Raw genomic sequence first — 288,358 nt, 5'->3', positions numbered from 1 at the left:
GCGGTTGGATGCGTTACCTAACAATAAAGAAAGAATCGCACGGGTCTCGCGCCAGCTTATACACACATGTATCGGGCATTCCGGTTGGAATTTACGCTAACGATGCCCGCTGAGTTGAAAAATAATCGTTCCATCGATTAATCCAGTCGTAAAAAATAATCGAACGCACTGAGAGAAATTTTTAGTTCCGGTTACAGCTCGGTCCTTAAATATTTTCATTTTTTACCACAATCGAAATGTATGGTTCTAGGTAGAAAATGAAAATTACTTTTCTGGCTGTTGCCGGAAAGTATAGTATCCGTTACTATTCTTTCTCATTACGATCGCTGTTGCTATATTTTCTTGCAACTGTTGCGAAAATTTAATGCTCGTGCAACGATAAATTGACGTTAAAGCCTTGTTTAACTAAAAAGGTAGAGTAGACCGAACAAACTGATTTTGCGTTGCAATTACTAAAAAAGGATCGACGATAGCGCAAAATGGTTACGCGTACCTCGTTTTTCGTAATTTCAACAATATTTAAACAGTTTTCTTAACGATACCTGTTTCACTGAATTTTTCTAGGTACTGTAACAAATGAAATTTTTCTCAGTGCACGACTCGATTGAATCGGTAAAAATCAATCGGTTGATCGATTATTTTTTATTTTTTTCAAACGGTGCGTATGAAACGAAAAAGCTGGAAGGTTTTTTGGTAATCTATAGTTTCGTTCAAAATATTTTTCTACAATTTCAGGTGAAAATATTCATTCACCCTTCACTCGTTATTTCAAATAGGTACTTGGTAAGTGATACAACGATAATAATTGATACTGTAATCACATAAATTGATATTGTATTGTATCGTTCAGGGTAGTAAAAAACATAAACCGATAGTGAGGAAAACTAATCGAGTCTGTCGATTGATCGAGTTTGAAAAATAATCGATAATTTTTGGTTATTCTTAATTGATGCAACCCAAAATGTCTCAAATAGACAGGACCGGGTACTTTTTACATTTTTCATTGATATCATTTTGATTTTTCGTGAAGTTTAATCACTGCGCACAATCTTGAAGTGTACATAAGTGTATATAATATTCTATAACCATCCCGAAAATTTGAATATGGTCACAGTTATCTTTCGTTTCCAAGAGACAGAGCATTCAATAGAATTGAGAGAAGCATTCGGAGAATCGAAGAATCAGATAACCCAATGAGACTTGTGGTGGAAACGTTTTTTTTTTTTTTCATCCTTTTTATTGCGTAAACACAATACTAGCGGTATTCCTTTCCTTATGGTAGCCATGCCAGAACCATAACTTATGTCTACTGTCAGGGCATTCCCGAAACTGTGATTTTTCTCTTAAACTTTTTTGAAATCAAAAAAAAAACCAAAGGGAAACTTGTCGGAGGGTACAAATTGCGAAATATTTGTACTGACGGCCTCTCAAGTGATATAGGAAATTCCGAAGGATGAAAATCGTCTTGAAAAGTATGCTGAAAATCTTTATAGTACTGATTATTCTAAAATGAATTTCATTTTTTTTTTAGCTACTGGGAAATTGCAATAAAACACTTGAACACAGTGGGAATTATAAGAAAAATGTTACCGTCACTTTCCAGTTTAATTATACCGGCCAACGCCGTATTTTCTGATAAATCGTAGCTCCGAGCCGTTTCTTTAGTTTGGAATTCTTTTTTCATTTCAATACAGCCCGAGAGCCCCTTTACTATCTTGCGGGAAGTTAAAATCATCCTAACAGTGAGAGCAAAATATATATGCATAGTGAAGCCAAACAGAACATTGACTGGTTATGCAGTTAATTTCCAAAATATACGAAGAATGTTTTTTCATTTTTTGACTATGGTGAAAAACGAAAACAGCTATCACAACTGGATATTATTTGAATTTTTTTTTCCAAAATTTCAGACGCAGCCACGGATTCAGAGTTCGGCTTTGTTGCAAGTGGTCGCGGAATGGCTCATACAGACGATAGTATTAGCAACGCAGAGCGCGTACACCCACACAAAAATATGTGTACAACACACATCGGGAGGTTCGCGAACACGCGCGTGACGGAGGTTTGGCACATCGCGGATACACGCGCACGAACGCACGCATAGATACACGGATAAACACAGACGCAAAAACGCGCGCCGTCGTTCGTTCGGCATTACGCGCCACCTGGCCAACCACGTCTAGGCTTTTTCTACGCCGGAATAGTAGCGATCGACTAACGGCCGCAAGATATACCCCGGCGGTTGTTAGTTCGATCCCAATATACATCCATATCCAACCCGACTTACATCATCGGCCTAGTCGCGGGCTGCGTCAGCCTAATCTATAACACGTATGCCGGGTTAGAGATCGATTTGTCCAGGATGCGCTGGAACGATCCTATTTATTTGTTTGTTTACTTATGAATTCGTTTGTACATTTATTTGTAGTGAAAAAAACCCGAGACACGAACCGAAGGGAGAGCGCATGCAGCGGACACTGTAAATAAAACTGTTCACTGAATTAAAAAAAAAAAGAAAAGGAAAGAAAAAAATCAGGATATCGACGTGGGTGAGGCGTTTGTTTAAATTAGTTGAAAGGTAGGGCGGGGGAGAAACGTATATCGATATCGGAAAATATGAAAAAATGTTTTAAATATAAAGGCCAATATTGCGATCATAAAAATTAAACAAATCGTTTAAAACCTACAGTATCAATTTGTAATGAATTTCAAAATTCATGTAAGAAATAAATAGTTATGCTTGAGTTGTTTTCCAAAAAATGACTTCTATGAAAGTAATTTAAAATAACCCAATTTATTCTACATCGGAATAACCGTTTTTCAGGCATTCTATGCGAAGAAAAAAAAACTGTAAAATTCTTTATCGCGAGGGCGGCAATCGAATCCTTCAAATTCCCCGATTCAAGATCGCGGATGACCATTGCGCGCCAACACAGCGCAGGTCGCTCGTTCAGAGATCGCGAGTATGCGAACACACACGTAACATACATATATGTATATACATATATACGTGTGCATGCGGCGATTATCACGCGCCGCGGTGTATACACAACAGAGATAGGTTTAATACAGCGGAACGTTTTATGCAACTTTTTGCTACCGTGCGTACGTACGCACACGTAAGCGTACAAGTCCGCATGTGGAGGTAACTCAGAGTAGATAGATAGATAGATATACAAGTAGACGCAGGCTGCGCATGGTAAACACACCGAGCTCGAGGCGGGCTGCGCAGAGATATAGTTGCCGGTAAATCCGTACGGCGTGTCGGTGTGTTGGTGGGGAGCGTTTCACACCTGACTACTACGCGAGTCAAGCGAGACACGGAAATCGCGTTTTCGGTGTTATTTAGGAACGCGGCCGGCCAAAGTTGCGACGAAAAATCGAGGATCGTTCGTCGACGATTTTTCGCGGGCCTTTTAACTCGCCTATGTCCCGGCACCCTGCCGACCATCTTCGAAAGCGCAAAGTCTAGGGCGCACGGTTCGCAACTTGACTCTCGGGCCGAGCGAGCGCCGAGCTGACAGTAGGCCGGCGACGTCACAGTGGGCCGGTTGAGCCTTCCTTCGTTCGATTCAGGGCAGGCTCCATTCATTTTACATGTAGCAAGGTAAATATTTATAATGCAGTGGCTATTTCCGAGATCGTGCGGCTAAAGTGCGTGCAAATCTTTACACATCTGTACGTGCGTATACGTATACCACGGTGTACGTGGATATTATTATGCGTATTGTACGCACCATCCGTTACACAACGCGACACGCGCATTTACGATAAAACGTATCCAACCGTAAAGAAGCGTGTATAATAATACGACGTATTTAAAAAATAAAAAATAAAATAAGGAAAGAAAGATTAAAATTAAAAAAAAAAAAAAAAACAAAAACAAAAAAAGACCAACGTATTATAAGAAAAGTACACGTCTAATAACACATCTAACGCACCGAGTTGATTTATATACGTATAATTGAAAATCGTTTTTCTTTTTTTTTGTTTTTTTTTAACCTATCCGTCGTTGAGAATCTGTGTGTTTTTAAAAAGATATCATGTGAAACGAAGAAGAATATTATCCACGCCTTACGGAGGAACGGAAGAGAGGAGGAAAAGGAAAAATTTTAATAAAAAGTTTTAACCGTATTCTTATACGCTAAATATAGCGCTTATAATATGATTGTTAATTGTTGTTCCACGAGGTTAGTTTCGCGATCGATTAGTTTGTTGTTTTCGCAAATCGTCGTTGCTTCAACACGGTTTCGTTTCCAATATTGTTCTTCTCCGGTGTTGCTGGCTGCACGCCTCGTGGGAGGAGAAGTTTTCTCAACGTCGTCATCGTCCTCCTCCTCCTCCTTCTCATCCTCCTCTTTCTCCGCCTCCGCCTTATCCAGCTCGTCGTTTCTGACAGCAAAATCGGAGGATCGGAATCGGATTGAAAAACGCGACGCACCGTCCCGACGATATCAAAATAACGATCAGCCGGCTAAAAGTGCAGAAGAGGAAGTGCAGGACAACAACGGCGAGAGAGCGCGCCTGGAATTCAAAATCGAATCGTCAACGGTTACGCGAGCGCACCGTTGAACCGATTCGAAAATTTGAATTTCGAACGCCGTTTGGCGCCCCTTTACTCCGGCTCTACCACTCACGGCGAACGACGAAATAACGACTTTCCGCCAGATCTCGTGCTGCGACCGAGGCCGGCGCTGCAATCCGCACAACTTTGACGTTTGACAAAAGGTCGCGTGCATCGCGATGCCTTGCCTCGACGACGACGCGCCCCCACAACACATATGGCTGGATGATTAACCGTCGTTAAACGTCTCGGACGTCGGGACGAATCGTAACCTCAAAATTGATCGATATTTCTACGTTTCTCGATCGCATCCGAAATCGCAAACTTTTCCGACGGTCCCGGACTCCGCAACATTTTTATTTCTGATTCAGCCTACGATTCTTCTTCTTCTTCTTCTCCTTCTCCTCCTCCTACCTTCTCGGGTTTAACGACTCATGGCTGTATTTTTGTGGGAATCTCATCTGCACCGTGAGTATGTACACATATTTTTTAAACATTGAAACGACACCGTCGAAACGAGGCCAATTTTATTTCGCCATCGCTATACTTATTCGTCGGTCGATTCGCAGTTGAGATCATATCGAAGTTGGTAACTTTATCGTAACGATTTTGGAACTGTAAAACGTAATAAAACAAAACACACTCATATTTCGAAATCATAGTTTCTTAAAAATGATTGTAAGCTTAAGAACATAGTGTTTTTATTCCACAATGTTTCGTTACGATAACGTTACTATCTTCTAACTCGTTTGTTAAGTTGGTCACTGTATTCCTCGCGTCGTTTTATCCGCCGTTAAGTTTTCGCTTATTTTCACGCGTCGAAAATTTACTGATATCGCTTTAATTCTGACCGGTACTACCAGTCGTGAAATTGATGGCATATACACGCGCCAAGTGAGCCACCCTCTCCGAGGTTGATTTTTGTTGGGGTTCGCTTGACCCGACGTAACGGCAGGCCTTCCACCATCCTACTGCCAAAATCCCTGAAACGAAACAAAAGTATGCCGAGAGAAACATTTTCGCAACTTGTCCGTTCTTCCTGCGAGCAATCGGAAAGTAAACATATCGTAGGCGAAAAAAATCGGGAAACGATTGGAGATGAGGAGTAAAGTGAATTGAATTAAGCGACACAACGCGTTTGCAGTGAAGGTGATTCTGGTGAGTGCTTAGTTTATTCCCAAAAATATTATCCTTGTCTCAGGTTTTAGTGCGGAAAGTCTCGAATGGCCCGTGTAGTTAAAGCCGACGGAAAATGAGGCTGAAGCTAGTAACGTTGGTGTAACGAAACATTGAGGGGAAAAAATCACTAGTTTGTAATTTTTTAGTGACTTTGAAGTGGGCAAGTTTTGAAAATATGAATTACTTTCACTTTGCTACAATTTACTGCATTTCAGAGATTCCTAAAATTACGAAGTAAAGACTTTTCCAAAACACGAATCGTTACGATAACGTGACTAACTTCAGCCACGTGACGGAAAGCGTGTTCGTATCAAATTTTTACACTTTTTGACAATCTGTGGGAAAATTTTGGGTACTCGTAATGCTGGTTCAGAGTATCCCGCAATAATTTTGCAGAATTAATCCCCTCTCGCGAATTTGTGGTAACTTTCTTCAAACTGTGACTCGAACACGTGGCTGCTTTTGCGGACTGAAACTAATGGAAGGCCCACATCGGTTGATTACGTTCCTCCGTTTCCCGACCTAGTCGAAAACTTTTCGATACATGGCAGTCGTTCGAACCAGACTGATGTAAAAATAACAAATGTACATACCTATGTATTATCATAATCCTGACGTGAAGGTTATTGTTCTTTGGTGAGGATAAATCGATTTCGGAAACATTCGAAAATTGTACACCTACATACATCTCGTTCGATATAATCCAGGGGCAATTACCTGGCTGAAGTTAGTAACGTTAACGCAACGAAACGTCAAGGGAATAACCATGACCGTGCAATTTTCTAGTGACTTTCAAGGAGTTTACTTTTCGAATTATGTGAGCATGTTTTGTTTATCACAGGCTTATTAAATTTCAAACAATCCTAAATGTGCCAAGTAACGATTTTCCCTTATCATTCGTTATTACTATAACGTTGCTAACTCAATCCATCGTACCAAACCAAGTGCATCGAAAAAATTCCACGAGGTTGAAGTTTAGCTTATTGATCTGTAACTGCGATCCTTGAAAACTATTTCGAAAGTTGGGAAACAGCGATTCGTTTTCAGCGTTTCGTTTGGCTGGCGTTACAAACTTCAATCAAATGAATTTTCAACGTTTTACCTGTTCAATCGAACGATTGGAATATGAGGCGATTTGGGAGCCGGTGGCTTCGCCTTAATTTCTTCTTCTCATCCTTTATTTTTCTTCGCAGTTCTCGTTGATATCCGCGTTCGTCTGTCCTTCTTTTTTTTTTCTTCTCCACCCGACGCCGTGCCACTCTGAAATTAACGATGAAGTGCGTAGGTAGGTAGGTTTGTTGGTTGGTTGGTTTCTCCTTCGTGGAGTCCCGATTCTCCGAGTCTTATTGCAATTACACATAGCCCCCAATCCCCTGAGTGCTCGCAAGTAACTTTTTATGGCGTATAAACGTAGACACGTAGATACACACGCGCGCACACGTACATTAAACACAGACGGACGTGTGTTCAAGGTTATAAATAAATCTCAGTTTCATTGTCGGTACACAATTACACCGTTAATTCAAACTCTCCTATGTAAGTGTAACAAATTTTTCCCTTTTCCCCCGGCGATGATGTTACAGTCGCGCTTCACTTGGTCTCCTAATTCATTTCAACGCAACGTTTCTTCGATTTTTCTTTGTTGTATTTAAGAAATAGCTGATATAGTAGATCGTGCGTAAATGTCGGCGACCTAATAATGAAGATCGGTTGCGACAAATTTATTTCGGTTCGTTGACCGTTCCTCAGCGCAGATACCAAGTCTCGGATATTTTATACACCGCTGAGAGAAATTTTTAGTTACGTTTACCGCTCAGTCCTTAACTGTTTTCATTTTTTCCCACAACTGAAAAATATAGTTCTAGGTACAAAATGAAAATTAGTTTTCTAGCTGTTACCGGAAAGTTCATTATCCGTTACTATTCTTTCTCATTACGATCACTGTCGCTATATTTTCTTGTAACTATTGCGAAAATTTAATGCTCGTGCAACAATAAATAGATGTTCAAGCCTTATTTAACTAAAAAAGTAGAGTAAACCTCACAAACTGATTTTGCGTTGCAATAACCAAAAAAGGATCGACAATAGCGCAAAATGTTTAGGCGTACCTTGTTTTTCGTAATTCCAACAATGTTCAAACAGTTCTTTTAACGATACCTGTTTTACTCAAATTTTCTAGTTACTATAACAAATGAAATTTTTTTCAGTGCACCTCGTGCCTCAGATAATATAATTGGTAAGAATTACACACACTTGTTTTGATAAATAATCGCGTTGCATTGGTGGTGAAATTGCGGTTCCAAAAGTATTAGTTCCCGGTTCCTATTATAAATAAAAATATATCCCCAACCATAAAACTATCGAATTTATAATGTATGTAGCACATTAACCCGCGAGTTATCGATATTAGCTGTGTCATAATGTATATATATACATTGTGTATGGTTGTGTGTGCACATAATTTGACCACTTATAGGTATGCATGCGGAGCTAATAATTCGAGTATAGCCTGTGGGCGCGTAAATTACCCTTTAGGGCTATAATCATCTTTCGATTAATCTGCGGGGAGGCATGATGTATAACAGTAAATGAATGGATCCTTCTTATCTTCGCATCGAGTATATATATATACGCGTTTGCCATGTTCGTTTTCACCGCGATCGTTATCGTCATCGTTTTCACTCCTTTGTTCATTTTGGTGTTCGTTTAAAGCGGATACCGGAAGCTAGTGGAACATGAAGATAGGTACATACTTTAATGCCAATTTTCATTCGTAATGATTAATTGCAACGCAGGGAAATTATTGGTGACGCGAATCACGGACCAAGCGATCTGAAACTCTGCTCACTTCGCTATTAGCTGATCAGGAATTGGTGCATGATCAAAAATCGGGACACTGAGCTTACTCTAAATCGATTCTGGCCTATCAAATTCGTAGAATAACGAGTCGTGTTAATTGATATTTCAAAATGGAACGCCAAAGGTTTTGCACAATTAAGGGGTTACATACAGTTAGAATTTTCAAAAAATCGATTTTTTTTTTTTTTATTTCATTTTCTTAACGTACCGGTGAATATTTTCGAAGTTACACGGAAATTTGAAAAGGCGTTTCGGAGTGCTTGAAAGTACAAGGCCGGAGCGGAAGCGCTTACCTGGAACGCTGTCCCTTTTATGCACCTGCCTATTGTAAATGTTCCCTTCTAATATATTTAGATGCGTAAAGCAACATTGTGTTATTGTTTTTTTTTTTTTTTTTTTTTTACCTGAAAGGTAAATTTTTATTTTTCTCTACCCAAACTTTAAACGCCTTTTTTCTCAAAATGGTGTTTACAAAGTCGGTGACCAACATTACTCTAAAACGGCTAAACCGATTAGTCTCAAATTTTAACACGAGCTTCTTAAATATATTTTTTAGTAATTAATCGAAGATTTTTTCTCACCGATAAATATTTTTTTTTCTTTTTATAAACAATTTAAGGCCGAAATTTTGGTCAAAAATCGATTTTTTTTTTTTTAAGAAGCCGCCATTTTGTCAAAAAAAATTTATTTTGCTTATTCCTTCGATTAATTACTAGATTTAACATCACTTTAACGAAATCTGTTTGGTTTTTTCATTTCTGAGGATCCAGTTCAAAGATATAGCGGTCACCGCAAAACGTCTTTTTTGAGAGGAGCTCCTTTCAAAATAAATATTTTTACTAATACCAAGTCTTAAAATACAATTAAAAGATACCATAATATGTGTACAAATTTTTAGATCAATAAATTCAAAAGTTTTCTCAGAAAAAATTCTGGAAAATTCGCTTTTTTTCGGCCATCTAACTGTACATAACCCCTTAAGTGCGACTGTTTGCACCAGTCTTCATATATGCTCAAATATTTGGACGATTGATCAGTTTTTATACAAGGCTGAAGCTAGTAGCCAGAATTGGCAGCCAAACGTTCTAATTTTCATTTAAATAAGGCAATGAAGTTCGGAAATCAAAATTTTGCGAAATACCTTGAACCCCCGATACTACGAGGATAAAACTGAACTACATTTTTGTAATTTCCAAAAAGTTTAACACGTTTAGCTGCCAACTCTGGCTGCTAGCTTCAGCTTCATAATTTTTATAAGCCTCTGGTTGACTTTAACGTTATTTGATAATAACGTTGTCTTAAATAAAAGTCTGAGAACCGGTGAAAACGTACGTCTCGTCGGTAGTCGGGGAATAATTTAGAGAACGCGTTGTAACTGATATAAACGTTATACCCAGTTTCATTGATGTTCTCACATATAACAATTAGCGGCACGATAGTAACTAATTGAAGTGTTTTTAACGCTGCATACATCAGTCAACTCCACTTTTCGAGACCGCGTGCCGCGAATGATTGAGAGGCTTGTTAATATGGCAGGCACGATATAATATTACGGGAGTGCAAGGATTACGCAAAAATTTCATGCTTACGCAATGTAAGGATAACATTATCAAACTTTCGCTAAGAATTGAAAGGCTAGAAAATCTCATAGCAATTTTTTTTTTACTGCATTTTCCTATATTTTCAACATTTCTTCTGACAACACTATTTTTTGTATGAAAGAATGCAGAAAGTTGAAAAGTGAATAAGTCAAAATATAGAATACTCAGAATTTATGTTTTATCGAACGCTCAAGTTGGTGCTAATAATAATTGTAAGAATCGATGCTGAATTTCTGAATAGTAAATGAAAACTGGGTGGTTAATTTAAAGCATGAAGTAATGAAATTGTCGATCAATGTTGGACTGATCAATTGATTTGATGCCTTTGTACGTATCTGTATTTAAATTGTTTTATTTTTCAACGTTGTAAATTGGCTCAGCCAACTAATTATACAAAATCGTCAAATGACATGTAAAAAATTGCAAAAATTTCATATTTTGACTTTAGAGGCAGTAACCTTGACTTTCCGTTTCGGTTTCTAAGATTACTTTGTATTTTGGCTTCCTGAATTTTTGCTCATTATCTCAACCAACTAACTGTAAAAAATCGTCAAATGAAATGTAAAAAATTGCAAAAAATTCTATACTTCGACGTTAGATAGAATAACCTTTAGTTTTCGATAAATTAAAGTGTAAGATCGTCGTAAGAAGTACCGAAAAATGATTTCCCAAAAAAAAAAAAAAAAAAAAAAAAAAAAACCACCTACAAATTTCGCCCAGTCTATATACTTCCATCTATCCGCACTCCGATTTCACTTTCTTCTCAGGCATTGTACGTGCGACCCTTCTTTCACACGGTCATCCCACTTCTCGACCCCTTCGACCCAGGTAGAAGAGTCACGCAGATCCGACAACCCCGCTAATTCTGAGCCTATGCAAAAATCCCTGGTGAGGGAGGCTTTACCGAAAGGGGCTGAGGGTGCAACGAAGCTAGAAGTGCATGTGCATTCGATGTAGCGACGTGGGTATAGGTTGACGTGCGTGTCCCTCGCTCCCCCCCCCCCCCCCCCCCCTTCACTCTCTCTCTCTCTCTGTCTTGTTATAAATGGATTGACCCAAAGAAAACCTCTGAAATGACATAAATAACGCGGCAACGGATCCGTAGGCCGTAGGCCGCAGCGTTGTAAGAGCCTTACGTAACGTCTTCTAGCTCGACTCCGATGCGTGTGGGGGAGAGAATTTGTCTCGCACACGATGCCAAGGCAGAGATTCAGATACGGTGCCTGATCGATGCGGTCGTTCGATCGTTACTCCGAGAGTGCCCCGCACTTCTCCATACGTACCGATAACTAACGAAATCCTTCTGCATTCCACTCACTCACGTACAACACGCCCGAGTATAAGCGTCCGCTTTTCGTGGCTGGGCCATTCGGATGTACGTAGACGTGCCCGTGCCACGTCATGCACCTGAACGCTTCGATTCGCACATTGTGTACGAAAATTAATTGCATTTTATCGAACGAATACGAAACGCGGCTAAAGCTGTTGGACGAAGAATTTAGTTCGTTTTCAACGGATAACACAGCTCTGTAACGGTGGAAAAAAAGGCCCGACATTTGACAACTTATTTTGGGAGTTGTGAGAAAAGAGAATGGGGTTTTTTTATTATTTTTTTTTTTTTTTTTTTTTTTACTTAGGATTTATTTAACGCGTGTCGAAGTATGCGAACAGAACATTATTTTATTTCATCATTTTGATCGGAAATGACGGTGACGGAGCCAATCTTTGAAATCGCCTTTCTTTTTTTTAAACTCCTTCACCGGAGGACGGATAAAAGAACTTGATTAAAGAAGCAACAAAATTTTATAATCTATATATTATCGCTTGTGGAACTGCTGAGGGTTTTTTTTTTTTTTTTTTTATATCAAATTTGGTACAAATGGTGCATTTTTGAGAAAATAAATCGATTTTTGGCAAAAAAAAATAAGCAGTAAACTCTTGATAGACAAAAAAAGAAGAATTTGCATTGAATAAAAAAAAAAAAAAAAAAAAAAACGGCTAGAAGCTTTCGTAGAGAATGTAGTTTTGAAGCTACTGTCAAAATTTCAAATCGATTCATCCAACGGTGTTGAAGTAATCTGTCCTCTCAGTTTGAAAAAAATGGTTTCGAGAAAAAATGAGTTCAAAGTTTCACGAACACTCAGCGCTCGTTTCTTGGCAAGGTGGCAAAATCGAGAATCGAATGGTTCAGAAATTTTCATTCACTACAGAACCAATTGAATATTGTTTTTGTGAAGATAAATATTGTTTGAGGCGAAAAAAAAAATCGTCTCTTTCAAAATCCTCGAGTTATTTTACCCCTCAACGTATTTCACAGACCCGAAGAAACTTTGGTTGGAATTTGTAATTTGTGGTCACTTCAATTTGTGCTTAGTCGTCCTGACGGCACTTTGAATTCATTTCAGAACACTGGTGTTAGGTACTTGAATTTCTATCAACTGACGTGAAGTCTGCAAATTTCACACTTGGAGTTGCTGTTTAATTAACTTGAATTCGTGGGAAGTCACTGATCGATGTCAATTGATGACAGGTAAAAACATAGAAACTCAAGTCCATGCTGTTGAGTCACGTGATACGATTTAAATAATCCTGATTCGTTTGCTATCGTGATTGTGAAGTCATATTCAGCCGTTTGAAATCACGTAAAACGTCGAAAGAATTGACTTTTTTGAAATCATTTGAAGTTGTCTCGACACTTACTTCAAGTCGTACCTGAAATCATTTATAATCGTCTGATTGTGAACTTACATCGAATAAAGTTACACCTCGAAGTCGTTATTGATAAATTAAGGTGGGCAATTCAAATGAAATTCATTTGCTTCAAGTCACGAAGCGATTTAGAATCATTCAGAGTCATATTAAGTTGCGCGAAGTAGCTTGAGTAGTTCATAATGTAAACTGCCTTGAATCCATTGTGTCACTTGAACTCTCGACGTGTCTCGATGTGTCTCGAAGTCAGGTGAACGGTTCACGGCAGGCCGGTAAAAGAAAGGAAAGAAACTAAAAAAATAAAAAAATAAAAAAAAAACAAAGGGATGTCGGTAGCATTGTGCAGCCAAGATAAAAGATAGCGTCAATCACTCCTTGGTGTACTTGATCGCAGGCATGCTATTTCTGAAAGTGCGTTTACATCGAGAAAACGGAACCTCATCGAGAACTTCTAGACTTTGGTGGACAGCGACGCTCTTGTACTGGCAAACTTGTCATTTCAACAAAACTGATTGATAACAGTTCTCAATGTAGGTACAGACAACTGAATTGTAGTCATGAATGAAATTTACATTGATTTGCATTTAAAGCAAAAAAAGAAAAAAAAAAAACCGTTTCGTACACCTTGGAGGCGGTTTGAAAGGATATTTAAAAATCTTGAACCCGCGAACGTTTCATCAATGTTTTTGTCATTTTTTATTTATTGGTAGCAGAGAGTGCTGGGTCACATTTTTCGCATTAGCAATGTTATCTGTTCCTATTTCACCGATCGATTCACATGAGAAATTCCCTTTGATAAACCGAACTACGATTATCCATTTTGCCTGATCATAGGTTCAATAAGGTTCAGATTAGTCAGGTGTGCCGAACGTGACACTGATCAAGGCTACGTCAGGCTACTTTCGTTACGAAGCTGATCAAGCCACTGTAAATATTACTCTATACTCGTCACCTTGTAATTGTACATCGCCACGTGTTTCCTGTCACTTTTGTAACTGTTGCGAAGTATGCTGTTCGAAATAATGGAGACTCTCATTTTTTGACACGACTTTTGGAACTTTGAGGAATATCGGTACAAGTATGAAAGTTTTCGATGGTATACATACATATGTGTATATATGAGTGTTTTAAAAAAAACGACTATTTTTTTTTTTCGAAGAACATTGAAAAATCTTCCGAGTGTCCCTCAAAAATGACCTCGGTAAAATATGAGCTTTTAATATTGATATTTAGAGGCGGCGATTCTCAATTTTCTATTTCCCATTTATATAACATGGAGAAATTTTTTTTTTAAATTTAGAATTTCATTGCTCGAAAACGAATCAGTGCGAAGATATAAACAAAACATGTTCTTGTAGGAAATTTTACGCTCTACAAAAAAGAACTGAGTAAAGATTTGCGTAAGTCGTTTCGGAGTTATCAGGCCTCAAACATCGAACCGTTTGAAATAATGATGTCATTAATTTATGAATGCTACAAAACTGACTCATATCGTAGATTAATGAAATTTATTAATTAACATTTGATTGAAAGTCTATAGTTTTAATTTTAAAATCAATAATATTGTGTATTTAAGTGATATGAGTCAGTTTTTTGTAAGATTAATGGACAGAGTCACGTGTTTTTTTTTTTTTATAAGTATCAGAGTAAACCTTGAGCATCCTTTTTTTTCTTTTTTTTTTTTATGTTTAAAACTGAATTTTCCGGATCGAATTCTCCGTAGTTTCTAAGAATTGATTGAACGTGAAATCTTAGTTCAGCCGCTCTAGCTATCATTTTGTTCTACGCGAAACTGTGAGAGGAGAGTAACTGATCACCGGCAAGTGCTGAAAGTGGTTGATAAAACGTGGATGAAATTACGAGTGCGTCTAAGATCATCCACGTTGATTCATCATCGTCAGTTTTGTTTGAATCCAACCGCCGAAACGTTTTGCAAACAATGCTTTCCTCTTGACTTCAGCGTCAAGTCTGAATCATAGTGAAACTAAATGTTCATTCACGCCGCATTATACACTAATTATCGTATAAAAAATGATTACCGTAATTAGGATCAGCAATATCTGAACAGGTTTATAATTATCCACTTATCGACAATTCGTTCGTATAAAATCAACAGTTATTTATTATGATTACGAACTTTCATTGAAGGTCTACTTTTTCTTGACACCTGAAAAATAGTCGAAAACATAACGATTCAAATACTACCGAACTGTGACGTCAGAATGGAACAACAATGTGAAATAATGCAAAAATAACAAAATATCACTGACAAACTTTACTGCAATTATCAGCTAGATGCAATTAATGACTAGCAGATATACATCTACACATATACATGTATGTGTGAGAATAGAAAAACCGATTTGAAAAATAGAAATAAACGACGCTTCACTTTGAATCTTGCGTGAAAATGTTTCATTTCTGAAAACGAATGTTTTTTTTTTTTTTCTTCATTTCTTGTTTCATAAAAATCGATTTCGGCGTTGTCGACATGGGTTGTAAGGAATCATGTGGCAAAGACGTGTGATTGAAGAAGAAAAAAAAAAATAGAAAATTCTTTATTTCGGAAACATTTCAGGCGTCGTACTAAGGCGGGAGGAATCCTTGGTGGAATTCGAAAAAAAAAAAAAAAAGAAAATTGTCAGGGTCAACCGTTTAACGAGTCGGCGTGGAATGACCCGTATATTAAGCCTAAAAATTCGACACGTGTCGCGTGCCTTGTAGGTGTGTACTTTTCGTCGTGACGTCACGTCCCGACGCCATAACCTTACCCAACTCTCTCTCTCTCTCTCGCTCTCTCTCTCATGCCTCTCATCCTCGATGCGGCGGATTTTATTCCTTCGCACGATGTTTCGACGAGAGGCGACGCGACCGTCATCGTTTGTTTTACGAGCGGAGTGGAACGGAACAGTTTATAACCTAACCTAACCTAACCTAACCTAACCTAACCTAACTTAACCTGAACAAACCTAACCTAACTTCGCACGATCTGAACCGACTAACCGAGGCAAACGCCGCGAGAGAATCGAGCTTGGCGGGGGGGGGGGGGGGGGGGGGCGAAACGCCGCCGCCGCTCTCTTTGCATCAGCTGTTGGCGCGAAACTCGAGAGGAACACGTTGCGCGGTCGCATGACGAGAGGCCGCCAGACCTGAGGGGAGTGGGGGGAGGGGGGGGGGGGGAGACACGCGTTTAGCACTTCGCATTGTGATCGCACTCTCGCTGTCAGCCTCTGGGCACACTCTCTCCCGCCTCACGTTTCCGCTCCTCCGATGATTGTTTTCCTTATTCTTTGACGGGTTTTTGCCTCTTTCTTTTATTTAGCTCTCTTTCGTACTTTCCAAAATTCATCAATTACTTGGCGGACGTACGTAAATTACGTCATCGAATTTTGAGGGCTTTTGAAATTTTCTTCAAAATAAAACATATATTTGATCGAGAGTAGAAACTTGTCTCGCTAATTATTCATCCTCGGAATGAGTATTTTTACATTGTACCAAAAACAAAAAATTGCTTTCGCGTTTTGGATTTTTCACACGAAATTTTTTGGCTCATAATTGAAAAAAATATATTCGATATGGATGAATTATTTGATCTCCCGAGTCCAAGATGGTGTGTAAAAGATTCCAAATAATTTCTGTATCGAATGCAAAAATAAAACATTTTTCCTAAGCATGGGACTCTCTGTTACAAATCTATATCGTATATCTAATAATAACAAATCGACTGGTATCTTTTGTGTATAAATAAATCACTGACAAATCGTCTGATCTTAAAATTTTGATATTCTTCTCAACTGTCCCAAAAAACAAGTTCAATAGACCAAATTTCCAAGTAAAAAAAAAAACGTTTCAAGTGAACGTAGCTTCCGAAAGTTTGAGAAGAATATTGTTTGAATAAATACGCAAATTTTGTATTGTTCATCTAAATATTCTACCTTTTGCTCATATTTATATTTCATATTTTACGTCACAATTCATCGTCGATGCAACGTGCCTGTCATTGTAATTTTTTGATTTCCTTGGCAAACACTTAAAAGTAGATAATTTACACTATTTTTGACGTATCGAAAATTGGAAAATATTTAGTAATTAAAGACAGACGCGTTGTACCAAAATGAGCAAACAAATTTAAAAAAATACGAAAATGGGCCCCCATCTCAAAAATTCACTCCACCGACTTTCCAAATTCTTACCATTTGCAAATATCTGCAACGCTTCTTCAATGCAGTTCGTATTTCACGCTTCATTGTACTGGAATAAGAGAAACTTAATTTTTAACAGTTGTTATCAATTCTAACGACACTTTGATTTTGTGCAAAACTGTACCAACTTCTGTAAATATGATTCAGTGCGAGATTGGGATTAAAAATAATTTTCATTTCAACCACAAACTTTTAACATTCGAAAAATTATGGAGCTGAAGAAATCGTTGTTTCGTAGTAAGAGGAATTTTTGAAATGCAGTAAATTATAACATATTCATAATTTTAAAACTTAACTATTTCAAAATCACTATAAACTTGCAAAATTACGTTAACGCTACAAATTTTGGCCTCATAAAAAATTTCAAACCGCAACAAAAATTATTCCCACCAACGATACAAGAAATAAAAAAATACCATGAAATTCCAAAATTCGCAAAAAAAAATTTTTTTCACTCAACACGTCAAAAGCATAATTCTTTGACTTTCGTTTGTGCATCGATCTTACACCGTTAATTATCTCTTCAACTTTATATTTATATCCGTTGCGTGATCCACGAACAAATCAATCATTGCAACCAACCCGCTATTAAAATCCCTCTTAAATACACGCTCTGAATTATTTGTCCCATTATTTATATACTTATACGTGATTGATCCACGTTACTGATTTCATCGATGTATCACGAAACAAAATGTTTTATATTAAAAGTTACAAAGTGAATAAGAACCAAGACACTTATATCGGTAGAAATAGTGATCACAAACACCAAGGTGGCGATAGAACCAGGAAAACCGTGAATAATCTGGGAATTTCATCAGTTGGGAAAAGTCGGGGAAAAATCAGTGAATTATTACAGAACCTAGGGCAAAACGTAGTTTTTTTTTTTTTTTTTTTATAAATCGTTTTCAAACTTCAGCAATTAACTTTTTCAAATTATTTGTGCAAGGAAGCAATACCACGCGTTTTTTACTTGCGTACCCAATTTCTGGAGCTTTTGGTCACGAAAGCTTCCCAACTATCACCTAAGTTTCGTGAGAAAAAGTCCGTGAATTTTGATTTTTTTTTTTTTTTTTACGGGAAAATTCAGGTAGTCGTTATTTGAGCAAAATTTTCGCCACCGAGGAAACGGTCATTGTATTTTCTAAAAATCGACGTCGCGTCTGCCGATTAGTCGAAAAATCGCCAATGGATTTCTGTCTGAAATTGCATCGTCTCACCATTATTTGAGAGGCGTTGTATTACTCGGTTATCGAGGCGAATAATATTTGCACACGCGTGTTTGGATAACCCAGTGTATGTATCGGCAAGGCTGTCGTAAAAGCTCATTGCGGTATTTTAAACACACAAGGTACACCGCTGTTTGGATCTGATTATTACTTCGCTCATACTTCTCTCGGCGTGTCTGGTAGCCCGAAACAGCTTAGCGTTTTATCGTTTCTCTTTGTTGCGGTACGATTTTTCACAACTCAACTCAAAAAAAGAGTCTTGTTTTTGAAAAGGGGAATTGGGGCGAATTCCATGGAAACCCGATCTACGTCTATCCTCACCGTTTCCAAATTGGTTTGAATTTGTTTTTTTTTTTTTTACTTTTTTACAATTGTCTCAACTCTGAAACAGTACCCTGAATTTTTTCAGATTTTTTATTCAACTGCTCAATCACTTATGAATGTTTAGAGTCATTTCGAAAAGAACCATCGTTAACATTCTCAAAAAATTTCACACAACTGTAATTTCTTTTCCTAACATTTCCAGACCGACGATGGTCAGATTTTTTTTGTCAACTGAAACATCGTTCGAATGATACAAAACCTTTTCAAAACTTCTATTTTTCACTTGAAACATTTCTAGACCGGTTACATTGTGAAGCGACTTTGGTCTATTTTTTTGGCACATTCAACTTTTTTTCATCAACTTCATCGTGAAAACCGGTCTAGAAATGTTACGGGTTAAAAATAGAAGTTATGAGAGTTTATCGTAAATTTTCAGACCCTTCAAACAATGTTACAGTTGATCAAAATAAAGTGTTAAAAAAAAAAATTGAAAAAACCCGCCCATCATTGACTCGGTCTTGAAATATTTGGAAATGAAAATATAGTTTTTTGAAATTTTATCAACAATTTTGAAAGGGATTCTTTTCAAAGTCACTCCAAATATTTGTAAATAATTAACCGGTTGATCAAGTAATCTGAAAAAATTCAGAGCACTATTTCAGAATTGGGAAAGTCGCAGAGATTTTCTTTAACAAAATCAAAAATGATTTCAGTCCGACGTTGGTTGGGTTATATTCGATTATGCGAATAGTGTCAGGTTCGCAAAAATTATCGTTTACTCAGGTCGATGGACTCATAGATAGCAGAATTTTTTCAAACACGAGTATCGATTATCACGCGTAAAATAAAACTGTCCAGCTCCCGAATGTCGGTCAGTTTCAATTCCAGAGAATAATAGGAATGAAAAGTTATAGAATTAATGTAACAGCTGTAACAATAAGATCGAGCACCTCTTCAGAATATTAAGTTAAACACGGATCAGAAAGATGGAACGAAAATACGAGGTCTTTATTCTTGACCGATTAGTTGTCGTTATAATTGTATCATCTTTGATCAATCGCAGGGATCAAGAAGGATCGTATTGAAATTTCAGCAAAAATTATCGTCGAGCTTGAATGATAATTTTTTTCATTCAAATAAACCGAAGAATAAGATCTTTTTTGGTTGCATTCTGTCTGATCCTTAGTTATAAAATCACGAAAGAAATTAATTTGTAGTGTTCAATTTTATAGCAATTGGTTTCAGTTATCTAGAAATTTACAATTTATGCCGTTAATTTATAATTTTGAAACAACAAAGGGTCAATAATTGATTCTAAACGTGTCAATAACTGGTACACTATACCTTGGTTATCACGGATCTAGATTTTATCGTTTTTAATACATTCATTTATGGATACAGAATAGTGTCAGTGGTGCGACTATCGTTACAAATTCACGATCTCCGTGCCTTAAACGAAGAATTTCACGCCTAGTTTTCGTTTCATTTCATAATTCCGAGGATACAATGGACACTCGTTTTCAAGTAACGCGTAACATTTTGAGAGTATGTTCATTATGAGATACTCTTTATTTAGCGCTCGTTTTCAACAGTGACAAATGTAAATTAAAAATGATGTGAATATGTCGAACGATGAACTGTGTTTATAAAACATGAAACAATTCATATCAAATTCAGTACATAATACAATATGAATATTAATAAAAAAAAAAACACTTCAGATTTTTAAGACTATTTTCATCGTATCCCGGTGCAATAAGCTTTCAGTTTTTCGAATTAGTAGGCTCAATTCTGAGAAAGCATCCAAACACTTATTAGTGGTTACAACAAGAAATATTTGAATGCAATGTTACGTTCAGAGCAAAATCCTTGATACTGATCGGCGAATCTTTAAATCGTGAGAATATTTTTGCCCTGCGATATAAAAATGATCAGCGCAAAATAGGCGTTAATAGTCTTCACCTGAATAATTTTCAAACCAAATACTCGTGCGATTTAATTTTAAGGAGGCCGGTGCGTCAGAAATCGATATTTTTCATCGTTTTAACTGAAAAATACAGTGATAAATTTAGTATTTATGAAATTATACCCGTCATCTACAAAGATCAGATAACGCTCATTTTCAAGACGGTTTGAAATTATTATCAATAATTACGATCACGAACCAGAGATTCACTTGTTTTTCAGCAGTCCATTCGGTATTGCCATTTTTTGAATCAAGTATTCAACGATGCCAAAATAACGGAAGGTTTATCACACAAGTTACTATTAATTTTGTCTTTAGATTTGTGATCAGCGACCCCAACAACCCCCGAGTAACAAGTTTCGGCGAGAATCATCGAATTTTGATAATTTTTTCAATTTCGCAACCGCCATATTGGACCCGCCATCTTGAGTTTAGAAATCACCAAATTCTGACTCACTTCAGATTCGTAATTAGCGAGCCCAAAACCCCCCGAGTAAAAAAATTTTAATGATACCTGTTTTACTGAATTTTTCCAACTGCAGGCCTACCAACGTCTCCAATTTGAATGAAATAAAATCCCTTGGATCAGACGCGCTCTCTCTTGCGACAGAAAACGGAGGGCTGCCCGCGCGTGTATATTCGGGTCTTCGATATCGTTACGTGGAAGTTATATCCTATTGACAAAGTCAATGGCATTTTATTAATTGCGTTATGGAGTTGGTATAAAGGTATATCAAGTCCGGAGGCCGCACGAAGGAGCGAGTCACGCACGCTTCTCATTTCGAATATTGAGGAGGCTCTGCCGTACACGCGTATTATACATATATTACGTATATATTATACGTATACATACACGCGCTTACACATATATGAATATTGCATGTATCGGCGTACCGGCAACCTGATATAACCTAATATAACTTCTTCCCCCAAGAAGTCAAACCACGATGACGACCGGCTTACCCGCAAATCTCTATTCCGTTGGATTCGTATTCATTACATGTCTGTGCGTTCACCTTAAATCCTCGAATCTAATTGTCTGCCAGACAGCGTATAATTTATCAGTTAGCGAAATTATTATCGACGTACAAGATCTACATATTTCAGTCTATTCGGTAATTTCTTACTGTCCACCAGCATAAGCGTAATCTCTTCAATCGAGTATCATGACTTTTGTTACGCTTATATCACTTTAAAAACGTTTCCTACACACGCTGAGAAAAATTTTCATTTGTCACAGTAACTGGGAAAATTCAGTAAATTAGGTATCGTTAAAAAAATCTGTTCGACTAAAAAAGTAGAGTAAACCCGACAATCTGATTTTGCGTTGCAATAACCAAAAAAGGATCGACGATAGCGCAAAATGGTTAGGCGTAGCTCGTTTTTCCTAATTCCAACAATATTCAAACAGTATTTACAACGACACCTGTTTTACCGAATTCTTCCAGTTAATACACAAATGAAATTTTTCCCAGTGTACATACATACACGTGTATGAAACGTGTAACACGTATTACGTGATGGAACGAACGAGTATAGAGTGACAGATAAGTTTATATCGTCAGCTGATATCTGTCATATCCAATGCCTCTGCCACGTGTCCGTACACCAGTCCGTACGTAGAACGTATTCACACGTACTTACCTGACATATCAGGGACTCGGGTGGGAATCACTTTCACGGTGTTACACCGGTGCTTGCTCGTGCTGCAGAGTGCGTTAGATAAGTTGCCTCCCGCCCTCCCGCGTCTATTTGCTTTCACGATTGATAATACATTATGTAAAAGCAAAAGTGTGAGATAAGCGTTGCAATTTGTATGGTAATATTGATACGCTCGGTACGAAATTTAATCTCCCGATATCGACGGCTATGTGAGTTGGTACACCTAACGTGCGTATACTTGGGCATGTGTGCACCTACGTTCGCATATGTCGGAACATATATGCACGTGTGTAGGGCATTCCCTGACAATTACACCGATTATTATTTTTCGCCATCAAGGATCCGAGCCTCGGGTTTTACTTCCAATAACTTGTTTTGCGTCGTTTTTTGTGCTTTTTTTTTTTTTTAATCCGAGACTTACCACCTTTTACATCTTTCTTTTTTTGTTTTTCATAGATTTCGTACATGACGATTCTTCGATTTATTTTACTCACGTTTTTGACGAATCCTTGAACAATTTTTTTAATATTACCGAAATTCTTCATTAATCGTATTCCTTGATGGAATTGATGTGAAAAATGATGTCCGTTTTTATATGTACAGTGACGCGAGCGTGTTGAATCATCGGTTCGTTTTTACTTTATCGTTATTCATTTTTAATAAATAACATATTTGGTATTTTCATGTTTTATCGTAGTCGCGAATTTTTACCCGTCTTACACGTGAACGTGGAAAAATTGGCATTTCGCGTTGTTCTTTTTATCAAGATACGAACCGACTCATGGAAAACTATGCAGTAAGTAAAAAAAAAAAAAAAAAAATTTAGCCAAGTGACAGATTTTGGTCAATTTCTTTCTCGGTGTTTAACCAAAGCAAAAAATTTTCACTATATTGTGGTTTTATCAAATTTTTGACAAGTGGACTTTTGGGAAAATAAAATGTCCATCGTTAAAACGTTTCCGTGCCGCGTTGAATTAAAATTCGTATGCAAAAATCCCTAATGGTGAGAATATCACGGTTGATGGACATTTTCCGAATTAAGAATTCAAAAGTTTATCGCACTTTTGTGCGTGCGGTAATTTTTATTCACGCCTCATTGTAATTCCGGTATTGAATAAATTGTGTTCATATTGAAATCTGACCTGACTCTTTAGAGGTTGTGTTAATACCAATTACTGTTTCTCTTGCCATTATATCATAATCTGTGCAAAGTGAAACTAAGTTTTAGTGCGAAACCAATGCCGGTAACAAGTGAAAGGCATTAATAAACAATACAGTACCTACTTGGATTTCGCAGAAAATTAGACAATTTTCAATTACTCAATGACTGCAGTGGCAATTGCAGTGTGTATGCATCGATAGTTTCGTGAAAATCTACACGTTTTGATATCTTGATTATTTTCGTGTGTTTAGCAACGATCTTATGCAAACACACATTTTTTGCGGCTTGTCTAATGCTGGTACTTTCATGGAAGTAAACCGAAAGGTTATGGACGGGCTTTGGGATAGTAATTTTTTAAAGTTCAAGGTGTTTCATCAATTCAGACACTAAAAAAGTTAGCCGTTTCGACTCTATTTTACATATCGAAGAATTTATACTTAGACGCGAATCGCGGATAAAACTATTCATTGCGAAAATAAAAGCAATAATAAATTTTGTAAGCAAGCGATGAGTTCACTCATAGACTTGATTTGAAATGTGAAATGTCAATCAATTATGATTTTGAAAGAAAGTGATATTTAATGTAACGCTTTCTACGAATTTTTATCCTTCTTGAGACAATTTCCGATAATGATGAATTTTATACGACATTATTTTCATTTTAAAAACGATAAATGTTTTCAAAAAGTAGTCTGACTGAAAATAATCGTGAATAAGACTAGGATTAGAACAGGGACCCGTTACAACACTGTATATTATTATCAGTTTACAATTAGAAATAATGCAGTCAATACATACCAATATACCATATTTGAATGTTGAATTGAAGTTCTAAACAGTGAGAATCGAGTTTTTAATATTCAGCTCGAATTCATTGGAACAAAATGTTCAATACTGAAAATAAATCGAGGTCCGGGTGTTTTGAACCTTCTCACTGGGTCTTCGACGGTATTTTAAAGGGTTCACCCAATCCCAATAAAAAGAAACTTGGAAGAAAAATTTACGAAAAAGTCGAGTTATATTTTGGTAAATATCAAGTATCATGAGATCTCGCACAGGTAAGAAACACGAGTAAGGTTTCGTTGGCATAAATAAATGGTACAAGTTTGTTAAAATAGCCTCGGAATCTTGATGCTACTTCATCGATGATCCTTGAATCATGTATGTATTATTTTGTCAACGTAAACTTGGTTATACATCGTTTGAAGTAATTTGACGTATCGTTAAATCCTTGAGTTTCGGAAGTCGAGCGAACGCTCCAATCGAAAACAGTATTTCCAACTGCCCTTCAACGACTCGAATCGCCAATCGCTGATAAAGGGAGAGTCTTCGACGTTGATCTAGGATCCCCCTGACGTCGATCACGTTGTGTAAATGATGTATGGTTTTTGTAATTTTCAGCAGGGTTGCGGGCAGTTCAGACATGGGAAGTGAGCATTACTGCCTGAGGTGGAACAATCATCAGAGCAACTTGCTGGGTGTGTTCAGTCAGCTGCTGGAGTCCGAGTCGCTGGTGGACGTGACGCTGGCGTGCACGGAGGGCCCCTCGATCCGCGCTCACAAGGTTGTACTTTCGGCCTGCTCCAGCTACTTCCAGGCTTTGTTTCTCGACCACCCAAATCGCCACCCCATCGTCATCCTCAAGGACGTCCGCTTCTCCGAGCTACGAACCCTCGTCGACTTCATGTACAAGGGAGAAGTGAACGTTGAGTATTGCCAGCTCTCAGCGCTCCTAAAGACGGCCGAGAGTCTCAAAGTCAAGGGACTCGCTGACATGACAAACATCAATGCTGCGGCATCGTCGAGGGATGAACTAGACCAGCAGCAGCAGCAACAGCAGCAACAGCAACACCACCAGCAGCAGCAGCAGCAGCAACAACAGCAACAACAGCAACAGCAACAACAGCAACAACAACAACAACATCTTGCCAATGAGAACCAGCGGGATCGAGAGCACCGGGAACGCGATAGGGACAAAGAACGGGAGAGGGAAAGAGACCGGGATAGGGAACGGGAACGGGAACGGGAACGGGAAAGGGAAAGAGAGAGGGAGAGGGAACGGGAGAGGGACAGGGAAACGGAAGTGGAATGCGAACAATCTCAACCTCAGCAGCTCAGCGACGTAATGGAAGCTGTTCATATGACCGAGTGTCCACCGTCACCCACGGGACCCGGGAGTCCGTGTCCCGGACCTCTGGCCCTTCATCGAACCAGAAGGAACTCGGACGACGCTGCGAGCCTCGAAGAAACGAGAGGCTCCCTAAGTCCCATATCCGTTCACAGTGGTCCCAGCGACATGAGTCTCAGTAATAACACCGCCGGTGCAACAGCCGGAGGCATTATACCCCTCCAACTGCCGCAAAGCAGGCTTCCGTCTCCTCACAGTACGGAACCACTCGCCGGACCCTCGGGACTTCCGCCTGTACAACAAGTTCCTCTCGTAAGTCGATCGGATTCTTGTTGCTTTTGGTTTCTTTTTTTTTTTTCTTCTTCTTCTTTATCCCTCCCAACACTTCCTCGTCGATTTTACCATATCGGTTTTAAAAAAACGATCATCGAGACAACCGTCGGTCCGATGTGGATAGAAAGGTTACCGGGACGTGCTTTCGACATTTTGTATTACGTGAGAAAAGTCGGTTTAGGAGAAATCAAATGGCGGCATGTGAATAAACTGTCGTAAAGAGGTCAAGGCGCCGAAACGACACTTTCGATCACTACTTTGTCAAGTTTTTATACTTTCAAGTAAAATTTGGAGGTGATACTTCCTAGATGTGATAACTACTATCGAGAAATAAATAGCAGCGTGCCGCGTGGTCAATAAAAGCTTGTGCTGCTTGATCGGGCTGTCAGGTCAACACCGATCCTTGATTCAAACGACTAACGGTCCGTACTTAAAGTGTACTTAAGACAGCTCAAAACCTAGGCATATGGCTATTGAAATCCCATTTCAAGCCAAAGACTGTTAGATATTTAGGCAGAAAATTTTTTGCCGTCAATTCAAAAGTTCTTAAATAGACGAATCGATGGAGGCAGGGTTTCGCATGAGAAATTTTCCATAGGAAGAAGAATGATGATTGCAAAAAAAAAAAAAAAAACAAAAAAAAAAAAACACCTCTCTTCATTTTTTCACATCTCTCTAACCTCACAATTATTCTGAAATACAATATATTATTGTTTCTGAATCGGTATAAAGAGGTTGTAAAAATCGTTGGTAGTCGAATAAAAGAGATCTCGAGTGAAAAATAATTTTAAATTCGGCAAAAATTGATTTATTTTTTGTCTGAAATACGTAACAGTTTCAAACAAACCAAAAATTTGTTCGGTTAAACTTTGTTTTAGTGAGTAAACAATTTGTTCTGATTAAATAAGTATCCGGTTGGCCGTGTAGTGAACATGTAAAGAAAGTTTAGTACACTTGAATAGTTATAAATCGGAAGTCTGACAAATCTTTACTATAGAAATTAAAAAAAAAAAACAAAAAAACTGTACTATCCAGTTTTTTATCGTCTCGATGAATCGAAACTAGAAAAAGCGCTTGTCGTATTCGTATGATATCGACTAGTTCGAGAAAATCAGTCAAATTAGAATCTACACACACAATGTACGAGATGAATTCTTCCATTTTATAAAATCATGCCTGTCAGCCAGTTTAGTAAAATTCACACTGCGTCACACGACACACAGTTTGGCACGTTACGAAACGTTATTCCTGAGTGGATAACAAGTCACTTTTATTTTTTTTTTCTTCACTCACTGTCACTTTTTTACTTTGCAAATGTTCGATCATCAAGAGTCTTTCGAGAAACTGATTTGTAATTTCAATAAAAAAGATTTAACATTTCGTCATTATTTTACGTCGAAACGAATAGTTTACAGTAAAAAGACAAGTAAAAATCAATTCATACTCGGAATTGTTAAAACTCGTTCAACTCTGAAATGGAACAAATTTCCCAGCTCAAAAATGCAGAAGATTTGACTTGTTTCGCTGCAAACTGATTTCTACGTAACAATCATCGCTTGCTCTCCGCATCGCTGATTCCGACCGTTGGTATGCAAAATTAAGTTATATCTCATTGAACAATATTAGATCGGTGAAATCTGTATTCCGAATCTGTGTAGTACGCCGAATGTATTTAATCGAAAGCCAGCATCAATCAAAGTTTTGATCACGCTCCATCAGCGATGACACCGATATTTTCGTCCTACATAATATAGTATAACAGTATTAGCATATGAATATACGACACGTATACAGGTTGTACAAACGTGATGAAACCTGAAACGGTTTGATAACGTGGTAACAAGAGTTAGACCGATAGTAAAATTTGTTCTCACGTTTTATGCTATACTTGATTCGTAGTTTTTGATTTGCCTAAAGTTTCGAGCGATCTTGCTTGATCAAAAACTCCTCACTACGTTAATTAGCTTTTTTTAAATTACGTTTAAGCGTAAAATTTATCCGCAATCTCGTACGTTGCGGGAACACTCTTCGATCGGAACTTCGTCAAGACAGTCGTTTGGCGCAAAATCCTCGTCCTCCGTTCGTTCCGGTAAATAGATAAAATAAAAAAAATAAAAATAAATAAATAAATCACCGAAATATTTCCGTTCTCTTTTTCCAGTCCCTAAAGAAGGAAGTAGATTGGGAGCGATCTACGGACGATCGAGTATCGAATATCGAGGCGACGACTGACTACAGACTCCCACCAGATCCGGTGAGTCTTGATTCAATTATAACTTACAAGTTTATTATCAACTCGCTCTTGTTCGCCTATAACACATGTATACACATATTACGTATTCCTCTTAACTCTGCCTAGTTCGTTATACTCTCTTAAATAATAATAACAACAACAACAACAACAGCAACAACAATTATCGTTATTATTGTTATTGTTATTATTGTCATCATCAATACATATGCATATATTATGCCGTTTAAATACATACCTAACGTAATGTACATGCACAAATATTCCGCGCGTACACGAAACGCTCATCTTGCAACGATTCACGATAAAGCAAGGTCATCAGGTTGCTGATTATTATGATACAAGATCGTAACGTTTTTTTTTTTTTTTTTTTTCTTTTATTTTATTTTTTTCTTCACATTTTTCTGGCCCTCCCCCTCCCCCCCCCCCCCGCCCATCTCCTCGCCGAAAAAATTAAACAAATCGAAATAAAAACACTCGAATACTCACCTTATCGTATCATTAAATACGCGTCACTTGCGACCTGTTAGATAATTTATATAGAAGCACCTTTAAAATATCCCAGTGTTATAGAAAAGCAATTCCGTGTTGGGATTTGGTATCGTCGCGTATGTAATTTTTGTGTAAACGTTGTTACGCTTAGATCTATGATGACGACGGTCGTTATTGATTTATCATCATTGATAATTATTGTTCGTTGTTTTACGGTACGGGCGAATTTGACAAACGCGGACGTAACGTATCATCGGTTCTGCTGTTAATGCGATTTATCGGTAAAAAGATAATGCTCTGGACGAACATGTGAAAGTTTGAAAAATCACAGGGAATACTGTGTTATGTATGTGATCATGTGTTTCATTATTTATGCTGTAACTACTGCACGTGGGTCTGTTGCATGCATGTGTTGCCGAGAATGCTTTTGCTAACCGCTGCGGTTTTCTTTCCTAATGCCATTTCACCGCTGTACACTTGTTGGAAAAATATATTTTACTATCTTAAGCATGCGTGTGAAACTTGTGGTCAAGTCGAAAAAGTTATGCAGACGAAAATATGAAGGAACGAAACTTTCAACGGGGCGATCAAAGTCTTGTCGAGTTTAATGCGTATGGAAACAATGCTTAATTGATCAATTTATGGAAAGATATTGGGAGATAGTAATTTTTAATTGAAAAAGCAAAATCGTAAATAATTTCGAGGAGATCGAATTAACGTTACGTTTAAACAAAACGAATGAAATAAATATGAACATCGTTAGAAATTGCTAGAATCGAATTTGTCCTAAGGCTTCACGTTTGATCGGAAAGACGTGACGAGGGAAATCATTTTTAGTTTGAAATAGTAAATTGATACTCTATTAAAAAACATCTCGTTTTAGTCTCAGATCTGACTTTGTCTCTTTGTAAGGAATTCAATTGCAAAATCGTCGGACACTCTTTTTCCGTTCGAGAAATAATTCAACAATAATTATACAATTTTTGTTCATATTTTTATTTCATATTCAGGAAATACTATTTCAATTGAACTCAAAACGACTAATTTCAACTGCATCAATTAATCCCTCGTTCCATTATACTTTTGCCTCGCCAGTTGTCTTGCTTGTCTGTAAATTTGATACGTAAATTCATTCTCTTTACGTAAGATATATTTGAAAACATCGATCCCGCACTTGAAATACGACACAGTTCAAAGTAAAACATCGAGTGAAACTTTAAAATCCCGATTCACCAGAGGTCGTCACACTTTTTTCGTAAATTGCTCTTGTATCGGGAACGCCTAGCGCTCAGCGACATCTAGCGGTGATAATTCGTATCTTTTCACGATTAGCTAAAAATATTACAAAAACTTGTCATTTTTCGATTATTCAACTAAATACAAAAGTTAACTATCAATATTTAAATTTTTCCAACTGTGTTCTGCAATTGATGACCGTGCGTTTATCCCGAAAAATTAATTCGACAATTTTTCTTATTAATTGTCCGTTAACATGACGAATTCCGTTTATCACGTGCATATGTACGTAATATACAGTAATATAAATCTATGTGTTCCGCTGTACGGTTGGATCTACTATTTCATGTGTGTTTATTACCGTAATAATTTTTCGTCGTCGTCGTTTTATATATATATTATATTATTCAATACACACACAATTCATTAATCTCTCTATCATACCAACTTTACATACATCGTACTTTTTACTAATTCCCATATAATTATATACTCACGTCTGCTGCGCCTCGCCGCTCCCAATTTCTGTGTACTCACGCTTTTAGAGAGAAAAAGATGATGAGAGAAAAAAAAATCACTCAAAAATGAAATTACCCCTCCTAGAGAAGAAGCAAATAAGATGCAAAAAAAAGAAAAGAAAGCAATAAAAAAAAAAAAATAGAAAATTGAAAAAAAAAAAACGTCTTCTCACATACTTTTCCACACTTCCACGCAAATAACTTTCCACTACACGTTACATCCTCCTTCTCATCATATTATATCCTGCCAGCCCGTCTTGCTAGCTCACTGTCAAGAAGTTGACCTTCGTTTTTGGCCATGGTTGTTTTTTTACTACATTTACATATTTATAAATCTCTATTTATATACATATATATATATATACATTGTATATGCGCATTACATGTTGCTACATATCGCATAATAATACACGTATGCTGTACATTTATATGTATGTATGCATATATATATATTATATATAATACATAATAAATATATATGTATATATTAGGGTGGTCCTCATTTAGAATTTTGACGAATTTATTCCGGATCACCCCACCAAATCAACTATAAATAATTGAAAAACTATTCACAATTTTTTTCAGATTTTTATATCAACTGCAATCGCAGGCACGGTGTGAGAGGAAGGATTTCCCAATTTAAAATACACGTGTTTCGGATACGTTCTTAGTATATATTTTACTGTAAGAGTAATAATGTTCGAAAAAATCCATAAACGTGGGGTTCTAGTGAGCATTAGTGCTACTATCTGAGAAAAAATTCACATTATCATACCAGGTGATACAGACAATTGCATTTCTTATAAATAAAAAGAAAAAGTCAAATTCTTAAGGTGTGCAACTCGGCGAGATTGGTTGGTACGATGATGTGAATATTTTCTTAGATAGTAGTACTAATACTCACTAAATCTTTGCAATTACAGATTGATTCGAACATCGTCACTCTTGCAATAAAATATATGCTGAGGATGTATCTAAAACAGGTGTATTTTAAATGGTGATATCCATCCATTTACAGGCACGGGTTAGAATTGATATAAAAATCTGAAAGAATTAGGAAATTGTTTTCGAAATATTTATAGTTGATTTGGGGGGAGGTCTGAAAAAAGATCATCAACACTCTGAGTAAGGATCACCCTAGTATATATACATACTGTATGCTTTTTGGCATAAAGTTATACTGGGTATGCAAATTTTTTACTACACAATTCGTTTATATTATGTATTACGTACACATATGTGCACATATATGTATGTATTATACGTCGTATATGCACACATTCATTTATCGTTGTTTTGGGGTTGAGTGCAATGCCATTGCTCCACGTACAATTAGCGCTGCGGTATTTCTTATATATTATACACATATATACATATCGTATTGTATATCACTGAATTTGATAAAACAGAAATGAAATATTTAAAAAAAGAAATGAAAAGCAACAAAAGAAACGAAAAATTGGGAGGACGAACGTACTAGCTTTTTTTTTTTTTTTACTCATATATACATTTAATATTATACATATATAGTATACTGTATAAATAGCCCGCCAAACAAAAATGAGCGTCAACTTCTTGTGCTGTCGTTTAATTGAAAATAGAAAAGAAAGAAAGGGAAAAGGAGAAAAAGAGAGAGAGAGAATGAGAGAGAGAGAGAAAGAGAGAGACAGAGCAAGAAAGTGAAAGAGAGATAGAGAGGGAGAGAGAAGAAAATCAGAAAAGCACAAATATATGTATATACACAAGTAAATACGTATACGTATACATATATGTGTGTTAAGAAAAAAAAAAAAAAAAAAATTCTTCGACCCAACATACATTATTATGTGAACAATATACCAATACATATACACGCGACGTGGAGAATTTCCGTTTGTTACGAATAACTCGACTATAATAACGGATATTTACTTGTATACTGATCGGTACACGTGGAAAGAGAAAATAGTAGTCAAAAACGTAAAAAAAAAAAAAAATATATATATATATATATATATATATATAATCAAATGAAATGAAATAATATTTAAAAAAAAGGGATAATCAGCTTACCTTTATGCATCATACCTGACACAGTCGCGGTGTAAAAAAATCTTACCTACAATTTTTACAAAGTTTATTAGTATACGTGTAATGGACAGTATATGTTATAAAACGATATTATTTCTACATATTATAAACATGTATATGTATACGTATACACACACACACACTCACACACACGCACACGCACACACATACACACACGATAATTAAATCACCAAAGTATACAGGTTGTACATTTGAAGTATTTTGTCTTGTATAATTGAAAGACTAATTGAAAGGAATAAAAGTAGAAATTCGAATACAAATAATATACCACGACGATACATAGATCGATCGAAAGAGACGTAGAGAGTGAGACAGAGAGAAGTTATAGACACAGAGAGAGCCTGTAGTTACGGTTTACGTGGAAAAAGAAAGGAAGTAAATTTAGAGAAAAAAAAAACAAGCAATGAAAAAAATTGAAAAAAAAAATTTAAAAAAAAAAAAACACCGAGAGAGGCAAGAAGTTGATGTTCTTGTTTGTTTGGTTGCAGGAGTTGATGGGTTTGGATGAACGGGTGTTTGCGTGCATGTACTGCGGTGCCTCGTTCCTCCATCAGAGCAAGCTGACGCGGCACATCCTATCGCACAGCCTCGAGTCGCTAAAGTACAGGGAGCAGGCGGCGCATCTCCAGCTCCAGGCGCAGCTCGGTCTCGATTCGGGTCTCCATCTGGCTTCCGAGGTTGTCCACTACGCGCCCGGAGGTCCGGTTGAGCCGATGGACCTGGAGCTAGCCGCCCATTCGGACCCATCGTCCGGTGTAGTGCTTTGCAAGTTTTGTGGTAAATCATTCCCCGACGTCGGTTCGCTGATCGCCCACCTCCCCGCCCACACCGGCGACCGACCTTTCAAGTGCGAATTTTGCGGCAAGGCTTTCAAGCTTCGCCATCATATGAAAGACCATTGCCGCGTTCACACCGGCGAACGGCCGTTCAGGTGCGCCCTTTGCGGCAAAACCTTTTCGAGATCCACGATCTTGAAGGCACACGAAAAGACACATTATCCAAAGTATGTGCGAAAGTTCCTTTCACCCAGCCCCGTTGATCCATCCGAGGAGGAAGCCCCGGCGGCACATCCACCGGCGCCTCCCCATCATTGAGTATAATGACAAATTTTTAACTCCGCCTCTTTACGTATAATTATCATTATACTTTTATTACTATTATTATTATTATTATTATTATTATTATTATTATTATATACTATTATTATTACAATTATATATTATTAATCTTACTGTTATTAGCGTAGAGGTACGTGTGCGTTGAAAAATCTCCAACGCGGTATTTTTTCCCACCATTCGTTCGTTCATTTGAAACAAAAAAAAAATTTTTAATTATTTTTTCTCAATTTATTATACTCTTTTTTTTTCGATCGCTTCTTCCCGCCTATTGTATGTACTCAGTAGAATATCAATTCCGATCCTGGATACAGATTCCTGCACCGACGTCTTACCGACATTTTTAGAACGTTCGAGGATAAGGATATCCCCACTCTGGGTGACCTTATCGACCGTCGGATAATCCGATTGTCCAGCGTTATCGATCGAAGGTAAAAAATATGGTAAAGTAGAGCGCAAATCTGGCGGATTTTAACCCTCTGTCGATAAGGCTGAACAACCGAACGATCCTATGATCGATAAGGTCAGCCGAATTGGGGATATCCCCACCCTTGAACGTTCTAGAAGTATCGGTGAAATGACGGTGCAAGAATCTGTGTCCAGAACCTGCCTTACTACGCTAATTTTTTCTCCGCGTTTTTCATTTTTCTTTTTTCTTTTTTTTTGTTGGTCCCTTTTTCACGCCAACGCTCCGCGTTTCATTTGCAAGAATAACGGTTACATATAGGTAGTATAACATAATACATATATATATATATATGTATTATATACAATATACATATTATAGGAACAATTGTAAACTACATAAAATAAGCAACTATATAATAATAGCATAATAATGATAATGATGTAGGATAGATATATATATATATATATATATATATATATAAAAGAAGCGTATACGCGCGTCATGTAGCGATTATACAACATGACCCGGTTGCGTATACATGCATACTGTGCACCTAGCCTCGAGGCAATCCGACGGTATTTCTAGTTAGTCCTGTGATTTTGGTTAGGATGGTTGGTGTATATCCGTGTCTCATTCGAGGGGGAGAGGATAAGGGACACGTTAAAAAACCTAGTATAACAAAGAAACGAAAAAAAATGAAATGACATGAAATGAAATTGATATAAAATCATATGAAAATCTCCCTCGTTTAATCAGTGCTTTAAGATAAAACGTTCAGCTTATCCTTATACGTACACATATTTGTATATATCATAGGAAAATACACGCGTGCACGCATAAATTCTACACACATGCATGCGTGTTTCGATGAAACTTTGTTCGCACGCGCACACCCACGCATACCACAATATTACACTATACGCAACTTAATTACGCTGCGTGCATGTGTGTACATATTTATGCGCGAAGTACACGTATTTATACAATTATATATATATACACCTATGTGCATAGGTATGCATACATATGTTCGTGTGTAGGTAAATTATTGAGGTATTTATGTTGCGAAAGAAGGGGAAGAAGAAACAAAAAGGAAAAAAAAATAGAGTTGAAACGACGAGTGAAAACGAAGGGGAAAAAATAACCTAGACGCCACGGTTGGTGCTTTTAAAAAGAGATTCTGACAAAATGCTGTGAATTATATATATAAATTGATTATACATCTAATGATAAAACGGACGAGAAAGAGAAACGATGCTAAAAGTGAAGAAAATAAACTTGATTAAGAAAAGTACACACACACACATACACACAACTACGTCGTGAAATGACGAAAAAAAACAAAGAAACAAATAACAATATTGTATATCGTACGATTTCTACTATGTACAATGATTGACTGTTGTTGATACGATTGAGGATATTTTATACTCCAGTTGAACGGGGTGGGTTTACACTATATTAGTAATAATAATATTAAACACAGACGATAAACAAATGAAAATAGTAATGATAAAATAGTAATGATAATTCCATAATATATGTATATGTATATTTAATATACATCTAGAGATACACACGTGCAGGGTGGAGGCTAAAAAGAAATAGAGAGAGAAAGAGAGAGAAAGAGAGAGAGAGAGAGAGAGAGAGGAGAGAAAGATGAATAGCGAAAGTTGATGAATCCTGAAAGGTCTCTGTACATAAAATATATGCAAACGTACGTACGGATGCAAAAAATGAAATTGCATCCGCATGAATTGGAAACGTAAAGAGTGCGCTGGCATAATATAACGATAACGATACATATTCTCACTCCTTGTACTATTCGGTCCATTGACGTGTATGTCGCTGACAGACTTCAACCCTTTTTCTTTTTTTTTTTTTTTTCTTCGCATTATTACTTTTTTTTACGGTGCAAAAGCTCGGTGATCCTGGAATTCGGCAAGTTCTTCGTTTATATTGAAATGCAATATCAATATATGATGAATTTTCTAATTTCTTGTGTCATTTCTTTGTGTCATTGTAGACACAAATGAGCGGGTACCAACGGTTGATTTGTCTGGTGCAGATTGTCGAGAATGAACAAATTTTCTCATCATTCGAAATATAGTATTTGATGTGAGATAACTTCGGTTAGTGTTAAACTCGAATAAAATCGCGCAGAAAAAATATATGTACAACTTTGTTTCGTGTTGGATTAGCAAATTCTAACCGCGGCACAGAATCAACATGGCCGCCGTGTTACCCCGCTTCGAGTTTTATTTCAGTGGCACAATCGCTCTCAGCAACCTTAATTTACCGCGTGACGTTTCACGTTCAACAGCAGTACGGCAAGAGCAATTTAGTTGTCATTTTACTTTCGGCGAATGTATAAATAGCGAAATTTTTGATTGCAAAGTTTGCACGGATTGTACATGGTTTGCTTATAAAATGTATGTTTTTCGATAAACACAAAAAATATTACAAATGCCTCGCACATTGTGTCTGTTGAACGCAGACGCAATCACGATTTGTTGACGATGTTTGACGTTTTTATTCTAAAAATTCGTTCGGCACAATTATTTCAGAAACGACGAGTCGAGATTATCCCGGAATTCTGAAAAGTTGTATCTCTTGAATAATCTCGAATATAAACGACTGACCGAAACCTGTATGGTACGTGGCTATAGAAAGAGATACATAATAGACATGATGCCGGTTAGCCATCGACGGTGCAATATACCTATATCTGTCTTTCCACCATTCGTTATTTTTACTCTAATTCGTTGTATATTTATACAGAATAGAAGAACAAGTTATACATGTATACACAAATTAAACGTATATCGCAGTTTAGTTAGCTAGAAAAATCGGTTTTTACATACTATTTGCATACCATAAAATACGTGTACACTGTTGGAAAAAAAGGTTAATTTTTTTTTTTTTTTTTTTTCGACGTCTCGAATAGTCTGGTCAAAAATTTATACACGTTTACCAGACAGACCTTTGGCTAATAATAGATACCCACGTTATAAATTTGAGACAAATTCGATGCCTTGTTTTTATAATCATCAAAAATCGTTGATGCTCTGTCAATATTTCTATAACGCATTATTGAACAAAATGAGAAAACTCTCTGCAATAACAATGTCGATTTATACTATTTACCAACGTAATAGAAATGAAACAAGATTTATTTGAAAACGAAAAAATTTTTATTTCCGAACAGTTTAATATTTACACAAACTATTCGGAACAGTGTGTATCCTGTACATCGGTGATGATTGGTCTTTAGAAAAGCCACCGTAACTTCCTTTCTATTGATTTATTATTTTCAACTTTAATTTGTAAAGAGTGATAAAGCCAACTGGAAAAATAACCGAATATACGTACATACGTAAATATTTAGTCACACGGAAAAAAACGCGAAAAAAAATGTATGCACGTAAATCTTGAGCAAAAATCAGAGCGATTCAAATTGTTTCGAATGTTTGGTAAAAAAAAAAAAAAAAAAAACAAATTACCGTCACGTATTTCGGTATGAAAAGTTCAAGATGGCCGCGCAGTTGGTTCGCCCGGTAATTAATATGTGCAAAAGAATCGTCAATCAAACGCGAATCGAGCTGAAAAAATCTGTGCTGGTTTTAATTTTACAGGCACGAAAAGATTGGACTAATTGACAGCCACGATACGTACAATCTTTTCGTGTATAAATACGCAACATAACGTCCAGGATACAATTTGGCAGTAGCGTGAGAAATTATTGGGCAACCCAAACGTAACTTTGTATGCAAATATAATATGAATTTGATGTTCAAACACATCGCGATCAATCAATTAACGTTCAAGTATTGCAGAAATTGTCTATCATTTATACCGTAGTTAATCTTAACCTCATTTTCAATCTCTAAAAGATGTTTCCTACGAGATTTTCGGTTATCCAAGAAATTATGCGATGTGAAGGATTTATTTTTCGCAGAAAATATACCGCAAGCGTGTTTTGCAAAAAACTCGATATTCCTCACTCTGTGTTATTTCATTTTCCCGTATAGACAGTCGAACGATTTTTCTTGCTTTCCTTTTTATTTATTTATTTTTTTTTTTTTAAAGTCTTACTCTTTAGAAAAAAAAAAATTCAACATGCACGCACGCGTATAACGATATGAAGACCAAAATCGAAAGAAATTGTATAAACTAAAAGACATCCGTATACATAAACGAACGCACGTGAGAAAAAAAATAAAAATAAAAAAAAAATAAAAAAACAAATACGAACACACGAACCAGAATAAGAACGTATCAATGTCGCGTTAGCAATAATTAATATCTAAATTTTATATACACACCTATACGATAGTTAAATTATTATGTCTAGGATGCGTAAAACTGTACTTTCTTCGTTGTTGATTAGTACCTATGCATATACTAAAAGATGGCGGTGACGATGACGTTAATGATACTGACGACGACGACGATGATGATGATGATGATGATGATGATGATGATGATAGTAGCGTTTCTTACGATTATTTTGGGTGATAAGTAAACCAGTATTTCAATGAACTTTTGTTTTCCTATTAGTTATGTAATTAATAACGCGCTGTTGTTGTTGTTGTTATTACTATTACTATTACTATTATTATTATTATTATTACTATTACCATTATTACTATTATTACTATTATTACTATTATTATTATCATCATTATCATCATTATCATCATCATCATCATCATCATCACGATTATGATTATCATTACTGATATTGTACATAGTACATTATTATACTATATACCTGCCTGTATACATATAGATACATGGTATACACACTTTCAGAGTGTACCTTGTACGTACAGCGGATGTGTAGATTTTCATTTTTATCATAATTCTTTCATTTTCTTATTTCTCCTACTATTTCTTCAATTTCTGTATCTTCATCGTTACCTACTTTTCGTTGATTTTCTTTTTATTTTCTTCTTATTTTAATTCTATTCATCTTTTACTCTCGACGGTGCGTTTCACGATGATGACGATAATGATGATGATGATTATTATTATTACTATTACTATTATTATTAATATTATTATTATTATTATTATTACTATTATTACTATTATTATTCTTTCACCGCGAATATATGTATCATGAACGTGCAGAAAAGGGCATACGAGCGGGGCGGCAAAGGGGGAATAGGGAGGGGAGGGGAAGAGGGTGATTATCGTTAATAAATTTTTAGAGAGGGGGTGGGGCGGGGGGGGGGAGGGGCAAGGGAGGGACGATTCGGAAACAGGAGTGATTCTTAGAGCTGTGATGACTATACATATATAATGAATAAAATTAATAATTGTATACACAATTTTATCGATTAGTGGTTATGTAGAGAAAAAACGAAATGAAAAAAAAAAAAAACAATTATAATAATAATTTAAATGAAACGACGAATGAACCTCTGTGAAGTAAACATGAATATGAGGAATACGAATGATTAGAAACAAAAAAAAAATAAAAAATTTTATCCAAATTTTTAAAATTATAATTTCGATTTATATACATACATGTGTATGTATACCTGTGTTGTGCATCGTTTATCGGGAGAAAAATTAACAAAGAAAATTGAAGCTGCAAACAACACGATGTACCGATGTATACATATAATACACACTTGCATCTCCTGTTATATAGTGAAAATTATATATATGTATATATAATATATATATATATATATATATATGACGGAAAGGAAAGAAGCGAAATCTACTGCGAATGTTCACTGTGATTGTAATTTATACTGTGATTTGTCAATGAAAACGACGGCGAGGAAGGAACGTAAATAAAAAAAAAAAAAAAAAAAAACCAAAAAAAAAACTTTATTCGCATATAAAAATAAAGTCGTTGGAACAAGATGATTTTGATTATTTTTTCTTCAAAGAATCAAATTGATACTTATCCCTTCGAATCCAAATTATACATCAAACTATCAGTACACTGATCATTTCTTTTTTTTTTTTTCTTTTTCGGTAAAAAATCTCATTTCAACATTAATCAACATTGTCATAAGTCATACATATTGAATAATATTTTTTCATTTCATAATATTTTCTCATTAATCATTGCGAGATAAAATAAACGGATAAATTCGGATCGATTACACGGCTTGATTAATCAATAATTAATTATTAAAACATTACGTTATTCGATTGAAACGAAGTAAGATCGCGTTAAACAATGATGTAATAATGTAATAACATCGAAGAAATCGAACTCATTCGATTTTTAACCAATGAAGATTCTCATGCTGATAAAAAATATTATTTCGCAGTTTAGAATTGGAATGGAATTTCGTCGGTTTATATTTCAAGAGAAAAGAAAAAGAGACAAAAAGAAAAAAAAATTCGGATCACGCTAATTTTATAACGCGGTGATTGTCGCATTCGATCACAGCTGACGCTGTATATAATACGTTCAGGAATGCCTTGTCCGAAATTAAAGAACAAACAGTTTACAGGTGGGTGATTGAAAAAAACATCAATGCAGAACAAAGTCTGTTAATGGAGATGTGAGTGTGTTATGCGTGTTTGCGTGCGTTCCCGTGTCTCTCTGTGTGTCGGAGTGGAAATGATTTTATACAACCCGAGCATGTTTTACGTGTTTTTCCATGCGTGTTTTCCGCACACCAATTACTCGATTTTATAAAGTTCGTGCAGGTCTGCGAATGCGCATGCGCGGAGTACCGAAAAGATCACTTTTAAGTCCAAGGAGTGGAAAGTGGTGTTTTCTGTACTGCGCGCATGCGCCGTTGCGAATAAATCTGACATTACGCGACCCTAACCTCAATTTCGTGCTTCGTGAAAAAACGCAGTAATGAGAGACGACGGCCTTTTCCCCTCGCGTATTTGCAATATTCGTTTTCCCCCTTGTTACACAATATACAAATACAGGTACGAAATGGTGAAGGAAAAGCAAAAAGAAAATCGGTACCTAACGAAGATTAGAAGATAGGAATTGGACGTGAAATGAAATCGATGAAAGTTACCTGACATAATCAAATCCGAAACTTAATCTTGATTCAGAAATTGCAAAGTCAGGTGAGACTGTCTCAGAAAATCAAGTTTACGTCACTCTGATAATATTCGACGTTTATTTTTCCTTGAAATGAATTTTCACCCCGTGTGTATCGAACAGTTTTTTTTTTTTTTGTTCTTTACAAAAACTAGCGAATTGACTGTCAGGAAAATTGAATCGAAAATTTGCTAAGAAATTTGTTTGTAATCGCACTAGAAGTGGCTAAAAGTCTTTTTTCATAAAAATAAAATTGAACGGTGATTGTATAAACATTGTACCCGGGCAATCGATCGAGACTTTTCTGTCCATGCCTTCAATCATGACGCGTTTGAATAAATAAATGAGCAGTAATTATGCTGTGCAATTTACTTGATTAAGTATGAATCCATTTCTCGTCATACGCGATATATTTATATCTATGTCTGTATATAAATATATTATATATACTACAAACAATTGACGTGACGATTTTGTTTATTTTTATTCGTCTTGCTTTCTTTGTCCGTTTTATTCTATGAAGCCTATTTTATAACACTCTGATTATACAGAGAATCCGGGAATACACAGTAATTTATCATATAAAAACGTTCGTAAAAGCGGTGAATTTTATCGAAAATCTGCAACCCCTTGAGAATATTGATGTAGATACTGTTTCTTTAAACTTAATTTGAATTCTCGACTCGACTACTACGATAAAATGTTGTTTTTTTAGTCACATTACGAATACGTTTGTAAAAATTTCACCGAGTAGGTTGAATGTTTGATATTGAAAATTTTTAACCGTCAAAAGAATTGTCGAAAACGAAACTTTGCAAAAACCGTGCTTAATCTTCTCAAAAGTTGAATAAATAAACAGTTTTACGCGATTCTGCATATCTTGTTTTGTTTAAATTTTTTTCTTTTTCATCTTTGTTTATCTTGAAATTCCAAAAATACATTACCGGCATGATTTTTTTTTCGCTCGAAACAGTATTACGTATTATTATTACGTATCAATCGATGTAATCAAAAGTATTCGGAAAATTTAACGTAGACAACGGAGCTTTTGAATAATCAAAATTATTTCTTCATAGTCACAATCAGACGACTAATTTCATAATTCTCAAAGCCTTGTAATTAGCAATCGAAGCTGTTGTGCCCTCAACTTTTGGCAAGATTTATTCTGCTATTGTTTTTTTCTTCAAATGTATTCTCCCCTCTTTTTCTTCCCAAAATAATTGTCGCTTAAACATATCAGTTTGACAATTAGAAGTAACGTCTAATATCCGATGGTAAATCGTATTACGTACAATTGTTGTTCGATTTTCGTAGAGGTGAAAAAATGACAACTATCGCATCGCATTCTCGCCCTTGATTGTGATATAAAAATATAATTCCCGTATGTGTTAGTGAGAAATTTTACTGCTAGCAAGAGTACGTAGTAAAAAAAAAAAAGCGAAAGTTGATAGAGAGAGAGAGAGAGCGAGAGAGAAATAATTAGAAGTATTCGTTATATTCTGCACGTTTATAAGTGATGAAGTTAGGACGAAATTTGATAACGCGAGGAGAATTTGACAATTTTTATGGTACCTGCAAACTCAGGTGCGTTTATTTTTCACGTCGACGGTTTTAAAAAGCAAAATGTAGTAATAAACAATTGGAATCGAAATTTATCCTGTTGGCTCGGAAATCATCGGTGGAAATTAATGACAAATATTGATAGCTATCGCACTCAATGTGCCTGTTGCAATAAATTGAAAATATTAAATAACAAATTTCACAATTTTCACCGCTCGAATACAATTATATGCAACAAGGAAAGCTGTCAAATGTATTCGGATATAAATTTCAATAAAAATTTGCATATTTTTTCAAAAAATTATTTGTTATTCGTTCGAAAACTGTCCTGAATTTATTACATGTAAATTCTCATTCCGACGCGTTATTCATCCGGCTTAATTTATAAATTCATTTTCCAGTATAGATTCATAAAAAAAAAGAACATATTTGAACGAACTGTGTTTCTTTTTTTTCTTCCGTATGAAAATAATTTTTCCATGATTCCGTAAATTGTATAAAACTTGAAACAGTAAAAAAATACACACACGCACACAAACAAAAGAAACTATATTTGAGCGTTTTTTTTTTCTTTTCTATATTTCGACCAAACATAATCCGATTATCTAAGTATCAAAAATATTACCGTAACCCAGTTTTTTTTTTGTTTTTTTTTCGATGTTATGTAAGTCAAGTCAAAAATTGAGGCTACAAATACTAGAAGTGACAGAGTTGTAAGAAAAAAAATAAAAGTAAAAAAGTAAAAATGAAAAACGTCAGCGAATGTGGCGATAAACGATCAATTCAAAGAGTCAATCATTGCAAAGATAATTCAGTTGGGTTGAAAAAAAAAACTAACCATATATAAAATGTCTTATTTTTATTTATTTATTTTGTTTTTTTTTTTTTGCTCAACAGTTACGTAATGGCAACAGAATTTTCAAAGTGCAGTGTTGTAAAATGGGATATAAGCATAAAGTCACGTTCAAGTCCCATTCAAATACGTGACTTGTAACATATTATTTACACGCACTATTTCCGTCTTGATTTTCCATCCGTCGTATCTCTCACTTCGTTATGAATACAATTGTCAAGTCATATTTGTTTAATTTCTCGAATTTATAAGAAAGGAGAAGAAAAAGAAAGATGATAGTGATTGAAAGTTTGGAAGAAGAATTTCTAAAACACCGATTACTGAATTTTCATCCCATAAAACTTTGTCAACTTTTTACATACGTACCTATTGCATATGATTCATGTACTAGTTTATTCATTCTTTGTTGTAAAAAAATCAAGCCTATCTTGTTATAAAATCTACGAAATTGCAGAAAAATTACCATTCTCTCTTACCAGAGACGAATAAAACTTTCACCAATAAATTATTCACTTACGATGAAAGTATGCCTGCGATTTGTTGAGACTTGATGAACTTTTTTTAATATGGTTAAACTTATTTCTCCGTGCCATCATTTTTCGATTTAAGACAACACTTTCATCTTTGTTTTATGATTTTTTGTTCCTTATTTCGACGCTCGTTTTAGAAAAAGAACGATAGAAATTTTTGGTACATTGTTAAATCCTGACACAGCGTAATACGTAGAATAAATCTCGGAAAGACATTATTGCCAGAAGTATTAATAAATAATTTAAATCGATTTCTTTAGTCGCGCGTGGATATATAAAATTATATTATCACGTGACATGAATAAACATAAGATACATTGTATATTATACACACACACGTATACATAACACAATTTCTTTTTTTTTTTTTTTTTGCTGCGATTAGGCGATGTGTTTTTATTATTTTGCACTTCAAGTTGCGTAATAGTGCTAATTGAAAGAGAATGTTTGAAGGTGGAAAGATCGTATTATTGATGACGTCATCGATATTTTTAAGCTTAGAACCTTCATTGAGTGAAAATAAGGTTCGGAAAATTTAAGTCTGGATTTTCATAATCATTCTCGTTACAAAAAAAAAAAAAAAAGAAAAAAAAAACAGAGGGAAAATTCTATTTTTCGGAAATGGAATAGAAGGTGAAAATCTTCGTCGTTAATTTTCGAGGAGGTATGAAAATTTTTGCAAAACATTGCGGTAATCTTGAGAAGTGGAAAAATTCGTATAATGCAAAATCCAAGATTTTCGCTCGCGACAATTTTGCGTATCATTCCTTACTACGTTTTTTACATACGTACTGCGGAACGTTGAATCGACAACAAAGGAGCCTGAAAATCATTGTATTAATTATTGAAATACATTACAGTAAACGCATCATGCGCAAGAAACTGGAAAATGCAACAATCTAAATATTGCGCTATCGTCCAAGTGCAACCGCATATCATTCATGTCGCGATAGATAAACCCGTAAACTTGACAGTGATTCTCATATTGCAATTATTCGTACATGCACATCAGGGTGTTGAGGAAAAAAATAATTTGCAAATTTCCACCATGACACCCCCTAAAAACTTGTTACAGATAAAAAAAAAAAAAAAAGGTTTTGAAAAAAGATGAGCGTTTCACGTTACGTGGAAGATCACGCTCATTGTCAGTCGATTTGTCACTTTTGTACATTTTTTTCAAATTTACGAAGAATCGTGAATAAATTTTTTTTTTCTTATTGTTTACATCAATCATAATATCGTTTCACGTCACAAAAAAGACCCACAGTTGTAATATTGAGTCTCAAGTTTATGTTTGAGAATTGTATCTGACTACTATTTCATTTTTAATTCAATTTCATAAAATGCAGGTTATAATTTAATACGAACTTTTAATTTAGGCGAATAAGATACTCGGTTGATACATTGTTGTGTTATGGATTGTGATCTTTGGATTGAATATCAATTCAAAAAAAAAAAAAAAAGAATTAGGATGGGAATAATAATTAAAGAACGCTCTTATTTTTACAGAATTTTTCTGTTGATCTGAATGAATTTTTTAGGCGGTGCCACGATGGAAAAATAAAAAAAATTCGGTTCTGTTTTTTAAAGTAAAGAATTCGTTCGTTCCGATCACGTCGATAATTACTGTGTAATCATATTATATTTGTCTCGCAGTATAGTCATCGAAAAAAACTTGAAAATAACTGTGTACAAATTTCTTTTTTCCCACAAAAGTCTACGTACAAACTAATTTCAAATTATTATGATTCCAACATATGCGATCTCTTTATTCTGCAGCTTCTTCTTCGCTCAAACGCTATTATTTTTATTTAAGAAATCCTCTGTTATTTTTTTTTTTATACATATAGCGTAGTCGTAAAAGCCGTGTCATGGCGTTCTGTAATTATTTTGCCGTTTATTCTTACCATTATTATTATTAATATTGTTTATCTGTCCGCAAGGAACGATTCGTCGAGATTGTTCATTTTTCCTGAACACGCGTTACAATTTTCACTCGCTGATATCTTAAAAAACAAATTTAATAAGTTAGTATTACTAAAAAATATGTGGGGCCTGAGCTTATGAAAAAAAAAATTGTGTCAATTTTCATTTGAAAACAAATTGCATTAAAATGCTCCGAGTTTTTCGAACTCTCAAAATCGGTTCGAAAAAATAATTGTATAAAAAAAAATATTTCCGCTTGTGATTTTTCTTTTTCTCCTTTTTCTGTTCTTCTTCTTCTTCTTCTTCTTCTTCTTCTTCTTCTTCTTCTTCTAAATAAAAAAAAATTTGACAAAAATGCCCCACGCGTAAAAGAGGAGATCTAATTGTTAATTTTCCAAATAAATCATCCGGGTGATGAATATACGCATCTGACGTCATATCATTTCTAAGACATATCGCATATCACATATTAGTCGTATATAGATATATACACGATACAGGAACATGTAAGACTATAACCGTCGTTGAGATACATGATACGTATCTAAATTACGGATAATGCATACTAGACGGGGATAGTAATAAATAATATAGTAAACATTAACAAACAACAGATAGATATAACGATAATAATAAAGCGCGCGAGAGCTCCACAGACGTCACAAAATGCACCTTCGACGTAGAGTACAATGAATTAGCTCCAATATTATATATGTATACACACATATACAGATACAGTTATACAGATCGGGATACATATACATACACATGTATAGGAACATTTACCGGGAGAATCTCTTGAAAGTTGAAAATCAACCGCGCATGCGCGAGTTTTATCGGCTGTCGCGCAGGCTGGCCATCCCGAGTTTTCAGCTGTCAAACTGTATCTGACGGCGATGCAGTTGATACGAATTTTCGAGGTTAGAATCTCAAATAATCGAGGCAGTGACTCGGAAAGGTTTCGAAAGCATTTGTTGTCGGGTCGGAGAGTCGATTCTTCAAAGAACGGTCGGAATTTAACATTTATGCTCTTTGAAAATTCAAACGCACACATTTTGCGTAGGTTGGCTCGCCTGCGTCGCGGACAAGAATATCGCCGCGGGAAGATTTCGCCGACCAATGAGATTTAATTATTTGGCGCATGCGCGGTTTGTTTTCAATTTTCAAGAGATTCTCCCGGTACGGTTTTTACACTGCGTGTATAATAGAAATTGTAAACCGATGCGCAGACAAAACCGCGATACTGTAGAATATTTTTATTATTATCGAGTTACTATTATACTTTATTTCTATTTTATTACACCGTTTTAGATAATTATTGCCGATGAAATCGATGTCGTATTAAACGCACGGAGTTCGGTTAAGAAGAGGGAAAACAATTTTATTTTCATGCCTAGGCATTAACGCTAGATAATTATTTATTTACCATGTGATGTATTCATTTCGGTTGTACGATAATAATTAAATTGATTCGACTCGGTTTGTTGTACGTTCACATTTAATCAAGCAAGTTGATTACGATGATTTTGAAGAAATCGCTTCTTCTTTGTCGAATCGCGTGAAATTTTTTTTCTTGGCTAATTTCTTGGGTGAAAAATGATCGGGTATAATTGATGATTTTTTCTCACGCGACGATAAAATTGGACGAAAGTTTTCGAAAGAGTTTGGAAGAAAAAAAAAAGAAAAGAAAATCTCACAAAGTGTCGATATATTCGTCCGCTGTTCGTAAAATATTAACCAACTTTCACTCAACGGATGAAACATTTTACACATCTGTGTTACAATGTGATAAATTTTTCCATGTAATTCGGACTTGTGAGACAATCTAAAACATTGGTTAATTATCTGGGGAGAAATGTTGAAACCCAAGAAAAAAACAATTTCAACAATCAATCGTTTCGTCGGTTAGGATGATAGTAGAAAATTCCACGTACAGATTTATCAAAGTTTTTGAAAACGGTCCATCAAAAGTAATAACAACATTAACCACGCATTACGCAGACACTGGAAAAATTAATCAACGTTAAAATCCCAATCTTACTTGTGAAAAAAATTGAAAAAAAAAAAACATCTTCAAATTTGAAATCTTAAATATTGCGACATAAATTGAACGAAGAATTGCGCTTATCGCGTTGAAATGGAAGGGGAATGTAAATTGTTTGAAATTTTTACCACTATAATATGAAACTCGCAGAGATGCACACTGTAGGCATAGAGAATTGATCGGTGAACTGGCGAATTAAGGCGAAGATTGTAAGGTTGCGAAATTGCGTTGCAGTTAACGATTATATGCAAAGGTTAATTGGCGCAGGTAACAGTTGGCTGGTTAAATTATATTATTATCGCGCGCATGATGTGCATACGCGCAGACGCAAGGAAAAGAAAGAGAGAAGAGAGAGAGAGAGAGAGAGAGAGAGAGAGAGAGAGAGAGAGAGAGAGAGAGAGAGAGAGAGAGAGAGAGAGAGAGAGAGAGAGAGAGAGAGAGAGAGAGAGAGAATAAGCTGAGCGAACGCAAGCGTGTCGCGAGTTTGCAATATTATAAATTATTTACGTTACAGCCGTCTAACGATTAAAGTTAGTATAATAGAAGTAATATATATATGCAAATATATATATAAATATAAATATTTATATTTATATATACGTATATATTACATGTAGGTATAGGTTATAGGTACGTATAGGTGTCTCAAATGGGGTGGGATTGAATTTCCGAATTTTAAAAGTTCCGAAAGCTCCTAATTTAACTTTGATATTTGCTCAAGGTTTGATTTTTTTTTTTTTTTTTACTTCAAGTATCGCCAGCAAAAAATTCGGAATTCCGCGCTATCGGAACTTTTGAAATTCGGTTATTTCAAACCCGCCTCGTCTCAAGTAACTAAATGCACTTGCATATCTTCTGAGCTAAAGTTCCTTAAGGGTTAATCGCGTCTTCAGAGCTTTTATACATATATACATATACATATTGGCGTATTATGTGAAGCCAATAAATGACGCGTCCCTGATGTGATGACGGTGCTTTGTTTCTCTTTTAATTATTGTTTAGACGTAGGTAAATATTATATATATACACATATAGGTATCCGTTAAATAGGTGTACAATAGATAAATTTTTTATCATCATCATTTTTAGCAGATTATATTCAATATATAGTTTATAACACTAGGTCTATATATATATATATACATACACACGTATTTATAGGTATATTAATTATTAACGATTTATTATTTAAATGTTGTTAGCATAATATATTATATTATCATACGTCACCCATTATAAGTTTATCCTTATACATATTACATTGTACACACGATACATTTTATTGTCTCCCAACAATTCTTACCTTATAAGTTATCATTATTATTATCATTGTGTCGACACATAAGTTTACTTATATACACAAAAAAAAATATATATATATACATATATATATGTGTGTATATACGTACATGTATACATATATATATATATATATATATTATTAAAAATATATAATTTCTATTTTCAAAAATACATTTCTTGTGTTTTCTTATATTTCTTTTTCATACATATCATTATACATATTCATATTATTTCTCAGGAGTAAAATTTCATATTTCGTTCTTCGAATCGCGAAAAAGGATGATTCTAATATAGTTACTAGATTGTATTTGCTTTTGCCGCTTTTTTTTTTTTTTTGTTTTCATTCAATCATCACGAAGCAAAAGTGCAAAGAGACTGCAAATTCGTGTTTGATTTTTTCAGCTTTATAGATTTTATTTGAGACCGTTGAGAATGTAATAAGAAACAGTAAAAAAAAAAGTGATTTTTTTTACTGTTCTAGTCGACGAAAAATGTGCGTATATTTCGATTTTGATGAAAAATAGCTTTTTACTTATCAACGAATCAATGCCATAAAAAATCATTTTGCAGACATATTTATTTCTCGAGCTCACCAGTTGATGCAATATTATTCGATGCGTACCGTCGATATACCTTCAAAATGATAAACTTGTGGATTCAGCGAGAAGTGCAGGAGAATTTATTTGCGTATAGAATGAAACGAGTTTTATCAGAATCGAACAGGCAACACGGACTTTTATTTTAAAAAAAAAACTATAAGATAGATTTAAAAAAATTGTGGAACGACCTGATTTCTCTAATATTCTTAACATCGTGATATGTTCACAGTAGGAATTCAGTGTTTTAAAATTTTTAAATCAGTCTTTTCTTAATTTGACGTCAATCAATTAGCTTCGATGACATTTTTCAAATTTCAGTTTCTCAACGTTTCTGGTTTAACACTTTTTGACCTAACTGTATATATATACGTTTTATATATTATTATCATCATCATTCCTTTTCATGACAAGAAAGTCTAATTGAAACGGAATTGCGATGGATTCAAATTCTATCGGTGTGTGTTGGTGAATTCTGAACGTTTCTCCGTGCTCAAGATAAGCGTTGACACTTCACTGACTTTGTAAATCTTTCTATTTTGCGAAGGAAAATTATTCCGAATAGCCCAGCTGATCTGTAAATAGAATCAGAGTGAAGAAAATAATATTCGTGATTTTCTATCGGTTTTGACAAGTCATTTACACATTTTTCATTGACGGTCTCGCAACTAATGAATCGATTTCACAAACGCGGACACCGTTTGAAACGGCCAAATTGGGATAGATTTTGGTAGAAGAAGAAAATGAATTTTCATAAACTTACCATTCGAGAAGATATAACCGTCAAGAATTAAAAATTGTCAGAATATTTGATCTTTCTTTCTTTACGAATTTATTATATTATTACATCGAATGAGATTCCCGAATTATTCTTTCCGGCTTGAATGATTTTTATACCTAGAATATCGAACACGTGAATAAACTTTTCCAAATATTTTACACTCATACGAGATTGTTACAGATTTGCTCGATTTCAAAAATTAAAATTCCTTCCTTTTCTTCACTCACTCAAAACGGACATCAAAGATTTTGCTAAGTAAACGTCGTGTTGTAATTATTCTCACAATCATTCCAAAATCAATAAATCATACCATCGAATAATATTTTTCTGAAAAACCCGGATCGATGTATAAAACTTTGAGTTGTCCGCAACATTTTTGTACACTTGTACAAACGGAATCTAAAACAAAAAAAAAACCGCACCCCTCAAAATCGTTGATACCTTAATTATTTGCTACGTAAAATTTCTGGAGATCGAGAAAGAAACTTTATTGCAAAAAATGCGCTACATTTTCTACGGCTAAAATTAACGCTTAGACTTTGTTCGAGAGAGGTTAAAAACGGTGAAACAACGTTTTCATCCGCAGTTTTGTGAAAATGTTGCCGAATTCGATATTCTCGACATGGTGGCGTAAAAATGAGGGGTAAAAAAAAAAAAAAGAAAAGAAAAGTAAAACGGTACTTTTAGCCCAATTTTAAGGATTATTTATTTTCAAACCTTGCAACAACCGACCTGACTCGTTCTTCACTTTCACTCTGGTGTATGTTATACATTATTATAGCCTCATTAACCGTTTTATGCACACTTCTGCGGCAAGGTGACCGGACGTCACGCAGCTTCGAGCACGCATTGCGTGCGTTGGCTACTTCACTCCGTTGCCAATTTGCCCGGTTGGCGCGTGCGTTTATTTCTGTAAGTTTCTCTAGGCAACGCACGGCCTGGTTGTACGATGTGTATGATATTCGCGAATGATTTTTTTTTTTTTTTTTTTTTTTTTTTCTCCACCGAGATCTAAATATTCCGCTTCCATTAAATGGCTTCAAAAACAAATTTTTCATTCTCTGCCGAGGATAGAATCGTGCAAATTCTTGAGAGAAGTTTATCCATGCACCTACCGTTCCTACATTTTATTTTACAATTATTCGAATCTCACCGTCCGTTGCTTCCAAAATTAATCTGATAAAATTGAAATTCTATTCGGATGAAACAATGTTGCTTACGGTTAGGAATATTTGAATGAAGATTGATAAGATTTCACCTAGCCTGACCTAACCTAACTTAACTTAACCTAACTCAACCTGACCTAACTTACCAAATTAGGTTAGGAATATTTCAATGAAAATTTACAGAATTTGACCTGACCTAACCTAATTTAATCTAATCCAACTTAAATAATTGGGTTGGGATTATTTGAATGAAAATTCACAGAATTTGACCTAACCTAAACCAACCTATCATGACTCAATTTATTGCGTTAGGAATATTTGAATGAAAATTGTTGGCATTTGACCTAACCTCACTTAATCTAACCTTTGCCTAACCTAACTTAATTCAACCTAACTCAACCTCCATTTGTAGGAGTTGTATCTGATTCCGTTCCAACTTGGCATACAAATATCGTTATATCTCTAAAACTATTGATCTGGTTGTAAAGATGTACAGTTTAAAACCTGGCCGAACGTTGTAGCTGTCCGCAGAAAAAAATAGAATCAAAATCGGTTCGATAGTTCTCCAGTTGTGAGGAAACATACGTCAGAAACACTTTGTGTCTTACAAGTGTAGAGATGAAGCTAAGTTTTTGTATTCAAACTTTTAGTAATTCGAACGATTTTTATTTCTACCCTAAAGCCAGAAAAACAACGGTCGATAATCATGGTGGGTATATGATCGGAAAATTTTTTAATCTGATAATGACACACAGAAATTTCGCCAAATTTTGTTACGTACGAGGTTAGGAAATATTTCGATAAAACTATAAGTCACGAAATTCAAACTCGAATAGTCGAATATTTGAAACTTGAACCATCGGAATACCGATACGTCTCATTCCACAATCGGTGCATATACGATCTAGAAAAAAAGTGAGTTGAAAATACGATCATTTAACTGCAAGCGAAAGAAATTCAGAAAATCTGTGTTTCAATTTTCACATTAATTCTGATTACTTCACCTGGAGCAATGATAATTTAGCATGATTTTTCTACTCTACAGCTATATTGGTCTTTTTCGCATGAAATGGGAATGTTATTTTTTTTTTTTACAATCTGATACTCGGCATTCATCGGGCCATCAAATCTTGTTACAGGTATCCAAATTTTTTTGCTGCGATTGTGAATCGAAAAAGGATTTCTTTGTATCTGTGACCGAAGCTAAGATACTGAATATTGATTGTTGGCGTTTGATAAGGGCGCGATATCAGCGATAGAATATTGCACGCGCGGCTCTTATCAATGAAATCACGAAACGCACGTGGACGCGAATTGTTTTTTTTTTTTTTCTTCTTCTTTTTTTCACCTACAGCTGCGGTCGAAAGCGTATATCGAACTTCCGGTCTCGTTTCTGAATTGATAACAACTCACGAAGGTTGTGCCAATTGTTTTTTATTTTTTTTTTTTTTTCTGTAAAAAACTCATCAAATTTCCGCATATTGAATCTAAATCTGTTGGTTCACTTTAATTTTGTACCACGTTACATTTTCTCAAATTTCGATTCACTCAACTAGGTATAGTATGAAAAATTATTGAACATATAAATTTTCACTTGTCAGGTCTACGACAGCTGATTAAATCTGTTGAAAGAATTGTTGCATTTTTATTTGCTTGATAATTTTCAAATTTGACTGTGCATTCGTGCGTACCAATAACCGCAAAACCCAGACGAACCTTATTTCGTGGAAATAAAGCCACTTTCCAAGGGCTTATTTGCTCTGCAGATATGCAAGATGTCTAAATATCAATTTTAATGGGAAATCTCATTTGTTACAGTATCTAGAAAAATTGAGTAAAACAGGTATCGTTAAAAAAACTGCTTGAATATTGTTGGAATTACAAAAAACGAGGTACGACTAACCATTTCGCGCTATCGTCGATCCTTTTTTGGTAATTGCAACGAAAAATCAGTTTGCGAGGTTTACTCTACTTTTTAGCTTAACAAGGCTTTCACGTCAATTTATTGTTACACAAGCATCAAATTTTCGCAACAGTTGCAAGAAAATATAGCAACAGCGACCGTAGTGAGAAAGAATAGTAACGGATACCAGACTTTCCGGTAACAGTTACAAAACTAATTTTCATTTTGTACCTAGAATTATATTTTTCGATTTTGGTAAAAAATGAAAAGCGGTAAACGGAACTTAAAATTTCTCTCAGTGTATAAACCGTCGACTAGAATAGCGGTCAGATTTAATTAACTTTCTGCATTAATCCGGCAGCACTGATTCGACAAATGTTTTGCGATTTGGGGATTATTGACGAGAAAAAATAAAAAAAAAAGAAACTTAGATTTCTACAATGTGTACGATTAGATATAAATTTCACACATCATTTGTTGCAATCTAGATACCGGTTCAAATATTTACACTTCATAAATTACACTCGCGAAGCGAGACACGTGTGGCTCGAGTTTATTGGCACCGTCATCGTGCTCAAACCTCTGCTATAAGTTGAATTGCTTCTACCTAGAGTCGGTTGAAAGCTGGACCGAGGTGTTAACTGGAATTCACTTTCGTTTATTTTATTTCGTTTCTTCATCCACCCTGAAACATTTACGTTACTCTAATTGTAAAAATTTACACAACGTTGCAGCTGAACGTTAAAATCATCATCGTCACTTTGAGTTAATTATCGTAAATTGAACGGAATAGGTTGGACATTTTTTTTTATTACCCTCTATTTCTCTCTCTCTCTCTCTCTCTCTCTCTCTCTCTCTCTCTCTCTCTCTCTCTCTCTCTCTCTCTCTTTCTCAATATTGTAACTGCGTATATGCATATAAGTAAACTAATTTCTTAATTCAGCGAGAAGCATGTCCTTTGTGATTTCTCATATAACTCGTGAAGATTTAAGATAACAAAAACAGAACTCATCGTATACGATACAACACAAATTTAATGAATATTCTGTAAAACTTTCCGAGCTTTTGCGATTTAAAATCCCACCAACAATAAAAACTAAATTCAATTTAAGCTTAATCGGATATTGAAGAAAAAATCGCGTGTCAAAGTTTAAACAAAGAGATCATGCGTCGATTTCATTTTTTTTGTTCTTCAATATTATTATTATACATAAACATATGCATACGGTATGATCTGTAGAAAATTGATTCATCTGTACAAAAAGCATGTGAAATATGGTGAGAAAATTATGCTCTGAAACTGATTTTGAGTCTAAACAACGGCTTCAGTATCGTCTAATTAATTGCAATTGAAATATCTGACGGTGTGTAAGTTGAATTTAAACGGTTGAAAAATTTTATGTCGAAACCCGCAAGCTTTGAATATCATCAATAATCTGTTCTGAAATAATCAGCAGACGTTCGAATCATAATCTGAGAGAATACTGCAACGTAGCATTTTTGGTAACAATAATATAACGTGCCACGTGTTATCAGAGTCTCGTACGATTGCATAATTACTTTCTTCCATTTCTTTACGTGTTCTTTTTTACTTCGGTCATTAATTTTTCCCTTGCGTTTCTCTTTCGATTCCCCTTCCAACGCGATATTTGATTTACCGCAAGACACGTAACGCATCAAGTTATCGTCACACGAAATTCAAGTTAATTAACGAATCTTCAGCGATACGGTGAATTTTTTTATTTCGTTTTATTTATTTGTTTGTTTATTCGTGTTTACTTTTTTTTTGCCTCGTTTGCGATTGAACATTTTTATAAGCGAGACGAAGAGAACGAAGGAGAAAAAGAAAGAGAACCTGTAATCGTTTGATTGAGTTATTAACGTCCGTATGTTTAATAATAATTTAATATCTGTCGTCTGACTCGAGACGAGCAAATCAGATACAACGTATTATTAATACCTTCGCTTTGGTAAAAATTGATTAATTAGGACCGAATAATGTATCGCTTTAGCTGTGACATCAAAAAATGCGATTATGCGTTTTTTCAATTTATTTTTTTTCAACATTGAATAAGATTCACGAAAAATTAAGGAGCGAAAGAGATAGGGAAAATATTAGCTGGCGCACTCGATTCAAACGATGATTCCAAATACTTACATGCGTAAAAAACACACACACAAGCATCTGCATAAAAAATAAAATCGCGAATGAAAAACCGTGCATACAATGTACGTTCACCCGTCAATACTAATTCATCGGTGGTTCACGTGTTTGTAATATATGGTCTGTTCCGTCAATTAATCATCAGTCAACGATCAGCTGTAAAAAATTGATTTTTCTACAGTTTTGATACGTTATTGTGTGATAATGTGGATCCGTGCGGAAAAACTCTCAAGTTTTTAAAAGGGATCATCACGATAACTTTGTTTGGGAAACTTTGACATTCTATCAATTTTTTGTACAATAAAAGAAACACCCGTTTCCTTATTTTTTATGGTGCGTCTAACAATGGATCTGATATTTCTCAAGATCAAGATTTTTTTGCACTGAAAACACATATTTAGTCATATTTTTTCTCCGAGTACAAAAATATCGTAAAATTTTAAGGAAATGGTTAAGCTGGAAAAAGTATGAAATCAATCACTGTTTTTATCGTGAACGTTGAGGTTCAAAGGTCTGAAAATTGGAGAGCTTTTTTATTTTCGTATGCACGATACTTTAGCAAAATTGCAGTGAAATCAAATTTTTTGCACCAGATCATTGGCCACTAATTGACCGAATGGACCATACATGCATATTGCGTAAATAAATTCAATGTATAGTTGTAAAGTACATGCATATGAGTGCACAAAAATACCGCCTGTTAGCTCGAATTGCGAAGTAATACGCAAAGAACGAAAATAAAATAGTACAATCGTAAATAAATTTTGAAAAATAAAAATAAATCAGAGCAAAGATTTAGAGCAACTTTAAATTCATACAGGCGGATTATAAAATCGTGTATTATTCTACCGATATATCCATAACGTTTCGATTCTTGAATCTTATTATACCCTAATTATATACATAATAGGTATATGGACTGATTGTAATGAAAATATCACTCTTTATTTTTTTATAACGATAGCGATATTCAATATCAGCTGTAATTTTGGATCCTTGGTTTACGAACCAGATCGCTTCACCTAACAGGTGGTATGAGATTGAATAATATATGAGGCATTCTGGATCAAATGACGGAGTTATGGGCCTGATGCCATATATATCAGATCTTGATGTCCAATAGATTTTGATTTTTTTTTTCGGCCCAAAATGACCTTAAATTTTGAAATAATTTCACTCAATTTTTTAGGAGTTGCGTGAGCTCAAAAATTATAAAATCGAGGGAAAACGTGAGGAGCGCAATTTTACAAGGTTATGATTCTTTTTCAGAGAAAACGGGATGAGAACAATTTTTTTTTTTGTTCTACCTTCCTTTGCTTTCGAAGAAAAAAAACTTTTTCACAAATACTAGTTATTTCTCTAAAGTCATAGGTCGAGAGTGTTATAAGGACAATTGATATTTTTTTTTTTTCTAATTTCTAGAATCAAAAATTGAGATAAAAAACTTTTCAGCTCAAGCATAAAAAATAAAAATAAGATTCGGAGGTCAAAACAAATATTTTCATCGTAGTTTAAAAATGGGCTGAGGATTGTTATTTTTTTTTTTAAATTTCTATAGAAGATAAAAAAAAAGTCTAATAAAATACCAATTCGAAGTATAACGAAAATATTTGATTTGACCTTCGAGAATAATTCTGTAAAAACAAAAAATTGTATCAATTTCAAATCTGTCGCTCTTTACGTCTTCCCTCAATTTTATAATTTATAAGGTACGCGCGACCCCTAACAAATGAAATAAAAATTTCGAACAATCTGAGGTGATATTTTCGGTGAAAAAACAAACCGATGACTCCGTGATTCTATTCAGAATGCCTCATGCGCGTATAATGTAAACGAGTACGTGAGTGAGGACGTGCAAATGGATTTTAAATAATTAAACGTTATCTCCAGCATTTGTCTTTTTTTTTTCCTTTAACCTCATTATGAATGCGTCTAAAAATTTCAATCACCGAATCGAATACTTTGAGCCAAAAGTGCGCAGCCAGAAAAAAAAAGATCATGAATTTCACCCCAGTATGAAAAATTTAATCATCTCGATGAAAACAAATTTGTATACGATCGAGATGGAAAAGGTAACCGATTGCGTTTTTTTTTTTTTTTTTTTTCTCACATAGAATTACTTTTATGAGGGTCATAGAAATTATTATCGGTCGTCACAAATCCTGTATAGATGAAAAAATTTAATTAACAACACTAACATAAATTACAACATGTTGAATTAAATTAAAAACGCGCACTCCTTGCCCCCTCGCTTTTGGCTGAACATACATATATTTAATATACTATATATATATAATATGTAATTTATACATAGCTGCTGTTACAATGGGGAGAGAATCGCGAGAGACAGAAAAATGTAGATAATAACAATATTAATAATAATAATAATAATAACAATAATAATAACAACAACAATAACAGTAATAACGATTATAATAATGAAATAGAACAATATATAACGCGATATATTATTACTAAAATGCGAATAACGTATAACTCAGCATTTAATAATTACATACTTATAATAATACGCAGATAATCAGACGCGGGGGAGAGGATATAACAAAAATCTGTATCACGTACCTACATCTATAATACATAGTATTTAGCTACGATAACCATTATACATAAATCTTACATTTTACACGTATGTACATTGTACATACATACATTGTATAACTAACTGCGTCAGTCCGCACAGTTGGCGCGTCTATACATATACATATATTTCATTACGATGCATATATGTATGTAGAACATGTGTGCATATAGTTTTTTAACATCAGAAAACGATCGCGAAGTGAAACAATTTTATTGACATTTTTATTCCCCCCCTCATAGTTTTCCTTTTCGTTTCAAATTTGTTCATTTCTCTGTCGTCGTACGGATTAAATGTGCCGCAGACGACAAGCGTAAATGAACGTTGAACGTGACGTGCAGAGTGAGTATAGTTATAACGGTGTAACGGCTTAACGCGCATGCGCTAATATTCTAGAGCGCAAGCAGTTGTTTTGTCAGGCTGACCAACCGTTATAAGTTCAGATGTCAGGCCGCCGCGATCTATGTAACCTGAAAAAATGTTGGTCATCCTGAGAAAACAACCGTTTCTGTTCTAGAATCTTAGCGCATGCGCGTTAAACCGTTCACTCGTTATGATAATTCACTCTGTACGTGGTATATGTAATATTATAACATTCGTGATCGATATATATTCGTTTCTGAACAACACATGTTACATGAACGCGAGCGTTTCAATTGGTTTACACCGACGTGCCACCTCAAACTCGAATTATTTGTATACAAAAGTTTTTAAGCAAGATACAACAAAGGTAAAAGAAAAAAAAAAAAGAAAAAAAAAAACAACAGAAATCTTCTCTCCCATCGCGGTCTCGTGTAATATAGCAACAATAATAATAATAACGTAATAAATAATATTACAAAACCAACAATACTAACCACTGATAACGATAATTATAACAACAATAACGATAACGCATTGATAATTATTGTTAAAACAATATCACCATTATAGTTACGCAGTAGGAGGGTACAGAAATAATATCAGTTCACATGAAAGCGAATCTACTGTTATATGTGTGTATATAGGTACTATATGCAATGAATTCAATAGCAATAATGTATGATAAAAAAAACAAAAAAACAAAAAAAAAAAAAAAAGACAACAGATATTAACAGAAAAAACTATCAGTCACAATCAGAGGAAAAAGAAGAGAAATGAATCTAGCATGTGAAGAGAAATCGGAACTCGTTATTATATAGAATTTGCGTTATAGATATACAGGGTGTAACAATGTTGCCAATTGCGGGAAATATTAATGTTTTCGTCTCAATTAGCGAAACCGGACCAACGTGAAAAGAGGTGAAAAAAAAAACAAAGGTCCGTTTTTGCAAAAAAAAAAAAAAGTATGTAAGTTAGTCGTTTGCGAAATTTGTGCGGATCCGCGATAATGCGTTGGAAATATGATCCAATTGTAAAGCTAACTAACCAGCTGCCTATGAATTGTATGCGTTTTTTGAGAAAACGGACATTCCAATAAATTTTTTCTTGTTTTTGTTAGTTTTGCGTTTTTCCAGTTTTGCTTATCCAGACGAACTCAGTACCGTATCCCAGAATTGGTGATTTTTTTAACACCCTGTATATACATATACATACAGCTTTACATAAGCGTAGGTTATGTATTGTACGTATAAATAGACAATTGCTGTAATTCAATTTCACGGCTCTGTTAATAATAATCCTGTAATTGAGACTACACACAATATAGTTATATGTATATTATACTGAATTGAATATATAATAATGAAATATAGGGTATAATGTGTACAGTGCTCAGATGTCTGACGAATATGTCGCGAGAGATATTTATACTAGTATTTTAATAGTTTATTAGGATAGGGTATATAATGATGCATTATATACATATACATATATCGCAAGTCGCAAAACTATAAATTATACAATAATTAAATATATTCATATACATAGTAGAGCTATAAATAAATGAAAAGTGTATTATATACATATATAGGTGAAGAGTGAGAAAAGCAATTATATATAAATATTTAATCACGACGACGTTTTGTAAATAATAATAATAATAATATTAATAGTAATAACACTAATACGGCAAGTACGTATATTTGATACATGTATATATATATACATAGGTATATTAACATATTACACCGAAACGTAGAAATAAATTATTACAATACAATATACCATGATGAACGCGCATGAATACCATACACGTATAATGTCGAATACAAATATTATATATTACAATATTGTCACACCATGCTGCGTGCATAATTAACAAATAAGTGAATAACGAGGAGACAAATAATTGATCTATGATATATATGATATAAATATATATATTATATACTCTAAAGGATGACGAATATTATAATGAGAGAAAAAGATGACGAGAAGTAGAAAGAAATTAATCAGGCATCACTGCAGAACGGGCATTCGTGGTCAATTGTGTAAGATCGTAAAAATGATCGTCCCCAAGGCAATGATTCTTTACAACAGTTTACTTTCGTTGTAACGTTGTTTGCTGGGCGGTAGGTAATAGAACTCTAAGAAATCTGGTACCGTAATTGTGGCGAGAGTAAACAGCAAAATTTAACAGGCTGAATGACCGACTGCGCACGCGCAAAACAATTGAACTCTATTGGTCGGCCAGATCGTACCGCGGCAATATTATTGGCCGCATGACAAGTGAGTCAACTCGCTCGAAACGTGACACGAGTTGCGAAACTCGACCGCACTGAGAGAAATTTTTAGTTCCGGTTAACGCTCAGTCCTTGATTATTTTCATTTTTTACCACAATCGAAAAATATAGTTCTGGGTAGAAAATGAAAATTAGTTTTCCAGATGTTGCCGGAAAGTCTAGTTTCCGTTACTATTCTTTCTCATTACGATCACTGTTGCTATATTTTATTGCAACTGTTGCGAAAATTTAATGCTTGTGCAATGATAAATTGATGTTAAAGCCTTATTTAATTAACAAAGTACAGTAAACCGAACAAACTGATTTTGTTTTACAATTACCAAAAAAGGATCGACAACAGCGCAAAATGTTTACATGTATCTCGTTTTTCGTAACTCCAACAATATCCAAACATTTTTTTTAACGATACCTGTTTTACTGAATTTTTCTAGTTAATATATCAAACGAAATCTTTCTCAGTGTGCGTCAAGTGGCGAACTGATTGTGAAGTAATGTTGTTGCGATGACTCGTAGCTAGCATCGGTCATCGCTCGGTTGGTAATAAAAGTTTTCCGATCCTTCCCACATTACTACAACAGCTGTTTCAGATTTGCTTGTTCCAAAAAAAAAAAAAAAAAAAGGAAAAGCTTCTCATCACTTACATAACCTCTTAACCTCTATATAAAGCTGCATCTTACAGCTGAATCTCAGGGTGGTCAGCCTGCGTAAAAAGACGACAAGGCTTGCGCATGCGCAGTCGGATATTCAATCTCCCATGTTACACTATTTCTTGTCGGTATAGTAGGACAAGCTTTTGATTGGCCCGAGGATTCAGGGGAATCGGACTTATAACGAGCATGAATTACGATGTATCGTGAGATTCGTCTCGTCGTTAAGGCACGTTCACAGAATCGTGAAAATTATTAGAACAATAATAGATAAACAACCGTGATCGGTATTTTATACAATTTTTATTATCACCACGCGGATAATTATCGCATATTCATGACGTACCTACGCGCATAGCGAAATTTCATCAAGGATCTGTTAATCCTTCAACCAATTTTTCCCCCAACGCATTCATAAAACTACGTCCGCGTGTTACGTAAACTCCTCGTAGGGTAATATCGAGGTGAAGGACGAATAGATTCGCACTAAATGAACGACATTTTTCACACTTGATTTGACGGTTTTTTGTTTCTCTCTTTTTTGGTCTCGTTCGCGTATGCGTTTTTATGAAGGCAATGGTGGGAGTTTCCGTCAAGAAATTCAAGCTTGTCAGATTTCTCAGAAAATAATTGTAACCTAACTTAAACCCAATCCAACCTTATAACCTTATTTGGTCACGGTAAATCAGACGAAACTAATTGTAAACAACCATCGCGTTAAATTAAGCCAAATTTCGGTGATGACATAACGATGCTGTAATTGAATTTGTCCCAAGTATTGGAGACCTGTAAAAATTTCCTAAAAGGAAAGATAAAATTAAAAAATAAAGAATGACGATAATTTGAAGAAACTTTGAAATCGCGTGACCAGATTTCATAATATTCAGATGACATAATCGAACAAAGTTGAACGATAAAATAGTCCTGAAAATTTTTTTGTCGACTTATCAGACTTTTGAGATAAAAATATACACGTGTGTGAGAATGTTATTTTTATACATCTCCGTAACGTAAATTCTCTATATCTGTCTGACTCAAATCGCTGCGTACTATGTACGTATATATATATATATATATACATACATACATACATACATACGTACATATACGTGTAAATTATATACAAGTGAAAAATTTATTTCTGCTGCAGTAAAGTATGTATACCGGCAATCTCTGGCATGACTTCACGCATGCCTCTGGATATGTTATACATACCTACGTTGTATATAAGTATATTATGTATAATGTACGTGCATACCTGTCGTACACGCGTATGTTATATCTGCGAATCCGCAACGCCGCCTGGGCCAATTCGCTTCACTTTGCTACACCCAAGGTTAATGGTATAGCGACCGTAGTCAACGACGCCAAAACGTATCTTACACGGAACGTGAACGTCTTGGTTAAACTCTTATACAAAATTTAACAATTGAACGGCATGCGATCTGGTTTTTAGACCTTTGGAATTTCGCGTCAGAAACTGAAACTTGTAAAAATCTCCGCCGCCTTTGCAGCAGAGTTGTTCAAATGTTGTTTATCGCACAGGGTATGAGACATGTTTTTAGATCGTAATTAGGTTGTAAAAATCTATTGATCAAGAGTCAATTAATATTAATTGACCGTTCAAGATAATCAGATACCAAAATTTTCCAAAATTACTGTATATAGAAATTGTTTTTTTTTTTTTTTTTATACATTTTTTAGATAAACTAACATGTACAAAGCAATTAATTTCTCGGGAGTATCCGAGTGGAGAATTTTTTAATAATCATCTCTCACAAATCTCTCGAAAGAGCTACGAGTGTAATATGGATTCAAGGAAATAACAAAAACTCTGAGACCTTTTCCGATCTACTTGTGGCATTGGCATCCACAGAAATAACGAAATAATTAAGGGGCCATTCAACAAATGCGCTCGCTTTTTTTTTGAGAGACTCCCCAACGCCCGAAAATGATACTTCACAAATCTTGACCCTCTCCCCTCCCCCTATGCTCTTTTTTTTTTTTTTTTTTGGTCTATTGATTCATATTTCGATCTATTTTTATGATTCTTTATGATGAGACATATATTCTAGATATTCAAAATGCAAAATTTGAATAATACAGACCTCTGAAAACGAACGTATTTGTTGAATGAATTCTAACCGAATCATAATACTAAAACAAGTAGTTATCATTTGGCTGACCTCGATGACTAGCCTGAAAACTTCCCTCTGAAATGCGTTTGAAGATCAAAAAGCATTGAATCAGATATGTTTTTCGTTTCAATTTTGTTATTCTATGTAATAACTTGAAAAATACTGGTTGGATCGAATCCGAAATCTAAACAGTTTTAAGTTCAAAACAAGTTCATCGATTGAGATAAAAAACATTAAAGTCCGTCAATTAGTTTTTAACTTTTTGTTACTTGAGTTTAGAAAGTTAATTTTTTCTTGTCATTTGTATACATCAAAAACCGCTATACCGATTCGATTCAAAATTTGATGAGTTCAAATACGAAAGAAAAACCGTTGATCAAAAACAAATTGACAAAAATCCGTTTACTACTTATTTTCGAGTTTTGGACGGACATAAAATTCATTACACGCAAAACAAACCTCGTCCAGCTGAAAATAGTTGGGGGTGATTCTCTCAACTTCAAATCGTGGTCATCTAATATAAAATCAAATTTCCAGTCATAGGATAATAACAATTCTTAATAAATAATAAATAACTTCCCTCGTTCTCTTTTTCTCTTTTCAAACAACATCGATGAACAGGAAGCAAAACACTTGGACACTCGAAGATTGTCAAAGTTGTTCAGTTTTTGTATAAAGTCGATGAAACCCTTTTTGACTACCTAATTGATTCTTCGATAAAACAATATTTCATGGTTTCTCAAAAAACATTGAATACGTTTTTTTTTCGATTTTCTCGTACGGTATGACGGGCCGTTAAAAACGTTCCCCCCAAAATAAATTTCTCAGGATTTCTCGACGATGCCGTAAAATTTCCTGACAAAATGCACAGTCTTTCTACACCGATGTGATTACGTTTCTTTGTTTTCTTATTTCCAAGGGTTGAACGTTGGGGACGGTTTTCACCCCTTAAATGGCCGAATTGGCGGATAAAAAAAAAAAAAAATACGTGTCCAAAGTTTTTCGGAGCACCGGAACATGTTACAGAATCAAGGAAATCTGTGAGGTACACCTCGGGTACTTTTCTTGTAACTATGTCGTCTTTCACCCGCATAAGGGTCCTCAGCTCTCGAGTAGCTGCGGCGACCAATTGCGTCCGGAATATCTCACGAGAATCTCCTCGGAGTAAAAACGGCGGTCTCCATCCTCCCTCGGCAAGTCGAAACCCTTGACCTGCGCGCTCAGGGATCAGAGGGTGCGTAACGCCCTGCAGGGTTTTAAGACACGCCCACCTGCGCCGTACGTCGGGAATAATAGGCAACCCTCGGTCCTCCGATCCACCCTTAGCGACCAGGCCCTCTTCCGGTAACCAGGGCTGCGCCGAGTTACTCTACTACCCCATTTCTCGCCCCAGGTTCCGCATCGGGTCACCGGGTAACGCCATGCCACTATTACAAAGCCCAGCTTTCGATCTTGGTCTAAACGCGGCGCACGGCCAATGAGCTTTCGCTTTTTCAAGCGCAATTTGCCAAACAGGGTGCAGTCTCGTTTTCCTTTTTTCTTTTTTTATTGCGGGAGATCAGGAATCAGTCGGTTATCTTGGCCTACTTACCATCGGATTTTAGGTTTCTTCGTGACATTTTATCTTGTGGCCGTACACGGAGGGAAAGGAATTCTCAAAACAATAAAATAGATTTTGTTTACTGAGAAAAATTTCATTCGTTACAGTAACAAGTAAAATTCAGTAAAACATGTATCGTTAGAAGAACTGTTTGAATATTGTTGGGATTACGTAAAATGGGGTAATCGTAACCATTTTACGCTATTGTCGATCATTTTTTTGGTAATTGCACTGTACTGTTTTAGTTAAATAAGGCTTTAAGGTCAATTTATTGTTGCACAAGCATTAAATTTTTGCAACAGTTACGAGAAAATATGGTAACAGTGATGGCGATAAGAAAGAATAGTAACGGATACTAGAACTTCTGGTAACAGCTACGAAACTAATTTTCATTTGGAACTAAAAATTTCTCTCAGTGTGGAAATCCATTCGCTTCAATCTAGTTCCCTTCTTTGTTCCAAATACTATGACTTAAATTCAGCAATTACGATTTAGTTAGTTTGTCAAAATGATTTAGTCAAGCGAATTCCTTGATTCAATAAAATGTCTTAAACGCGCCTTTCCTATCGCGATCGAGTGCAGTATTGATTCAAGTGAACCTTTTCATATGTTTCCGAAATTGACTCAATTAAATATCATTTCGTTTCAAGTTTATATGTTGCACCTTGAAGTCGCATGTTTGTTGACAGAAACAATTAGGTACTTCCAATCAAATAAGTACATGAATCTATCCAACACAATATTTACATCGATCGAATGCCATGCTTTGTTGATTTAAGTCGAGCTTGTTCGGCGTGACTGGTTGAATCAGTTGCACTGATTTGTTCAGGATTTAAAAGAAACACGACATGCTTTGAAACAAGTGGAGAATATATTCGTCTTAAACATTACTATGATAGTACCATAAACGGCCGCTAGGCGGCGAACTTTCTCGCTAGAAAAGTAGCCTAAGAGATAGTTATAAAACCGGGTAGCCGGCTAAGAAGTCAGTTACGGATGGCTTGAGACAAAGTTGGCAACAGACACATGTAACCATCAAAGAAAGTATAATATCTAGGTTCGAGTGATGGAAATTGACATTAACTACAAATAAGCAAAGACTTTTGACACATGTTTAATTTATATTGGTACACATACAACAATAATTTTTTCCGGATTTTAACCATGGAATATCGAGTAAATGACACAAAATTTTTGAGTTAACAGAATTATGAATGATAACATTCGAAGAATACGTTTCGTGCGCTCGAATAACTATAATTTTCAGTCAATACAAAGAATCTTTGAAGCAACAAATTTCATTACCTCTTTCAACCATTCAACTTTTGACTGAACTAAACATGAATCAGACTATGCTCAATTTGTTGTGATACAATAATTTCATATTTTTGTAATCAAACGATTACGGCGCGTTCAATCAAATTTTCAGTCATTCCAATCTCACAGCTACTTGATACAATTTTTACATTATCTTCGTTGTCAACTTGTTCTTATTGAAACTAGTCAACGAGAATTTTGGCATCACTTTTATCAAAAGTGTGAAACAATGTCCTTGGAAGAGATTTCTTGAGAAAATATCGATACATCTTATTAATTTTTTAGCTAGAAGAATCTTCATAAAAATACAACGGTATAAAACATTCAAATTACAAACAAAAGCTTAGATTCGAATGCCTCGTTACAAATCGCTTAAAAATCTTTAAAAATAAAGTCAACTCGTTCGTTTTCACTTTACGACGGCTCATTTTATTCACTAGACTATCGGCTGCATTTGCGCAACAAAAAAACCGATCGTTATCTTTCAAGAGGACAAATTGTCCGTATATCTCTCTAAAATTTCTAAGCCGAAAAAGTACGCGTGAATCCGCATTAAATAACCTTCAGGCCTGTCGAATTCCTGGATTATTATGTAATACGTTATACTTTTTCCTCTTATCTTTATACTTTTCGGCAGTAGAATAAACAGACCTAATTAATCCCGCAGTCAAGTACGTTGCACTCGTTTGAAGCGTCGTTAAAAACATGTGCAAAGTGAAAAATTGACCGGTTGTAAAATATGGCAAATCGTGATCACCGATCGGTCGTGTCATCAGAATTCAATATGCACAGACGGGCGTTATACATAGTCGCTGCATATATCATGGACGATGTATAGACGATGTTCCTGCAAAATAACTGACCGTTATTCGCCCCTCCCGATCGTGATGTACCTGCAACTGCGACACTCTATATTATTTCGTTTTCAACGCAAATGATAGTATTATGAAAATTCCATGTACATAAGATTCGACGCTGGCTGCACAGTCGTGACAATGCCAATGCACTGTGCATTCGTTGCATGTATACATGTATACCGTATTATATCTCGGTGATATTTACGCGATTGATTCTAAATTTAGATTTTCTCCAAGTAATATCTGCAGGAATATCGTCTCTCTACCCGCGTTATTCGCATTCCTGTTAAACCGTACGTATAACGCTACGAGAATTACGAACGAATCGTAGTCTACGATGCTTTTTATCTCCTAAAATACATGATTACACTGAGAAAAAATGTCATTCGTTACGGTAACTAGAAAAATTGAGTAAAACAGGTATCGTTAAAAAAAACTGTTTGATTATTGTTGGAATTACGAAAAACGAGGTACGCCTAATCATTTTGCGCTATCGTCGATCCTTTTTTGCTTATTGCAACGCGAAATCAGTTTGTGAGGTTTACTCTGCTTTTTTAGTCAAACGAGGCTTTAACGTCAATTTATCGTTGCACGAGCATTAAATTTTCGCAACAGTTGCAAGAAAATATGGTAACAGCGATCGTAGTGAGAAAGAATAGTAACGGATACCAGACTTTCCGGCAACAGCTAGAAAACTAATTTTCATTTTCTACCTAGAACTATATTTTTCGATTCTGGTAAAAAATGAAAATAGTTAAAGACTGAGCGGTAACCGGAACTAAAAATTTCTCTCAGTGTATAAAATACCGTAAAGACAATTATCCAAGATCGCGACAATTTGAACTGAAAATGTATTTTCTTTTCTACACATTGCGTTGAATTTTGTCCAAACCAAATTGCAGCGCCTCTATTCTGTATTTTTCAATCAAACATTTTTCAATTTTGGTGGAATCTATTTGTCCGAATCTAGCGAGCTGATTTTAATTTCTACGATAATATGTAGATCGAATTAGAATTTTCGAAAAGGAACAAAACAATCGGAATAAATATAAAAATAGAGATTCAAACTTGACGTGTTTTGATACAAATATTTTACATCATCGTTTACATTGCCTACAATACATTGAAATAAAATACCATACAACAAACACCAAGCAGAAAAAAAAACACGAACACAGCCATGTTTAATATTACATGACGTAATCAATATGAAATATCTAAGTACTTGCCCACGTATATAATATACCTAATATTATACGGAAACGCAATAATAATAAAAAAAACAATATCTTTTGCAATTCCTGGTGACAGATATCAGACCTTATATCGTACACACAACAATACCTTATATAGTACGTACGTAGGATAATAGTATAATTTTCATGTACAGGTATAACGAGGGATTGATTGATGGTTCGATTACTCTCTACTCATTCATTTCACGTTCACGCCTCACGTCATCATTATATTATAGCCGTTATTATAAACCTATATGCAATATAATACAGCGCGGTTTTAATAGCGAGCTGACATAAACTTGACGGGAATTTTTTTGCACGAGGTATTTAATCACCGCGTTAATCCCTGAACTCCCCCACATATTACAAACGATGTATTGCCACTGCCGTTTTGTGAAAGAATTAAAAAGGAGTAAGCAATTATAACGCACTAGACTAAACGTTGCAGTTAGAGTTGATGGTGCTTAATTCTACCAGACAACACATCTCACGGACGTTCGGAAGACTTGAGAGTTGCTGATTTTCTACAATTAACTGATCCATTCGGATTATGAAAAACTTCAACTGTGATCCGCGCAACAGTTTTTTTTTTTTTTTAATTCTTTTTTACAATGCAGCTTAAGTTTATCGTTAATGACCTGTTACACTGCAATACGTCTACCTATATCACGTTGCAGTTACTATATCACTTTTTCATTAACTGATCAGCTGACGAAAAAAAAAAACGGCAGTAGACAATTCAAAGAGAATATTTACGAGAAAATGCATTGCTCTTGATATAAAAATTGGACAGCTTTTACATTGCGTGCTGCTTTAGAGAGATCAGATAAAGTTTTTGCGTTATAAATTGAACACTGACTTTTTAATGATGAAGAAGTTTTACCATCGTCTGTAAAATACGGTGTGCTTATCAACTCTATCATTGGCAACCGCCGACCTTGAACCTTGGTTTAGCGATTTTCTGACGGAAAAATAGCAGCGCTGCATTCTAAAAATCCAAGGCACGATCGTAAAAATATATGTTGCACGAGTGGCTATATAAATGCGATCTGCAAGTGTCGTCTAAGCGATCGTGCAAAATCAGCATCACTTGAAAAAATTCATCGGAACGCATCGCAATAACGCTTTGCAGGGTAAAAAAATAAGTATAAAATAAACAAAACGTATGTTATACGTTACAATTAGTATAAGAATGCACGATAAAGTTTAGCTTATCGCTTTGTAATACGACGAAACAAATAAGGAAAAGAGAGAGAGAGAGAGAGAGAATTAAAAGAAAAAAATTAACAAGTTTCATCGGTAACGCGGAAAGACCGAAAGTATACCAGGGCAAATTCACTGTAAATTGTACGAGGATTAGAACGCGTGCTGTAACAGCTGATGATATAACCGAAAGAAAGAAAGTTTTAAGAGAGAGTTGTAGAAAAAAAATTAACGAACAAATAAATTTAACATAGAGGAAAACCACGTGGTTCCCAAGGTCGACGCACCTACGCAGCCGGGAGTCGCGATGACATAAGGTATTAAGTGATCGGAGCAGGAGCGATCGCTAAACGCGAAAGGCGAGGCGCGAAGCTTTGAATTCTTCTGCAGTTCGAACGCGACCTTGCGGGTCCTAGATATTCCGGATCGCTGGCAGTGTAGAGGAGTGTAGGACATACGCATAAAATCGCGCGTCACGTGACACTTGGTGAACTAAAAATAGCAAAGGCCCGCCGAACGAGATGTGACTATTACGACCGTCGCATTTGATCTGTCGTGTCGCCAGAGAGAGAGAGAGGGAGAGAGAGAGAAAGAGAGAGAGAGAGAGAGAGAGAGGGAGGGAGGGGGAGAGAGAGAGAGTGGGGGGGGGGGGAGTAAATACCCGATTTCGCACACGTATAACGCCGTGTCACCTGTACACAAACACCTTGTGACGTGAATGAAAATTCGTCGAGAGGACCGGCTTCAGTTCCATTCGACAAATCCGGCGTGTTCCCCACGAATTCCATCATTCTAGATGAGAAATTGATTTTTTTTTTTCTAATTTATTTATTTAACAATAATTGACAGCCTGTCGCGGCTCCACCCGCTAATATTTTCAAATGACTCTTGCGGCAGAACTACCAGACTTATGCTCTGGCGGTATTTATTGTAGAGATCGTCGAGACCTTGAAAACTCTTGAACACATAACTTGCCTCTATCTGTAAGAGTTTGGTCAGCGTTCGCATAAGTGCCTGATCCCGTTTCGACTTGTCTTATGAATATCGTTATGTCTCCAAAACTGTTGATCTCGTTGTAACGAAGTACAGCCTAAGTACTGCCCGAATGTTTTACCTGTTCATAGAAAAAAGAATAATCAAAATCAGTTCGGTAGTTTTCGAGTTATAAGCGAATATACGGACAGAGAGAGAGAGAGAGATTTTCAGTTGTTACGTATACCTAGAGATTTTAGTGAAAGGACTTTTACTCCTGGCGCGCGCGATTCAACTTGCTTGTTTTTCATTGGCCGACAACTTTTCTCCGAACCTGAAACAAACCTTTCACGATCACAACAAGTTCCCTAGAATCGGTCGGTTAACAAGTGACAGTCAACCCTAACCTCTTGAATATTAAGAATCGTCCGGTCTCAACGCCGCTGCGATCGACTACGCGTTGGTCACTCTGTCTACAATGCTAGTAACTTTTTTTTACAAAGTTGGTTACGCCTATGAACTAGACGAGTTGCAATTGTCGAGCAAAATCCTTTCAATAGAAACTCGTGGTGTATAATATGTAGATGAGATGCCGAAAGGGACTCGCAGTTTGAATTGAAAGTTAGAAGATGAGGAAAAACTGTGGGAAAAATCTTTAGTGATGTCGTTTGCGTCAGTGATGATGTGATCGGTGATTTTAAAACGACATACCTCCACGTTCAAAATTCCTGAACTCTGGGGTGTTTTTCAAACAGCTGTTTGTAAGTACCGTACAACGGATTTTCATCCATCTTTATTCCGCACGTCACAACTCTACCATAACGTAAGATTTGTTTAATGCAAGCAAAATAACTCCATAAACATCAATCGTTATAAAATTTCTCATTGTATAATCTTCATCAAATTATTAATATCTTTGCCTGCGTTACTCGAATTAATCCAGATTCGTTTTTGTTACACAGTAAGGTCGTTGTTTTATTTATCTTTACCATAATTGGCGCTAATGGGATTGCCGTAGATTTTTTGAACGGCTTTTTAAACGATTGGACCGTGGATGGAATTGGTCCTTAACGATCTACTGACTTTCGCAAACTTATTTCTTTCTTTTTCGAAACTTTAGCCAATTTCTACAACCTTAGACCTAATGAATTGTGTTATTATCATTACACGGTTTTTTTCCTCTAACGTTGTCGAAGAATTAAAATTTCTCTGACCGCAGTTTTGACTTGGAATACCAATTTGTTTTTCCCTATTTCTCAAGATTCGTAACCTCGTGCTGCGAATTATCTAGAAACCAAAACAGCAAGTTTGAGAGGCGTGCAAAAATTTCAAGTCAATTGATATTGAATTTGTATCATATACGTTGTACGTAACGTAAAAGAAGTATCTATTTCTCAACAATACTTCAAGAGAGAGAGAGAGAGAGAGAGAGAGAGAGAGACACTCGCTATACAAGGGTATAGATACACTTACCTATATAATAGTGTAATGTATCATAGAGACGCACTTGCACAGAATTTAATCATTGAATTGCGGCCAATATTCGGCAGCCTGTTTAAACACGTTGGGTGAGGAAGCGATTTTGATGCACTTCATTGATACACGTAATAATTGGGGGGGGAAGGAAACGGCAGAAATAAAATTAACCGGCTACAGACTATAAGGATCATATTCATGCGGTTATATTTTCGAAATATGCGAAATATGCGAGTCGTCTTGCCACGTGTGATATGTTATTATACCTATATATGTAGACAAATATATACACATGTATCGAGATATGTATGCAAAGAATGAAATTAGGGAAAGAGTTGATTTTGAACTTGCGAAAAGTTGAGGGGAGATTTTCCGAGGGTGGCGTAAAATCGAGATCGAGATGATTCTCTAAATTGATATCATTTCACAATCATTTCATATAAAATTGTATACGTAAGGATGGAAAATTAACTCCCCGAAACTTGTCGACCGATGGTTTGGTTTCATCTGCGAGGTTTCAGTTTATTTGTTACTATAACTTTATAATTCATATTGTGTTTCGGTTCTTAGAAGAACGAATGCATATCATAGTTGTAATATAACAATTTGTCGAATAAAAAATGCAAACTGTTTGTGTTAACTCCGTTTGTGTGTCTCTTCATCAGTCATTCAACCGATCACCCATCTGTATTTAATTACGTCGAGAATGTATCGCTATTATACGGTTTGGTCAGAGGAGAATGGAAGTAGAGGCTTAAAAAATGCAACTAACTTAGCTTACAGTCGTGCTGAATACTGTCGAAAAACATTCCTGAACATATTCCCTTAAAAAAGAAGGAGCTAATTTTCATTTATAACGACCATTTATTTATATCATTGAAGTGACGATATTATTCGCCAATTGATTTAAAGCCAAAAGTGTAAAATTTGTCCAACATTTATGAACCATAGTATAAAATTTCATTCGTGAATAAATTCTCGATAAATGATCTAAAATGAATTTTTGATACCAATTAAGAGCGATTTTCTGTCTCATCGATATACCAAATGTTTTATATTACTCATATTTCAACGCGCTAGTAAATACTAGGCAAACGTCTCCAACTATTTTGCACTCCTTCTGTTGATAAAAAAAAAAATATATGGTCAAGCTCAGTGGAAAAATAAGTGTAAACTAAAATCAATTGGTTCGATATTACCTTATGAAAACAGCAAGACATGTACAACAGAATGAATTTTGGATTTTTCTTCAGTAGATAATTGACTGGAAATTGAACGGAAAAATTTGAACTTTTTCTACAACTCCCAGTGTAGGCATAATTCGTGAAAACTACATTTCGTAATCATACGATGGAACCCTGTGAGGATTTGATTTATTTATATTCACGTTGACGACGATAGGAAAAAATGTGTACAAAGTCAAGACGCAACATGAAAATGAAATGAGAACTTTTATAACTTACATACATCCTCTGAATGACGTTTAGAATGTTATTTTATTCAAGATAGGTACACATGTATCGACTCTATCCGATGCAGGATCTTATCGCGATCATGACAGATAAGTGCAAAAGTGCTCAAGTCGAGTATGGCGGATTGCTCAAAGAAATACAGAGCCACACATGCTGGAATACTATCGCATCTTTTTCGTTTTCCAATATGAATTTCACAGGTTTCATCTTTAGCCCAAATAACGTCTAATTAATAATTCGCCGCCACCATGAAAGCAATTATTCGATACAACAGTGAGAAAAATTTACTCGATTCAATGTTTTCGTTATCGAACTTTATTCACAAGTTCTTCTTGCGGATTTTTTTCACTACCGTATCGCAATCACGATATTATCCGCAGACCAATTTCTCAGTGGCACATTTATCTTTCACGCGCTGGTAAATCTTGGATACAACGATATTATGATCAGTGTTGACGAAGAACTTTCAATCGGGGAAAGTTTGCGTCAGCTGAGCGTAAAGTGAGTCCTGAATTATCGGTACAAGAATTTTGTTTCAACGTTTCGAGTCGCTATATAGATACTTGAAAAGTTGATAGACTATCAAAGGCACGGGAGTTTATTTTTAGAGTTAACGACGTATGCTCGGTACATTTTAAAAATCAAAATGGGGCACACTTGTCTCAGGTTCAAAAGTGGATGAGAAAATATAAGTTTTTTTTTTTTTTTGCAATTCGTCGATAAATAGGAATAGACAAACAGCATTTGAATAACCATGTGGTCATACTCTTTTCCTAAATGTCCCTGTGCAATTTTTCTCAGTTTTTTATAACATGTTAATAATTGACGATTTAAACGGAAAAGAAGATTAAAAGGAATTACAATTATTGAAGGTGTGCTAGATAGATCCGAAAAAAAGACATTTTTTTCACGTTAGCTAAAAAGGTGAAATACTTTCGAAAGTTACGAGTATACGAGCAGCAGTAAAACAAGACAAACACATACATTTCAATAACTATGTAATCATATTTTTTTCTTCACTGCCCCATTTTGAACCGGTCTTCCCAAAATTCTTCTGACTGACAATCGATATGACAGAATTCATTGGCCAACAGGAATTTTTATCATCCAGAATTTCGATCAGCACACGAATAATAACGAAAAGCCATATATCTACAGAGAGTATCAGAATAATTCTGTAAAACGACTGCAGTTTCGATCTTTTCAGAAATACCCTAATGATATTGAGTCTGTACTGAGTAAAAGGATCGGTTAGGTCAACTAAATCCACCAGTACAGACAGCTAAGTGAGAAATTCAATCACAGCAATTGAACACCCTTTGATTCAATCATTGACTCAATTGAGTCAAGCGATATTCAACTTCAGTGAGTAAATTTCTTTATTTCCGACTCAAACATGTTCACTTTTTTGACCTGAAGATCGGGACGAAATATTATGGCATATTATTCCCTCTTTACTTTTTTTCCTCGTCTGTGTGAAAAAAGTAGCACTTTACTCCCGCATTCACGGAAAATATAGGAAATTAATTTTTCAGTTTTTCTGGTTTTCTCTCCGTTTCCATTTTGTCCTACATCTCTCTGTATTATTATAAACTTTCGATAATATTTTAGTTTTTAGACCGGTAGATCACACTTATACATAAAAGAAAATCCCTTTTAAATCAATAATGCGACCAGAATTGAGTCCGGAATAAAGTCCTATATGTAACACAAGAATAAATGTCGATCATTCCCTTGTTACATAATGTACTGTATTTACAACAGGTTTTTTCTCCCACCGTAGACTCGAGATCGTTACCATATTTTCGAATTTCTACTTGAAAGAATCGCACTTGTGTTACAGTATACGATTGATTAAATGATAAACTGACGATAACTAGATGAACAAATTATTATCTTCAGTGATTGAATTTCTTATGTAGCGTCCGCCGTTGGCAAATTCAGTTGACAATAGGGTGGTCCTTGAATAGGTCATTTTTGAATTTCGACTAGCTCGCCCCCAAAATCAGCTCCAAACAATTCAAAAATAATTCCCTTATTTTTTCAGATTTTTATCTCAAATCTATTCCGTGCCCGGAAGAACGTAGATTTCCCCACTCGACCCTTTCAGGGGCACATCAAATCTGCCCAACGGATTCAGATGAAATATGGTACCGACAGAAAGGTTTTTTTGGTCGCTATTTACGAATCTAAAGGTAAAAATTTGAAAATTCGAAGTGGTGGATCCAATATGATAGACCAAAACTCCAAAAGTCACTCGATATTGCCATGTTGGTCTCACCATTTCAAATTTTGTAATTTCGAGTTCAAATTCGTAATCAGCGACGTAAGAAACCCCTCTATATCAAATTTCATCCAAATTCGTGGGGTAGATTTGATGTGCTTCTAAAAGGGTTGAAGAAAATCCGAAAAAATGATGGAATTATTTTTGAATCATCTGGCATCGATTTGGAGGGCGAACGGGTCGAAATTCAAAAATGACCTTCCGAGGAGCCACCCTGCTCGACACTATAGATTTTTTTCTCCAATTGTGGTTCCACGTCGCGCCGCAACGTCCAACCTGACCGTTGTCTTTTTCCAACAGGTATCACTGGCCCTGGGTTTGGAGGTCGGAGGATGGGGCGCGTTGATGGAGAGGTCGTCGAGCGCCGCCCACGGCTCGCTGTTTCCGTCCGGTGGGTTGGCAAGCCTGGCGCGTCGGTGCGGCGTCTGCCTGGCGGCGTTTCCATCCGCGTGGCTATTGGAGCGTCACGCGTTGCTGCAGCACGCGGGCCACCCTTCCGACGACAAACCGTTCACCTGCGAGCAGTGCGGCCAACGTTACCGATACAGATCGGCGTACGTGAAGCACCGTGAGCAGAACCACCGCGCGCGCCTCCCAGCGGACAAACTCTTCACCTGCGACGTATGCGGCATGCAATTCCGGTACCTCAAGTCCTTCAAGAAGCACCGACTGAACCACGCCTTGGAACGCCTCCACCGGGTCCCCGAGTCCCTGCAGCCGGGGCCCGCGGAGCGTAGTGACCAAGTTTCGAGCACCGGAGAGCCGTCCCAGATGGAGACGACCAGCGAACCGAGCCTCCCGGACGCCGAGGATCGCGTTCAGGTTGCCTCACCCGAGGCTCCCAGGGAGGAAACGACCTCCGAGACCACCAGCGTCCAGGAGAGCCTCCAGGAGCCCGGGGCTCCGGTCGACGTCGACGTCGCCGTCGGTCCCAGGGGCGGCGGGGGCAGCGAAGTTGGAGAGACCGAGGACGCCGGGCTGCAGGACGAAGAACGCGGTGAGCCCGCGGACACGATGCTGGGCCTCCTCAGAGGCCACGATTCCGAGAGACGGGAGCGCCGGTTCGCATGTCCGTTTTGCGGCAAGTGCGTAAGGTCGAAGGAGAACCTTAAGCTCCACGTCCGCAAGCACACGGGCGAAAGGCCCTTCGTTTGTCTATTTTGCGGGCGAGCCTTCGGCGGAAAGAGCGACCTCACAAGACACCTTCGCATCCACACCGGCGAACGACCCTACCACTGTGAAATGTGCGGCAAGTGCTTCGCAAGGGCTGATTACCTATCGAAGCACCTCACCACCCACATCCATCAGCGTTAAACGCTTCGAGGGTGTCTTTTCAATCTGCGAATCGCATGGTCCGCTCCTTTTTTTCATCCACACCGCGCGGTAGTTGATCGATTTTTCATTTACGATCCTCAGGACGGAAGTTGTTTTACTTTTCTTTTTTCTTTTTTTTTTTTTTACAATCGGAGGCTTTCCTCTGGAATAAGGGGGATGGTGTGGCATCGCGTTCGCGAACTGCTGTTGGTACGCGTTGATCGGATTTCGCATTGTGATTATATTTATAGAAAGGATTGAAAAATTAGTCGACGTTGATGTTCTCTTCTCCGAGTATGCCAATAGTCAATGAATGTTATATTGACGAGTGTGTCTCTGGAGGTGGTAAATAAGCGTACGACGAAGAAGAAAGAGAATGAAGATTTTTACAATATGCTAGTGAGAATAATTTGTGATAAGGATTTACCAAAGAACGTATAGAGAATGCGTCGAGCGAAACAATGGCCAACATTTGTTTTTAGTTTTTTTTTTTAAGTTATTTTCTTCTTCAATCCATTAGTATCGATATTTTTTTCCTCGATGAAAGAAAAAAAAAAAAAACGTTCCGAATCTCTGTAGTAATCATAAAACAGCCAATTTATGTGTGTGATTTATATTCCATAAATATTCTTCCAAATCGGACCGGATATATAAAGAGGAAAGATTCAATGCATTACATTCGGCACTTTCGGTATTGCTATAAATGGAAATATTTATCCAAAAACTGTACCGTATAGTCAGATTGCAAATCACCGTGCAAATCTTTTATTTCGAGTGTATTTCGCAATTTAATATCCGTATTCTGCCGCAAATCTCATGCGATTCAATTACCATGGAAACCGAAATTGACTGAAACTATTCGAAATTTGTACCTAACTGTAACGAATTTCAATATCACTATTATTCTTCTAAACCTGTTCAAATCATCGACAATATACAACGAATTATCGCGTACCTATCACGTAAATGTGAAACAAAAAATAACGTGCGGCTTGAATGATTATCTCGATCGGAAACAAGCTTTGGAATGAAATTTATACGGTAAAAAAATAAGTGGGAGTTAAGAACAAAAAAAAAAAAAAAAAAAACTGAATTCAATTTTTCAATTACTTTGAGAATCGTGTAGATTTTCATAAAACTTTAACGATCGGCCAATGGTCACGACTTTCAATCGTCTTTAGAACCATTTCAACTCGTTTCAGTATAATGCTGTAATAAACCTCACATACTGGGAAAACGGAGTGAGCATTGATCTTTTCTTCTTATATCTCTCGATTAAATTACACTCACACATACACACACACGTACAGAAAAGTTTTAATTATACTCAGAGTAAAAAAATCGTTCTACAGTTACGTACGGGATCCTTTCCCGTGATAATGCACGACTCCCAGACGGTGTGTGCCGGTGCCTTTGAGACTCGAGTCCCCTTTTAATATCTTAGCAATAATCCGATCTTCGACTCACTTCCGAAGGGGTAAGTTTGTTTTTCATTATTTCCAACAAATATTTCGAACACTTTGCGTTAAGTAGCGTTAATTAAACCGTACGTCGAACTGGCGGAATTCTTTCATCCATATATTTAATCTATTTCCTTAATTTCAATCGTCATTAATTGCAGCAGGTATATTGATTGCAGACAATATCCTTTCGTTCGTTGATGTGTAAAGCGCGTAATCACACAGGTACAATAATAAAAGTAGTTATAGATTCAATTTTCGCGCCGTAATCCTGGGAGTCGTGTTCCACCTTGTTGTATCCTCTTTTTTTCTTGATCAATTTCTCCTTTTTTCTTGACGTTGAGAATAATAACGAAACGAAAAGTAAGAAAAATAAAAAAAAAAAAAAACGTTCTGTAACGATGAATATAAATTTGAGTAAATTTTCAAAGCGTCATAATAATGATAATAATAATGAATAATGAATAACGAATAATAATATTACCAATAATTTTAATAACAATTAATCATTATAATAATCATAATGACAAGTTGAATATGGGTGCTATTCTACTGGTGAGATTGTCCGGCTCATGAAGCATCCAGGCAGCCAACCCTCCAAATCGAAAGCATCTGCGTGCCAAATATTGAAAATCTCGTCGATCGTATTTTCAGGTTCCCTCCAGATACATAAACATAAAGGCTAGCCTGGTGCTCCGGTGTAACAATTTAGATTTAATCTAGAAGTTGCAAAGGTAAGCAAATAATAATAATAATAATAATACTAATAATAATAATAATGATAACAGTAATTGGTCCGTTGTCGGTTAAACGTATAAACATAATATGTCGAGCGATTCATATTATGAAACTACTATAAAATACATTAAACATCATATACACACAATATACCTATACGTATATACATATTGCAGTAAATAAACATAGGTATATGATGAATCTTACGTCGTAATATGATTCATGATTGGTTCACTGATTGATGGTGCGATGCAACGAATACATAATACTGGAAAAGTATATGTATATATGTATATATGTATATATTATATATGATATACATGTATATTTACACATAAGGAATGACGAACGATGAATAGAAAAATTATAAAATAATTTTTTGTTTCGTTTCGTTTTGTTATAGCTGTACCGGGACAATCTCTTGAAAATTGAAAATGAACCGCGCATGCGCGAGTTTTATCGGCTGTTCGCGCAGGCTGGCCATCCCGAGTTTTCAGCTGCCAAACTGTTTCTGACGGCGATGCAGTTGATACGAATTTTCGAGGTTAGAATCTCAAATAATCGAGGCAGTGACTCGGAAAGGTTTGGGCAGCATTTGTTATCGGGTCGGAAAGTCGATTATTCAACTAACGGTCGGAATTCAACGCTTATGCTCTTTGAAAATTCAAACGTACAAATTTTTAGTACGTTGGCCCGCCTGCATCGCAGACAAGAATATCGCTGCGGGAAGATTTGGCCGACCAATGAGATTGAATTATTTGACGCATGCGCGGTTGATTTTCAAGTTTCAAGAGATTCTCTCGGTATATATATATATCAGTATATACAATATACAATATTTAAATTTAGAAAAAAAATATGATTTTTGACATCAGATTAGTATGACTTATCTCGGTGACCTCTCTTCCTATTCGTTTGGTGAATTATAATGGAATCGATTGTTTTTTTACTTTACTACTATACGTCCGGATCGAACGTGTCTAACTGTTCGTCTATACCTATGTGTATGATCTGTCTGTCTTACCGTCCGGCAAATACGTTGGTTGTGAATGGACGGAGATTTTATTCCCTGACGGCTGGGCTGCTGATACGAAATTTAAAACGGTGAACCCAATATGGCGGATATTTATCCGAGAAATAAAATTATTCATATTTCGTGATAATATGTTTACAGAAACATTTTATTTTTTCTCATTTTTGGAATTTCCACTTCACATTCAACGTTTAAATCCAAAAATTGAAGATAGCGAAGCTCCGTGAAACATTTTTTACCCAAACTTTGTTTATTTCGGTTCGATATTTAAATTAAATTAAAATGTGTCATTTTCGACATCGGATTAGAATGATTTATCTTTGTTTTCTCTGCATCTATCTCTTTGGTTGTTTGTGGCCATTTTGATTGTTTTTTTTTTTTAAAGATTCAGCGATCGATGTAATTCCACAACGTCAATTTCATTAAGTGATGAATTTGACCGATATTCAGCAAGCCTCATTGCTGAGTCTATGTAACGAAGAAACGAAATAAGTATCTGACTAGAGTAATGAAAAGCCTCAAAACCAGACGTCAGGGAAGACACGGGCATTCAAAATGACGGTTGAAACTATATGGGGAATTTTACGAGTTTTCATCCAGCTTTGGACGATCGCTATTTCCAATTTTGTCAGAACTTTAGCATATGACTGTGCTTTCAAATAGTACAACCGCATGTATTTTCCTTTTCCGATGCCACGCATCGTTCCGAAGATGAAAGCTTTGAATATTAAACCTTAAATTTTCAAGCCACTTTTAGAAAACTGAACAAAATTGCAGTCGGCTTTATGCAAAATTTCAAAAACTTCAAGAGGTTGAAAAAAGTAAGCTTGGAAGTCACGAATTATTTACTCGTTACGACTCCATTTATCGTTGTAAATTTATCTACAAAAAATTACCGAACCTTTTGGTCAAAATGTCAAAGATTCTATCTTAAATTATCTGTAGTAGCTTCGAGTTTTCAAAACTGATCTTAAAAACGTAAAAAAAATAAATGAAGTTGTAATGGTACAAATAACTTTCTGCACTATCTTAAGAATTTTATAATTCTGCATAGAATTGAACGCACTTCTTTCAGATTTTTCGAAGTAGCTGAAAGATATAAAATTTACGGTGAATGATATGAACGAAAAAGAGAAATATTTATCATATTCTCAATTAAATTACCACAAGTTTGGGAACGCAGGCGAAGGTCCGAAGCTAGGTGAAAACGCTTGGAATTTCCAAAATACTCATACTCACACGCACATACGCATATATATGATAATGTTTATATATATATATATATATATATATATATATATATATGTATATATGCGTGTGCGATATATGTATAATAATATAAATCTACATCTTACATAAAATACAACACCAAGTAATATAAAAATATATAAATAATGATTTATCCAACAATATATTTACACACATACACACACATTATATGTATATATATATATTTAATGAATGTTCCTATATTTATACCGTAAGTAATATATAATTAGATGTACTATATGAATATTTGATGGTGATTTAAGGTTTTTACCAAAAAACAAAAAAAAAAAAAAATTGTGTCTCTTTAGAGCATATGTATAAGAACGAACTGCGGCTGTAAGAGTTTAAAAGCAAAAAAAAAAAAAAAAACAAACGAAAAGAACAAAAAAAAAAACAAAACGAAACAAATCGAAGGTAAAAAAAAAAAATACAACCCTAAAAATCACGATTATTAACCGTAAAAGTAAAGAGATAGAGGGACGAAAATTTGCGAATCGTAGATAATTATACTCGAAGTAAAATTCGATTCAGGTGCTGAAATATGAGTGAAAAAAAAAAAGAAACAAAGAAATTAGTGAAATTTAAAGAGAAATTAAATTAGAAAGAAAGAAAAAAAAATAAAATAAATAAAAATTCAAATAGAGAAGACAATTGGTATAAAGATGTATAGGGAAAATAGCGCAAGAGATAATTACGATAAAATGATCTACCTTGTTGAGGTTGGCGCAGGGCTGCAGAGCGAGAGGGTCTTCCTACATTGACTGAATGATCAGATGTGATATACGCGTAAGAAATAATTAACTGATATAATTATTCAATGTAATCGTAATTATGTGTTATTCAATATTTACTATATATAATAATATATATATATATATATAGTACGATTATGATACATATATACAAAAAGATTATTATAAACGAAGAAGAAGGCGCTGGAGAAAATGGAGAAGAAAAAATGTAATATCTGTAATATATGCAATATGCGCGCGCAGATACAACACAGGGTGATTATTTTCAACGCCAAGAATAACGAATTTCAAATTGGAAAAATTTGTTTTCCCATAACAGGTTTTCAACAATGTCTTGAAGTGTTTAAAATAACGTAAATTCTGACGGTGAGACGTGCCTGTAGTTTTGTTGTGTTTCAAATAATCTTGATTGCAATGATCACCGTGTGTCCATATATGATAATTATTAACGTGTGCGCGTATCTGATACTTTATGGATAATCGAAGATAAGATCATACGTGGTATAGTCTGTTTAAAAAACGTGTCAAGATTTATTTCATTCTAATGTTTTGTGAGGACAGTTTGCCGAAGATTTATGATCTTCCGTTAGGAACGATTTACTCGGCATTTCGGTTCAGGTCGAATATACCTGTTATAGTATATAAAAATTACGTCTGCGAGGTAAATTGTTATTAAACTTATAGTCTTACGCTTTTTCCTGTATAACATACGCTAGGTATTATATTATGGTTATGATAACAAGCGACAAGTAGGAGCGGCTCTGTGATTACAGCTTGGATTCATGCGGTTTTCTGTTCCAGCCAATTATAGGGACGAAGCGACCAGATTTCACACGTCGACTTTTTATTGGATAATATACTGCATACGCGACACTTACCGTGCATTAATTTTAAACTCGTCACGATAGATTCGATATTTTATTTCACAAGGAGTAAGTTCGAATATAAAGCGTCGAGTACATCGAGGATCGTCGTAGAATGATCAAAACCTAGATTACAGGATAATCGACGCGCGATTATCGACATCGAAAATATGGCCGCGTCGTATTTAATTTTAAAAGTTATTATTTACCGGATTTCTTTCCCCGTATAGATTTCGGGTGGCAAAATGAGAGTCTGGAAGCTTACACAAGGTTTTATTTACCTCAGTTTTCGTACAATTTACCGTAAACGATCAGCTGATCACTCTTCTCAGCGCCATATTGCTTAGTCACGCTTCTTTTTCCGTTCTCAGATATACGTTGATAGAATCTCACATGTTTCGTATTGCAACGCTGAAATACAATGACTGTAATATGAAGGTTCGAGAACGTGTATGGATTGAAATCTCGACTTGTAAAATCATCTCAACTCCGATAAATTTTTCGAATTAATCTAAATACGCACAGTGTCAACGCCATATGACAAAGTGCAAATGAGGCCTAAAATGTGATTTGAAAATAATGGTCAAGATTGTTCAAGAAACTTGAAGAAATATTGAAAAAAAAATAAGTTTACTTTTTGCAACTATGAACTAATTGAATGATCGAAACCAGCTAAACAGAACCTCGGTCCAACGTGATTGCCTTTTTTTTTTCTTTTTTTTTTTTTTTTTGCACATTCCAGGTAAAAAATTTGCAGACCGATTGATCCACGGTTGATTAACTTCCCTCATCTTCCGTAAATTTAAAGTTTCGCCAATTCTCTGGATCACGATTAAACTATCGTACGTGAAAATAACAACATCCTACTGCCGCAGTAGTAAAAGAATATCGAAAGACAAGCTCGCTGTGCACGTTGCAGCCTAAAGCAACGTCCGTCCCCGGCAAAATACCACAATAACGTTTGTATATCGAAGACGTATTTGTGGATATATATATACATATGTAATACGTTAATAGAGTAGATGATAGGGCCGTTTACGCGTTTCATGCAATAAATACGTTACATAGCTGTTTGCTCAATCCTCGGATATCCGTCGGTCCGTCCGTGCGGAACGTTGTTAATTTTAAGGTACGTAATACGTAGGGTAGAAACATTATTATTACTATTATTAATAATACTACTACCACTACTGCTATATAATTGTAGCTAACGAAATATTAGAGACAACGTGTTTGGAAGGTAGCGAGCCTTGTAAAAATTATTCTCAACCTGAAAAACCCCTAATATATGTAGCTTGATTATTGTGTAGGTAGACCGCAGGTAAACTATATGTTTTACATATAATTGTAACGTTTATTGTGTAATAGTCTACACGAACAACAGGTATATACGTATATACATACATATATATATATATATATATATATATATATATATATATATATATATATATATATATATATATATATATATACCATGTAGTATACATTATTCTTACTAGATCGATGGAATTTCTCCCCCTTTTCTCTAATCTCGATTTCGTCTCGATGTCTTCTTCGGTGTCTATTCAATTGTTATACATTATGTAGGATTTAATACGTAACACGAATATATATTACACTATACATATATATATATACAGATTTAATAACTAAACTTTACCTATCTGTGAATAATAATAATAATAATAATAATAATAATTTATTATTACAATTATTATTACAACCGATTGGTCATGATCGATCTATCGATATTACGTACGTAGATCAAAACAGTGTGATTGCAGGAAAACGATATATTATATGTATACATAATTACATATGCATATATATTCAACTATTATGTAAAGTATAAATATAACTGCGTATAAATATAGTGAAAGCACATCTTAAACCTGTGTTTATATACCGAATATAACAATGCGCGAAAGTGATTTAATTTAATGAAAGAAGACTAAGTAAAAGAAGAAAAAAAAAAAAGAAAAAGAGAGAAAAAGTAAAACGTGCAGACTTTTCGTACCTGATCACGTGCAGTTTGCAGTTGGTAATAATACGGTATAATAGACGCATGTAATACATATATTATACATATATATACAATATATAGTTCCTTGCGGGAAAAATTTATATTTATATCGATGTGGTGATATTTACCCACTGCATAGAAACAACGCCAAATATTGTTACCGTGAAACTTTTAATTTTATGTAATATATACATAATGTAAACAAACACATACAACGACTCGTCAGATTGTTAGGTATATATATATATATATATATATATACGTTAACGATGAATACTGCAATCACTCTGTCGACAAAAATCTCTGTGGCTGTACTATCATTGTTTACTACTAATTGTGATTATAACCATGTTTATTTTTAACAATATTACCATCATATGATTATACCCACACATTGTATAAATTATACACATGTATGAAAACACGCGTCAACGAATAAGTCGAGAAATATATATATATATATTGTGTATAATTAGACTGGTTGAAAAAATCGAAGGTGTTTTTTTTTTTTTTCTTTTTAATTTCACATGTTTAATAGTTGTAGGAATAGCAAATAAGACGCTTGTTGTAATTTATGCTCTTAATATTAATATTTAATGGTTCCCTGAACGCAATTTTCCAATTTCCATTCAATTAAGATGGGAAAATAATTCTAGTTATTATTGAATTTTGTAGCTCAGTAACGAGGCAATGTACATAAATATATTACTCTATACTCATTTTTGCAGGGAATTTAATGTTCTAAAAAAAAAAGTCTCTTATAATTTTTTGACAACTAAACTGTTTCAAACTGTTATTCAGGATTCAAGTTGAAATCACGTGAAAAGGGATTAACAGCGAAAATTTATATTTAAACCAATCGATATGGTGAAAGAAAATGTATTAATAATTTTTGGTACTCCGAGTATTTTCGCTAATTATTGACATTACGAACGTGACAATTAATTTCATTTTAAATGTACCTTTTTTTTTTAGCAAAAAATAAATTCGCTCAAACTGAAAATTAATTGAATGACATGATTTTGTAGCGGTTGGAATGCTTCACAAAAAAGAAACTCACAATATTTTGTTACAACTTTGGTATTTTCGCTGTTAATCGCGAAAACATTGAATTTTCATACGATTTCAACTTTATCCTTGAATAACTTTTCAAAGACTTTAATTATCAAAAAATTGTAAGAGAACTTTTTTGTGAAGCATTAAATTCCCTGCAAAAATCTATATCGCATATTTACGTACGTTGTCTCGTTACTCAGCGACAAAATTCATGAATAACTAAAATTATTTTGTCACGTTAATCGAAGAGAAAATGGAAAATCACTATCTAATCAGGAAACACTAAATATTAATATTAAGATAATAAGCATAAATTATAACAAGCGTCTTATTTCCTCTTCCTGCAACTGTTGAACATGTAACATTGAAAAAACAGTCGTTTTGTTTTTAACCAGTCTAGCGTATATGTTTGCATACATGTATAATCGAATCACATATAAGTAATACGAGTATAAAGCAAATGACATTACGTCGTAATACAATATTATTAAACTACTCATCGTACATGTATATAAATTTATTTACATTATATATATTATATTATGTATACATATATCTGAATATGGATGTTAGAAATATTTTTCAACGTGTACTAAATGTGATAATTGAATAATTGACAATGAGCAATGTAACTGTAACATAAATATTATTATATACATATATATATATATGTATGTATATATATATATATAAATTATATTATATTATATAACATTATATTATATTATTATCAATGTCTATTGTGCAACCTTAGACGTTATAGATTTTGCAATAGATTATACATGTTAGCTGTTAATTAATTAACTGTAACGCGGTGAGGGGAATAATTTCACCTAATTGAAATTGAACAACAATGCTATCTCAGATCTGTCCACAATATTATATACATACCGACACACGAATCCGTACATTAAATAGTACATACACTCAACTATTGCTCCAAGTTACTCTGTGCGGTAAGATGCTGCGTAAAATGAATGATTTATTTCCATGCAATGTAACAATCACGCGATATTATCACACCGAATCCGTTTCTGTACCTTTGATATTACAATCCGCGATGCTTGAGTCGCGTACGATTCAAAATCTATCAAAGTAAGCGCAGAAATACAAAACGAGAAAAAAAATAAATAAATAAATAAATAAATAAAAAATACCCAAAAATTACACAGAGAAGTGTGAAAAATTCAGCATCACTTTCAGAGGAAAGATTGCGGAAAAGATCTAGATAGATAGATACGTGCTATCAAAGAATTTGAAAGGTGAAAAAAAAAAGCACATTTACCACAAAAACATGGAAACGATGATTTAATGAAGAATTATTCGAGCTTGTTTAAAAACATTGCGCCTACAATTTGTTTCAAACGGTATATTTCAACGCAGCATTTTACCGCAATACGTTAATCTGTAATTAGCGCTATCAAAAATGAGAAAGAATTGAAAAAACGAAAAATAAAAAATAAAAATAAAAATTAAAAATAAAAAAAAAAAATCCAATCTTAACGAGAGTAAATATGATATAATATTAAACGAATTATCGCACCAGTAAGTCATATACATTATACATTACTTACAATAATATACAATTATACATAACCGATTGTTGTCTACGATAAATATATATATATATAATAATATGTTATTTTTCTAATTCAAATTTAATTGTTAATTGTTGATAACAAACACACATCGAATTTTAAAACGAACAATGCTATTTAGTTGCTGCTATTCAGTGTTGTATACATGAGATTATTGGTAATTCGAGTATTACGTACATACATACAGTATAAATCGAACGAACATCTACAATCTATATTATGAATGTACATAGACATACATGTATGGATGGTACGTATCTTAAGCAGTTGGTCATTGGCACTGACGTGCGGTATAATTCAAATTGGACAGTTAATAAACGATCTTGTTATAACTCAAATTACCAAATTATCGTCGCTGCATTAAAATATTGTGCATTGAGCCATAAATAGTCGTATATATAAATAACGATATTTATAATATACTTGGATAATACGGCACAACGATTAACTCAATAATGCCCCCACGGATTGAAACAGTGAGTTTCGATTATTTTTCCACACAATGTGTGAAATTAACGTTGATTATCATTATCATCCTCCATGGAATAATTTGTGGATTTTCCTTTGATACGATGGATTTTCGAAAAGAAATAACGAAAATTACGTCATCGACGAATTCTTTATAATTGTGTATTTTTCATTATATTAGGCATAATGTGATACAGGCGAGGATGCATACTTACAACTTTGTTATATTAAATTATACGAGCGATGTGCCGAAGAATTTGCATTGTAGGCAGAGGCTGCAGTTAATAACTCGGCTTATTGTGATAGCTGGATTCGCAGCGTGTTAATAGAAATTGTAGAAGGAAATTGAAGACTAATTGGGAAAGATAATTCAACGAAACGAAGGTGAAAGACTTTTACGATCGTCTAATCGTTGGTATCGTGGGTTGCATCAATTTGAATAAGACGAAAGAAACCGAAACGTCTGGAGCCGTAATTATTGGTTTTAAACGACATTACTTACGATTTTTGTTTTCAACATTTTTATGCTCGTACAGACGAAACTCGGCAAATATTTCTATTGCCTTGGCTTGCATTGTGTTATAAAATTCATAGAGCGTAAAAATATCTTCAGCGAATTAACATAACTTCCGATAGTGATTACCGATTAAAAACAATTGAGATGTTGATTTGATAACCGCAGACAAGATCTCTTGCCCAAAATTCACCCTACATATTATATGGTGTGTACAATTATGTATATGGTTATTTATAGGCGTATAAAAGGCGTGTGATTTTTCTGTAAACTCGTTAAATGTAACACTGTATATTAGAAATACGATATGTTACCCCCGTGAAAATTGATTGTACCCGTGTATGTAAAGGCATGTATCGCACAAGGAAATGCATGCGATCATCGCGATGCTGTCACGGTACACATATTCAATGCTGTATTTGAGATTTCCTCAATTGTTGTTATAGTTATACAGTTATTCAACGTCAATATATTAGTGATATCTGATTGTGTATTTGTTGTATTATGAATTACGTAAGAGCGAGTATTATATTGTTTTTTTTTTTAAATTTTTTTTTAGTTTTTTTCGCTTCACCAAACGCAACGTCTTATAACATGAATATTCCTCTCTCACGCTCAAAGGTATTGTTACGATACAATTATGATTAATCTCCGATTGGTGATAAATTTACACAAACTAAAGAGTATAAAAAAAAAAAAAAAAAAGAAACAGAATAAAATCAAGAAAAACGAAGAAGCGAAATAACAGCAAAAAAAAAAAAAAAAAATCAAGGCTAATTTCTTAATTTTGAATTGAAGTTCAATTATAATTATACAATAATATTATACATCATATACCGTATGTTTAATTTTGATAATAAACTATTTTTCTACACGTTTTAAAAAGATATTTAAAAGGTAAAAAAAAAAAAAAAGAAAAAGAAAAAAAAAACCCAACAAACGAACGCCGCGACGCTTTAATCGATAGTATAAATTGTAATATCATTTTCATTTAATTCAATCGATAAGTAGCCGATACAATTTTTGATAGTAATTCGAATCGTGATCGTACGCGCACGCACACACACACACACACATATATATATATACATATATATACATTATAATTACTAAGTGTGTCGTTATTATCTCTTACATCTATATATCGTATGTAAATTTATTCGTCTAGTAATGCAGATTATACAGCATTGAAATAACTGCCTTGGTAGTTGAAGCGTATATTGCACGTTAAATTATAGTGCAGGACTGTGATGTGATAAGAGTTTAGACTGCGTTCTATGTACCGTGCAAGGCTGAGGAGGGAATTTTCGTGAGATTTATACTACACGTGTAATACTATAATAATGTAATGGTTCGAGTATACAATGAAGTCTGCGGATACCTAAGCATAAACCACGTATTAAGTAATATCTAAGGATAATTGATTGTTTACTATTATCATCTCGTAACGTTTTAAACATGTGAGTCAGTGTCGTGTTTGCGAGCAAACGCAGTTTGCTCCTTGGTGTTGTGGGTATATTCGTTCCTAGCAACTGATTGTATATGGCGATTACTATCTCACTCATAACATTGCATTGATCTACTTTTACTCTACCTACTCATCTCCTACGATAAATGAATAAATACATAAATAAATAAATAAATAAATACATTCTGTCCAACTACGCAAGTTCTCGTATCGTCCTAATTACTCTCAACCCGAACTGTACATTTTTAAAGGATAAAATTCGCTTTTTGTGTAGTAAATTTGTGCAACAAAATGGACTGCTGGCGGCTTGCACAATACTGAAGAAACCATCGGTCTGGGCACAGTATTGACTGCAGATATTCAAAGGTATTTCAGCATCCTTACGTTATCGTTTAAAACTATGCCATAGTACGAAAATGTGACACCGGTTCAGGAGATCGTCGATTTTTTCTTCTACTGTATAGCGACCGTTGCGATAATGTGATTGTTGAATAACAACTGAAAAAATTTTGGGTCTCACATTGAAACTATATAGATGAGTGGCAAATGCATTACTTTATTACACTTCTTTTCAACTTATATAGACGTACAATATTGTCCGTGATATAATTATATTACAATTTATTGATATTTTTATTAATGCCAATTACGTTTATCTACATATAGTACTGAAACGTAATTCGTTAAAAGAAAGTCATGGTACCGTGTTAAATATACACTATTTAACTATTTTGTCATGAAATGTAAAGAAATTTAATACTACTTGCCAATAATTAATGTTAGCCGAAAATTAGGAGGAAAGAATTGGTATAGATATCATTGTACAAAATTGGGCTAGTTAGATCAAGGAAATATTTTTACTCAAATTTAAATCAAAGCTACACAATCACAATCACAATCAAATGCACGCACACCCATACTCTAGATCACAATTTGAGAAAATTTCAGAAGAAGTTGGTCTATACAGAAAAATTCTTATAAAAATTAGGTATCATACGTATAACTATATGTTGTGTAAATTCTCGCAATTTTTGCTCAAAATATATGTCTGCATATCGTGAGGACATAAAACGAATATCTAGGGAAGAAACTGCATTGTCGCAACATTTTGAAATGCCACAATGAGTCATCGCTACATGCTACAAGATTTATAGATAACGAGCAATCAGAATGTCTTCTAGCAAAGTTTTTAAGCAAGCAGCTTCGCGAGTAATATGTCTCGTTGCACAAGATTTAAGACTGTAGTTAAACAATCGTCAGGCAACTCATAGACTGTATTTGCAAGAAAGTCTTAATAACGGTTTAATTTCAACCATTTCTCGGTTGCAAGCCGAAGAATGTAGGCAGGAAAAGCACCAAATGACGAAAGGCATTCATTCACACCACGTCCAGAATGTTCATATAATTGAGATTACGTACAGTCTACAGGGTTTCGAATAATGTAAGTATAATTATCCACAATCGATCACAGCTAATTTAGAACAAACGCATCAGGTTCCAATTCAAATTATTAAGATTCGGTTAGATAAGGAATTCTCTAGAATTTTGTAAATGTTTTCCCACATGCATATAAACAAACTCTGTATATAAAATTTAGAGTAATTGTCTGCGCCTTAAAAGACTGTTATCAAATTTTAACAGGAATTGTTCGAATCTTAAAATGAAAATTAAATACGACATTCGGCTCTTGGCAACTTCATATAACAGCTGTCATTTTTTGTTTCATGTTTTTTTTTTTTTGTCATTTTCTTATCTTAATATACATATTCTTAATTCAATAGAGCTACCTAATGTTCAATTGATTTTCTACGATCATTTTCATGAGTAGCGTGTAAAAAATCAAATAAACAAAAATTATTATTAAATAAGTCCGCTACAGGGGTGGAATTGAGAAAATCCATTAAAATTAGTTTAAAAATCTACGCACCAACCTAACAGCGGAAGCGTAAAGTGTATCAGCTATTGATCGGTTCACTGGTATATAGTGATGCAAATCTCATATAACGGACAAATAGAGAATACGAGTAAAAAATTAAAACAGACAATATTATCTATGAACTAAATACTGTTCGATAGTTTAGATATATAAAGTATCCAATTGCATGGAACGTTTTCGAAATTTACAAGTCGACGAAACTGGCAATAGTAACAATAATATTAATAATAATATTAGTGGGTATGTATTAAAAAGATTGAATAATTTTTGAAACATGAGCACAAGGTAACCAACATGGCTTATGCCCAAGGTATAATCCTTGATGAAATTAAAAAACCTACAAACTATTCATATAAATTTCTCTTCAATTGAGTTATTTGATCATTACAATACTTATCATGTTTCAGATCCCATTACAGTCGAACTTTTAGCTCGTCCATTCGTTGCATTATTCTCCGTCTCATTTCTTTGTATCTGAAAAAGATAAGCAAGTGAACAATATGAACTATTTCTGATTTCTTAATTTTTAAGTACAACGACATTGTACTCGGTACTCATCCTTGATTTAAATATTAGACGAAAAGAGTTTGATTTTCGGGGCAACGCAAATATGCTCACTTTTCTTTCAGGAGAGCTATTTGGCGGTCCTCTTCATAATGATACCGTTGTAAAATGCCTGAACACTCAGCGGCGGAGAGATTCAAAAACTGCGCGACGTCGGAACTGATTTCCGGAGTTGAGAAACGATCGACAAGAAAGAGCCGAGCAACGGTCTCATGGGGTCCCAGTACCACCCTCGTTTCCAGCGGATATTCGTCGTCCCTCAATCTTCGCTGTTCTGAAATTTTGTATTTCACGATATGGGTTTGCCAAATGTGTAATAATTCGTGAACAGGTATTTTTTATCCCTTACCGCCGTTGTCACGAACGACGAATAGTGCAAAATTGCCCGGTTTAGCGTCCACTTTGTACTTGTCGAGCATCAAATTTATAACCTCTTGAGTGCTAACCAGACTTGTCACCCAAACAGACATTTGTGATCCATGCGGTGGCGTAAAAAAACTCGTTTCTCGATTGTAGAAGTGACCATTGATTGAACATCGCCTCCTTAACCGACTACGTGACTGACGTCTTCCACCTGGTCGACGTCTTATGGCAGTCGATCCCGGCTTACGCCGCAAAACAACTCCGTCCAGCTGAAAAATACTCAAGAATTCATTGGCTCTGTTGACCGGTCGATCGTATCTTATCTCCATCTATATTCCTATCAATTAAATTGCTCGCAAGTAGGAGTAAGCCTTTTGAAAGATACTCACTTCCAACCCACTGTCGGTCGACATTGTCATGTTATCGTCGTCGCGAAAATGAAGAGAATTCACTGAATCAGTGTCACTGTCCGTGCGATGTCTCTGCAAGCAATCAGGACCGGACATCGAACGATTCAAACCCTTTTCGATCCAGCTATCATCATTGCTCAAAGTTCTGTTACTGGCACCCATATTCTTCTCTAAACTATCAAAGTACTCGACACGACGAAGGGTCCCATTTCTGTTCGGTGTTCCTTGATAGTTTGGCGTGTCTGTACTAGATGAACTATCCATACTATGCGTTGGTGTGCTGGTTATACTGCTGTCATTGTCGACGATATGTTTCACAGCTTGTTGAGACAGATTACTCGATTCAACATTTTCTACATGTCCTTCAACGGTAGAGTGAACTTTCACCTCAGACGAATCTGCACCGGGTTGAGAGCTAATTGATGGCAAGCCAACTGGCATAGTTTGATACAGCTTGTTGCCCTCCTCTACCTTCCTCTCCACCTGAAAATCGAGTGAGTACATGCGTTTAGTCGGTAAACACATTTTTGTATTACGTATATTATACATTTCATGGGTCAAAAGCATTCTTTTTACGGTCAAGATTTATCTCTAATTCACGCTTATAATTACGAGATATTTAATACCTGAAGAAGTTCATCTAGTTCATCCCACTCCATATTTTTGACGTCGAGTTTCATCGGAAGTGTAAGACTTTTCGGGTGATCGGGAGATACTGGAACTGAGTTTGGTTCACTTTCAGTTTCAGTCTCAGGTGGGGAGCTATCCTTCGACGTGGCATCTACTTGGTCGTCATCTCCTCCATCCTGAAAAAGAACTCAAACGTTAATTTTTGATTTAGTTTTGGTTATTCTGGATTACTTTTATACATTTTTCAGACCTCTGAAACACTCTGTCTACAAGAATTTCGATTTCTTGCAGTGACAACTGTGCGCTGATCATCATCTTCTTTAAGGTGGATAACGCCTCGAACTCCCCAATGAATTCTCAGTGCACCTTCCAGTATTAATCTGCCATTTACCTGAGTTGAAAAAGAATCAATCATCTGTTTTGGCATACTTACGAAGGTAGGAAAAAAAAAATGTGTATTCAAAGAATTTTCACAAACCTCACGACTTCTGATCCCACCACTTTTACCCTCATAATACTGATTGAACAACTTCAACTTTGATTCTAAATGAGACCTAAATGTGAAAATGAACTATTTAGATACAAGGAAAAATCATAATACAATTTATTGATTAATGTGGATTGCGGTTTCCCACATTCAGAAAAAAAAAAACATACAGAACTCAGCTTATCACATGACAATCTACAAAACAAAAAGGACAAGTAATGGTATGAGTAAAAAGTCCATGAAACTTTAATTTCTCAAGAAACAAGTACAATCTACATCATTTATAATCTCTAGTCGCTTTCAGAGGAATACTACTATAGAATTATTTTTATTCACAGACTGAATTTTTTTTTCGTTTTTTCTAAACTGTATCTTTCACAATTGCGTTAAGCCGTTACAGGAAAACGTATTCTATGATGTGAAATTTATCATACAATTGGCATAAGATAAAAATTCTTCGAGTCAATCACACAGTGTGAATTAATGGTAAGTTTACTCAAATTATACATCTGCGAATATCTAAATACTTTGTTTCAATTGTTTTACCCAAATATTCCATGAGCAGACACACAACTCATAATATCAATGAAATTGAAATTAATAATGTTATTATTGGAATGAAACATAGAAAAAAATTATCTGTTTTGCAATTTTGCAATAACTTTAAAGGAGTTAAATTTTCAAAACACCAGCATATCTTGCTCAGTAGTACAGTGAATTACAGACAATTTAAAATTTGCGAAATAATGGTTTTCCTAAGCAGGCTAAATTGTTACCATAATGTTACTAACTTCAAAATGATTAATACTGTCATTCTGAAGATTTTTTATCATACACTTATGTTCTTTGCTGACTTGTTTCATATCAAATTCCCTTTTAACACATGAAAAAAGTTTTCATTTCAAAACACTTGGAGTTTCTTCGTGAATTCTAAAGCTTTCTGCTCTTAATTAACTCCATCTCAACAAAGTTTTTTATTCAAATAAAAATGGAATAATTTTATAATTTGAGACTCTAATCTAGAATCGCTTAACAGAGTATATTTTACCTGGGCAACGTTGATCGAGATTCTTTCTTCCCAAAGCTTGTATGAGATTCCACTCTTGTGCCGTGTCCGAATAACTGGGGCCCAAAGAGAGCCCCGTAACAGGGTACATGACAGTAAGGAACTCCTTTATGCTGAAATGCAGAAAGAACGGGAACGTAATGAGGATATTTTTTTGTTCAACTGCAAATATTCCAGCATGAAAAACTTATTGTCACCTCAGCATGCTGTCCAGGATTTAATCGTTTGCCACATTCTTCGCACCGTAAACATTCTGGATGCCAGTCGTAACCCAAAGATTGTTTCCGCTCGGCTGGAAGATCATACAATATGAAAAGAAAAGAGAAGAAAAAACTAAGGAAAAAAACAATCCTCATCACTATATGGAATAGACATAACCTAAAACAAAGTGCAATGACCTGCCACTTACTACCTTGAATTGTAAATGAGACCCTGCTGTGCATCAGAAGAATATTTACAAACTACCAGAAAAATGTGTGAAATCAGGTTTGTTATGTTTCTTTTCTTCATACTCTATGACTTATAGATGTGGAAAGAGTGAGGAAACGAAACTCTGGAGTTTGTCTACTCAAGTGACAGAGTGTAAGAAATAAAAAAAAAAAATAAAAAAAACTGGTGAATATTCGCGTTTGCATTTTTTATGTGTATATTTACCGAAGTAGACAGGTTTTCCACATTTGTGACACTTCCACATGTTGATAATCGCAGTTAACAACGGTAAAAATTGTTCATCAAGATATACCACTGATATTTTACTGCATTTTGTTTACAAAATTACATACAGACCAGAGTCGAGCCTGCATCTGAAATGACACGCGGTACGTCACTGCACTGTTGTCCTCCCATTTGCGCATGCGCACGCAACTCGAATGCTGCGCGGCCCACGCGCAGCCATTTCTCATTAAATATCCGTGGACGATATCTTCAGTCAACGCCACTGAAGTCGACGCAACCAGGTGAGTATACCGAGAAAATCTCTTGAAAGTTGAAAATCAACTGCGCTTGCGCGAGTCTTGTCGGCTCTTCATTCAGGCTGGCCATCCCGAGCATGGAGACTAGAGTAAGTCTCCATGATCCCGAGTTTCAATTGTCAAACTATTTCTGTTGGCGGTATACTTTGTACGAATTTTCGAGGTTAGAATCTTAAATAATTGAGGTAGTGACTCGGAAAGGTTGAGGTAGCATTTGTTATTGAGTTGGAAAGTTTATTCTTTAAAGAACGGTTGGAATTTGATGCTTATGCTTTTCGAAAATTCATCCGTACACATTTTGTGCACGCTGATCCATTGACTGAAGAATATAAAGACGGATATCCCTGGTTAAATTTTTGTGACCAGTTTTCGTCGGGTGTTGACTGAAGAATATAGACTGTTGCCCTGATGGGCTTTGGTGTGAAAAACGAAAATCGTTGTGCGCTTGCGTCCCCTGAGATGGTCCAACGGTAGAGTTGAGAACTTATTGCAGAACATCAGAGTTACCGATTTCGACATGATGCTGGCTGCATTCACCTTCCGAGTAACACAGTCTTCCCAATGGTAAACCCAAGCCGGCGATACAAGAAGTTAATAATGAGAATAAATTTCTTCCAAAATTCGTAGCAAAACAGTGATTTAATTAAAGTATAGGTACCTGAGAGAGGAATGTATACATGGATCATAAATAACAATAGATCAGATGTAATAATCATGCAGAGACCAAAAAATACATATGTATATGCGGTCCATGTACGATATTAATATAGGTATATGATCCATTTACGATTCATACGTGATGCATACTATAAATTTTATAATTTTCCACGAGACAAACTAGATTATCTACAATAATACGTCTACAATATTAAAATAAAAAAATTATTCTATTCGACACGCGCTCGATGTATCCCATAACAGTGATATTCATAATTACTCCAACAACTTATCATTTGCTCTCTCGATCTTGAATTTTCTAGGCATAGAATTGAAACGCTGTTTTAGCTAGTCGCAAGTGAGATATCTATGTAGGGTAGATCAGCAGAATTGTTTCTCGAAAAGTGTTCGTGTAGAAAAAAATTCAGAGTAACTGTAATAGATCACGGATGCGCTAATTTTGATCGAGATGCTCCGTATATGAGACAGTATTTAACGCAGTGTCCTGATTTAAAAACCTAAAAAGGTGATTGTAAAAGACTTTTTTTTTATAGGGAGAGATAGAACGAAGCTTTTTAAAACTTTGAGTGTATTTTAACACACATTTGAGAGGTACGAGCAACAATTTTTATCATTCAACTGTCGCGGAACGACAGCGTTATTAGCACCCCCGTTAACTGAAGAATATATCTTTAGTCAACGGCTGACCATCGAAAGGCCTAGCCGCATGAGTCTGGAATCGGCACGAAAGATGAAGTGCGTATTTCTTGTTTGAAATGTGAAAACTAAAATCATTCTACATCATATCATATCATCGTACATCATACATCATACTTCGTACATGGTATTGAAGTTCGAAACAAAAGTTTGGATGTTAGGATGTTCAGAAAGTGACGTCACTCAAAATTTTTTTTCTCTTGACGTCATCGAGCTAAAATCAGCTAGCCGAATTCCTCAGTGTGGAAACAACCGCGCAGTAGAGCGGACGTGTGAAAATCGCGCTCCGCAGATTTCGAGTACCGGGTTCTCTACCTCCTGGGTCCTGCGCTCCGAGTCCGCTTCCTGGTGCAACTCGAGTTTCAGGACAAGCCCTCCATAGTTTCTATGCTCCAGGTCCGCTACCTGGTGAAACTCGACTTCCAGGATAAGTGCTCCGTAGTTTCTGCGGAGCAGGTACGCTACCTGATGAAATTCGACTTCCAGGACAAGCGTATATGTATACTTATGCATGCGTATATACATATACATATACAGAGTGGTATACACAGAGGTTTTAGTATATTCACATACGGATTTCTGTGTATAGGTATACTTGAACTAAAATATCCTTATCTCTAATACGGAGTTCTTCGTAATTCGCATTTGTTCTTGTAACCCAATGTCCTACATACGATGGCAAAAATCTAGATCCAACTTAACTGAGTCTCAAAGCCCTGTTGACATAAAAGCAGCTATTTGATAGAAATTATAGTTTATAGTTTACACAGCCCATTGCATGATATTTAATTATCAATACATATGTTTCAATGTATTTAGAAATAATTTATCAAATGTACAGAGGTCATGTGCAAATAATAAATGAATTCGACCGCAGTTTGATGTATTCATTGAAGCTTTAACAATAAATTTAAGCTTTGTTACTTCTCTTATTTTATAATGGATAATCAAAAACATTTCCGACTATTCGTGCTGTGGAAGCATGGGGATTAAACCAAATGTAGCAAAAGATTAGAAACAGTGTATGCAGAGTACGGAAATTTTTCTAATAATGCAAACACGTGCCGCTAGCTTAGTTTTGACATATCTAGAATACCACGCCTTGCGAATTAGCTTTCCAGACGGAGATGAATGATGAATTTTAAGGACTGCATTATCGTTGTTGAATACTCTATGCCTCATGGGAAAGGAAAATCTGTAACGATAAAATTGATGCACCGGATCATCGTCGACTTTAACTTATGAAATGTCCTACCATTTTCGAACACCTCCTACCTCCCCCTGCCACCACCGACCATCAATGGCCACTTTCGACCACCCCCTATCACCTTCCGCCAGCGCCGACCACCTCCAACCATCCTATTTACCTATATTACTGGATTAGCTATGATATGAAAAGAGAAGAATTATTCATTTCGAAATGGGATTTTATTCGACGCGCACTCGATGTATTCCATAACATTAGTATTCATAATTATTCCAACAACTTTTCATTTGCTCTTTCGATCTTGAATTTTCATAGGCATAGAATCGAAACGCTGTTTTAGCTGGTCGCAAGTGAAGTATCTGCGTTGGGTGGAGGAGCAGAATTTATTTTTCGAAAAGTATTCGGATGGAAAAAAATTCAGAGTAACTGTAATACATCACGGATGCGCTAATTTTTAACGAGATGAAATGGATGCTTCGTATATGAGACAGTATTTAACGCTGCGTAGTGATTTAAAGACCTAAAAAGGTGATAGGGAAAGAAAGAACGAAGCTTCTTAACACTTCGAGTGTATTTTAACACACATTTGAAAGATACGAGCGAAATTTTTCATCATCCAACTGTCGCAGAACGGCAGCGTTATCAGCTGACCCGTTAACTGAAGGATATATCTTCAGTCAACGGCTGACCATCGAAGGGCCTGGCCGCTTGAGTCTGGAATCGGCAGGAGAGATAAAGTGCGTATTTCTTGTATGAAATGTGAAAACTAAACTCATTATACATCATATCATATCATCATACATCACACATCATACATCGTACATCATACATCATACATCATCATACCTAGTATTACAGTTCGAAACCAAAGTTTGAATTTTCGGATGTTCGGAAAGCGACGTCACCAATCTAGAATCGGCTAGCCGAGTTCCTCAGTCTGGTAACAACCGCGCAGTAGAGCGGACGGTTGAGAGTCGCGCTCCGCAAATTTCGAGTACCGGGTTCTCAACCTCTCGGATCCCGCGCTTCGGGTCCGCTACGTATTTCGAGTACCGGGTTCTCAACCTCCCGGATCCCACGCTTCGAGTCCGCTACGCGGTGAAACTCGACTTCCAGGATAAGCGCTCCGTGGTTCCTGTTTACAATAAATTATTTCAATTCGTTTTTCGCGCAAGCCGAAATTCAGTAGCTGTCAGTCCGCTAATAAAATTTCTCGACTTCCAGGATAAGCGCTCCGTGGTTCCTGGTTCATGTTTACAATAAATTATTTCAATTCGTTTTTCGCGCAAGCCCAAATTCAGTAGCTGTCGGTGCGCTAATAAAATTTCTATAACTTTACAATCTTCTCATAATCTTTTTGGTCAAATATGTCGATAAAAAAATTATATTAAACCTTGCACGGTATTTTTGATTTGTTCTCATCCTGAAAATATTTATTAGCATTCGAGGTATAACTCGAGGTGGTTGGCGGTGGTCGTTGGGGGCGGTTAGGGGTGGTTGCGGGTAATCGCGGTGATTCAGGAGGAGAGGGACGAGGATTTCTGCTCGGTGATTTTAACAATTTTATAATATTCGATGGCGATTGCAATTATATTTCATCTAATCTTTTTCAAACTTGTCATCTTTACAATAAATTATTTCAAATCGTTTTTCGCGCAAGCCCAAATTCAGTAGCTGTCGGTGCGCTAATAAAATTTCTATAACTTTACAATCTTCTCATAATCTTTTTGGTCAAATATGTCGATAAAAAAATTATATTAAACCTTGCACGGTATTTTTGATTTGTTCTCATCCTGAAAATATTTATTAGCATTCGAGGTATAACTCGAGGTGGTTGGCGGTGGTCGTTGGGGGCGGTTAGGGGTGGTTGCGGGTAATCACGGTGATTCAGGAGGAGAGGGACGAGGATTTCTGCTCGGTGATTTTAACAATTTTATAATATTCGATGGCGATTGCAATTATATTTCATCTAATCTTTTTCAAACTTGTCATCTTTACAATAAATTATTTCAAATCGTTTTTCGCGCAAGCCCAAATTCAGTAGCTGTCGGTGCGCTAATAAAATTTCTATAACTTTACAATCTTCTCATAATCTTTTTGGTCAAATATGTCGATAAAAAAATTATATTAAACCTTGCACGGTATTTTTGATTTGTTCTCATCCTGAAAATATTTATTAGCATTCGAGGTATAACTCGAGGTGGTTGGCGGTGGTCGTTGGGGGCGGTTAGGGGTGGTTGCGGGTAATCGCGGTGATTCAGGAGGAGAGGGACGAGGATTTCTGCTCGGTGATTTTAACAATTTTATAATATTCGATGGCGATTGCAATTATATTTCATCTAATCTTTTTCAAACTTGTCATCTTTACAATAAATTATTTCAAATCGTTTTTCGCGCAAGCCCAAATTCAGTAGCTGTCGGTGCGCTAATAAAATTTCTATAACTTTACAATCTTCTCATAATCTTTTTGGTCAAATATGTCGATAAAAAAATTATATTAAACCTTGCACGGTATTTTTGATTTGTTCTCATCCTGAAAATATTTATTAGCATTCGAGGTATAACTCGAGGTGGTTGGCGGTGGTCGTTGGGGGCGGTTAGGGGTGGTTGCGGGTAATCGCGGTGATTCAGGAGGAGAGGGACGAGGATTTCTGCTCGGTGATTTTAACAATTTTATAATATTCGATGGCGATTGCAATTATATTTCATCTAATCTTTTTCAAACTTGTCATCTTTACAATAAATTATTTCAAATCGTTTTTCGCGCAAGCCCAAATTCAGTAGCTGTCGGTGCGCTAATAAAATTTCTATAACTTTACAATCTTCTCATAATCTTTTTGGTCAAATATGTCGATAAAAAAATTATATTAAACCTTGCACGGTATTTTTGATTTGTTCTCATCCTGAAAATATTTATTAGCATTCGAGGTATAACTCGAGGTGGTTGGCGGTGGTCGTTGGGGGTGGTTAGGGGTGGTTGCGGGTGATCGCGGTGATTCAGGAGGAGCGGGACGAGGATTTGTGCTCGGTGAGTAAAACACTATTATAATATTTGATGGCATTTGGATTATATTTTATATAACATATTTCAAACTAGTCATGTTTACATTAAATTATTTAAATTCATTTTTCGTGCAAGCACATATTCAGTAGCTATGGATAATCTTATACAATTTATTATATTATTAATTAATTAATTAATATTCTTATAATATTTAATGGCAATTGTAATTATATTTCATCTGAAATATTACAAACTTGTCACGTTTACAATAAATTGTTTCAATTCATTTTTCGTGCAAGCACATATTCAGTAGCTATGGATAATCTTATACAATTTATTATATTATTAATTAATTAATCAATATTCTTATAATATTTAATGGCAATTGTAATTATATTTCATCTGAAATATTACAAACTTGTCACGTTTACAATAAATTGTTTCAATTCATTTTTCGTGCAAGCACATATCCAGTAGCTATGAATAATCTTATACAATTTATTACATTATTAATTAATTGATTAATTACATTAATCCTTACACAATATTTTTGATGTGTTCCTATACTAAAAATATTCATTACTATTCCAGGAGTAACCCGAGGTGGCTGGCGGTGGTTGGAGGTGGTCGGAGGTGGTCGGAGGTGGACGAGGAGGCGGACCAGCTGGACGAGGTGGACGAGGAGGAGGCGGGGTGGGTCGCCGGAGAGGAGAGGCGGGGAGGGGGCGGGGGAGGGGGAAGGGCCGGGGGAGGAAAGGGTCGGGGTTGGGAAGGGGAAGAGGCGGGAAGGGAAGGGGAAGAGGCGGGAAGGGATGGGGAGGGGGAGGGGGGAGGGGCGGGTAGGGGGAGGGGGGAAGGGATGGCGGGCGGGCGGGCGGGCGGGCGGGGGGAGGGAGGGAGGGAGTGAGGGCGGGGGGGAGGGAGGGAGTGAGGGCGGGGGGGGAGGGAGGGAGGGAGGGAGGGAGGGAGGGCGGGGGGGAGGGAGGGAGGGCGGGTGGAGGGAGGGAGGGCGGGGGGGGCGGGAGGGAGGGAGGGAGGGCGGGCGGGGGGGGGGGTATGCTCTATTAACTCTAACGGGCTCGCACCGACATCCGTCCTCCACTCCCTCCCTCCCGCCCTCCCTCCCTCCCCCCCGCCCGCCCTCCCTTCCTCCCACCCCCGCCCGCCCTCCCCCCCCCACCCTCACTCCCTCCCTCCCTCCCCCCCGCCCGCCCGCCCACCCGCCATCCCTTCCTCCCTCCCCCTACCCGCCCCTCCCCCCTCCCCCTCCCCATCCCTTCCCGCCTCTTCCCCTTCCCTTCCCGCCTCTTCCCCTTCCCAACCCCGACCCTTTCCTCCCCCGGCCCTTCCCCCTCCCCCGCCCCCTCCCCGCCTCTCCTCTCCGGCGACCCACCCCGCCTCCTCCTCGTCCACCTCGTCCAGCTGGTCCGCCTCCTCGTCCACCTCCGACCACCTCCGACCACCTCCAACCACCGCCAGCCACCTCGGGTTACTCCTGGAATAGTAATGAATATTTTTAGTATAGGAACACATCAAAAATATTGTGTGAGGATTAATGTAATTAATTAAGTAATTAATAATATAAGAAATTGTATAAGATTATTCATAGCTACTGGATATGTGCTTGCACGAAAAATGAATTGAAACAATTTATTGTAAACGTGACAAGTTTGTAATATTTCAGATGAAATATAATTACAATTGCCACCAGATATTATAAGAATATTAATTAATTAATTAATAATATAAGAAATTGTACAAGATTATTCATAGCTACTGGATATGTGCTTGCACGAAAAATGAATTGAAACAATTTATTGTAAACGTGACAAGTTTGTAATATTTCAGATGAAATATAATCACAATTGCCATTAAATATTATAAGAATATTAATTAATTAATTAATAATATAATAAATTGTATAAGATTATCCATAGCTACTGAATATGTGCTTGCACGAAAAATGAATTGAAACAATTTATTGTAAACGTGACAAGTTTGTAATATTTCAGATGAAATATAATTACAATTGCCATTAAATATTACAAGAATATTAATTAATTAATTAATAATATAATAAATTGTATAAGATTATCCATAGCTACTGAATATGTGCTTGCACGAAAAATGAATTTAAATAATTTAATGTAAACATGACTAGTTTGAAATATGTTATATAAAATATAATCCAAATGCCATCAAATATTATAATAGTGTTTTACTCACCGAGCACAAATCCTCGTCCCGCTCCTCCTGAATCACCGCGATCACCCGCAACCACCCCTAACCACCCCCAACGACCACCGCCAACCACCTCGAGTTATACCTCGAATGCTAATAAATATTTTCAGGATGAGAACAAATCAAAAATACCGTGCAAGGTTTAATATAATTTTTTTATCGGCATATTTGACCAAAAAGATTATGAGAAGATTGTCAAGTTATGGAAATTTTATTAGCGCACTGACAGCTACTGAATTTGGGCTTGCGCGAAAAACGAATTGAAATAATTTATTGTAAAGATGACAAGTTTGAAAAAGATTAGATGAAATATAATTGCAATCGCCATCGAATATTATAAAATTGTTAAAATCACCGACCAGAAATCCTCGTCCCTCTCCTCCTGAATCACCGCGATTACCCGCAACCACCCCTAACCGCCCCCAACGACCACCGCCAACCACCTCGAGTTATACCTCGAATGCTAATAAATATTTTCAGGATTAGAACAAATCAAAAATACCGTGCAAGGTTTAATATAATTTTTTTATCGACATATTTGACCAAAAAGATTATGAGAAGATTGTAAAGTTATAGAAATTTTGTTAGCGCACCGACAGCTACTGAATTTGGGCTTGCGCGAAAAACGATTTGAAATAATTTATTGTAAAGATGACAAGTTTGAAAAAGATTAGATGAAATACAATTGCAATCGCCATCGAATATTATAAAATTGTTAAAATCACCGAGCAGAAATCCTCGTCCCTCTCCTCCTGAATCACCGCGATTACCCGCAACCACCCCTAACCGCCCCCAACGACCACCGCCAACCACCTCGAGTTATACCTCGAATGCTAATAAATATTTTCAGGATGAGAACAAATCAAAAATACCGTGCAAGGTTTAATATAATTTTTTTATCGACATATTTGACCAAAAAGATTATGAGAAGATTGTAAAGTTATAGAAATTTTATTAGCGCACCGACAGCTACTGAATTTGGGCTTGCGCGAAAAACGATTTGAAATAATTTATTGTAAAGATGACAAGTTTGAAAAAGATTAGATGAAATATAATTGCAATCGCCATCGAATATTATAAAATTGTTAAAATCACCGAGCAGAAATCCTCGTCCCTCTCCTCCTGAATCACCGCGATTACCCGCAACCACCCCTAACCGCCCCCAACGACCACCGCCAACCACCTCGAGTTATACCTCGAATGCTAATAAATATTTTCAGGATGAGAACAAATCAAAAATACCGTGCAAGGTTTAATATAATTTTTTTATCGACATATTTGACCAAAAAGATTATGAGAAGATTGTAAAGTTATAGAAATTTTATTAGCGCACCGACAGCTACTGAATTTGGGCTTGCGCGAAAAACGATTTGAAATAATTTATTGTAAAGATGACAAGTTTGAAAAAGATTAGATGAAATATAATTGCAATCGCCATCGAATATTATAAAATTGTTAAAATCACCGAGCAGAAATCCTCGTCCCTCTCCTCCTGAATCACCGCGATTACCCGCAACCACCCCTAACCGCCCCCAACGACCACCGCCAACCACCTCGAGTTATACCTCGAATGCTAATAAATATTTTCAGGATGAGAACAAATCAAAAATACCGTGCAAGGTTTAATATAATTTTTTTATCGACATATTTGACCAAAAAGATTATGAGAAGATTGTAAAGTTATAGAAATTTTATTAGCGCACCGACAGCTACTGAATTTGGGCTTGCGCGAAAAACGAATTGAAATAATTTATTGTAAACATGAACCAGGAACCACGGAGCGCTTATCCTGGAAGTCGAGAAATTTTATTAGCGGACTGACAGCTACTGAATTTCGGCTTGCGCGAAAAACGAATTGAAATAATTTATTGTAAACAGGAACCACGGAGCGCTTATCCTGGAAGTCGAGTTTCACCGCGTAGCGGACTCGAAGCGTGGGATCCGGGAGGTTGAGAACCCGGTACTCGAAATACGTAGCGGACCCGAAGCGCGGGATCCGAGAGGTTGAGAACCCGGTACTCGAAATTTGCGGAGCGCGACTCTCAACCGTCCGCTCTACTGCGCGGTTGTTACCAGACTGAGGAACTCGGCTAGCCGATTCTAGATTGGTGACGTCGCTTTCCGAACATCCGAAAATTCAAACTTTGGTTTCGAACTGTAATACTAGGTATGATGATGTATGATGTATGATGTACGATGTATGATGTATGATGTATGATGATATGATATGATGTATAATGAGTTTAGTTTTCACATTTCATACAAGAAATACGCACTTTATCTCTCCTGCCGATTCCAGACTCAAGCGGCCAGGCCCTTCGATGGTCAGCCGTTGACTGAAGATATATCCTTCAGTTAACGGGTCAGCTGATAACGCTGCCGTTCTGCGACAGTTGGATGATGAAAAATTTCGCTCGTATCTTTCAAATGTGTGTTAAAATACACTCGAAGTGTTAAGAAGCTTCGTTCTTTCTTTCCCTATCACCTTTTTAGGTCTTTAAATCACTACGCAGCGTTAAATACTGTCTCATATACGAAGCATCCATTTCATCTCATTCAAAATTAGCGCATCCGTGATGTATTACAGTTACTCTGAATTTTTTTCCATCCGAATACTTTTCGAAAAATAAATTCTGCTCCTCCACCCAACGCAGATACTTCACTTGCGACCAGCTAAAACAGCGTTTCGATTCTATGCCTATGAAAATTCAAGATCGAAAGAGCAAATGAAAAGTTGTTGGAATAATTATGAATACTAATGTCATGGAATGCGTCGAGCGCGCGTCGAATAGAATCCCATTTCGAAATGAATAATTCTTCTCTTTTCATATCATAGCTAATCTGGTAATATAGGTAAATAGGATGGTTGGAGGTGTTCGGAAATGGTAGGAGGTGGTCGGCGCTGGCAGAAGGTGATAGGGGGTGCTCGAAACTGGCCATTGATGGTCGGAGGTGGCAGAGGGAGGTAGGAGGCGTTCGAAAATGGTAGGACATTTCAAAAGTTAAAGTCGACGATGATCCGGTGCATCAAGTTTGTCGTTACAGATTTTCTTTTCCCATGAGGCATAGAGTATTCAACAACGATAATGCAGTCCTTAAAATTCATCATTCATCTCTGACTGGAAAGCTAATTCGCAAGGCGTGGTATTCTATTCTATTTGCATTATTAGAAAAATACCCGTACTCTACATACACTGTTTCTAATCTTTTGCTACATTTGGTTTAATCCCCATGCTTCCACAGCACGAATAGTCGGAAATGTTTTTGATTATCCATTATAAAATAAGAGAAGTAACAAAGCTTAAATTTATTGTTAAAGCTCCAATGAATACATCAAACTGCGGTCGAATTCATTTATTATTTGCACATGACCTCTGTACATTTGATAAATTATTTCTAAATACATTGAAACATATGTATTGATAATGAAATATCATGCAATGGGCTGTGTAAACTATAAACTATAATTTCTATCAAATAGCTGCTTTTATGTCAACAGGGCTTTGAGACTCAGTTAAGTTGGATCTAGATTTTTGCCATCGTATGTAGGACACTGGGTTACAAGAACAAATGCGAATTACGAAGAACTCCGTATTAGAGATAAGGATATTTTAGTTCAAGTATACCTATACACAGAAATCCGTATGTGAATATACTAAATCCTCTGTGTATACCTCTCTGTATATTTATATGTACATACGCATGCATAAGTAGACATATACATATATACACATACATGTACATAAATAATTGCCAAGAAATTAGAAACACTCACAACTTGTCGCAAATAGAGTAAAACATAAGGTTAATAATATACAAATTACACAAGCGCACCATAAAACGTGCAAGGGTAATTCTAGTGCAGTGATTGTATAAACTAAAGACATATACATTTACATATACATGATATAAAATGATAGTCTAGAAAAGAGTATTTAGAGAGCTTATCTAATTCCGATCTTGTCGCAACAGATCATTAACATAATCAATATACGGTTAAAGCTGTATTAGCTACATTCACAATTAGAGATAATATTTTTTATCCATTTTTATAGTTATTTAATTTCTTGTACAACAATTTTTCAAACTTCACCGCAAAATGCCCAACGAGTTCTCGTAGTGCAAATACGAGTCCAATTACCTTACAGATGGCATTACATTGATTTTTGCCTTCTCGCGTCGAGTTATAAATACAGAGAAATCTCAATGAGAGCTCATTTCTATAAGATTTATTGTAGTGCTATATTCGTAGCTGTACCTGTTATTGTATATTATATACTCTCCTTAATTTTAAACACACAGCACAACAATGGCTGAAAGCACAATGGCAAGAAGAGAGGAGCAATCTGCATCTTAATAAATCTTTTCTTCTTTATACGTAGCACAGCGATGTCACGTCGGAGGATATGTACTAGTGGATCACTAGGTGGGGCACAGAACTGAAACATAATTATGTTGAAAATCTTCAACATCTCTTACAGAAAGTAGGTACGTTGCCAGAACTTACATACCAACAATGAATATTCATAGAGGCTATATTCATAAATACTTACAAAAGTAAGCTAATATTTTACCCGCAATTGCTTATTACTGATAACTTGATATGACAATATCCCCTTCCCACCCCTCCCCGCCCCTCTCACGTCCCGCCCCGCCTTACCTACTTCTGCTCCTACTCCTGTTCCTACTCCTAATCCCACTCTAACTCCTACTATTCCTACTTCTACTCATATTCCTACTCCGAGTCCTATTCCTACCACTACTCCTACTTCTACTCCTATTTCTACATCTTCCCCTGATCCTACTCCTGATGCTGATTCTACTTCGTCAAATATTGTAAAAATGTTAAACTCACCGAGCACGAATCCTCGTCCTCCACCTCGTCCAGCTCGACCACCTCCAACCACCTCGGGTTATACCTGGAATAGTAATAAATATTCTCAGTATAGGAACACATTAAAAATATTGTGTAAGGATTAATATAATTAATTAATTAATTAATAATATAATAAATTTTATTAGCGCATTTATATCTACCGAATTTGTGCTTGCGCGAAAAATGAATTTAAATAATTTAATGTAAACATGACAAGTTTGAAATATTTTAGATGAAATATAATTACAATTGCCATCAAATATTATAAAAGTGTTTTACTCACCGAGCACAAATCCTCAGCCACCTTCTTCTCCTAGTCTTCCTCGTCCTCCTCCTCGTCGACCTCCGACCACCTCCAACCACCGTCAACCACCTCGGAACACACACACACACACAGGCGGCTTCTTCACAGGGCTCACGAACTCATGTTGGAGGATTTTTTGGCATTTTCGCCGACAATCATGGTCATTTGGAGGATTTTTTACCGACGATCATGGTCATTTGGGAGATTTTCTCACCGACGAACGGTCGGCAGAGCACATTTGATCTTGTGAGAGTGGGAGTAACTTTCAAGGGTTTGCGTCTGGGCTGCGCGGAGCGGAAAAGGGTTTGAGTCTGGGGAGAATGTATAGGCGGACTGGTCGGCTCGGTCGGTAAAGAAGGTGTTTCTACGCAGAACTCTCCTTGCTATACTACTCTCCAGGTATTCTACACGGTGAAACTCGACTTCCAGGATAAGCGCTCCGTGGACGTCCGTGGTTCCTGCCCTCCAGTTCCGCTACCTGGTGGAACTCGACTGCAAGATCAAGCACTCTGTAGTTTCTGCGCACAAGATCCACTACCTGGTGAAACTTGACTTCTAGGACAAACGCTCCGTAGTTTCTGCGCTCCAGGTTCACAAGTCGAGTTCAGGGAGAGAACGAGGAGAAGGAGGACGAGGAGAACAAGGCGAACGGGGAGGACGAGGATTTGTGCACGGTGAGTATAATATTTTTATGATATTTAATGGCAATTGTGATTATATTTTATCTAAAATTTTTTGATCTCGTCATGTTTACAATAAATTATTTCAATTCATTTTTCGCGCAAGCCCAAATTCAGTAGTTATCAATGCGCTAATGTAATTTGTATAATTTGTCGCAATTTTCTCATAATCATCTTAGTCAAATGTGTCGATAAAAAAATTATATTGATCCTTACACAATATCCTTGAAGTGTTCTACCTCTTACTGAAAATATTTATTAATATTCAAGGTATAACCCGATGTAGTTAGAGGTGGTCCTTGGAGGTGGTTGGCGGTGGTTGGAGGTGGTCGGAGGTGGACGAGAAGAAGGACAAGTAATACAAGGAGAACAAGGTGGACGAGGAGGACGGAGATTTTTGCTCGGTGAGTTTAACATTGTAATGATATTTATTGACAATTGTCATTATATTTTATTTAAAATTTTTCAAAATTGTCATGTTGACAATAAATTATTTCAATTCATTTTTCACGCAAGCACAAATTCATTAGCTATAAATGCGCTAGTGAAATTTATTATATTGTTAATTCATTAATTAATTATATTGATCCTCACACAATATTTTTGATGTGTTCTTACACTGGAAATATTTATTACTATTCCAGGTATAACCCGAGGTGGTGAAGGGTGGTCGCTGGGGGTGGTTGGCGCTGGTTGGAGGTGGTCGGAGGTGGTCGGACATGATTGGCGGTCATAGTACGTGGCTGGAGAAGTGGGAGAAGGCGGACAAGAAGGACCAAGTAGGAGTATGAGTAGGAGTGTTAGGAGTTGAAGTAGAAGTAGCAGTAAAAGAAGAAGTAGAAGTAAGAGTGAAAATACCCTATCCTACCATACCCTCTCCATCTCTCGCCCCATCTCCAGCACTTCTACTCTGACTCCTACTCCTACTCCTACACCTATTCCTACTTCGACTCCTACTCCCACTTCAACTCCTAACTCTCCTATTCCTACTCCGAATTGGTCCTCCTTCTCCATTGGTCATATGAATCGTATCTGGAACCAAAAATTTTCAGCTGCAAGAATAAAGAAAAAAGTATGGCTAACCCCTTTGTATTTTTTGCAAGAAATTTGAAAAATTGAAAAAGTGCTGGAATAAATTCTTTCATGGTCTATTGCGACGTAATTTTGAGAAAGAAATCGATTGGGAGCTTTCCCAATACGCTGTGATCAACGCATCAAAAGTTACAGCCAAAAAACGAGAACCTGTGTTTTCGACATTCTTCAGCAGGTGCTCTTTCCTTCGTAATTTCTCTCCTGTTGATCCCACGCTCATTTCGCTGTGTTTTCTGAGTTCCTGAGGGTTCAATTAGTCAGAAAAAAATCACTCAAATCGAATCGGGGACCAAAAGTTTTTCGCTCAAAAAAACAGCAAGGCTTACCCCTTTGCATTTTTGGCGAAAATTTTCGCGATTTCGAAAAGTGCTGGAATGAATTCTTACGTGCACTATTCCGACGTGATAATGCGAGAGAAATCGACTGGGCGCAGTCCCAATACGCTGTGATCAACGGATCAAAAGTTACAGCCAAAAAACGAGAACTTGTGTTTTTGACATTTTTCAGCAGGTGCTTTTTCCTTCGTAATTTCTCTCCTGTTGATCCCACGCTTATTTCGCTGTGTTTTCTGAGTTCCTGAGGGTCCAATTAGTGAGGTAAGGGTCATACAAACCGAATCGGAGACTAAACGTTTTTCGCTCAAAAAAACAGCAAGGCTTACCCCTTTGCATTTTTGGCGAAAATTTTCGCGATTCCGAAAAGTGCTGGAATGAATTCTTACATGCACTATTCCGACGTGATTTTGCGAGAGAAATCGACTGGGCGCAGTCCCAATACGCTGTGATCAACGGATCAAAAGTTACAGCCAAAAAACGAGAACCTTTGTTTTCGACATCTTTTAGCAGGTGCTTTTTCCTTCGTGATATCTCTCCTATTGATCTCACGCTCATTTCACTGTGTTTTCTGAGTTCCTGAGGGTTCAGTTAGTCAGGTAAGGGTCATACAAATCGAATCAGATACTAAAAGTTTACCGATCAAAAAAACAGAAAGGCTTACCCCTTTGTATTTTTGGTGAAAAATTTGGCTATTTCGAAAAATGCTGGAATAAACTCTTTCTCGCACTATATTGACGTGATTTTGCGAGAGAAATCGATTGGGCGCAGTTCCAATGCCAAATTTTCCGCCAAAAATACAAAGGGGTAAGCCTTGCTGTTTTTTTGGGTGAAAAGCTTCAAGTCTCTGATTCGATTTGTATGACCCATTTCTTACCAATCGGAACCCCAGTAACTCCGAAAAGGCAGCGAAAAGAGCATGGGACCAACAGCAGAGAAAGTCCAAAAGAAAGAGCACCAGCTGAAAAATATCAGAAACACTGGTTCTGGTTTTTTGGCTGTAACTTCTGATTTGTTGCTTGCAGCGTATTGGGACTGCGCCCAATCTATTCCTTTCACAAAATCACGACGGAATAGTGCATGAAAAAATTTATTTCAGCACTTTTCAAAATCGCGAAAATTTTCTCAATATTTCATAACTAATTAGGATGACTCGCTCACATAATGTACATCAAATTAAAATAGGTTACTCAGTCAACAGCACAGACGAACGTGTCAAAATTACGTCAAGATATCTCATGTTACTAAGTCAATCGTATAATAAACGATATTTGATCCTGTCGGAGCACTGGAGTCGCACTCTAGAGTAACATTGACCATGTGGAGCGGCACCAGTGGCTTGGCCTTCCACGTTATTGTGCCCTGATGTGCAAGAGTAGTTCTAGAAATTCTCTCCGTTAGTTGTGACCGGCCTAAAGTATTGAGCCCACTCGTTAGATTTGAGCATTTCGGTTTATTCCGTGAATTGAAAAGACTTATTACCACCTAAATTTTAATCTTCACTGTTATTGACTGACTTTCATCGTTTCGCGAATAGGCACTCTCATGATTATTTAATTTTCCATATCAAATCAGGTTTCGCCCCGATTCGACAGAATCGGGCAATATAAAGTATCGTTTTAAATGAAAATCGATTACGTAACCAATTGTAATAAATAATCATTTCAAATTAATGAGAATTCAGTCACTTTGTCATGTAATTAATCGCGAGCGAACTTTATGGATATTTCCGAACAATAATGTCTTGGCAAAAGACATATCCAAATTCTAAATCCACAAAGACTAAGTGGCTGGGTATAACAACGCGCCGTACTCGTCATCTCTTTCGATTTCGAGGTGATGCTCTTCTCCGGAATTCCATGAAATACTAACCGATACGACCTGATGACTTTAAATCTCGTCGATCTCCGCGTATAAAGATAAGTCAATTGGAACAGTTCTCTTCAACTCCAAGCGAATCGATGTTTTCACCACTTTTTCAAACTTCTCTTTTAAATATCGTATCCGAGAATTGATGGCAAACTTCTTTAGCCACAATCAAGTGAAACATATTGTTTTCGAAGCACTTTAAAGTTTGAATCAAATTCCAGAGTTGGTGGCAATCTTTTCTAGCCATCGATCATGAAATATATTCTTTTCTAAAAAACTCAAGATATAACTAACACAAGAATTAGTTATAATATTGTAGAATTGGTGAACTCTCTAGTGTTAAGCTTGACCCCATAGCATAATTTCGCTTATTTCAAATTGATCACATATTTCATTGTCAATAGGATATATTTGTATCGGTGGAAATGCATACTTGGGATTTTGTCAATTGAGTTGGTGCCGATGTGTTGCACATTCCGAGAGTAATTCTCCCGGCGTAACTACAGATAATTAATCAGGAATAAATAGTCCAAATTTGCATGTGGTTCCACGGATCAACTAAATGCAATAATAATTTGTATATTCATATAAAACTACGTTAATCTAAGAAGGGAGATACAATATTATAATAACCGACCAACTCTAGAATCTTTTTTTTTAATTAATAATCGTTCAGCATAGATGTCCTTGGTACCCTAGCTGTATTTGAATATTAATTCAATGTCGACGTTATTTTCATTTAGATTCACACACAAGACCGTTATAATTCTTTTATTTCATCATAATTTATTTGTCATCATTCATTTTTCATAACCAAATCGGTTGAAGAATATATATTAACCTCCAGATTAATCCATTATTAACAATTTATTTTTAACGATCACCTATCCCATATCATTGTTATAATTTAGCCTCAATCATTTAAACAACTCTCACAGCATTGTACATGTTTTTAATTTTTATTCGTCGTCGTTACGCGGGAGCAATCTTGATTATTTATAATCAACAACTACCACCCCTCTGACATGTCTCACCCCTACGTAAGACTACATCATACAACATTGTTCATATTCTGCTTAATGCAATGTATATCACAGTTGTTGGTCCTTATATATTATAGTCAAACTTTTCATGTGACGTTCGTTTATTGTATTACATTTTCATTTTAGTCTTGAACTCCAATACTATTGGAAATATTACACTAATTATATCAACTGATATACTATTATGATAATTCTTGGTATAACATATCATGATTAGTATCACGTATTATAATTATACCATTCGGAAACTTGGTAAAAAAGTATACACTGACGCGTAAATACTTGTACTACAAATAAAACATATAAAATAAACTGGAACTGAAACTTTGTAACTATGAATTTTTGATACTTCTCTTCCACTTCCATGAATACCGAGTGAAATAATTTAAACATTTTTCATAGTTATAGTTTGAAAGTGCTCGATCCCTTATTTTTTTTTATATATATTGAAATGTTGGCTCCTGAATGATCATATGATAAGTTCGACATTTCTGGATACAATTGCTACTGTTACGTTCTGGGAAAAACGTCGAGAGAAATCGCTGATTCATTGCGTGATTGAAAATTTAAGTTCCCTTTACAAACCTTGTGATGTGAAGATTCACGAACTTCGATGGTCAGCTCGTTCAGCTCTTCGAAATCTGGGATTAGGTTGTTTTGCGTCGTGTCAACTATCATTATGCGGGATTGAAATAATTATTCACACAAACACTTTAATTTAAATACACATTTATTGACAAATAACAAGTTCTTTCTATTGCTATTTGAAGTTCGGTTTTAACAGTGGTTCAATCACATGTAAGATTCACTAATGGAATCACGTTAACAGTACCGAAGTTCGAAGTTTATGCATGTGAGTGTTGTATAATTTAGATTGATCTACTCTTAATTTAATTTTCATTAAATTGTTTCATGTATAATTTTGTTCTCGACTATCGAATGTTAGTAAAAAAAATGAGGATTTGAGGATGAAATATGGACGGAAATAAAGTAATCAAAACACTCGATTGAGCCAAGAGAATTGGTACAATTTATTGGCTCGCAGGGGAAAAGCCGCTGAGGCATAAAAACCTGTTATTATTGTATAGTAATAAAGTTGTGTCAAGAGTGTATGACGTGTAAATGTACGATCAATGGTTTTGTCTCGCATGCGGAGAGCTGCCGTGAGATTCAGAGGCCTGAAGGCGTGAAACTACGGAGGTTCTATCGACTGGCGCGAATCTGCTGTTTGTAATTGGAGAGGAGAGGAACAGAGACTGAACTGAGAGGATGGTGAAAATGAGAATACCTAAGATAATTCGCGGCGATGTTATCGGTACCGTAGACTCGATCAGACTGAAGCTCCGAGCATCGATTCCGGGTTATTAATCGCTATTCATCCAACGATCAGCGCCATCTTTCGCGATTAACGGCTATCCACCCAATCGCGTATCTCCGCGATCGCGCCTAAACCATAGACCTATAAAGATAGACTGAGCGCTCTTATGAGCCGCTTGAAGCAAACATTTAAAGGACAGAAATGTGCCGGGAGTACTCCTTTCTCTCTCTGACGATATTTGTGGCGGGGATCGAGGCGGTAGAGGAGAATGAGGCGAAATTATGCGCCTATATCTATAGCTGTTCCACTTCCACTGCTCCGTTGTCTCCCACCATGATGCCGATTAAAAAGAGAGAGCAGTACTCCCGGTATATCTCTGTTCTTTATATGTAATTGTCAGTGTCTCTTATACGAGCGCTCAGTCTATCTTTATAAGTCTATGGCCTAAATCTGCCGCGGCTTTCTGGAAGCGGTGGAGATTCCGGGTATCAGACGGGGTAGAAAGCGCGCGCGGACATGGAAAAGAAAAGGATAAGTTCGGTTTAAACAGTACTGCTGTGATTATTGGCTGGGGCGTAACATTACTTCTACGTCATTGTGAAGAAAATTGAAACTAATTTTTTGTAAGATATCTGATTATGAATGTATCTTTCTCCGTCTTATATCGTCGGCACATCATATTCGGAAGTGCAGTTGAAAATTTGTTCGTCAAGAGCACTTAAAAAAAAGTGTCACTTTCGAAGTGGATGATCTTGCTTGCATCATGGATTTCGTATCCGTGGAGAATGGCTGATATGGGTTACAACTTCAATGCCCTTCGATGTCTCTTGTGAGGGAATCTGAAAAATTGTAACGAAAGTTCTTTTAAAGGTTTTGAATTTCTAGAAATAATTAATTATTGTTACTGCGCATATCCGTCACAAAATCAAGCTCAAGTTCATAATACACGTCACCTTTGACACGAAGAAGATGAATAATAAATCTAGAGATTTTGAATCGTAGCCGGCTACGTGTCACTCATTAAAGTTATCGCTAGTGTGCACGTGATAATACTGTTGTAGTATACCTATCTAAGCGGTAGCCTGGATACGCGTTCTCCTGTTTCATCGTCCAACATTTAGAAACTGTCGAAATCCCATGCGGGCATTAAAAATTTTCAAGTAATCCAATCAATTTAGAAAATGTTTTCCCGGGCCGCAAAATCAGCGGCGAAAAACTTTAGACAGAGAGGATACCATGCCGCCGAGGACAAATTCAAGGTCAGCTTAACTAAATTTTCACAGTTTCCCGACTTTACTGTTTTATCGATGATTTCAAGTGTAAAGAACGTAACCGCCAATGCTTGAATGTGTCAGGGGAAACTTTCCTTTACCTTAAATTTTATCACTATCGATTAGGTGCAGATTTCAGTTATTTTTATCAACTGCCAATTGGCGAACTTGATTTTTGATAAACTCATTTAAGTCAATTTAAAATTACTCGTACTAATCAAAGACTAAATAAAAAACTACCCAAGTTATTGATAGTATTTGCTTTCTCATTACCTCAATACTTTGGTAGAAAACGCAGGCCTTTGTTCTGGCCACAGCGAGGTCTCGTGGTCCTGGAATCCTGGATCCCGTAGTCGAACAGAAGGCCGAAAAGACAGCATTAAACACACCCAAGTCTTTAGAGCAGAACGGTCTCTTTTCCGCTGAAACAAAGAAGAGTTCATTGCAAAAGAAGGTGATAATGTAGTTAATAATAATGGTCCCTAAATTCCTATATCAGACCGAATAGGGGCTATCGGTTTTACACATTCGAGGGAAAGTAATTATTGAATGATTCCATACATGAAAATCGATTAGTCTTGATGTTAGAAATGGTTCTGTAACGTTGGTTTCCAAAGCTGCACTCAACTTCTGCAAACCACAAGGCTTAGAATAGCTCAAAGTTTGTTATTGATCTTTCTCTCTTCTTGCGTCACGGATTTGAATTATAAATCATTTTTTAAATAGTTCGTCAAAAAGAGACTGTATCAACAGTAGAATTAGCTTCGGCTACAGTTCACGCTAAAAGCATAGTGTATATGCGATAATTAATGATTCCTACCAAATTATTATTTAACCAATAAAATGCCTTTGCTCCTTCAAACCGTAGCAATCTGAAGCTGGAAAGCTAACGAGCGTTTTCCGAAGTATCCCTGCAAAAAGTAGTCAAGGCAACGCAGCCAATTGTCAACTGAGGACGTTTCCAGTCGCCCGATCTACACATAAGCTTGGAATTTCTAAGCAGGTAAATAATAGTCATATTTTTGCATTATTATTGTTAAATCATATTGTAAAAACTTACCAAGTACCATCAAATGGCATCAGAATCATCAGACAATGAACTCAACTTCCGTTTCACGGGTTGACTGATCCAACTCTTAAACGTGAACCTACCATCGAAAATTATAATCCTTTGGTGTCAAAACAATGTTCAGAACCAGCTAGTATTCCACGGTTTGAAAAAGTAGATGATAAGATTTCCGTATGTCAGTCGACAGTGACATTTCCAAGTGAAAGACTTCTGTCATAGCAGAATTTCCTCGGAACGACCGAGGCTTTTCGGAAAATGGGTGAACTTCGTGGTATGAAAAATTTCGGAAGTAGCATGCTCGACAAAATACCATTCGTTCGGAAAGTGAACCAGAAACGACATAAACGTGCCGAACAAGCAATGTTGGAGAAAAGGCTTCGCGAAGGCCGGCGACCATCGCTATGGGAAAAAATCAACGACCACAGACCGAAGTGATTTGATGTAGTCAGCGGTGTTGGAGGATGAAACTTGAAAGAGATTTGAGGATGTAGTCAACAAACGAAATAATGGTTTGAAGAATTTGAGCTGCCCTTAACGGATGATGGGTTCACTTCACCCACGCGGAGGGACCATCCGGCAGGATGCGCTAGCGGCTAGTTAATTACGATAATTAGGGTCGCCGAGTGCACACGGTTTTTGTCCTACATCTGTCCCTGATCTGTCGATCGTCTGTTCCCAGAAAACTGAAACACGGAGCAGTATAACCGAGTCGGCACAGATTCTCGGCGAGATGGGCCCATCGTCGTACTCGAGGCCTGACTATTCGAGGACGGATCTTGAGATGTGGTTGCCTGAGCTGACGGAGTACTTCAATATTCTTGGATTGAACGACGCTGGCCGATGCGACTATTCTCCTCCTCCGAGAGTTCGCCCTGGAACTAAAAAAATTCAGAGTCGTAGAAGGCGGTTGAAGAGTGACAGACGAAGAGCGAAATCGGTTAAGAGTGCAACTGCCGTTTTAACAGTTTGCAGCAATCAGCGACAGAGTTCTACCCAGCATATTCGCAAGCGAAGAAAACCAGTGAAGAAAGCAGGTGGCAAGATGGAGTCGAGGGATCATGTGACTGTGAGGAAAGTATTGACAGTGTCAATCAATCACACAAGAAAGAGTCCACTAGCGGATCAAAAAAAATGCAGAAGGACGGAGAGTCCGAGGTTGTTTTATAAAAAGTCGGTTACACCACGTATGGGGAATTGGACCGTTCCCGCTATTTTATCTGACCGTAAACCAATCGTGTTGCACAATTTTGAAAACGGAAAGAAAAAACTTAAACCTAAGCTGCCCGCTAGAATGCTGAGATCTTTCCAAGCAAACGTTCTGTCTCTTCCGAAAAATAAGTCCAAAACTAAAAAAAATGCAGTATCAACTAGCCACCTGCAGAGACAGTCCAGAACTCGTACTAGTTATGGTTTCCATAAAAATCGAAAACCGCGACGAAAGCGCCGCTGCAGAATAACGTCGCAATTGAAACCGGAGATTGAAGACAATGAGAACTTTGAACTGGACGTGGAGTCGCTAGAAGCACCGTATTCATCAGTCGAGGAATCATCTGTCAATAATTCTGCATCGGTAATTTCTACGGTTATAAGCAGGAAGGTCAAAAATTACGAAGAATCATGTGACCCAGGACCAAAACGATCATCAACGGAAACACTTTGTAGTGTATCGCTCGTTTTTAGAGACCACCCTTTGCTCTCCGTTAGCAGTATAAATGGGCCCGAATCTATCGAGAAACAGGCTGCTGAAGTTTGCTATCAAGACTGCAATCTAATTGATTGCGAAAGCTCAGATGAGGTGGGCACAACTGTGCATTCACACGAAACCAAAGAATCTAGGCTGGAGATGAACTTTGTTTCCAACGAAAAATCGGTTTCATATTCATTGAAAAGCTTTTACGGAGGTGGCGACGGTGTCACTGACAATGAGCATGCTTTCGGTGAGCCGAATGGTTTCCAAAGCGAGTCAACAGTGCTCTGATTAGAGGTTCAAAAATAATAGCAAACTGTTAGTTTTGGTGGTGAAGATTACGCACAAACTTGTCATCTTAAATTGATAACTTTTTCAATAAATATTAAGTGACAATGTCATCATAGATAGCTAAATTGTCGAGTGACTTAATGTCGTGATGTATATTTTACACTTGTTCTGGAATGTGATCTTTATGCCAATAAATGTATATAACAAATTTTATTAGTGAGATAAATTAGTTTCCATTCCATTATTAGGCAAGACTTGAAGGGAATGCTGGTCAAGAGTACTCAGCTGAAGCAGTTTCTATAGGCGTTTTTATGATTTCAGTTGAAGACCCCAGGAGCCAGGATGTGTGCTCAAGACCCGGATATAACGTGTTCACCAAAAGTAAGTTGTGGGAGTAAGATTCCTAGGCCTTCGCGTTTGTCAAGAGCTAGCGATTTCATAAATTATAGGATGGTTATTTTTGATCGTGGCGATTAATTTTTGTAAATTTCTCGTCAATGGTTTCCTAAGGCATTGAAAATCCAATTCATTTTGAGAACACTACATTTCTCTGACGTCGTTGAGCTCTTGACAGGTGCAAGGACTTGCGGCTTCACCGCTTCTCTAGCTGGACGTTCTCGCTCGCTGTCGCTGTTCTCCTAGACATTGTTGCAAAATGGGAGTGAGGCAATAGTTGGACCCAACTAGTGCTGAGCACCCTCCTGCTCCTAAAGTAACAGAGCGAAAGTAGAGGCGAGCTTATCGTACAACCTCGATATCGTCGAAATTCCCCGAAACAAAATCTCCGCAGGAAAAAATACCTCTTACTCTAAGTGGACTGGTTCGAGGGATTGGAGCGATTACCACTTCTCTACGCCCGAAGTCCGCGAGGAAGCTTCATGGGCTGCTTATGTTCATACCAGCATCGGATTCTGGAGGAGGAAGAAACTTTAACGATGATTATTTCCCACTGGGAGAGGAATTTGAGGATGAATTGGGCCCAGGCTGGCCGGATCAGGTGCAAAGGATTCCAGCGTCCGGTTCACCTACCGACAAGCTACCTCGATCATCACCTCATATCGACGAAGATCGCGATTATTTCACACGCAAATCACCGTTACAAATGTGCAATCTGCCCAGGCTAGATCAGATCGTTTTGAGGTACGGCCAGCTGGCTGCCCATCTATTAGTCAAGATCGAAAAAACGGTAACGCAGAGTAAATCACATCTTCTATCAAAAAATATGGACGATGACGAGGCTCACGAGAAGTTGCACACCTTGCAGAAGAAAGTGGAAGAATTCAAGCGAAAGTTGTTCCGTCTGAGGGGCGACACTCAGCAAAATGTAAAAGACGTGGAGTCTAGTCCAACGCATAACGGTGAATCGCAGAGCAATGATACCACGCGTCCAACGCGATTCGTGCCTGTATGAATGTGCTGACTTGCAAATGTCTCCGCATCCAATGATTGACAACGCAACGTTGACGTGAATCCTTGTTAGTTATAACTGATCAGCTGATTATTTTTGCCTCAGCAAGCGGCGAGAACGTAACAGTGTGAATTTTGTACATCGGTAAGGGGTTGCGGGTGGTACCAAGGATGAGATGAAGGCTAGGTAGACACATTGGTTAGTTTTTGGCGAGCGTGGAACAAGAAATGCTAGCAAAAAGAAACGGGAAGGCTCGCAAAAAGACTCAATATGTCCCATTGTTTAACTGTAGGTAGGACAAAGAGAGGTGTTGTGGAACACGGAGGGAACGAATTGGGGTGAACGTCCACCAGAGAAGGTCAAGGAGGTGCCGTCCCAACCCCCAGACGACCGAAGCTCGCTGTCAAGTCAGTCGGCGCATCCGGTAAAGAAGAAAAAGGAAAAAAAAATATTCTGCGTAAAATTCCCTCCAAAGAATCTTGGGAAATTCTTCAGGGAATATCGGGTGGGTCAGTCGCTAGGAGAACGGACGACGAGCAATTCCTGACTAATTGTCTTGAACCCCGCAGCCCGGTGAGTCTGGGCCCTGGTGGAAAGGCGGCGAAGCACATGATCCGTTCTCTCTGCTGGGTTCGGGTCGTCACTGCCCCCAAAAAAGGTTCTACGGAAAGAGCGGAGGCCCTCCGAAAGACCCACCGTCCTGTCCACCGGCCGAGAAGAAATCGAGTTATCCATCGCCGGATGAGAAATGCCCGCCTCACAAAATAATATTTCGCGAGTGTCCACCTCCACCGAAGCTCCCTGAATTGCCAAAATGCCCGCCACCTTGCGTGCCGCCACCGGCTCCGCCTCCTCCGAAGTGCCCAGCACCACCGAAGTGTCCTCCACCTCCACCTCCATCATCCTGTCCACCCCCGCAACCTCAACCCTCCAAGGACCCATCCAGTCCGCCTTTTCCGATAACGCCTGAGCAAAAGTGCAATGGTCGTCGAATTCCGACTCACGCTGAGATTGATCGTGATTGTCAGTACGTGGAGCCGGACGGAAGATTCGATTCGAGGAAGTTCCGTCAACGTTGTGCAGTCTTCGTGGTCCCCCGACGTGGAATCTCATCGTCGTCAGCCAACTTCGGGTCTAAGTGCAAGTCAAAGTCCGTCCAGGATTGTGGTAACAAAAAGTCGAAGACCGATTCGAACTCTGGAGACAAGAAGTCGAAGACGGGCCAGAAGAGCAAAGGCTTTCCCGACGGCGGGTGCCAGGGAGGAAAGGGTTGTCGCGACAATTCGAAGAAGTCGGGGTCGCCGTGTCGTGAGAAGCCCAGAACGTGCGTCAAGAAATCCCCGAAGACTTGCAAAAAACCCACTGATAACTGCCCTTCGTGCGCGCCGAAGCCCAGATGCCCTCCACCGCCTCCATCACGTCCTCCGTGTAAAGAGACTTGCGAAGAGTGGAAGCCCCCGGTTTGCCCCCCGACGAAGCTTCTTGGACCTCCGCCGTGTCCCGAACTGTCTGTCCACCACCCAGAGCCTGTGGCAACGACTTGTCCTCCACCCCCGCCACTGCCAAAGCCACCCTGTCGACCCGTTTGCTTATGCCCCTGTCCGCCGCCCCCGAAACTACCCCCAGGATCTTGCCCGGATATACGCCACATCGAGGAACAGAGCGACCGAACCTGTCCGCAACCTTGTCCACCAAAACCACTGCCTCCGTGTCCCAAGAATACTTGGTGCCCTTCGAAACCTATTTGTTCGACAAAAAAATAGCGAGGATTACTTATCCTGAAGAGACTTAAGAAAGGATAATGATCAAAGATTTGAGTGTTTTGAGGACGAGCCGTAAGGATATTCACCTTTGCGAATGAAGGGAATTGATCAGTGGTCGTAGATGTGTATTTTGGTCTCATTGATCAAGTGTTTAAATCTCATTCCGATGCCAAGATGTTCAAGTCATTTCTAAACTGGAGAAATGGCCTTGGAGGTGTCTTGGAAATATTAAAGGGCTGCATCAGTCGCAGAGTGATGTTTGAAAAGACGTCAATTGCGTCTCACATTGAATTTTAAAATAAATTTATTCCATTCGGTAATTAAAGTAAGCTTAAGTGCCTAATGAATTATGACCACCAAAAATACTATTCGGAAATGTCCCAATAGAAACTCTCGGAAAATATTTTTCGTCTTTCCAACTAGTGGCTCGGGTAAACACATCAAGTTCATTTCGGTCTCAACGAAATTCTATTTAAATTATAAGTGATTCGATTGAATATTCAAAGTTATCTTCTCATCATTTCGGGTCAAACTGTTTAGAGACAGCTTCGGCTTCGTCACATGCGCGTTACTTTCAACAATGCTTCTGTAAATAATTACCGCCACCGTTTTTCATCATACTGGATACTCAACGGCGGACAATATATTCTGTAACGACTGTGGTCAAAAAATAAATACACACGACGTTTTAAATCTTTAGTTATTCAATATCTACTGCAATGAACAAACGATCATTATTATCCGGAAGTAACTGCAACTGTATCAGAAATAAACGGATGCATCTTTATTTCATATAATCACTGCGGCATTCAGGTTCATCAATTGAGTTAGCGATGAAGGAGTAACACAGGGAAAATAAAGATATACGTTTTTCTGAACAATGCCAAAGTGAAATAGAGCTCAGAACGTTTCTAGTTGGTTACTGAGTATGAGACTCGGGGCTGTTCACCCCGATAATAAAATGATAACAACTGCTGAGCGCACCCGCCCACCCTTTCCGTTCCGCCTCTTCAGACTCACTTGTATATAAATGTCGGTATTATTGTAATGAACCGCTCTTGATGCCAATTTCATAGCTGCACTCCCCTTCGATCGTTCGTAGTACAGAGGAACACGATGTTCCGTCTCAACAGTGGCCATCAGTGACAGCTAGGGTTGTTTAATCGAATAGCGCTGATTGCTTTAAGTAATGATTAAGAATATAATGATTTAAGAACTACTGACATGGTACACTTAGATCACAATTTTTGCATCCTGTGTGATGAGTTTTTCCAGACACCCTGGACCCGTCGAAATTTGCATTGTTCTTTTTTCATGCAAGTAAGTGCAGCTGATAATGTCCAGACAAAGAGGTCTCAGCCTGTTCGAGTCGAAATTTAGACCCTCGTTTATGCCTGCAAGTCCTACGTTTGGTAAGACGTAGTAGCCCTGTGGAGGACTAAGTTTGTATTAAAAAGAGAACCTATTCTGGACCTAAACTTAATCGATATTTCTGTTTCTTCCACGATCAGGTTCAAAGTAGGACATCTTTAAAATCTCTACAGGTCATCCTTATCCTGTATATCCCCAAGACCTCTACAGGTCCTTTACCATAGAATGTACAATATCAGTCCCTGAATATTAAGATCGTCTTGATAAGTAAATATTATCGCAGGGTTTCAATAATCAATAAATATTTTGAAAATTATATAACATTAGATATGTAATTTCGTTCTCCGGGAAAACAGGTTTCATATGATGAATACAATTACACAAAATTATATCTCGAATTTGTTGAGGGGGAAATGACTCGTGGAATAGATGTGTCAATGGTTTTCGAACTAATTCGAAATAAATTACTCGTTACTTTAGTAATGAATAATACAATTTCAATCCATTATTCATTGCTTTGGTAATAATTATTGCAATTTGAATCCATTACTCATTACTTTGGTAATAATTAATGTAACTCAAATTCATTTTTCATACTCTGACAATTATCAATTGTAAGTAAGGCTTTGCTTAGTACCTGCAGGCTTATGGTAGGGTCTAAATTTCGACACGAAGTACGAATGAAATTTCTTTCTTTCTTCACATATTATATCCTGATTGGTTTGAAAATTAATATCTCAAACGACGACACACCCTAGTCGTTGAAAATTCGTGTCACAGGCTGCAGTATGCAAGTGTGAAAACATTGCTTCGTGTTGGCTCTGACTCTACTTGAGTTAGGTCACATCTTTTCATAGTTCTCTTTCTGCGTGATAAATGAAATTGATAGAACAATTCGGTGAAAGAACCTAAACTGATCGAAGCGCGTATAACACATCAAAACTAGAGCCTCCAGAATGGCAGTGGATCATTGAAAGTGATGAGTACCGAGCTAGAAATTTTATGGACACTCGACGCCAATAAATTTTTATTTTCAGTCAGCCAGTTGCGTGTAGCGCTTCTATGGGTTATTCGATACACGAAGCGTACAGCAGTTTAATAAAAAAATTTAAAAGCCGCGCAGTCAAGGGTTGATGGACCGTTTGAGACCGGGGTAGGTCCGTCATGCAGACGCGTGTGTTGTGCAATTTGTTCGTCGCTCTCCCGCGACCATGAAGGAACGACGGGAATTTGTGGTGAAACGAAATCGGCGAAGCGGCGGAGCGCATTTCCTCGGATGAGGTGAAAACCACAGGGTGGGTGGAGGGCTGAAATGGTCTCCAGATCGATTTAGACGGTACGCCACGCCGGTATGGGTTTATGCATAATTCAGGAATTGTCACCGTCCAGGATATTGCCAATTTGACGTCGATGAAAACCTGATCAGGGTCTGTTCAACGATGAAACATTCATTGATACCGGCATTTGCAAATTTTGCCATTTCTCGGTGGACTGATTACGGGTGTTCACTAATTATGCGCTGGATGTTAATAGGCGATTTCTGATTGATTGTTCGAATTCCGAGACTAGTGGGATGAGGAATCGGAAAGGGTAGAAATTGAACGAGCAATAGTTTAAGATTGAAAATTGAGAACTACCAAAGTTTCAGAATTGAAACTTAACAGTAAAACTAACCGGAATAACAAAATCTATCGCCAAAGGTAGATACAGCTTTCTAAGAAGTAACATTAAAACTTGCCAACTCCAACTGTGAAAACTTTACAGGGATCAAGATGTATAAGAAAGCTTTCGGGTTTAAATTCATCGAACTGAAAGAACAGAAATTCGAGAAGTTAGAGTTGAGACAAAGTAAATAATTACGTACAATTGTGCGATAATTTGAATACAAGAAATCAACAGATATATATATGATTTCGTTATAATTTCATTGTCTCTGACTTAAATTTCAAAGTAGAAATTCGAAAGATGAAAAATATAGGCTGAATATTGCGTATAATTATTATGAGTAGATATTTTAATTTTTTTCGACTATCCATGAAACTCTGTATTCCTTAATCCACTTCCTATTGAGGTACGCCAATAGTTTAAAAACGTTTTTATTTTCAACTCGTTATATTAGATTGGCTATTTTCAGCTAAAAATGTTTGATTCAATAAATTATAAATAAGCGTCTCAAAATCGAGCAGATACTTGAAAAAAAAAATTGAAAATATACTAATAATTATACAAAATACTTTCAGTGTAAAGCCTTGATATTCTCATATAATTTGATATTTATATTCTGATCTTTAGGCACCTTTTTTTTTATATCTTTTGAAATACTCTGAATCAATCTGTATTTTGAACACCTCCATTTGTTTAACTTTTTTTTTAGGTTGGATAAGGGAATCATCAGTTTTCCACAACTTTGTTTTCGACGAAGAATCTAAATTGATGATACAATTGTTTTACATATAAGGATTTCAAGTAACCGAGCATTCTAATATACTTTCCTTTTCTATTCCACGCAGAATATTAAAAAGTGAGCAAGTTCAAGAGATCGGAATATCGGTCAATTAGTTATCGTTTTCCTCGCCTTGAGGTTTCACCTTTTTCCTCCTTTCATCACAGGAGGCGAGCAGTCGCGTGATCCTGTGACTGAATTATCATAAATACATGAGAAAGCCACTCGGGTCAATTGTTGTCGGGATTCGTTCCAGTCTCTTATGCCGGTGATCGTCAATCCGCATCGGCGGCGGTTCCTCGCGGTCCGGATGTACGGTTTGATTCTGATTGATGAAAGATTATCAGATTTTTATAGCCTCGTCGCGTAAATTCATGGGGATAATACCTACATCGGCGATTCACCGCGGTAGGCCATGAAATATTTATAATACGAGGGTAGATGCGTGCGTTCGTATACGTATACCGCTGAGGCGACCGACGTCCGTTTCAAAAGAATAAATTGGTATCGATTCAATTTGTCAACACACACGTAATTATATTATTATACGATCGTTCGGGGTCGCGGAGCTTCGACGCAGACCATCAATAACCCGCCATTAAAAGAGCCAAAAATAACTAGAATAAATAAGAAAAAAAAAAACGTGATAAAGTACTGACGGAAAAACAGAAATCAAATCGACAAAACTTCTGTGGCGGCTGGGGTCCAGAGAAGGGACAAGACGGGGTGAAAAAAAACGGTCGGTAAGAATGTAAAACCGTCGGTAAAAAAATTATTCTTCGGGTGGTTGCAGCTTCTTCTGCCAGATGGCGACACTGACTTCAATCCCGCGCGAGGACGAGCAACTGCGTCACTAAATATGCCGCTAAAGTGAAGGAGTTGAAAAGTTCAGCTCTTTCTAAGGCGGGCCATTTTTATCGAGGTACGAAACATTATCTTTTTACGTCTGTATGTGGCAACTGAAACATGAATGAAACAGTTTTTTAATTTCATCATTTATTTTCGCAAAACGAAGGATTATTAAATAAAGAATTAATTATAATATAACAATTAATCGCTTCACAGTCGTCGTAATTTCCGTAGTCTGCTTACTATACAAATATTCGTAAATTCACATTCAAAATCATGATTTAACAGAATGTCGGCATAAATTCAGACATTGCTATAGGCAAAGGGGACTAAATTGACTAAAGTGTAGTTTTTGAGAAGATGAGACGATGAATTATTTTCTCGGCATCCCTAATGTTGATAATTGGTGAAGATTACTGGCTGAAATATTTAATGAGCTTTTCTTCACACAGATAATTTTACACCATTTTTCCCAGCTTTGGGTCAACTTCTATATTACCGAAATAAATAATATGCATAAATATATTTGTAAACAATGGCAAGACGTTGTTTATTCCACGTATGAATCTTGGAGTTTGATAAAAGGGTGACTATAAAAAGTGAAATTGGAAATTTTCCAACTTTTCCAAGCTTCGCAAAGCGAAGTTTAATTTCTCCTCAGCCTGTTTTACTACAAGGATTCAGGGAACCAAGGATTTTACTATTATTATTGATTTTAACTTTTGGCGTTTTTTCAGAAACTGTCACTAGACCATCAAGCTACGCAAACTAATATAAGCTGATAATGATCGTGTTTGTGTTAGGTTCATACGTACTTGTTTACGAAATTGCACAAACCATCACCGACATTTTCTGACAATGTCCTGACTTTTGCCAGCCGCAAGTATGTAGATTTTAGAATCCCAGTTTTCAAGATTATCCTTACGAGAAAGAATCAACATCAAGAATGCTTCCATAAAAAAATTGCAAAAATCAAAAGATTCCCCATCTCGAATATCACAGACGTAACGATCTTGAAAGACTTTTAAAAAATCCTTTAGTCACCTTTCTATTCTTCGTCTGTGACTATATTTCTCAACTCCCTCTTTTCTATCCATTCCCTCATCTCTATCGTATCTAACTAATGTACCCACGTACTGTTTAGGTACAGCGATATTCATCAATGCCTGAACCTTCCAGCTAACTTGTTTTCGGTCCGGAACAAAATGCGAGTTCGATTCTATACGAATTATGTAACAATGACTCCCATTCTCTCACGACAACTGCATCGCAAGTCATTGACACAAAATTCGTATAGAATCGAACTCGCGTTTTATTTTAAACCGGTAACAAGATAGCCGGAAGGTTAAGGCACTAAAATGAATATTACTGCAGATATAACAGACGTGTAAACGTATCAATTGCCACATCGTTCGAGGCGATAGCGTCGGAATGACCACCGTCAGTATCCCGCTAAACCGTTTAACGACGTGATTAGCGAATTAACGACAAATTAAGGGTCTCAACGGAACAGACAGATACCCTGATTGAAATATCCTGTCGATGACGGAATCGAGCAAATCAGCATCAAGCACGCAACGTGGCGACACAATCCCGCCTCATTCGACGTTACAGAGCATCGATATTCGATTGTGCGAATCCGTAAGCGATTCAGGGCTGACAATATGGCGCCTCACGAAAACTCCTCGATTCTCTACACAACGTGTACATAGTTACGTTACACCGAGCCCAAGACTCTACCATTGTCCCATCGGCGGATTTCCCACCGCTGTTGAGTCTTCGGCAAGTGCATGAGCACCATAACCATTGGGCACGGTGAACCGGAAGGTCCTCGAAAAGTCGTCAGGGGTGAAAAATGCAACTCGTATATGACACGTGTTTCTCGAGTGCCAACGACCAAATGGCAGCTATAAGGTACCTTACATCGAGGCCGATGAAGGGGAACCACTTCTGGTCTGAAGGGTCTTCTCGGGGGGGGGAGTTTCGTTTAATACATTTGCAACCGCTTGGCAATTGTTTTAAGATCTGTTCCACCGGTACGTTATTACTGGTTATACAGTCATACACCTACCATTGGTACCTAAATCGTTCACATGGCGAGTTGGTGCCTTTATATGACTACAGTGGCGATTGAAGAGTTTCGGTGCCGCCCATAGCCGGTAGTTGCAGGCAACGATGCTCGCTCGGATCGATACGAATGTAACCGTCAAATCGAGTCGAGTTAGTCGGCCGACAAGAGCCTGGATGGTGCGGGAGATGAGAAGGGGGGAAAAGTCTCGGATGTAGCTGTACATACATATACATATACGTATACGTATATATACGTATACATGTATGTGGCACTGGTTTCTAAGAGCTCTAAAAACGAGACAAGCACGAGATATCCCCGAGGGAACTCCCCTCCGATGCCTGGAGGTTATGACGAAAATTGCCAAACTTGACCAATACTCCGCTGCTTCTCTTCCCGGATTCGGGATGTTTCGCAAACGGGGCCTGACCGACGATTTTTCCTCTTTTATACTTGCGCGTGGCTATTTTTTTTTTTTTTTTTACTCTCTTTATTCTACTTGTTCTTCTTGCGGATGAATCGGCCGAATTCGTCTTAATTTGACGTTAAGGACAGAGAAAAAACCGTTGAAAAATTTCGAGCAATTTTATTTCCGCCGATACAGATGGTTAATAGGAGAATTAAACATAATCCCTATTACGCGATGAAAGTGATACTGAACAAATTTGAATAACCTAAGCTACGAGATATCAATAATTTCAGAAAAGGTTTCATTATTATAAAGTTCAAGATTATTAAACTCATGGTGTCTTTGATCCGATTCTGCTGCTGTACGTCAATCGTTTCGTTCGCTCATCAAATCGTCTAAAACTGTCCAAAATATATTCAAAAAATTTTACCGTATAGTATTTGCAGATTTATTTTCATCCATATCAGAAATGATTATTATCAATTTTGTTTCAGGCTAACTCTGAAAATCTTGATGGTGAATAATTTGAGCTCAAAAACATCAAAAGCAGATCAACAATCTTTCCTCAAATTGTTGATATCAAATTGTGTTGTTCGAATTTACGCAGACGTTTCCTTTGTGTTCATAATCATTGGTGCAAATACCATTGTTGGAGATTGTTTAATCAATTTTTTCTCTGTTTCTAATTTTAAATCGCTACGGCCTTTTTTTGTTGTTATGCGGTGTATTTCACATTGTGTTACTCACTTTATCTATTTTTTAACCAAAACAAAGTTTAAGCGTGCATCAGTTGATGGGATGATCTTTGCTTGCTGAGAACCCAATTACAAAGCGATATTAATTTACAGTTATTATAAACGAGGCCCCATATTCTCTGATTAGCAAAGAAAATCCTTTTCCGTAGTCTTAAAATATTGCGCATGCATCGAGAATCCTTGTCACGAAGGGTGAGGCATGAATTGGCGGCTGAAAAAGGGACCGAACGAAACACAAAGAAGAAATAGAATAGCAGTGATTCCGCGCCCCTGCCGACATTTGTCCACATTTATCGAGCAACTTGTATTCCCATTGCTGCACCGTTCCGGAAGGTGATCTAATTTACCCCCCCCCCCCCCCCAAAAAAAAAAATTTCCGGTTCTTCGACCCAACCTCGACGAAGCGCTGAGGCGCGCAGATAGGTCCGATTAAACGATTCGGTATATAAAAAATGTGCAGTTTAGGGAATAGCAAAAATTTGTCTGATTGCGCAGAGTTCAATCGATCATTGTGGTATAAATTTGAACAGTCCGAACTCGTGCGAGTTGGCTTATATTATGTGTATGTAGAGGAGATCGCCGCTGTAGTTCAGACTGCTGTACTATACGCGATGAAAGAAGCAAATGCTCCGACGAAAAGCAGAAACTGGAAATCCGAGAGAAAAGTTTTCGCTTCAGCCAGACCGGAAACGGGGAAGTTTTACCGTATTTGCTCTTCCTGTCCCATAAATCTCGGCTCCCGCCACCGAGGCTTTGGGCGCAGCCTCGAGTTGTATCTGCGAATCCGAGTGAAACCGCCCCTCTCTGATCCCCTCGTCCTCCGTCCCTAAATCAATTTGCAAATAATATATACGAGGCTTTTTTAAATGTCTCGAAATGCTCCGCACGTCCGGTGATCGCGTCTTATTATCATACGCACGTTACATTTGGTTATTCTACCGGAAAAAATTATCGATATTCCGCGTGGTAAGTTATAATGTTATTATAACGTTAGACCTTCGAGACTTTACTTTTTAACGCGTATTACAGAACTTTTGTAATTTATTTGGCCAAAACTTAAATCTGATTCCAGTTGAAATATTCGCCAAAGTCGAGAAATCGAGCTGCCTTGAAAATAGCGTGGCTTAAAAGATTTGCATTCAAATTTTAGTCATTACATTTTTTTTTTTTTATGCAAATCAGATTTTTGTTTGGAAGAATTATTGACCGTAAAAATTCGAATCAGATCATCGGTCAGCTTGAAATATTTAGGTATGATAGTTAAGAAATCATTTTACGGGGGATCTGATAATTTGTATTACCTAATATCTCCAGTATTATCGTCAATTACATGTATCTATAATACAAAAACTAGAATGCGTTTCAAAGAGAATGTATAAAAAAAAAAAAAAATAGAGAAATTTTTGAAAAATGGAGATACACGTTTAGGAGAATCTGAAACGATAAATTTTTGGGTTTGGTGAGGAAGTAATTACGATGAAGTCTCAAAAGAAATGAAGATGCATGTAAGAAGATTTCGGAAAAGGATCAATTCGACGATTGACTCAATAAATACCGAAAAAATAAAATTCAAGTTTTTGTTTATATCATGAAAATGTGAACACTATTGATAACGATTTGCTATACTTGGAGAAATTTTTAATTCCGGTTACCGCTCAGTCCTCAACTGTTTTCATTTTTTACCACAATCGAGAAATATAGTTGTAGGTAGAAAATGAAAATTAGTTTTCTACCTGTTACCGGAAAGTCTAGTATCCGTTACTATTCTTTCTCATTACGATCACTGTTGCTATATTTTCTTGCGACTGTTGCGAAAATTTAATGCTTGTGCAACGATAAATTGACGTTAAAGCATTGTTTAACTAAGAAAGTATAGTAAACCTCACAAACTGATTTTGCGTTGCAATTACCAAAAAAGGATCGACGATAGCGCAAAATTATTACGTGTGCCTCGTTTTTCGTAATCCCAATAATATTCAAACAGTTTTTTTTTAACGATACCCGTTTACTCAATTTTTCTAGTTACTATAACAAATGAAAGTTTTCTCAGTGTACAGATCGGTGAATTTTCATCTTCAGAATAAATTGAAGAACATTCGTCTTGTTTCCGAAAATGTATAAATTCCACCTAATCAACCGTTACGCAGAAATTTGACTCGAAAAATCTGAAAATGCCAACAAATCACAGCGTGTAATTCGTGGTATATTTTTTAATCACCAAAACTCGACCACCGCGTTCAGCCCAGTGAGGAAAGATCCATTTCTGTTTCAAATACCCTGTCCGCAACCGCATGTGTAGCGTAGAGAAAACTGCGGGGCAACTCAACCCGTCAGAGAGCGAACGGGTAACAGCACTAAAACACTTTCAACGAGCCTCAAATTGCTCGCTACCAGTTGCTCTTTGTAGCTTACTCCTATAGTAATATTGAAACTACGAGGGCGCGGGGAATGAACGTTGGTTCGGTCACGGAATAGAAAATCATTGAATTTATATGCTGAATTCATTCCCAACGATCCGTGTACCTATTTCAAATCGAGTCAAGTGCCAAGAGTGCGGCAAGGCTTCGCAGCAGGCTCACCCTTTTGCACCGTACGTTGCAATACGAGTATCATTACACACGTGTGTATGCTCAAGCACATGATGCATGTATGACACATGTAGCTAGGACATTATACCCGGTGTTTCACTTTCAAACATGGAAAACAAAGATTTTTTAAAAACGTATTTCTTTCGTCCTTTACAAAATTCTCAAATTACTAACAGATATAACAGATTCTTTCAAAAATTATATTCCTTTGGTGAGTATTGGAATTAAATCTTTAAATCCGTAACAGTTCTACTAATATTTAATTGTAATAATTTTAAATTTGATCGCATGATTTCCTAAATCGATAACATACTTATTACTTAAATTCACTCTTTCGTTCTTTTCCAAAGAGTGTTTTGTGGTTATCGAATTTTTGGACTTTAAAATTTGGTAAAGGTTTTTTCTTCTGATCTCTATCTTCGAGGATCATTTATTCCTAAAAATTCATTCAACCGATTTAACGTCATAATAATGACTTACTGTAAACGATTATTTCAGCTATGGATAAGCACTATTTTATGAAGAAAGAGTTGAAATTATTAGATTTTCAAGTGTACAGAGAAAAACAATCTTTCGTGGTATTCGTGGTTCAATGGTGTTGGGTTATAAAAAAAAAAATCATATTCTACAATGCAGATACTTGCAACATAATATTTACTAGACAAATAGTAAAAAATAAAAGTTCGCTTCATCCGACAGAAAATTGTTCAAACTGTTTGTGAAAATAAGAAGAAAAAAAAATAAATAAAAAAAAATTACTCGAAATAATGTGACCGTGTTTCCAAGTTCGGAAAATGTGATCTGTGGGAAAAACTAAACGGATAATTTCGTTGTTTTTGAGAAGCAGAGTCTGGACTAGTCGAGTTTGCACGGAATGCCCGGTAGACGTCACGATATTCGTATAATGTTATATGTAACCGACATATCCGCGTACACACACGTTTATTTTTCAAGTGGGCGTCGGTTTAGCGTGCCACTTGACCGGCCGCATGGCGTCACGAGGTAATCAAAGCCCCATTATCCATGGGAAATTGTGTCCCCCTCTTTTACTCTGCAACGCCGACTGTATACACGTGTATATTATAGGGAGTTGCGGCTCCCTTTTGCCCTCGCGGAGGGCGTGGTGGAGTCATTAGAACTCGCGTTATTGGGGCGTATGTACGATGTCAAATCAAAGTCAACCGCTGAAAAATGGCCCCGATCCCGTGATGCCCAGGGTGTACATATACGAGCTGAATTTGCCCGCAGATAAACTCCCGAGTTGTTTGTCGATTCCACGCTCTTATTATAGGAGGGCGTGTTTCCCACTGCCGAGGGGGTGAAAATTAATACAAATAGAGAGATGAAATGGGAACGAAGGCCGGGGGGAGAAAAAACGCACAGCTACCGATAAGCTTTGTTTAAAACCTAACGAGGTTCGTGTCCTGTGCGATTCTTGAATATAATCAGATGAAAGAATACATTTTACAGTATAACTAGAAAAATTCAGTAAAACAGGTATCGTTGAAATAAATGTGTAAATATTGTTGGAATTACGAAAAACGAGGTAAGCGTAACCATTTTGCGCTATCGTCGATCCTTTTTTGGTAATTGCAACGCAAAATCAGTTTCTGAGGTTTACTCTACTTTTTTAGTTGAATAAGGCTTCAACCGATCAATTTATTGTTGCACGGGCATTAAATTTTCGCAACAGTTGCAAGAAAATATAGCAACAATGATCGTAATGAGAAAGAATAGTAACGGATACTAGACTTTCCGGTACCAGCTACAAGTCTAATTTTTAATTTGTACGTAGAACTATATTTTTTGATTGTGGTAACAAATGAAAATAGTCAAGGACTGAGCGGTAACCGGAACTAAAACTTTCTCTCAGTGTACTTGCAAATAAGGTAAGTGTACCAATTATTGACTCTGTCCTAATTATTGAACTTTTTTGGTTGTATTTGTTTGATCCTTGGTTATAAAATTACCAAAAAATAAAGTTGTAGCATTTATGCCTCTGGCGATTGATTTTAGTCATTGAAAAATTCACAATTTGTGAAGTCAATTTATAATTTTGGAAAATAAAAGAGTCAATCATTGGGTCTGGACGTATCAATAACTGGTACACTTACCTTAGGGCCCTATTTTCCAGATATAACTACTTATCGATACATCGTCGTGTTTCGAAATTAATTTTCATTCGTATACAATTTCTTCTTTTTTTTTTTCAAAATCTATTATTTTAATAAACTTTTATATACATCAGGTCAAATTGAACAGAAATGTTATTGGATATATATGATAAAAAATTATCGTTAACGTTGGTTTTCTCTACTCTTGATTTATATACCGATAGAAGAATAATTTTGTTCAAACGTTATTAATTTTCTTATTTTCATTTGTAGTCACAGTTACAATTTTTTCAAATCTTGTCAATGTATTCGAAGTGCATATTTTCGATAGAAAAACAAGTTTTACAGCCACTGCGTTAATTTCATATTGATCAAAATTGCTGTATTGAAAATAAACTTGACAACGAATCGTGCAGCATTATACGAGGTAATATATTATTCTTCATCAATTATTTTTATGGCACTAATTTGCGATCAGAGAGTATTCGAATCAATTGTCAAGTAGGCAGAATTCTTCACAGTACTTACGACACTCTGAACGTTCCTAAATCTGACAATGGCAGAAATTCCGAAATTCTGTGAAATAAAGAAAAAAATGCCCCAATAATTCGCACTTTGAAAATATTGGATCCAGGACCAAACTATTACCCAGCGGTAAATGTAAATTCGAAGTACATTCTTGAAGAGGTCGGTTTGTAAAATTTCGATACTTTCATTCATTACACCAAAAGATACTCGTACAGTAAATATTAAAAAATTTAAAGTGAAATCGTATCAATCTACTAGACTTACAACTATATTTTGAAACAATCTAATTAATTCCAGTATTTTCCATTTCCCCAATTTCAAGAATGCGGGTATTAATTTGACAAATACTCGAGAACCCGACAACTTTTTCATAAAACGAATAAAAAGTATAGATTTTCGTCGAAGCAGCCTCTCAAATCCTCAACGGCAAATTAATTTTGCGCACGTTTTAATCCCGCAGTCCTCGAATAACACGTCGTCGCGTGAATTGACACCGTCTAAAATCCATATCAGACCTCTGTATGAGCGAGGCAATTCCTGGCTGTCGTCAGCGTTGGATAAAGTGAGCGGAGTGTCTGCGCCTGTGTGAGTGTTTGCTTGTGGGCCCCGAGAAGCTCCTGTGTGCGCCGGGTCTCGGGGAGTTCGGGGTTCGAGTCCCAGCCCATGCATACCAATCGTTGCCAACCTAACAACGGCTAACCGCCGGCAGTCGACCCGCGGCTAATCAGAAAATCAGTGTCCGCAGACGGAAACCCCATCGGAGTTGGCTCTTGGGGGTTTGATTCGATGAGGCGTTACTGGTGGCGAGAGGTGATGGGGAATTCTCCGGCGCGGGTTATTACTCGCTTCCCTGACGTATCGGTAATTATCGGGTTAAATATCAAGGGGTTAACGACGCAATATGGGGCCAACGATGTGTCGTCCGATCGAACTCCCCGCGGACCGTCATCGGTACACCCTTCGATCTTCTCCGCCTCGTTGCTCTCGCGATTTCATGATTAACCAGATATTTACAAACGTACCGCGGGGGACGCGGACGATATTTTATCATCGCCGCAGGATGTTTCGAAAAATATTGTACGTCGTGTAGCAAGGAGGCGAACTAGGTTTTTTCAGGCTGATAATTAGCGAATATTGCAAATACATGAGGCGAAAAGATCGTTGCCTCCTTGTTGCACACATTTTCTTCACGTAACAAGAATACGCTAGGTGTTTTTTACGAAGTACGAAATTGAGGTTAGGGTCGCGTATTGTCAGATTTGTCCGGACTGCGCATGCGCGCAGTACAGAAAAGATCACTTTCAACACGCAGGAGTCGAAAATGCTACTCGTTGTATCCCGCGCATGCGCAGTCGTGACTTACTCTCTACGTCGCTAAAACAGTTAACTTATGTACCGATTACAAGAATTAAAAACCGTGTGATACGTGCTTGCGTTATATAAATTATTTTTCTCATGTTCTTTCCAACGATCGTTACAGTTATTTCATGAGGGTACAGACTTTTTTTTTTTTAGTCAGAAATGCTATTCACAGGTGAGTTACGAAGAGAAAAGTTACTTCCAGCGTTCTTTCCAATTTTTGATTTTCTTTTAACTCGTTTCATCGCATTGGCTGTGTCTTCAAACAGATTTATAGTCTAAGAATTTCGATTTTAGTACTATATCCCCATCTCTGCAACATGATTAATAAAACCTCAACTATAGTATTGAGACATTTTTATTCACATGACTGTTAGAATCCATCTTATACTAATTTCAAAAAATTTGATGTATAAGATTATTGAAACTTGTTTTATGTAATTTCTTATTAAATGCCATTGCTTTATGTTTAAGATATTAATATAAAAATTACATACATCACATTAGACTGTTTCAAGGTTTGAAAATGTTGTGATCAAAATTTTATGTAAAATGTGCAAAGCTCCTTTTGTTTAATTCGTGTATAATTTCGCAAGAATAAACCACTATTACTACTACTACTACTACTACTACACTGAAAGAAATTTTCAGTTCCGGTTACCGCTCGGTCCTTAACTATTTCCATTTTTTACCACAATCGAAAAATATGGTTCTAGGTAGAAAATGAAAATTAGTTTTCTAGCTGTTACCGGAAAGTCTAGTATCCGTTACTAATCTTTCTCACTACGATCACTGTTACTAGATTTTCTTGCAACTGTTGCAAAAATTGAACGCGTGTGCAACGATAAATTGACGTTAAAGCATTGTTTAACTGAAAAAGTAGAGTAAACCTCACAAGCTGATTTTGCGTTGCAATTATCAAAAAAGGATCGACAATAGCGCAAAATGGTTACGCGTACCTCGTTTTTCGTTATTCCAACAATATTGAAACAGTTTTTTTTAACGATACCTGTTTTACTCAATTTTTCTAGTTACTATAACAAATGAAATTTTTCTCAGTGTACTACCATTACTATCCATGGTGGCTGTACGGATTTTACGATGCTTTTAGTATGATTCAAAGACGGAAGTGCAGCATATTAATGGACAGAGTCGAATTTATCATGGTTTGCTCATGGTTCGGACCTTTCCCATGCAAAATGGTAAAACGCGTCATGGGTCTTACGGCGTACGCGGTTGGGCCGCACGCCACACGCACGATCACGTGTCGACGCGTGTCTCGAGTGTCCGGAGAGTGCGGTTAAAGCCCCGGTTTACAAAGAGTCACGGGGCAAATAGCAAATGAGCAACGCTTTGAATAACGTTACTTCTGTGTTTCAGCCTGTGGATCGGTTTTGTGTTGTCCATGCTACGATCGTGTTTATCGCCTAATCTACCGCCCATTCATGGCAAAACCGTGTCACGAGACTAACTCCTCCTCGTTCGGGAACCAAATTTACAGAGCTGCGGGATTTTCTCTCATCCTGAAAACCCCAAGGATTCGTGGGATCCGGTTTTAGACATTAATTTGCGAACACCAAAGACGCAGCCTTTGAGGATTATGCAATATATTATTTCGTTCTTGCGTTTGAACAAATTCAAAAACTTTTTGGGTGCGAAATTTCGATCTGGCTATAATTTCGATACCTTATGGTTCATATCTGCTAACAATAACGTATGAAAATCCCTCAACTTTTGGGCCTCCAAGTCTTACCGTTTATGAAAAAGAAAAGTTTGATCGACTTACCAGGCTTTTGAATTCACCCTATATTGTCGAGCTTTTAACTTGGGAAACAACGTAAGGCTTAATGTGTTTTGTGCGTTAATGAGAAGCGTCTGATTTTTCCGAATATCGATTTAATTTTTGGGTAGATCCTAGAACAATTGTGATAAGGACACGTTTTTTTAACATTTTGAATTCTCTTCGTATCTATGTGACAAAGTAAACATTTTGGAGGTTATACAGTAGCTTTTAGAATGCAAATGGGCTGAAGACAGGATAACGATTAAATCTGTGTATTAAAAATATTCCAGGCATACGGGAATACTTTCAGAAAATTGAAGATGCCGTGAACAAGTTCGACGGAAATGAAAATTAAGAAACTGACGAACAATGATCTTATATCGTTATTCATATGTCGTTTGATCCTCCAACTGCATCCATAAATGAACTTGATCCATCGATCGAGTTTAATAATTTTAGAAACGGGCTGCGGATCGGCATGCTAACGATGTAAAATGGCTCTGGGTTTAAGGTACGCGTATTCTACGCCTCAGGATTAAATGGATAATAATTGGAGTCGGAAAATTGCCGGCATGAAGGTTTGCCACCTGCACTCATTGGACCCTTTACCGATCCGAGGGGGTTGGCTAACGACTGGCTGGTTTATTGGCTTCGAAGCGAGTTTCGTTCGGCTCTAATGTCTCTTCAAATATGTACTTATGTGTCATCAGGTGGCGACCTCAGATTCGAACTGTGTTAACATCCCAACGGCCAATTTCACCACGCAAACACCACATGGGGAAATATTTTCAATAAGCCCGCAAGTATCGGGCAAATATCGTAATTTTATTTACCTCAGCTGCCAATCGTGTAAACTCAACGACTCCCCTTTCCTCTCACACTGGTATACACACCGAATTATCGATAATAGCCGGTGTGTTCGCCACAAGCTGACAAATACTTGTGACACTTTTCTCGTTAGGTCAAGTATAGATTAAACAGGATAGGCAATTTTCTTTCTATTATACTTAACGGGGGTGAAAACTCTTTTCGCAAGCAATATTTTCACTGATTGGTCGATGCATTGGTTGGTATACAAACTCGAATCTGCACCTCGGTAATTTTTGAGAAATTCGTTGTGTACGGTTATTTAATAATACCATCTTCTGGAAAGACGAGAAAGATTTTACTAATAATTCGTCAGCGTTGGAATGAATAATTTTATACCTTACCGTCGAAAGACCGTTTGAATGAAAAAAAATATCCCGCCACTGAGCATTCCGAAGATTTTCTCGAAAAATACGTAAAATATGATCTTTTGTAAATTGGGATTTTTTTTTAAGAATCATTTTCAAAAGATTTTCTAGTACAATTATAAATTTTCGAGTTGAGTCGGATTTTATTTAAAATCGGTAAAGATATTCTAAGAATCAGCAAAAATCCCTGAGGTATGTTTCTTTCTGAATTCTATCTTCAAACGTAATTGGATATTATTTCGAAAATTACTCTAAATTCAGTTGTTTCGGGCTATATGGAACATTGAATCACAAGTTTTATGTATAAATTTGTACGATTTCTGGCAATTTTTCTAGTTTTTCATGAAAATTTTCCGAAGCTAATTTCCATTAGTATAATTCCAGTCGCCACTGTCAATATACGTTTATATCACTTCTCTATCTAGGTATATCAGAAAATTTCAATTTTGAGAAAAAAAAAAAAATCATAAAGCTGCAGTAATGCATTAACTGTAGAGTTATAAACTCATATAAATAAAATGCGAGATTTATGGCAATGGAGGACAAAATATTCCGATCTTAAGTCTAAACATTCCAGAAATCCAACAAAAAAAAAATCACTCTTTATTGTTTACAAATTATTGAGCAATCTCAGAAATAATATTGATTTGATATTTCACGATGAAAACTTGAGCAGGACACCGGTTTTTTTGTCAATGGTTATAAAAATTTCATTACAACAATTTCTACATAATCAGTTACGTAGTATTTTTTTTTTTTTTTTTAATTTTTATGTCGCATTATTATTCAATTTCGTAGAGCATTAATCAAAGGCATTTTTTTCGCTCCGTAAACAGCAATTAAAAAATCTCCAAGAGGATCCTGCAAGAACTAGGAAAAACAGGGTAAAATCATAACACACTGAGATAAATTTTGTGGTTCCGGTTACCGTTCAGTCCTTAACTATTTTCATTTTTTACCAAGATCGAAAAATATAATTCTAGGTAGAAAATGAAAATAAGTTTTCTAGCTGTTGCCAAAAAGTCCAGTATCCGTTACTATTCTTTCTCATTACGATCACTGTTACTATATTTTCTTGCAAATGTTGCGAAAATTTATTGTTTGAGAAACAATAAATTGAAGTCAAGGCCTTGTTTAACAAAAAAAGTATAGTAAACCTCAAAAACTGATTTTGCGTTGCAATGACCAAAAAAGGATCGACGATGGCGCAAAATGATTACGCGTCCCTCGTTTTTCCTAATTCCAACAATATACAAACAGTTTTTTTTTAACGATACCTATTTTACTCAATTTTTCTAGTTATACCATAACAAATGAAATTTTTCTCAGTGCCTTAATATTCTTTGTTCCGCGGAGCGAGGAGATGATATTTTAGCTGGGCGAGAAATTCGCGGATGGAAACAATAGCGGGAATTCAGTGAGTCGATGGGCGACAGACGGACTTTAGCGAAAGGCGATTCGCGGCGAGCACGGACAATCCCTGAGCTATTCAGGGGGTGAAGAGAGGGCGGAGGAGGCAGAAGGGCGAGAATTCGCAGAGCGCGCCACGCAGCCTGTAATTCCCAGTTTATACACGGACGGGGTGATGAGAAGCAGCTCGGCGAGCACCAAGGCATTATATCCCATTGGCGTTATTCGCGAGATTGGATAGCGCCAGCAAGTCTCGATCCAGACGCACACTCCGTGATCTCGGATCCCGCGGTATCCTGGAAAATAAGGAAAAATCCCAATTCCGTTCGTACGTGTGACGCCGAGCTCCGATCGCCGGCGTCTGCTTCGAACTTTGCTCCTTACGCGATAGACTCTTCTTAAGGACGCGTGATGCTCGCTTTTTTATCGACCGAGTTTTGGCTGGTTCTCATTTTTCGTTATCATATCGATAAAGTACCACATGGAAACTGGCGAAATCATGTGGCATTGCTCTTTCGTCGTAGAATTCGTATAACAGATTCACATCCGGGAAATTTTTGTAAAAAAAACAAAAACAATTGCGCTCTTCTGACAATTGGCACTATTTTTGCAATCACTAGATTACCCCGAGCGACGGAGTTTAAGCTCAAGAAATCTTTCACCGTTTTGGAAATAAAGCGGAGTAGACTGAACCGTTGCATCTGTTTTTATGCCCCCCAAAATTACAGAATTGCGAATTTAAACTTTCCACGTTTTGGATTTAAATTCTCCAAATTCTGCGATGAAAAAGCAACGCTATGGAAAAGTTTTAACAAATTCCATTAATTCCTTTATCAGTTTTATTACTAATGAAGAAAAATATCAATCAACCGACTCGGTCGATACTACAGAAATCTGACTTGCCTTTAGTTTACCTCCAACGGCAACTCATAGCGGAAATTCAGAGAATCTTTTCAATTGAAGTTAAAAATGCTAATCCATAAAAATGGTTTTCCACAAGGTATAAAAACATGTATAGAAAAAGGTAAGACTTGAATTTTTCTGAGAAACTGAAGAACGTTTTGTAATGAAAATATGATGACTGCTGGGATTTTTGGTTGTTTAGGATTAGGATTGAAAGTGGATTACAAAGAAAATATAGCTGATACATCCAAGTACGTGTATCACGTTCATTTTGAGATTCGCTAACTCGAGACACCGCCGAGATGGCAATTTTGGAAAATTTTCGTCAGCCGGCGAACCGCGAAGCGAATGCAATAACCGCGGCGAATATTTCACGCCGTAGGAGACGTAGAAACGGCAAGTGGCGTGATACGATTTGACTGCCGGGTGTTAACTGCTAGACTTTATAGTTCACGGCGTCGTTCTTTGTAGCTATGCGGTATGGCTGGTACCGCATAGCGGCGATAAATGTACACTAAATGCGAAGACGCGTAAGTATGAGTGCGGCGTATTTGCAGCGAGCAATGCTATACGCCTGGTTGGCATACCGCTGGGCGAGGGAAATAACAGCCAAGTTTTTCACTTTTAAAACGCTCTAAAATTCCCTTAAACCCCGCCCGCGCCTTTCGCCAATCCGATGTACACGGTAGACAGAAAAGGAAAAACCCCGCGATTTGAGCCAGTAAAGATATTTCCATTAAAAAGGATGTCGTATAATTTCGACGCGTTATTTCGGTCGGGAGTTAATATCGTGATTTTGCAACGCGAACGAGACGATGGAGACCAACCTTACAGTTTTTTTCAGCATCATGGACCAGGGTTGTAAGAAGAAAAAGTATATGACTGCAATTATTTACTTATATGTTAATTAAATGACTGGAATATAAACCTTGGAGAATATTCATGCTCAAATTTTTGGAAAGCAAATGTTTCTTGCTTCTGTTGATAGGTTAAACTATACTTTTGACTTAATTTTCAGGGGAACATTCTGAGTATTTAATTTGCGGAGCTAGAATACGTCGAGTAAGAATTTACGAGGCATACGGCTGCCGGTGTAAAATCATTTTCTGATGATACTTGGGCAATAAGAACGGTATTTTAGAAAAAACCAAAACCAAAACTGTAAAATAGCGATAATACAACTTGAAATTATACTGCGCATATTTACGACTATTTGTTTTATAGGATTTCGTATCTTTCAAACGTAACGCAGGTAACGAACAAAACTTGTTGTAATGATAACTCAGGGGCTGAAGAAAGAAACCGTCAACGAGTATCGAACAAAAATATGATCGTTCCGAAAATTTTATTACTCTCCAAAATTTTTTTAATCACGTACGGATAAGATTTTCATGTTCTTTGTTAATCGATCACAGAAATGCTGTAAAATATGTTTTCGCACAGTAAAAAAAAAAATAATTGGACTGCTTTTTGAAAGTTGTGTGTGAGTTTTGAGTCTTACACTTCATCGTTGATTCATTTTTGAAATTAAATTAAAGGTTCGTTTCTAATATTGTGTGTTTGTCACAGAGGATGAAATGTTTTTTGAACATTGAAAAGTTGAATTCAAGTCACTTCTTTGTCAAATCTTGTACGATGAACACCTAAGAACGAAGCATAGTAAAAAAATGTAAGTTTTCTGTGTAATTCATATCTCGATGTTCATAATATTACTTGCCATGTATTTTCCATTTAAACGTTCTATTACAATTAAACATATTCTCCGTAATTCATGCACAACTTGTTATATAAGAAATCGAGTCACACATGTTGCTTAGCCTAAAAGAAAAATGTTATTGCACGTGGCTCTCTTTACTTGTAAATAATTGATAGTCACACGACGTTCGATAAATTGTAGCCTGAAGATGACAGGCAGAACCCTGTCGAAACGTTGTCAAAATGAAGAAATATTTTTTAGTCGATTACCGACCTTCCCCGACGAAAAGTAAAAAAAAAAAAAAAAATTGATCGGTGACTTACTTGCTTAATTTTTCTTCTTACTTTCTTTTCAACGCTGTTTCCACGCACTGGGTAAAATCAATCGCCGACAGTGTGTGACAAAACGGCGTTACATGGTCGGTCATAAACTCGTGGGTAGAGTGTCGTTGATGCCAGGTGTCCAATCCATAATTTACCACCGATGGAGCAACAATACCCATTGCTGGATGAATTTATTCAATTATAATACCCGGGTGGCGGGAGGGTTGCTACATTCTATAGAAGGGTGAAGTACCTAAGGGTTGGAGGGGGCTGACAGCCCGAGTATCTGTGCATCGTGCGAAGGGATGAAGGGTGACCATTCGCCGCCTACAAAGTCGTTCATTGATTGAAGAAGACACCCGCTTTGCGCTTTCCGTTTTCACCCCCATGATTTCGGAAGGAAAGTCGAATAGTCGCGTAGTTCTTTTCCTTTCAGCGTTTTCATTGTCGCCGAATTGTTGAGCATATTGAATTCATCGTCGCTCCACACGCTGTCATTCCGATCACGGGACTTACTCTGTAAACCAATTACTCTTACGTAATTCAATACTCGTTAATCATTGACATTTATTTGCAAATTTTCGGAACGATTTGCACTTCCAAAGCTCGGTGTGTACATATATTTGAGAAAATCGCAATAGTCGACGATTTTTAATGATCATTGATACGATTATATCGTCGAACAGATTTTTATATTTTCGAACATTTCACTGCAGAATTCCAAAACTTGGGCTTCGTTTCAATGACTTTCTTTGATTTCTTCGCAAGCCAATAATTTCGTAGTGTTGTGAAAAAAAAAAAAATTTCAGACGATTGCCAAAACTTTTTCCTACAGATTTTCTAACGCTTCAAAAGCCGCTTGTACAACAAATTTCAGTACACTTGTTTCGGTAATATCAATATATGCTACGTATTAAATTTCAAACGTGATATATCGTTTGGTTGAATTTATCAAAAACGTAAACTCGAAATTTTCAATTTCCAAAAAATCTCCATTTTTTTTTTTTTTTTATCTCACATTGTCAGATAATAATTGAACAAACCAAATTAAACCAAATACTCGATCAAATCAACGCAACTATTCTATTTCGCTGCAACGGAATATGAAAAAAATACGCAACAAACTGTATGTCAAAAGTGTCAGCGAAGCTGAATTTTATCGGTTAGGTTACCGATTTTTCCATGCAAAGTGTATGCGTAATACATTTTGCAGTATATCGGTCGGCCGGTTGGTCAGACATGCATGGAGCACTGATACGATATTCATGAATTGAGATTTTCTTTGGTGTCTTGGGGGGGGATTTCAGAAGGTTTGATTGATTCGGTATTGCGTCCCACCTCGCGATGTATTTGATCTCTCGAATTTGAATACCACAAGCAACAAACAAACGGATAAAGAAAAAAAAATAATAATAATCCAGAGAAAATGGCAAAAGAAACGCAAAGGAAATACGTATCTGTATACATAGTACACTTTGTGCGAATATAAATGTATATTCTTGAGACTCGTTGTCGAAAAAAATATATCGAAAAGTATCAATTTATATTTTCAAGGTCTCTCACCTGATTCATGTATCAGGCCTACAAAATAATCCAAATCTTGGTTCTCATCCATGTTAAATGTAATAAATACTAAATTTTCTTGGGAACTTGGACAGAATTGATCAGATTCAACTTATCAAAATTTGCAACGTTTCGTTGGTTTCATTTATTTTCCAACTTCATCAGGCAAGCTGTAACAGATGTACATAAACTTTAAAATTAAGTTGCATAAAACAAAAGACATGATACATGTAAGTTACAAATTTAGAAATAATAAACTAAACAAAATTACAAAATATTTACTTTTGAGGTTAATTAAGTTGAATCTGATCAATTCTGTCCAAGTTCCCAAAAAAATTTAGTATTTACTACAAAATAATCTTTCAATATTCAAATATTACATTGAATATTTGTGTGTAAAATACATAAATTAATAAGGGAGTGTAGTATTGGGGTGATTCTATCCCGTTTTTTTTTTTTTTTTTTTGGTTTCATTTTGAAATTCCGACACACGGAAATAAATAATCGAACAAACAAACCAAGGTTCGTTGATTCGAAACGAAGATTATTGTAAAATCGGTGTGATTCGTCCTCGCGAGATCGATCTGTCGATCTAGATCGTGCGCGTGAAATGATAAAACGATATCTGGGTCCTCCTGATTTCCAACCCGCGGATAACAAACAGAGTTTCGGTATGCGGACGAGGGAAGATCGCGTGCTGCGGATCATCCGGAGCCGTCTGTTCGGCCCGTAGAAGCCAGTTGGTGATGAAGATCGGTCTGCGGTCGATCGGCATATGCCTTTATTGGAACGAGCTCTCGTTGAAAAGGCAGAAAAAATCGTTAGATCGTAACATATGCTTATAATAGTCCTGGCCGATCCCGTTTCCGCAGCTCGCGTCTAACCGACCGCATTCATTGTATACACCGAGGATCGAAAAATCTGTTGATATAATCGGTGGCCAACATAGTTTCAACGCCAAACCGCGAAACGCTTGTTAAACACCTGTTTCAATTCCGTTTCCTTTCCGATTCTTCCGTTACCGGGAATATCAAATCTCGAAAAGAGCAACTATTGTCCGACTTGATCACCACGAATCTGGCGCCACACGGCACGAGCGTGATCGGTATCGAAGAAGGCATGATTTCACCTCTGAATGAAATTATCTCTTCTTCTCACACGGGGAAAATGATCTGTTTATAATATATATATATATATTATACGAACACGGAGAAAAAATTTGTTAAATCAACCGAATCGATTTGTTTGGATAAAAAACCGTTGCTACAATTGATTATTTTTTGAAAATGAATATATCGCGTAGTTAACATAATAAATTCGAACAGCCAAATTAACCACACGAATTATTTAAACTATGTGGTTGATTTGATTGAAAATTTGATAGGTTCAAACAATATTTAGTCGATTCAACTAAATATTTTTTTTTTGTCATTAAAGAATTCAGTATTCCGCGGAATCAAATTTGATCTCCTTGAATCAACTCTCACATGTGATTTAATAAACAAATTGATCACGCACTGAGAAATATTTCATTTGTTATAGTAACTAGAAAAATTGAGTGAAACAGATATCGTTGATAAAACTGTTTGAATATTGTTGGAATTACGAAAAACGAGGTACGCGTACCTAGAACTATATTTTTCGGTTGTGGTATAAAATGGAAATAGTTAAGGCCTGAGCGGTAACAGGAACTAAAAATTTCTCACAGTACGTCAGGATAGATGATGTTTGTTCTTTCTGTTCAAAGTCATACATTGTTCAATACGTATGGTTGAATGAACCGAATGTGCCTTTCGTTAGAAACTTTAAACGTTTGAAAGAAACAAATTAAGTTTCTGAGCCTGAATAAATCTTCATCTTGGTGATACCACTTGTTTCGTTGATCCAAGTCAGCGAATATAATTCAACTAACTGCAAATACTTTTGTTGATTAAAATGTACGTTTCAGTCGAAACAACAACAAAATTGTTTCCATACGAATAGTTCAATGAATCTATGTACAGTCACGAATAGGCTAATAAAATTTAGCTGCGTTTGAATATTTTGTTGGTTGAAAGAAAAAAAAAAAAACAAAAAAAAAAAACAGAAAACGGCAAAATTCCAACACGTAAAGCAGCTGAGAAAACATGAAGGTAATAAAATCCAAGTTTTTAGTGTGTTGGATCGGTGACATAAATGTTTAATTTTGCAATCATCCAGACACGTGGATCAGCGAATTTTGCATCTGCGTGAAACGTTAGCTTGTATAATATACAAAACGTGAAATATTAAATAGAAAGTTTCGAAGAGAAGATCGGAGTCGTGTGCTTTTTACAAACGTGCCGTACCTATCGCGAGATACCTTCGTATACACACAGTGGGAGAAACATGAGGAATTTACTTCTCGCAATCCCTTCAGCGTCGGTAGATTCAAGAAGGTGCCAGCAATCTCAATATTAAAATGGCTACATCAAACGACTTTCGGCCGTTTCAGTATACATATCAAATAGCTGGATCTCCGTGTTTCTCATCCTCGAGAATTGCGAGACACGATATCAACCGAACCGCGTTCACTTTCCGAAAATCTGGATCGTTGCGTATAATAGAAAACATTCTTTGACTTGGCAAAGTGGAAGAAAAAAATAAATAAATAAATAAATAAATGAAAACAGCTTTTAATATGAACAGCTAAAATTTGTTTATCGTAGCAACAATTCAAAACTTTCAGCTGTTTGGATTCCGCGAGCATAAGATAGCAAAAGCTAGCTTTATGGGCTTTCAAAATATTATAATCAAGCTTGCAAAATTCTATGTTCATCTTACAGATATATAAACACGTATTTCGATCTTGTCAGAAATGTAGTTTTCAATCTTATACTCGAAACTACTTACGTATAAACCAATCGGATGAAACAAAATTTTATTGTAACCAGAAAAAAAGAATCTCACAAATTTCAACAAAAAAAAAAAAAAAACAATGATGAAAGACAGAATAATTTACACAAAGTATAATTTCACTTAAAACAGTACCTACAACACTTTCACCAATTTTACTGTCTCAGCAAATTTTGCGAAAAATTTACACCAGTGATATAAAAAATTCTGAGAAAAAAGCTAACAGATTTGGGAATTTGCGCAAGAAAGTTGCAATTTTAGCATCAGATCGTGTCGACTGTGGACTTTACACCGAATACACGGGAAAACTGTAAACAAGATTTCTCATCTAACATTCGAAGAAAAGTTACAAGCTCGAAGCTCGGGTGCGGATAAAACCCGTGTACAGAGACTGCACGTTTAACTTTTCTATCTGCGAAGTGGCAAACTCTTCGTCTCAAGCTCGAGACGTAGGATATAAAAACTTGTCATAGTTTTCTTGTTCGGGTAAAAAATTTACTACCTCGTCGAATAACTTTTCTGTCGCTATATTAGATCGCATCTTTTTGCGCAGGACAGGTTATCCGCATTTTATTGTATACCGTGAAAGCTTCGTAGGATCAACGCTAATTAGAATTCAGCTTTGTGAAAAAGTTCTTTGGCTTTGCTCTATTTACTCTATCCGGGTTTTCTTTGATCGGCGAATCGGAGTTGATGGTTGATGGTTTATTGAGATCTTTCCCATGGCAATGTTGGGAAATAACAAGAAAAGTATACAAAGTTCAGCTATATTCATAGTCTCAAATCCAAAAACTTAGCCTAGTTTGATATCTAGTGTAAAGAGGAGCAGAGAATAAATAAGTTCGACTCGATAATTCGTGTAACAAACGATCTGGCGACCGTTCGGAATGAGAGCTGCTGGGATACGTAAGATTTTCAACGATCTAGCTTATTCGGGCGAAGTGTTGGAAAGTGTGGATAGCGTGTGGGAGTGAAGCAATGGTGGTGGAATGGATGTTCAGGGTGATGGAAGGGTGAGTTTATTTGCAATTCATACGGCGAAGCGTCTCTCGCTCACGTTCAAAGCACCGCGCGCCGATATCATAGTTTCTCAAAGGCGTCGACGCAAATAACAAATACGTTGTATATACACACACGCGCAAAGTCGAATTTGCATATCGCACCTAATACATCGTTCAATATAAGAACAAAGTCGAGCAAGAAAAAAAATGTCCCCCCTCCTCCATAACTGAGGTGATCAAAAAAACGTCACGTGAAACCAGATCTTGAGAAATTGGGACAAAATGTCGCGTTCATTTCTGATCATTATCGTATGTGTAACAGATTATACTTGAAGATTTTTTCGAGCGTATACGTTGCAGTCAAGTAAAAATATAAAACGTAATAATAACAGCTGTAAGACGAAAAATAAAATGAACACAGACGAAAACAAGATTTAAAAACATGAATTTAAGCAGATGAAGTTCAATTTAATTAAAACAATCGCAAACTGCGATTTAGGTGAAGGAATTTTAGTTTACAACAAGTTTCTTTTACACGAAATTCGAACGATTTAGAATTGAACAGGCATGAAAATTACGTTACTTTTTCGTCTTTACTTTTCACCTTCTGCACGTAAAAAAAATAAAATACCAAGAGCTGACTAAATTTTTATTCTTTCAGAAGCTACTAGAAAATTGATCAGCTGTGTACACCAATGTTCGCTTGAATCAGTGCAGTTTTTTACTTTCACGAATTTATCTCTCGTTAGCTAGATAAAATTCCATTTTTTCTGAATTAAAAAGTTTCTTCATTCTTCTTCATTGAATGAAATCCGTTTTCTGTCGTAAAATTTATAGTATCAATTCACCTACAACTAAAAATTCAATTGCAATTCAACGGTACATTTTTTTAGGTATCCACACTGAGAAAAATTTCGTTTGTTACAGTGACTAGAAAAATTGAGCAAAACATGTATCGTTAAAAAAAACTGTTTGAATATTGTTGGAATTACGAAGAACGAAGTTCACGTAACCATTTTGCGCTATTGTCGATCCTTTTTTGTGAGGTCAGTTCAAAATCAGTTTGTTCAGTTTACTCTACTTTTTTAGTTAAACAAGGCTTTAACATCAATTTATCGTTGCACAAGCGTTAAATTTTCGCAACAGTTACAATAAAATATAGTAACAGTGATCGTAATGAGAAAGAATAGTAACGGATACTAGACTTTCCGGTAACGCCTAAAAAAACTAATTTTCATTTGTACCTAGATCTATATTTTTCAGTTGTGGTAAAAAATGAAAATAGGTGAGGACTGAGCGGTAACCGGAACTAAAAATTTCTCTCAGTGCCGGTAAGTCAAGTAGAGATCGGATTATGCAGGACGAATGACGTATAAATAAATGGCAAATTTTTGACAAATTTTTGGCACAAGAATTTGACGTATTCCCGAAGCTACGCCAGTGACTCACGTAGACGTTACAGGAGGAGGTATACCGAGAGTTGTTCATTTGAGAATGCAAATTATCCCGTTCCTGCTCCTACTGTCCTCCCCCTCATTCTCCACCCCTCACCGCCATAGCAGCATTATCTCCACCTCCTTTCACTTCGAAGCTTATTTCATAAAACAACATGGTTTCTGCACGATACACCTTTGAATTTTGAGAAAACATTTAGAATTATTAGTACAAATAAATGATGTACGACGTAAATGTAATATGATCTGTATTTTATCCTATCCGAATGGTCGATAGAAATCAGAAATGGGAATTCAACGTTATAATTATAGCGTCAACAGGCATGATTCAATTTGATTGTTTCAAGTTTCTCGGGCGTATTTGAAAGATGCTGAAGATGGAAGTTTAAGCAGTTGATAAAAGACTTTCAGAAATTCTGCAAAGTCATACATATTTTTTTTCAGATTTCTTTCGGTCTAGAGGATTGAGTGCTTTCAGTGGATAATCAAATCATGAATTAATGAATATACTTTACTTATTTTTCTATATCTCAATTAATTTACACAATTTAATGTAATTCGTCTTACGTATCTCGGTTAACCACTTTAGGGACTTCCGGGCGAAATAATAACAGAGTTACGTACACTTTGGCAGTGCATTCTTTGCATCAAAACTAAAATCAACAATAATTCAATAATTATAGATTTAATGTAGATCGAAATTTCTTCAGTTCAGCAAAGAATTTTACTGACTGGAAAATCGCTTGTAATTGTATAATATATAAGAATGGAATGGAACATTAAATATCCATTGGATTATACTTAGGTATTTGGATTGATTAAACCTACTGAAACCTTACTAATTGATAATTCTGTGGACGATGAATGGCGAAGAGTTATTTCTAATAATAATGGCCAAGATGAATATATATTCAAAATAATGAAATATGTAGATACAATATAGACTTATGGAAAAAATGTGTTATAAGAAATAAAAACTATTATCGAGTAGATCGCACTTTATTTATCACAATTTTTTTGTCAAAATACTATTTTACCTGACAATGGTTGTTATTTTTCATTACACATTCCTTCTACATATTTTAGTTCTTTTAAGTCTATATTATACGTCAAAATAAAGTGTGCTTCACTCAGCCATATGTGTTATTTTTTACTCCATATTTTCTTCCACATTTTAGTTTTTTTAAGTCTATATTATACGTACACTTGGGGACAATGAATCTGAGACGGCTAATTTTTTCCACTAGACAGTTATGTTGGCAACGCAGAGAAACCTACAGCGCCACAGTCGGCCGAGCGCGAAACTAACTCGATCTCAATAAACGTAACATGATCCATGACCGTCGAATCTAACCTTAGAATATCGCGGGGATGATGACTTGTTGGATTGACACGTATTCTAAGGTTAGATTCGACGGTCATTGGTTACGTTACGTTTTTTGATATTGAGTGAGTTTCGCGCTCGGCCGACTGTGGCGCTGTAGGTTTCTCTGTGCTGCCAACATAACTGCCTAGTGTAAAAAATTGGCCGTCTCAGATTCATTGTCTCCAAGTGTACATATTTTTAAATTTTAAATGCGTATTTAGCTAACTGAAATTGGTTTCAACGAATGTCGGATCGAAGTATGAGGGACGCGTATCGTAACGCACACATGTGCCACTTAATGCCCGCGTACCTCGTCGTCACCGCGCCTTAACGCGTGCAGGTAGACTAACAGGAATCAAGCAACGATGTAATTAGGGACATTAGCGTGGTGGTCGTGCGGTTGCCAGACCGCCACCCTTATTCCCCCCGTTGCTCACGACTACCAGAAAGGGAGGCCACTTGAATATACCGACTGGTCACGCGAAATCAAACCACCCGTAACTGTGTAACAAAAGAATAAACCGCCACCACCTGCTCAAGTTATACTTTTACCCTGACTATGTAACTCGTACCTTTCGGGCTTAAGTTCTGTTCATTCTTCTTTGTTTGTGGATTTTTTTCCCGCTTAGTTAATAAACTCGCAATCATTAATATCGCTGAAGAAAAACGGTGAAAGATTCACAAGATTGTTGCCGTCTGATTTTGAGGTTAGGATTTTTATTTCCATTCGCGGTTCAATTGGTTGTCAACAATTGTCAGCGGCTCTGTTGACTTAGCGATTTAATGATATTTACTACTGATTTGCCTAATATCAATGTCACAAGTTTCAAACTCGGACGTCATTTGAGGTTAAAGGAATGCCACGATGCTTGAATTCAATCGCCTGAATCACCTGATCCGATTTTTCGGATTACGCCTAAACGTAGTAATAAACTAGATTTTTCTCCTGGCATTCAGAAATTTACAACTAATAAATTAACGCTTGCTATATGTATCGAAATCAATACATATTTGAAAAGACTTGCTTACTCTGTCGGTAAGGTGGTGAATAAAGCAGCTTTTTGTATATTCTAGTTATGATTATTATCAGTATCAAGCGCCATTTTGCGATACCTATAAGTTCTCGATCGGTGAAACGAAATTCAATTTTATTGCTCTGCTCAGGAGTAGTTCGAAAACCTGTAATCGCCGTAATTTACCGATTGAGCATTAGTAACTAATCGGTGATGAAAAAGATCCTTCAGAAAAAACAAAAAAATCTTGATTAAGTGTGAAGAAAGGCAGTCTTTTTATAGCTTCAAGTATAAAGATAAAAAATTAACACCTATAAATTGTTCGTTATCTACCATTCCATTAATTTCGTTCTATTTCCGTTATTGCTTTCTTTGATTGCGTGATCTTTGCTTTTCCGATCTATCTATTACAGATTAAAAAATAAAAGAAGAAGACCCGTTACATTTTTCTGAATTTCAAAATCTTGCAGGATTGCATCAGTTTCATAATCAATATAAATTGTTTTCCTGTACTCAGAATTGTCAGGGACAGTGTTGACTAGCTTCAAAGATTACGATACAATTTTCCCGTCAAGGATCAATTTAACATGTTTACGTCAAATATTCTGTAGTACCAACTTGAAGTACACGAGATAACCTGGCTTTAACGAAACAAATAACTAGTCAGATAACTAGCCCAACTCTAGCTAAAATCATGTGCAAAACCTAGACTGCTATCAATGAAAAAACTTTCAACCAACTTTCTCCGGTAGCTGTGTAACTAATGTTTTCTTTGAAGTTAACCTCATACTCTCCATGATTTTACTCCAGTGGCGTACCTGAGATCCTAACCTAACCTAACCTATACCTGAGCGAAGACAAGATGCGTGGAGACTGTACAAGGAGAGCACGAACTGAAATGGGTGAATTTACAAAACTTGTCCCATTATTCGTGCACATTGGGTTTACTTTTTCTGCCACTGGCGTCGCTAGTGTTCCTTTAGTACCGAACTGTCATTGGTTGCAGGGATGCTCGAGATCGACTAATCGACGATCTTGCGTTGGGATTCGTAAAAAGTTTTCATTACCGCCTCATAAACCCCTCCCTTTCGGTATCTATAGAACACTGTAACTTCTCTGTTATTTTGGAAAACGATTTGTATACACAAAGTTCGTGCTCCTTGCATAGTCTTCATGACACGATGTGTAAAGAATTGGATGGCGAGCACTGGCCGAGTTACAGCACATTGCGTGCGAAAAACATAATAATGCAACAAAAATACCGCATCATCAGGATGATAATTCGATATTGAGTCGGCGACGTGTATGCAGAGATCAGGGCAGGTAATACAAGCATACCAACGTAATGTATAACAAAGACGAAAACGTTTCGGGGTCTAAAGCTGACAAATTTCAACCGATTAAAAAGCGATTCGAGATTGAAATGGCCACTTGACACGGATATCCTCTTAAAAGAGGTGACTCTTTGTTCGAAATAGAGCCGTGAATCGGTGGGACCGGGAGACCTGAGTGTGTAAAGGGGGGCCCGTCGGGGCCCGAGACCGTCGAAGAAGTCGAGTCGCGTCTCTTCTCTCTCGGAGAGGCGAGAAACTTGGAAGACCACTCCGTTAAGATAGCCAGAGTGCCTATACTAATATTGTGTCCAACCTGAGGAGATAGCCGAGGTGAGACCGAAGACGGGGTTAACTCCTTGTGCGAGAAGCGGGGCCGAGAAGAGCGCGGTATATACGCGCCATTACACGATTTCGTTTGAAAACGAAAGGAAGAATAAAAACGATCTCCCAGGTTTGAGGAGGGCTGAAGAATAAGAAAAAAAAAAACAAATAAAATTAAATTAAAACGGTTGTGGGAAGTGTTGGCAGTCTTCGTTTATTCCAAATTAATTAGTCATTTCGGTAAAAACGATCTGGGTGGACACGTCGAATGCTTTTTTATGTGGTCTTTTTTTTTAAATCTTGTTACGATCTCCTATTTTTGTACGTTTGCGTTTGCTTATTTTATCGGATAATTCTTATTATTCTTCTTTGTTTAACTCCAAATTTGGTGTCGACATTATGCAGGTTTGTAAGACTCCTCGCAACGTGTTAAGGAGATCCTGTATTCGTATTTAACCGGTTAAATGCCTTGATTCGTACTTTCGGAATACTTCCGAACGTGGAATGGTAAAAAAATCAACTGTTTCCAGGCGCCAATCGGTATAAAGAACATTCAAATTCGTTTCTCCGTTCAAAAGTAATCCGGAAACCTGCTATTATGGTAATTTGATCAAGTGTAGCATCGTTTTGAAACGTTTCTATACACACACCAGCCTTGCTGTGTTCTTCCATAAAGCGGACAGAAAAACCAAAAACAAAAGTGGACTTTATCGATATCATGCTTTTTAACTCGGTTGATACAGAAAACTTTACAAATAACTTTGGGGATGATTGAAAACCTTGTCAACACTATTTTTGCAATGTGTTCCCCTTTTTTCCCTTTATTTTATGTTATTTTCTGGAATAGCAACTTAATTTCACTTAATAATTCGATAAGCCGCGTCAGAAAAGTGTAAAGAAAATTAGTAATTCACTAAATCGAACTAATCAAACCTAACCTGACTAAAACGTTGTTGCGAACTTTCGCTGGAAGCTTTGTGACGTCACATAGGTAAAACACAACAAGCAGCATTTCTCATGCAGTTTTGAAGAAAGTCGAATTTTCTGGTAGAAAATCAACGTTTTTATTCCAAATAAATACATTGAAACTTTGAATGGATGAATCTAATCTAATCGTAATATACGATCAAAAGAATTGTTATATGAGATATTGTAGAATGATAATGGAATGACAATTCTTTTTGCCTTGTCTCGAATTTTTTCATTAATCCAAATTATATTCAACAGTAAATAAACACATGAAATAAAAAAAAAAAACAAAGCGGTAAACGAAGCTGACAATAATATGACTAATAACATATTTAATGCAATATTTGTACACAGACTTGTCGATTTTTTCGTAAAAAAAATTGTATCTCTAAAAGTTTATTTCAATTCCCAGAATAAACACCGTCGATTGTGGATGCATATATTTCGTCCTTTGAAACGGCACCGCAAAGCATGGACGGTAGCCAATCCGACGATCAGAAAGATTTTTAGCCTCATTTTTGAGCCGTTGATCAAGCTCTTTTTTATTAATAGCGTCGATTCACTTGGGCGTGAATGTTCCACGATGCCTCAGAGATGGTCGCAGGCGTGTACATGCATCGTCAAATATACAGGGTGACTCGATACAACGCACAATTAATACCGATCATCTTCGTATACTGCTCAGATATATCGAAAGAGAAATATCGCAATTACTCTTTTTTTCTTGCTCCTGAGATTTAAAACTTTCTAACTAACCCGTGAATTTCAAAAACTTTTCATTTTGTTAATCACAGTTGAAGTGTAAAACAGAGAATCCTTTCGTTACGAACATCAAACATATGTTGAATTGAAATTATCATTTCTCCAATGATAGGAAATTTTCACACGACACTTGTTTCATGCTCAACGAGTACAACATAAAGATGACGAAAAAAAAAAAAAAAATTAAAATATATTTCTCCTTAAATTGTTACGTGTGAAAATTTGAACACTGTGTAAAGTTTATGTGAACGCGGTACAAAAATAAATGAAAATAAAAAAATCGATTCTGCCGAGTATATGGAGTGATATGGTAATGAGATGAAGCGTAAACCACCCTGTATAGAAAAGGTGTAAATTTGTAAATACATAGGTGGTATATGGTGTATAGAGCTTATACCACGTATATCTATAGGATGGGTATACGGCCCCCGAGATATCTTAATTCTCTGAACATTCCGTGGATAAAGTCCCAAAGCGATTCGGAATAACTCAGTCCTCGTTTTATCTCGGGCGCTGGTCTTGTAGCTAATTTATACGCATTAACGCGATAGGGGCAGCTGTTCACAAATTAAATGTCTCTATCTGTCCGCCCGCGTCAGTCCGTCGTTCATCCCGTGCAGGTAAAGTCACACTTACGCCTTATCGCATACTGCGTTTACATTATGTATAAATATATTTGTGTATATGTATAATAACGTGTCATATATATTATATACCATGAACACCTACGTACATATATGGCGCATTTTTTTTTATCCCTCCGACGAATCTAATTTTCATCGATTTTATTCAAATCCGTATAAGTTGTTTCGCATCGATTATTATTGGGACGTGTTTAGGATTTTATATCATCACGTCTATGTGACTCATATGCTGAGTCTAGTACGCTGACAGAAATTTTCAGTTCCGGTTTTTTACCACAATCAAAAAATATAGTTCTAGGTACGAAATGAAAATTAGTTTTCTAGCTGTTACCAGAAAGTCTAGAATCTGTTACTATTCTTTCTCATTACGATCACTGTTGCTATATTTTCTCGTGACTTTTGCGAAAATTTAATGCTTGTGCAACGATAAATTGACGTTAAAGCCTTGTTTGACTAAAAAAGTAGAGTAAACCTCAAAAGCTGATTTTGCGTTGCAATTACCAAAAAAAGATCGACGATAGCGCAAAATGGTTACGCGTACCTCGTTTTTCGTAATTCCAACAATATTCAAACAGTTTTGTTAACGATACCTGTTTTACTCAATTTTTATAGTTACTATAAGAAGTGAAATTTTCCTCAGTGTAGCATCTTATCGAAAAAAAAACCCTTCAAGTTGGGTGTGAATTCGTATTTAAAATTTTTTTCTTATGGGAGTTTGACATTACTATTGAGGATTAGAAAATTTAGTGGGTAGCTGAAACATTGTCTTCGTGAATTTGATTTAAATTAAAACGTCAAGTTTTTAGTATAATTTTTGCATGTTTTTCGGTGCGGGGGTGAAAATGTAGAAGGATTAGAAACTCGAAAGGTCAGAATATTGAAATTTCGAAAGCAAGAAGGTCAAAATTGGAACATAGAAAAAGCAAGATATAGAAAAGTGAATTATAAGAATCCAAAGGATATAAGGTGTGCTCAGGAAAAATATTCTATTGAATTTATAGAATTCTGAAAATTCTATATTTTGGATTGCTATACAATACTCTCATTCATTTGACTGTTTTTTATTTTTTCAATGTTTAGGCCTTTCTACATTTTGACTTTTACATATTCCGACTTCTTGAACTTCCACATTCTATGAAACAAATTGAAAACAAATTGGAAACAATAAGAAAAAAAAAAATTCAATACACAGTTTCAGGGATTACCGCTTCATATTATCCAAAAATTCTTTTTCTTTTAGTGAAAAAAAAAAAAAAAAAAAAAAAAAAACAAATTCCATAACACCCAACAGGCTAATCGAAATATTTAAAAAGAATTTCCGATTTATTTGTCGATTTGGCTTTGTGAAATGTTCGGAATCTCAACGTTTATAGTCCTCGTACCTCGGCACATGACAGGTAACGTATTTTTGGTAAATCTTTCCCTTTTCATCCAGCTGCACACCACGTGTATCGGGGCCGTTTTATAAAGAACGTGGAGAGTCCTTATCGGCTGGACAGGTTTTACTAATTTCAAAAGGCGCCTTTCCCGCCTCCTATCAGATCGCGTTGCTTTATTACTCGGATATTTCACCCGGCATTATCAATCGAGAATCTTGATTTGAAAACTTGTCGAACGATTTAGTTACATCCGTGTAGGTATCTGTGTGTAGGTGTTGCGGGCATTTGACGGGGTCCGATAAAGAGCCGAAATTAGTGCCTCTCAATTCGATTCGATTTGATAGAATGGTCCGGTATTATTACCGCGCATTCAGTACAGGCAAACCTACTTCCCCACTCTATTGCTACGAGATAATACACATGTTCAACCGGCGACAAATGGTGATAAATATATCGATATAGTATCGAACGGAAAGCTCACGGGCAGATAAAGGATTCGAGTTACGTTCGACGCTGTGCGTTCCGTTTAAACCCTGCTGCATCGGGTAGATCCGACACTTTTCTCGGTTTATCGTCGAACCGCATCATTCCTGCATAACGTGGGTAACTTACCTGTACGAAAACCTGGGATTTAACGCGTAGATTCTACTGATTAAATGTTTTATAGGATATAAAAAATTGAGTCGCAATTCTAGACATATTGAAAACGTTTTTCTAGATTTTTTTTTTTTTTTTTTTTAGAGACTACCAAGATTTTACAAAGTCCGCAAATTGATTTACTGCGCACCCCGCATGGCGGGAAAATTGAAACGTGCGCGGATAGAATGCGCAGAAGTACTTCACGGATGAGACGAGGCGGGAACGAGTTGTTTTCGAGACCTGAAGTGTTGATAATTGATTTGGTCGGACAACATTTTTCGTTTCCTCTTTCACGCTAACACTCGATGCATATTTTCGATACAATTATAAAACACATCGCGTGAAGAGATAAATCGAACTTCATAATATTGTCGATGAATTGGGTGGGGTGCAAAGATGCGAAAGAGTAAAAAATCGACGGAACGAAATCCTGACGGTTAAAAACGTAGAAGGGCCGTAAATCCGAAAAGATGACTTGCGAAAAAATAAAAATTGCGAACGGAAAAATGTATAAATAAATTTATATCGACATTTTTTTTTTTGTTTTTTTGTGAGAATGGCTAAGATTACGAAGGGCAAAATATTGAATTGAGAAAATACCAAAGTCACAAAGTCGATTTTTCAAATGTCAGACTCGTGCCTTTGACGAAAATCTACGAACCCGAATTTATCAATAACGGCTGATCAAAGACTCGAAAGGTCGAAATCCCGAAATCCGCTAAATACAGAATTGCCAAAATGTCGAAAGATTGAATGACGTCAGATGCACATATATTTTTTGCAACGCCACACGAATCCGATGGCCGGTGTCTAGTGCCATCTAGCATAAGCCTGCGTAATTGTGACAACCTTTCTAGCCCTTCTGCATTTTGCGGATCGCAATTTTGCTCCTTCGGAACTTTGATTGTGGACAACTAATTTTATCGGTTTCGCGACTGTTCGAAGTATCAGACGCTCTCAATTTTTTATTTTCGAACTTTCATTTATCTCTAACTTCACATCCTGTGCCACGGTCATTCGGAATGCCGACTGTTCTGAAAATACTTTTTCGGGATAAGAGAGTGTTCGTTTAAATGAACTTTCAAAAACAGTTATTCTACTTGGTGATTCATCGAAAATCCCAACTTCGGTACGCTGATAATTTGTTGTTTTGAAATCTCGAAAATTTCAGGTTCCACCCACCCGACGGTTAAATATGCGGCATTGACAAGCTTCGGAAAAAAAAACCGTCGTAGAGAAGATATCTCAATTTTGGTGAAGAAAATCGCAATTTTTCAAAACCAATTCTGTCGGAAGAGATGAGCAATTGAATAAACTGTGAGAAGAAAATGATAATCTGTCAGATTTTAGTACGACGTAAGAATGAATAATAATCAATCATCGTCGTAAATTTACTTTTCGAAACTTTGCTTTATCGTAATCTTGGATTTCGGAACATTGAGCCGTCTTGTTTCCGACCATTCGAAACTTCGTTGTTTCGTAAAAGTTTGATTTCTCTACTTTAAATTTCGCCACCAGATCATAATTCGAAAATATGAGCTTTCGTAACCTTTCAAATTTGGAACTTCAACCCCGGCCCGGTAACATCGTAAGAAAAATATAATCGTGACAATCTGGCGTGACGGTAACGAGATCGAGACGGTCGGCTTTCCTGACCGTCACGGCGTGCCCCGAAGCATAAATACCTAGGAATGGTGAGCCCTCGGGACGCCGGGAGTAAGTAAGTATCTCTTTCCCGAAGCCCTTGTTCCTGATAACCCGACAGCATCAATCATCCCCACCACGGATCGGTAATAAAGACGAGAGCCCGGAGTGTCCTCGACGAAAGTTGACCGTCCTCCGGTTTCTCGTCGATAGGAACTGGTTCCCTGGAACTCTGGATGAGCCTCCCGTAGCGAATAACACATTAGGGCGAACATGGACGAATTTTACAAATGCAAATACGGACATGGCCCCGTGTCCGGTAGCAGTTGGGAGAGAGAAATTTCGTTATTAGTCCTATCTCTTATTGTTTTAATATTCAAATCTGGAGGACGATGCAGCGACGATCACGTCTTGAGGCCGCATCCATCTCGCAAGGCCCAAACTCGAACCGTTATCCCGTCACCTCCGACAGTCCGGGGATATTAATCGACGCTACGGGACGCGTTTTTCATTCCGCATCGTTAATTCGTTATCGAGTCGTTGCGAGCTTCCCTTTTATAAACCGGTTGATTAGTCCCTGTTGCACTTGTGCTTTCACTCGCCTGGCACAAGTCGCTCTGCAAAGGGACGTGTTTCAAAATTGGTATAAACGAAGGATCGTCGTGACAGTTTCGTAGCCGAAAAAACGTCGAGAATTTTACCCATTCTACCAGCAGCAAAAATTATCTAAATAAACCAACGTTTTCCAAAACTGAATACAAAAATCATCGAAATTAATTCGATGTAAGCAGTAATATTTTACAAGAGAAAGAACAAAGAAATAAGACCTGCGACTTTGGACTGAGAAAGCTGATTAGCAAATGAATTTCGAAAATTAGAATTTACTAAGTAACAAGGGTAAAGCTCATTCGGTTTTTATAAATTAATGCGATCCTCACAATTTGCTTGAAATGAATTTTTATCTTGATTCTAAGTTGACCGAGAAAACCATTACACAAAAAGACTTTGTGAAGATCTGTAAGCAATTCCTAACGAATGATTTTACAAGCACAAACCTGACGACTAATTGTGAGTCTGTGAATCTCTCAATCGTTTCTCTTCGCCATTTTGATTTATTTTCGTTCTATTCTGGACCCTTCCTCTATCCTGTCCCACAGTCTAAGTAATCCCAAATGCCTCAGAGAATAGAAAACGATAAGTGAATTCCTGACTCGGGTACAAACAATTAGATAACAAGTTACAACCTTAAATCATTCGATGTATATCTCGAGTTGAAATTGATCAATTGCCATAATAATTGAGAGCAAAATAATATATCGTGTTAAAAATAAAAAGGTTTCAGAAGCAGGGGTGTAAATCCCGATTATACATTCAGTCAATAATTAATTTCCCACTGAAATGAATGGTTGGCTCAATTTTACTGTTTTAACTAAATAAGAATAAAAAAAAACAAAAGAAAAAAGAAGAAGAATTCAGTTTCGTCCATCCTGCTCTCACTTTTTTTCGTCGATACTCACTCGCAGTGAAGCAACAGAACCAAAGTTTTTCTGTCTGACCCAAGACACGGAATAAAAAAGAGAAGAAGAAAAGCAAAAAGAAAAAAAGGTTAAAAAAAAAAGTTATACGTGCATCCCTACTCTAAGCGTTTCGTGATTGCGCCTCTAGTACGTGTATATCTCGGGTGCTTATCGCTGGTTCGATCTTCTCAAACCTCTTCGTTTCGAGGCTAATGGCGCCTCGCCGAGTAGGAAATGTTCCTCCTGTTTTATTAGAAACGTTATTTGTCCAAGGCCTTACCGTGTATATATACACGCTCGTAAATAAATTTTATCCAACAAAACTATACCTATATTCATCCACCGACAATTACAGCTCAGATATAAATTACTGCCTCGTCAACGCTTGTGAACATCGTTATACATGCAGGTATCCAGGAGAATAAATTTTTCTTCACGAAATTTGTAGAATTGTCGATTTAAGGAGGTTGCTAAGCGAAAAATCGATATTTTTTATTGTCTTCATTGCGAGATGGCTGCATGTGAATTGTTTAACAAATTGTTATATTTTTGTAAGGTCCGAAAATATTTTTGAAAACAGAAAAATAGCAAGTATTGGAATTATGAATAAAAATCGCTCGTTCGTTTCACTCCGAAGATTTATTTTATACAAAGGCACTGCCGTAGGTTTTTTTTTAGTAGTTAATTTAACGCTGTCGTTTTTTTTTATCATAATCAATATTGGTGCAATCTAATTAAATTGAATATTTGACGATACCAACATGATGAAAAAAAAAAAAATTTTACAGCGAGTTTGTGGAAAACAGTCTCCTGAAAAAAATAAGCTATCGAAAAGTGAAATCGAACGAATCTACTGGATTTTTAAGGATATTGAAGCGGTTAGAAAACGAAGCATTGATATCCAAGCTTTGAATAATAATTTCAATATTTCCAATTTATTTATTGTCCAAGAACTCATCGTAGCTTACGAATATGTATATAGATTTCATAATCTTCAGTTGACAAATTGAACATTAGCAATTTTTGGTTCACCAAATCTCCTCAAAAACGTAATGTATAAATTATTGGTACTCAAAGTACGAATATCGAGGAGCAATAATTGCAAACAAATTGAATGAAATCTGTTGTTACAAAAATTTTTAGCATTGACTGAACACATTGGAGTTATTCAAGAGCGCAAAACGTACTTTTCCAACGATATCATTCATAATTCTGTTGACTCAAAATTTTCTGGGGTTTACTCGAATTTCAATGGATAAAATCCGAAAACCTATTGTTGCATATGTAAAAGTGTTAGTACATACATGAACACGTGTCAATAGTTTTTGGTTATTTGTAGTCATTATCAATTTTCATGATTCGAAACTTGGAATTATCCATTCTTAGTCTGTCACAGGCCGGATGACAAAATCTTTCGTTACGCGTATCTAACTTCCCAGCTGACTACCCAATTTTATAACTATCTCTGAAGCTACTTCCGTAACGAGAAAGTTCGCCGCCTAGCGGCCGTTTATGGTACTAGCATACCGATGTTTACGATGAATATGTTCTCCGCTTGTTTCAAAGCATGCGGTGTTTATTTTACCTTGTAAACGAATGAGTGCAACTAATTCAACCAGTTACGCCAAACAAGCTCCGGTTGGATCGACAGCGTATGGAATACGATCGATGTAAATTTTTTGTTGCCGAGATTCATGCGTTTATTTTATTTCAAGTGCCTAATTGTTTCTGGCAACGAACGTGCGACTCAGAGGAACAATGCATAAACTTGAAATGAAGTGACATTTAGTTGACTAAATTTCGGAAACACATCAAAAGGTTCACTCGAATCAAGAAAGACTTTTGTTGAATCAAGAAATTCGCTTGACTAAATCATTTCGAGAAACTAACTAAATCGAAATTGTTGTACTAAAGTCATCGTATTCGCAACAAATGCTAGATTGAAGTGATCGGACTCCAAGAAAATCTATTTGCTTGGTTCCAATACCGTAGTTTTAACTTACTGTTCAATATTTTTAACGAAAGGTTATACACAGAAAAAACAATTGTATAAATATATCTAAAAGAAGCGAAAATTTTTTAGATTCTAGAAACAATTGCCTCAACTTTGCGTGTCAAAAAATCGCGCCATTCACACTGGACGGACAGCTGAGAGTGAAATTTGATAAGGTAAACGGACGATCGGTTGCAAGTTGTGCAAACCGCAATATGGCGGCATCAATGCTCGAATGGATAATTAAATGACGATTAAGCCGAGGTGAAGCGTGTAGCTGCGAGTGATGTCTGGTTTTGGTGGAAGCGGAGGTATCGAGATATAGGCGGCAAGCGTTGGAGCGGATGGCATATGGCACGTACCTCAACAAACCCAACCGATGGCCATGGGGCAGGAAAACTGCCGATTCATCCCGGATCTTGACGGTACGGTATTATCCTATTTTAGTTTTATTTTTTCAGCCTATCTTTTTTCCGCTCGAGTCACTGTTCGTGGTCACCCGGCCGGGAAAACAGCGTCCAGGAACTTCCTTCGAGCGGCGCTTAAACGGGATGTGCGTTCGACTTTTTTCTTCTCGAATTAACAGCTTTTTAATTCCGATCGAAACGTTTCGTCAAGCGGAAATTCCTCGATTTTAACGCTACTCAAATCGTCCGCATATTATTGTAACAAATATAACATCATCGTTATATCGGCCATGTAAGTTTTTTCTCTTTTTCAGAAATATCTTCTATAGGTAGAAATTAGGATTAGATGACAAGTTACGGTACACAAATATCTGTTCATTTTTTAGATTTTAAATAAATTTGAACACTTTGAGTAATGCTAAGATGATTTCAGGGTGATAACATTTATCCGGGAACTTTCTGAAATAATGATTTAAAATATTTCGTTCGGAAAATTCTCTGAATTAAGATGTTCGGATTCAAAAATACTTACAGAAAGTTTCGAATTCGTTTATTTTTATAAACTGACCGAACTGGTTAGTTTTCAAAAATTGTTTTTGCGACAGTTTTTTGATAGCCATGTAAGATTCTATAAACATTGAACGGATTCTGCGATATCGCAATAGTAAATTCGTGGAATTCCATGCAATTTCTTTATGTCTGCGTCAAATGAAAATACGTTGGTGTGTTTTTGTTCAGAATTGCGTATAATAGAACGGAGCAGTCAAACCCGTTTTCGCGTTTGAGATGCGTGGACTCGGATATTTGAAGATATATACGTCAAGACACGCTTTTAAAATTAAATATTGTCGACCTTAAACACATGCGTGAAATCATGTTCCAGCCATCCATCGCCGTGGGACAATTTGTTGTTCGAAGAAATCGCAGGGACGGGTACTCGTAATAGGCTTATATTATACCTACTCTAAGTGCAAAAGTGGCATCCCGTGGGATAAGATTTATTAGGGAAAACCACAGGGCTGTATAAGCATCAGTGACGTCACTTTAACGAACGGCGCAAGTTAAATGGCAATTGACTAAAAAGCGATGAGATCGGGTCTTTGAGGAAAGGCGGAGGCGCCCGACCGCAAATGACTTTTCAAAATATACCCTCAAATTTTCACCGCACGCCGAATGGCAATTTGGTGATTTGTCGTTTAATCTTCTGCCCGGCGAAAACTCGGCCGGATGTTCTTAAATTTTTCGAAAAAAAATATCCCCCTCCGGCCCCCTACGCACTTAAAAAGAGATTTCGAAATAAAACCCCCGGGGGCATCGGGTAATGGGATCCGAGTTCATGAATGGAGCCGAGAGTATAAATTGGGCCAAGGATTTCTTTGAAAAAATACTTCACTGATTCTGTCTAATTTTCATAAAAGAGACACTGATTTCCGTGATTATTTATCTATTTCACTTCTTTTTTTTTTTTTTGTTTTTTTGTTTTTTTCATTCACTTCGCTCCACGCGTTTCGTTCTCGACCGATTTTCATTATTATCCGAAAATGAGATCCCGTATATATATATATATGTAATATATATTCACCCGCTGGGCCTAATTTGGAGGAAATTTTTGCTTCTGAGTATTGATATAAAGAAAACGACTCGCTGCTTCGGTAGTCCATTATATTCGGTTGCCGGTGGTGATGGTGTTGCCGATGAAGACCAATTTGGTCGTAATTATATTTTCATCCCCAAAAATTGGCACCCCCGTTGCGTTTGAGAACATTAACACGCATCGAAAAATTGTGGCAGATGGCCAGGTGTGCAACCCCGGCTGTAACAATACAACAATCAACATTTTTATCCGTCGTTAATTGATGTGCCGTAAAAATTTTTCACCGCCACTTTTTACCGACGAATCGTTCGAGCGTAATGATTACTGGAAACGATTAATATAGACGCTTTGTATTGGTTGCCGTATTATACGTCGCTCCATTTCATTTTCACGGCATATTTTTCACCGTGTAATTATAGAGATTCCAAAGAAGTTTTGAAATTATTATTTTTTTTTTTTCGATTCATTTGACGCTATTGTTGCTGATACTTTACTGGGGTTGACTCGCCAAAAAATCTAGACTTGTTATTAATTTCGTTTAATTTAAAATTGTTTCAAAACTATAAACATTTAAGATTATTAGATTCATCAGCTGCGACGATCTCTTTGAAATTGGGAAACTAGAATATAATGTAAATATAATATAAACGAAAGCTCAGTTAGCGACTCTTCTTTTAAAATCGCTTCGAAACGAATAAAAATCTTTTCTACAAATGCACCGTGACACTTTTTTCTCATCATGCCGATATCGTCGAATTTACTGAAGACTACTGAAAATAAAAGGACATCGATTTCAGTGACTTTGTGGAAAATAGACTTCTGAATGAAATGAAGCATCGTACAATTAAATTGAACAAATCTACTTGATTTTTACAATTCAACCGTCGTTTGAGATGTTGCATCGATATCTAAATATTTGACAATAATTCCAGCATGAGAAATATATTTTTCTGCTTCTAGAAAGGTCTTCGTGAAAAAGCATCTATTTTTGGCTTATCAACCTCCTCAAGAATGGTCTTAGAATATTTTAGAACCCTGTAAAGTTGAAACTTGATAAATAATATTCCAAAATTTCATGCCAGCCATGAGTATTCGATAAAAATAACGAGCATAAGATCTGTGAAATGATACTTGAGAGCCTGACTTTGACCAATCGCATAACAACCACCGCCAACCGATCGGGAGAAAATAACGTGTATACAAGCAAATTCGCATCCACTTATAGAAAGGGTGGAAAAAAAAAAAATCAAATTAAAGCCGTAACAATTATGAAAAACAAATCCGTGCGGTACGAGCCGTGGGGCGTTAATGAGCGTCGGCGGAAGTGCGTTGTGCCTTCGCCCCTCCCCCCGTCACAGCTTCCGGTTTGCTTGGGGGCTCAGAGTGTGCAGCGGCAGTGACGGCAGCAGCACGGCAGGGGACACGTCGGTGTAAGGTAGGCAGGCAGGTAAAACGTGTATAATATGAGGCAAACGGCCGTGCGGCGATGTTGATAGTGTGCTGTTGCAGGCGCTGGTTGTCCCGGTGGTGATGCGATAAAATCAACTAATTGTTTCACTAACCGTGTGTGAATGGCTATCTCATGCGTGCGGATAGCAGAGGTATAAGGGTATACATACGTGCACGTCTAATATATATATGTATGCATATAACAACGCCGGTGGGGCAACAACTACGGCTAAATTATAGCGAACTGCCACTTCCGTTCCATAAAAATGCGGTGGCAAACACTCGTTCAGCATGACATTATGTGTGGACTCCGGAGGGCATCATGGAGGAAAACTTACGCTGGAATATAACAAACATTGTTCATACCGTTGCCGGGCTTTTGGATGGATCGCGTATATTCAACCGAGATTGTAATGTCACGATTGTTCCTTTCATTTTTCATACTCGGGTAACCGAACCAGCTTCAGTTGTCGAGTATACCTATACTGATCTCTCGTTCACTTTGGTGTGACTGGTCTCTCTTCATTTGGGTCATTTTGACCATCGCAGAGTTCATTGTAGGATACTTCCAAGTTGTACGATATTCAGACAAGTCAAGAAGATTGTAATATCACGATTTTTCCTTTCATTTTTCATACTCGGGTAACTGAACCAGCTTCAGTCATCCAGTATACTTATACTGACCTTTCGTTCACTTTTGTGTGACTGGTCTCTCTTCGTTTGGGTCATTTTAACCATCACAGAGTTCGTTGTAGGATACTTCTAAGTTGCAACGATTCGTATATTCTCCCACTTGTGAAGTCGACCGTGTGATCTGCGATCCAAAAGTGAAGATGTCGGTTCAAGCAACGTTTTATACCGCATCTATATCGAACACTTGTAAAAGAATGTCAGAAGCATTTAACGAAGAAAGTAATTTAACCAGTGTTTCCAAGTACTTGATTTAATGCGGAGCATTTAGTCGAAAGACACCCTGATGCACGCCACCATTTTGGCTAAACGTTTTCCTCAGTGTAGGACGAGAGTGTCCAGCTGGCAGTCAATTAGAACCCCGAGAGATGTATCCGGGTTTTCCAGGCCGTTGGAGCGATCCTTCAGATAATCTAAGTTTTGAAATTTCACTTTGGGATATGGCAGGCGGTCTGACGGTGCGTCGCCCTCGAATGCGTTCACCCGTTATTAGTCGAGCACTAATTTGGTTACCAATTGAGCTGCGGGTTGTGCCTCACGCAGTACTGGTTCTGTAAGAGTTTTTCTCACAAGATTGCACAAGTGGCTATGGTCGGATTATTATTTAGGGGGAATAATTAATTTCCTTATCTTGAGAGATCATCGCTCGTCCTGGGCTCCTTCCTTGGGCTTAATTGGGTGCAAACAGCCGTTTTACCGCAAAATCTTAATACAACCTGCCACGCTGCCCAACCGCGTACACGCTGACTCGACTGTAATCCATTCCAGTTCGTGTGGGAGTCCGTGATTTATGAAATGGCAGCCAGGGCATGGCACACACACGCGCGCACCGAGCACGACTTGATACCTCTCTTAAGCCAGGTAGAGTATGCCCTTGCAGGCGTTGCGGTCATTGCTTATCGCCTTCCAGCAGGCATCTTGGATGAATCTTGTTACGCCTTCACTCCAATTTGCAGTACCACTCGAAAACAATTTCGGTTGTTATTTCATTCGGGGTTTCGACGACCCAACCGTTTAGGACACACACTGGTTACTCCGGTTCAAGTTCAGACTGTGTGTATTTAATGTGTCCAAGATATTCTTCCCACAGACTTTTCACCTGACTTTTTTGAAAATACAAAGAGCATTGATAGCATAAACGTACAATTCTAGAAAATGCTCTTGGTTGGAATTTTTGAAAGAAAGAACGTGGGGTCGACTACCCTGCAATTCAGAATATACCACGATCTCGATACTTCATGGAACCGGATGACTCCGGTAAGTGAATTCAAGTCCTGCACCTGACATTGAGGAGGATCAAAATCTAGGAAATGAAAGAAGGATGATTAGGAATATTGTACGTGAAATGTATGTATACCTACGAAACGGACGGAAAAAGCTGTCGCATTGACGTAGAACGCGAGATGCATGTGGGTGTCGCTGGGAGGTGAGAATCCTCGGGACTCTAACACCGATGCACTTGGCCCGTCCTGGACCGAAGCAGGGTCCGGCGAATGCGGGAAGATGTATAGATACCGAAGGCGAGCGTGTATAGAGACGAGAAACTCACGAGACTAAAGACCCATAGACACCTCGGCCGTTATCTAAACACGGAAATAATGACCGAGGATGCCCCACCACAAGGGGCTATCAGTTCCCGGAGGAGGATGGAACAACTTCTAATTATGTTTCAGCTCGGAACACATCCCGGCACCGCGACTCGAATGACCGTGTGTAAGTGGGTACGAATGCTCCATGGATCGGTGCAGGGACTGCAGTTACGGCGGCCTCGTATGCATCCCGAAGAAACCACGTTTGATTTATTTCCTAGACGAAATGAGCGCGCGCAACTATCTCAAGATGGACGCGGGTGTTTCTCTTATCTGAAATAGTGATGCTTAAAGTTTTTGATCGGGATACACACCCAGCTGTAGACCGATTTTTATTGTTCAGACACGATACCGGAATCGTCGGGATTCTTATTCTACAAGGAAAAATACTCTCGCAATGGATCGAAGACGCTTCTTCTTCTTCAACACTGCAGGATATAACCTACGTATCGCGGAAACTGTAGTTGATCACTTTATCCTTCGGTACGTATCTCACAAACAACGAGAAAGAAAACATGTCTAAGAAAAAAAGAAATAATAAATATTTTTTTGTCACGATGCACTTTTGATATTCCGATTTGACCACCTTTTCAAGAGCTTCTGACACATCATCGAACGTTTTCCATCGAAACATTATTACGGAATTAATTTATCTACAATTTCATTCTTGATCCTTTGCAGTTTCACGTGTACTTAAATCCGGCGATACCTTACCCAGACGTAGGATATACAGACTTCAATAGAGGTTACAAAATGATATGTCTTTGGAGTGAATCCGAGACCTTGGCAATCATTCGGAGCCGGTTATGCCCACCCTTTCCCAGGGTCCGTGTAGGTAAGGACGGCGTCTCGAGGTAGTCATTAGAAAAATTAAACGACGATCATACGATTGATTATTGAAATTACACATTGGATTTCCGAGCTGAGCACACGGTCGGTTGGCTGGATTTCAACGAATCTATTTATTACGAAGTCGAACGTGGTTATGCCGAGGAGGAGCAGTTCACCTTCCATTAAATCCCCCTTCGTGATCCCCCCTCAGCTCTTATATCCGATTCACTCGGTGTGTCATTTGTTCTATAATAACGACGTGAAGGGAACCAGGGAGACGTACGGTCAAAGCGACCAAAACCGGGACATTAGAACCGAGTCCCATATCCCGAGACCGCAGAGCGTTTTAAATTACATTCATTCAGAGATTCAGTATCCTTCGCTCCTCTCCTCGCGTTGTCCCTTTCCATTCAACCTTTTTTTCAACCTGCAGAACACAAACTCCCACCTCACTCCCTCCCTCGGGGAGTTTACAAGTTTTTGGGTTCATTCACTAAAAGTTAAGGGTCTCGCATCGGGCTTCTTATACACGTATATATTGCCGCGAGGTGATCTCGAATGCAGGCCGTCCCAGGAGATGGCTAATGCCTTGGAATTAGTTTCGTATACCTGTCCCTTGTCCATTGGCGCTTCCAAGCGACCTTCGAGGGCCTCAAGAGCCTCGACATGGTATCTCCGTCCTCCGCTCCCTGGTTTCGGCGACTATGCCGGCGCCAAGCGGTGTTGCTCACTCGCATTAGGATCAACTGTACAAATTGGTCCAAGCCACCTCCACCTTGTCCCAGCAGAACTGCTGCAGCGCGATCGAAATTAGGCGACGCGACTCTTGACGGGAGAAAATGGAGCGCGGCTGGGCAGTTCTGTCTTAGCCTCTAATTAACTCCGTCTGAAGTTAAATAAACGAAGTTAGTCTTTTTCCCGACTCTTCGGGCTGCTCGCATCAATTTATGGGACACTTTCAGTTATCGGACCTCCTGGTATAAGTGCATTGACTGTACTTCCACTTCTTCGCGAATGATGATGTTACAAAGACGTTCTCTTGACCTCGGCTCACCTCAGCTATGTTCAACCAATCACGATGGATTGAGGAAATCTTGCGATCGAGCCATCGAGATGCCCTTTCTGGATCAGATAATCACAGCGTTGTTAGTACAGTGTTTCTCTTTCTACACTCCACAACGATTCAAAATTCAATCAATGTTGGAGCAATGGACCATGGACAAAGAAATTTTTCATACTGAATTTTCAATGGCTAAAAAAGAAAATGAGCAAAAATAAAAATATCAAGATCATACGAAGATGAATTTATTTTTAATGCATTGAATCACATCCTATTCCAAGCCCGACAAATGGAAGAATTGGTGCTCGTATCTGCAATACTTATTTTTCTGAGAGTGACTTTTCCGAGCTGTTGTAGAAGGTGAAAGATCCAGTTGTTGCGAGTGATTTTCGATACCTAGAATTCCTTGTACTTCGATCACGCATCAGTGTGAGAACTGAGCTGAGATCCTTGAAATCAAATCTGATGTTGGGATCCCATAACCTTCCAAGTACATACAAGAAACAGAAGAAAACGAAATCAACGTTTCCGAGTATAGAACTGCATCAACTACAACATACCGGATGGGGTTTTTCACAAGCGGACAAGCTCCACATCATTGTACTCAATTCTCATAAAAATCGACGACTATAAAGAAAAAGAGGACGAAAAAAATAAACGACAAAGATTCGACGCGAAGAAAAAGAGGGTAAAAAATGATTTCTTTCCCGCTTGGTGTGCGTGTATATGTGGAAATGAACTGTCATCCTCCCTAGTTCCATGTCGTTGCTGACTAGGGAGGACTGTGACTAATTGTTATAAGTGAGTCGTCTTCTCGGTGATAAAATTCGTCGACTGTACTCCAATAGTATTACCACCCGAAGGTATTATACCGGGGTTTTCGGTTTTCATTGAGAAGAGATTCTGGGGTTCCTTGCGATCATTGAAACACATCCGTGCGAGTAATACGGGGAACCTTGCACTCTTAGTGATCCTGCTGAGCTGCAGAATGACCGTAGTGTACTTGGATTGTTGGATTCTGACCACTTACCAAATTGGTAACGCTCACCCAGAATGATCAGAATTCGATACGCCGAGTGTTATACATTGATAACAGAGTTTCTGTTGCGTGACGATGTCAATGGCAAACGGCAATGATGTAGTTTTGAAAAGTTGGTTACGGTGTCGGTTATTTTTTAATCCCAAACATATCTGAAATTGATTTTGCAAGTCTTGTCAGTCTAGGCGGGATAACTGTAAATGGTCTTCTATCGACTCCTTTGGGTAAGCTAACTGTTCGAACTTATCATGACCAAAGCAGAAGGCCGAACCATTATTCAATTACTTATTTTGTAACGTGTCACAAAATGTGAGGGTCTATGAACATCAAATCTGGCTTCAAGGACATCTCATGATTTCGCACGATTTCAGGAATACTGGACAATTTAGGTAATGTCAAGAATTTCCAGAGATTTCAGTAGATCTCAAGAGCTTATTTTTATGGATTTCATAAGATTCTTCCAAACGCCACATGATTTTCAAATATTTCAAAACTGATTATAATTATTTCATAGATTTCATATGATTTCAGCGTTTCACGCGATTTAGAGGATTGCAGGTTGCCTTTCAAATATTTCAGGGTTCTTAAAGAGGTTTCACTTGCATGATATTCTAATATTTCTAAAGATTTTAAAACATCTGAACCGCATGTCAAAAAAAAAAAAAAATTTGACAACAAATAAAACCACCCCTTTATCCTAATTTCTTTAACTAAGAACTTTTTTGACAAACGACCAGACACCACAAATGGACTTAGTTAGGTATCATAATAAGTTTAAACTGTCACGTTTTATCTCTGCAATGCACCTGCAGTGGTTTGAAAATGGTTAATCGACAAACGGAATGAAAATTAAGAATTTTGCTTTATACTTTTATACTGACTCCTCGCATCCATAGATTCATCGACGTATTTAAGATTCACCAAACTTGTACTGAGCTCAGGCTCTTGTGAAAAAACGTAATCTAGGAAAACGTTCATTTAGAAATTTTTCAGAGTTTGACAGCAGACATCTTAAAGTTTGGAATACAATTCGTGGTGAAAATTTAACAGGGTAAGCGGAGGTATCCGGAATCTAACGAGTGCCAAATCCGGAAAGTAAGGGTTTGTTTCTATGCTAAAAAAGCGAAAGAATGCTAGAAACGGGTTTCTAACAGCTTGGAAGTGATTTTTTGAAGCAAACATTGCTGGATAAGACGGAAGAAAAATTGGACCAACATAATTGAATGGGCGTGAACCCTGGCAAGTTGAGATTTGTTTGTACCCTGAAGGGTCAGGAGAATGAACAAAACGGGATTCTAACTGTACCGCGGAAAGTAGAAATCAGCGATTTAGTACAGCATATCCGACGGCTGACCAATCGTTCGTTCCTGCATCGGTCAGAATAATGACACAGTGGTTACAGTATCTAATCCGAGCTGCACGAACAACGTTGCAACAGAGAGAGAGAGAGAGAAAGAGTCGTAGAGAAGGGCGAAAGGGCGGGGGATGACCGGCTGAAATTAAATGCTGGATCAAGTAAAAAAGGAGTCGGGGGTAATGATAGCCACGGCACGGTGGCGGTACTCCGCTGGTCCAAAGAGGGGGACCGTATCATTATCCGCTGACCAATCCCCGCATCCTCAGCGGCCATCATGGTCCAGCCGGAGACGTGCAATCACGTGCTGCTGCAGGGAGCGCCTTATACGTGATGCGAGGTCTGGCTTAGCCGTCTTCTTCGGGGCCTCGAGATATCATTTGGGGGTGCAACCGGGGCACGAGACGAACGGTCACGATCGCGGACGGCGAAAGCTAAACGTTATCCATGCCGTGCGGAAGAATGCGAAACAGGATATCACGAGGGTTTCGAGATTGCCTGGGTATTCATGTTTGCGGAAAAAGACCCCCATGCCCACAACACCTTACTCCGGTGTATATATCGTTGGTTTCACTGTGCAATCTGTAAAGGTACCGTTCTTTATTCCACGTCGAGACGTGCAGCCGATCGCTTCGCAACCGTTGCACTTTCGTCGGTTCCAAGTGTTTCCTCTTGATCTCTTGGAGTGATAGTTCAATACGATGGAATGAAAAATGCGCAATTCCAAATCTAGTGAGTATTCACTACCGTCGAGTCAAATTTAGAGCGATTTGATTCACTCCAGGCGTTTGGAGTGGAAAAATTCACGCTCAAAAAGTGAATATTCACGCCATCTTGCGAGTTGCGCAGTTTTCACTCCAAGGAAATTTAGACATATGGAGGGTAGAGGTAAGGAGGACTATCTCCGTGTATAGAAAGTGACCGTAATGTATAGAAGGGAATTAAGATGGCGTTGCTGCAGTAAAAGTTCCCTAAAGCGCCAATCGCACTCGATCCAATTGAAATCTGATTGCTAAGCGCCGATCAGATTGTTTCCGTTATTGCTTATGAGCGCTATTCCGGTTACTTGTTGAATCACTATTTTCTGCTTTTTGGCGGACACTTTTTCAGTTGAAAACCTACATGATATACTTTTCCTTGCCTCTACCTTCCATAGTTGAAGCTCCCTTGAAACTGCTCGCAGGCACAGAACTGAAAGACGTTTGAAACACGTCTTATAACAAATTTCTTGACCGCGAAAACACGTCTTTTCTCCAAAAGGATGTCTTCGTCGACTTTCCGATGTCAAAAAGGAGCCTCAAGGCATTGTTTATAGGGTATCATTCTAAAGAGTTTCAGTTTTTTGCTGTCTTGGCGATGGGTGTTACTGAAGAATACCAGAAACCATTTTGGAATTATGCTTTCAGGACCGTGATTATAAGTTATTCTGCAAACCTTGTGAAAAGCTCTGAAATTCGGATGAGTACTTGTCAAAATTTGAACGTATGGTTAGTTTAAAACGTTATGAATTCATGAAACTTCGTTGAAATACTAAAAAAATACTTATTTCATATTAAGGAGATACTTCAACCTGAATGCAAGCTTTTTAAATTGACATGAAATTCTGACTGCCGTAATGATGTCACTCAAAAAAAAAAAATGTTTCCCCGGCTGTTTTGACTAAATAACTTCCTATATATTGGTTAAAATTAAATCAAGCATTGGTAAATTCTTCAAAAATCAATATATTTGTCGCAAACTTTTCCTCGTAACGATTTGAAAGTAATTTCACATCTAAATTCCTGATGGCATAGAAAACAAATTTTGGTATCCACTTTGCAAGCTGCATGGATGATCAGAAGCTCATTAATTTTTCTATAAAAAAAAAAAAAAAAAACGAATTCGTTAACATTTCGTCGCATTTTCTAATTCAGCAAAATTAACTAAAACCAGTTTCGAAAATACGTGTATAAACGCTATATTTACATGCGTACAAAATACACATTAAGGATTTGATGAATGCGAATTCAAACGGTGAGAGTAAGTCGGAGAAAAAAAGAAAAGATCCAAATCACGTAAATAAAAGAACAAAGTGAAAAAGCAGGATGACTGTCTGAGTAAGCGACACGCAACATTCGTTCGGCGTTCATATTTTCACCCGGCTGTACAGGTGTAACCATATTTCGCAAAGAGACTGTATAATGGACGCTTTCACATGTTGTAAAGGTGCAGGCTTCTTCTCATCCCATGCCTCATATTTTTATTCTCATTCTTTCATACTCTCGTATTATATATTTATTTCATATATTATTATTCTTTCAGTTTATACGCGGAGTGGAGTATAAAATTTAAGCCGGACGTGTCTGCGGCTGTGTAACGATATAACATAAAGAGCGTCTGTTATCCAAGAATCATCTTCGCTAACGATAACCAGAAGACTTCATATAACGCTGATTACCCTCAGCAGTGGCTCTCAATTAAGCGTCTATCAAATTTCTCGCAGCCAAAATTGAACCACAGTCCAAATTTTACCACGAAAGTTAAAGAAATTGATTTTTTTTTTACACCTATGCGCGATTAAATCACAATGTAACATCGTAATAATTACACTTATAAAATTGAATTTCATCATTTACGCATAACTGACAGGCTGAAAGTAAATTTAAGAATCATTGAGACTGAAAATGATTTTCCAAAATCGTACGTTGACAACCAGCGTAATAAAACTTTGTTCCTTCTAATTGTCTTCTTTTATTTTTTTTTTTTTTTTTTTTTTTTTTCAAAGAAGAGCGAGGGGGGTGGGGGAGGGGGGTAAGCGTTGATTCATAGATCAAAAGGTTGGCGGTCATTTTTGAGTCAATAAATTATAAATCACACAGGTGCCTTCGGGCGTCGGCTGCGTATATTAACTCTTGTATTTTTTTTTATTTTATTTTTTTTTTTTGCCCTCCCTCTTCTCTATTCCTCGCAGACAAGATAAATACAGCACTACTCGTTCTTCCGTTCGTTATTACACCGCTCTGATATCTTCCTCATTATCACATATATACTATGAATATGTGTAAACGTATTATACATGTATATATCCATTGTACATTGTACAGCCGAGATAATTATTAGGCTCATAAATTAAGCCCCGTCTTCTGATATTCACATATTTATTTACTCATTTATTTGCACGTTTTATCAAACGTAAAATAGTTATATACGTGTATAATAGCTCGCGTTCCTAATTAATCTGTAATCAACTTTATTACCACGAAATTTTTCATAACCAATATACGGGATCTCTTGATTCAATATATATTTTTGTTTCTTGTTTTTAGAACGTTTAAATTTATTTTTTATTCTTTCTTTTTCTCAGAATTATAAACTTGAGGTTCTTGATTAATTGTCCTTGGGCGATTTTGATTTTTCCGTCAATTTGAATATGTAATAATAATACGATTGTAAATTATATATATTTTTCATCCACTGTCTATATACTTCAACCTTAGAGATTATTAATTCCAATCCCTGATCTGTTCAGAATAAAAAAGTATTACGTGAAAATTGGATTCTTCACTTTAAGAATTTTCAAGATGTTAAAAAGAAAAAACGATGCAAAAATAAAATTCGATGTATGGTCATTGTGAAAAGTGAGATTTTCAACAAGAATATAAAAGTAACAAATACTATATCTCAATCTTCTGAAATGTATTGTAATGACTCGTTTTCCGCAAATTTTTCTCATCTCTCGATGAAATTGTAACGATTATTGTATTATCATGTGTATGTGAAATTTTCACTGACGCTTGTTCGGCAAAAAATCTTGATAAATGTTGTGAAAAAATAAGAAGTAGAAGCGAAAAAATACCGGACTAAAATGTTCAAAGCAAGCGTGTCGAAATAGAAGACAAAAAAACAAAAAAAACGAGGAAATCACGAATCTTGAATAATTTTACGTACCCATTTTACTTATTTACATGTTTTACGTATTATAAATACATGTACGTAATATAATAAATGAGAACCAAATAATGATAAAGTGTTATACCGTGCACGTATAGGCTACACATACTTACATATATATATATATATATATAAGTTTTTGTTTTAGGAATAACACTTGAGCCAGGTAATTGCATCCTGTTTTTAGTCACGCAAACTGGCGAGATGTTTAATTTTTTCTCTTTAGCGTGTTTTCCTTATAGTCCTTCGTTATTTTCTTATTTTCAACAACACTTTTGCGATCGTTGTTTATGAACAATTTTTTTTGTTTCTTTCAAAAGAACGGACAGACGCCGAGGCGTATCTCGATGCGCATCGTTGAAAAATTTCTCCTCAACGATCTAACCAACATGAGGAATTATCGCAGCTGGTAGAATGTATGATAGCCGTGCTTGTCCTCGGTAACGCACCTTTTGTAAAGCGTCCGCTGGATCGCTCGTGTGAAACGACGCAGCAACGCATCGCGGCGCGATAATAAGCCGAGAGTGTCGAGGCTGGCCTTACCTCTCATTCTATGCTCCTTAATAACTCGTTAATTATCATTTTAGGAAGCATCGCAGACCGCAAGATAGCGCAAGATAGCGCGGCAAGCGTATTATTGCGCTCTTCTACCGCAAGTATAACCAATTAATTTACGTAACTGATTTCCACCTTCCATTTCTCTCCCAATTCCACGTTACACGCGTATGACTCGCGTATGTATATATATATATAAATATATACGTACGGTACAATAATTGGTTTAATCGCCTTTCGAAAACTGAAACGTTCCAAGAAAATAAGTATACAAGTTAGCGCTTATTTGGCAAGGGGAAAAATTAAACAGATATTATGACCCAAAACACGTTTACGTAATTGTCAGAGACGCGCGAAACGCAATTCGAACGACGAAAGAAACAAATTGCAATTAAAATTACAACCTCCGCGCTCCTCGACAAAGTCAAACCTTTTCTTTTTAAACTTTTATATTTGTATAGGTATGTAGAGGATATAAATACCGCGATGACGAATTGTTCCGAAATTACGCTTGATTCACGCTTTTTGTTATACTAATTTCATACCTGTAATAATACCAGTCGAAATTTCATTCGCGACAATGACGAGACGACAACTTAATCATTTCTTCTGTCATCATTGATATTATCCTGTTTCTGTGCGAGAGTTTCTTGAAATTATTTCCTAAGATTTTAGACGTCAGCACGATGGAGAAGAAATATATATCGGTGATTGTAATTCGTGCGTGTAATTCAATAATCAGTCGATTCGCAAATTCGTTATTCAAGAATATTTAGTTTTTCAAACTTACTGCAAGTAAACTTTACTGATATTCAGCAAAAATAAAAATTAGCAATATTCTTTCAATCTTTGTCTATTTTTTTATCTTTTTCCCTTTTGTTGGAAACTTACTAATGTTTGAAGAGAATAACTCAAATTACAATAAAATTTATTCGATTTCTAACAGGTTCTGATTCTTGCTATCGAAAACAAAGAGAAAAAAAAAAAAACAAAAAAAATTATGTTATACAAGCACCTTGAATCATTATAAAGGTTTGCTAACGTTTTTCAGCAGGTTGAAAGATTGAGACTCAGAAAATAATTAGATTGTCGAAACATTATTAACTTATTGTTAGTTATATGGAATTTGTCCGGGTGAACAGTTTTCAACTTTAGAGGTAGATTCAACTAAACCGTCAATGCGCATGCGCAGAGTACTGAAAAGTCTGCTTTAAAGTCCTAGGAGTTGAAACTCGTCCGTTCTGCACTGCGCGCATGCGCCGTTGCGAACAAATCTGACATTACTCGACCCTAACCTCAATTTCGTGCTTAGTGAAAAACCGCGTAACATACTCGCGTTATATAAAGAATTGTGCGCAACAAAGAGACAACGGTCTTTTCGCCTCGCGTATGTGCAATATTTGTCTTCGTCTCACCTACGACTCATATTGCAAACTTACGCTCGGCCCGAAAAGGCCGAGTTTTCCTCCTTGTTACACAATATACTATTTTTCACACAGTAAAAGTCCTAACGAACTGCGTAAATGCGAATGTAATAAAACAAGGGAAAAAGTCACTTACCAGCAATGGGAGCCAAGATTTAAGGGGGTAGAAAAGAGAGTCCAACTCTCGTGTTGTACCTACGTAAGATTCAGAAGAGCGGAGGTGAGGCTGTCACGCCTTAAGTTGTAGAAGAGGCGGGTAATTAGCATAGAAACAGCGGTAAACTTGGCGAGAGTCCCTGCACACGGGGGCTTACCAAGTCAACAGGGTGTAAAATAACCGCTAAGCTGTCAGACAATGCTTTGCCAACCTTGCGACACTGTCGAGGACTTAACACAGCTCCGTGCTGCAACCGCAAGTATCTGAAATACGGCTACGGTATTTCCTTCGCTCGGGTTTCCAACACCTAGCCATTGTCTCAAACGCGACGTTGCCTGGCTCTTTATAACCTCAAATCTTGACTCGCGGTACGCCCAGGAAAAAGATCTATTTCAGTACGAACTTGTTAGAAAAATTGCTTGCTTCGAGTAAAAATTTATTGGCTAGAAACAATTTTCGATCGAATTAATAGTGTTATTACGTAACAAGTAAAAAAGCTCGGTCTTTTCCGGCCGAGCGTAAGTTTGCGATATGAGTCGTAAGTGAGCCGAACACGTATATTGAGAATATGCGAGGCGAAAGGCACGTTGCATCTTTATTGCACACGATTCTTTATATAACAAGAATATGTTAGGCATTCTTTCACGAAGCTCGAAGTTGAGGTTAGAATCGCGTAATGTCAGATTTATTTGCGACTGCGCATGCGCGCAGTGTAGAAAAGGTATTTTCTGTACTCCGCGCATGCGCGGTTGCAGACTCAATACACCGTCGTAGAAACGGGTACTTTGTTCACGGAAAATACGTATTAAAAAATGCGTAAAACATGCTTGCGTTATATAAATAAAATTGTAGCGTTCATGCCAAGTAAATTGTCTGATAGTTTCGTTTTGGAATGAAATCTCTTTGTTTCAAATAAATCCGTAAGAATTTTTTTCTGAATATATACGTGTGTGTAATTTGTACGGTTCGTTGGCTTATTGTTAGCTCGGGATTTGAAGTAAGTGAATAAGCGTAATGGATGCGATTAAACTATTTTTAACCTTTTTTCTTCTCAGTTGTCTTTCGCTAGATTGAAATATAATTCAAGGAAAAGATTGTTTATTGTAAGATAAAAAAAAAGACCTACTTTTTTCAAGTCCCTCGATTCAATCTAAAGTAATCGTATAATGCAAATAATCAAAATTTGGTTTGATTTTACAAAATTCAAGAAACCACATTTGTGCATGTGAAAGCAGTATTTTTTGTAGGGATTTAGTTGATATGAACAAATATTATTGAAATTCAACTGAATGGATTTCTCTTCTAGAACATTTAATTTGTTGAAATAAATATACGTATTATAGTTTATGAGTTGTATTGCTGAAACAGAAACTGATTCGTTTATATGAAATAAAAAGGGGTCAACAAGATATGATTCAAAATAAAATGAATATTTGTTCAAATTAATAACTATGCCAAAATTTGCTATATTTTAACAAATTTTATCGAATTTAAACAAGCCGTTTTTCTCAGAGTATTTCTGATACCTACATTCAAAATTGACGTTGACATCAAATGTTTAGGAAGCGGAAATCGAATGAAAGTCTTGCTTCAAAATTTTTAATTTCAAATTCATAAATTTTCAACATTTTATTCAAATAATTTTAATTCGAAATTTGAAATTGAAAATATTATGAATTCATTTTGGACAATTTTAGTAAATAACAGAAAAATTCTTGAACCCAGTAACTGATCCGTTAAAATTCTTATTGAAAATTTTGAAGACATAAGAATATTTGCGATTTATTTGCAATTATAATTTAGAGAGTGCCACGCGGATAAACGTAGATATTTACACAATTTTCTTCTCTTTTGGAGAGGATAAATTTGGCCTATTAAACGACTCTTGAGTTTTTAGGTTGGTGAATAACGGAGATTCTCAACTTCACGTGCGAGCAGTATAATGAAAAGAAGAAAAGAGAAGGAACGAGAAAAGTCAAGCTTTCAGAAAAACGGCCAGAGTTTAATGACTCAATGCGTCATGGTTCTAAAATTCCACTTCCGGCCCGACGTATCCGTAAAAAATATACGAAAATGTCAAAAAATGTAGCTAACAATTTTTCTTTCCCTCATTTGACTTTGTTGAATTTTCTAAATCTTTCATGTAATTTTTTTCGCAAATTTATGAAGCCAAAAGAATTAATTCAAAGTTGAACTGCCAAATACTCGCCAGTCTGTAATTTATTAAAACAAAGAAATTTACTTAAATTTAAAGTCTAGTGTTACGGATTCGAAGACTGAGGAAGAAGAATCAATACATTTGCCTATAAAATTTTATCAATAAAACCGATCAATGAATTCGTTGTACCCAAAACTGTTCTCGAGTAATTATTCAGGTGTATTCTCAAACTCGAATAAACGTGATATTTGAATCGAGTATTTTCACTTATACGCAGATATTTCTCATTTAATACGTTATTTGCTTGTGATCGTCTATAACATTAATTCTAAACGTACGAATGCCTGATTCTTTGCAATCTGTTTTATCTATATCGGAACAATAAATTGGAAACCCGCTATACAAACACAGGATATAAATATGCGAAATAGAAATTTCATTGTAATCTAGTAGTAATTAAGAAATAAGAGCGGCGATGGCTATAATTAATCCTCACATCAGAGACCCAGCTTCGTTCTTTTTTGTCTTGTCTTTTTTTTTCCCCCCGTGTGCGCTGTGTTCCTTTTAACACTAATAATATCACTGCTTATTAATGAATCCACTGTTTGCTTCTCATACTGTATAATAATATGATCAGGTAGGTACACCATCAGGTTAAAGCCCGCGGGTGCGAATAAATTCTTTCCTACTTTTCACGGGCCGTGATCACGGTGCACGGGGCCTTTAAAATAAACATATATAATTCATGAGTTACCACAATCAGACGGCGAAAATACTCGCACGCGTAATAAGAATACACGCGTAGGTGTATATAGGTACACATATTGGAAGCGCCAGACTTGCAGATACAAACGAAAGTGGCGAAAGAGAGAATAATAATTTGTAAAATTAACAGAAGAAGAGAAAAAAAAAAAACAAGGAATGGAGAAAAAACACCAACATCATATTCACGGAAACTTTTGGTATAATTTAGTTGCAAAGCGTATAGTCGTGACACGCGATCGTCTTGTTGGAGTAAATTATTTTCCTTAAAAAAAGTTCGAAGGTTGTACTTTTATCCTACTATTCCATTTACAATTTACACACGTATCGCAGCATGAATTTTCTATTTGTTTTTGTTTTTCTCTTTCTTTCTTCCTTTTTTTTTTTATTTCAACGAAATATATATATATACACCATCAGAATTTGTGCTAAGACGTAACCATACGCGGTGATCATTATCATAATCGTAATTATTATAGGAATATTTTAAGTTATAAAAATACAACAGAAATGAAACTGCGAAACTTGCAGAGTTATAATATGTGTTGTATACATGTATATGATATATGTATAGAGGTGGACGTATTGTTAGCTTGTTAAGCTTCTACTTCTGCCTCCGATTTCTACATCGAGAATGCGGGTGAGAGAGACCCGACTAACGCGTTAGACCGCGCCATAATAGAGTTATATAAATTCTTCAAATCTAAGAGCACAAGAGCGTGACTGGAGTGATTATTTTAATGGTTCTTCTGTAAGAACTCAAGTACCTAATGAGTAATAACGAGCTGATCCTAAATCACCGGCTCGCTCATTCTCGTTTCCGTGTGTGTATAATTATTCGAGAAATTGTGTCCATGTTATACAATGACAAAGTAAAATAGCGATACTCGAATAATGTGCCTAGTCGTTTAAACAGCGTCGTTCTATGTTTCGCATTACTTTATGTATCTGCAGAAATATTACAACTTCATCTTTTTTTTGGATCGTTATGATTATATTACATTCGTCAACTGCAATTTTACTAGAATTTGTCTGGAATTGTTCTGTTCAACGATATAAAGTAAATACACAAACAATGATAATAACGAAAATCGTTTGGGTTTACGTCACGAACCAAACGAATCACGTGTATCAGTTTTACCAACAATAAGCCTGACGGGTGTTTCCAGCATCTATTTTTCTTCTCGTCAAATATACCGGGACAATCTCTTGAAACTATACATACAATGCGCATGCGCCAAATAATTCAATCTCATTGGTCGGCGAAATCTTCCCGCGACGATATTCTTGTCTGCGATGCAGGCGAGCCAACCTACGCAAAATCTGTACGTTTGAATTTTCAAAGAGCATAAGCGTTAAATTCCGACCGTTCTTTGAAGAATCGACTTTCCGACCCAATAACGAATGCTTCCCAAACCTTTCCGAGTCGCTACCTCGATTATTTGAGATTCTAGCCTCGAAAATTCGTATCAACTACATCGCCGCCAGAAACAGTTCGACAGCTGAAACTCGGGATGGCCAGCCTGCGCGAACAGCCGATAAAACTCGCGCATGCGCGGTTGATTTTCAAGTTTCAAGAGATTCTCCCGGTATAAAACTCAGCGGTGCCGCTGATTGTATGTCCTTATAACTCCAGAACTACTGAACCGATTTTGATTATTTTTTTTCTATGAATAGGTGCAACGTCTGGCCGGGTATTAAGCTATACTTCGTTACATCCAGATCTATAATTTTGGATACATAACGATATTTGTAAGCTAAGTTGGAACGGGTGCAGACAATTATTAGAACGCTGACTAAGCTCTTAGAGATAGAGGAAAGTTATGTCCAAGAGTTTACAATGTCTTGATAAGCTCTGAAAAAAATTCTGTAGAGCACGTGGATATGTCCAATGGTTTTACCACAAAAAGCGTTTTAAAAGCTATATATCACAATAACAGCCACTGCAGAAAGCTGCAGCGTACAGCTAAAACTAAGCACATAGGTGCACAGATGGGTATCTTTTTGGTGCACCGGTAAATTGTATGCATGTCTGTGTGAGTGTGAGGTGCGACAGAGAGACACGGGGATTCAATGTATAGAATAATATGTGTGGTTGGCGTTAAAAGCAACACCTGCGCAGGAAATCACTTCCCACAAATGCAAATACTATCTTGATTGCCTGGTCGTTATCGAAAAACGCGCCAGTATAATACCCCAGAGCGATATTGTGATGCATGTTATCTAAATCTATATACTTATATCTACTACGCCGATCCATATCTATATACTGTGCTTGAGTCCCAGCCATTAATAGAATCATTCATCTTTCATGTAAATCCGTCCATTATCGACGAATTAGATACCTCTGAGAATGATTTTCGTTATAATGTTCGATATTGGACAAAGTATGACTGCAGGATTATTAAACGGTTTATACAGTCACCAATTAGTTGAAATAATTTGCACGAATTGCGGTGAGATCTGCAGTATCGGTACGTCACCATTTATCAATTGCATATTTGGTAAACCTCTAAAGAAACGCGGCTTACATACTTAAGTAATCGAGAGTGTTTTCACGGTAAGAAAATTGCAGAGTGTGAAGTTGAGTCACTATACACGTCCATTCTACACGCACCTAGTCATGCACCCACTTTACCGATCGAGTTACGTCTAAAACCCTCCATTACCGCCAATTTGAATCGATACTCACCGACTGGCTTTTCAGTGACTTGAATACCGACACATATAGATGCGTTATAGATCCAGGTACATCACCTGCGAAGCACGCATGACGATTGGACGTCTGGATTAGTGAGGCTACTCGAATCTTGAACTGCTGGAAAAATTGTAAGATCGAAATTACGTCAAGATGAAATTGTCACGTTTGGAGGATATTTGTTCATGTTCGTTACACGAAGTAACTGTACAAAAACCTAAAAGTCGTAACAGTTGTCAGCACGTGTAAGTTTTTACATTTGATCAGCGATCAGTATGCAAGTGCGATGAATGAAGTCTGAAGTTGAAAAAAATTACACTTCGTACATGACACTTTCCTGAGTTAACGTAATAATTATTCAATTTGTAATTACGTTCTAGCGTTGAGTAACAACTGCGAGAATATATTGTTCAAAAGTTATTATTATGTTTTATCGGAGTAAAGATCTCATGGGAAAGTGATTTTACAATTACATACACACATATGTGTCACAATGAATCTACGCTTCGAGGTCGTAACCATCTACCTGCCCCAATGTTCTTCTACCATATACTGCTAAAAGACCATTGTCCTTAATTACATTGAACGTATCAGTGATTATAAGGACATATATTAGAAGTCTTTTGATATTGACAACTATCGGGTACGTGAGTTGCAATAATTGCACCCAATAACCACTGACGTGTTAACGAATTCCCATCGACATGATACGTATCACCGAAGTGTCGCTCTTGGGTGCTACAGGAATACTGATGCTCGTTGCAAAAAGTGATGTTAGTTAGGTCACTTTGTGAACGAGCTCAAAATCCGCTAGTTGGCGTTTCAGGACTAGTCGTGATTGTAGTTTGAGTGTGTTAGTGATTGGTGTAAAGAGTGTGTAAAAAGTTAGAAATTAAAGGATAATTTTGCTGACAGTAACAACTCAAGTCACTGTACGACATGGACTCGACGAAAATACGATGCGTCATTGATGAATTGACCACGTGGATTTGCCACGATAAATTGTAAAGCATCATTTACTCGGCATTATATGACATTATCGACAATTTGTTTCGTTCACTTACATTGGTTTGCATAAAAAAAAAAAAAAAAACTTTTCTTCTCTCCCTCTTATTATAATGTATAATTATAATAGATTTGATGCTCTTGAATCGAAATATAGTAATAAAAAATAAGTACTTATACTTTTCGTATAATGTTTTTTTTTTAAATAAATCGCTATTTTTGCTTATAAATTTCAATCAAACAATAAATATTAATAAAAAAAAAGTTGAAGCATTAAAATCGTCAGAAAATCTATCTACTAGTATAATTCTAGTTATTTTGTAGTTTTCTTTTTTTTCATATCATCGATTGGAGCTTGGGGGTGTCACGTCTTTCTATGTTTAATATGCCCTGAGTTTACTACGTAAATAGATTAAAGTAGCGTAATTGCGAAACCAAAACACGGTGAATTCTGAATTTTGAACGACGAATGAAAAAAAAAAAAAAAAATGGAAAGCAGATATAGATTCGGCACATTAAAGCCTTGATATCTGTAATATTTATTTTTAAGAAGGATTTCGTTGCAAGACCAGTGTTACATGTTCGTCACTGAAACGCAACGTTTATAATGTTTGGTAAGTTCTCCCCGAGTACCAAACGCCCACCAAGTTTCGTGCAAGGCATCCCTCGTTCCCCGTGACCGTGGAAATAGAAGGGTTGACTTTGGCAGGGTTGGTCACCCGGTGGAATGAGTGTTGCGGGGTGCCGGGAACGCTGGTGAAAACGCATTACAATCTTAATGAGCACTTAGCATAACAATCGAAGATCAAGATCGGGTTTCTGAGTGGCTAAGCACAACGCGGCGAGCGCGGGCTTGCTCCGCAGTAATGCGCATGCCCGAAGCCGCTCCGCAACTGCGAGGTTTTAGCCGTTAACTTAACCGGCGTTTACCTTAATCTAAGATCACTATACGGCCCGCGGCTTCTACCCGTCATATATATATACATATACGTACGTGTATACATATATATATATATATATCACTATGGCCACCACACACTTCTCGTTGTAACGTATGACCGTGTGACTATGAATATGCATGCTCGGCGCCCGATACGTACACGTAACTAGAGGTAAGCTGCATGCTGCACGTTCCTGTATTACGGTGTCTTTCTATGCACCCTCGCCTGCAAGTTCCCATACCCAGGCTTAACCGGCTATCGGCTCCACTTATCCTCCTGTCCTGTATCTACACTGAGTATGAGTTGATTCAGTGTCACGTGTAATTTGTTACTACACGTGTTCGCGGGATCGCTGTTGCGGGACGAGAAGAAACTGCTTTTGACACTTCTGATAATGAAACGATCACGGAAGCACTTCGAAATTTCTCCCAATTGGCACAAATTGAAATTGTTTTTTTATCGCAGTAACGCATTTTACTTGTTATTTCAACGATTTTGTTACGGTGTATATCGAATTAAATTCTTCTTTCTTCTATCTCTGTATAGCAATTTTACAATGTATACTTGGGGACAATGAATCTGAGACGGCTAATTTTTTGCACTAGAGAGTTGTGTTGGCAGCGCAGAGAAACCTACAGCGCCACAGTCGGCCGAGCGCGAAACTAACTCGATCTCAATAAACGTAACATAACCCATGACCGTCGAATCTAACCTTAGAATACGTGTCAATCCAACAAGTCATTATGCCCGCGGATTCTTAGGTTAGATTCGACGGTCATGGGTTACGTTACGTTTATTGAGATCGAGTTAGTTTCGCACTCAGCCGACTGTGGCGCTGCAGGTTTTTCTGCGTTGCCAACATAACTGTCTAGTGTAAAAAATTAGCCGTCTCAGATTCATTGTCCCCAAGTGTACGTACGATCGTCATGATCACCACATTTCGAATGATAAAAATCATCGTTTTCAATAGCCACCTGAAATTACGAGCTTCAGCTTCATTCAACCTTTCTCTATGGACCAACTGATTGTGCACTGACATATGGTTGGTTCTACACAAAGATGACCAGGCACAGAATGAAAGGTTTTCCACAGATATACAGAGTATATTGGCGTACAGTTCCACTCCAGTTCGTTAAATTTGTCCAAATTAAGCGACGCCTACACTGCAACCGGCTACATCCTGATGCCCAATTTTCGTAATTCCCCTATTCCTGCATTCTGCACGTGCATTCCGGACCCCTTACGCACTTAATTTGATTCTCGGTGATCAGTTTATTCGTCTAACAAGAGCGTACCTGCGTACTTAGGGGAATGTTCTGAAAACCATATTGAAATAAACTTTGACTCACGAAAAATATGGTAGTTTTGTCGTTGGTTATAGCCGTGATGATATTGTCAATGACATATGTTTGCGAGCTTGTGTTAAATACGTTGAGGACGATATTCGCCGTATTTTCGCATTCGCCGAATCATTTTATTAGTGACATTTATATCCTGTACTATATAAAGTAAAATTATTATCACCTGAGATATCTTCTAGGATTACCGTTTTCTTATTACATTTAAATTATATGCATGTGTGTCGGTATATACGCATCCAGGACTATATAATCCAGTGTACAGTCATAGGGTTTATAAAATTACAACGAACAGATGGTGTCTTAGACATGCTTCGTCGCTTCTCACTGTTCGACATTAGGTTAGGCACAAGGGGTGTGTGAAAATTAAACATGAGTACGTGTGAAATTTTTATGAGTGTGCTCCGGTTTTCGTCAAGCTGACATTGCAGACGTAGCATGAACTAAGCAGAAAGAAGTGTCAAAAGTTTTATTGCGAAAAATAAAATGGAAAATCAAATTTGAACGATGTTTTATACTTGTACGCTCCAATGGGATGATTTCGCAAATATGTAAGAAAATAATGCTAAAACTGTCACTTACAAAGTCAGTTCCGAATATTTTGTGATACCTAGAGTTTACGGGATGTTCAACTGTGCGCGGACATCGAATTTTCAAGTATTTCGGCAATGAATGAGTTTAAAAGTAATCGGAGCATACATTTAACTCGAGTAATTAATCATGAATTACGAATGGATACCATCATGCTTAGAGAACACCATTGAATATCTGATTTCCGATTAATAAGCATATGACACAAAAATGTGATATCAAAAAAACTTCGTCAAGTCCAGATGTGCATAGAAACATGAGAACACTTGTTTATTGCAAAGTTGAGATTGGGAATGATTACTCGTTCGATTTCCATCAATGTTCAGGAAAAGATGGTTCTGTAAATGTGAGTAGCTTTATTTCAAACAAAAAAAAACAAAAATAAACAAAAATCGATTAGTTCGTGATATTTCACTGATCGTGAGCCACTTAACAGAACTTGTTGTCGTGGCATTTTCCTCTCACATTCAAGCTAAAAATGACATCACTATTGCGCTAAGTGGAAAGATCTCAAGTCATTTAAATGCCTAAAATACATGTGACACATTATTCGAAAAAAAGTATTACCGAGCATTATCGGAAAAAGATGAGAAAAATAGTTTCTTGAGAAAGGATGGGCGAAATTTTACTTACAATCAACCTATCAAATCTCTCTTATTCTCTCCCTGAACGTCGGTACAATGTACATATATATATATATATATATACACATCTCAGTAACGCAACACGTATATACGAATATGTATACATTGTGCACGCGGGACAAATACAGAAACAAGCTAATGGCAAGATTTTCCGTCTTTGTCCGGAGCGAAGTGGCGGGTATATAGAAAGCTCCCTTCCTCTTGGCAAGCCCCGTTTTCTACTCCCCCTCAGCATCTATCCACCCCCCACCACAAGGGTTTCGGGTAGACGTCGTTGTAGCCAACTATGTATAATGAAAGATATTAACTACAATTTTATATCGAATTACTCCTGAAACACGTTGCGAATTACTTGGGCGGGGGCTGGTTTTATACGGGGCGAACGGCGTCGGGCCGTTTCCTGATTGGCTGGGTCATTAGCGTCGGGTTCAAGGATTGGTCCGTTCCAATTTCTGGTGGGGATCCCGGGGGGCGGGACCGAGGAGGCGGTATGGCCGACTCAGGTCGGAACCTGATGCCCCTGGTTCAGTTTAGCTCAGACGAGGGAGCTCAAAGCATACGTCGTTGCATGCCATCGCCAAGAGCTTGGCCGACCTGACAACGCACAAACGTTTCGTACCGAAGGATGCGTCGAAGTGAAAATTCGCGCGGTTTTTGAGCTTTTTTGTTATCGTTGTTATTTACGAATCCCCCTCCCCCCCCAAACCTCCGTCCTCCCCTCGATTCAGTGTAGATGATCAAGTTTTCCACCGTGCTCGCAAAGACGACGATGTGAACAAACGAGCACGGCAAGTGATTTTTTGGAAAAATATTACGGTTCAAAAAAGAACGTAACGTTATGGTGATTTCAACGAAAGGGAAAAGTGCAGCGAGGAACGGAGGACTCCGCTGATCATAAGTGATTGTTGTTTTTTTTTTTTCATCTGATCGTTGCTTGGTTGATTCGTTTTTTTAATTTCACTTAAACTCAATTTTAACGGTTGTCAGGGAGGAAAAGTGACGCATTGGTGTTGGATTTGATGGGATTGTTGTTGCGTTGAGAAGGATATCGTAGATGCATCGTTGCATGACGAGGACCGATCCTCGCGTCGAGACATTAAGATCGATTATAAAGTGATTAGATACATAGTTGGTGATCAAAGGACGCGAATGAGGAAGGAGAATAAGGAAGAACTCGGAACCGTGTGTGTATTATATGCAGTGACGTGCGTACGTCGGTACGTACGCGGTTAAGTGCCGCGCATGCATAATAGAAAAGTGAGAAATTCACCCTTGTACAGAAAGAGGCACGTAAAGACAGACCAACACAGTGGTAAAACTCGTTGAACGGACGGAGGTTGTATTGTGCGCTTGCACCGGCTCGGTGAATAGGCGCGCTTATATAAAAATTAATTATGAAAAAATGAAAGCGGAAATGGCGGTGAGCGGCGCGGCAGCGGCGGTATACCTCGGTAATTATGTTAAGTGGCCAATTAGCAATTAGCGGAGAAGCTACTAGCGAACACTGTACCGGGCACCTTAATTGCACCTCAGCCGGTTACCAGCACCAAGAGCGCAGGAGCTCGTGTGCCGTTTAAACTATCGTAGTTCCAACAATCTTCAAAGTTGGCGTCCGTCAGGAAACGACCGGCGATCACCCCAGCCGTAGGATAGTTGAGAGGTTGAGTCCGGATCGCCGAAGGAGGATCGATTGGCGAGCTTCCGGGGCGACGAACGATCGGCAAGATTATTTCGCCCAGGTATCGAGGGAGTCCTGCAGGGCTGGCGAGTAGGGACGCTGCGACTTCGGGCGTGCCGAGATCATCACCGGGTGAATCGCGTGCCGTTATGACGGTCCATCACCACCACAATCACCACGTGCCGACCCTGGGTGGCATCAGCGTCGGTGCAGGCAGCCACGGGTTGAACCTTACCGGGATATCCGCAGGACTGGACGCCAGCAGGAGGCTTCAGCAGGACGGTCTCCACCAGAACAGGAACGGGCTCGTCGAGCGGCTCGTCGGAAACGGAATCGAAAGAAGCGGCTTACCTGCCCAGGACAGGAACGGCCTGATCACGGAGAGGAGTCACATCGACAGGATGGGCGATGCTTCGACGACGATGCCGCAGAGGTCCAGGTTCATGATCACCGACATCCTCGCCGGCGCTTCGAGCCCCTCGAGTCCCTCAAGCCTGATCCAGGGTCAGGGACCTCCCGGAAGCCCACCGTCGACACCCCGAGATCTCAGCGTCAGGCATCAGTCCAGATCTTCCCTCAATAACAGCACCCTCGACGAGGACAGCGACGAAAGTCATCACGACGCCGCATCCGTCTCCTCGAACGGTAAGACCTACACTTCGGGTTATACGACAGTGGGTTATCATCCAAAAAGAGAAATTCACACCTCGGTATACGTTGATCCGCGAACTTAACAGTTGGGTATTGATCATCAGTTTAGCATGGACCATGCCAGATCGGAGGTGATAAGAGCGGTTCCACTTTAAGTTACTTTGATCATATTCATGGAATTGAACATCGTCTCTGGGTCCTTTGGTCAAGAGTGAGAGGACAAAGAAATTCAGTTCGTAGTTCGGTTTGAAGATCCGACGCAAGACGATGATGGTGATTCAATTACAAGCCATGATCGTCGGTGAAGAAAACCCGAACGGAACTTCCGAGTCTCAAGTTAGTCTAGGAGTCTGGCATACCACATTCCGTGAGTTTTGAAAACCAAAAAAACGCGCGATCGGAACGAATTTGTCAAGCGACGTGTGGAGTACTATTATTTAGAATTTGAACCGGCCAACTACAACTACAGCGTAGTAGGTCACCCAACCTAACTTCATCAGTCATGATAAGCATCAAACATCACCCAGTAGGTATTGAGTCGGTAATCCAAGAAACCATTATCTAACGTTATGACCAAATGGTTTTGAATGGAGTCCAACGGAGACGCGAGAAAAAGACCCAGAGAATCCTAAAACGAACAAAAGTTTAGGTACGGTGAAACATCTGAGTAGTTTTAGGTGCGGAGAGAATCGGACGGTTTAACTTCCGAGAGTTCGCTTAACACTCTATGACACCGACGACACTGTGGGAAGACTGCAAAGAGTTTGCGCGGAAAAGCGGCTGGAGCAATTACCTTACGACAGCGGGAACTTGTGAGTTGTAGTGAAGTTTTCTTGGTCGTTAATGTGCCCGTGATGACACAGCGATAAAATCTTTTCAACGATGAATAATCACTGGCAGCGTCTTGCTCTCGAGTAGAAATTCATCCGGAGTGAAACTTTCTGAAACCTTCTGTATCATAACGTGTGCCACATGCCCGTTGTGCACCTTGTACCCACTTCGCCTATCCTCACCTCCGATCTCGGATCCATCGCGATTTCGGCCTGAGTCAAGGGCGTCCCCTCGTTTACCTCACAGCCACTCGAGGTGTGTAATTGCGTGCAAACTCACGCCGCCCATGGCATTCAGCGGAGGCAACAATTATCGCCTAAAAAATTATACCGGCGACTGATATATTACACACTGTCCCGATAACCCCAGCGAGCATTTATAATACAGACACCAAGGACGATATTGTATGGTTAATTCTTCCACGCACGTCTTCGAGATACAATTTTCCGGTTTTTAGATGCCTTTCACGATGCATATTGCGTTGCAACTAACTCACGTGTTCAACATCCTTTTGGTAAATGGTCAATCTGCAAATTCTTCTTGTTTCCAAACTTAGTGATTCTAAATTTCAATCTTCTCATCAGAGAAACTTGGGAACACGATGCGAAGCTCTGTTCAGCAGACAGATCGTGCTTCTTACTCCAAGAGTTAGGCCCCATGGACATAAAACGAAGCACATTTCTGAGGAATGGTGTACGTCTCGCCCTTTCTTGTTACCAAGAATAAGTATAACGGTTGATGATCGTGACGATCTGAAACGAGTTTGAAAAAAATCAAGCCTCGTTCAACACCCAAGCTAAAATTGATACCCTTATACAAAACAGTGTAGGGGATAGAGTAGTCGGAACCCATGGAATCGGTGACTGTCATCCATTCACCGTTTGCACACTCCAGATCCCCGAATCCGCACGCGATAATAGACGAATGAATCGAACGACCTGTAAGAAAGATAATAATAAAGTGGTGGCGTTCAGGTTGACCCAATTCATAACCATTAGTTCTCTAATAACGCCCCAGTCTTGCAAGTCCCCCCATATACATACATAATCGGGTTTTATCTCCAAGCATCAAACTTTCGTGCGTTCCAGCTGCTCGGAATCAGGAGCCGTCGGCTAGTGAGATCCGTTTCTCGAAGCATTGAAGCCGGGTTCCGTTTATTGAAAAACAATGATTCGAATCTCGACCATCATGAATTGGAAGTGTATTAATCACATGTAGATATAATAATACGGGTTGACGATAAAAGGACAACATTGCATCGCTGTTCCATAATTGGAGGTGCAACACGAGTAGTCCAACTATGCATGGGTATAATTTTTTTCCGTATCTAATATAACGCGTATCATCATTTAGCCGTTATCTACGCGTAATGCATAACGTGGGAATGATATATCAGACCAGCACTGGCATACATAAGTATTTATGATAGGTATGGGCGACTACGCGACAGCGGAAATTCGGTGTGAGGTGAGCATTGGCGTGCCTGTGTCATTGTACGTCCGTATTTAACGTTTCGGTGTGTAATTACAAGCCATTAGCTTACAGCGATGGCAATGCGTCAACTGATTAGAGAAAACGCGAAATTACAACGACGCAGGAAGACGACTTGTTGAATAATATTTTTATTATTTTCAATGTAACACATATTTCGTACGCGTGTGTGTGTATGGGAGTCTTATACCTACACTGCGAGCCGGTATCTTCGACCTCATATTGTGTGGTATGGTTTCAAACATCATCGCATACGTATTGCCGTTATCCTAGCCTGACCGATCACCTAGGTACCTGTTAAATACCTGTTTCATTGATAACACGCAACACTCTTGCTAAATATAATTGCCAACTAATACTCAACGTTACAATATCGCCGATTGTTATACAACTCTTTACCAATTTTTCCGTCAATTTATTCGACTTTTTCCGCAACGTACATTTATGACAATAATCGTGGCACGTGAATATTATTACGATTATAAATATTTTTTTGCCAACAAAGTCTACGCATTTCTATTTTTTATTTCACATTACTTCACACGTTCGTGACAATTCGCGTAATTTCATGATTGAAACAGTAAGATCAAGTGTTTGATAATTTTCCGCCATAATCGATCAGTTCGGACACTCGATTACGGATGTATATGCGAATCGAGTTCTGAAAGATGAAACAAAAAAGTGACATAAACCTTGCTCGAATTAATGGAAATTTATCGCACTTCGGCGAGACCTCGTTAGTCTGACTGTCGTGTGTTTGTACGAGTAATGGTGTGCTAATTTCATATACTCACTAACATTAGATACATACATGCCGGACTTTAACATGTATTCAGGTTATGCGAAGAGCGATAGCTTGTTCCCGATAGGTTTCAATGTCTCTGTTACTCGGACACGAGCAATATTATAATTATTGCGCACCGCGTAAAAGAAGGTGTACATATTTAAAGTTTAACAAAAAGTATACGAATACCATTTAGTAATGATCATTCGAACCGTGAACGGTCGTTTCATTTCTGTCTCAGAAGACTGGAAATTTTTAAGAAAGGTTACACGAAGCGAGAAAGGATCGTGTACAAAGTATTCACAGGTTGTCCATCAAATGAATAAAGTTTATGAGAAGCATTTGTTGATTTTCATTAAAATGTGTAAATTACAACGTATCACTAACGAGCAAGAATAGAAATCTCTCTAATACCGATTTATTTATTAATTGGTACAAACAATACTTCCGGTGGTTTTTTAAACATTCGTTTCTCTCTTCCTAACTTTTGACGGAGTCTAAGTGTTCAAAAAGTATGAAAAAGTGGAAAGCATATTTTCGTAAAAAAAAGCAACAAAATGTTTTAAAGAAAAAAAAAATAAATAAATAATGTTTCAACGATTCGGCAAAGCACACGAATAACCACCGGCAGACAAGGCGTGAAATAATTTCGTCAAAAATTTTGACATCTGTTGCCGACACAGGGAGTGAGGAAAGGAGGCCTGCACATGGTACAAAACGAGGTCTAGCTACTGTAGCGAAACTTGCAGCGACAATCGCTAATCCGAAATGAGATCTAAACGGTTGCCGATCATTTCCGGTCTCGGGATTAACACCGGCGAAGTCAGTTGGCAGTTTTGAGGCGTGAAGCACCCCGACAATCGGTTCAACAATGCGAGGTGAAGGGAACCCGGTTTTCGATCGGTGCACTCGGCAGGCCTGTCAACAATGAATCCGTATAAGCGGATTAGGTTCGACGTTCGGTTTGTGAAGGAGAACCAGAGTTGGGTATTTTCACGCGTTCCATTCCTGCGCGTTCGGATCAACAGCCTGCTGCACATGCTTTTTCGCTTTTCACTTAGAAACCAAGTTTTCATCTTGGTAGCACATTTTTAACTACAAACTTTGAGATTTGTGATTTTTCTTAACAAACGCAAGCAAAGTAAATGTCATTGTAGACTTATACAGGCATTAAAAACGTCATGCTGGTATTGGGAGAAAATAGCCAGGCAATTCGATTCAAGATGGTATTGACTACGAATTAAACAGAGTATCGATACCGCAAAAAAAAAAGAGCTAGGCTCATTATTGACACTGGAACGAAGATATGGATCTTGGATACAATATCTGTATACTTTCACAGATTCTACACGTTTCGCTCATTCGAAAACTTTCCCATGTAGATTTAGTCTAATATGCACCGATTCATAATTAATTCTTCATTGTTTCGTCAAAGTTGTTCAATTCAGTTGTTTCACAAACTGACTTTGCGTTGCAATAACGAAAAAAGGATCGACGATAGTGCAAAATGGTTGCGCGTACCTCGTCTTTTTATAATTCCAACAATATTCGAACAGTTATTGAAACGATACCTGTTTTACTAAATTTTTTTGGTTACTGTAACGAATCAAATCTTTCTCAGTGTGTATAGTTTCAAATTCATCACCCTCTGTGAAACTGTGCTATAAAAGTAAGGCCACTTGTAGTTGACTGCACGAGGTGCAGGGGTCTCTAAGAGCCTATAAGAGGCTTTAGGAGAGAAAATCTCGTTACGCAGGCGTCAAGAGCCGACAATATCTCGACGAATCCCGACGCGGACGCAATGCGACGGACTGGATTATTCCTGATCTCTATAATACATATCACTGTTTAGATCCTTGGGATTTCTACTACGAAAAATAATTATGGTACTTGAGTTACAAAAGTTTCAAGAGCATTAAAAAGCTAATCTGCTCACACATATATACGAAAAAAAGTAACCGTCATTACACAGGATATAGTGTTGAAACACGGAATTATTACTGTATCAAACTATCAACATCAGAGAAATCACATCTTTTTTTTTTTTTTTTTTTTTACTAACAATCCATATTGCCTACCCGATTCTGATGATCAGTAGGTAATTTTATTTGTAAACGATATTTATGTACATATCCACAAATCGTTCGGATAAGTTGAAATGTTTCATAACAATAACGAATTTTCACCGAATCGTGTGTAAGTTTGACATATTTATATGTTAAAAATATCATACATTTTAGATATTGTTTTGCCGCATGATAAGCTCAAGATAAAATCTGTCAGAGACGATTTGTCAGCGATTCGTTTGTGAAATAAAATGACTTATTTTTCGTTAGAATCAGACGGACTCTACGAATTGTTCTGCGTGAAAAATCACTACGATAATATGTATTCTCTGATGTTGTGAATAAAAAAAAAAAAAGTATTTACAGTCAAGATTTGGTGTTTGAATGATTTTTTTCCGCTCCCGAATTGCAAAAGTTCGATAAAAATAAGTTCAATTTTCTCAGCTTCGGTCCTACTTAAAATCAAAATAAAAAAAAAAAAAAATAATAAAAAACATATGTTTCGAATTTATTACTTCGATACATTTTTCATCCAATTATAGGTTTAGTCTAATCTTTGAAGTTGCCGAAATGAAACATAATCAGTGAGTTCTTTGATTCCATAAAAGACGTGAGAGTGATTTCAGGACTTTACGATTTCCAAAGTTTATATTCCGAGGTTGAAATATGGATAAAATAGAAGAGATTTACGATTTTCATCATACCTGTAGACGCATAAGAAAGAAATATAGAATGGAGCGCTTTCGCGGTTGCGAAATGTAGGTATTAGGGCTCTTCGTCAAAACTGTCGAATATATAAAGAGGGCTAATGAAAGCTTTGCAGGTACGCCGTACGAGGTCGTTGCTCACTTTGGGATTGGCTAACACGAGTTTTGCGTGACAAAAAGGCTTTACGTGATTATACAGAAGCGGTAGGTACCACCAAAAACGTCGCGAGAGAACCCTTCGACTTCCGCTCGTTTTAAGAGGCTCCGCCTTACCCCGTTTCGCCTCCTAGTTGTTTCGATTATTCAAGCCGTCGGTTCCCTGATACGATTTTGATCGTCCCCAACACACGCGTGATGTGACTGCAAACCGACTCGAGAATATTCATATCCCAAGCATGTATAATACACATTATATAACGTATAAATCCGGGAGCGAAAAAACCGTTCCCGTTTCTGCCGCATGACGGCAATCTTCTTTCCCCGATCTGCCGAAACCTCCGATTCCCCGTTTCGATGTAAAATATCGAACCGTTGCTATACTCGGAGACTTTGACGTATTTCAACTATCACTGCCTAACTGAGAGAAATTTTTAGTTACGGTTCAAGTCTATTATTGTAATTTGAATAGGAAAATTTAATCTCTACGCTCTCCGATGTATCGAACGAATTATCCCGATGTAAAATCAACAATCGTGATAACAGCTGACGATAAATTATGGAAAAATAGTCCGCAACTTTTACAAGTCCTGAAAATATATTTCTCCTTGTGCGGAAGAAAATAATCTGCTTTCCAAAAGAAAGAAAGGAAAAAAAAAAAAAAAAAAAACATCCAAAACACTTGCAAAAATTTGATTCAATTCAAGTCGAAATCAAAGCGACGATATTTTCTCAACTTCTTTCGAGTTCTCTTTATTCCTGAAATTTTATTCCAACTCGCCGGTCGCTGAAACAGAGAAATAAAATTCCGCGAGTAAGATTGATAACCAGCGTTGTTTGAAAGGTTGAAAAAAACAAAAGGGTCGAACGAGCGCTGCGTTACCGACCTAATGATTAACGAACCCTTAATTGCGGGACGTATTGCATGTTACATTACGATACTCAAGTTGAAATACGTCGAGTCTAATTCAATCGCGACAAAAAAAAAAAAAATAAAGAATGAAATTCTCAAGAGCAGTTCGTTCCTCGATTCACGACCGACGATCGGAGGGGGAAATCAGGGCAAAGAGTCAAGAATCTTCCGCGCCTTAAGTGGGAAGAAAAAAAGGTAAGGAAGCGAAGGGGAGGGCGAAATGAGGAAGAAAACAGAGAGAGAGAGAGAGCGAGAGAGAGAAATGTGGCAAAAGAATAGAAGAAATAGGGGCGAAGGGGGAAGAAAAAAAAGAGGGGGGGGGGGGGGGGGGGGTGATAGAGATGAAGTAGAAAAAAAAAAAACGGAAACAAAACGAAACGAAACAAAAGAACTCCACGGAAAACAAATGAGCGGCGACTAAGTGGCTCTGCTGGCACTTAAGGGAGAAAAAACTTAATTCGGTAAGGAATCGAGTTTGTCGCCGTAATCTCGTTCCGTTTGAATTATTAACCGCCAGCAGCGTCTGAATACACACACACACACACACGAGGTATGTGAAACAAGCCAATGTGTTGGTACAGGTGCTGGGCACTTACGAATGATTTAATACGTACATTTGAATTTCGTTGATTTTTTCGAACCGCACTGAAAGAAATTTTTAGTTCCGGTTACCGCTCGGTCCTTAACTATTTTTATTTTTTACCACAATAGAAAAACATAGTTCTAGGTACAGAATGAAAATTAGTTTTCTAACTGTTACCAGAAAGCCTGGTATGCGTTACTTCTTGCGACTGTTGCGAAAATTTAATGCTTGTGAAACAATAAATTGACGTTAAAGCCTTATTTAACTAAAAAAGTAGAGTAAACCGAAGAAACTGATTTTGCGTCGCAATTACCAAAAAAGGATCGACAATGGCGCAAAAACGGTTAGGTGTATCTCGTTTTTCGTAATTCAAACAATATTCAAACAGTTTTTTTAACGATATCTGTTTTACTCAATTTTTCTAGTTACTATAAAAAATGAAATTTTTCTCAGTGCGGTAATCGGTTGGATTGACTAATGAGGAAAAGCATCTGGGATTCAATGAGGCCGGAATTATTCTTCGGAAAAAGCTTGAATCTCAGGATAATGGAAGTTTAGGTTATTTATCCAATTTTAATTTTTCTACACAAATCGTGCTGACTTGGAAATTAATCGTTGCTTTAGTTATCAGTTAATCGGAAAGAAATGTCGAGAAAAATTCTCAAAGTATGAAGAAACTTCTTCGACAATGTCACAAACGAGTTTTGATGTAGGATTCAGATTTTGAAATCTCACTTCACGATATTTAAACCGTGAGCTGGTTTCGTTGGATTGAAATTAATGCGGGTGAAAAATGTTTTATCCACTTTTTTGACCGCTGTTCATTTACATCGTGAACGTGCAGAAGCTTGGAAGAGGCGATGGCAATTAAATAAATAGAAGTATATGAAAACTCGATGCCCAGCGTGAGGAATTCTTGTAATTGAAACTTGAGCAGGCGAAACCTCATCTCGCAGGTATATAACATTCGATACGTTAGTCATGGCACGGAATCTGCATTTACTTACTCGGTCGTTTTTTTATGTTTTTTTTTTCTTTTTTTCTCTTCTTTTTTTTGCATCAATAGGTACTTCGTTCTAATTTGCTCTAGGATTTCAGCCGATCGCTGAACTAGTTACGTAAAGTATAATAAAGTCGTTTAAGGATCTCCGTATCACGCGATATTCAATATATGTATTATACTTGTAAGGGAACACCGATACGCATTAATTAATGCCCCCGTATAATATTGTATTGTAGCACAAAGTAATCCCGATTGAGTTACGCCACATAGTGTGATTATGCAAGAACGCAGCTGAGGAATGGATAGGAAATAAGTCGTAAAAGATGAATCGAACGTTGATTTGAGGAAACAAATGCAAATGGGGAATTGCCTCCAGTCGGTTACGTTGTGCGAATACACATCGTTTGGAGCTGAAAGCTTCGATGAATTTTTATGAACGAAACGTTTTTTGTATTATGGAATAAACGTGGGACGGGGTTGAAATTTCGAATTTGAAAAGTTACGAAATCGGCTAATTCCGAATTATTTGACGGTGAAACTTCAAGTAAGAAATCAAACTTTTACGAAACGACAAAGTTTCGAACGGTCGGTAAGCCGACGGCTCAGAGTTCCGAAATGCTAAATTCCGAAAATTCAAGTTGCGATAGAGCAAATCTCCGAAATTTAAAGTTACGATATACTCAGAGAAATTTTTAGTTTCGGTTACCGCTCAGTCCTTCAGTATTTTCATTTTTTACCACAATCAAAAAATATAGTTCCAGGTACGAAATGAAAGTTAGTTTTCTAGCTGTTACCAAAAAGTCTTCCTCATTACGATCAGTGTGACTATATTTTCTCGTAACTGCTGCGAAAATTTAATGCTCGTTCAACAATAAATTGACGTTAAAGCCTTGTTTAAATAAAAAAGTAGAGTAAGCCGAACAAACTGATTTTGCGTTGCAATTACTAAAAGAGGATCGACAATAGCGCAAAATGGTTAGGCGTGCTTCGTTTTTCGTAATTTGTAAATCGTAACGATACCTGTTTTACTGAATCTTTCTAGTTAATGTAAAAAATGAAATTTTTCTCAGTGTAGAGCGAAATTCCGAAATATAAAGTTTCGACGGAGTAAAATTCCGAAAATTAAAATATCCCCACACAGCGTGGTTTACTCAACGAGTGGGTGTAAAAAATCAGAAAAACCGAAAATCGGAATAACCAGGATTCCAGACGTGAAAACATGGAAAATCCAAAACGAAGATAAATCAAAGTGCAGAAATTTCACCCAGCCAGAAATTCACACAACTAAAAATCTTCGATCATTAGGAATTTCAATGTTTCAGATTGTGAAATTTTCTCATTCTCACACTTTCGGACCTTTGAGCGTCGGATTTCGTACTATTCGAAACTTTGCTGTTTCGTCAAAGTTCGATTTATTCACTTTAACTTTCGCCGTGAGATAATTCGGAATTCGGCGCTTTCGGAACTTTTCAAATTCGTAATTTCAACCCTGCCCCGTAAAGTGTCGACATAAACAGAATAATATCGAGTGATATCTCGCATAATTCATTCGCCTAGCTTCGCAGGGGTTTTAGTGGGTTAAGTTGGTGACACTGGGACACAATACGCCTCTCGGGATAATTTTCAAGGGGTCAGATTGAGACCCCCGACGACCCTTGCGACCCGCTTCACCCCAGGGATCAACACCGTCTGCAATACAAATGTGTGTATATATAACCATTGTAAGTGGATACGTGATTCCCGCGATCGTTTTTGGGTCTCGCCAAATATATTTGTACGTAGCTTTGGTTCTGAGAAGTTACCACTTCGGTCGCTTTTTGTTGTTACAATTTCTCTCTCTTTTTTTTTTTTTTTAATATTCGAAATGTAGTTGGAATTTTATAAATGGACAATTTTTGCACATATTTTTTCGTTTTTGAGGCATTTTTTATTAACAATATTCGTGGACGAAAATGAAAACGAGATTCGCTAAAATCGACTGGATTGTTAGTGCCGATAACAAAAAAAAATAAAAAAAAAAAAACATAGCCGCTGCAGGGTTGAAACTACTACTATAATTCTATGATAATCAGTGGACTGAAAATACATTTTTATCAATTTTGTATTAATTCGATTTCATATCATTTCTAACCTGGAATAATTTTAACCCTGTTTATATTTGTTATTTCTTCAAATTAATTTCACGGTAGAAAAATTGAATATGACGTTAGACACACTTTTTTAGAAAAACAATCTAAACGAATGTTTAAAAAAAAAAAAAACAGAAATACATATACCGAAGATCGACCAAAAAATCAAATTTATGTTCGTATTTTTCGCAAAAAAGTGCACACGCATCGTTAATAAAAGCAAAACTGCAGGGGATCAATTTAAAAATTCGGAGGAAATAAGAATAAAATTTTTTTTTCATGTAATCTCTTAGTTATTTTGTCCAATCTATTGAGATATACCTAAAATTGAAAAGCCTGTATTATAAACAGGATATACAAAAAAAAAAAAAATAGTTGGAATAATTTTTATAAAGTCGAGAAGACAAATTAAAAAATTCTCGAACGAAAGAAGTTCATCGAGCAAAAAAAATGATTCTGTGTTCAAGAAAGGCGAATGAAAAATGAATTCCCACGGTTGAGATTGGAGAAAAGCAAATTTTTCGAATGAAAAAAATACGCTAGGTGCAACGCAATGTGAAGCTGGGAGCTTTTGCGAAACTTTGATACCACACACATTGAAATTTTCAATTTTACGATCCGTCATGTTGCAGCAGCAGCAGCAGCGGCACGCGAATTCCCGCGGTGTAGGAACACATCCGCGACGAAGCATGCGACCAGGTAGCCGCCATGATGGCATTAATTGCACCGCATATAATTGCTTAATAAACATCCTGTTAATCACGATTTTATACACGGTATATACCTAAAGCCGCCGCACGAAACCCGCCGGCATAATAACGCGCACCGTGGCACTGCAATATAAATAAGAAGTGATGTAATTTTTACCTTTTCCTTTTTCTTTTTTATATTTGTTATTATTAAAGGCTAAGAAAAACCCAATATAACGCTTCTAAGATTTTTATTCCATCAAACGCGTTACTACGCCGAGAAAAATTTCATTTGTTACAGTAACTAGAAAAATTGAGCAAAACAGGTATCGTTGAAAAAACTGTTTGAATATTGTTTGAATTACGAAAAACGAGGCACGCCTAACCATTTTGCGCTATTGTCGATCCTTTTTTGGTAATTGCTACGCAAAATCAATTTGTAAGGTTTACTCAACTTTTTTAGTCAAACAAGGCTTTAACGTCAATTTAACGTTGCGCGAGCATTGAGTTTTCGCAACAGTTGCGAGAAAATATAGCAACAACGATCGTAATGAGAAAGAATAGTAACGGATACAAGACTTTCCGGTGACAGAAAGTAAAAAATGAAAGTAAAAAATGAAAATAGTTAAGGACTGAGCGGTAACCGGAACTAAAAATTTCTCTCACAATCAGTGCAGGTTTGGAAAGTAATTAAACAGGCTTAAGGAGGGGGTGAAAATTTCGGATCGTAAGAACGTTCTCAGGTTCAAAAATGCCTCTCATCGGCAATGAGGTATAAAAATCCAGACTCGCGTACTCGGGGTACGACATGTCCGACTCTGCATCGTTCCATCCCTAGGGAGGCGTGTAACCCCTAAAGAGACGTAAAGAGCCGTTATCGGAGGCTCATCGGTTGGAACGGGGTGGTCGACGGCGTATTTTTCGCGGAGGAGGTTAGGGGTTGACGGTGAGGTCAGGGTGGCCGAGAGATTGGGTATTCGGAGGGTGAAAAGGCGCGGGAGGAAGGAGAGAAAAGGAGAGGGAGGAGAAAAACAGAGAGAGGTCGCAAAGCTCCCGAGGACGACGGATGGACCGATTGAGTTATACCCGACGAAAGAGGCGAAAGCGCGGGCTCTTAGCCGCGTTTGATCGGCCAGATTCGCTTGAACGGTTCGCCACGGTCGCCATTTTACAAAATGGCCGCCTTTATCCCCCGAGGAACTCGATCTTCAGCCACGAAAGAGGGGCGAGAGGAAGAGAAGCGCGAGGTACGGCAGGGAGGGGGATGGAAACTAAATTCAGTATGTGATACACTTATTGTCGGGGAGCCGGAGAGAGACTCCGAGACTTCCAACCGTGTTCTTTTTGAGAAAGCTAAGACACTTTCAAGACGTTAGGAGGGAAAAAGTTTTACCCAACTTTTCGCTCTCTTCGGCTAGAGCTAGCTTTTGCTGGCAACGTTCACAAGCTACGGAGTAACGCGAGACGTGAATTTAACCTCGGGGAGGGGGTGGAAAAAGCTTCGGCTGTGGCCTCAAGTTCCACCTCAGTTCCTATGCAACACCAGACGAGAGTAGAAAGTATTTTTCAAAACATTTTTAATTTCCTATGCAGCTTTTCTTTGTCCTCGTTGAATCGCGTGTACGGTCGAAAAATCTACATCGATGTACCTGCGGTATAAGTAACAAACTATTCGACTGAACTTGTTCTCTTCCATGACGAAGTTCAAATATTTCTTTTTTTTTTCAAACTCTTCGCCGATGTTTCAAATTTCACTAACAATAATTGTCCTGAGTATGTTTTGGCTAGATCTGGAAACCGAAATTTGACTGAAAATTTTTACGTATAACCACATTTTATCAGACGATTAACGGTCGTTTGATCGTATATTATATACGAGGCTGGAAAATTTAATTTTGACAAATATATGCATTAGAAGTAAATATTAATTGTATTTTCGTATGAATCGCTAGCTGATAGATAATTTATTTCGCGCGAATGAACAAATTTCAATAAAATTACACGTCACCAAACAGATCGTTGTTTTAAGAAAATTAGTCTCTTCTTATTGGGTTTACATTCAGAGGGATTTCTTTTTTTTTTTTTTTTTGGTCTCCGAGTGTATTTGTTGGAGGAAGGTGCGGTCAGACAATCATTTTTTTTTTTCTTGATCGAATTTCATGCGGTTTTACGGAAATAATATTTGCTTTCAAGGCAGAGAGAAAATGATTTTCAAGTCGTCAATAATTTTTTAAGCTAAATAATTATTAGGAACGAATGTTTAAGCATCTCGTAGACGAAGTTGACAATCTATAACAAATCGCTGATACGCTACCACAAATGTTGAGTTACTTTAATGAATAAGTTTTTAACGATTAATTAATTGAAGAAATTAAATTTGTTCCTCACAATATTCCATTTGTCATTTTTGAAATTGAACGAATCCGATGCGTAATATTAAAAGATGCATATTAATTATAGAAAATCCATTGAGTAAGGTTCGAAATATAAATAACTGTATTTAGTAGATAAAAATTTGCAATCTGTACTATCGAAACACAATTCTACAATTGTCGATCGTAAATAATCCAATGCAAAATGAATTATCCCAAATCATACAGAGTATTCGGAATTTAATCTCTTCTACGATTAATATTCAACTCTCCGTACAATTAAGATAATTCGCATATCGTATTCGTCTTTGAATTCCGTGCGTCATAAAATTTTCGAAATCAATTCCAGGTGACTCGTATCACTGTTCAACTTTTGCGTAATGCATCAACGTTGTTGATACTCGAAAATATTTCGCAACGTGCGAATTGCGCAGCGAATTTTTTTTACACATTCAGACGTAATCCCGCCCTTCGTGAGTAATTCGTTCCGCGGTAGCGATGCGGCTGCGTGGTCCAATAATCGTAGCGACCAATGGAGTCTGAGCTGCGCAGAACTCCCTGATCTCGCTTGGCTGGAGATGCACGGAGGGTTTACTGCAAACGTATACGATATACAGCGTAAAACGAGAGAAGCGCGAATAAACCCGGCGGACGATCGCGGGAAAGAAGATAAAAGAGAACGAGCTAGAAAGAGAGGAGAAAAGCAGGGAGAGAGAGAGAAAAAAAAGGAACGCGAACAAACTCCCAGCATCGATTTCCCGTCGAAACAAAAGGAGCGACTGCAGAAATCCGCAAGGCGGCGACCCGACGCCGCATGCAACAAAATCGCATAGATTACAGAATATCAAGAGAGATTTTGCCTTTTTTCCATATTTTTCTTCCTCCCTTTTCAATCCATGTATATTCGCTCCGTTCTTTTCGTGGATCTGGAAATTTATTATACACAAACGGATTCGCCAGTGTTGTACGTCATACTTGTCACAAAGTATCATAAATCATCCTCTTTTCGCGAAAACTGTACTTCGCAATTGCGGTTATTCATTGGCGATTTTTAATTCATAACGGTTTTTAATTTACAACCTCACAGCCCGGGTCTTGATCTATTATCCTCTACGTCACGGATACGCGGAGACAAATAGTTTTTTTTTGTTTGTTTTTTCTTTTTTTTTCAAATTACTGAGCGATTTATATACCAGCAACGAGAAAATTTGCTGCTCGTAACTGTCCGTTGAAGTGATTATGGTCGTTAATCCTATGTTTTCTGGTCATTCCTTAGTTTGGTTGTACATTTTTATAAGGTAAACAAGTGCTTGGGAACAATTATTTATTGTTGTATCGACGTCAAATTAACGCGGTGGTGATTACAAGTAAATATATTACGGAGTTACTATTGTTCAAAAAGAATAGTAGACTGAGAGAAATTTTTAGTTCCGGTTACCGCTCAGTCCTTGACTATTTTCATTTTTTACCACAATCGAAAAATATAGTTCTAGGTAAAAAATGAAAATTAGTTTTATAGCTTTTACCGGAAAGTCTAGTATCCGTTACTATTCTTTGTCATTACGATCACTGTTACTAGATTTTCTTGCAACTGTTGCGAAAATTTAACGCTCGTGCAACGATAAATTGATTGGTTGAAGCCTTATTCAACTAAAAAAGTAGAGTGAACCTCAGAAACTGATTTTGCGTCGCAATAACCAAAAAAGGATCGACGATAGCGCAAAATGGTTAGGCGTACCTCGTTTTTTTGTAATTCCAACAATATTCAAACAGTTTTTTCAACGATAACTGTTTTACTGAATTTTTCTAGTTACTATAACAAATGAAATTTTTCTCAGTGTAACACGTGCCATACTGTTTGGTTAAAATGTTAGAAAACTCTTTTTCATTTTCAACCCAGATCCATATTTTTCGGTTCTGACTGTACGGTAACCGCTACTAGAATTTTTTTCCCAGTACAGAAGAGTTACGTTGTTATTTCTTTGGGACGAACTCGAAGGTGTTTCTTCTTTTTTATAACTTAACCTCGACTGTAATAGAATGTAAAATTCAATGCCAATTAGTCTCGTTTTTGTACGGCGATGCGAACTGCCGGTGAAAACAGAACGTATGCGAAGCAGTCACTATGCCTAATAAACTATATCGTCCACGGCCGGATTTAGGGGGGGGCAACCGGGGCTACAGCCCCGGGGCCTCCACGAAAGAGGGGCCCCCACAATTGAGACGTCGAAAAAAAAATTTTCAAATTCCAACTAGTATATAAACACTAGTAAAAATTTTTTTACGCTGTTTTTGCTTTTAGAAATTTTTCTTTCGCTGTTTTACCTTGCAAGTAGCAAGTGTGAGTTTTGTTTCTTTTTATTGTAATCTTCAAAAGCCAAATTATTCATTGAAAAGCTCAACGGAAAAAAATTGTCCACTTTATTTGGAAAATAATTTGGGGCCAGGGGGCCTCCACTCCTTTGTTGCCCCGAAGCCTCTCGACCTCTAAATCCGGCCCTGATATCGTCATTCGGATGATCGACGTTCTACTAATAGCTATTAACATTACTTCGATGAGTGGTAACAGCGATTGAATAATTTTGTTCGTTAATATACTGCTACTTCTTATCTACACTTACTCGACGTTTATACTTTCTAACCGTTGTTCTCTTCAACGCATGTCCGAAGTAGTAAAACCGTATGTCCAATTATACAAACAATTTTGAACTTCGCGATTTAACGTCAAGCTTGCCTGTTCCCAGGCGGTAAAGAAGACGACCCAAAGGGCTCGTCCTCAAGTTCCTCAAGTTCAGCGCTGAGCAAAAAGCAGAGAAAAGCCCGAACGGCGTTTACGGACCACCAGCTCCAAACCCTGGAGAAGAGCTTCGAGCGTCAGAAGTACCTCAGCGTCCAGGACAGAATGGAACTGGCGGCGAAGCTCTCGCTGACGGACACTCAGGTCAAAACGTGGTACCAGAACAGAAGGTGAGTTGCAAAAAATTTTGTTCACCATACATTTCCATTCGTAATCTACTCGCCCATTTTTGTCGCTTTCGAATCCCGTTCGACTTCGCGTTTGCGTCAAGCTTCGAAGGCTCAGCTGTTGCAGGATGTGAAGAGATAGATACATAGATAGACGTATAAAGAGAGAAAGAGAGAGAGAGAGAGAGATAGAGAGAGGGAGAGGGAGATTGATAAGGCGTGCAGGGGACTATTGGAACAATGCATGAGGGTCGTGGGGGAGGCGAGGAAGCCGGATGAGATGATTGTCAGTTTACGTTTGTTGTCGACTGTCCACTTTACCCGGCAATCACGCATCAAGACAATCGGAATGCCCCACATATTCACGGCCTGTCCGTTTGTCACGCGATCATTGCTCGGAACTTGCTATACATTTTTCTTTTTTTTTCTTTTGTTTTTATCCGTATTACAGGCGATGTGACAACGCAACGCTGACTCTGACATTGCCAATTTTGTGAAATGAGACGCAATATGAGCGATTGGAGAAGCTTTGGTCAGAATGATCAGAACCTTGACTTTATCGCATTACACTAATGTCAATTTTTAAATGACGGTTAGCGTGAAGCAACACTTGAAGTCAATGCATCTTTTTTTTTCCTACGGTGTGACGTTTGATCGACGCTGGTTCCAACATTGATTGTTTCGCGAAATGAGACTGTGATGTGCGATTGAAAAATGTATTTGATTGTCCACGAAATAGTGTAGTTTGGTCAAAAAGACCAAGACCAAGACCTTGACTCGAAGCTATACGTACGGCAGACCAACTGATTATTGAAGAGTACAACGATCGTAGCTTTTTGCTGAGATTTACTGCGGGAAGATGGTTTGAAACAGTGTTACCAGTTTTTTCTTAGTGATTTTCGTGTGAAAAATGACTGTGTAGAATATGAAGTTCTGCACCATCAGTCGAGTAAACTAACCAAATGACCTCGCCAACATCGTTAGGAGTTTCTTTTCCATTGCGGTGTGATTTTCTCGGAAAATAGTATCCGGAACAACCAAAGTTGAACGGTTTCTTCTCACGACAGGCTAATAATTCCGATTGTTTCACCTCGGCTGTGGCACCTTGTGAATTGAGTAAGAGTGCCTATCGGTGTGAGAATCGAGTTAGAATCCGATACTTTATCGGGACGCATGGTCCGCGCACTTAACCGACGATCGGTGGAAAGGCGTTCTTGTTGTTTGGGTATAGGCACGACGAATCGGTAAATGGAAGTGCGCGGCTTTCAACAAAGCCGAACTAGCGTTGTTTACTGTTTCGTTGGTAGTATCTAAACGCCCATGGCATTGTGCTCCGTAACGCGGACTTCATAATACTACGAATACCTAAACGCTGTGACGTTTCTTGCGTACACCGCCAACCGGCCGAGAACCGATCGTATCTTCTTGACCGCTTCCGTGCTGCGGACGTGATGACCGTATAGAAGAGGAACTTGAATCTCGATAATCATTAGTCAAAAATAATTCAATCGCTCCGGAGGAATTCAACAATTTTATACTGTACCGAGTCTTAACGCAGACTCGTTGCGGTTTTACGCGTGATTTTTTCCACCTCTTTCTTTACTCGATCACAGACATTTTCACATCACTTTCAATTCATTTTTGGATTGGAATCGTGTGAGGTGAAACAGCTTTCAACTATCGGAATCGAGACCGCATGTGGAAGTTTGGATTCCGATGAAATAGTGACGCTTTTTACCGGAGTTCTCAACTATTCGTGTCAGCCTTCCTCGTCCATGTGATTTTTTACTGACGTTACCGATCAACACGGACGATTTGGTCTTGGGACTTTTTAAAAAATCTCAAAAAATTCAAGTAACCAGTTTCAGGTGTCTACTTGATATTCCAATAGTTTGCATGAAGAAACTGACGATTAGTTAATTAGTATAAGTGGTTGAACAACGATGGTCAGCGGATGGTTAAAAGTAACGTAACGTTTGACGGTGTTTGACACGTGAAAAACAGTCGGGTATTCTTTCGATTCAGTTACCACACCATGCTTCGTACTTTTACATGTTAACATTCATGGTAGATTTACGTTAAATACAGAGACAATTGAAGAGAGCATTTTGAAACCAAACGACCGTAAAAAGCAAAGGGGTCTAGATCAGTTTTTGACTCCTCTTCTTGTTATACCGGCTCCTCGATTACACGATTGATCGAGTGAATCGTTAAGGTAACCTTCTAGTCATCGAGACTATAGCTCAGAAGCGACAAGAACTCGTATAAATTGATAAAATGATATAAAACAAGATATATTGATTGTATTTTGAGTAGAATTCAATTGAAACTATTCTATCGGTTGGGACCAACGTTGCAAGTCATTCCGTGAAATGCTCCCAGGACTTAAACAGGATATAATCATTAAAATTAGCCCAATGTCAAATTCGATCGTACGAATGTGTTTCTCGGTTGAAAAAAATTCTTCTTAATTCGATGTGAAAGAAAAACAAAAGTTCGTATCTCTAAACTCCGATACACGTAAGAAGTAAACCAGCTACGATTAATTTCCCGTTAAAATTGACGTAAAGAGCTGTGAAAATAGGCTTCGTACATGCATTACAGTGTGGCTTTAACGCGGACGATTCGAATACAGACGGCGATAGGTTTTTCTCATCCACTTTTCTAGTTCCATCTCCATCTTCCACTCAACTTTTTCACCTCCTCTCCATCCCCCCGCCGATTTAAGTTGGCGTTAATCGGGTGTGGCCAACGGGAGAAGTATCGAGTAAAACAACGAAGCCTCGTCAAGCCGTGTGATTCGGATTAGTTCGCCCCTCGAATCGGGGCCCGGTTTGCTTTTGAAGTTCAGTCCAACCGAGTAACCGAAGACCAAAGGGAATCCTCCCGGGTTTCGGGGGCCCCGATTTTGGGCCTCACGGGGCCCGAATTACAGGCGCCGGTAGATGACGAAGTGAAATCCTCTGTGCGCTGCGCTTCGATGCCGCTTTTCGTGCACACACGCGTCTCTGTCCCTTAATGGTGCGGTCGAATACTCACGCCGCGAGTATAACGACCGGGGCCAGAAACCGTCTAGCCTCGGCGACTTTGGGTCCGTCGGGCCCCTCGCCCCATCGCCCATTACCCCTGACTTGGCTTCTTTGTAATTAGCTCTCACTCGACCGGATGACCGTCCGAGGACCGGATGCTCGTTCGCGGTTCTTTTTAATTTCGTCGAAAAGCCGAAGAGCGACGTGCTGTAACCTATAACCGTAGAATTTTCGACACCCGGTACATAAATTCGGGACTTTCGTATCTCGCTCGAAAAAACGTTCAGCTGACACGTGTATTCAGATTTTACAAACATCCGCATCGTTTTCGATATGTGTCCATATCTTTGCATTCGTTTCTCAATATTTGACCGTCTGAAGAGCCAAACTTTTTTTTTTTTTTTTTATTTCTTTATGCAGGCTGTACCCGATATTTCTAATAGTTCGAGAATGGAAATACTGTAAAAGGAATAAATTAGACGTTAAACTATTACAGAGAAACGAGTTATTGGAAGATTAACTTTTCCGCCATTTTGCATACATTTCGTTTTTTAGTCACTCTCAAATCCTCGGAACCGACACACTTATAGTTATAATTTTGCCCCAAATATTATATAAATACTTTGAATCAATGTTTTTTCCTTCTTATTTGTTATTCTACATAGATTTAATTTCTTCTGTTTTCGAAGCAAAAAAAATGGTGACGGTGAAAATTATCAATAGTGTAGATCGATTTTGATGAAAAATATTTTTCGATCCATTTTCAACTCAAATCGGGATCTAAGAAGTATTTCGAAATTCGGATAACTCGCGAAAGAAAACCGCGTAAAGTTTTATCGATCAATACTAATAATAGACTGAACACGAATTATGGGCTTATGAAAATCATCGAATGAGCGACAACATTGTGAGAGTAATAAGAAAAAAAAAAAAAAAAAAAAACACACACACAGTTGACATTTTACATTGAATATCCTGGCTTAATAAAATTCGATAAAAATTATCATTCGTGCGTACAAAATACACGCAGCTTCACGGCTGAGAGCCGTTGAAGTGAAAATAGTTTATCTTTAAGACAAGAAAAAGTGGTGAATCTCGATCGAGAGCCGCGATTTAGCTCCTCGTACGCTAAGAGGAGTGAGAGATAATTTGAAACAGAAACTGTCTTGCCCGTATGTACGTTATATACATGTAATAATAGAAGCCGATCAAACCGGGAGAAGAGATTGCCTTTAGGTTTACCGAACGCACGAGGCACTAAAAATCGACGAAAAAACGTAAACTACAAAGAAACAAGGTGGGGAAAAATTGAGATAAAGTATGGCCGAGCGGGCGAGGCGTACGCGGTGCTACTTAACGCTCTGTAAATTAGCCAACCATCTTGGTATGTGCGCTCCGCGTCCATCGGACGAGTTACTTTTTTCATACCCACTGACTGGACCAGCCTCTGACAACCTCTCGCCACGATTATCCTTCACAACCGGATTAGACAAACGAAACCACGATGATTCGACGCGAGGATAAGCGACAAAAGCATATTATTCAAATTTTCCGTAATTATAATATGGTAGGAGAATTTTTGTCGAGAATTTATGACTAATTGTAACGTGCGAGATGGATTCTTTTTTTCTCATTCGTTTTGTACCAGAAAAAAAAAAAAAAAAATTGAACAGTTATTGAATATATATGGAAAACGAAACTCGAGCGTGAGATTTTTGTTTCGTATAATTGTATGCTAAGACATTGAAAAATGACGCAAATTGAATGAATTTTAAAAGATTGTGAAAATATATTATTAAACACCACGTGCAATAGATATTAAACTCGTGAAATAAGGTGAGAATCGTGACAAATTTTATTTCTACCTTTCGAAAATTTGCTTTATAATTTAAAAACGTGCCAATAATAAAACAGTTATCGCGTCAAGCTATGCAGGAAATGTTTTAATCACTGAAAAAGAAAGAATCATGGAAGGATGTGGCTAAAGATGAGATAGATTCAAACTTGTAAAAAATTTGATACCAGCCCTGATATCTGTAATTTCTCGTGAGTTGGAAAAAAGTTTCTTTGATAATCTCATTGAGAAAATTACGAAGAGAAGATTCGATACGAATTTGAAGAATAAATAGTCCTTGCAAATCGCAAATAAATTATTTTTTTTCTCAAAAATAACTAACAGAAGCCCTGTTATCAATGAAATCAGAGCTGTAGTGACAGTATTATTTTGTTAAAATAAATTTAAAAAAAAATTCATCGCAATCTTCGAACCTTTCGCCTCGATTGCAGAGGTCAGTTAGGATGCGACATCGTCTCAATTTGCCAACGGCGCATATAACGCAGGATCTCGGACAGGACATTTCCTGTGTCCCTCGAGGGGTCCGGAATCGTGGAGATAAATCTCGGCGAGTGTCTGGGTGGTGGCATCCGAGGTGTGGCCGGCGCCAAAATCGCTTTAAAAACCACCAAGTCACCGGGCGTTTAAGAAGAATTTAACTGCGCGGCGTGTATTTGGCCGAGGGTCGTTAAAGCGTGACTAATTTCTCGGTTTTCCCTCTCTTCTCAAACTCGCGTTTGTTTTCGACGCAAAAGAGCCGAATTAGCCGAGCGATTCTGCCCTTGTCTCAAGTAAGGTTAGATTACGTTAGGTTAGGTTAAGACCGAATCAGCGAAGCAATTTTTCCTTTGTCTCAAGTGAGAATACGTTAGGTTGGGTTAGTTTAAGTTAGTTTAGGTTAGGTTAGGTTAGGTTAGGTGTTTTTACGATTATTCTTTTTTTTTAAGTCAGATTATGTTAGGTTAGGTTAGGTTAGGTTAGGTTTTTTACGATTTTTCTTTGTTCTCAAGTGAGATTTTTTTAGGTTAGGTTAGGTCAGATTTTTTACGATTATTCTTTGTTCTCAAGTGAGATTTTTTTAGGTTACGTTAGGTTAGATTTTTTACGATTTTTCTTTTGTCTTAAGTGAGATTATTTTAGGTTAGATTAGATTAGTTTAGATTAAATTAGGTTAGGTTCGTTACAATTTTTCCTATGTCTTAAGTGAGATTATGTTAGGTCGGTATAGTTTAGGTTAGGTTAGTTTGCGCGGTTCTTTTGTTTTCGGAAAAGATATACCGGAGCGAAAGATCGCGTCGCCTGCATCCTTTTATAATTAATACCGGCGTTAATTAACAGCCGAAAACCGTGTGCCAGCGCGTTTTCCGTCTCCTCGGGCGTGATTCGATCGTTTTTCGATCCTCCGCGAGGGCATAAAACACGGCTACAGAGTCCACCGAGCCTTTTTGATTCACACGGAGCCCACCCTTTGACCCATATTAGGTATATATGCGCGGAGATCTATGCGGTCCAGTTTCTTATCACTGTTTTTTCATTCTAATTCTGGTTTATTACAAATTCCTTGTCTTCTATCTTGAGCATTATTTAACCGTTACAAGTCATTACGGAATCTACATATGATCGTGCTTTTGCAACTTCAGGTGTTGAGTATAGGTTTATATTTTCGAACTCTATTACACGCCGCGAGCGTATTTTCGGCCCTCTTCAATAAACTGATGATCGTTAATGGCGATCGGAATCGGAGAAGAAGTATTTGAACGTCAGAGAAGTGTTTCACGTCTTAAGCTTGTGCCGAGTAATTGCATGTTATTATTGTAAGTACAGATAGCTGTGAAAGTTATATCGATTAATGGATTGTTAAAAGAAATTCGAATTCTGACAACAAGGAACAAATAACGAACTAAAATTTTTCACCAGATAGAGATTCCATCATTGCATTCATCGGTTGCAAGAATCTTTCTTCGTTTTCATACTTTTTCGTAATCTTCATTCATCTGTGTACAAATACTCTCTCTGCAACTTGACTAATTAGTTTACTGGGCTGATTGAAAACATGAAAATAGAATAAACTGTACTTGTAATTTCATATCTACTTGACTCAAAACCGCTAAAAATATATGAATTAAAAATAAATTTCTGAAACAAGTAGAAATGTCAAGTGAAATTATTTCAGTTAAATTCATATCTTTCTTAAAATCGTTTTCACAACGATGCAACAAACACGAACTTTCACTCCATCCCGGATGCTTGTCAAAAAATTACTTTATCCTCAAAAACAAAATTTTCAAGTCCGCAGGATTCGTAAAGTCCTAGGCGATAATAGTTTGTCGAAGAAACGGCGCCACAGGACCGTACCTAGTCGTTAATTATATCTAGGGAGAGAGGTTTACACGCGTCTCTTACGCGACTCGATTTTTTTTTTTTAATTTTTCGTTTCACATTTTACTTTTTCTATCTTTTGTTTTACTTTTTTTTTTCAAATCGAACTTTTTTACGCTCAGAGAGTGAATTATAACACACGGGCAAGAAGACAAGACTCGACTGCCGGTCGTTGATCGTTCCGTTCCTTCGTTTGGTCGGCCTGCCACCACTCTGTGATTATATTGTCAATTACTGAGCAGAAACTGATATATAATAACATACATCTACTTTACCAACCCGGGAAGAACAACCGGCTGAAAACCTCGGCCATCCGTCTATAATACAAAGAACGACGATTATCCTCCTCTGTCTATCAGTATGAGCTCGCAGTTCGATACCCACACCTGTAAAACAAAATTTCTTTGCTAATCTAATTACGTATTTGATTTTAATTATCGACTAGGCGGAACGTGCCAGTTAGAAATCGCCCGGAGCTATTCGCGCGAATTACAGTCGTTAGGAAATTTTAACCAAAACGAAAATAGCGCGATAATCTCCGGACAAGATATTCATACGATGTATGTTACCTGTAATATTGTTTATGTACTGTTAAAAGTTTATAGAAATATCCGAAGGAGTAAACTTTGCTAAACGAAGAAGTGAGACTGTTATTTTTTTTCTGAGAAATTCAATTTTTCAATCAAGCAAACAAAAAAATGCCCGTGAGTCAGTTTCAAAGAAATATTTTTAAAGGCTAAAGAAAGAAATATTTTCACGCTTGGGAGATGATTTTGACAATTGATCGTAACCAATTCGAGACAGTTGAAAGATTAAAATTTTCGTCTTAATCCGGGAAAAGAAACTAATCATTGACTTTTCGAAATCTTTCGTCAACTTTAAATAATATATCTCAAATTTTGCGGATTTTATTATACATCACATTTTTCAAAAAAAAAAAAAAACATATCGAAATTGTTCACAAGTCATTGAAATCGGATGATTTTGCTTCTTCATTCGGTGCTTTAACCCTATTATTTTTAAAATGATTAAGTATGAAAGTAGGAATAACAACGGATTTGAACGAAAGAAAAAAAAAAAAAAGAAGAAGAAAGAACGCGATCGTGAAATGTCACGCACGATTTCGTAACGGTAACAATTAGTCTAAACTGTACATAAAACCGGATAGACAAGTTTCGCATAAATGTATTCGTCATTCGTATATGTATATTATATACTTGTCACATGTCAACCAGCATCGATGAAACTTTAGATCATCGGAGCTCACTTCTTGATCTCCCTCATTCGCCCGATATGAACACATTATAAACATACGTTAAAAACACGAAACAATTGTGAAAACTTTATGTTCATTTCCAACGTCGCATCGTTCGAGGAAAAGTTTCCAAAGATTCCATGCGATTCCATCACGAATAAAATTTGTCTCATTTTATTGAAATTGATGGGACAGCAAGTTTCGGCACTGACGAAAAATATTAGAACAATTGAAATTCCCTGAAATGTATACATCGATTTAATTGAATTCAACTGGATCGACTTGAGTTACAATTTTCTAAAGTCTACTTCGATAATTCATTTTTTGTTAAAATTGTTATTAGTACTCTGATGAAGACCTATTTAAAAAACCGTCGACCAGCGACGCGAATAAAAAGCTTTAGAATCAGATTAGAAAAAAAAAAAAGAAACACTAGAAATTTATCGTTCCCAACTTTCTAGTGATAAGATTTTCCAATCGTTCATATAACTGAGCTTGCACTATTCGAATTAGCTCAGAATCATTTCTATCACAAAGTAGAGATGTTATTTCATTAGTTCAAATTATTTCAAACTTTTCAAACAGTTTTTTCTCTGTCTTCCTAACCATGGTCTTCAACTTTGGTTATTAACACGGTCTACCATCCTGATCCATAATTCTGATTTCATAAGATCGTATTGAAGTTACTAACGTTATCGTAAAGATTGAAATTGCCTGAAATTCAGAAAACGGTAATTGATAAAACAAAACCCACTCATATTTCTAAATCTTAGTTTCTTAAAAATCGTAGTAAAATGAAGAAAATGGTAATTTTTTTCCCCCAAATGTTTCGTTACGATAACTTTACCAACTTCAACCTCGTTCGATAATACGTTTAATTCCGTGAAACTAACGATGTCGTCGACACATAAACAAAGAGACAACGCACACTCATGCGGACTTTGAAAGCGGGGATCTGGGCGGCGAAGAAAGCCTCGAAGGGATTTTTTTACAGGGATCTAGAAACGCGATTCGAGTGATATATCTCTTGTATATCATCCGAGGCTGCAGTGGCAACTCGTCAGATCCCAAATCGACAAGTTCTTGCTACCTTATAATAATCTAGAATTATAAACGTACCATCCGCGCCGAGGGCGAAATTGAGACCGTGCCTAGAAGCCCAGGGATTAAGGCTGATGTGCCGGGACTAACTGAAATTATAATACGTTTCGTATTCTCTTCCCAGCTCGAATTAGTTGTCACGAATATCCCCCACAATTTTACCTCCAGATTCCTTGAAAATCACTTTTTACATTACTTTATATTACATGTTTATTGTATACATTTCTACTCTCTAAAATTAGCCGCGGTTTAAATATCGCGCGAAAATCACCCGGGTCATTTGTTACAAGTTTAAGAAAACAAAACAAAAGAACAAACCATCACACTTATACGAGTATAAACATTTACGTCTAAACACCTGATGATTTTCTCACGTTTAAAACAAGATTTGCTCGCTTTTTGGGTGGTCATAAATTTAGGATACCTTGAATTACGATCTGAACGTAAATTATTGTCGATAATTTAAATCGATTGCATCAGTAGGTACGACAAATTTAAAAAAAGATTTTATTACCAAGATAATAATCTTTTTCAAATAGTAAAAAATTCAAGAATATTCTGTTACAGATTTCATTTTTCGTTTGCCTTTTTCCAAGTTTTTTCACAGCTAAAATATGGTTTCTACACTGAGAGAAATTTTTAGTTCCGGTTACCGATCAGTCCTTAACTATTTCCATTTTTTACCACAATCGAAAAATATAGTTCTAGATATCCGTTACTATTCTTTCTCATTACGATCGCTGTTGCTATATTTTCCTGTAACTGTTGCGAAAATTTAACGCTTGTGCAACGATAAATCAACGTTAAAGCCTTATTTAACTAAAAAAGTAGAGTAAACCTCAAAAACTGATTTTGCGTTGCAATAACCAAAAAAGGATCGACGATAGCGCAAAATGGTTCGTCGTACCTCGTTTTTCGTAATCTCAAAAATATTCAAACAGTTTTTTAACGATACCTGTTTTACTGAATTTTTCTAGTTACTATAACAAATGAAATTTTTCTCAGTTTACAAGTTTTTACTACACACGATGGGAATGGAAGAAGGGACGGCGAGATTTGATTGAGCAAACTGACTGTCGTTTATTATCACGGTATGAATATTTTAATTACAGACAGCGAGATCCGCGTAAATTAAATACGTGTACATATATGCTGCACAATATAGGTATAATCGCCAAATTACGAATAGCTGTACGACTCGTTATTATACGTGTAACTTGAACGATAATCATCGCGGTGCGACGCTGCTGTACTCGTATATTTATAAACCTACTATTCACATGCCCAGGGTTCAGATTAATTAGATAAGTTAACGAGGACCGCGTTAGTGTCAAATTAATGCGGGAAAAAAGTGAAGTGTAAGAAAGAAGAAAAAAAAAAACTTAAAAAAACTTTAAAAAAACTTTATTAATCTGATGCGCTGTTAACAGCTGCAGGGCGAAGATGTTATTGACGATCTTCGTGAAAAGAAATGATGGAAAATAATAAATCAACTCGCGCTCAGCTTTCATAATTAATAATTTGGTAAACAAAATTCTCCTTCAGCCGCACACACTGTTTCAGCATTTTTGCTCTATTTTTCCTACAATGACGTATTATTTTCTCAAATTTACTGTATATATTCAATCGGTGCTTCTAGCTTTTGGCAAATTTGAAACTTGACCGATATAAGTTTCACAGCGTTTTTGAAGTTTTTAGTTTCTATCATTTGCTTCTAACTCATTTTCAACCATTATCTTACTCGGGCAAACGGCCTCATATTTATAAAAGTGAAAAAGTGTTCAGATTTTGAACACCAAGACGTCGACGATTGAAACGGTTTCAGCCAGCGTCACGACGGTATTTGTATGTTTTTTTTTTTTTTTTTTACTTGTTTACTTTATTGTACCTTAAACAGTTTCAGATCACATAAAAAAAATTCACCTAAAAATATGCTACAGATCAAAGAATATTTTTAAAAACTACATTATGTAACAAGGGAATAACGGACTTTTATCCCTGTGTTACATATAGATCACTTTATTCCCGACTCAACTCTGGTCACATTATTGACTTAAAAGTATTTTCCTTTCGTGTGTAGGTGTGACCTATCAGTCGGAAAACTGTAATATTATTAAAAGCTCGTAATGACACAGAGAGATGTGGTTGAAAATGGAAAAGAAAGTGGAAAAAAAAAAAAAAAAAAAAACAGAAAAACTGATAAACTAATTTGCGGGAAGTATAAAGTAATATCTCCCGTGAATGTGGGAGAAAAGTGCTACTTTTTCCCCACAAATAAGGGGGAAAAAAAGTAAAGAGGGAATAATATGCCACTTTCGTCCAACTGTTCAGGCCAAAAAAATTTAAGATTACGGCTGAGTCGGGAAAAAAAGCTTTATTTATCAGTTTCCCTGATGTAATGGAACTGTGAAAAATAATTCAATAAGAAATCGAATGAGGTTAAAGTTTCATCCGTCTCAATACCAAGAAAAAAAAAAAAAAAATGAAATAAATTAATGAAAACAATTCAAATGAACCAAAATTTCCATAGTTATAACAAGACTAAAAACATTCGTTGCCCTGACGCAGTTCTCGGCGTAGAAATACGCGGGACTTGTAAGGGGGATAATGCATTTTTAATGGCGGTAGTTTTTCTGCGGTCTGGCACGGTGGTTACAGATGTACAACATGCTCACGCGCCGTGGGTTCAGCTTTATACCCTTACGTTGTATGGGACGTATAGGCAGATCACAGGACGTAACACCGTACATAAAAAATCCCACCCCATCGAGTTCGCTCGTTCGCCGCCCAACCCCCGTCAACTCAACCACTCGACTATAAGCAGATAGCCGACGCGTATAATAAATAACACCGACAGGGGTGACAATTTGACATTATTATTTGCTCGGCTGAATCCGAAACGCGTTATTACCGTTATTCAGATCCCTTATTAGATCTTGTTTCCGCAGTATCGCGTTATTGTAATGATTTGTCAGAGTTAGATTCTCGTCGCAACTTTTACGATTCTTAGGAATTGCGTCGACAAATAAAAAAAAAAAAAAAATATAATAAAATAAAATAAGTTGAAGTAAAAACTTATTCCAAAATTTATGCATTACTGATGGTTTTAAAAAAAAAAAAAACACCAACAATTTTTATACTCATTTTGAGGAAAAATTTTCTAGTATTTTGTTACAAGTACCAAATCCGATGAAATAATTATTTCAAAAATGGCAAAACAATGTATAATTGAATAAAATATACTTATAAGTACGAAATGTCGATTTTAATTTCATCTGTTTAATGAAATTATACTTTTTTCATGTTATTGCCAAAATACCGAATACCCTCTGACAAATTCAATTAAATTGCTTCATGAAGCAAAAGTTAGCAGTAATATCCGTTGACAATTGCTCGAACAAACAATTACCAGTCAATCAAACTAATTTCAATAACATAACGTAAGATATAGAATTTCATCCTTTGCTCACCGTCAGGAAAAAACTAACAATTTACAATGGCATACTTTTCGAACGGATGCTTAATGCGTCTCTCAATCCATACGGCATACATTAATTACAACCAAACAAAAATTTTTTCGGTTACAATACTTGAACAATCATTTTTCAATCTTTACACAGAGATTTCACAATCGCAACAAAATCTATGGGATTATAGTGACAAACCTTCTCTCAGACATTGATTAAGCATCGTGTTTTCTGTTCACCGTAAAATCAACTAAACTTTTCGCTTTTGTGAAAATTAGTACCCTGAAATTTCGTTGCCGGGAATTTTTTTTCTGAACGTGTTTTTTTTCCGTGTCTGTAACTGATAAAAAAAAATCCTTCGAACTGGAAACAACAGCGACTACAAATCTCGTGAACAATCGACTTGGGGATCGTAATTTTCACTACCACGGTTACGAAAACATGCCAAAGAGAATAAATCGCGTCTAATTTGTCAGAGCAATTTCCTCTCACGTATGCACTGCACCTCTTGATGACGCTACACGGTACAGTGAGGAGTGCACTTATCTCGCGTCGCATAATCGCCGTGCGAGGACGATCCGTTATAATGGAACTGGTGCAGCGTGGGAAGGTCCTTGTCTTTCTTAGTCAGCTTCCCGGGTAAGAATTCCAAGTCGGATCTCACGTGGTTGTCATCGCCGAGGCAAAAAAAAAAAAAAGAAAGAAAGAAAAATTCCCGAGAAATCGCGAAATAATAACGAAAAATAATAATAACGAAAAATAAATAAAAAAAAAAATAAAGTAAGATTAGTTAGTTTTATTTCACGATTTCAAGTTTCGTTTTATTGTTTGGAGGATCTGTGAGCGATCACGATCAAAAAAATAATGAATAGGAGAATAATAATAACGCTGCTTTGGAAAATGAATATCGATCGTTTGGAAAGCGCGAAAGAAGTGCGGTTTTTAGAAAATCAAATCGATAAGTTGGACTTATATTATAGTTTCGTATTTTCCGAAGCTCGTATCAGTGGGATAGTATATGAATGATATTATTTCGAAGTGTTGGAAAAGGAAGCTCATACAAAGCTCGGCTGCGCAACGATAACCAGAACAATTAAAAAAAAAAAAAAATTGAATCTAAAAGCACAAGTGACAATCACGGAAATGTAAAATAGAACTTGGTCGATCAAGGGTAAAAAAAAAAAAAATAAAAAATCCATGGTAAAATCGAGGGTGAGAATTGTACAACGGCGACAGGTTAAACTTGGCAACGTTAAGTTCGAACTGATCGTAAGGGTTGGATATTTTTCGAGGGGGTTGTAAAGTAAGCCAAAAGTAAGATTGATACCCTGGGAGTTCCGAGGGCCCGAACGTCATCGCCGATCGAGAAAAAGGATTTCGAAAAACGTCCGTGAAGTGGCTGAAGAGAAAGAAGGGAAGCAACCCTTGCGTCGTATCGTCTAAGGAAAGAAGGAAAGGTGTCGTCGGTAGCTACATCAGGGGAAGGGAGAGACGAATTGTTAGGCACTCGTTCCCCGGGGGTATAAATCAGTCAGTCATACACGGAGCATAAACTAGACACAATGAAAACAGGGCAATTAAGGATGTTTTAAGCTGGCCGATCGCTCTCAGGGCATTAAAAAACATTACTCATCGCATAATCGCCGTGCAGCCGCCCGATTGTCGAGATCGTTCGTTCGTGTACGAACGGGGGGGGGGGGGAGAAAAAAAAATATATATATATGCAAAGAAAGGAAGAGGAAATATAATGACGGAGAGAGAAAATGAGAAATGATCATCTCTTGTCTGCGCGCTCCGATTCACAAGATAGAATTCGCGCTTTCCGAATCGGACGCGCATAACACGCCGGGACTGTTTAAAATTCATGAACAATTTTATACGCGCGCGTCGCACCGCCAACAAAAGGGTTCGTTCGAATTTCGAATCGCCTGACATCCCGTACCGTCATCCCTGTGTGTATCAACCACCCGGCTATAAATGCATACGCCGTGCCATCGCGAAAGGGTCGAAACTGTTGTATAGAAATATTAATTGTCGTATTTTCCAACCGAATTATCCGAGAGGCCATTAGGGCTTTAACGTCCTGCAACAATGCCGCGCTACGTTATTAATTGCTTTTTCAATTCGATTCTCAACTGTTTTCGCGATCGCTTTTACATTTTATTTCATTTCGTTTCAACGTTCTCGTTTTGTTTTTTCATTTTTTTTTTTTTGGTACTTCTTTTTCTTTAGCTCCAATTCAAATTATTTATTCCAACCGCCGTACTTGCATGTTTTGTTGAAATTATCGTACATCGAATTATGATTAAGTACCGACCTCGGTTTTTGATTTCGTTTCTTTTTTTGTCTTTTTTTTTTTGTTTCTTGATATCGATCGCGGTATGGAGAAGACGTGTTTTTTCAAAATCGTTTGCTTATAATATACGTGAAAAAAAATCGTGGATTAGGTTTTGAAACGCGTTTAGGTGTAAGAAAAAAAAAAAAAGAAAAAAGGAAGTAGTTAGCTGCAATGTTGCCAAGTTGAATCAACGTTTTTCACGATGAGAAATTTGAAAGGCACTGTATAGTTTGCGCTATCGGGTCAGATTATACGAAAAAATGAACCATCATCCTGACGGTGCTTTCGAACTCCTGTATTGAAAGACGTGTTCGTCATCTTGGGGGAATATTGAAAAGGGACACCCTGAACTACATTATAATATAACACGCTTAGGGTCGCACACTGAGAACAAAATCCACTTTATTCAAGTCTTTATGCATTTTTTAAGCAACACTGAGAAAATTTTCCATTTATTATAGTAACTAGAAGAATTCGGTAAAACAGGTATCGTTAAAAAAAAAAACTGTTTGACTATTGTTGGAATTACGAAAAAGAAGGTGAGCTCCGAGGTAATTATAGAGAGTAAAATATGTTACAAGAAAGGTTCGCTTCGTACTAGAGTATTCAGATTTTATAACGACGAAAATCTCTGACAAGATTCATTGACTTCCGGAGCAAATTAATTTCCAGTGCTTGATATAACTTCAACTCTGAAAACAATTATTCATTTTTTTTTTTTTTTCAATTACATGTCTATAAGATTTTCCGAAGCTACCAAGTTTGTTACTTCGAATATTGTTTACCAAATTATCACCACTCTGGGAAGAGCAGAATATCGAACCATTCGTAAACTTACCAAAAGTATCAATCGCTGTTACAATAACTGCCAAATTTCTCATCGGTAAACGAGATTAGAGTAAGATTTAAAAACTGAGAAATTTTGAACGATGTAGTAGGTTCACGAAGCTTAAGGTAAACTTGACGAAGCCGGACGGGATTGAAGTTCCGAATTTGAAAAGTTTCAAAACTTAAAGTAAAGAAACGAAACTTTCACGAAACAACGAAGTTTCGAATGGTCGAAAAGCCGACGGGTCAAAGTTCCAAAATGTAAAATTTCGAAAATTCAAGTTACGACAGAACAAAGTTCCGAAAAGTATCGTTCCAACAGCGTAATAATCCGAAAATTCAAATATACTCACACGGCGTAGTCTACTCAACGAGTGAGCGTATAAAATCAAAATGTACCAGATTCTGAACGTAAAAATTTCCAAAATCCAAAACAAAGAAAGATCAAAGTGGTAAAATTTCGCCAAGCAAGAAATTCATAGAACTGAAAATCTTCCATCATTCGGAATTTCGATGTTTAAGATTTTTAAATTTTCTTACCCTTTCGGAAATTTACATTTTCAACACCTTGAGCATCGGTTTTTGAACAATTCGAATCTTTGCCGTTTCGTCAACGTTTCATTTCTTCACTTCAACTTTCTCCACAAAAAAATTCGCAAATCAGCGTTTCCGGAACTTTTCAAATTCGAAATTTCAACCCCGGCCCAACGAAGCACCGCGTACGTACAAACAATCTTGAATTGTATAGCACAGGGTCAGTCGTCGAATGTACAATTTACAAACCACACACACACACGTTGCTACAAGTATACTACGCATACACAGATACGATGTCGGAAGTCGGGAGTTCCCGAGAATGGTAATTGGCGGCAATTCTTGAAAACCAACCTCTCAACCCCGGTCGGACATGCAGAAGAAGTATCTCAAGGTGCAGGGGCCGTTTGCCACGACTCGTATAACATAAGTAAGAAATACCCAAGTCTGGGTTTATGCGGCGGTGGATTGCCCGAGATACGATATGATTATCGGTTGGTCGGTAATGCCGCCCCCCCCCTCCCTCCCGCCACCCCTTTCCACTCGCTGTTCTTAGCATAACAATCGGATTCGTGCGGTCCGATGAATTAGGGGTGGAGGTAGGGAGGGAAAGGGAATCACGATTTCCAGTCTCTGCACCAGGTCTACGTATGTAAATCTCGATCTAGGACAATTACGCTAAAGCGGGTGGCGTGCCCTGGAGTGGTTAGCCCCCCGCCCCTTCCAACCCCCTTCCAACCCCCCCCCCCCCCCTTCCAACATGGTCCGGTCGTTGCGCGGTTCGCCACACTGCGGTGCTTATTATACTAACAAATAGCCCGGAGAGTTCGCGGCCTAATCATCGCCTATCATGCCAACGCGAGCGTGCCTCTAGGTACGGAGCCTGCCTAACCCCAAACCCTGAACCCTGAACCCTGAACCCCCGACCACCCTCAGTCGAAACGGACCGCAGGAAGAGGGACGCTCGGCCACGCGCCGCCCTCCAAACCCAAACTGCAAGACTGTATAACGATCTGCGTTGTCCATTTTATCGTCAAAGCTCGGATATAACCCGGGGATGTCATTGAAAGTTAACTGCGAAAGTTGGATTTTATAAACGATTAACTCCGCCTGCGAATGTTCTCACTTTAAGACATAGTCCCAACAAATGAGCCAGGGTTCGACCCTTGACCTCTTGGATATGGTACGTGATTTTTTACATCCTTCTTCCAATCGTTGAAGGCAATCTGATTTTTTGTTCTCACATTTTTGTGGGTATATCGTTTTTGAAGACCGACATGTCCTTGGACATAATTTAAATAGCTGTGAGAAAAAAAAATGTCGGTTACTTTTTTTAGAGTTGGAAGAAGAATGTGCGAAATCGTGGATCAAATCCAAGAGGTCGAGGGTCGGATCCTGCTCCATTCGGCGTGGAATGCCTCATATGTAGAGAAGACAAAGAAAAGTAGAAGAGATTTATTAGATTTTCCCTTTTTACCTAATTTTTTGTCGACCGTCTATTAGGATTGTCAGGTTTTTTTTTTCTCGTTCTACATTAATTCTGATCAAATTTAGTTTTGCTAAAGAAAGAGATTCGAAGGACAAACCTCGAGTAAGAAAGCTTCTTACAGTTGGTCGTCTCTCTTGTTGTGAGAAGATGTAAAAAAAAACTCCCCCCCCCCCCCCCCCCTACAGGAAAAAAGAAAACGAATCATACGTAATTTATGGACATTCCAAAATAAAAAAAGTTACTTTTCAAAACAGGAATCAAATGCAAATTTAGAAATAAGTAAAGTACCATAATACGAAAAAAATATATGTACGTACATATGCGAGAAAATTTTGTAAATTTTAATGATCAGTTATTATAGGTATATATCGTAAAAAAAGAATTAAAAAAAAATCCACTACTATTTTGTACATGTGTTTGAAAATGTACGGTTACGTCTATACTTTTGACGAGTAAATTATGATTTGAAAAAAAAAAAATCCTTAGCCTCGAAGAAAATCCGAAAACGATCAAAGATCTTGAAAAATAATTTGAATAAACATAATAACAGTCTCTTTTATAGAGTTGCCACGATTATAATTACACATTACGGGCATGAGAAAGAGAATATTATATCCAACGGATGATATCTGAGATGATTAGGGTGAGACGATGCTCGAGTTGCCGCGAAATGCCCTTTATACAACGGGGCCACTTATTTTCTGGGGGTGTTCCAAGCGCAAGGAATATAACCCTTTGTGCCTTCACAAGGGAGGGGGGGGGGGCGGGAGGTTGAGACTTGAGCTTGAGATAAGGAACACAGAAAAAATTTCGCCCCTATTCTCGGGGCTGCCGGACTCAAGATTGACTTGAATCGTGCGTGAGCCGGGGGTTGAGGGTGGGGACAGAAGGATCGAGTGGCTGGAAGAAGGGGCGAATTAAGGGTGATTTTATACCCCGATAAAACTATACACAAATTTTCCCCCTCCCCACGTTCCGGTCCCGGCTCGTTGCCGTTCCTGCAAACCCGTCTTTACACTCATTTCTGCATATCGAACGGAGCCACTTACTTCCTCATTTACGGTAATTCCTGTCGGCATTCAACCGTTCGCAAACGACCTCGTATCACAGCCGAGAATTTACCCTGCGGGCAATTTTTTGCGCTGCGATTAATGCGAATGAAAATCTTGGACGTGTCGTAGTTTATTGTATAAGGGCTGATAGTCTTTTCAAGAATCCTGACCTCGTTTTTTCTGGACGATAAATTTTGCTGGATAGGTTTCTTCGCGACATGGATTTTATTCTTGTTTGGAACGCGTGACAAGGATTTGCATTTTTCGTGATCGTAAGTCTTGAACGATTCGGAGACTTCGTCATTTGAAACTGCTAATTGGAGTTCATTAGATTGTTGACTTCTCTACTTCTAGATTAAATTCTAGCTTTTCTGTAGTCCTGCATTGCTGGATATTTTTCAACCATTTATAGGGTTTGCAAACATCCGGTTTTGTACAAGAATCGAGCGGCAATTATCAATAGAAATGAAAATAATTTATACCAGTCCATAACCGTAGCCTTTATTCAACCGACCGTACAAACATTAACAATCATTAACTTTTTGAATGATTTTTTGACGCGTTAAATTTTTAAGTCTTCGGATTATGAAACATGTCAAATATATGCCTTTTTTTTGATCCACGAATTTGAAATATCACAAAATAGTAAGATCACGATGTTTTGGATTCAGCTCGATTTTTTATTATTTTCATTATCTGTTAAATTCTCATAATTTTCGTTTCAATTTTCAAAAAATCATTCAAATAAGTTTGAAAATGTACCAACTGACGAGCTTTCGTTAAGAAATTTTTTCATCAATATCTTAAACACGGTTACAAATATCGCTATAACTCCAAAATTGTTGATCTAGTTCTAACGAAATATAGCCTAAGACCTGACCAGATGTTGTTGCTATCTAAAGGAAAAAAAAAAACAATCAAAATCGGTTGAGTAGCTCTGAAGTTACAAGCGAACATACGGAAATACACAGGAAGAGACGATGAATTGAATTTGTTAACAGAGTGAATTCCTAACGACTGTATGAACCGTCGTCTGCTAGAATATAACGCGCATGCGTTACAATCCAAGCGCCGCTGACTGCATATAACCTAAAAAATTTTGACCGTTCTCGTTCAATTCGCAACAAAACTGTCAACATTTTAATCTACGACGGTTGGTCGTCAAGGTTTCGGATCGTAGCGCGTGCGCATTAAATTTGAGCAGACGACGTACCGTGCAGTCGTTAGAAATTCACTTCGTGTATGAAGAGATAGAGAAGAGAAGATAATTGGGTTACATATGTCATAATTTCCAAAAACTTTTAACCCCACGGCTGAGAATATTTCGTCAAAATAACCCCTGCATCGATAAAATCGTAAGACAAAACCTCCCGACGACAAAACTTTACAAGATAAAATGACCCCATCTACGTTGTATAGAGCGTTTGTTGATGTGTGCGGAATCGGTGGGGTGTTTCTTACGGTTTATTTTGTCGATATTATATGGTCCCTGTTTATCTTCTCTCGAGTTACTTTGTCGTTTGATATTCTATCGACTAGTTATTACGTCGTAGATAGCTTAGACCAGTTATTTTGTCGTTGAAATATATTAACGTGTTACCGATACTTCAACCCTAATCCTGAAAACCCCGACCAATTTTTGCCGTTCCAAAAATATCGTAGGTCTGTCCACAGAGTGAGTCCATTGAGACTCCAAGAATGGGAGAAGCTTAGTCGATGAATTTGGCCTTACCCTTCAGCCAATCTGGCAAATGATAACAAAAATATGCCAACAAAGGAAAGACGACAGCACGAAATGTCGAAAATCAGGTTCCTCTTGGCATTTACTCATAGGCGTGTACACTGAGCATTCGCTAGATCGTCTGAGGGATAGGACCTAATTCGTCAACTAAGCTTCTCCCATTCTCGTAGTTTCAATTGACTCGTTCTGTACACTCGGGGACAATGAATCTGAAACGGCTAATTTTTTACACCAGAGAGTTATGTTGGCAACACAGAGAAACCTGCAGCGCCACAGTCGGCCGAGCGCGAAACTAACTCAATCTCAATAAACTTAACGTAACCCATGACCGACGAATCTAACCTTAAAATACCGCGGGGATAATGACTTGTTGGATTGACACGTATTTTGAGGTTAGATTCGACGGTCATGGGTTACGTTAGGTTTATTGAGATCGAGTTTGTTTCGCGCTCGGCCGACCGTGGCGCTGCAGGTTTCTCCGCGTTGCCAACGTAACTGTCTAGTGCAAAAAATGATCCGTCTCGGATTCATTGTCCTCGAGTATACATATGAAAAACACTGAAAAAAAAAAAAATGTAAAAAATCGGCTTCACCTCTGATTGCAGAACGAAGTGGAAGCGGCAGACGGCCGTGGGTCTTGAGCTACTGGCTGAGGCGGGAAACTACGCGGCGTTCCAGCGACTCTACGCGGGTGGCGTCGGGGTCCCGGGACACCCGTCGGCCGCGGGGCCTTACTGGCCCTACCCTGGGGGCCCGCCCCCACCCCCAAGCGACATCTATTACCGCCAGGCGGCGGCGGCCGTCACCCTGCAGAAGCCACTGCCGTACCGCCTCTACCCCCCGGCAGCGGCGATGATGCTTGCCGGGCCGAGCGCCCCCCTGGGAACCCTGGCGGCTAGCTCGAGCCTATCTAGTCTTAGCAGCTACTACAGGGCGAGTCCCGACACCCTCGACGCGAGGGATCGAGAAACCCTTGAGAGGGCGAGCGTCGGGAGGGCGTCGAGGAGCCCCGAGAGGAGCACGCCACCCCCGAGAGAAGACACACCCCAAAGCGTGAGGGCGGAGAGCGACGACGAGAGCATACACGACGTCTAGACTTTTTAAGACTCCGTAAATTTAACAATTATTTTTTATCATATTTATTATCGACGGTGTTTTGTCATGACGAATGTACCGATTTTACCGGTCAGATCACGAGTTTTCAGTCTGGGTTCTAGGCGTCAAATTTTTATTTCTTTCACGTAACTGATGAAAGAGAAGACAGTTTTATCGGATAAAGTTTGCTTTTGTAGAAACCAGAATGATATTTGGATTTATAAAAATAATACTGTTTCGGTTTTTTATTAGCTGAATAATTTTTGATCACACATTTTCTTCAATTTTCATAAAACACTCTCCTGGACGCAAGTTCAAACTTTTTTGAAAAATAGTAATTTTCATCTGTTTAATATCACTTGACACATAACAATAACCAGGTATACAAAACCCAGTTAAAAAATCTCTGTAGGCTAGCGATATTATTAAATCGTTATTATTTTTTCCAGACTGCAAAAGCAAACTTTAATATATCGGGGTATTTTATATATATTTTTTATATTTTTCCAACTGTTTTGATGCGTGACAAATGAGAAAATAATTAACTCAACCCAGGCACAAAATTGAACAATTGTTTTACTGAACGATGTACTTTGCGTACAAAATTTGACTTATACTTATTATGTACACTTGGCGGGGAGTAATATTGGAAAAAAATAATCATAATGAAAACAGAAAAACATTAATTTCAACTATCGGTTCAATATGGAAAAACAAAACGGATGTTTCTTTCTTTTGCGTTCTTTTTACAACAGAATAATTTCTATGAATATTAATTTTCATCGCTGTGATAACGGTATTATTATAAATATGCGTGATATTTTGTAGCAGAACATTTTACTTCAACGACATTCGACTTTTGTTTTTTCACCGATGACTCATATTTGTTTGAAAAAAAAAAAAAAAATATCTGATTGGTCGGAAAAATCAGCGATATGATCAATCATTTGCACCGATAACTGACGTTACCGTTTATTTGGATCAAATTAATGCTTCGATTCAATTCCATTACGTTTGGTAAATTCAACAAGTAATTGCTCTCCACGTGACATTTTACGTATTCGGTATCTCACACTGTTGAAAGAAACAAATAAATGGATGCACGTATTTTTGAAACGTTATTATCAACTCGATGATTTTCTCCTCGAGTTATGGAAAAAAAAAAAAAAAAAAGAGAGAAAACTTCTCGCAATATACTTTCATCAAGTACCGAAACTCAAATTTCACCAGTTGCAAGAAAACCGATCGGAAAAATGTCATCAAAATCGTTAAAGCACGTTTATAAGCGGAATTGAAAAAAAAAAAAAAAAAAAATTAAATCGAGTTTTAAATTCTTCGCCGAATCTTTTTCGAAATCATGCGGGTTACAATTTTCTTTCTCGGCTTAACGAGTCGGCTTTTCCTGAAACGTGAAAAGCAACGTTAACTTACCTCAGCTAAAGTAATAAAAAAAAAAAAAAAAAAAACTAAATAAGAACGAAGGAAAAAAAAAAAAACAGAAAGAAAAAAGAAACGTCAATCCGACAGCGAACGCAAATGTACAATTAATATGACATTAGCCTATGCGACTGTACCTGCAGCGTATACGCAGGTGAAAAAAAAAGATGAAATCACAAGTTTTAAACAACACTAAATTATAGAGACACGGTCGATGCGGTGGCGGCAAAAGAGAGAGGAAGAAAAAAAAAAGAGAGACAGAAAGAGGAGATGAAGAGGATTGCAAAAAGCTCTTTACACGGAACGCTCACGGTTATTGTTACATATTTTATGTACAGCCTCCGCAATGCAAGCACGATAGACAAATCTGCATCGATACAAACAAGAACGACGGCAGTGATAACACCACAAAAAAGGAGAAAAAAAAAACAAAGTAACACAATCGGTAGAAATAGGAATGCAAGATAAGCGAAAAACGTTTGTTCATTCGTATCACAGAACGAACGAATCGGATCGTTATACGCAGAGCACGAGAAAAAATATTCCGTCTTTGTAATTTTTTTTTTTTTTTTTGTGACGGGAAATAAAATCTTCACCATTTAATCGCGAGTAATTTATGTTAATATTGTTATCATTATCATTATTGTTATTATTATTACTATTATTATTGCTACAACTATTATTTTCATTTTTAATCATTACCGTATACGTATGAAACGAGTATACATGTGTACAAAGAGTGCAATTAGCTTGATAAATAACGGTATAGAATATACAACTTTATCGTACATGAATGGTATATTCAATTTTGATGAAAAATGGTATGACTGCATGATGATGTATATATGCATATTGTTATAATATATTAGTGGTAATAACGATTACGGATAATAATGGGAATAATAATAATTAATAATAATGATCGTACTAATCGCAAATATCGTATAAGTTGTACAACGCGAATAGGTGTGAAATAAAATTTCCAAAATTTCGCTACAACAATACATAATTCGAATTGCAAAACTTTTAGTTGTATTGCGATACGGCAGAATATAATAATTTACATTGTCGATCCGGATTTGGAAACGTAATATTGGTTCAACCATTGTAAATATTATTATTGTTGTTGTTGTTGTTATTATTATTATTATTATTATCATTATGTAGTGTAATTCGAAGTATAGGTTAGGTGTAATTTTAACGGTAACCGTAATTATATATATATACAGTATTTAGAAACTGTACATACATTACACATGGATATTATATACGTATGAATATGTGGGTAAGTGTGTAACAGCCAATGAAAAATATTGTAAAAATATATATATGATATATATGATATATCATATATATATTTACGTAGAAATGTCAGAGAACGAGAAGATTTTCGCGTTTCGCGAAATATTGTAATAATATAAGATAAAACTTTGACATAATACTTACGAATAACACGAAATAGAAAAAGACAGTGAGAAGTTCGAAAATAAAGGGTGATATGAACTAGCAAAGTTTCGGATGCAAGGCACGAAAACTTGCTCGATCCCGTGAAAATAAGTGAATTTAATCGATAAATGAACGGTGAGGAGGAGAGAAAAAAAAAACAGAAATTACCAGTATTATAAATGTACGAAAAGTTATAGGATAATAATAGAGAGCGAGAGGAAAAAACGAGCGAGAGAAAGATAAAATGGAGAAAATGTATATTGAGAAAAGAGAAAAACACAACTGCAGATATTCTTAATAATTAATGTATTGAAAATCAGACAGGAAAAAAAAGACGTAAACAATTCAACATAAGTAGAAAGGAAAAGTGAAAAATAAAAATTATACTCGGGACTTAACGCCACTCTCAGTGAATAACGTACTTTCAGCAAGTATAATAAGCGATTATATATTATATATAAATATATAAATATGCTTTGTATCATAATGTCTGTATAGCAAAAATGATTATATGGAAATATATTATATTAAATTTATATACGACGGTAGTTTAATTTTATTCTCGCCGTCACAATATCCTCTCAATTCTTTGCATGATCAGTTTCATGGGGATAAATCAATCTTTTTTCTTTTTTCTTTTCTGTTTCCGGTCGTAATAATGAACTGTGCCTTTGAAATGACGGGGCGGGGTCGAAATTCCGAATTTGAAAAGTTTCGAAAGTGCCAGATTCCGAGTTTTTTGGTGGCTGACACTTAAAGTGAATAAATCAAACTTTGACGAAAGATGAAAGTTTCGAATGGTCCGAAACCCGAAGCTCAAAGTTCAAAATGCCGTAAGTACGAAAAAGAGAAAATTCAAAAATCTGAAACATCGAAATTCCGAATGGTTCAAGATTTTCAATCATGTGACTTTCTAGCATGGTGAAATTTCGCAATTTTGATTTTTCTGTGTCTTGGATTTTGGATACTTTTACGTTCGGAATTCCAGTAATTCTGATTTTTGGTTTTTCTTATTTTTTACAACCAATCGTTGAGTAAACTACACAGTATGAATATATTTGAATTTTTGGTATTTTACTCCGTCGATTAAAAGTTCTAGAAAATGCCGAATTTCGAGTTTTTTGTGGAAAAAGTTGAAGTAAAGAAATCAAACCTTGACGAAACAAAGATTCGAATAGTCCAAAACCCGGTGCTCAAGGTTCCGAAAATGTAAAGTTCCGAAAAGACAACAAAATTTAAAAATCTAAAAAATCGAAATTTCGAATGACCGAAGATTTTCAGTTCTATGAATTTCTGGCTCATCTTTCTTTGTTTTGGCTTTTAGCAATTTTCACGTTGCGAATCCTGGTCATTCTGATTTTTTGCGCTCACTCGTCGAGTAAAACGTGCGAGTATATTTTAATTTTCAAAATTTTACTCAGTTGAAACTTTACTTTTCGAAACTTTGTTCTATCGTACCTTGAATTTTCGGAATCTTTTGACCCGTCGTCTTTCCGACCATTCGAAACTTAGTCGTTTCGTAAAATTTGGATTTCTCTCCGTCAGGTTTCGCCACCAAATAATTCGGAATCAAGCGTTTTCGGAACTTTTCAAATTTGGAACTTTAACCCCGCCCCGTTTCCGGCAACCCGTCGTATCCCTGGACTCTGCCTTTTCACGTACAACTGCACACTGCAATTATTACATCGAGAGAAGGGTTATTTTATTTCGATTAGGGTAATACGGGTAGCCCTCAATTAGGTGAAATTAATTTGGTACCCATTAGCGGTTAGGCCCTGCTGCTACTGCCGCTGCTGCAATACTTCACCGCACCACCGCACCACCGTAACGTTTTTATGGTGTATCGGAGTCTGTCGCCGCGGACACCCAACCGTAACTTATTGTTATAAGTAGAACGCTGATCGTTGACTGGCTCGTCGTTTATTGTGATCAGTAACACCGTGTATTTCATACGCGTTACACGGCTATCGGTCTTTGAGGGAGAGAACGTGAGAGAAGAGAGAGTAGAAAAATCATTGACTCTTGTTTTTTTTTTTTTTTTTTGTGTTTTTTGTTTCACTATTTTTTCATCAGAGTGCGTAAACTGCCGGCTCGGTTTTGTAACGAGAGTCTATATTCACATTTCATTTTCGATTTTCGAAAAGAAATTTCAAATTCAAACGAGTCAAGATTATACGCAAAAAAATTTTATATATACGTATATAACATACGTATGTGTGTATCGTGTTTTTTTTTTATATTCGTTCTGCATTTCTAGTTCGATCGAAACTTCAAGTTTGAAAATTTGGATTTGCTTTTTAAAGTAAATTTACCATCCAATATTTGAAATATTACAACTTTGAAATTAACGTACGAAAGGTTCCGTAGAAAAATTTACATTTTTGCAGGTAATCAAAATATCGTCCAAGATTTCAAGTGAATGAATTAATTTAGGACGCCTCGAAACGTGTAGAATTCTTTTTTTCTTTTCGTGTATTCTTTTACCAGAATTGCGGATTTTTTTTTACAGAAAATATGAAGCCTCGGATTTGGTGCAAAAAGGTGAAAGTTTGATATTCTCATTTATTCTCGAGACAACTTCGTTAAGGAGAAACATGTCACTTCAACTTTTGATTATTAAACACAGGCGAGAATTCGCGTCAGCTTGATTGGGAAAAAAAAAAAAAGAAAAAATTATATTTTTTACGAAAGATTAATGCCTCTAATCTAAGCCTAAGTCCAAGCCACTTTTCACTGCTAAAATCGTATTTTCAGATTTTGTATCCTATTTCAAGAGATGTTTGCCCTTTTTCCTATGAATAAAAAAAAAACAAAAAAAAAAAAGAAAGAAAGAACAAGAAAGTCAAAATCGTTTATTTTAAAGTGAAGTTATAAGCCGGCCGTCAAAGTTACGCATGTTTAACTGGAGGCTAAAATTCTTTAAAAAAAAAAAAAGAAATGGTAGAATGTTTTTTCGAATATTTACAGTATCTCTACCGTGTCAAAATAGAACGTGAAAAAATTCAACCTATTCATAGTATACCACAAGTGAAATGTACGGTGTGATTCGGTTTTATCGTTGAAAATCAAAATTGCACATCAAAATTAAAATCAAAAATTATTTCAACACAGCGAGTGTCATTTGACATCAAAGTGTAACGAGCTGCGGTCGATTTGAGCGATAGAAAAAAAAGAAAAAAAAGAAAAAAAAAGAAAAAAAAAAAGATAAATCCATTTTTTCGAACGCATCACCTGCAAAGCATAAGTTTGGCGCAAAACCTTAAGCAACGGGCAAGCAACAGCAGGGAGGGAGAGAGAGTTGCAGTAAAGGGGGGTAAAAGAAAGGATGTGGTTAACCTGTGTTTAAATCGAGTCGCTTTGCAGGGCTTCTGTTTCCTGAACTGGACAATGAAGGTGGTGCTCCTCATGCACCTATCGCATGCCAGATTATGGGAGAAAAAAGAAGCGTAAGAGGGTCGCGTAAACGCGTATACATATGTATATTTTTTTCCTTTTTTTTGTTTTTTTTTTTCTTACACACATGCGTAGGGATAGTCACATCCTGCCTGCCTGACTGTCCGTCTGCGCTCAAGTCTGCCGTATCCGTCTCTCGGTTTCGGTGTAATCTCCACCACTCTCCTTATTATACCTGTCTCTTATTATAATAAACGACCGTAATGCCACTTGAGCATGGCAGAAACTGTTTCGTGTTTGTCTTGTTGGTGTATAGGGTAACGTTTCGAATCCACCTTTACCTTCGTAAATCGGTAAACGGTAAGAATAACAAAAAAAAAAAAAAAATAATCGATTTTCGAACGATTTTTCCCCGATTAATCTGGTAAAATCGATCATTTATTCAACTCGACTATTTTTCCTCAGAAAATCGGTTTCGGGTTTTTTCACTCCCGTGAACGACGCGATGCAATATCGATTTATGCGATTAAAGTATCGATTAAAAAGCTGAGTGCCTATTTGATGTATAATAATTAGTGAAAGATAAATGAATATTCTCACCGGAAAACGAAAAATATTTTAAACAGAACTATAAATTATCCATAAATCTTTCCGCCGTAAGAACTATGTACTGATATTTACGAAATTTTGGTTTCAAACGAATCGTTTCCAAAGAAATACGAAATAATGGATTAATCTATTAATTTTTTAATGATCGTTGGAGTGAATTTATGATGGAATGTTACAGCTAATGACATTTATTAATTATTTATTAATAGTTAATTATATTTTGGTTAATATTGTTTCGTACACTGGAAAAGAAAAAAGGAAAAAAAATTTTTGTTTTACATTGGAGGGCCGCAAGGGGTTTCGACTCCATGGCCTTAATATATAAATAATAATAATAATAATAATTTTTTAACGATTTAATCGAGACGTTTTTGATTATTTTTTTTGACTCGATAAATCGATGTATCAGTGTTTTTTAGATTAGTGGCTATCGCTACCCGTGAAAACCTTTTCCAAAAACTATCAAATGTTTTCAATCCTATGTCTTTAACCTACGAATTTTTGAATCCATCCCAAAAACGCCCAGATTGATTTGTTTAGGATAAGAAAAAAAAAACATTTTCACCGAAGACTGAGAGTAGAAAAACGTTTTTTTTTTTTTTTCATTTTACAACTTGCCACAAGTTTTACACGGAAGTTTTTAACGAGAAAAATTTTCCAAGTGGCTTCAGAATATAAGATTTCGCACATGATCCGAAAACTTGTTTTTTTGTTTCTTTCATCCGAGTATAACACAGATTACGATTGCTCAAATTTGTTCATTTGTAACACTTTCTGTTAATTTTTTATTTTTCTTTTCATTTGAAAAAATGTCTCCAATTACTGGCACGAATAAAGAAAGTGCATTCTTTTTGATGACGTTCACGACGATGAGTCGTAAGCTTGAACTTGTAGTTCCGTTTGCTTAAATAAGGTACAAACATACGTAAGGTTTATTCTTCCGTGAGTAAATTCACGAATGATGGATGGAAAAAAAAAGCCCGATAAATTGTCAATACGATAGTTCTGAAAAAGTTTTATTTCTCTCGACAAAGTGTGCAAATTTTCAATCGTCCCGCGACTTTATTCTACCCTTCATTTTGGATGCAGTGTAATTATCATATGCATCAAACGGTTATGTATAATATTTGCCTTTCAACCCTGTAATTCACCTTTTTTTTTACCATACTACTTCTTTAGTATCGACAACCGAGTTTTTTTTTCTCCCGCATGGTGCCTGAAATATTTCTAATAACTGAAAGAAATATGAAAATTTATTCACTTATTTACCTATTGCAAAAATAGCTCACGTGCACAGATGGTCGAAATTCGTACTTTTCCGCTAATCTACCGCAAAAATTCGAATGCCAATTTTTACACAAACTTAATACGCACTAAAAAAATTTTCCAGAATATTTTCAAAATGGTTCTCCTTGTTTTTTTTTTTTTTATTTTATTATTTTTCCGCTATATTGGATCCGCCATTTTAAATTTTCTAATTTCGAGTTCAGATTCGTAATCAGTGACTCCAGAAACCACGTGATATGAATTTTCATCAAAATCAAACAACTTTTTGAATTTACGTCCGCCACATTGGATCCGTCATTTTGAATTTTAAAATTTTGAGTATTCACAGCCCCCAAGAGCCTGTGCATGAAAAATATCAATCGAATCGCACGTAATAAAAAAAAGGTACGTACGAAAGGGTTAAACGCGTCCGTTAAAAAATATAAAAAATAAAAACATAACAACCGTTGTACCAAGAATTTTGTTTCATCTTCCCTCGTTTCTCCCACTCTCCAATATTTTCAAAGCGATTACAGATCCATCATACTCGTCAAGTTTTCGTACACTCAAAATTGGCTTATCTTCCACTCTCCCTGCAAGAACGCGTCTACGACAGGTAGGTAGGTGGTAGGTACGAACGATGATCTCCACCCATTATATCACATGACAAAATAATATCCTCGGACATGCGTGGATCCAGCGGGACCGGAAGTGAGTGCAATTAACGATGTACGTATAATACGCCTGTGTAAGTGGTCCGTATGACGTACACCATATACATACACGTATATACCTACATCTCCGAACAAGATACGATCGCACTAACTCGAAGCCTAGCGGCTAGGCGCACTTTTGTGTGCCACCATAAGAAGATCCGGAAGGAGATACGAACTCGCTGAGGACAGGTGCCTCGGCCCGACGAATTATACGCTCTTATTTAGCTCAGTTTCTTATCTTAACTCTCCCTCGCGTTGCACCCTCCCCTCCCTCCACTCTTTATACCCGCGTCTAATTGTAATAAGAAACTGCCGTTTCCTTTTACGCTATTACGTTTATACGTAGGTACGCGTTATATACGTACGTTCAAGGTGTTGGTGCGCAGGTTGCGCTTCCTGCAAGCGTTCATCTTTCCGCAAGTTGCGCGTGATCGTTAAACCGTAGTTACGTACACCTACTCGGCAATAATTCGCCGTCGCCCGTTTGCACCGAAGTTACGATCAAGTGAAATTAACGCATTACCATTTCTCGTACCAGAAAACCTCTCTTCGCTTCGACGCTGGAAACTTTTTCACGTGTTTCATTTATTTGGCGGGAAATCGCACAGCTTTGAAACGTTGATTGATTTGTGGGTATGGAGAATCGACTGAGGATTAATTGTACGATTGGATGAAAAAAAAAAATAAGTAAGATCAAGTCAAGTTAGGATTTTTCAAACATCGATTTTTTCAATTTTACTTTCACAATGTACATATATATATATATAGATATGTATATTCAAGTAGATATACAAAAAATTTCACATCGATCCGACGAATATTCCAGAAGTTACGCGCACATTTTCAAAAACGCCGCGGAGCCTTTGACAGCATTTTCGATACTTTGAACGCGTTTTTCTCAAAACGAGTTTTCAAAGTCAGTGAAGAAAATTTCTAGAAAACGGCTGAACCGATCGGTCTCAAATTTTTACACAAGCTTCAGGAATATATTTTTCAGTCCTTGATCGAAGAGTTTTTCTCGTCGATAGATATTTTCCATTTCGCAAACAAATTAAGGCGAAAATTTTTATAAATAATCGAATTTCATTTTTCGAGAAACCGTCGTTTTGCTAAAAATTGATATTTTGCTTATTGCTTCGATTAAAGTTCAGGTGATACCTTACATTAACTAAATCGTTTTTTGTTTTTTCATTTCGCCTTTTTTATTTATAAGTGCTCCCGGAGATCGGCTCTAACAGCTTTGAAAATCATTATTTTTACAAATAAAAAATATCAGAATCAAGTTCAATATTACCCCGATATATGCAAAAAATTTTGTATTAATAAATTGAAACATCTCCCCATGAAAAATTCTTGAAAAGTTTATAACACCTTAATATACCTACCCAAGTATGATACGCCTTTGCTCCTTGAGAGGAAAAACGTGGCACGTGACGGAGAAAACGCGTAAGCGTAGATATAGAAAGGCGTTTGTAACGTATATCACGCACGCATCTAACGTCTTACGTGTACGCGTGTGTGTGTGCGCGCGCATGCGTGCGTTAATGTTTACTGGCTGATATTATACCGCGAGGGAAAGATTAAACGCGAGCAATTACAAGGTAATTAATTCCAGCAAAATGAGAAGGCATGAGCTGGACAGCGCGCTGTATACGTACACAAACATAGATCTGTAACTCACGTTACGTGTGTGGTATACGGTATAGGTGTTTATGCCAACTGCACGTTATAATATCACCCATGTACGTCTTGTACTGTATAAGCTCTTATTGTTAGGCTATTAAATATCTCAGAGGGAGGCGAAATTGCTGACTATAGCAAGATGCGGAAACAAAAGGAAACGGCTATCTTCCCATCACCTAGAAAATCTCACCTGAGATGTAAAGGTGATCTAACTGTAGTTTCTATAAGCGTAATTATACGTACATATACCTGTGTATAATAAGTAATACGTCGCGGTATTCTGCATTTAAGTTTCGCAGCCGTTCATTTCGCCTTCTCACTTTTGTACTTCACTCATTATCGTCGTGAAACAATGATTTTTTTCCAATAACTGTTTGGAATGTTTCCGTTTCGAAGCCATTTCCTAACAGTGCGATAAAACAACGTTCGCGCATGCGCGCAATTCAAATGCTACATTTTACGCACTGTATATGATAACTCAATTTTACGCATTGTGTCGTTGAGCGTGAGTTGCCTAACTGCAATTTTACGCGCTTTCTATGGCAAGTTCCTTACTTTTGAAATCGAAGTTTCCTTGACAGGTGTTGGAAAAAACAGCGTGTGTAACGTGTGCGGGTAGACGATATCTGACTCGTGTGATAACAGCACTTGCCTTTAAGTTTTACATCCTGCAAACTTCACACTAATCGGGAATCGCCTACTTTTCACACTAGTAACACAATACATTATCCTGTTCGTATACGATAAAAGAAATACGTAGAAAAATAAAACCAAAAATGCCTAGAATCATTCGACACTGAGCGAAGATTTCTCATGAAAATATCGTATCATAGAAGTAAAGAAACCAAAATTATTCTAGTCTTTAACAACAGTCTGAATATAATATTCATTGACGAGACGGAAAAAAAAACGAAAAAGTGTTGTAAAACTGCCCTAAGAAAAAATTTTTCACATAACCAGTGCTCAAATTTTTACTAAAAGCTCTGAAATTCAGTAGAATGTTTTTCAAATTTTCTGATTTCTCCGAAAAGTTTTCACTCAATAGACACTGGAAGATCTTTGCAGATATAATCTCTGACGAAAAATTTCAGATCGAAATGACGATAATGAATACAGTCGGTAAATCGTTGATGATATTTTATTCTTTTTTGTTACGAACACTCCACATATCTCCCAAATTTGTGTTTCAGCACATAATTGAGATTCTCGGATTTCTTTTCGTTTCCCGTTTTGTACAGAATTTTTCATTGTTATCATGACATCGATTTTCCATCAATTACCAGATTTTAATGACAGAATAAAGAAAATTAAACAGATTATTGAAACTGATCGTATAATGAGGATAGGTGAAATAAAAACTCCTTTAAAACGAAAGCAGGCATACTCATGCATACGTCAATGAATCTACAGTCGTGTTGAAAATAGGTAGGTACTTTATATATATATACATACATATACGTACACACACATATATATATATATATACAGTGTGTACGGCGACAGTTAATGTATAACCAGGATCGCGATAAGCGCCAAATGTTTATCCAACAATTTCGTTCGCTCGCTTTCCCCCGACATTTTGTCTTCTCCCTCACATCCACGGGTAGGTACCTATTTCATTAACGTTCAGGGGTTGTATAAATACATACATCCATGAACATAACAAGTAAAGCGAACGCGGTAGGTAAATTGCAGATAGTGAATCGGTCGCACACAGACGCGGAGGGACTTCTGGCACATGTTAGTGGGCGAATGGAAATTTGAATATTGTAATTAAGCCCAGGGCAGACGCGCCAAGGGATAGATTTGATCTGAAACTGAAGCTTCCGACGCGTTTTCGGCGCGCATACACCGGGACAGAAAACTAAACATGTCGAAACTCCCATGTCCTACGGTTGCGCATCGCGCCCAATTCGTGAAGAGCGTCGAGCATATGGTGCCCAGTCAGACAATTACCACGTAGGAGCGAACACGAGGGATAATGATTTTATCTCCGTTCGACATCTGAACCGTTTTAGAGGCGTAAGAGGGCGAACGAACCGGGCGCTTCGTGTGAAACCGACCAAGCTGTTGGAGCAGCGTAGGAAAGTTTTCAATCAAACACTTCGCGTCGGCGAACGAGGCGAAGAAAAGTGCGCCACTTCTAGTTTGAATCAAAATGCGCGCGCGCGCGGGAAAAACGCCTCGCCCTAACCTATCAGCGATTGGAATGTCTTCGATAGGGAGGGTCTGCCGGATGCGACGTCACGTTTTATCGAAATAGAAGCGAACTTTGAGCAGCGTAAGCTGTCGAGTGATGAACTTCGACGTAAATAACAAACCTAGAAAATCGTTCAATACATGCTCGATTTGGAAATATACTTTCATTGTACAAGATAAATGAGGACGATACAATGTGAGTCTCGCTAAATTTTTTGCTGTAAGATTAGGTGGACATAACCTCTCAATAATTGATAAGTCAGTTTTTACAAGTAATTTTTATCCAACGGCAGTTGTTGAATACATGACAGTTCAATAACTTATCACAACGAACTGAACGATTACTGATGTGCGGGTGAAATCATGGTGCAAAACATACACCGAGAGTTACAGGTTAGAATTTCTCTTGAGAGTGCGATGTTTCGAGCAGAAACTCGTTGACATAGATTGACGAAGAGTTTACAAATTAGCAGAATCCTACATGCGCTAAACAAGTACTTGATATCTGACATGGGATTACGAAGTTGGACGAAAATGCGATCAGAAGTACCTTCGGATGATATGAATAATTCAAATTACGCGCGAATTTGAGTTTCAAAAAATGGCGCAGCCAGTCTAGAAGATAACATGCGATGGTCATTTCTCCTTGCAGTCAAATTCCTTGAAACTAAGTATATAAGGGTTCTCGATGTAGCTGATTTCAAAAATGGGCTCAGATTTGAGAAATTTTCGAAATTCAAAATGGGAGAACATTAAAATCGATCCAATTCGCTTGAAATTTGCTACTCGGGGGTTTTTACATTTATTCTGCAGAAACGGGCATTTTGAACGCTTCGCAAAAATTCAATTTAAATCTTGAATAACAGATTGAAAAAAGTTGTCCCACTTATGAGACGCTGTGCCGCAAAGGGTCGAAGAGACTCTGCCGGCTGAGAACCGCTGAGATGTTAGATTGTTACCTGCGCATCCTTCCTGCGGACGCGGCGGTTAGTGGGCCTAAACGAGTCCCATATTCTATGACTAACTCGGCAACAGCTCTACGAAGCCCGCTTAGCTCCTCGACACCTTCTCGAAGCCACCGCGATGCTGTGTCGCACGGCCTTGTGGGTACGCCGCGAGTTGTCATCGAATGCAAATAACCGGCGTTCGTTGCTCGTTTACAGAAGGAAACTCGAATTTATTGCTGTACATAACACCGAGAACATTTATACGACTAAATAACGTATTTAAAATTCTGTACCTCTTAACAGATTTTCATTAGATTGGAACAGTGTCGAGAGTTTTTCAGTGGTGTTTAACGAAAGGTTTCTTAAAGATTACAAACGTGATAATGGCTGAAGAACGAGAGCGAACCTTACTTTGCAAAATTCCCAACAGATTAAAAGAATTGTAATGATTTTTATGCTCGTATTTTTATATTCGTATGCATACGGAATTATGCATAAATACTTGTTTGCGATTTTAAAAAACTGTTTTTTAGTCCGGTAATAGCGGAATGAAAAGAACAGGAGGAAAATGGATTCTTCGTAAAGCTCGAAAGACAGTTTCTTAAACAGGCCAAGTGAAAAAAAATGTCCAAGTATATGTTCGTTTCTCATAAGAAGATTTAATGGGTGAAAAATTGTAAATTTACAGTTTTTGAATAAATGTTATTACCAGACCCTGATCTGAAAAAAGATCAGGGAAAGTTTGTGTAGAAATCAATCGCCTGCGTGAGAAAATAATAATCAGGACGATGTGAAAAAAATTATATTTTTTGTCAGAGTAAGAAAAAGGGAGCAAAATTTTTTAGGCCGGTAGATCGGTCAAAGCCGACTACACGAAGCCGGGACAGAATCCGGTATATAAGATGGATGGAGAATCATTTAGGCAGAAATAAGGTCCTCCGCAGGACTATTAATTACGACAAAGGAACCGCTCGAACATCATAAGCGGCGACTTGAAAAGACACGAACAATTAGTTATTTTAACTAAATTATCTTCTGGACAATGGGCGACGCTTAACAGGTGAGAAAACTTCTCGAGCAGTTCGCTGCACCGAAATATACAATCCTGATTACGTTCTGGTCTCCCCCCTCCCTTATTGTGTCACGGGAAATTGGTTTTGAAAATACCCTTAAAATTGTTATTTGTTTTCTTTATAAGTAGGTGTGCTATACACACACCCTAAATACTGGTCGTAAATATCGCAGTCTTTACCATTCGAGTATCCAGACAAGCTGCAACGAATGGTACAATTTACAAATTGATCAAAAATTTTAAGCATCTGCAAAATTTTAAGCAATATAGCAATTATCAAAAAATCCAGCATTTATAATTACCATAAATATTGAGCAGTTACTTGTAACACATTTGCTTTCAATTCTTGTAGTGTTCAAAGACTTTGTTATAATGTCTGGTTTAATCGAATTTATTAAGTAACTACACGTTACAGCGAATGAAATTATTTTTCAGTATTGAATAGTTGTTCTGAACCCCGATAAAAATTAAGTACAAGACAAGGAATGTTTCACGATTGAAAATAAACGGTTGTAATCACTTGGTTTCAGTCACTTCACACGTACAATTACCACAAGTTTATAATTACAGATATACTCGTATATCGATGAGTTATTTTATCATAGTATTATCTGTTGTTAGAATAAAGCTATTTATCTTCTTAGCAATGATTTTATTGATTTTTGTATCAAAATAACGATACCCACCTGCAATTGAATCGTTGTTTTTTTTCAAATTATTTCTCCAAATACAAGGTTCAGTCCACTCTAATACAAAACAGTGACTAAATCCGAACCTAAAATACGTTATAGTTAATGGTGCGCTATTTTGACACTGAATCCAATCAGATTATAACAAAACAAACTATAACTCTAGATAAGCTCAGGATAATAATGAATATGTTAATGATAAAACGCTTTAGACAAAACATTTATTTCAGTGTCGCGTTTCAGCGAAATTGAAACAAATCGTTAAATACCGCAGAACAAGTGACATTCTCTAAATATTGCAACATTAAATATCTGTTTGCGATAATCAAGTGCGTCGTTTCAATTAAATCAGGCTTGATCATCGATTTATCATTGAATCAAAATCAAATTATCGCAACAGTTATGAAAAAACATAGTACGTGCAATAATAAACAAATTATAGCAAGACGTAGCAGGGTGGCCTCAAATTTTTGAGAAAAACATCCCTTAAGATTTTCAAGTTTTCCGGGAGACTTTCGCAATTCTAGTAAGTTACTAAAACCTACATCGTTCAAGTTATTAACTCTATATTAGATTCGAATTCAATTTTAATGGAAAAAAAAATATAGCGTACAAAAAAGTCAGTTCAATCCAATTTCTTTTATCGACAAAAAAAAAAGTGAACTTGTTACATGAAAAAATCGTTTCTGATTGCAATGATAGAAAACTAATATTTTCAATATTTTCCACGACTGAATTAAAAATTCCCAGACAATTCCAGGTTTGCCACGATCCTTAAATTCCCTGCCACCCTGAAGTAGGTACTAGATTATCTACTTCTAGGTGTAAAATTCATTTTCGTTACGTACACTGAGAAAAATTTCATCTGTTACAGTAACTAGAAAAATTCAGTAAAACAGGTATCGTTAAAAAACTGTTTGAATATTGTTGAAATTGCGAAAAACGAGGTACACGTAACCATTTTGCATTGTTGCCGATCCTTTTTTGCTAATTGCAACGCAAAATCAGTTTGTTCGGTTTACTCTACTTTTTTAGTTAAACAAGGCCTCAACGTCAATTTATCATTGCACAAGCGTTAAATTTTCGCAACAGTTGCAAGAAAATATAGCAACAGCGATCGTTATGAGAAAGAATAGCAACGGATACCAGACTTTCCGGTAACAGCTACGAAACTAATTTTCATTTTCTACCCAGAACTATATTTTTCGATTGTGGTAAAAAAAATGAAAATAGTTAAGAACCGAGCGGTAACCGGAATTAAAAATTTCTCTCAGCGTACCCGGAGCAGTATCAACTTTTCGGTTACAGTAAACAAAGAGTATCAAAATCAAGGAGCGCGCAGTCGGCACAACTATAAATTCCTGATTGGTGCTAGTAGTTACAAAGCGTTCTAGTTCGCGGCCATTGTCGCCGTCTCGACAAGATGATCGCCGCTCATTTGTTTCTTTGCGGATGCCGCGATAGAGTTTCGTGCTGCAGGGGCTGCCGCCTGTAATTCCGTACGTCAGCGCCGAATATTAATTCGAATTCCTGTCTCGGTTAAATATGGCGGCAGCGCGAGGGGGTTTTGTCTGGTAAATGAAATATCTTCGGTAGCCAGGTACCCCGTGGCTTCTCCTCGAGGCCGCGTTCGATTCCCTGCTTTGTCCACCACGGATTCTTTGGGGACGCCCTGGAGCGGATAAGTGGAATCATTTCAACGAGGTCCCCGCTCCAGGAGTCACCGGGGTGCCCCGAGTCCTCCAACTCATACCGAGACACCTTATCCCGAGACGCCAAGGTGATGCAGGCCGGGATACGCGATATTCTCTAGCTATTCATTTCGGCTCTACCTCGATGTTAACACTCGCGCCTCAAACACTGAGAGAAATTTTTAGTTCCGGAAGCATAAACATGGAAAAGTTTCACTGACGATAAACGTTGTATAAAGAAAAAAAAGGTCGCCCAAGTACTGAGTTCTATGTGCAAATTATAGCAATTATCAATCGTGTCAAGTTTAGACGATCGTCGTTTCATAACCGAAGGTTGTACAAGTTTCGAAAGATTGGTGGCACATTTACGTCGAATACTTAATCCGTTAGCAATTGCATTATTTTCTTCTTCAAAGAAATTTTTCTGAAATTTCACCCATACATAACCAGAAGTAGTAAGAACCCGAAAGTTATGACTCGTAAAATTCCATTCGAATCGATCCCGTATTTTTTTCCGGAACTTGGAATACAAGTGGAAAAGAAACGTTGAAGTGATAAAAGTGTATTCACAAGTGATAGATATTTTTTTTTCTCTCAAATCAACGTTTCTATCAGTGATAAACCTTGATCGAAAAAATGCAAAAATTTCAGTAATTAAAGATCGAAAATACTTTCTTTTCAAGACCTGCTTGGTAAAAGTTCGATCAGCGATCGTTCGTGCGTAGATTAGTACGGCGGTATAAAATGGGCTGATAAAATTTTTATCAGATTATTTTTGAAATTAAAATTAACAACCAGCACGCTGCCAAATTAGCCTTTAATATCTTTTCTCGGCCGTTTCTATGACGTGTATCGGTGCATGGACGGAGAACGGATGTTGGTTGGCGTATTAGTTAAGATGGCAGTGCTACCATCATCAATACGTGTCACAGAGTTACGTATATTATTCACTTCACACAGAAGGCTGTCCCACCACCACAAGACGAACCTTAATTATCTTCCCCCGTTCTGTTAGCGTGCAACCACCTAACAGGCAATCTCGTCGAGGATTTTTGACACCCCTTCTTCGCGTCCCTTTTTCTTGCTCCGTTTCCTCGACGTTCTAATAACGCGATATCGCAATTCACTCAAATTACCCGCGAAAACTTGTTCTGTAAAGAAAATCTATTCTAAACTCACATTGGATTCGGAATCGTTACATATTTTATTTATAACTGCAATTTTTTATGATGCAAGTTGGTGAAACTTGACGGAACCGACAAGACGAAGAATGTCTGGAATCAAAAACTGTCGTATTGGATAAAGGTATAAAGGGTTGTAACTGAAAATAGTATCGACCAATGTCAAAACGACGATCCAAGAGGAAAGGAAAAGTTTTCGGAAGAAAAAATACTCGTACGAAAGATTCCACACGATTTTTAGTCGTACGGGTTGCATATTCCATCCGTTTCCAAATCCTTGACTTTTAGAATTCTTGCGATCATAGGCATGTTTAAAATATATAATGTACATTGAAAAACGCACAAGAAAAAAAAAATTCTATTCACCTGATTAATATTCAAAGTAAGCTTAATCTTGTCGGATCCAAAATATATATGGCGTTAATCTTTCTTTATTTGCTCAGATTGTTTTGATTTGAATTCAATAAATTTATTCACAAAAATACACAATTGTACTTTTATGTAACTAGTAATCAAGTACGCAAAAGTGAACAATTTAACGGGTAAGAAATTCGAGTCGATGCAAAAGACGTAAATTATTCAAACGGTTAGTTTCAACATGTGACAAATGTATCTCGAGCTCGGAAATGTTAAGAAAAGCGTTTTAAGCACCGTTCCAACTTCGTCCATGGCAATGTATAAGAAATCCATCGCACAACACAAACATTGAAAAGCAACGACGATGTAATTTTCAGGGGCGATTGAGACCGGAGATAAAACAAATTGAAATTAATCGGCGGTTTTATCTTGGGAATATTTTAGCGTAGCATGAGGAAAGCGTTTGGTCTCATTGCAGGACGAAGGAGAGAGAAAGAAAGCAATTGCGCACGTTTTGCGTCAAGTCTGGTATACATGTATACATATACATGTATACATATACATGTATACAAATACACGGACATTATCAAGTACGTAGAGCTACCAAGAAACGCGTTGTAAAATACAGGGCGGACCTCGCGAGCCTTTATCATGCAAAGAAGGTTATCGCATTAGCGACCTCTGTAACAATGGATTCTTGAAACCCCAACTCGGCTACTTCATCGAGTATACGTAGAGGTATAACCGTGGCTTGTTAAAGTAATAACTCTAATTATACAGACCGTTTCGAATACACCTTCTCTCACCTTTTCCAATGGGCGCTAGGTACCATCTACAAGCTCGCGTATATCGTTGCCTCTATCTCTCGGATATATTATATCTTATATCCAGGTAACAGAGACTAAATTGAGTGAGAAAAAATGAGACGAAGGATAAAAGAAATCGAGAAAAGGAAAGAGAGGAAAGGGGGGGGGGGGGGGGGGGAGAGGACGGAAGGTGATAATGATGTGGATCTCGCTCGATTCATCTAGCTACGCTAATTAGGGATTGATATTACATGCGTTGGCCACTAATTGCGGCAGCCCGATCTTCGGATATGCGAGAACAACTTGGCGCGGTTCAATTTTAAGTGGTATAATACAAAAGTTCTCTGGCACATTCTCATTTCGAACAATTATTCGCCGGCTGGACTCACTCGATCATTTTTACATTTTTACAGTGCAATGCAATGTGTGTAAGATGAACGTTACGATTCGTGGGTCAGTTTTCACTAAGGATAATTGCGACGAAATTGTCGGTTTTAAAGTTTTTTTACAAAAATTTATGCAAAGCAAACTACACCGTATAGTTTTCTCAGTTTCTTTGTATTGAACGTCAAGTTTGTTGAGATTGACATAGAACCACCAATTGCGACAGACAGAGATCAATACTGTAGGAAAACATTGATTGAAGAAGTATCGATTGATTTTCCATGAAAATTGCAATCGAATCAGACAAGTCCTTTTCGTTATTTTTGTCAACCGCCGATGTAATCATCGCGTCTTATTTACCATTGATGTATCTTACTGGATTGAACGTATAAATGAACTCATCTTCATTGATTTGCTTTTCCCTTTAACGAGGATCGCGCCGAACTGAGGAAATCATGATTTCGTTTTGTTCAACTGTCTACATATTTGTTATTTTAAAATCTAGCGATTCACGCTTTTTTCGATTTTGAAATTAGATTTCAATGATAAGTTAAGCGAAATCCCGAAAATGCTAAAAATGTTACGTTCAATGTTTGAAGAAAATACGTAACGTCAACTTGGATGAGTAAATTTCAATATCAGAGTAATTTAAATAGCGAAAAAATGTTACTAGATGTAGTAATATCATAGAGATTGGTGAATAAATTTCTGTCGCGGTGTATTTTGAACAAATCCAAAAACGGATAAAAACTTCTTGACTGCTGTAAAAAAAAAACCTACTTTAAACTTCATAAGGGTATATTTTGCTTTCAAGAGTAAATAGTGAACTATTATTCACTACTAGTTTACTTGTGTGAATTTAAAACAAACGTATACACATTTGACAAACCGATAAAAAATCTCCTACTCCAAGATCAAGCAAATTAGAATTACATAAATATACGCTAAACTACAAAGTAACGAAAATGGGGTCAGTAGTGTAAGTATAATATCAAAACGCCTGATCTTCAGAGTTCTACAAATTTTGACATGGTCGATAACTGGCGGTATGTACACCTGGGGACAATGAATCTGAGATGGTTAATTTTTTACACTAGACAGTTATGTTGGCAACACAGAAAAACCTGCAGCGCCACAGTCGGCCGAGCGCGAAACTAACTCAATCTCAATAAACTTAACATAACCAATGACCGTCGAATCTAACCTAAGAATACCGCGGGAATAATGACTTGTTGGATTGACACGTATTTTAAGGTTAGATTCGATGGTCATGGGTTATGTTACGTTTATTGAGATTGAGTTAGTTTCGTGCTCGGCCGACTGTGGCGCTGTAGCTTTCACTGTATTGCCAACGTAACTGCCTAGTGTAAAAAAGTAACCGTCTCAGATTCATTGCCGCCAAATGTGCATGGTAAAATATCAGGTCGCATGAGTAAAGAAGGTTATTTGTTCCCTTGGGGTACATAAATATTTACATTTTTCCGCTTATTAGACAATTTTCGCATCCAACGTTATGCCGAAAACGAAAATTACGATTTATCATTCAGACCATCGCTGCAGTTTGTATTTAGCGAAATCATTATACCCGCGCCATTAGGCTTAAGCTTCTGACTTTCGTACCTACTGTAGTATACTACAAATGAATCCATAATTTGACAAGCCTGACAAATCATTTATCCGCATCGCCAGTACGTGTAATATATCAGACGTTCGGTAGGTTCGTACGCATAATGTACGTACCAACCACTACATGTAGTCACAAGACTGTGCAATCCGGTCTTGAGAAAAGCGAGTCGTAAGGATGGTCCTGGTATTGTGAGGGTAATAAGCATGCGGTAACCCACAAATGATTCTTTTACTGCCGTTCGCAGTTCGCTACTCGATATAATTTATTATTTTATGGTCCTTTTTCAACCCTTTTCCCGCTCCCCCAAAGAATACCTAACAGGGAGTGAGAACCGGGCTGGTTCGACTCGGAACTCCGCCACGCAACCCTAGAAAACGGACTGCCGCACTGCCCGGGAGACAAATGAACTGCGAAACAAAAGACGAACCGACGGTTTTTCGGCATCAGAGGCGTGGCGTGACGGTATTAAGCCACCCTCTTCTTCGAGAATCGTTCTCCTCGTGTTATGTGCCATTGACGCGGTGTAAACTACCGGAGTTTGGTTTGTTGGAATCCAGTCCGACTGTTTGTTTCTACTCATATTGCCGAGCTAAAGTGAACTGCAACTTCGTTCTCGCGTAAAGTTACACTTTGCACTTTGGAATGCGATGTACATACGTTTGGAAACTTGTCACCTGTAAGAGTAATTCTATATCTTCTGAAAAGGTTTGTAACCAAAGATTGAAAAGCACGTGTATGACATATGACTGGAATCGTTTTTCCAAGATGAGCGGATGACATTCCAAAGAATCAAGTCCTCGACCAGGTATAAAAAAATTATCATTACCTTGTCTACACTTTTCAGTAGCTGAGTAATTGCAATGTCGGTCGTTTTTGGGACCTCACTTTTCACTTGTCACAGTGTCACTGTAGCGATGAAAAAATGTCAAGGAGAAACACGAGCTTGATGCACAATGCGCGGTGAAACGTCTCGAATGTTGGTACGGACACTGAACTACTTTAGTTAGGCGCAAAACAAAACTTGACCACGAACTTTAGGCGAACGAAGATGTTGCCGCAACCGCGACGCCGAGGATACTGAACGGGAAATCGATATTCGAATTCAATGTTTACCTATTTCTGTTGAAGTTCACCCGAGCACCTCGTACGTGTTTACGTGTACGAACTTGTGGCGAATTCGAGTTTATAGGGTGCTCAATTAATAGCGAGATGATTCAAGTGGGCAAAAACGGTGTCGTGAAGGAAAAATGTGTGAACGGGCCTACATTTTTTCCAACTTCCGATTGACTGATATTTTGAAAACTGGAGATCTTTAAGGTCGTTGATTGCAATCTGATATTGAGATTGAAAGGTCTGAATGTTGATGGATTTGGATCAAAATTCACAGCCGAGTATTTCTGAGGTCGCTGATCACGAGTCTAAAATCAAAACTTATAAATACAAAATCGCTAACTTTCTAGACTCGCTATTTTCAATTTTTCGGATTTCAACTCAAGACAAGATTAGATCCGCCCTTTTGAACTCTCAAATTTTTATTTCAAATTTGTAATAAACGACTTTGTAAGTTTCCGAATCGCAAATGTTGAGTAAGAGAACTTGTAACACGTCCCAAACGGGTAAACGGTTCTGTTATTTATTCATAATTTGCTGCTCTCATTTTTCGTGCACGAAACCGCTACGTAGTTATTTACAAGAAAAATTCTAATAGGTATTTGGAATATTTAGCTATAGACTGCAAACCAGTCAACAGATTATTGTCCATGTCTTAGATTCTAATTTCTCATTCTATATTCGTTTCAATTTTGATTAGTCCAATTCTAGCGATGATCGCATTCAAGTTGAAACGAAAGAATAACAGAACATTTTATCTCCGAAAACACGAAATACATATCGTATTAAAAAATTTCTTCTCGTTCACGTTGTTCAACATTTTACAACACGTCGATATCGTAATTGCTAATCCTACAGAGTATGAATGTTTTTTAATGAAAGCCACGCAAAGCGACAAGATCTCAGATAAGAAGTTCAGATCAAGTAATTATCTTGACAATGATCTTTCGTTCTGTAACCACTGTAAATTTTTATCCCGTGCTAACTGTGCCAACCTAGGTGTGTCGCTACAATATTATCGGAATGTCGAAGGTCTTGCTAGTATATGATTGTATTCTATCTTCCATGTGAGTCGATCACACGATTACAATCACTCCGAAGAAGTGTATAAACAAACGAGGAGTAAAATCGCGTAACTTACACGATGCCCGGATTTGTTACGGGAACTTTCAAATGCCGGTTTCCACCTATCCTACAAATGAATCAGCAATAAGAAACGAAAAAATAGTTCAAGTCGGAATTTGAGTGTAAGAAAAATTTGATAAAAAATATTCATAGATTTTTCATATATTTGATTGCGACGATTGTATATAAAAAATTATGAGGGTGAGAGTATTGAGAAAAATGTGAGCACAATGTTCCCACAATAACAACTAGAAAGAAAAAAAAACTGAGCCTCCTTAAATTTCCAACCGTGGTTTATTGGTACAGTCCTTGCATAATTATATATTTTCACTTTTTGCTATAATCAGAAAATATATTTCGTTGAAAACTGACATGTGAAAATTAGTTTTGTAGCTCTAAGTATAGAAAATCTGGTAGGTGTTCCCATATATTTTGGATATAGTAACTTGTTGCTGCATTGCCTGTAACTGTTGTGATAATTGGATGACGGTGTGTCAATAAATTGTTTAAAAAAGTGCAATGTAGTTAAACTAAAAGAATAGAATAATGTTTTAATAATCAGAAACTGTAGTGTACGTTTAAAACAACAATCGCATCGAATAGTTACACACGTGGAACATTGTCCAGTAGTTTGCAAAGGCATTAAAATCTTGTTACAACGATACTGGTTATTATTATTATTATTTTTAATATGATTTCCTGATAACTATACAACAAAATGGGAACACCTCTGGCCAATGTGAGTATTTCTAATCTCGCAGAGAGCACATTACGCGTGCAATAACACTCTTTGGCATTACGCTACAGGCATTATCCGAATTTGTTCGTTCGGCACAAAACAGCAATTACATGTGCCTATAATTAAATGATGATCGGTGCGAGGGACGATGCCGTATTATAAGTATGTGTTTAGACGGGAGGCTGTGGACGAAGGAAGTCTACCGAAGGACTCTTTTGCCAGTGTATTAAAATTGACGAAAAAGATTCTGCTCTTCGCGTCTCTTACGAACGAAACCGAGTGCAGATGCAGGACTATAATCAGAGAGACAGTGGTACAAACCGCAGAGGCCTCGGTTTAATATTACTGTCATTTCAAGACGAAATGCGGACGACTGAAGACCCGGTCGAAATTGTTACTCGAAAAATTAAATGGACGAAATCGTCCTGTTATTAGGGACCATTACAAACGATCAGACGGAACCTGGTGCCCGTGCAAGCTCTCTCTGAAGCTTCTCCGTCGCAAGGGGGCGAGCTTTTTCCAACCCCGTATGCCGGTCCCTCGATCATCCTGCTCCTGAAACGCGATCGAAGATGAGCGTAGGGTTTACCCTCGGCTATCAAGTTACACCTCCGACTATCGAGATGACGCGATATGCGATTGAAACTTAACGGTAAGTGACACTTGAATGGAAGGAAAAGTTAATTTGAACTAATAACTCGTCTGCAAAGTCATGGGAAAATTTTAGTATGCTTGAACAACAGCGTGAAGAACAAGATTTACTGTAAACAAATTTTGGGCTGTTCGGTGATTCAACCTTTATCGCAATCTATTACATGCAATTAATGGTTCGTTGCTGTCGATGAAATGTTTTATTTTTTATCTGACTGAAGGTGGTTGATTTGAAATAGCTGGCATATTAATAACAAAATTGACGATCAGATCACAATTTGTTAAGCAGACTGGTTAACAGAAATTGGAACGAAGCTACGAAAATTACCTTAATAATCCAAAAATATATAACATTGGAATGATGAACAAAGATTTTATTTTAAATCGATCAAAAATGGTTGAAAATCGAAACAGATTCGTTCGATTTTACTCTGCGATGGCTGATTTTATTCGCATACTATTTTCTAGAAAGATATAATAAGAGATTTTTTTTCTCACCAACATGGTAAAAAAAGAAAAATATTTTAGTAAATTTATAGAAAATTGTATTTTGAATAAAATGAGCCGTCTTGGAGTGAAATTAACAAGACTCTCCCAGGTTTTCAACCATTTTGAAACCGTTTGAAACAAGGCAGCGATATCTAAACTTTAGCTTGAAATCTCAGTATTTCCAACATTCGTATTTTTAAAGAGATCTTCGTAGCTTTATACGAATATAATAATTTGAAAAATAAACAATATACGGATGGTGTGTCGTAATAAAATTGACAAAAAATATCGAATCTTAACTGATCAACTTCCTCAAAACTTATTTCTCTACAATGACATTTTTTTTTTTTTATGTTATATATAATTACATTCGGCTCATGAACAATTTCGTCGATATTTAAGCAGCTGGCAACCGTATACAGAGTGAATTACTAACGACTGAATGGTTTAATGCGCACGCGCTAAAATTAGAGAAAAAGAGCAGTTCTTTTGTCAAGACAACCAACATTTTTAAGGTTAGATACACGACAGTGACCTGTCATCTGAATTTATGAATGTTGGCCGCCCTGACTAAACAACTGCTATTGCTCTTGTATTTCAGCGCATGCGCATTAAACCATCCAATCGTTAGCAATTCGCTCCGTATAATCACAATAGTTCCGAGAGGTTATTTTTTGTTCCTAAAAGCCAAGAAATTTTCGTTTCGAATTACCAGTGAAAATGGTGCAGCAGCTGCAACGGAAAACCCCGTCAATTACGCATAATGGAAGATGCGTACCTGCCTGTATTCTATAATCTGCAGTGTGTGGGAGAGACTCAATTCCCGTTTCTCTCTTTCTCTCTCAGCCGGCCTCTCGCCGAGTTTCGAGTAATGAATTGTGTTTCATTTCAATTGCTCCGGAACGTGTAATTTCGCTCTCAGCCCGCCTAATTAGGCGGAGACATCTGTAGCCAGGGATTCTCAATCGTAATTGCGATTAATAACAGCGGAGGTTTCGTAATGGTGAAGTAACGAAAATCTCCTTCGAGGACCTTCCTTCTCCCCGATCCGATGCGAGTGTAGGTTCGACTCGATCTCTAGCCGAGGCACGTCCTCGCTCAGGCTCTCTATAATTTCATACTAATCTTCGCCATGCCGACAGGTCATATTATCCGATGTCTATTGTATCATAATCTTTCTATCTAGCCTCAACGACCGCGTCCATACGAGCCGCGCACACCGTCGTGAATATATCGGCGTCGCCTCGCTCCGCGTCTAATTCGACCAATACTCACATCCAGAGACCAGAATCGGTCAGCCGTAATGGTTAAACGCTATTCCACGAGCCGAGATCAGCCTCGAAATCTTCATCCTCAAATTCAATTCGGGTATTCTATAATTTGACACACCGTTAAGTCCGTTCCATCGATGCGCGGTCAAACGGGGAACCGAACAAAGAGCGCAAGTTCCACTTTCGAAACATGGTTTCTATACAACTCTGCATCGCAAGCTCTGCACTTGTGTATAGAGAGACTGTGGAAACCACTTTTCTTGTTTGAAAATTTTGTAACATTACTCGAGACGTGGTAATTATTGGTTTAAATTGTCTCGCAGGAAAAGTGAACCACTGATGAGTTGGTAACGTGATTTGAAACGAGAACATTACTTGAGCTCAGTGAATTTCCTGCAGAATTGACGGATAATGTCGCAGCAAGAAAGTGACCAAGTGTTCGGTTTACGAGAAAATTTACAAAAAGTGTGAAAAGTTACTAGCTACCAAGTCCAATCCCGAATTTTTAAGTTTCACACCTTGATCGCCTTTTTGAGATTCCATCCACGGTGATGTCAACTTTCCAATCAAAAGTATTCGGCAATTTTGTTATACCGCGATTCCGATTATCGTAAGAAATAACAATTCGTTCGGTAAATGCACTTAGATCAATAATTACGAAGAGTCGGGAAGAATCGTGTGGGAAAGATTGAACAACTTTACGTGGAAACGATTCATACGTAGTTCACGATCCCTCGAAGGACTCTTTTGAACAACGATCTTTGGTCGGATGAAAAAAGAAACGGCAGCAAAAACGCCCGAAAATTCATTCAAATTTAGACAAACTGGCTTCCAAGAAAGTTCAAACTGAACGTCAAATTGCCCGATAGAAGCTGCTTCCTCCAAATTGTCGAATCACCATCGAATTCCGGAATTTCAAGGAGGACCGCGCGTACCTCGCTACCGTTTTTGAGATACCAGGTAGGACAGCGGTTCGAGTCGGAGAAATCCTTTATTTAGTCAACAAGGTGGTAGAACCCCGGGGAGCCAAAGATCGAGCGTATTGTCGGAGGAGCCACTCCCTCGAGGACAATTTGCAGGCCCATTAGCGGTCGGCTTCGCATTGAGCTTTCGATAATGCGTCGAGCAAGCTGCGCCGTGACTGCGGCTACTTTGTGCGGTACAACCAGCACAGTTTACGGGACCCAGGGGAGATTTTCCCGGTCAAATTACAATTTCTTCACGATTCGAGCCGCCCTAGGTGCAGTCTGTACCTCCGTCTACGCAAACTGTGAAGCTTCTTCGCTACTTCGTCAAGAAACTCACATTACCCTTCATCGCGCTTTAACTCGTTTGACGGGTAAACATACCAAACAAATTTGATACAGGTACCAATTATACCTCGCTGATCATGAATTTCTATCCTTGAAAACGGCGCAACTCTAAATCGAGTGAATATTTCACTCCAATCAACTCAAATTTAGAGTGATTTGATTCACTCGAAGCGTTTGGGTTGGAAAAACTCACTCTTAAAGAGTGGATAATCAGAAGATCATGCGAGTTGCGCAATTTTCACTCCAAGGAAATTCAGAGTGAACGATGCTTCGATATTATACCAGTCTTTGCCAACAGAGGCAGGAAATTATTCCTCGACATCTTTACAGCGGACAGATAGCTGCACGCGGATAAACGATAGCAATCTTTTCGTCCAAATCGAAGAGCGTGAATTTGTTCGTTCAAAGATTGGTTCACGGACGTCGCTAGACTACGACGGGGGGGTGATCCTCTTTAACCGTAATCATTGGCGACACCTCGACACTTCTCCCGATAGGGTTTTAGACGTAGTTCAGATGTGGTTTGGAAGAGGCGCGGCAACGTACATGTGTATACCTATAATGTACGGCTGGTATAACATGTACAGGCAAGGCTGTCCGGACAAGTTGGAAAGGCGCGAGCCAGCCATCAACGCTTGAGAAGCGACGATCTGGAGATGAGAGGAAAGAGGAGATGAGAGAAGAGTAGAGGGGAGTGGAGGGGAGATCTTCTCCCGATCACGGTTTCTTTCCTGCAGAGATCAACGCCGCGGAGGCTCGTGTTCTCGCGTTACCCTTCTGCAGGATGTCTCCTCCGGTTTGTCCCGGCGGCTTACGCGCCTGGTCGCACCCGAATTCGGGCATATCAAGCACGGACACCTTCCAACGAGATTCCCCGGTCGGCGATACTCGGAGCGATCCCGATCCGGCCTCATACTCGTTCAAATTACAAACGACGTTGCATGTTCGATCGAACTTTGTCGTCGTCCTGATCGCGGACTCCTCTCCTCGTCGTCTAGATTTATACGAATCGACTGGTCTGCGGTCACGGTTTCCACCCTCCGTGTACGCAGACGAACACAGACTCACCGCGTTTATACCGCACTCGTGTGTTTTGTTTAATGTGATAATTTGCCAGTTCGGTTCGGCGGGATCGATTCCCCCGTCCGGTCGCGATATCCATTACCCATCGTTCTTTTCATCATTGTCAATTCGCTCCGTGATATCCCTGAGAAACCTAAACCTGTACGCATGATCACTGAGCGGCTCTGTTACTCGATGCCTATAGAATTTATCTAATTATATAAACAAGAGTGGACAGCATTCGATCGATTCTTTATTCCATATATACCCTCCGGGTACTTACTGCCGACAGATCACGTTTCACACACCGGTATACCTGTCGTACCGTGCTGCACACCTTACATGCTGTTAAATAGTTTTAAATTCCAAAACGTATAACCTACTCAGACATGGAACACCTGCATTCGTCCGCGGAACTCGACCGTAGCCTGTAATTGGCAAAACGGTAACGAAAAAAGTGACTAAAATCATAACGGAAGTATCAAAATATCCAGATAATGTCGGATGCATTAAAGATTTAGTCCTAAGTCGTTATCAATATAAAATCAGGACGAGAGAACACATGTAAAAATTTTCAAATCAACTTTACGTTCGAATGGTACAATTTCATCAATGATATACTCAACTTTTTTCATACTCCAAGACCCAGAAAGTAAGCATACCCATGATGCTGCCATTCTTGACGAACACTGCAGTTTGGAAACACGATGTATTATCAAAATGGAAAGTTTTCAGATACCTCACACGATTCCGTACAACGTTGAACAAGTCCTTGGGAACGATGAAATCGTGCAGTGATAGTCTTTGAAGATGTGACCCCTGAGCCATGGCCGAAATTGCGATGCACAAAAGCAAGTACATTACAACAAGCTGGGATGTAGTTGTAGTGAATAAGTATGAGGAGGTATGTAGTATGTATAAAAAGTATAGAGTGTAATGGAAAAAATTATGGTCGACGAGCAACGAATCGAAGCCTCTTACGGAGTTCCTTAAACGCATCCCAGCGGAAGAGAACTTGCGGACCGCCCACGTTGGCAACCCGATATCCGAGACGCGAGACCCGACCCAAGTGATGATCTTAATGTCTAATTGACCGTACGACGTGGAGTGCGTTGATCTTCGACGATCCGTGGCATCTGAAGCACCTTAGGGTAATCGTCCTGGACGTGGGACACTTCTATACCCCAAAGCTGCATGTGTCGTGTCAATATATCGATCGGTGCATCGGGACCCGCGGACTTTTCTCGCTATCCCTATTTAATAATGCGTGAAATAATAAACATCCCTTCCCACCAAACCTCGCGCACGCGTCCTAACGAATATTCCAAGAACACCGTCGAGATTAACTGGTCGAGAATTCAAGCAGAGGTGAATCACGAGTAGATATGGCCTACTATAAACAAGCTTTCTTCGTGTCTGAAGAAATGGTCTGGTTCTTTGGTAATCTTGAAAGGAATGAGCGGATATTTACGTCATGCTCAACTTGACAATAAACTGCGGATCAGTATTATAGTTGAAACGGTGCTGGATTATGAAATTTTTCTGATATCGATACTTTGCAGAAGCATGTGAATATCCCAAATCCAATTGAGGATGTTCGGGTGAGATATGAACAGGAAAATATAAATTGAAGAGGATTGCTGTAAAACCAGCAAAGTTACCGACAGTGATGTACGGATCATGATCTCAAATAAAAAGCGTGTCGAACTCTCGTTGGCTAATTTCATACTTAAATTATCATGACTATTCCAAGTCCTCGAGTATTTTAATGTCCCTGACAGTAAGATCGATCTTCACGCTGGTATTTTCGTGTGCAGACTGCTCGGTATCTGGTCAAGAGATGTACAAGGTATGCGTAGAGCCGGCGGTGAAATTTTTGCGGTAACGCAAATTTGAGGTACACGGAGGCCGCCGAACAAACCTCGGTCAGCCACAACCTTCGAATCGACGGGATCGGTGCGGTTCTAGTCATCGTCGGGCAAGAGGCAAGAGGCAATCTTATTGAGCAAACAAAAGAGTGCCACGGCGAGAGAAGAAAAAAAGGGAAATAGAAAAAGCGAGAAACGGAGGGGATCAATGAGAAGAAGAAGCAGAAGAAGAAGAAGAAGAAGAAGAAGGAGAAGAAGAAGGAGACGAAGTATCGGGACGGAGGCGGAAGAGAGAAATAAAAATGAAGTTGGAAGAAAAGCGGGAGGCGGAGGAAGCCGGCAACATTGATCGAACCTTTGTCGGTCGTGGCAGAGAGATATTTCAGTAGCAATCATATCAGTAATTCCTCGGCTGATTGTCCATGACCGCAGCAATGCCTGGGCTCACCACGGATGGGTAACCCTCTGAACGAATATTATTCATATACCTTATTTGGCCAATGATACCTTCTAATAGCTAAGTCCTGCCGTGTAACAAGAAAGAGAGAGAAGGAGGGGACGAGCGTGAGCCGCAAAAACGACGGATAAGGATAAGCGATCCAATCAACCGGCTAGCTATAATATCATACGAGATTGCCTGGAATTCGACCGTTGAAGTTTTGCTACCGTATTCCCGTCACTCCTGTACGTGAGCAAGAGATCCATGGCTTCATATTCGCTTCTCGAAATACTCACGCACCTCCGTTTCTGTCTACCAGAGAGTACCTTGTACCTATGCCTGTCGGGAAGCGATGGGTACAGAAGTTTTTTAAAATGATAACGGTACAAACATTAAGTCAAGACTGAAGCGCCTTGAAAATAGACAACATTTCAATTCAGCTTTACAACTTTGCTAATTCACAATTCATTCGAGCAAATTTGACTTTTAGGAAGTTTTTGCAACGAGTGCCAAAAGAAGAGTCTAGTCAGTTCCTCATTCGGTCGTGATTTTGTTTTCTTATCAGAGTATAAGATCTTTGTGAGTATGAAACATGATGGACACCGTATACGTAACACGGAACCGCAGAGTCTCGAAACGTAGGTCAATCCTTTTCATGCACAATCGACTTTGGTGACGTTCAGCCGAAGAGCGTCACCCTCTGTAATGAGCTTATGGATATGCAGGTACCGATCTCCAGGCGCTTGTCACTCGAGGAAGAAATTCTTTCGATCTCAAAACGCGTAACGACGGTAATCCCGGCTCTGAAGTCGGACCATCAATTACTGCAGTCAAATATAAAACTACTTAAAGTCATTAAGTATCAGTGAACTGAAAATGTGATGTCTGAGTAATTATGCGTTGCCTTCACGAGTGGACGGAGATCCATTTGTTCATGCTGAGCTCAAGTCCATTTCTTGTCTCTTACTTACTACTATATCTGCGATTTGAAATTTTTGAGAAAATTTTCCGCCTTGAAGATATTCATGCTTAAATTAATGGAATAACAGTGTGGGTACAACGTGTACCATGATTAGTGCGATGGTTAGCTGAGAAAATGGGAACGAGGAACTTACTCAGCTTAGTCATTTAGTCGACTGGCACTCTTTCATGACTTGGAAATGTTCAGGGTACGGTACCTACTCTCGACACGAAACGTCACATCAGATTAAATCCAGCGATTCGGTCGAGTCTTGGGAGAGGACGGTAGAGATAGATTTTTGTGAAGGATGACGAGGGGGGTGTCCAACCAGGAGGCGTGATACATACGCGACGACGGTTGATATCGAGTGGCGTTATAAAACGGCATGATAAATGCAAGGTAAACGAATATAACACCGAGAACCGCAGCGTCTTCTGTAACAGTTAAGACGACTGGCGGTTTCGTTGGTTTCCTGCGATTGGTGCCTGATGTAGGCGATTCCGATCAACCGGAGATGCTGGCCAACTAGCTCCGCGCGTATGTTCACGCGTTGGACACTGCTGGGTGCTGAGGACATACAACGTGGCCGTGTGTGCTCCGTTGACAAGGCACGGCAACACATGATACATATGGGAACGTAGAGAGTCTGCGGTTTGAAGCCCGTAGCGTGTGCTCGACGGTGTCGAGTGACTTATGTGACCGGAGCTCACGAATCTTTACAAAGCATAAGCGAACTTGCGTAAGCGTTATCTATCAGAGCGAAATGGATCGCATGTACTCTTGGCCGATGGTTACGGTTGATCCGTCGCTTGGCGTTCAACGCTACCTTTCAGGACCGTTCCTCATGAGTGACAAGTTTTTCTTAATATACGATCAGTATGAACATAGTTACGTTGTTTGATGCGAGAGTTAACATAATGACTTTGGCTACCACTCGGATGAGATATGATAAATGGATCATACCGACGATACGGATTGTTAACTTAATGTTCAACGCTTTTGTAGCTCTTTTTTTTCGGAATTCTTTCACATTGAGAGTTTCACCTCGGACATGAAGTTTCAGTGTATTTAATTGTAAGTGCTACTTAATATCTATTGCTAAACGAATATTTCATTGTAACCTTAAATGTTACCTTTATCAATAATAAAAATTATTTATAGTTTTTCTGATGAGTCAAATTTCTGACTTTCATTCATTACGACCTTTGACACCGAGAATTCTACGCATTATTTTGTTCCTCTGATAATGAAATAGAATTTTGAGTGCCAATCACGATCTGATAATGATGAAATATGATCTATGCGCATTATTTGAAAAACGTACCAACACTTTGTGGAATGTCCTGTCAAAATGTTGTAACTACTTGAATTGTTCGGTTATAATCTTCGCACTTCTGATTGACCGTTACCTCGTTTTTCTTTTACAAATTAACATCATTTATCATCGATTACTCGCAATATTTTACTTCCAAGTCTGCTGAGAAGCTAACAGCTTGATTTACAAACTGCAGAAAAATTGCATTACTTCAAAATTTATATGAAAAAATGTCCAACGATATCAAAAGATACGATTACAGTACAATCTGCAGCTCGTCCTTTTAACAGTTACGCTCAAAAGAAACGCAGAACGATGCGGAAGGTTTGAATTCTATCATCATCAACGATCTAAGCAGACGTGAGATTATCCGCAAGCGCCATCGTGAGCGTAATTATCGATAATCATTGTAAATCGATAATCCGATTAATTGTTGGGCTGACAATGAGGATCGATAAGCGATCGGGTTATTACAACCGGTTGCTCCATTGATTTTTATCAACAAATATCAATACACGTAGATCGCGCATGCGCTATGTAGATGCAGCATGCCTTTCCACAAGACGATGTAATCTGATCAATTATTGAGAATAAAGAAGTCAACTGGCACGATCGTAACCTACATGCACGTGTACAACATACCTGCAATTCGGAATGCAACGGTGATATACTGCACATTAATTGAAATAATAATAAAAATGAACGGTGCATTGCCTGCTGCATAAAGGCTGCAAAGGCGATTGAGAGACGTGAGGGGAGGGCAAGTTTTGCGGAGAGGTCTGCAATTCAGATAATTTCCCACAATGGGAATCATCAGGGATCTTGAGCCTCGGCAAATCATTATTGTCATTACCTACCTCGCTGTGGATTGTTATTATCATTATTATTGGTATTGTATAGCATCCGGTTGAAGTGACGTTGGAATAAAGTACTCGCGTATAAGGCATTCCGACGTGATTCGTTATCAAATCCCGTACGGTCATTCGATTGCTCAATTTGGTTGGAGAGAAGAACGAAAATAAACATTGCAAAAGAGGGTGCAGAAAGACAGTCGCTTACGATTGTTTACAAAAGTATATCCAGGCATATGATGAGAATGTGTTTCTCTAAAACGCCATGAACGATACTTGTAATTGAAATTTAAGATCGAACGTGGAGCAGTATCCAAAAAATTGAATGCACACGTGGAAATCAACAAGAAATCTCATTACATTATTCCAAAACCTCATCATGTGATAAACAAAAATCAAATATTATTTTCTGCTAGTATTGATTGACGTGGCTCTAAAAGAATTTGATATTGTGACCTGGTCGGAATGTTTCACAAAATTACATATTTTTCATTACTGTCGGTACATTCGGCAACGACTCATAAATTTTCAAAGAGCAAAAAAAGTTTCGCCCACGTTATTTCCATAAGATACAGAGGATTCAAATTTTCATAGAATGTTTTTTTTTTTTCTTCATCAATTTGAAAACGTTTAAGCTCCCGGGAAGATAAAAATTGTAAAACAACCCTATTAAGGACCACCCCAATCAGAATACAGAGAGAAAAAAAAGCTCGTGAATTTGCTTACAAGTTTAGTTACACAGGTGCAAGTTTCGAACCCGGCGGAACAGTGATGAAAATCCTTGATGAACACGCAACGCGGTGTATAAGAGAGTCCGGAATCGAGGCGCTCCGAATCTTTCGGTAGCGCATCAAGCAGGCACTCGGGAGCGGACGGTTAATGAAGGTAATTAAGTTTTTTATGCACCTCAGGACGCCCTGGCATCGCTTCAATCCCCGGCGATCCTCTCTCGCCTCCCTGCGATCCTTCATCCGGCCTGGAATGATCGATGCCCCGCCACTCCCAGCCGGTGAATGTGTCAGACGCTATTAAGACAATTCCACCAAATAGTCGAACATGCGCCCTGGAAGTCGAGAAGAATAGTGAAAAATTATACCATCCGAGAATTTCTTCCGCCGTTACAAAGTGCAGCTAGTTTCGATTCGTCCTTTGATCGCTTCTTTTAAACACTTTCGATAAGAAATAAAATTGAAAAAGTAAAATATTCACGCCTCGGCACGTGCAAAAAATCGAGGACAATCGATTAAAATAATGCGGTTGCAAATTATCGCTTTTATTGCAGTAAATTACAATTTTTTTTTTTTTTTTTCAATAAAAACAAAACAGAATAATATTTTTTTGCAACATTTGAACGGCAAGTTTAGCAAATTCAACAAATTCTTTTTTTGAGGTTGTGTACTTGGGTTTTTAAAAAGTTTTTGCAACTTTGAAGCTTCGACTTTTTGGAAATCAAAGGTTTTTTTTTCGAAAGACAACATCTCTCGGTACAGAATCCTTAATCTGATGTTTATAACTTTTAGAGGTATGCAATTATATGATATAGCGTTTGCCATTTCGAAGATACAGAATAACTGAAAAATTTTTCAGATTCGTCGACGCAAGAAATTTATAAGAAGATAAAAAATAGATTGAGATTCTCTTGGGTAAAATTATTTCTCAAACGTTTATTATGATTGGCCGATTTTTTTTTTTTTTTGTCATCTTCCGAAAAAACGACCAGATTTTAAACTGTCTCTTCAACGATTATATTAATAGAAGTTCATAATTTTGAAACCAAAAACTCTCGAGCAATATTTTCTTTTATGTTATAAAGTTAAAGTTAAACTGGCTAATTATTATATTCGGCAGACGGTTCGGAAAATATTTTCCAAGTTCTACGCTAAGAAAAAATTTCATTCCTCTTTGCACGTTCCTAAAAATCGCAGACATGCGACCGAACTCTCAAGTTTCTATAAATTGGATTCATTTTAATTTTACGATTTTCCTAAACGTTTGCATTACATAAGAATTGAAAAACAGAGTGGCGAAAATTTTGCACAAATAAAATTTCCCGACTTTTCTCGTGAAAAAAAAATCAGAATTCCTCGATTTTTTCCCACGAAACTTGAGTAACGTTGAACACTTTTGATGACCAAAAGCTCCATAAGTTGCGCACCTCGAGTCTACAAATTTGTATCTAAAAAAACCCACAGTATTGTCTTATTTTGTTTTCTTACAAATAATTCGAAAACGAACAATATAATTTCCGAAAGTTAGCTCAACCGAATTTACGAAGCATAGCTAAAGTTTGAAAACAAAATTTACAAAAAAAAGTACGTTTTTTTTTTTTTTTTTACAATTCCATAGACCTTGCCTCACTTTTCCTCATAGACGAAATTCCCCGACCAATCCCGTATTTTCCCCAGCAAAATCTGTCGCCACCCTAAAAAAGTCGAAACACCGATATAACAGAGCGATTTCTCAGGTAAAATTTTCCCGCGTTCGAGCCACTCTCCAAGCCGCAATTACAAGGCGTAAAATAATTCGCCGTCAGCGGGGTTCGTCATTTCGCATAAACGACGAATGCGTGCGTGCGCGCAGAGAGTAAATGGATTCGAACGCGGCATTCGGTGCAATCTGCAACGTTCTGCGCGGATGCGCCCTGGGAGATACAATGGCTCCTAATGACTGCCGCGCCGCCAAAGATGTTTGTTTGATTTTATTTTATTTCCCCGCAGCGTGAGTACTTTCCTCCCTCCCTCCCCCCCCCCCCCCCCCCCTCACTTGTAGGAATACGCATTAATTGTCAGCAGGAGCTTAGACACTTGGAACGAGTCGCGTCGTCTCCTCGGTCTTCGCCACTCCGGGACTAATGCATCGGGTATATATATATAAACCAGATACCCGCTATAATACGCCACGGGTGTATAAATATATAATATACAAAGGGTACGGTAACAACTATACGCGATTATTAGCCCGGGGATGATCGAGCGGTTCGTCCTTATAATCGAATACCTTGGAAAATGCGGAGGAATAGATAATTGGGACGATTATCTCTTTCCACGCGCGTCACGTGTCTCTGTGTAATTATTTCATAATTAGTACACCGATGGACATTCCGTCATGAGGGTAATTGTTTCGAATACTATTGACACGAATGTGAAACTTTGCATTATAGATCGGTTGGAATTATCGTTGTCTCGAAGTTTACTCCGTCAGCTCGCAACGCTCGCGTCGGAGGAAACTTTTGCTTTTTAAAAAAAAAAGGAGATCAATTTTTAGACGCTTTTTTTTTTTGAAGATTTTCTCCAGGAAACACAACGTTTTGTTGTAGATAAGAAAATTGATAAAATAATTGTTTCAAAATAGAGAATAAAAAAAAGTAATTTCACAAAATATACTTGTAATTACGAAATCTCGATTTTAATTTAGTCAATTTAATGAAATAACACTTTTTTTTCGTGGTGTTATCAAAATATTTCATACCCTATGGGAGATTCGACTAAATTTCTTCGTAAGGTTCACTAAATCTATTCGGTAGATGAAGATTAGTCAAATTTACGAAATAATGAGAGCTACTGATTGATTACCGCAATAAAATAATACGTTACGTCGTAAATCTACAAAAAAAAAAACAATCATTTTTTAATCTTCAGAAAATGATTTCACTGTGTAAATTTATGCAGCGAAATCTCTGGGATTTTTGTGCCGAACGTTTTCTGAGACGTCACTTAATCATTATGTTTTCTGTGTACCAAAAAATCAACAAAACTTTTTGCTTGTGTGATAACAGTATTTGGTGGGATGATTATTAACCCTGAAATTTTTATTCCAGGACCAAATTTTGATTTTGTTTTGCAATTTTGCATTGTTTTTGCAATTTTTCACCCACCCTACGGACCCACCAAAACAAGCGATCAATAATCACGAATAAAGCATCCTCCTGAGAAGTACCGAAATGATAAAAAAGATTCCTCTGCGGGGAATAAAATTTGTTAGTTGGAAGATGGTGTTTAAGACGTCGTTATTCACTCCCTCCGTTTCACCTCGACTCTTTTCTTCAGCGCCCGGATACAAATGAGCTTTGAACAGACGGAGGTCAGGGCGGTGCTTTTGAAGGTCTTTGACGTTCGGGAGCCGGAGGTCAGTCGTGGCTATTCACGGTAGCACCCCGAAACCACGACCTCCTCTCACTCCGAGTTACTGCCCCGTACTCACCTCCGTTCATCTTCGTCCTGGCGAGGATCCAACGAATGAGGATGGACAGAAGGCGGCGCGGGAAGAGTTAATAGCCGTCTTAATTATACGCGTATCTATCCGAAACTTCGGTGAGGATTTTTCCCTACGTCAATTTTACTCGGCTCCCTCATTCCGAAGTTATGAAAAATCAGGAAATCAACAATTCGAGTCAATCTCACGCGCAGACTTTACTATTGGCATATTTTTTTGATACAAACAAATTACGCTTTTCGATGACAAAGTTTTCGCTAAGAATCGCTTATACCGACCCGGGAGAAAAATTTTTTTTACGATCAAATAAATTTATATGAAATTACGTCTCAAGTTTGACCTAATAAAGTTGTACAAAATTATACGCATATAATTTCACATCATTTGGCACAATTTTATCTAACTTGGCAAAGAACTGTGAGTTTGATATAATTTTACGTGATTTCATAAATTTGGATAAAATATTACGTAGTTACATATGAATATATGAAATTGGATTGTCAATTTCGTGGAAATTTTATCGGATTATATAAAAACATTTTTTCCCAGGTACACTGAGAAAACTTTCGTTTGTCATAGTAATTAGAAAAATTCAGTAAAACTAGTATCGTTAAAAAACTGTTCGAATATTGTTGGACTTACGAAAAACGAGGTACGCGTAACCATTTCGCCCTGTCGTCGATCCTTTTTTGGTAATTGCAACGCAAAATCAGTTTGTTCGATTTACTCTACTTTTTTAGTTAAACAAGGCTTCAACATCAATTTATCGTTGCACGAACGATCAATTTTCGCAAAAGTTACAAGAAAATATAGCAACAGTGATCGTAATGAGAAAGAATAGTGACGGATACTAAACTTTCCGGTAACAGCTAGAAAACTAATTTTCATTTTGTACCTAGAACTGTATTTTTCGATTGTGGTAAGAAATGAAAATAGTTAAGAACTAGGCGGTAACCGAAACTAAAAATTCCTCTCAGCGTATGTAAGAACGATTATCGATTTGCTATAAAATATTGAAAGAACTTATCAGACAGGTAATTGTTAAAAGTGGGAATGATTATTTCCGGGACGAATCGTGAGCTATAAATGGAAAGTTTTGGCTTGTATTATATATATATAAGGTATAATGGGTGAATAGTGGTAAATTGTAACAATAGGCCTGACAAAGGCCATTGTGGTTTCATATAATATTGATTAATTACAATCTGGAAGCCACGTATATAATCTACGGGGCGTCCCGCCGCCTGCAGCCTCGCCTCTGACTTCAACCGCGGCGTAATTATCAAAGCGAACTCATTAGTTATCGACATTTTTTTAATTCTGTGAGAGCAAAAACTCGCTCCCGTATATCGACACTTTTACGCCCCATCCGCGGTTAACGACTTTCCCGCTCTCGCTTGACTGGGAAAAATTTTTATTCGTTATTTTATTTGCTGGGAAATTCTAGTGAAACGGTTATCGTATGGAGGTTATAACGATTTGAACATCATCGGTATTATTTCAGGGAAATTCGATACAAGTGGATATTTAGTGCGATTATGGTTGTCGGTACTAAATTAAGCTTTAACATCAATTTAATATTGCACAGACGTTAAATTGTTGCAGGAAAGAAATAGTACGAGTGAGAAATGGTACAGAAAAATATTAACACGTGGCAATTTTTTTACTTTCAGATACAAAACACATTTTTATTTTTTAACCTGAATTGCATTTTTTCGTTATGGTTGGGAATGAAAATAGTTAAACACTGCGTAGTAACCATATAAAGAAATTTTTATCGATATTCGTTCCATATTATGCGGACATTCATTTTTTACATCCTTTTACACAGCGTAGATTAAAATTGGTTCGATTTTCAAGAAGGTGTCATTTTCTTAGTGAAAATTTGAGTATCAATTTCCGGTAGAGAATTGAATTTTGATGATCTTCATAGAATTCTGGTTTTAAAACTGAAGATTACAATAATCAATTTACAATTGTGATTTAAGAACGATTTGTAGAGACAAAGTGCTTAAAAATATTTATTTTCGAACACACATTTGGACATTTGGTGTTTACGTAACGATTTTTTGACTCGTTTCGAAAATACTGAAAATTTTTTGCTCTTAAGAAAATCGAATCATTGCGTAAATTGAAGTAATCTGACATTTTGCAATTTAATTTAAGAAATACCAAGTCGCAAAGTATTTTCAAAGCATTGTAATAAAATTTTCGACATCACCGCTGAGAAAAATTTATATATAACTGTTAACAAACGTATATTCGGATACGGCAAAATAAAACTTTCGTTATCATCGTCAAACTTTAGTTTAACGAAATATGATTTATTAACTATCAATAAATTTCTATCGATCATTATTTGGCTCAACTAAAATTTAATGTTAATAACAGAAAATTTATTTCGCCGTATTCAAGCACACGTTTGTTAACAGTAAATAAACTCTTTCTTCGGTGCATATTGTGGAATTTTTCACGAAAGTGTCGGAGAAAAAATACGAGTTTCAGATTTCAGTCAATTCGGAAATTCGAATTTCAGATTGTATGCGAGCTTTCAAAAACTCTATCCTAAAATTTGTCGAGTCTTGAGAGCTTTTGAATTGACCAAAATTCAGCGATTCCTGCTTCGGCAATTTTTCGGTCAGAATAAACCGAGTCTCCAGTGTCGCTTCGTGAATATTTGAACGTTGAAACATTAGTATATCGAAATTCAAGGAACATCAACGCGGCCGCAAATTACAGCTCCGCGTCACAGAAAGTACAAAACGTATATCTGTAAATCGTGGCTGTATAGCTTAGACACGAAGGTTGTAGGCGCGATAGCTTCACTTTAAAACAATGCTAATGTACGGTTAATATACCGTTAAAGTTAACGTACTGAATGGCAATTCTAAACCCCTTTTAGGGAGTATAATAGAAAAGTTATCGACTCGGGTGGAGGATGGCAGGGTTCAGCACAATGACGACGGAGTTGTAATTAATAGTCTCCGTCAAGTGGCACTCTATTCGATCCGAGATGGCGTCATCGAGGGGTTGATACGAAGCCAATTTCAGGCTGGGAGGAAATTCGCTCGGCCATAATTGAGAAAATTCATTTCTATATTGTTCGAAATTACGTTTTTTTCAAAAGCGGAGGAAAGAGTCTGGTAAGGTGTTAAAAATTACGTAGAAATCTGGCGAATTGACACGAAGAATGAGAAAGATCCGGTCGTTGGATGTAGGAAAGGAAAATATTTTATTAATTCAGGCATTCTTGATCAGAGGCGAGTATCAGCGAGTTGTTGTAGGTATGATATTGAGGAAGTAAAGGGCGGGTCAAAAGTGGCGGGCAATTGATGTAAGGTGGATTTGACTCGACCCGCTCTGGGGAACGGTAATTAATTAAGTTTGACTCAACACCCGAATTGCCAAGGCTTAAGTTAATTAATTGTAACTTGGCCCTTTCCGGAGGCAAAATGGAGTTTGCGAAAATTTGTCACCTTTTAAAACTGATCGATCCTTGCCTTTCGATGCACCCTGAAAAGGCTCCTCCTTCCCTTCGTTCGTTCGCCTTTCGCCTCGCCGCCGCGTGTTCTCAATGGGAAAATAATTAATTACCGACCTTTGAGAAAAAAAAGGAAGTTATTGTAATCACCCCGAAAATGAAAAGTTGAGTTTTTACTAGGTCTCCACGTTTTCAAGTTAGGAAATCACCTCCAATCATTTTCGGATGGAAGTCTATGCGTTTATACGTATGTATGTACACTTGGGAACAATGAATGTAAGACGGCTGAGTTTTTCCAATAGACAGTTATGTTGGCAACGCAGAGAAACCTGCAGCGCCACAGTCGGCCGAGCGCGAAACTAACTCGATCTCAATAAACGTAACGTGACCCATGACCGTCGAATCTAACCTTAAAATACGTTTCAATCCAACAAGTCATTATCCCCGCGGTATTTTAAGGTTAGATTCGACGATCATGGGTTATGTTACGTTTATTGAGATTGAGTTCGTTTCGCGCTCGGCCGACTGTGGCGCTGCAGGTTTCTCTGCGTTGCCAACATAACTGTCTGGTGGAAAAAATTAGCCGTCTCTGATTCATTGTCCCCAAGTGTACGTATGAGATCAACTCTTTTATCCGACGATATCTCGGGAACGAGTTGCCGGATTTCAATGATTTTGGTCTCAACCGACTCGCGTTTTCCAAACTCGAAACTGATTATAATTTAGCTTTCATCGGTTCGGTACTTTTACGATTATTTGAATAATGAGAAAATTCCAGAAAATCAAACAAAAATTATGATATCTTTAGAATGGTGCTATGGATTTGCGTGAAAATTCGTATTGTAAGGTTTTTTGGGTAGCTAATCACGAATCCGAGGTGAGATGCACGAAATTTAAATTTTGCGTACTCAGTAAAATGATAAAAAAAACTAAAAACACTTGGATTTTGATGAAAATTGGTACTCGGCGGTTTGTTGGGTGGCTGATCACGAATCTGAAGTCAGATTGCGAGATCCAAAATGGCGAATCCAATATGGCAGGAAAAAATCTAATTCACTTAACTAGTAGTGTAAAAAAAGAGATGAAGTAACTTATTTTTAACAATTTGAAAATAAGGAAACAACGATGTTCATTGGAATGATTTCTCGAGTTAATGTTGAGATTTTTCCTTTCAACTGTTCCAGAATTTTGGGCTAGAACATGTAACAGGACCAGTAAACAGACGAACTATAATCACAACCGACTCAAGATAGCAAAAATTTGAAGATAGATAAATCGATCAAACAACGAAAAATGAATTTTTTGATGACAAAAAAATGATGAGCAAAAAATTTCTTTCGATAAAAAATGAAAATCAACGAAAGTGAAAACTCTGAAAGATGGTCAAAATTTGACGACATTTCGAGGCGTCGTACACTGAGAGAAATTTTTAATTTCGGTTACCGCTCAGTCCTTAACTATTTTCATTTTTTACCACAATCGAAAAATATAGTTCTAGGTAGAAAATGAAAATTAGTTTTGTAGCTGTAACCAGAAAGTCTAGTATCCGTTACTATTCTCTCTCATTACGATCACTCTTACTATATTTTCTCGTAACTGTTGCTAAAATTTAGTTCTCGTGCAACAATAAATTGATGTTAAAGCCTTATTTAACTAAAAAAAGTACAATAAACCTCGGAAACTGATTTTGCGTTCCAATAACCAAAAAAGGATCGACGATAGCGCAAAATGGTTACGCCTACCTCGTTTTTCGTAATGCCAACAATATTCAAACAGTTTTTTTACCGATACCTCTCATACTCAATTTTTCTAGTTACCGTAACAAATGAAATTTTTCTCAATGTATTGAAACAAATACACCAGGTATGCACGCGTGAATGAATCTGGGGAGTTGCTTGGCACGAGGAAATAACGAATGAAATACCCGGTTTCGCATAAGTTATAAAATTATACCTGCAGCGGTGGAATTAGCGTGAGAATATCAGTGTGGTTATAGTTACGAGCCAGAGTATTAACGTCGGTTAACTCGGCCAATTACTTCCGGCCTCGTCGCGCAAATTAGTCGGCGATCATTCACTTGCCAATTTTGCAATACAGCCGCGTTAATTGTAAATTACATACGCGCATTATACCTGCTTCGATCAGCTCGCTTCAATTTCATTCGAGACCTCGAATTACCGGTTTTATACGCAACGCGAATCGATTACGAAATTTTTTAGCGATTCTCGTCGAGCGTTGAACATTATTACACGTTTCAATTCATCGTTCGCAAATCGATAATTGACGGGGATTCGAATGATTCATTTTCACCTTGTTAAGTATGTCAATTAAGCTACGAGTAATATTTTTTTTTCGACGATTGAATATTTTCGTTGACATAAGTCAAATTTAACACGATTAATGTTGTTTTTTTTTTCGTTTTTTTTTTTTTCATCAATGTTTAATCTCACTTTTAAATTCAATGTGAAAATGTTTGTCAGGTTAAATTCGTCCTGAATGTTGATTCATATATCTTTCGATGTCAGAAATGTGAAATTTCAGCAAGTATTGTAAAAGACAGTGTTCGGTGATTTCTATGGTGTACAACAGGTTGGATCCAATTGACTGGAATTTAGGAATAGTTTTAAAATTATATCCACGTAACGAACGAACAATTTCAATTTCCAATTATACAGTATTTTTAATGAAAAAAAATTTTTTGCGTGTTATTTAAATGGAAAAATTCAAATGGCCAGCGACACATTTTAAAATTGAGCTAAAAATTTTTCCAAACCGGAGGTTTAGTTTCGGTAGGTTAGGTTTTTTGGCTCACCCTAATATATGTATATGTATATATATGATAATGTTATCTGATGTGTAAACGAAGAGAATGGAAATAAATGAAGTGTATAAGAATAATATAATGGTTAGGAAGCGGGGCGGCCTGCGTTTCGAAGGCATCGCATGTGTGTAGAGAGGGACAGAGCTGAAGAGGTGAAGAGCTGAAGAGGTGAACCGACCCTTTGTTCGGACGGCGTTGCCTAAGCTTTTGTTTCAGTTATATTATGTTGCGAGGCTGTGCAAGAGTCGAGAGAGGCAAGCCAATAAAACGAAAAACCGCGGCTTTACAATGCCTCGAGATTTGCATAATTTCACGTAATCTCCCGCAATTTTCGTTCTTGTTTTAACGCACGGAATTTATGGCGAGACTGGTTTCCTAACCGAGTAAAGAAGAAAATTTCCAAATTTAAAGGGTGGCAGGGAAACACCCGTAAATTCTTTTCCTTTTCCCTTTATTTTTGTTTTTTTTTTTTTCTCTTTTTACAACCCCTTCCGCGCACAACCAACGAACGAATTAATCCCTGAACACGCCCAGATATCTTCCGCTGTCATGTCCGCTCGACCTTCTCCAGGGCGTAATTAACCCGGTCAAAAGCTTCGCTGGAGGGTCGCGTAACCGTGGAATTAAAACTGGGGAAAAATTCGATGGGAAAATATATCGGCAGGTTTTTCTTTTTTTTTTTCTTTTTTTTTCTCACGCGAAAAACCCTTGTACGTTTTTGTAAAATGAAGAAGAGAAAAAAAATTACTGTGTAAGTAAAAGTACGGTGTATCGATAACGTGGCTGAGCTCCGAGCTTTTTTCACTCGCTTATTATATTGCAAGAAAATTTTTTTGAAATATAATGTTTCCATCAGATTTAGATAAACGAGTTAACATTTTGGTCTTTTGTATCAAGGGAGAAAATCTTGCATCATAGATTCTTAGAAAATTTGTGCAAGATATATACATATAACAAAGTTACGTGGAAAAATGAGTTACATTTTCAACAGATTTTCGAAATAAATTTGAAGAATTTTCGGACGAAAACGGTTATAATTTTAGTTTACAAGTATAAGTCTTAACGTAAAGAGACAGAATCATGATTTCGTTTATTTTTAAATAACATTGACCGCAAAAAATTTGTAACAAATTTCCAATTATGTTTGTACACGATACAAGCTTATTAGTCGAAATTCAAATTAATAGCGATTCTCGACTTGGAGCTTGAATAAAAAAAAAAGACGAAAAATGTATTTATTCGTTGAAAAATTATATTTTGTTAGAATCGGTGAAACCTTGAATAAATTGTTGAGAATTGAGAAACTAAAACGAGTTTTCAGAAAGCCAAAGCTCAATCGTTCATCCCAGCAATCTGTTTCCCATTTTTTTCTGCAAGTACAAAAACAGTTAGATTATAAAAATTGAATTCAGAAGCTCTCTGGATATTAGGTACACAGATCTTCCATAAACTGAATGCAATTTTATCCACAACCAATTTAAACAATGACGATTGAAAATCGATTGTACAAGAAAAATCTGTCGAATATTCCCAAAAGCTTTTTTTTCATTGTTTCATTTATTTAACGTTATTTAAAACTACAGGAAAATCAAGTGCAGTACCGTTATAGAAAATGAAGTGAAATTTTTCTCAATGCAATGTAACGAAAGCGACGCGACGAAACAAAATTTGAAGTTCGATTTTTTATTTCATTCTTTTTTTGTCAAGACTGATAGTACGAATTAATTTTTTCAATCTTATTCTCGAAATTCCCTGACACTTTTCCAGGCCTTCTCTAAATGCGTATAACGAATCCTGTGTATCGTAAGAAGAGGATTTGCAGAGCCTGCGATAATAGCCTAGTAATAGATTAATAGAGTGGCAAGAAGTGCTTAATAATAATTGAACAAAGTAGCGAAATGCCGGTTTTACACCGCGGCTGCAATGTTAGACGTTTGATTAATGACGTCAGCGCTCATTGGTCACGCTACTAATAAAGGAGCTGACCAACACACGTGAAAGTTGTTGCTGCACGCGTGAACGGCGTGAATGCGCCCGGTTATAACGAGGGAATGGCGTGCCTTCCTTCGTAATTGAGGCAGGCAGCAGCCACAATCCAATCGTTTTTAATCATCGAATTCACATCTCGACGCAAACTTGCCTGCAAGCTCTCCTCGCACGACTTTTAAAACAACGTGTTCGGGCCGCTTTTCACTCCAGATTCGTATCTACTGCCTCTCTTACGCCGTTTTACCGATCCCTTAATATTTTACCGCGTCCAAGGTGTGCCTATAACAAGTTTTCCAATTATTTCACCAAGGTTTAAACGCGACTTGGTTCTATAATCCTCGTCGTTCGAAAAAAAGGGCAGTGATGTATTTATATGAATAATTGTGACAATATTACACAATTTGCAGGGATGAAGAAAAAATGTTGAAGCAACGAATATATTAATTGAAAAAATAATAAGAAAACATAATTATCAACAAATTATACACGGCTGATTTTTTGAAAGAAATTGGGCTGAACTTGCTGTTGAAACTTTTATCGATTTTCTGATTCGAAGTGAAATTTAAGTCCAAAGTTTAGATGTAAATAATTTTATCAACTCTTCGTGGAGTCAACATCCTGCAAGGGTGGGATTGATGTTCAGAATTTGAAAATTTCCGAAAGCGCCTAATACCGAACTATTCGATGGCGAAACTTTGAGCAAGGAAATCAAACTTTGAAGAAACAAAAAAGTTCCGAAATGCAAGGTTCAAAAAATTAAAGTTATAATAGAGCAAAGTTTCGAAAAGTAAATTCGCGATAGAGTAAAATTTCGAAAAAGTTTACCCAACAAGTGGATGAAAAAAATCAAAATAACCGACAACCGGAATGACCAGGATTCCCGACGTAAAAACATCGAAAATCCAAAACGAAGAAAGATCAAAGTGGAGAAATTTTCACCAAGCCAGAAATTCACACAACTGAAAAATCATCGATAATTCGGGATTTCGACGTTTCAGATTTTCAAGTTTTCTCATTTTCGCGCTTTTAGAACTTTGAATCATCGAAGTTACGCCCTTTCGGAACTTTGAGCCTCGAGTTTCGAACCATTCGAAACTTTGACGTTTCGTCAAAGTTTGATTTTTTTTTACTTTGAGTTTCACCAGCAAAGAATTCGCAATTTCATGCTTTTGGAACTTTTTAAATTCCGAATTTCAACCCCGCCTCGTCCTGCAATTTTAAAGGCCAAACATTTTTCGAGATGAAGTGATATACATGCAGGCGGTACGCGTATCGTTATAATTCGAGTATGATAAACGGCTAACGATGGAAGTGGCAATGATCAGGAGTATTCCGTGGTTCGATTGACCATCTGTCGACATGTGCGATCGCGTGCTCGATTCAAAGGAGTTGCGCTTCGTCGAGTCACGAACCTGAACTTTTATGAAGAAGAGGCCCCGAGGGCCTGAAGCGGGCCCCAAAGGGCCTGATCCCCGTGCTTTGCGCGCTGCAGCGAACCAAGCGGATCGATTGTAGCCCCGGGATATTATCAACCGAGCAAATATCAGCGAAGAGCCGAAGCGAGATCAAATTATTCCGTGCGAAATTTGGATTATTGGCTCTGAACTGAGTTTCGAACCGTCGGAATTATCCAGATGTCAAATCGAAAGAAACAATAAATTAGCAATTTGTGGAAAAAATTGCATACAGGTTTGTGAAGAAAATGTTAAAATTGAGAAATAATCGTCAAGTTGAAAACTTGGAGATTCACAATCAGATATTGTAAGCCTTCCGAAGACTCGAATATTATTGGAAGTTTGAACAGCTTTTTTTTTTTTTGAATAAAGGAATCTGTAAAGCGATTTAAAAAATCGCTACTCATTTTCAGTTTTTAATTTTTTACGTCGTTTTATATTTGTTCAAAAACCGTATCCAGATTTGATTATTGAATATTCGCAACTTTTAATTATTGCAAAAATTTCACTTAGAATTAATCCAGTTGGACTGCAATATCGAACAAGACATATTAGAATTACTTCAGATTTGAAACTCAATCGCCCGTTACTTTTCTGTGTTTTTATATTTGATTGCAAGGATACTGAAAATCGAATCCAAAATCTAAGTAACAAACAACTGGATGAAATCATTTTTCCTGCCTGTATGAAAAATCGAAACAGATACGCGATTCCCCTTTTGCCGGAGAGGAGAAAACGAAATTAAAAAAAATATATCGAAGCCGTTACCTATTTCGAAATTTTAAATAAAACAACAGTTTCTTTCTTGCACAACAAAAAGCACAGAGTGATTAATTTTCTTTCGAATCACGTTGCCGGATATAAAAAAACAAAAGTAAAAATTCCCGCAAACGAGCGACACGATTTTTTTTTTTTTTTTTTTTGCATGGAAAGGAAACTTCAGAGGGATGAAAAAAGATAAGTAGATTCACGACGAAGTATTAGGTAAAAGTGGACCTGTGATTGCTATTTAAGCATCATACTGTGGAGAGGGGGGGGGAGGGGGGGGATTTCAACGATGGTGTAATAATAATCTAAGGCGAGAGAAATAAAAAAAAAAAAAAATCAAAGAGAAACTCGAGCTTTTCCCAACACCAAGGTAACGCGAAATTTGAATGAATTTATATTTTTAATGTATAATTTCGCCGGGTTGCGTTTTTAAAGCCTGCGAAACGAAGAAGGAAGAATTACTGCAAAGTTTACCAATTTAGTATTTTACTTCCCATACCGAGGGTTTGTTGTGTGTGTGCGTGTTTGTGTGTTTATGCGTTTATGTGTTTATGTGTTTATGGGGCCTATTCCACCTCCCATCACGGCCCATCCACCCGTCCTCCGCCACATCGTCAGTAGCTGATAATCTTGGAAGGGGCTTTTTAAATTGGCTCCTTTGAGGCTTGGGGCTCAGAATGAGTTTTATTGGAATAATTTTCGAGCGGCTGATGCGAGCGGACTGAAGTACCGAGAAATTACCTACCTGCTTTACACGCACGTTGCCACGCACACACAGATTATTCACACCGAAAAGCAACCCTTGTAAAAGCTCATTTATTTATTTATTTATTTATTTTTTTTTTTTACGTGTTTTTTCGACGGCGTTAATTACCTCGCTCGATAAAATAATCGTATGCCATTATTTGTTTGAGGAGGAGGGTTGGTTTGCCGAAAGTCGATACTTTTTGGGTGTTTTTTTTTTTTTTCTTTTTGTTTTCAAATTAAATAATCGTGTACTAGACGAATCATTTATTATAATCGAAAATTACGAAGATGATCTCTGTTGGAGTATTAGAAAAATAAGAAATACTCGATTTGTGAACAAAAGCTTGGATATATCGATGCTTAAACTGAAATTACGTCGGAATTAATGAAAATTTAGTCGTACTTCTTTCTCTTTTTGTTGCTAATAATTGATATCGGTGTGATGTTGGAAGGAATTGAAAAAAAACGAAAATTCAGCGACGAGGGAAAAAACAGAGTCAATAATTTCCAGTATTGTAGATGTTCAGATATAAAGATAAATCATGTTGTTGAATTGTATTTTAATGATTGTTTAAGGAAATAGTTTTTTTAGTGCAGAAAAATATCCATCCAAATTCGGAGTGAAAATTTCTCTGCACTGTCTGAAGACGTAGAAACGTAGAAAAATTCAAAGATCAACAAAACAATAATCGTTGATCAGAACCGAGCTAAAAATGAATATGAAGAAACGTTGGCGTCAGAAACAACGAGTGTATTTTTAAGTTCCTTACTTATAATTACACTTGTCTGCAAACTTTTTACGCCAGAACTGACCGATTTCCAAATTCATCGTATAAGAAAAAAAAAAACAATCACAACTACACAATCAAATAGTATAAACGAGAACACACCGGAAGTACAGTTTTTTCGCGATACTTTTCATCACCATGAAAAGGAAAAAGTCTGTTTTGATTGTTTATCCAAGAACATTGTTCACTTGGAAGAAGTAATAAAAAAGAAAAAGTATAGAACTGTCGGTTGAGAATTAAAAATGAATTCATTTCGAGTAAAAGCGGAAGTTCAAATTAAACCTGACATGACAATTTTTCACGCCCATCATTTGATTGTAAAATCCTGTAAGTTTCAAATTTTTTCGTCGAGCTGTTTCCGCGATTATCGCGGGAAATAAAAAATTGATTTTTCGGATTCTAGAGGTTCGAAAACGTAAAGATTCGTTGAAATTAACAAAAGTAAGTTTTCGACCGAAACAAATGCTTTTATTACACCGCCAAAGGCGATGAAACGTAAAAACTACGTACCTTTGAACGTCGATAATTTAAAAAATTTCTTTACGTCGATATAACGACAAAAATAAAAAAATACTCTCCCTAAATATACGAGCATAAAATTCGACTCGGCGTTAGATTTGATCGCGAAAAAACGACCGTTTAACTTTATCCCCGGGAGTATAAATATTGACAAACCCGTTATCGTTGTACAAACAAGACGGCTACGTGCAAGCACAAACTTTCCGCGACAATTAACCCTCTCCAACGATCAATTCGATGAGTCGAATTAGTCGAGCTACAATCTCCTTGTCCAGTAAATAGATATGCTCAAGCCATTTTCATTAATAACCGTATAATTATTTAGAAGTGCTTAGTTCCTGTATCAAATTTCTGGTAGCATGTTAAATTTTTTTATTTATTTATTTTTTCCAGGAGTATGAAAGTATAAAGTATAGATCGAGAATTGGGATCGATTACAGGAGAGAAAGAAAGGATCAGAACATGGAATAAAAACTTGGATGTGTATGAATTTAATTAATTGGAATAAAAGTCGCAGTTGGTAATTGTCGAGTTTCTCACCCAACTCAATTATTATATTGTTCATGTACTCGCAGCACTGCGACAATGATGATGATGACGATAATAAGTGTGTAATACACGGATTACTTCGTAATATGTATGAGGCATTCCACTCCAAATCCACCGGCGTCTGACCCTCGATCTCTTGAATTTCGTTCAGGATTTTTTATATTGTTGTTCCAAGTATAAAAAGCAGCCGACATTTTTCACGTATTTTGAGTAAATGTTTTTACTTGTGATTTTTTAAAACCAACATGTCTTTGGATGTAATTTAACTCTTACGCTGATGCCACACCGGGGTCGCTGGAGACCACAGATTATAAATTATTGCGTAGAATCGGAGATATCGATTCAAATGACTTGAGAAAATTTTGGGATACTCTTTAACTGTTATAAATTAAGGGAAATTACTTATCTTAAGAAAAATGAAATTTTGATTACGAAAATAAAAAACAAATCGTAAAACAACTTATGTACCGGAAAATGGATCACTCTAAACTACAAATCATAACTCACTGAATTTTCAACAGTTTGAGCTGAAAATTGATTGAGTAACTCTCAAGACACGTATATTCAATCAAAAAAATACAGAGATACTGCGTGATAAAAAAAAAGGTATTTATTTGAGTGAGTGAGCTTAAATTTTTGAAAAAAGAATTACCTAACGATTGTTACGATGAAACGAGATTATTCTGGATATTTTTCATACGGAATTTACAGTAAAGATACAGTGTGGCCCTTTTGATTCCAGTGTATGGTGTGAGGGTTAAAAATCTGCAAAAATCTTGCGTCAGATTGAAACGTTTAAAAATTTTTCAAATTCTTAAGTCACGTCCGAACATATGTTGGTTTTCAAAAATCTTAAATGAGACAAGTTTAGCCGAAATGTTTTTTTTTTCTCTTAATTCAGTGCTTTTTGGTAATGGAACAGCATCGTAAACAATCGTGGATGAAATTCGAGAGGGACTCGATCAAGACCTAGTCGAATCGGCGTGGAATACCCCATATAACCATTGCAATTTAACGTACATTATACATCGCACTTAGCAACTCGTGAACCGATTTCATTTCCTAGTTGGAAGCGTAAGATCTCACCTCGATTTAACACCGCGAGCTTTCTTTTTCCGCGAGCCAAGTGCAATGATTATCATAATCCCTACAGACATCGTCGTTATTATCATTATCATCGTCATCTTTCCACTCAATCGAAGAATTACTGTTCAAGAAGCTCAAGTCATAAGTCAAAACTATTTACACATCGTTATATTACAAGGGATTTATCTTGCTGATTCATATTGTTACATAGTTGTGTAAATTCAAAATGCTCAAAATGTTGAAAAAAACTGTTTGAATATTGTTGGGATTACGAAAAACGAGGTACGCGTAACCATTTTGCGCTATCGTCGATCCTTTTTTGGTTATTGCAACGCAAAATCAGTTTGTGAGGTTTACTCTACTTTTTTAGTTAAACAAGGCTTTAACGTCAATTTATCGTTGCACAAGCGTTAAATTTTCGCAACAGTTGCAAGAAAGTATGGCAACAGTGATCGTGATGAGAAAGAATAGTAACGGATACTAGAAAACTAATTTTAATTTTCTACCTAGAACTATATTTTTCGATCGTGCTAAAAAATGAAAATAGTTAAGGACTGAGCGGTAACCGGAACTAAAGATTTCTCTCAGCGGAGACAATCGAACTACGAAAAAATCAAATCACATAAGAGAAGTCAAAGCATAGAATCGTCAGAACGAGCAAGAATATTCCAAGCGAAAGAACAGTTTAATAAAAATTCCGACGATTCTATAATTCGCCTTTCAAAACTTGACGATTTTTCTGTACTCTTACAATTATGCAGAATGAATCTTCCCGTATTAAAAAATTCTTTATCGCGACCCTTCCATTTTCCGATCCTTCTACACTTTTGACTCCGCTGTTCTCGGTGTGAGAAATACGCAATTCCACCCATCCGCTGTTTCTTCACTTTTCACTCTGTTAATTGCTCTGCAACAGACGCATCTTCCTTGCATAACCTGCTGCACAAAATGCGGGAAAGAATCAAAGGATTAGCGTTTTACAGGCGAGAGATGCATCCTTCGGGTTTGCCTGACCGCCTGACTGCCTGGCTGCTGCAACCCGGTTCCCCTTTTATTGGCTTGTCGTGCAAAGAAGCCATAGATACCCCCGTACGATTATTCGCAGTGTCTGCCATTCTCACCTGACGTACGTATTTACACATTTACAGGCAAGCGAGAAGCGTCGAATGCGTGCATCCGCGGCTGCGAGGGAACAGGAACGAATTATGATCGCTGCACGCCAGGAGAAATTAAGGATGTGGCTCAGGTGCGAGCATTTATACGCATACATCTGTCGCGTGACTCCATTTTTTCATATTTTATTATTTATCATCTTCTTTTAAACGCTACTACGAATAAATTTGCAAAGGATATGTACGTGTTTGATTTAC

General features: G+C 37.3%; 4 protein-coding genes across 8 annotated transcripts; 2 read left to right on the top strand and 2 right to left on the bottom strand.

Moving 5' to 3' along the window:
- Positions 1-3,536: 3,536 nt before the first annotated feature.
- LOC107226367 (protein bric-a-brac 1) lies at positions 3,537-83,899 on the top strand. Of its 4 annotated transcripts, XM_046739105.1 has the most exons (6): positions 4,007-5,036; positions 24,859-25,897; positions 28,080-28,172; positions 76,661-77,712; positions 77,777-77,783; positions 83,893-83,899. In XM_046739105.1, exons 1-4 carry the CDS (start codon positions 4,999-5,001, stop codon positions 77,672-77,674), a joined length of 2,184 nt encoding a protein of 727 aa, XP_046595061.1. In that variant the 5' UTR covers positions 4,007-4,998; the 3' UTR covers positions 77,675-77,712; positions 77,777-77,783; positions 83,893-83,899. The 4 variants fall into 4 exon arrangements, with proteins under 4 accessions (XP_046595062.1, XP_046595061.1, XP_046595060.1 ...); XM_046739106.1 differs by lacking the exons at positions 4,007-5,036; positions 83,893-83,899 and adding an exon at positions 3,537-3,607 and having other exon boundaries at positions 76,661-77,777; XM_046739104.1 differs by lacking the exon at positions 83,893-83,899 and having other exon boundaries at positions 76,661-77,777.
- Positions 83,900-91,455: 7,556 nt separating this feature from the next.
- On the bottom strand, positions 91,456-97,244 carry LOC107216678 (ras association domain-containing protein 4). 2 transcript variants are annotated; one of them, XM_015653937.2, is made up of 10 exons: positions 97,030-97,244; positions 96,573-96,667; positions 96,358-96,488; positions 95,301-95,376; positions 95,073-95,213; positions 94,819-94,998; positions 94,172-94,675; positions 93,769-94,051; positions 93,474-93,693; positions 91,456-93,329 (listed from the first exon to the last, which is right to left on the bottom strand). In XM_015653937.2, exons 1-10 carry the CDS (start codon positions 97,067-97,069, stop codon positions 93,269-93,271), a joined length of 1,731 nt encoding a protein of 576 aa, XP_015509423.1. In that variant the 5' UTR covers positions 97,070-97,244; the 3' UTR covers positions 91,456-93,268. The 2 variants fall into 2 exon arrangements, with proteins under 2 accessions (XP_015509423.1, XP_046595064.1); XM_046739108.1 differs by lacking the exon at positions 97,030-97,244 and adding an exon at positions 96,788-96,941.
- Positions 97,245-116,124: 18,880 nt separating this feature from the next.
- Positions 116,125-269,633, bottom strand: LOC124293909. The gene is made up of 4 exons (XM_046736853.1): positions 269,481-269,633; positions 188,174-188,299; positions 118,231-118,379; positions 116,125-117,525 (listed from the first exon to the last, which is right to left on the bottom strand). The coding sequence occupies exons 1-4, from the start codon at positions 269,496-269,498 to the stop codon at positions 117,486-117,488; spliced, it is 333 nt and encodes a 110-aa protein (XP_046592809.1). The 5' UTR covers positions 269,499-269,633; the 3' UTR covers positions 116,125-117,485.
- LOC107227283 (homeobox protein B-H1) lies at positions 193,258-235,131 on the top strand. The gene is made up of 3 exons (XM_046736852.1): positions 193,258-195,041; positions 211,516-211,738; positions 233,388-235,131. Exons 1-3 carry the CDS (start codon positions 194,546-194,548, stop codon positions 233,875-233,877), a joined length of 1,209 nt encoding a protein of 402 aa, XP_046592808.1. The 5' UTR covers positions 193,258-194,545; the 3' UTR covers positions 233,878-235,131.
- Positions 269,634-288,358: the final 18,725 nt, after the last annotated feature.

The sequence above is a fragment of the Neodiprion lecontei genome, chromosome 4, assembly GCF_021901455.1.
Source record: "Neodiprion lecontei isolate iyNeoLeco1 chromosome 4, iyNeoLeco1.1, whole genome shotgun sequence".
Taxonomy (NCBI): domain Eukaryota; kingdom Metazoa; phylum Arthropoda; class Insecta; order Hymenoptera; family Diprionidae; genus Neodiprion; species Neodiprion lecontei.
The sequence above is the reverse complement of the archived record's forward strand: the minus strand, read 5'-3'. Positions and strand labels throughout refer to the sequence as shown.

Coding starts and splice junctions, on each gene's coding strand:
- LOC107227283 (XM_046736852.1), top strand. CDS start 194,546: ATGACGGTCCATCACCACCACAATCACCACGTGCCGACCCTGGGTGGC. Junction 195,042..211,515: donor CGCATCCGTCTCCTCGAACG/GTAAGACCTACA, acceptor GCCTGTTCCCAG/GCGGTAAAGAAGACGACCCA. Junction 211,739..233,387: donor ACGTGGTACCAGAACAGAAG/GTGAGTTGCAAA, acceptor CTCTGATTGCAG/AACGAAGTGGAAGCGGCAGA.
- LOC124293909 (XM_046736853.1), bottom strand. Junction 118,380..188,173: donor AGTCACTGAAAAGCCAGTCG/GTGAGTATCGAT, acceptor TCTTTGTTTCAG/CGGAAAAGAGACCGTTCTGC. Junction 117,526..118,230: donor TTTTCTACCAAAGTATTGAG/GTAATGAGAAAG, acceptor ACAATTTTTCAG/ATTCCCTCACAAGAGACATC.
- LOC107226367 (XM_046739105.1), top strand. CDS start 4,999: ATGGCTGTATTTTTGTGGGAATCTCATCTGCACCGTGA. Junction 5,037..24,858: donor GAATCTCATCTGCACCGTGA/GTATGTACACAT, acceptor TGTAATTTTCAG/CAGGGTTGCGGGCAGTTCAG. Junction 25,898..28,079: donor CTGTACAACAAGTTCCTCTC/GTAAGTCGATCG, acceptor CTCTTTTTCCAG/TCCCTAAAGAAGGAAGTAGA.
- LOC107216678 (XM_015653937.2), bottom strand. CDS start 97,069: ATGTGGAAGTGTCACAAATGTGGAAAACCTGTCTACTTCG. Junction 96,489..96,572: donor ATCCTGGACAGCATGCTGAG/GTGACAATAAGT, acceptor TCTGCATTTCAG/CATAAAGGAGTTCCTTACTG. Junction 94,052..94,171: donor CGACCGACAGTGGGTTGGAA/GTGAGTATCTTT, acceptor AGTATTTTTCAG/CTGGACGGAGTTGTTTTGCG.